Source organism: Dipodomys spectabilis, unplaced genomic scaffold (assembly GCF_019054845.1).
Source record: "Dipodomys spectabilis isolate Male_0828 unplaced genomic scaffold, ASM1905484v1 ptg000163l, whole genome shotgun sequence".
Lineage (NCBI taxonomy): Eukaryota > Metazoa > Chordata > Mammalia > Rodentia > Heteromyidae > Dipodomys > Dipodomys spectabilis.
In genome coordinates, this window is record NW_024870840.1 from 7,178,698 (window position 1) to 7,463,864 (window position 285,167).

Here is a 285,167-nt window from a genome sequence, read left to right on the forward strand (position 1 = left end):
TGTCCTACAAACCACAGTCAGATTAAAAAGAGTCAGAAAAAGCGAAGAACCCATGATAATCGTCTCATGACTATGACCAATTGCCTACTGAATAGTTCTTAATGTCTAGAGTCTCAGCAGGAAACCACTGAATCTATAAAGTCCTGTCCAGCCGAAATGAGACTGACTGCGGATGGCCTGGTTAGCCCAGATTGCCTCTCACGCCTGAGGGAATGGATATTTTCTCATGAAGAACACTTTGCTATCTAGCGAACGCCATGCATCTAAAAACTGCTTGGATCAGTTGGAACTGCCTGTTTCCGTGGTAGCAGGCCTCAGTCTGCAAGCTAGAGCTGCACCATCTTCTTTTGTTTGGGTTTCAGCCAGTTGTGTTGCAAGGAGTTCTGAAATGTGCTATAAGTGACACTGTGCAAGATGCGCTTGGCCTGTAGAAGAGGGAAGTTTTGCCACTGATGTGTACTCTAGGGCCAGGCAGCCACTTGGGGGAGGGGGTGGGGAGAGAGAGCTAGAGCTCATGCTAGCAAAGACACACAGCACCCACACGCCTAAATATTTATTTCTGTGGGTCCTATTTCCCACACTTTTAAATGTGAACTTGTGTCCTGAAGGTGGAGCTTTAGTACACAAAAAAATCCAGGAGGGGCAAAGGCATTCGTTCAAAATGGGGGGTAGAATCGGCAAAGAATGCGTTTCTAGGCTTCCCGGTCGCCTACATTTTTCATGCCAAAAAGTTAGCAGGGATTTAGATTTCTTCCACTGTAGGAGTCGGCATACAATTACACAGGAGGAAAAAAAAAAAGAAGCCTGCTCATAAGAGTGGGGCTTCTGATCTCTGTAGAAGGAGGAGGAAACTGTAGCCATCACAGCCATTTGTACTTCTTGCTGGGAGTATTTTTGAGTTGTTTCTTTGGCAAAACAAGGCAGCAAATGAATTGACCAAAATGGTTAGTCTGTTTAATCTAAACAGCTCCCAAGCTGGGTCTACCTCTGACTGTATTTACTCCATGGGACTTAGAGAAATGACTTGCTCACCAGTGAAGTCAAACCATGTCCAAATGGAGTGGAAGAGTACGTTTCCACGTGAAGCAGCACTGTGCTGCACTGCCCGTTCAGGAAGCCCTGCTAAACACCATTGTGCTCTTCACACTTCACAAGGAGAATGGTCAAAAAGATGGATGCATAAGTCCCCAATAAACACCATGTGGTGTAAGGGTCTGGGAGTCTTGGTTGAAGTTTTTGTTTTTCTGTCTTCAGCATTCTGCTGAAGACATTCCAGACAGGTGGGAAGGTGAGCAGTCAGTAAGTCTTGTTTCTTTTGGAGCAGGTACACCATGTCATTTGTCTTGCCTAAGATTATCACCAACCTGGACCTCAGTGTCCCTGCCCTCCAGGCAGAAGGATGCCCTTGTATCTAGGGGAAGAAGCATTTGCTGCTTAGTGGCAGGCAAAAATAATGTCATCCAGTTTCAAAGGAGGAGCTTATGGATGGGAAGATGACCATTCAACTCAGCATTTGACAGCTACTCTGTGTGTGTGTGTGTAAGTGTGTGTGCGTACCCGCGTGCATATGTGTGAACACATGCAGGGGATCAAACTCAGGCCTTGCTCATACTAGGCCAGCTCTGTACTGTTGAACCACACCCCCTTAGTCCCAATATGATCCTGCCCAAGCAGGATAGTTCCCCTGCTCTCTTCCCTCCCACCCCCTCTGCCTTCTTGCCTGATCCCTCAGCTCTGGGGAGAATCCTAAGCACTGCAATAGCAGTGTGAACCTTGTACCAGGTGCCACCATCCACAGGTCTGCCTTTGGGGAAGCCTGCCCCCTGCCCCCTCTCCCTCCCCCCCCCCATCACATTTCTGTACAAGCTGCGGGGAGGGGTCGGGGGCTTGGAGAAAAGCGAAAAGGAGGACTACCCAAATGCACCTCCATAGGTCTTCCCCCAAATAAAGCCTGGGCAAGAACACAGATCATTTCCCAAGGATCCACAGGGGTCTTCTGACCCCACCCTGCTACCGGGCCCGACTCAGTTAGCCTCTGGGAAATCACGAGCCTGCTCCCTCCCCAGTGCTCAATAGCTTGCTGCGTTCCCATAATTCTTGGTGGGGACCCGGCTGCTAGTTGCTCCCTGGGTGAAGTGGTGAGACCTCGGGAGTCCCAGTGAAAGAACCAGGAAATGATGAGACGGGGGAGGCTGCTAGGGACATGGGTATGGCGCCATGTGTGCCGAAGTTGGCTGGGAATTGGCTGGTTAATGCCTTTAACTTGGGGACTCTACCTCAAAGAGTGATCTCTGGGGACTGCAATGGCCACAGGTGGCACTTGACTAGCAGGACATGTGTTGAGAGGCTCCAGATCTAGGTATGGATTCAAATCTCTGCTGTTACCCGGCAGCGGGATGAGAGCAAGGTTTTTCCAGCCTCTCGACTGCTCAGTTAGAGACGGCAATGGTCACTAATTAATGCGATTGGTTATGAAAAGAATAGTAATCGACACGGGGCATTTGCACCCGCACCTGGCACGCTCGTAGTAGATGCTCAGCAAATGCTAGCAAGGATCATTTGGGTTAGATAGTGAACAGAACTTTCTAAGTGGTAGGTTGAAGAGCCTGGGACTCCGTTGCCAAGGGAGATTAAAGAGCCTTTTCAAATATTGGAGCTGGTGGAGGGGGGGTGGTGGTGGCGTGCGCCCAGCCTTAGGGATTGTCCAGAACGATAGAGTGTGGCCTTTTTCCCCCTGCCTTTTCCCCCTAGGGAGAAGGGGGGTTACCCATCCCTTGTAACAGGAGTGCCTGGGTCCCGGGTGCGGGCAACCCGGCCGGGTCTCCCGCGCGCGCGCCTCCCCGGGGCCTCCCTCCCGCCGTTCCACACCTGTCAGCCGCCCTCTCCGCTTCCTTCCCAGTGGCCCCGAGCCCTGGGCCTCCGCGGCCACCCACCCTTTGGACCCTGAAGCTCCGCTCGCCTGGCGTGGCCCCCCCTTACCTCCTGCCCCCACCCCCCAGCTGCACTCGTAAACAAAACCTGGGCGTTGGAGCGAGCCCCGCGGGCAGAGGAGCGAGCGAGCGCGGGAGCCCGCGCCGGGCACCCTGAGCGCGCCCGCCCGCCCGCTTCTCCCGCTGCGGGGGGGTGGGGGGCGCAAAGCAGGGGAACCCGGGGCCTGGCCGAGGGGCGAGGGTGGCGGCCGCGGTGGCAGCGGCGGGCGGCTCAGCTTTGTTATGAATAGATGAAAGAGGCCACCTACACAGTAACCCAAATTACCAGACCGCCCTCCTCCCCACCTCGCCGCTGCCAGAGGGGAGGGGAGAGGGGCGTGGAGGGAGGGCGGAGGGCGGAGGGGGGGGAGGGAGGAGGAAGGAGGGGGCCGAGGAAAGGGGGCCGGGGGCATCCCACTTTCACAATGGGAAAGTGAACCGCACAAGCGCACCCCACCTCTCCAGCCCTCCCCACCCGCCCGCCCGCCCGCCCGCTCCTCTCCGCCCGTCCCCTCCCTTCCCCTCCGCGCCTCCCCGCGAGCGCCCGCGCCGCACAGAGGAACTCTCCGGCGAAGGAGGGCGACGAGGAAGCGCCGCCGGCGCGCGCAGGGCCGGTCGCCACCACAGCCACCGGCCGCGGCACCGGCTGCCGGAGCTCCGAACCCGCCGCCGCCGCCGCCGCCGCCGCCACCCGTCGCCGCGGTCCTCCCTGCTCTCCTTCCCCGGTCGGGCGGGCGAGCCGCGGGGATGGGGCGGCTGCGGGAGCCCGAGCGCGCGCAGGAGCCGCCGCCACCGCCGCCGCCCGCGTCTCCGTAACCGTGCGCGGTTGCCACTGTCGCCGCCACCGCCACCGCCGCTACCGCTGCCGCCACCGCGCGCCCTTGCCCGGGGAGGGGGGGCGGCCACCCCCACCCCCTGCTTCAGCAACCCCTATGGAGGTCTCCCCGAGGAAGGCGCCGCCGCGCCCCCCGCGCCCCGCGCTGCCGCTGCCCCTCCTCGCCTATCTGTTGGCGCTGGCGGCGCCCGCCCGGGGCACGGGTGAGCCGGTGTGGCGATCGGAGCAAGCCATCGGAGCCATCGCGGCGAGCCGGGCGGACGGCGTGTTCGTGGCGAGCGGCAGCTGCCTGGACCAGCTGGACTACAGCCTGAAACACAGGCTCTCGCGCCTGTACCGGGACCGAGAGGGCAACTGCACGGAGCCCGTGTCGCTGGCGCCCCCCGCGCGGCCCCGGCCGGGGAGCAGCTTCAGCAAGCTGCTGCTGCCCTACCGCGAGGGGGCGGCCGGCCTCGAGGGGCTGCTGCTCACCGGCTGGACCTTCGATCGGGGCGCCTGCGAGGTGCGGCCCCTGGGCAATCTCAGCCGCGGGTCCCTGCGCAATGGCACCGAGGTGGTGTCGTGTCACCCGCAGGGCTCGACGGCCGGCGTGGTGTACCGGGCCGGCCACTTGAACCAGTGGTACCTGGCGGTGGCCGCCACCTACGTGCTGCCCGAGCCCGAGACGGCCCACCGCTGCAACCCCGCCGCCTCGGATCGCAGCACGGCCATCGCGCTCAAGAACACCGAGTCGCGCAGCCTGCCCACGCAGGAGCTGGGCCGCCTGAACCTGCGCGACGGGGCGGGCAGCCTGCACTTCGTGGACGCCTTTCTCTGGAACGGCAGCGTCTACTTCCCCTACTACCCCTACAACTACACGAGCGGCGCCGCCACGGGCTGGCCCAGCATGGCGCGCATCGCGCAGAGCGCCGAGGTGCTGTTCCAGGGCCAAGCGGCCCTCGACTGCGGCCACGGCCACCCCGACGGCCGCCGCCTGCTCCTCTCCTCCAGCCTGGTGGAGGCCCTGGACATCTGGGCCGGCGTTTTCAGCGCGGCCACCGGAGAGGGCCAGGAGAGGCGCTCCCCCGCCACCACGGCGCTCTGCCTCTTCCGGATGAGTGAGATCCAGGCGAGCGCCAAGAGCTGCAACTGGGACTTCGAGACCACCCAGCCCAACTGCGTGAGTCCTCCCCTCCGGGAGCCTGGCGCGTTCGGGGCCCGGGGCGGAATGGCGGGAAGGGGACGGGAGGGGGGGCGGGGGCGGGGGGAGGACCTGGGTGACATTTACCAAGTCTCAGGTTCTCAGCGCCGCTGGCTCTCTGAAACCTCAGGCTACTCAAAACACAGCCCGCCGGCCCCCAAAGGGGAGCGTGTGGAAAACGGCGTCTGGCGGGAAGGGTGGGGGCGGGGGGGCAGGGGGGAGGGGGGAGGATAGGTTCAAAACTCTAGTGGCGTCCCCCCTTTTCTGCGAAGACGAGTGCATGTTTGGGACAGAGCCTCCCCAAGCACCCCCTCCGGTCTCTCAGGGCTTCTTCTCCAGTCCCGTTCCTCTTGGGGGGGGGCGGGGTCGGGGGATTGTGGGGTTGACTGTCCTGGTGAACACAGTTCCTAAACACGGGGTTCTCAGCAGAGAAACCATTGAACCTTAAAGGGCTCGCTGCCACACCCCAGCCTTTGTGCCCCCCCCCCCATTCCCCAGTTCCCCTTCCCCGGCAACACATAGGATGGGGTCCGAAGAGTTGGGAGCCTGCTTAACCCGAGTAAATCAATGCTCGCCAGCAAAAGCCGCTCAGCAAACCCCCAGTGCGCGACCCAGAGCAAGGGGGCGGGGCTGTGGCTGGCGCTGGGTTGCTGTGGTCGGTCTCCAACTGGGAGGGGGGGGGGGGAGACTTAGCTTAGGCGGGAGGGTGGCATTGTGGGTCGAAAGCTTCACCCAGGAGGAGTGAGCTGGCGGCCGGGGGGGGGGGGGGGTGGAGGGGAGGGAAAGAAGGAAGAGAGGGAGAAGGAGGAAGTGTTGGGGTGCTCTTGGCAGTTTCTGGGTTCCAGATTGTTGTTCTAGATTGCAGGGCTCACTTGGCACCACCCTGGCTTGGATCGGGCAAAAGGTACAGGTTTTCCCGGGGCCTCCCCGGGCAGCCGCCTCTGGCATCTTGAGACTGGCAGTTCTTTGACTGGAAAATAAAGCAGCAGTTCAAGAGGGTCCAGTTGATGGGGATTAGGAAGCTATTGTGCACTTCTCCGGAGGCCGGGTCCCTTCCAAGGCTGCTGGCACATCAATGCCACATATGGCTCCCGAGAGAAGGGAGCCCGCTGAGAGCCTCCTTTATAAGTGGACCGAAATCAAAGAGCAAAAAGGACTGGCTACAGGTGTTGCCATTGTTTTGGTAGAACATGAGTCAGAGAGGAAGGGAAAATGTGTAAGGATATTTGTTGTGCACCGAGATAGGATCCTGAAAGCTTTGGCTGTAAGGTGTATTCACATGTAGGTAGAAAGGCACGTCGTTCCAAATATTAATCCTATTATCCAGGGAGAAAAAGCCTCCTTAGAACAGTTACTTGCTTTTTTCCCCTTTGCCTGTCAGCGTGTGCTGGGACAAGCATATAGCATCTTCATTTCATTGCTGGTATGATTTTAAATGTATAAATGAATATATATATACATATATACATGTGTGTATGTGTAACACATTACCCCCTAAATGGCTTAGTCTTGCTATCCACATATAATCTAATGTTTAATATGTCTTTCCACATCTTTATAATCTAATGGTTCAAGTTTGGCAAATCACTGCATTCCATTTCTCTGTTGAAGGACTTGAAAGCATGCACCCTACACCCCCCTTCCAAACATATTACTTTGCATGAAGCTGGAGGCCCACTTGGCCTCTGGGGTTAATGAGGAGACAGCTTGGAGGCCCACAGCAGGTAATAACGGTGGAAGTCCAAGCGTTACCATCTGACAGCTGCGGCGTGTATGGCCAAAACAGTTCTCTTGACTACATCTATCTATTGGGTCCTGAAGGAGTCTGCTTCCTTCTAAACCCAGCAGGCATCCTGAACGCACATTTTGCTCCATCAGGTGTCCCTACTTATGCTGGGATGGGGAGAGACAGGGGAAAGTCACAGAGAGCCGTTTCTCCATTTTTATGGGTGCTCCTGGGAGAGAGCTGCCCTTTGGAAATCAAGCAAGGGATAGATAAAAAATCTGGGATGAGGAAAAAAATTAATTAAAATGAGTCCCCACCCAACATATTCTTACCGCTTTATGGAGAACCTCCCAAGGAGCTCAGAGCTGTGTATTCTGAAAGATGGGGGTCTCTACTCCCCCCTTAAGCTTGTCATCCAAGTTAAATAATATACTCTGGTTCAAACAATAGCATGTCATGGCTGCACAGGTGGGAACTAGTAGTTTTGCATTTTAAAAAATTTAAGTAAATTCCTTGCTGCTAGTGTGCATTCAAAAAAGCCTTCGTGGAATTGAATTTTAACAAGAGTTTGAATGCGAAAAGAAAAATAGGTGGTAGTTTTGATGAAAAGCTGACAATTTCCCAACCTATTCAAAAGGCAGAGAAGATACTTAATTCAACGAATCCTGGTTGGATACTTGCTAATGTAAGCGACGCCCTGTGCTGGGTGCCACTGATTTTGCCACTGAAGGGACAATAGCAGGTTGCAACCCTGTTTAATGAGGTCACGGGATCAGAGTGCTTCGGGTTGTCACTCAGAAGAATGATGTCATTTGATTGTATTTGTTCTGCATTTCATTTTTCAGGTCCTAAATGTGTTTTTGAAAAGGCCTGTTGAATTGTAGGTCCCTAAAACAGGATTCAGCCCTGAAATATAATAGAGGGAGCCTCAATAGGTTCCTATTGCGATTCCTCCCGAGCCAACACTGTCATTTTACCATAATCCACAGGCGGCAAGGCTGCGTTTGCTTGCTTCTCCCTTTCCTCCTACTTGTGTCCTGTATTTTCCATCTTCAATCAACCCTGGGAAGTGGCAGAACTGACTGGGGTGTGTTTTCCCATTTCTTGGTCAGCCCATCAGCTGACTCTCCTCCCTTCAGCTCTTCCTGCTAAGGATTTATTTCCAAGATGCTTGATCAAAGACTGTGGATTCAGCCACTGGCATAGTGGACCTTTGCTTTTTTTACCTTGTTACTAACTTTGACAACACTAGCACCTGCCTTTAATACTCTGGCTGAATATTTGTGCTACAGTTCCTATCTATTGTCCCTTTGAGTGTCTCATCAAGGATGAAGTTGATTTTGCCAGGAGCATCCCCATTTTTAGATGAAGAAGCTGGGGATCAGTGAAGCAACTTGTTCAGTAACAAAAGGAGTACCAGAGCCCTTCAGCTTAAGCCCAGACTATCTTCTTTCTACGGGCCTGGTGCATCTCAAATTGTCCCTTGAAGAGCTCCTAATTTTAGAGGCTGAAAACAGCCTCTCCATAGGATGTGGTGTTGAGGGTAGCTGGTGGTCCGTCCCTAAGGAAACACCTGTCTTGAACCTTGGGTTGTGTTTTGAGATTTGTGATTTCACATGGTTTGCTGCCTTTTTCTCATTCTACTTCATAACATTCGGCTCCATGCTTGGATGAATATAAAAATGAATGTTTGAGCCGAGTGCTGGTGGCTCATGTTTGTAATCATAGCTACTCAGGAGTCTGAGATCTAAGGATCGAGGTTCAAAGCCAGCCAAGGCAGGAAAGTCAGTGAAACTCTCATCTCCAATTAACCACCAAAAAGCCTGAAGTGGTGCTGCGGCTCAAGTGGTAAAATGCTACCCTTGAGCAGAAAAGCCAAGTGAGAACATGAAGCCCTGAGTTCAAGGATCCCAGTCCTGACGTGTGTGTGTGTGTGTGTGTGCACACACACGCACACACATGCAAATCTTTGAAATTATATACACATTAATTTAACTTCACTTTCTGAACTTTCACTAATCCCTTATACATCAGTACAACCCAGAGAAGCACTTTGGGTTGAAATTTGTGAAGATGGATTATTCCAGGTCGATTTGGGTGCCATAGTTGAGTCTTGGGTTTGCTGATGGTTTAAGCATGACAGCTACCCTTGTATACCACCGTGGGTTGTGGGGTTCTTGCAGAGTTGGGCCCTGACTCTCCGAGGTAACTCCATGCCTTGCAAGGTGGACACACCCACTGCTTCCACACTCACATTATACAAAAGCCCAACGTATTTAACTGTCATTCAGACAACTACGAAGCGCTCACATGTCCTCCAACAGCAGCCCCAGGCACATCCAGCCCCTGTGTGTGGAAGTGATAGCCAGTTCCACTGAGCAGTGTGGCCTGCTGACCTCAAAATGCAGTCCTCCTGTGGCGTTTATCCCTCTTCTAGTTTCTCTTATGATTCTGTTGAGCCATTTTGCTGACTGTAGACTGGATGATAAATTTTATACACACACATGTGTGCACATGTGTGCACACACATACATGTCTGATATAGAAGGGTAGGCTCAGAAAGCACAAGGGTGATGACAGTGCCCACTTAGAAGGAAAAAGCAATCAGAGCTACCATCTACCAAGTAGTTATTATGGCCAGGGTGTGCGAAGCAATTTACCTGTCTTATTTTCTGTTGATTCTCAGTCACCTTATGAGACAAAGACTGTGGTTATTATGATGATTGTTGATGAGAAGAATGAATCTCAGAGAGCTTCTGCTAGCTTCCACTTGGTAAATAGCAGAGGATTGAGAACTTGGGTGGTCCAGTTCTTGCATCTGAGTTTTCAACCAGTGTTATGGACAGTCTGTCCACACAGACATTTATGATGTCAGTCTTCACCCACACGGAACAAGCTAGATCCCTGTCACTTCTGTGGAAAGGCTGACCGTTTGGGGAAATAGGACATGCCAAGAAGATCCTTGGTTGTAAACAGAGTTCTCAGGCTTTGTATTTGTGACCATGTGAGGGGAAGTTCTGATACCTTTCCATCAGTGTTGGTGTGGTGGGTTTTTTTTGTTGTTGTTGTTGTTGTTTTCATTCAGGCCAACAAATAACTTTATAGGGTATTGTCTGTGGAAACCCTAGTACCTGGTATAGTATCTGGTTTGGAGTTATGATTGAAGAAATAATCTGTTGAGTATGGATATGAAGGACTTCTGAGGTTCATGTTGGAAGTAAATGTTAATCTGTAATTATCAGCCACACTTGCCTGAGTTTGGTCACCTTAATGCTGGTGTGTTTCTTAATGTATGATGTGCCTTCTTCCACTAGTTCTAGCTTCCTCTCCTCTTCTGGTTCTGTCCAGATATCCCTGCTCATTGGAACATTGGATTTCTGTTGGGGCCAGTTGGGGGGTGCCCTTTAGACCCTAGAAGGCCAATATGATTTGATCAAAATTTGCGGGGCTCATTTAATAATGCGTACAAGCATCTCATTCAAACATGAGAGGAAAAGACATTATGCCGTGGGCAGTGCTTCTTACGGTGTGCTATTGGACCAATAGCATCAACATTTCCTAGGGACTTACTAGAAATAGAAATTCCTAAGCCTCACATCAGCCTAAACCAGAGACTCTAGAGGCTGGGAAGGGACTGGTTATCTGTGTTTTAACAAGGCATACTTTATCATATCACTTTGAGCATGATTTGAAACCATTTCTCTTGTTCAAATTGAGCCACTCAGGATGGGGATTTGCCCCTTTTTTTTCATTGCAATTTACCATAAATGCCATAAAAAGTAAACAACTCATTCCAAGAACCCTGTTCCCTACTGCTTGTACAAGAGCAACATTCAACTCCTAAAGCCTTACCATTCTTGGTTTCTTGAGCCACTGGACACCAGTGGCTCATGCTTGTAATCCTAGCTACTCAGGAGTCTGAGATCTGAGGATTGCAATTCAAAGCCAGTCCAAGCAATCAGTCCTCTGAGACTCTTATCTCCAATTAATCACTCAAAAACCGTTAGTGGAGCTATGGCTCAAAGTGGTAGAGTGCTCGTTTTGAGCAAAAGAGCTCAGGGTCAGCACTCAGCCCCTGAGTTCAAGCCCCATGACCTACAAAACCAAACACCAAAAACTGGTAGGTCACTGATTAATTACCTCTGCTTTCTCATTTTATTCTAGAATGTGGAAGAATCTCTAGAGTGTTCTACTCAGTTATCCGAGACCAATTCCACATGGCAGGCATTCTCTCTAAGAGTTTATTATTTATAATACCGATGTTGATACCAGGTCAGGTCCAACTGGCTGCAAAGTTCTGCTTGAGGAAGCTCCAATAAAGGAATGAAAGGATTTTTCTGGACAGACACATATGCATTTACCTGTACTCTAGCAATAGGAACAAAGCTATGTAATGCTTACATTCATGTTCCCTAAAGCCAGATCAACTGGAACCTTGGAAAAATTAATTTTCTATGCCTTGGTTCATCTATGAGTAGGGATCCTGTTTGCTGCCTAGGATTACCGTGTGAAATCATGTGTTAATATGGGGAGAACGAATGGAGCACTACTCCATCCAGAATAAATGCTCATCATCACCATCATGATTCCTAATAGAGGTGGGGTGGGGGAATTGGCCAATGGTCCTGAATTCAAGGCAGCTCAAAGGAGTTGTGAATCAGGCATGTCTTGGCATGACTACTTTGCTCTGACTGCTACTAAGTGGTCTCTTCTGCTTCCTTCAGCATTTGCCCTTCATGGCTTCTCATTGATTGTACCTCAGCCTACCTTCATCCCCTGTGTGCATCTTACCAGCCTGTCACCTTCTGCTTTGGCATAGCCTTCATTTGGTACAGAGATGTGCTGTCCTTGGTGCAGGTCTTAACATGATTCAGTCAGGGAGAGGGTCATATACGAGATGGCCCCCAGCAACTGCTGTTCTGGATCCCTTTAGCATAGAATGGCAAAGAGTCACAGCACTTTGACTATAAGAGCGTAGCATCTCTTTGCCTCCTTGAGAGTTTCTTGATGACCACCCCCTTCCTGGAGCATGGGTTGGCAATAGATGAAGAAGCTGGAGAAATCTGTTACCATGGAGATAGTTTGTAGGCATGTTGGATCTAGCCTGTTCATCGGAGCAGGGGCATAATAATGGTAGGTTAGTAGATTGCTTGAGTGGATAAAACTATTATTGTTATTATTATTAGAGTTTTCTTTATTTTTTTAATAATCCTTGAGTGGTTGTATAATTAAAATTGAATTGCCAGGTGCCAGGGGCTCATGTCTGTAATTCTGGCTACTAAGGAGGCTAAGATCTGAGGATCATGATTTGAAATCAGCTCAGGTAGGAAAGAGTCCGTGAGACTGTTATTGCCAAGTAAGTCTTCAAAAAAGCTAGAAATGGAGCCGTTGGTCATGTGGTAGAGTGTCAGCCTTGAGTGAAAAAGCTAAGGGACAGTGCCTAGGTTCCAAATTCAAGCCCCAGTTACCAGCGCACAAAAATTATGATTAAATATAGTTTTTTTTAGTTTGATTTTTTTGTCTTTGAGTGGAATACCAATTTTATATGGTCACAAAAATAAATAGAACTATGACCTACATTTCCTTGTTCCTGTAGTTGATTTTCATACTGGTTTGACTGTCTACTCAAGAATTGTATGTAGTGTTTTTCTTGGAGAAGCTATTAGAGGATTTTGACCCCATTCCTAGGCTAGTGCCCCGCTGTTATGCAGATCCAGAAAGCTTTTCTGTAAAGGGTAAATTCATCAATAATTTAATCTTTGCAAGCCATGTACAACCTTGGTTTCATTGTCCTAAGAACAGATATAGGCAATAAATGAACCTGTAGGGCTATGTGGACAGTTGAACCTGAATTCCTGATCATTTTCATTTGTCATAGATTCTTCTCCTTTTGGGGGGAGAGAGGAGGGTATTTTTTCAATCACTTAAAAATGTGAAAACTAAGCTGGGTCCTGATGGTTCTTGTATGTAATTCTCGTTACTCAGGAGGCTGAGATCTGAAGGATCATGTTCAAAGCCATCCCAGACAGGAAAGTCCTCAAGTCTTTATCTACAAAATAGCCAGGGCTGGAATTATAGCTCAAGTGGTAGAGCACCAGCCAAGCAATCAAATAAAAATAAAAGTAAAAACTATCCTTAACTCATGGACCATTGAAAACACAGACAGGTAAGCAGGCCAAATGTGCCCAGAGGCAGAAGCTTGCAGACTTCTCTCGTGGGTAAAGTGAGGGGAAAGCAAATGTTACCATGTTGTTAGTACATATTGGAAGAAGGACTTACCCAGACGCTGATTGGAAGCCCCATTACAGGAAGGGTGAAGGGTCTCAGTCCAGAGCAGTGACACATGAGGCATGAGCTGTGTCTTGAAGCTAAGTGGTGAAGGCTGAGCGGGGAGTTCTGGAGAGCCGCCCAGCTCATGCACAAGCTGGATGTTGAATGAGCTTGTATGCCACAGTTCACTCACCCTGGCTGGGGAACATCCAGAAATGAGTGTGTGGGTCCAGATGGCCAAGGGCTTAATGAGACCAGAAAAGGTGGTTAGATGTTATCCTGATGGTCTGACACTTTTCACACTTTCCAAGCCTCGCCTCTAAAGTAAACACTGAACCCTAACTGATGCTGTATAGAAGAACAGTAGCATCACTGGCCTGCTGCTCTGGTAAGAATATTGCCAAGTACAGGCACACAGTGACAGGTCCCCAGCCACTACCCGCTGCCCATCCATCTGCCCTTGGGTCCCTGGGTTATCTTAAAGGAACCATGGCTGTGATGCTAGGAGACAGCAGCAGGCTTCTAAGCATGCCCAATCTGACTGTTCTAGAAAGTTTTCAGAGACCATTGTCGGGAAGACAAGACTCAGAGGAAAGCAACTGATTAGAATGACTGTTAGCTCAACCCAGTGATTCCTTGACTTTCCATGGTGTACCCAAGATGTCATGAAAATATATTATCAGTAAAAGCACAGACAATAAGCTTTTAGTGGATAGTTTATTCAGTATGAAAGTAAGAGCAAAAATGTTCAAGAACACCTAGTGTTTAGCATTATTCTAAGTATGTCTCTCATGTTAACCCACTCATATTCAAACTGTAGCTTTACAAGGTGGGGAATAATGTTAGTTCCACTTTACAGATGAGGAAACTGAGGCACACCACTAAGTAGGTGGTGAAACAGCTATTGTAACTGGAGTGCGGGGGAGAGATCTGTCCATGTGGAAGATAGGAAGGATGGCTACAGGGACCCTCTGGAGAGCTGGGATCAGGTGCTTTGGGCGGACAGGAGGGCCAGGACAAGGTCTCATGGAGGCCAGGGGACTTGGTTAGTGTGGAGAGCAAAAGGTGAGTGTAGCTGGGACGAGGCAGGTAGTGAGGGAGAGTGTTAGTAGGCTGGAGTAGGAAGTGGCAGCTGGATCCCACAGCCCCCTGTAGGCTGTGGGAAGGAGATTAGATTTTGTTCTCAAAGTATAGGAGAGCTTCGGAAGGGAAGTGAAATGATTGGATTTGAATCTCTAAGTAATGGCTGCCTGTGGGGAATGGATGAGGTTGGCTACTGTAGAAACAGGAAAGCCTGCAGGAAGCTTTCACAGTAGTCCAGGCAAGAAATCATGTCATCTTGGTTGAGCATAGTGACAAAGGGGCAGACACAGATAGATTTTGGGTATTTTTTTTTGCCATAAGTCAACTGAGGAATATTGAAGACCGGAGCTGATGTCCTAGCAGTGTGTATGGAAATATGTTTGCTAATGGTTAGATGCCTTTGGGACATGTAGGAGAAAGAACTGCTAAGTAGGCAGTTGACAACAAAGTCAGGGTGTAAGAATTTCTTCATGGAGTTTGGAGCATATCAGGTTTTGTGTTGGGCCAACAAGCTATTTGTGTGTGTGTGTGTGTGTGTGTGTGTGTGTGTTTGGTGGTGGTGGTGGTGGGGGGAAGCTATATATCCAAAGGAGTATCTTAGTTTGTTTCTTTGTTACTTTGATAAAATACTTGAAACCAAGTAATTTAGAAAGAATAGAAGTTTATACCAGGTACTAGTAGCCCCCACCTCTAATCCTAGCTGAAATTTCCAGGCTGAAATATGAGAATCACAGATCAAAGCCAGCCGGGGTGGACTCTTATCTCCAATGAAACAGCAAAAAGTCAGAAGTGGTGGTGTGGAGGCATGGATCAACTGTTAGAAAGCCAGCAGCAGTAAGAGAAAAAAACGGAGTGAGAGCCTGAAGCCTGGAGTTCAAACCCCAGTACTGGCTTGTGCATGCATGTGCATGTACCCACACACCTACACACTAGAAGTTTATTTAGCTCATATTTCTGGAAAGCACTGCTGTCTGGTGAGGGCATTTCTCTATATCCTAACATGGGGGAGGGCATGACATAGAGAGACAGAACAAGACCTGCTGGTTCCCATCTCTCTTCCTCTTCTTAGAAAGCCACTAATTCCCTGATAGGGTCCCCCATCCTGTGACCTCACAAGTTGGAGGCCCAACTTTCAAATACCATTCAACACATGAATATGACAATTAAGTTTCAATTGAAGAACTTTTGGGAGACAGTCAATCCAGAGCTTGAGGAGTGGCCAGGTCACCTCATCTTTGGTTCTCAGGCATCCACGAAGACATGTAAACTCTCAGTGATGAGCCTGCAGGGAACGACTGTAGAACAGGGAGGAAGGAGAAGACAAGGCTGAGAGCCCAGCCAGGCCAGAGCAGTGCTGAGCTTCCACGAGATTTAGAACTGGAGCTGTGTTTACGGGAAGAGTTAAAAGCCAGGCAGCCCAGGGAAGGCCTGTGACACTATTCCTGCCGGGCGGGCCTTCCTTGTCTTTGCCCTCCTCCCCCACCTGGTTGAAGGAACATGTTATCTAACACAGCAGCTGTTCTGGTCATTGCTCACTGGCCTCCTCCTGAGACTTCTTTCCTCATCAGTGACCCCTTTTAAGAATTGGATTCCAAGTGCTGACCCTGGCTTTCCAGAGGCAGTAGGAGGGCCAGCCTGGAGCAGCTGGTGGCCGTGGGTGTCTTCTAGTGTACCTCATGGGCTTTGTAGTATTTCTTTTCCTAACTCTTACAGAGCTGTTGTTCTGGAGACCTTCGGGGAAGCCTGTGGGTTCCTTCTCAGCGTCTTTTTATTGCAGAAACAACAATATGGGTTGCAAAAATAACCTAATTATATTGCTATACAAATATGCCAATTTTTTTTTTCAATTTGAGATCGAGTACTATATCTTAACATATTCAACAGCAAGATCTGGCCTCAGCAACTACTCTACTTTCAAAACAGAGATGAATGTAAGTGATATTTCAAGATATCTGCAGCAACTCTACACTGAGAGGGAAAGATCTGATTTCTTTGGGTGAAAAGTCACAGGTTCCATTAATACTACTGTGGTCTGGATCCAAAATGAAAGGAAATACTTTTTCAGTTAGAGCTTGCTAAAATAAAGATGTACTTTCTTTTCTTTCTCATCTCAGTTTGTGGATGTCCTGAGTTCTTACCCTGAACTGTAGATATGGATGGCGCTACCCCTTCTCCCACCCCCCATTCATTTCAGCTACCATAAGAAATACAAAGTTTCATTTTGTTTCAAAACCCTCTTGATTTGCTTATATTGACATCAGAGAGTTTCTTATTCTCATCTGTATTTTACAGATAAGTGCTTGGCCAATAATGTTTCAGAGATAATAGAAGGTAGGGAGGAAGGGAAAAGGGGAGGAAAAGAGGGAGGGAATGAAACGAAGGGAGAGAAGGAAGAGGGGATGAACAGAAGGATGGATGGAAGGATGGGTGGATGGATTATGGATTGGTGGAAGGAAAGATGAGTAGATGGATGGATAAAGAAATGATTGTTTACAACTCATAACGAATAGAATTTCAACTTGAAACCTACAGAAGCTTTTACTCTCAATCTCTTGTTCTTTTTTTCTTTTTCCTTTCCTTTTTGTCAGTTTGTGGGGCTTGAACTCAGGGCCTGGGTGCTGTTCCTGAGCTCTTTTTGCTCAAGGCTAGTACTCTACTTCCAGTTTTCTGGTGGTTAATTGGAGATAGTCAAACAGACTTTCCTGCCCGGGTTAGCTTTGAACTGTTGTCCAAAGATCTCAGCCTCATGTGTACCTTGGATTATTAGCATGAGCCACCATGCCTTTTATTCTTCCATGCTACCATAATTTTCTTTTCTCATTTTGGTAATTCTGGAGATTAAACTCAGGACCACATGCTTGCTTGGCAGGAGCTCTACCACTTGAGCCACACATCCAACCTATTTTCTTTCAGTTTGATGTTTCAGATAGGTTCTTGTACTTTTGCTTGGGATGGCTTTGGACCATGATCCTCCAATCTCAGCTTCCTGAATAGCATGGACCATAGGTGTGTACCATCATGGCCCCTTGATAGGTTGGGTCTTGCTCATTTTGTCTGGCTGGCTTCCAACCCCAATCTTCTTATCTATGCTTCTCCAGTTTCTGGAATTACAGACTTGCACCATCACACCCACCTTACCAATAGCAATTTTTACTCTAAAGAGTTAAGGTAAGGGTTTGGCCATGTTTGTAAAATCATTTTATTCTAATCACAAAAAAGAGCAGTCTTCTTTCTCTTTGCTTTGGTCAGAGCATGTGGCAATGACTTTACTTCTCTGAGCCACATTTTCAGTCTATGAAATCTATAGACTTCTTATGGACTGAGGTGGTGCAATCCAGAAACTGAGGCTTTCAAGCTGTTCATGAGCTACAGATGTGAAGTTTAGAGGAAGCCAAGATTCATTGGAATAGGAAGTATGGTGTATTTTACTATGGCTCCCAAGACAGAACCAAGGGCCAAGGACTGTAAGGGACAAAGTGGCTCAGTTGAAGAACTCTGTAATGATTGGGAACAATGTGCCATAGTGTCTGATGAGATACTGGTTAAAATATTTAAACAGTGACCCATGTATTCATTCATTCAATAAACATTTATTGAGAACCTACCACATGGTAGATACTGAGGTAGATTTGCCTTAAAAGTAGAGAACAAGACAAACTATTGAAAAGCTTGAGAGATAGACAATATATATATATATTTTTTTAATTTTAATTTTTATTTTTTGTGAACATACTGTACAGAGGGGCCATTTTTGGGGTGGGGGGTCTGGTCGTGGGGCCTGAACTCTGGGCCTGGGCACTGTCCGTTAGCTCTTCAGCTCAAGGCTAACACTCTACCACTTGAGCCACAGCGCCACTTCCGGCTTTTTTCTTATGTGGTGCTGAGGAATCGAACCCAGGGCCTCAGGCATGCAAGGCAAGTACTCTACCACTGAGCCACCTTCCCAGCCCCTAGACAATATATTTAAAAAAAAAAAATTAAAGCAATAATTCTGCTAAGTACCCTGAAAGGAAACTAAGTAGAATGCTGTGACGGAGACTAACAACTGGGGAAAATTAACTTGAAATCTGAAAGAACAATTAAAAAGATCCAACCCAAGAGGGGGTGAAGGGGAGGAGGCATAGAAAGAGCATGTGTGAAGGCCCTGAGGCAGGAAAATGTAATAAGTTAAAGAAATGTAGTTCTGAAAGAAAGCTACCATGGGAACTAAGGCTGGGTGAGGAGTCAAAGAGTGGCAAGGAAGGAGTTTGAAGAAGTCAGAGCTGAGCTCAGGCTGGGCCTGGAGAGGCATGTGACTTTAATTCTAGTTGACTTGTTTTATATTTGAAACCATTAACCTGAGTGCTGAGTAAAGACTAGGTCATGGCTATCAGAGAGCAATCAGGCGGGGAATGACGGAGGCTTAGAGCCTGTGGACATGGAGAAGATGGATTGGAGCCTGTTGGACTGAGTGTGTGTATGTGTGTGTGTGTGTGTGTGTGTCTGGGATGGAGGCAATGAAAGGAAGAGAGGATTCCCTAGGGTGGTCAGTGGTGCTGTTGATGAAGCAGGGGAGGAGCTGGAAACTAGTCTGAGCACCACTGTGGATCTGAGGAAGGTGTGATAGGTCTTCAGAGAGGTCGGGGAGGGGATTTGACGGTGGTCTGAACAGGACAGAGGAAGTGGTGATGGCACTTCGTAGACAGAGGTCAGAGATGTTAAATGTCCTTCAGCACCAAGGACATCCCCAGAATGAAACCAGCCACCCAGAAACCAGTGGCTTCCATATGGACCAACACTGGTGAACCAAGCCTCTTTCACTTTGAAGAACCTAGACTAGTGCAGTTTCACACTGTCTGCCATTTGCAAACTGAGTCAAGTTGACTTTTCATTAGGAGCTGTCAGAAGGAGGAGTCAGAGGCAGGGAATAACCTTTCAGATGGGGATAAAGAAGGATCAACACATCAAGGAATGGCCTTTAATGGTGGGGCAGGTTGGGAGGGAGGAGGGGAAAGAGGCTGGGGGTGAAGATAAACATTTCCTTCTTCCCATGGCCTTGCTGCATGGTGAGAGGTCCAGCTCTATTCCTCACCTTTCTTTCTCACTGCATGCCTCTGTGCACCTTTGGATCATTTGAACCCCCAATATAAATTTTGGTCACAAGAGGTGTTATAAATATGGTCAGAACCCAATCAGTGCTGTCTATTCCAGGAGAACAAAGAAAAACCACAGTACCTTAATAAAGGCCCTGTCTAGCTTGAGATAGTGACCATAGTGACTTCTCATCTCAGCTTGAAGAAGGTGATGCTTCGATTATTTTCGCACTTGTGACTTTGGTTGGGTCTCACGACAATGTGGCTAGGCAGGGTACATGGCATGACTGTGTCTATTTTATAGTCATTTCAGGGACTAAACTTGCTGATGGAAATCAGGCCCCTGGGTAAGAAGAAATAGGAAAGGAAGGAGAAACTGTTGAGAAATAAGGGCAGCCCATAGGAATACAACATCAACATCAAGTTAAGTACGCAGGAAGGGTTTTGTTTTTTTTAAATCAATGTGTAAGATGTTAAAAGCATCCAGCTAGTACTTATCCTTACCTGAGAACAAAAACCAAGCACTATGTGGGTAAAAGGCTTCACTGTTGCTGGGTCTCCCCCATACTGGAGGTCTTGGGGTACACATTTCCTGGAGGTTTTGAATCCTCACCCCATGAGTCCCTGGCCTGAATCTCCTCAGGGTTAGGCCACCTTCCCAGGGTCAGGGCTCAATACCAAAGAGTGCCTTTCACACCCTAGATCTTATGACTAGTATCCTCCTGGAGTTATGCAGGGCACAATGAGTGTGTTTGTTGTCAGTGAAAAATAGTATGAAGAGGCTTCAAGGAAATCAAGACATCTCCCTCATGATCTGCCCACCACTCCCTGTGCACATGAGTATACATGTATTTACTCACACACGTATGCACATATGTGTATGCACACATGCACACACCTACTCATGCACATACTTAACCTCTGCCCACGTGCATACTCCTCTTCATAGACCCCCTTATCAGTACTTTGCATCCAGTTTGCTACACTAGACCCAAAACTCTATCCTAACATCAGTTGAAACAAGGGTACTATTTTTTTTTTTCATCTGCCAAAAGTTTCCTCTGAGAGTGGCTAAAGTGTAGGCGTGTGTTGACAGTGAGACATGGCAGGAAGGAGAAGTGGAGTGAAAAGTCTAAAGGAACCAAGAGAGCCCAAAGAGGAGACCAGATTTAGAGCTAACTCAAGATTGGATTTTGTTATGAAAGGCAGAACTGGCAAAAGCATCATTACACGACATTAACCTTGTTACACACAGACGAACAAGCAGAGGCTAGGGCTTAGAAATAAATTACACATAATAAACTAGACAGAATAAGCTGAGGGCAATATGAGTGGTTGTGCCCTAAGGGGAGAGAAGGGCAAGATAGAAATAGGCCAGAGGGGGGAAAAAGAGGAGGAATAATTTCTGGACACGGGGGGCCAACTGCACAATTTCTCCCCTTTTTTTCTGTTTGGGTCCCTAGGTATTAACTTCACTTTTCTGAGAAGGTTTCTCCACAGCCTGTTTTTCTTTTGTTTTCATTTGCTCAAATGAACATAAGAAAGCCATTCAGAGGGCTCCATTTTCCATTCACAGAGACCTGTCCATTTCTGTGTGTTTCTAGCACAAAAGAATCCATTTCCATTCAGCCAGAGCAGCCCCTAGAGTTTTCACAGGGTCCAAGCGCCTCTCTTTCCTATTTTCTTCCAGGCTCCCTTCATTGGATACAAAATCCTGACCATGGCTCGAGTCCTCTTGGCTGGGCCAGTGCCTGGACTGACCGTCATGATTCTCATTTCTAAAACAATGACTTACTTTTTGATTCCAAGTAACAGAAAACCCAATCAACAGTACCCTAAATCGTGACATCCATTGCTAATGTAATAAAAATTGTGAAGACTGGAGGCCTGTAGCTCAGTAGTATCAAGAATCTGATGTCTTAGTTTCTATGCAGTCTTAGTGAACCTGGTTTCATCCTCCATCTTGAATTTCATGGCTGCAAAATGGCTGCCCCCCAGGCTGTACATGATAACTTCCCAAGGGAGGAAGGAAAGGAGTAGGCAATGAGCTCTCCTCAAGGGCCTTGTCTTATCAGAGTGGAAACTCACTTCCAAAAAAATCTCTGCAGTGGACATATCACTAGCCTGCACTCAGACACGTGGATATCCTTACTTCTGTGGGACAGGAAAAGAGTATTTGGCAATGGGGAATGGAGTGACACATTGGCTTGGGCCAAACATGGTTTCCTCAGAGCTTGGCTATATTACTCTTGGAAGACAATTAGGGTTCTTTTTGGCAAAGAAAGTAGGGACAACTGCCACGGGGATGTGGTGCTTACCATTTGTGGGTTTGTTTGTAAAGGGGCTTGAACTCAAGGCCTTGAGCCCTCATTTAGCTTTTTTCGCTCAAGGCTGGTATTCTACCACTTGAGCCACACCTGGACTTTCAGCTTCTGTTGGTTACTTGAACTAAAATTAGAAGCTCACATACTTTCTTACTTCGGTTCTTTTTTTGGAAGCTTGATACTCAGCCTCCTGAGTAGCTAGGATTATAGGTGTGAGCTAAAAGCCACCAGTGCCCTGCTCTGTTTGTATTTTAAAATAAGGTAGCAATGGCAAAGGTGTACTGTGTGGTTCTGGATGCCAGCTACTCTTCTAAGCTTTATTAAAGTTGTGGACTAACACATCTAGTTCTCAAATGCTTGGAAGAAATGCTACTGTCACCTCTTCTATTGGATGGAGTAAGAAACTGAGCAACTAACAGGTTTACAAATAAGATTACTTAGCTAAAAAAGTGTCAGGGCTAGGATTCAAACACAGGTCTATACTCACTGCCTTACACAGCCTCTGTCAATGAAAATGATGAAAGATTCTGAGTAGCTCATGGTGAGGACTGATACTTGCTGGCTGGAATTATTACTGTAACTACTATCACCACTTATTTCTTCTTCATGACTATCTTACCAATAAGGGAGACACTTGAGCTTCATAGACAGCTAAGAAAGCTAACCCCTACAGGATTAACTAAGTGACTGAGAACCCAGCTCAAAGGCAGATCAGTTATCTGGGCCATTTGATCTGCGTGGATACTCTTATCTAGTGTGAGAATCCTGGCTGAATGACTGTCCTACTAACTTGTGTTGCTGCTGTAAGACTCAGTTTGGAAAGGTTCAGGTGCACAGTCAGAAGTCAGGGGAAGGATACTAGAACTGGGGGCTTGCTAATTTGGGACTAGTTTTCTCCTTTTCCCTTTTAGTGTTTGGGCTGCATTTTGGTGATTTGGAGCCAGTTTAACTCAAACAGGATATGTCATTCCCATCTCTGCAAGGCTCACCTGTGATTGTTCTATGGTATTGTTCTTGGCTCACTAGAATACAGTACTATTTTTAAATGCCTACTGTGTGCCAGACCTGGGAAACTTACTTGGTCCAGCTTTGTGTGGTCCTTGTGGACATTCCACAATCCACAACCCACAATCCTTTACTCTTTCTGTGTTTGTGAGATGACAGAAAGGGGAGTCCCCCAGCCAAAGAACATTCTAGGAGCCCAGAGACGATGCCCAGTTCTCTGAGTTGGCCTCTCTGTTATGTCTGAATATTTAATAAAAATAAGAGGCATGGTCAGCCAATCTTACATTTGAACAATTCTGGCTTTATTTTTAAGCAAGATGTGTGATGTGGTTTTTTTTTAGTATAAAGGTCATCCGATTTTTCTTCTGTTGTTCATAGTCACAAGGGCTCTTATCTAAACAGTAATCTGTTATTCCAATCCTTAGGCCCACAGACAATTTTTTTTCTTAACTTTCATTGTTAATGGGACATCGTCTCATCTTTTTAGACTGCTTGGGAAGTACTGTATTTTCACAGGAAAGTAGGAAATAAAACCCTCTTATGCGCTTCCCAAAAAATCTTCCTGAAATGAGTTTACTATAGAATATTTTATGCAAATGAGTCACTTTTCTCTTAGGTTATGGCATCTTTTCCTTGGAAAGCGATCTAGGCATTAGAGCAACCCTTCCTTCGCTTATCAGTTCCTTCCAGTACAACTTCAACAAAGAAATATAGATGGCATTTTTAAAGGCTTCAGAAATCAATTGTGTCCATGAATCCATTTGGTTGAGATGTTAATGAAACTTGGTGGGTTTCAAAATAATGCATATTTAATCAGACATAAATTGAAAGACATAAACAGTCAACAATAACATAGTGAAGTTAATAAGTCTCAGCCTCTTTCTTTGCCCACCTCCCCAAACAGAGCCATTTCAAGAGTAGCTATGTTGTTCACTCAAGTTTGCCAGTTCGCCACTGGAGGACACTTAAATGTGCCTTTTCAAACCTCAGTGCAGCGGGGAAGCCCGCTCTGGCAGATAAAGTCTTCTATCACACCGTGCTCATAGCTGCAGAAAGCAACGGTTCTTCCTAGCTCCCTGTCTTCCAGAAATTTGTGTAGCAAACTTGGTTTCCTGTCGTTGGAGGCAGGAAGCAGGGCACAGGGTACTTCATTCCTTTTAAACAACAAAAAAAGAGAACGTTTGGTCGACACTCTCCGCTCTGGGTTCCGAGAGGGGCTATATTTAATGATCAAGAGCAAGCACGTGATCCCATGTGCTCAAAGCCTCATACAATTTAAATGCATTTGGACTGGGAGTTAGACTTTTTCATTTCCTTCTGCAAAACATCAGCTGGGGGGGGGGTTACCCCTTCTGTTTAGTTCCTCATTAGCCCTGTCTCTGGTTCTTATCCACCATCCATGCCTGTGTCTGCCTCTTTGCCTTCTGGAGCAGTTACTCTGCCTTGGGGTTTCACCAGGATCATGTCCTGTCGATCCAGAACCCCTCCTTTTTGTCTATCCCACCCAATAGGAATATCTGAGTCACATCTTGGGAAATGTCTGTGTTTAACGTCATAAAACCCAATGCCTAGCTAAAACGAACTGCAGGAGGACCCTGCAAACAGCCAAGTGTAAGATCAGCTCTCTCCCAGTTCTGAAGTGGGCTACCTCTTGGCCATAAGCGCCTTCTACACCAGCCATGGGGAATGTTGGAAGGATGGCCAGCTCACTGCTCTATGTATTAATATACAGGAAGCACTTCAAGCTGGGTGGGCTAGGCAAGCATGGTAACCGATGGGAAAAAGGAAAGTTGTTCGTGAAGATCTGGAAGAAGAAAATTGTATTTGTTGTTCAGAAGTGTGGGACCCTTCCTAAGAGATCGTGCATTATATATTATCAGCATCAGGAGAAGTATCACTGTTAAAAATGATCTTCTTGTTTTTATTTGTACATGTGTGTGCATGTTCAGAAAGAAGGGGAGCAACCTGAAAGAGTGCAGCCAATTGCATCGTCTACCTTGATCCATTCTGACCTGACATCCGTTTATGGCACCGTGGTAATGAACAAGACTGTTTTCTTCTTGGGGACAGGAGATGGCCAGTTACTTAAGGTTGGTTTTTTCCTGTACCTTCTTCAAATGCCTTATGTTACTAGTGATTGTTTTTGTGCTTGTTTTATTTTTTCCTAATACTCCTGAGGTGTGCATCAGTTGTTTTATGAATGCTTTAGAGACCCCCCCCCCCCTTCACACACACACCCAGAAATGGACAGGAAGGAACTGTGGAGATTTGAATATAATAACTGCTGGTCCTTCTGTCTCCCCTTTCCCCAGCATGCAAGAAAGCACCAGCCAGCTTGCTCCCTAGCCAGCTTGCTCCCTAGCCAGCTTGCTCCCTAGCCAGCTTGCTCCCTGGGAATGTGCCATGATATGTCCCCCCTTCTTTAGTCTTAGCTGCTGGGTGAGGTGAATGGGGGGGTTCCCTAGCCTCTACCCCATCCCTGCCGCACCTTCTTGAGACATTTAGCCTTTCCATTCTCTCTCCTTTGCCCAGGAAATGTACAAAGCACCTGATCTCTCACAACTTCAAAGGGATGAGTGATTATAGGGCTTGAAAAGAAGAAGAAACAGGTGTTCCTTCCCTCCAGCCCACTCACTAGCCATGGGGGGGGGGTCCTTGTTTTTTGCCCTTTGTACCTGCACACCATGGAGAGGTTAGAGATCTGAAAACGTAGAGACTCCCCTTGACTTTCATCTCTTAGTGCTATTTTCCCCCACTGTATGGATATACCCCAGCCCAGTTGAGATCTGTATTCATTTCAGGAAAGGAAAATGGGGAGAAGGAAAAAAAAAGGCCAAACTGCCAAATGACTCATTGGAAATTATTTAGATCATCTTGTCAGTGTCACCAGCAGGCTTTCACTACACAGGTCCTGTGGCCTTCAGCCACAATCATGGCTGGGGACAGGATGTTTCTGTCACTTTACAGATGACAATCCTTGACTTCTCTGCAGCCAGTCAATTGACTCTCAGCTCAGAGAAATACCAACACATCTGTATTCTCAACCTGTTCTACTTATAACCAGCTGTGTGATTTCAGATGACTCACTTGCCCTCTCTGAACCTCCTTTTCATCTCCCCTATTTCTAGACAACCTAGAAAATCACTTTCCTTCCCCCACCCCCACCCCACAGACTCTAATTCTGTCCTCTGCATACATATCTCCAATCTAGCCAAACCTATTTACTTGCTGTTTTCCAAATGTATATTGAGTAGTTCCATTTCCACACTTTGGATCACACTGTCTCCTCAGCCTGGAAATGTTTTCTTTCTTTCTTTTTCCCCCCCCCTCTGCTTTCCTGCATCCTCTGTATTTATGTTTTGGCTCAGTTCAAACCCCACCTCCTCTTTCATGAGGTCTAAGCTTTGAGGCATTTTGTCCTCCCCTTTGTCCTGAAGTACTGGTCACGTGTGTGACATTTCTTTGTGCTCCGGATGTATCTTGTCTTGCCCCTTGCCTTTCCCAACTTGAGGTTCTCTGAGAAGGAGGCCATAGATTCCCCACAGCCTGGTATGGTGCCCAGTGCCTGGTAGGCATTTGATTTAATCTGTTTCTTTTGGAGGAATCCCAGTAACATATGGGAGGGAGTTTGTTTGTGTACACATTCTTTTAAAATATACATTGATTATCTTTCCTGCTGTGTTAGGTTCATTTCCTATGGCAAGGTAAATACTCATTAATCACTTCCTACTCGTCCCTCGTCTCTTAGTGACACCTGATCCACGAGACCTTGGTCAGGCTCATTGGACCCATTAGTCTGGCCCAAGAAACTCCCATTCCTCTTTTCTGGCCCACCCCTTCAATTATCCCTCCCAATTTGGGATATTTTTGACAAGTGTTTTGACAAGAACACTGTTTCCCCCAAGCTGAGACAACCAGACTGTTACATGGTGAACTGAAGGTGAAGGAACACTTGGCTATAAATAGGGTCCTATGGGAAGGCCTGGTTCCCCAGGTCCTGTGGGTTCCCCATGGCTGTTTATGTGCAGCTGGCTGAGTTTCAGCCCAGCTGGGGTGGGGGACGGGGCACCAGAGGGTTGGACCCATCTGGGCCTCACTCGGCTGTGCAGAAGTAGTGAATGGACTCTTGATGCTCTCAGGATCTGAGTGGGCTGCTCCTTCAGAAACCATGTCTATGATCTCATTTTGGGGGTTCTGGGCAGGTTAGATTTTTTCTATTTGTTTTGTGGCTGACATTTGTACAGAGATGGTCATATGACAAAGTATGCTACATCAACTCACTAGTTTAACTCTCTCCACAACGCTACGATGTAAGTCTGCTCTTCTTTTTGAGATGAGGGAATCATGCTTCCCAGGAGGCTGAGTGATTGGCCCCAAGGCCATACAGGGGCAGAACAAGGATTTGAACCTGCACTTCAGAGTCTGCACAGATGTGGTCCAGACTACATGGACTTTGTACCTTTGTCCCCAGGCCCAGCTACTTGTCCTGGGGCCTCTGGGATCAAGTGTGCTCTGGGGCTGAGTCAGCATTTCTAGAAGCTCAGTGAAGAATCTCAGCGTTCACAGACATAGACCCTTCTTGAAAATGACATTCCATCTACTCCATCCCTGCCCCCTGAGAGGACGCAGGTCCTAGGACACAGATCCTTTTCTCAGAAGGGGATGGTAAGGGTGAATTTGAGCTGCTTGGCTCTCAGGATCCCTAGGCCAGCCCAGACTCTCTCCTTATCCCTCAATCCCTGTGTGACTCCTTCGAGGCAGCCTCTGAAATTATCCAAAAACTTAAAGACAAAGATTTGCCCAGATGACTTGGGATCTACAAAGAATTTCCACCTCCCTTTACTCAAAAGCTGTACGCTTCTCCCTTGCCAGACTTGTCACTAGAACTGTTAGAAAAGACAAACATAGTTAGACACAAGCTTGGCTTCTAAGCCACAGCGTGGAGGTACTAATGAAAGGCATAAAACAAAACCCAGCCCAATGCAGACAGGGGGAGGAGGAGGAAGAGAAGAAGAAAGAGGGTTTGGATTCCCCACAGCCTGAGTCATCAGTTTCCAAGTGATCAAGAGGCGACAACATTTTGACATGCACCAGGCACAGTAGTATCTGCCTGGCTGGCTGAGAGGCAGGAGACTCGGAAGCCAGTGGCATGTGTGTGTGTGTGTGTGTGTGTGTGTGTGTGTGTGTGTGTGTGTGTGTGTGTGTGTGTTGTGTGTGTGTGTTGCCACCACTAATACAAACTTGCCTCCTTAAATCTCTACAAACCTCATGGAGTTTTAATATAATTTGATGCCGTTTTCAACCTCATGCGATTGAAATAATTTTTCCTGCTTGTGAAAGGCTTATGTAGAAATGTGGGGTAGCGGGGGCTAAGAGGAAGGCAAAGACAAAATGGTCCTTAATTGCGTCATGTCAATGCAACCGCTGTCAGCAGTTTGGGTTCTTTTTTTACATAGTTGAGGTCAGACTCTATCCAATTTTGCCTCCTTCTTTTCTTTAGTTAATGAGGAAAGAGGCTTATATTAAAACATGACTGCAAATCCTCGGTAAACAATATTTTAAAATAGCTGTATCGCGTTCTGTTGTGTGGGAACATCATTTTGAACTTGAGCTGAGCTATGGGATCACATTTGAAGGGTCTTTAAAGATGCACTTTGTCCAAGGAAGACAGCCAACGCGTCCTCCAAAGGTAAGGTCATGGTGATGACCCACGGAGATGCTCTCCTCTATTCTTAAGGCCCTTTTGGAACCTTTTAGAGATATTGAAGGAATTTGGACCTGAAAAGCTCCCGTCTTCTGTTAAGTTTATTATCAGCAGGTGGACCTCACGGGCATGAGGCAAGTTATGCCGTCACTCTTCCCACCCCCGTCCGGCCATTTCCCCATTTTACTTCCTCTGTAAACATCATTGCATGCAATTTTTTTTTTTGTCAGTGTCTGCACTGAAATCAGCTGAAAAATATGCCCAGTCTGAGCTCAGCTTTTGGGATTCAATTGCCTCTGTTGCCCAGGGCATGCAGTTCTAGGATATCCTGTCTCTTCCAGATTGCAGTCTCACCCATGGTGTGGTTTGCATGTCTTTAGCAGACTGTGTGATATATAGACAATTGTCCTCACCCCAAGGGCATAAGGAATAGTTTGAGCTTTTCCAGGTGATAAAATAAGTACTAAGGGAATATGCATGAAATTTGAAATTTGTGACTTTTTGCATGCCCATTAACCTTTCTTGTAAGCTTAAAAGATAAGAAGGCAGTGGGAGAGGGGTAATAATAGCTACCATTACTGAACTCATATTATTCACCAGGGTTAGAACCACAGTCTGAATGTGTTAACCTGTAATCCTTATGAGTCAATACTGTGTCCACCCCCACTTTATCACTGAGAAATCCCAAGGCTTGGAGAGGTTAGGCGGTTGGCTCAAGGTGATTTGAGCTGAAGCGATCTGTCCCCAGAGCCCAAGCTTTTATCCTCCAACCAAACTGCATTAATAGTTAAAATGTAGATGAGAGAGCTTGCTAGAACTCCTAAAAATGGTTTTAAAGGTTTTCCTTCTAATATTGGGGAATCTAGGTTGATCCCAAAATGTAAGTGTTTGAGGTTTCCTGAGATGGGGCCATAACTTCTGCGGTTTTGGTTTGTTCCTGTTTGGGGACAGCCTTCTGGGCAGCAGGTACTGAACCCCCTCTTCTCCGGCTGTAAGTAGCTCATGGGGATCTCTGAGTCCCATTTAGGGCCCGGATTTTCCCCACTAGGCCCATTTCAAGAAACCTCTCTTCAAGTTGATTTTTGTTTTTTGTTTGTTTATTTGTTTGTTTTGCATTCCATGTCGCTAGTGTTTTCCTGAGTCTTCGATAAACGGAGCTCAGGGATAGGAAGCTGTAGCATGCCCTACCCCCAGCACAGGAGACCTTCTTAAAGTACTTAGAGTCAGCACTATCACCTGTGTGCCCACTAAAACTCTCTAGATAACCACAAATGGTTTTTGTTTTTCCAAACCATAGAGAGAAATTAAACTAGCTTCAGAAAATTCTTGAATTCCAGCACAAAGCTAAATTATGAATACCCAAAGAATCTGCCTTGACTCTGGGTTTTGAGATTTGCAAATGAAAACAAGAGAAAATGCAAAAATGAAATATTTTATGCTACTCCTACAGAATGTAAAAAATAAAGGAAAGGAGGAACTGGCTGTGGAAGTGGGGAGTTGAGTGGCAGAAATGACTGAAGAGAAGAGACCAAAAAGTCAAACCAGCAAGGAGTGCCCACGCTTGGAAATGGCTTCTGTGATTGGTTGTTTGGCATGTCCCCTGAGGCTTACTTCAAGCTCATTGCACCTTGTTTCTTCCAGCTTGTGAGTCTGAGGACTCCCTGATTCAAATAGTTTACTCCCATGTAATCCACAAATCTAGACCTTGTGGTTCAAGCTGTATATTCCTCCTACTTTTTACATGGAAGTCAGTAGATTGGAGAGGAAAGAAAAATTTGCTTTAATCTTTATATTTTATCTTTTTTTTTTTTTTTTTGATTAAAAATTTTTTTTTTATTGTAAAGCTACTATACAGAGGGTTACAGTTACATGAGTGAGGTTATGAGTACACTTCCTCTTGAACATTGTTACCCCCTCCATTGTTTTCCCCCTACCATCCCCTCCCTCCCCTCCCTCCCTCCCTTCCCCGAGGTTCTTTTTTTTTTTTTTTTTTTTGATTGTGATTAAATGATTACATAATTTCAAAGTCACAAGTTCATTCTAACTTCCCTGGAGCAAATTGTCTACCACAGTCTGTAATATATAACAGTGTTCACATGTTATACACCATACATGTGATCAGCAGCATGAGGATATTTAGTAGTGGTTCAACCAGATGAGCGGGAGTTCTTTGTTTCTTAAGTCCTGTTAGTTTTGTCGTATCACCTAACCTTTTGGATTTAGCATCCACTTATGAGGGAGACCATGTTTTATATTTTATCTTTATTATTGCTAGTGACTAAGGCACATTAAAGGCTATTAGATAATTGCTTTCTCCCCTCTTTCTCTGTGTGTCTCTCTGTATCTCGGTAATCCCCCCCCCCCCCCCCCCCCGTCTCTCTCGTGTGTGTATGTGTGTTTTAATTCCTTCCCCAGTCTTTCTCTGTAACTTTGTATAGAAAAATAAGTAACCGTCAGCTTGTTTGACCTACAACTGGCCAGTTCCACAGAGTGAGACATAGGAAAAGAAAGTTAGCCTAAGAGGTTTTGGCTTTTAGAACACCCATGGTTTTTTTTTTTTTTTTTCCATTTTGTGGCAATCATAGAGACAGAAATTATATTTTGTTTCACTTTCTCCTCCCTCCTCTTCCTCACCATAGTTTTCTTCCCATGGATGTTGAGCTAGCTTGCAATCTTAGGCTGGGGAAGTCTCTATTAGCTTCATTTCAGCAACATGGTTGGGAAGTTTTTTGTATGCATCAAAAACCCCAAGGCTAGTTAATAGCCTACCATGAGGCTTCAGGAAGATGTCAACAGAAGCAATATGTTGACATGAACTGAAATTCTCTATCGGGGAAAAATTTTTTTTTCTGTACAAGCTTCAGCTGGAACAATGTGGAGAGCCTTATAAAATCTTGAATACTAATAGAGTAGTTCTCATTTAATAAATATGTATTGGGCACCTCTTCTGTATCAAACATTCTTCTGGGTACTGAAGGTGCAAAGGTGAACAAAACCGACAAGCACCCACTTCTTGGGTGGAGGGAGAAAAATATGGAAAACAACTCAATTAATTAGCTTAGATAACTTTAAGATAAAAAGAAGATTGAAGTTTGAAGCCAGTCCAGGCAAAAAAAAGAAAACAACAACAAGGAAAAAAAAAATCTCAGCACTGGCATGGTGGCATGTCATCCCGGCTATGTGGAAGGATAGGATAGGAGGATCATGGTCCAGACCAGCCTATAATTAAAAGTGTAAGAACCTCCCTGAAAAGTGACTAATGCAAAAAGGGCTGGGGGCATGACTCAAGTGGTGGAGCACCTGATTAGCATGACAAGGCCCTGAGTTCAAAAACCTCAAAAAACTATATACATGGAAGAGGCTCAGAGTAAATTCAGAATAGATCTATATTAAGATAGAACGCTGGTAGCAGTAAATAAAAATCCACAGTGTGCCCAAGCAGTATGTGTGTAAATTGGATGCGGTTTCTCTTATGCAAAATTCAACCCATTTTGGGTTCCTGTGACTCATGGTTCCTTCCTGCACTGGATTACAGATCTAGTTCTTTTTCTGAGGCTGCCCAGCTAAACCCAGCCTGGGAAGGGATATTTCCCTGGCTCTGGTGTTGTTGGCTTGCATCTCAGAGTACAAGTCCTTCTATGTTTGTTGCTTTGGTGCCTCCTGAGTTTGTTTCAGGGTAAGATGAGGTAGGTGGGAGGTAATAATAGAAACCTAGTAAGCTAGGGATGAGATTGAGGAACCCGAGAGGTAGAGGTCCCCATCCCTTGGAGCAGCAGTGTTTTAGGAACTCTTGAGAGAAAAACGAAAATTTCTCTTGCTTTGGTCCTCCAAAGATCATTCATTACCTAATCTATAAAATCTCAAATACAGTTTTTAATTTGAATCTTATGTCTTGTTTAAAATAATACATTGACATTATTCGAAACTCAAAAGAACCAAGGAAATCTTCTGTGAAAGTCTTTCATTCCTGACTTTTTTTTTTTTTTTTGTCGGTTGTGGGGCTTGAACTCTGGGCCTGGGCACTGTCCCTGCGCTCTTCAGATCAAGGTGAGCGCTCTACCACTTGAGCCACAACGCCACTTCCAGTTTTCTAGTGGTTTTTATTGGAGATTAGTGTCTCACAGGGCTGGGAAGGTGGCTCAGTGGTACAGTGCTTGCCTTGCATGCCTGAGGCCCTGGGTTCGATTCCTCAGCACCACATAAGCAAAAAGAAAAAAGCCAGAAGTGGCGCTGTGGCTCAAGTGGTAGAGCGCTAGCCTTGAGCTGAAGAGCTGAGAGATAGTGCCCAGGCCCAGAGTTCAGGCCCCACGACCAGACACCCCCCCCCCCCAAAAAAAAAGAGTTTCACAGACTTTCCTGCCCGGGCTGGCTTTGAACTGCGACCCTCAGATCTCAGCCTCTTGAGTAGCTAGGCTTACAGGCGTGAGCCACTGGTGCCCAGCTTCTCATTCCTGACTTTCAAGGTAACTAATGACAGTAGTTTCTCTTCCAGTGAGAATTTATGCCAACGAGCAAAAGGTGGAAAAGATATATAAATTTGTATTTACATTCATACATACTTAATATAACATGTTAAAGATAACACAAAGAGCTTTCTACTTATATTTATGGTTGAATAGTATTCCATTATGCACATTGTAGTTTTCTTAGCTAATTCCCATGAACCTACGTGATTTCACAGGTGTATGAGGGGCTACAGGGCCCACAGTCATATGCTTTTATATCTTTGATGGATAATGCCAGATTCCTTCCACACAGATTCCACACCACAGGTCACCTCGCTTCTGTAGAGAGCAGGACAAACTGTGATGTAGGCCGTGGGAAGAGGCTTGTTCAGGAAACTGGTTGGAAATCCCTGGCATGCTGTATACCTGATAATATAAACAACACAGGAAGTAAAGTCTGCCCTGCCCTCATTCAGAGTCTCAGAGAGATTACAGGAGCTTCATATCCATGCTATAAGTAAATAGACCAATATTGATTGCAACTAGACCTCTCCAACCCCCAGCCTCTGCACCAACCCTGCTGTAAAAATAAACAACCTGAACCACCAATAGAAACAGTGGCATTACTCCTAGTTCATGGGCAGTGGGAAAGGGTGGTGGCTTCCTAAATTATGTTTCTTATTTACTTTCTTATTTCTCCAGATACTACATCAGTCACCCTAGAATAACTCATTCTGCATCTCTACAAATGGTGGTCATGGTCTTAAATAACTCTGACCATAATGCCATTGTCATAGCTAACACATTTATCAGAAATCACTTAGCATCATCAACTGCCCCATCCATGTAACAAATATGTTCCCAGTTGATTAAAACATGGACTTAAAATTATTTTTGTTTAGACTGGTGCCCATTCAATATTTGTTCCATCTCTCATCTAGAACAGTCTTTCTGGCTTTTATTCCTGACCCATTTCCTACACAATGTCTCACACCATAGATGTGTGTTATTTTCTTTGTGGTATCATTTAGCTTGTTTTTTGAGTCTTTCTGCTTTGAAACAAAATTTGTGCCAGTCCTGAGACTTGAACTCAGTACTTGAACACTGCATAAAACAAGTGTTCTAGCATTTGAGCCACAGCTCCAGTTCCAGGTTTGGGTGCTTGTTTTTGTGGTTGTTGTTGTTGTTTTGGTGATTAATAGGAGGTAAGGGTCTCATGGACTTACCTGCCTGGCTGGCTTTGAACAGGGATCCTTGGATCTCCACTGCCTGAGTAGCTAGGATTCACAGGCATGAGCCGGTGGTACCTGGCTCTCTTTCTACTTTCTAATGCTAAGTGATATTAGCATCGAAGATCTGGTTGGGTTCAGGTTCCATTTTATTGGTGAGAATTCAGCATGGCTGATGCTTTAGTGATGGTATTAATGACTCCTTAAAGAAATACCAGGGTAGACTCCTCTCTTGAGTCTCTCTTGAGAATGTCTATAGAACCTTTTCTTCAAATTGACTTCTAATTTCTCTTCTTTTAAACCACCGCTTTCCATAGTCATATCAGCTGTTTGAGTCTCAGGTGAGTAAAGAACTTAGGAAGTAGAAATGACACAGTTGGACTCTCTGGTCAGTGCCTGCCTGCCCATGCCCCTCCCCTCAGTTTTCTCTAGAGCAGTGTTGTCTAATAGAGCATTTGGTACTTATAGAAATGTTTTATGTCTTTACTCTCCAATGTGGTATCCTGGAGCTATAGGTGCCAACTGAACACTTGAATTATAGTTAGTGTAACTGACATAAAGGCCTTTATGTAGTGACTGGCTACCATCTTGGATAAGGTAGTTTTAGAGTCATTTTAAAAGGAAGCATAGACCTTCTTCACCTCCCTTGGGACCTAACTGTTTCAGTTGAAAAAAGAGATAAAAAATATGTGAAAAGTCTTTGTTTGATGATATACACAGTAAAAAGAATAATTTTTATATGTGACTTCAAAAGGTGATCAAATTTCCAAAAGTATTCAAAAGGTAATTGTTTTCAAAAGTCTGGTAACATTTTAAATAATCAAATATTCAGTGTCTTTTGTTATTTAATGAGGCGTTGTGGTTATCTCTTTAGGTCACCCATTAGCCATTTAACTCGGTATCTTTAACATCAGTATAATATACTGATTAATGTTTATATCTCCATTGGTTCAACAAAAGTCATGTTTCATATATAGAATGGCTTTTGCTGAGCTGCTACTGAATTTGGTGAGTTTACCAGAGAGGTAAAATAAGTTACTAATTTGAAGTAGTAAAACTACTTAAAGATAGAACCCGGATGGAAATCCAGCCTCTGGCTGCCAATACATTCCTCTAGGATTGTGGTACTTTGCTCCTAACTGGCCTTCAGACCTATGCTCAGACCCTACCTTCTCACCAAGTTGCTCTGTTCAAGATCTTACTGTTTTCTCTCCCCAACTACAGTAACTAAAAGGGGATTTTTGCGGGCCTCCAAGAACCTAGATGATCCTCCACGTTACTTCACTGCCTTACTGCCCACTTTTTTCCAACTTGCCCTGCTCCAGCCACAGTGGCCTCCTTTCATTTTAGTCTGTAAACTGATAGGGCCTCCTTTAAAAACATGTTTCATCCAGATATCTAAATGACTCACTCCTCTACCTCCTGTAAGTTTCTAAATAAATGTTGTTTCCTTTGTGAGACCTTCCCCGAGCATGTGTTGTCCTTTTCCTTACTCACTTTATTTTTAATTTACTCTCTCATCACTGAAAGCCACTGTGCCACACACACACACATACACGCACACACACACACACACAGAGTTCTGTGAAGTGCAGGATCTTCCCCTTCCCTGTTTTGTCCATGGCCATTTTTCAAACACTTAAAACAGTGCCTGATACACGATAAGTGAAGAGTGAAGCTCAGGTGTCCAATTTCAAAGCCACTGAATACTGATGAACACCTGCTTTACATTTTATATGTGCGCACATTGCTACTTGCCTATACCTGTTAACTCCTCAGAGTTACTTTAAGATGCATGATGTCATCAGAGTAACCCATGCAAATATATGCAAATAAGCTACTGCCTGTAGCTTCAAGATCACTCCTGGCACAATACTAACCAATCTGTCACTTGTGGCTTTTAGTAGGGCTAGATGAGGTTAACAACTGTGGACAAGAAGCTTCCACATGTGAAAATTAGGCCCCAGCATTGAGGAGTAGCTTTCTTGCTTATCAGTTTTTGGTGACTTTGTCCCCTGCATAAGCAGATATGCTGAGCTTATTATTGAAGATGAAGATGGGCATATGAGAGGATGGCTAAGGACTATAGTACTTTACCCAGTCTTTGTTGCTCTGGTGGCTCATGCTTATAATCCTAGTTTCTCAAGGAGGCTGAGATTTTAGGATTAAGATTCAAAGCCAGGCTGGACAAGAAAGTCTCTGTGACACTTATTGCCAGTTAATGAGTAAAAAGCCAAGAGTGGAGTTGAAGCTCAAGTGGTAAAGCACCAGCCTTGAGTGAAAAAGCTAAAGAATAGTTCCCAGACCCTGAGTTCAAGCCCCAATGTTTGGAAAGAAAGAAAAGGAAGAAAGGAAGGAGGGAGGGAGGAAGGGAGGAAAAGAAGGAAAGGAAGAGAGAAAAAGAAAAATAGGGAGAGAGGGAAAAGAAGGGATGGGGAAAGAGAAAGAAAAAGAGAAAGAAAGGGTCTGATATTATGACTAAGTTACAAGTTTTGTCATTTTGCCATTCAAATCACCTAATATAAATCATATTTCTCTTTTTGAAAAAAATAGGTTATTCTTGGTGAGAATTTGACTTCCAATTGTCCAGAGGTGATCTATGAAATTAAAGAAGAAACACCTGTGTTCTACAAACTTGTTCCTGATCCTGTGAAGGACACATACATCTATCTAACTGCTGGGAAAGAGGTAGGTAGGAATGCTAGTTATTGCTTCTGACTTAGGAATAAAAATTATTTAATCAATGTCATTATCTCGTGGCAAAGCTTTTACTTTGAACTACTGAGTTTAAATGTTGCTTCAGGCTTTGAGAAGACCCACAGTGGGTCACAGACATGGAATTAAAAACCACCCTGGCTGTCAGTAAGTAAGTAAGAAATATTACCTATTTAGACGATTTTATTATTGGTCATATTTCCAGTGCCTAGGTTTTCAGAGGAGGGCATGCTTACAAATGGACGCATGGTCGGCAAGGTAACTGGATTTGCACATTGATTGTGTGGACACTGTAAGGGATAGATGCAGTTACGAATATACCCAATGGGACTGGCTTTGGAATATGGGGTTAATGTCAGGCCACAGTCTCATGCACATTCATGAACCAGGAAATATACAGCACTCACCCTCCTTCTCTTAATTTATCTGCTGTTTAAGGTTGTTTCCCTCCCCACTCCTGCCTACTGAAATAAAAACACTGCCTTTCAAACATTTTCTTCATCTTTACAAAGTATTCTTGCTGAGGGAAGAGGAGAGAAAGCCGATTTTTTTAGGGAGATCTCACCGACAGTGTGTTTATTATCACTATTCCCTGTGTAGTGTGATGCATACACATATAATAAAGAATACTAATGAGCTGTGTTGGTAACTTAATGAGATAGTTACTTTTGTTTTATATATGAAGAACTGAAGACTTTGAGAAGCTTCAAAATTAATTAAATAAGGATATGTATATATCATTTTATTCATGGATGATACACATACATGTGTATGTCATGTGTGTGTGTGCACACATGTGCTCATGCATGTGTATCTTTGTGAGATCCTAATCATAAAACCTATGATAGATAAGATTAGGTGCTAAGTTCTTTCTGGAGAATGTTCTGGCATGGTAGTTTTTGGCCTTGTCTATTTGAACACACCAATTGCAAAGAAGATAACAGGATGTCACAGATGCCCTCATTCCACCTCATTTTCCATTCCTTTCCTTTTGGCATAGGCAGGAAACACTGACTGGTCTGCAGGTGATTTTTGAGTCACAGAGTAAGGGTAATGGCACTTTATAGTTTCTGGTGTTGTCAAACTAGAAATGACTGCATCAAGAAGTCTACCTCTGAATCTCCTACAGCTTTGAAAGCAGGTTCTTCACCACACAGAATCTTCTGTGCTGGCTTATATCACTATTCAAACACTCTTTATCATGTTTCTTCCCTGGATCTCATATTTGAAAGATTTCTGTCCACCCAACAAATGCATATATTAAGTAACCATTTCCATGCTGATACTTTATCAAAGATGCCTGAGATCTGCTAGCCAGAGTCTAGATTGCATTCTACATAAAGCCAATAAAATTCCAATCCCCAAAGCAAAGACAGTGGGTATCTGGCTTCATCTGTGTTTTTTCCCCCATTTAGCCTTTTGAAATATTGCCAATTGCACATAAGTCTTTATTACTATCCACATAGATAGTTACAGAACCAGAATATGGAACTTTCAGCTGAAGCTTGGAGAAAACCACACACAGTTAAGAGATCCTCACATTTTAAAGGGAAAGAGTTCTAGTCTCTGGTCATTCAAAGCTTGAAGTACCAGGAAGAGTTTTCAAGTTGGTATCAAAACTGATGTCCCAAGCCAGGACCTACGAGGTCACTAGTAACCCTAGCTACTTGGTAGGTTAAGATCAGGAGGTTCATGGGTTTGAGGCCAGTCCAAGAATATAAATAAGACTTCAACCCATAATAGTGGTGGTATGTGTCTGTTATTAAACCTATGGTGAAAAGCAAAAAATAGGAGGTTCTTGGTCTAGAGATGTACTTGGGTAGGAAGCAAGACCCTATCTAAAAAATAACAGATGCAAAAGGACTGGAGATATGACTCCATAATAAAGAGCCTGCCTAGAAAGCTGGAGGTCCTGAGAACAAAGCAAGCAAGAAAATCCTGATCATTTCTGTGTTCCTCATTTGGGATGAATGCTAGAGATCCTATGAGAAGGAAGGCCCTTTCCTAGACTCTTGGGGAGATATTAACAGCTATTCTACAAAGCAATGGGAAATTCATAAAATGGCACACAATGTGATTAAACATAATCATATGTAAATATGTGTATTGATGAGGAATATTCACATAGTACGTTAGAGGCCAAAGTCCAGTGTAATATTCCCAGTGTCTCTCATAAACATAGGTTTATACTTTTGTGTTGAAATGCATGAAATAGTTGTCCTCAGTCATTCTCAAGACCAAGGCCTACCTTCCCCAGAATGCTCAGAGCAGGCTTGGTCTAGTGACCAGATATGGTCCCGTGATTGGGCATGATCCTATAATCAGGTGTGGCCCTATGATCTGGTGAGATCTTGTGATCAGATGTGATCATGCCATCAGTCATTCCTTACTTGAACTCCTGAATTTTACAGCACTTAGCGTATGCAAAGACTCTCAGAAGCCCTGTGCTAAGAAAATCCATTGAGCCTTTTCAGTCCAAGGTTTTATATTTGTTAGACCGTGGAACTCTTTTCTCACATAATAGCAATAGCTAATATTTATGACATACATTATTTAGTATGTGTCAGACAATGTTCGTAATAACCCCATGAAGTCAGTGGTCCCAGTGCTATTTTATAGATGAGGAAACAAGGTTAGAGAGATTACACGACACTTATTAAAATCCCTTAGATCCAAAGAGGTTTTTGTGAGCTTATGAGGAAATAAATATCCACATTCTGGTTAATTCTGGCTCCAACTCATGGTCTGCCAGCTGCAACTGTCAGCCGCCTAGAAGCCTGAGAAATGGAAGGGCACAGTTGTCCCCCATGCAGGACCTTCCTCAGAAAATGCCTAGCTTTTTTCTTTTAGAATACTTTATTCTTTACTTTTACTTTCTAGCATGGGTAGCCTCCCATTATAATGAATCCCACAAGTTTCTTTACTACCTGCCGGCTATGTATGCCTTCAGAAAACGGGCCAGGCAATCCTCAGGGATTTGCTGCCTTCCTTGGCCCTACCCCAGGTCCTAGTCTACCCAACATGGCTGCCCTGTACACTACTGTTTGCTAATACTTGGAGAGGCAGCCATAGAAACAGAGCTGTGACCTGAATACTCTGTCCATTTCTTTTCTCTGTCTCTCTGTCTCTGTCTCTGTCTCTCTCTGTGTGTATGCTGGTACTGGGGTTTGAACTCAGAGCCTTGTGCCCTGGTTTAGCTTTCTTGTTCAGGCTGATGCACTTGAGCCGCTCCTCCATCCCAGCATTTTGATGGTTAATTAGAGATGAAGTCTCTCAAACTTCTTCCCAGGCTTGTTTAGGGTCTTCCAAGTCTCAGCGTCCTGAGTAGCTAGTATAACAGATATGAGCCTGATCCATTTCTTTTATTTTCAGTTGCACTGGAGGGGACCTGAGCAAGCACACCAAGAACTGAGGCGATGGAGCTAATCTAGACAGGCTGAGGGGGATCTGGTCCCACCTCTTTGTTCCCATATTCAGTGCCCACCTGGGGACTGGTAACCCTCCTGGAGAAGCCATTTACTGTTCCCAAATGTCCCTTTCTCAAGTACTACTGACCATAATGAAAAACCCTTGGATGAAAACCGGGTGACTTGATCTCATGAGCCCTGTGGAAATCATTCTTCACAGGTCAGACACTGAGGCCCCACCCCAGATCGCACAAGGGTCTGCATGACAGGCAAGTCTGGGAATACAGCAGATACAGTATCTTCTGGGACTGGTTCCAGGTATCCTCAGAATACCAAAATCTATAGATGCAAGTACCTCTCATAAAGTTTACATATAACCTGTGCACATCCTCCCATATACTTAAATCATCTTTAGATTCATTATCATGCCGGATAACAGTGTCAGGGTTATATATAAACAGCTAACTCGTTGCTATACTGTATTGTTTAGTGATACTGATGTGAACAAAATATGCGTATATATAGACAATATGTTTGATCTGTGGTTGATTGTGACTGCAGAAACTGCAGGTGGGGGAAGGAGTAGGAATGACCTTACGCATTTTCCAAAGTGCCCCCCCCCAACTGATTCTTATACAACTGTACCATATCCTGGACTATAATCATATCCTAGAACTTGAGACCTGCCACCTGGTGCCATTATAGAGACATTCTGAGTTCAAGTTGACAAATATTTTCTCTGTGGCCCTTCATCAGATAAGGTGTTCTAATTTTATTTATTTATTTTCTGGTTGTTGCTTCTAATTCCATCTGAACCCCTGGCATGTTTATTTTTTAGGTGAGGAGAATTCATGTGGCAAACTGCAGTAAGCACAAATCCTGCTCCGAGTGTATAGCAGCAGCGGACCCCCACTGTGGTTGGTGCCTCTCCCTACAAAGGTATTTCCTGAACGCTTTCTCACCGACTCAGGTTTTCTAGAATGTCACGTGGCAGAACACTTGTTGCCCTACTTTGTAAGATCCATTCCGAAGACTTGGGTGGGTGGGTGGGGGGAACAGATCTCTTTCCACCACCAAAATACCATATTGTAGCTCTAATTCTCAAAGATGATGCCAACCAAGTCAAATGACCTGAACTTTACACAGGGCCACCCAATCCGGGTTGGAGGGTGGTGGGGTGGGGGGGGTGGCGGGGAGGCAGACAGAGGGACAGGTATGTGACATCCAAAGGAGAGAGACCAGATCAGGCAGATTTGCTCTTTTTCTTTTTTTACTACAGAGTTTCCCAAGATTGGAGACTGAGCGAGAGAAGGGGGGGGGGGGGTGGGGGGAAGGAGGGAGGCAGGCAAAAGGTTCTCCCTCTGAGAAGATAAAAGAATAGGAATGTTTGAAAATTTTCAAATGAATCCTGATCATGTCATGTATTCTGTTTCGCTCTGTGGAAGGCTTGTTATTGATGGCGTTGTCTCTCCCTGTACCATACAGCCGTGGGCCTGATGTACAATCTCGGTCTCCAGGCAGAACCTGCCCAGCCTGGTCTTGAATTACGATGTACATACGACCCATCTAGGCTCAGGGGCGACTTGTAGAGGCTTCCTCACCATGGCAGTTCTTAGCGTCGCTGGGACCGGCCTGGTTGGATTCGCTGTTGCCATGGCAACCCAGCACTCGGGCTCTTGCTATAGACGCAAGGAGGAGAGAGCCTTCCTGCAGCTCAGGCAGAACAGGGGAAAAAAATAAACCACATAACCGTGTCTGTCAGTTTGGTGTTTTCAGTTTTTAAAGGTGAAAAGGGATAGGAAAGAGTAGAGCAGGTGAAGAGATGCTGAAGGCCCAACAAGAGGGCAGTTGTGGAAAGAAAAGAGGGCCAGAAAGTGAATTGGGGTTCTGATAAGGCAGGAAGCCAAGAGCAATGAAGAGAGGCAGGGGGAAATATAATGTAAGCAAGAGGTTCAGGAAACAAACTAAAAATATGGGGATGGAATTAATTAAGAGTTTGTGGAGGAAGTCACAATCTGAGCTGTCGCAAGAAAAGTGATTGCCCTTGCCTCTTGCTGTACCTCCTTACCAGGCTGTTTCCGTCAGAATCTCTGGCAGACAAAAGAAGCAGGCCCAGGAAAATTCTCATGAATAATTGTAATTGGGCAGTTACCTTTTCTTCTTGTTGCTTGCCTGAGTAGAGTTTAAGAAGTGAACTGACATGGCCAGCATTCGTCAGTTGCGCATGCACTAAGGGTCTTGCTGTCATCTTTCTATTGATGATCTATGCTGTTGTCTGAGGTGCTGTTGTCTGTGTTTGGAGAGCTGGGTGATGGTGGTGAGGGTGGTGGCAATGAAAGGGCCACATGTAGGTTGTGTCTACTCATTAGAGAAGATCAGGTCCGGAGTGGATGGGAGGTATACAAGAAGAATTTGGGGATTGGGTGTGTTTAGATGACCCTTATGGGATTCTTAGGATCAGACTAGGAAGAGAGTATAGGTTAAGGAGTGAAGTTTGAGAGGTAAGTTATTGCAATGTTTAGGGATCAGAGAGGAACAGAAAAAAAATTCAGAGGGTGTGGTTTGCATCAAGCCAGGGAAAAGACCAAGGGCTGGGGAGGTATCTACTTGTAAGGACAGTTGGTCCACTAGACTTGCCTAGTGATGATTGGTGATAGTCACTGAACTTGGTGCTGGAAGATGGGGCTAAAGCAAAGAAGACAAAGGGAAGAAGAACATTATTGAGAAAAGCTGGAAGAGTAAGTAGAGTCAGTCCCAAGAATTTTAGGTGTGTATATACGTATGTGTGTGCGCACATGTGCACCAGTTTGGGGGCTTTAACTCAGAGCCTGGACTTTATCCCCGAGCTGCTTTTGCTCAAGACTACCATTTGAATCACAGCTCCGCCTCTAGCTTTTTTTTTTTTTTGTCAATTTAGTGGAGATGAGAATCTCATAGACTTCCCTGAACTTTGACCCTTGGATCTCAGCCTCCTGAGAAGCTACTATTATACATGTGAGCCACTGGTGCCCAGCAACTTTTAGTTTGTTTAGGAGGATGGAGAAGTTATGCATTTTTGTGCTGCTGGGAAAATTCCAGTAGAGAGGAAGAAACTGATGACTCAGGAAAGACAAGAGAGGATTATATTGTCTTTTCCACAGATGACAGGAAAAAACAAAAAACAAAAAACACCTTATGTCCAGCAGAGAGGCCAACCTGAAATGGGAGCCCAGGCAGCTCTTCCCCAGTTATGGGCTATGTGGAAAGAGGAAAGAGACTGGCCCTGGTGTACTCACAGGGGGAAGAAGCATGTTCAGTATATTTTCACACTGCTGCCATCATCCTCATGACTTAAGTGAGCTTTGAGGAGAGATGAGAGAGCAAGAGTGAAATAGGAGTTGGGACAGAACCCCAAGCGAAGAAAAGATAGCTTGGTTGACAGGCAGCATTAGGGCCCATTTGAGGTTGAGGGTCTTGCCTTTGGAGCAGAGGAGAAAGCAAGGTTCAGCCCTAGAGTTGTAGCTGTCAAGCAGGGAAGAGATAGTAAGGAAGCAGGAAACTGAGGGTACCTGGGAATGATGGATGGGAAGAATGGATGCTGTTGATTGGCCATAGGGATGTATGGAGGACCCTGTGGAGCAAAGGAGGGGAATAAGGATGCGCTCACTGGTGAAGGAATGAAAGAGTGAGAAGACAGTAGGAGTTGTGCCCTGAAGGTTGTGTTTCAGGAGCTAGGGGAGGAGTAGAGGAAGGACTGTGGGAGGCCCCAAGTGGAGGTCATGGAGGAGGGGACCGAGTTACTGGCAATCACTAGGTCTGGGGAATCATTGGTTCCTGAAACTGGGATGGATTAATGGAGGACAGAAGGCCAGGAGGGGTCAAGGAACTGATGGAGGTGGTCACTAGTCTATCCGATGGCTCAGCGATCTGTGTGGGAGTTGCAAGAACACGGACGTGCCCAGTGCTCAAGAAAGTGTGGAGGGAAGAAGTCAGGAAATGGAGGGAAGTTGCCCAGGGGCAGTGGTGGGGGGTGGAGAGGGAAAGCTATGCTGTGGATATCTGCTTAGAAAGAGAGACAAAGGGTCTCAAAGAGGCCTGAAGTGGACCACCTATGATAGGGAGAGGTAACAGTCTGGTAGGACATGGAGAAGCTGTGTCCCCAGGCAAGAGCCACTTTCAGTTAGATCCAGGCATAGGGGAATATCAGAGTAGAAGTCTATTTTCAATAGAAGACTATTTTCTATAACTTGCTTCTCCTATCTTTGCATCTTTGCGCTCTCTCTCTCTCTCTCTCTCTCTTTCTGGCTGGTCCTGTGGCTTGAACTCAGGGCTTGAGTGCTGTCCCTGACCTTCTTTTGCTCAAGACTAGCACTCTATCACTTGAAGCCAACTTGGGTAGGAAAGTCCATGAGACTTTTATCTCCAATCATCCCGCAAAAAGCTGGAAGTAATGCTATAGCTCAACTGGCAGAGTACCAGCCTCGAGCACAAAAGCTGAAGGATACCGCTCAGGCTCTGAGTTCAAACCCCAATACTGGCACAAGACAAAAGCACATGTTAAATGAAGTAGATGAAGTGATTGGTAAGATGAAGGAATGACAGATTGAGACTTGAGACTTAAGTATTAAGTCATGGAGTAATGGAGCAGTGGCCCATCCCTGGGCTTCCAGATGTCTTCATTTTGGCCTAAGATGAAATAAGATTAAGCCTCAGATCCATGACTCATGTTAAGCTCCCAGAACCATTCAAAATGAGGAACTCTAAAGGGGGTGTTTGCTTATAACTGTAGAACATCCCACTGTGTTTGTTTTAAATGTCACAGATTTATTTAGAAAAATAATTTCTCTGTTGAGAAGGTTGAACTTTCTTGTCTGTGTGTCTAGAAAGTTCATTTGGGGAAGAAGAGCAAGAAAATGAGTTTAATTTCCTTTTGATCTGGGAGGGTTAAGAATAGGCACCCAGTCAGTATAATAAGCAGATAAAAAGCAATCTGATAAACAATGAGCTCTAAAAAGTCTAGTATTTTATTGTGGGAACCTCAGATCCAACCTGTGCTGAATTTGTCTGTGTGGGTGGAGAGTGAATTTTTGCAGGCTGAATATCTGGGGTTTGGAAGTCGTTTCTCGGCCTCTCCCCTATTGCAGTGCTTAGCACATGTGTTCAGCTGTGGATCCCCACAAAACTATCAATCCTGAACCCATGCATGGGGTGCTGTTCCAGAAGTTCATTTGCAAGTTTCCTTGGCATGCAGAGTGCATTTCCCCCCAGAAACAATGTCATAAATTAAGGGTTGATTCCCCAGCCAGCCCACAAAATTCAACTGATTTAATTTCAACAAGTATTTGTTGAAAACCTACCATGATCCCAGTGTGGGAAGTGAGATAGCTTGGTGCTTTGAGAGAAACCAGATGCCATTCTTCACTGGAGGGAAGTCACATGCCAGCTAAGGGGGCAGTCCTGTCAATGGCTGGCATTCATTCATTCATTCACTCAATCACACGCCTAATCACCAATATTCATTAAGTAGCTACTATGTGTTAAGCCTGATACACAGTGCTGGAGATAGTTCTTTCTTGTCTGTATGGAGCTTGAAGTCTAGTGAAGGAAAGTAGGTAAGTGTAGCAGTCAGTCTCTACTTCAATAGCACTGCATGACAAACAAGCCCAAATTCTCAATGGTTTACAGGAACAAATACATATTTACATTTTTTTTTGCTCTTGGGCTATGGGGAGGCATGTGGGGGTCTGGGTCAAAACTGCAGATTGAATTCAGTTTGCTTCACATACTTTTCTTCTGTAAACACTCTTGTTAACACAAATAACAAAAGCATAAAACACCAGGCTAAGCTATGTCATGATCTCAAAATCTGCATGGTATTTACTGATATTACATTGCTAAAGCCTGCCAACATAGCCAAGCCCAACCTCCTCAATGGGGCAGAGGAATATATTAGACCTATTATAGTAGGAAACATTGTAAATGAACATGACAAAGGATGGTAGAGGTGTCTAATTGTAGTACAGGAGGGACTGGAGAATTGGGAGCGAGCCAGGAACTAATCTATCATTAATTAAAGGAGATGGATGAAATAGAGTATAATAAAGACTCACAGAGAGGAAGCATAGGCTCTCATGGAGCTATATTAAAAAAATTAACTCAAATGTAAAAGTCAAGGAAGGCTTTCTGGAGGGGATATCTCTGCTGAAGCCTAGGCAGGTATCAGCTGGGTCAAGAGGAGGCAAGAGAAGCTTATAGAGAGAACAGGATGGCAAAGGCCAAGAGGAGGCTCAGTACAGGAGAGCCTATAGTATATATAGCAGAGGAATGATGGGAAACGAGAGGTGAGGTAGACAGGAATGGATGGTGGAAAGCCTTGTAAGCCATGTTAAAGAACTTGTTGAATGAGCTTGAGAAGCCAGAGCAGAACTTGCATTTGAAGAGTGAGCTGTGATTTAGCGTCAGGACTCGGGTGCAAGACAGACATGAAGAGATACCTATCCTATGCCAGCAGATCAGTCAGCAGGCAGCTGTAGAATTGCCAGAGACTGGGGACTGGATTGGAGGAGGAATGGGAAGCTGTGGGTGGACTTGAGGGCTATTTGGAAGCTAGTATTGACAGAACTTCATGATTAATTGGATTTGTCCTTGAGTCTGACACACTAAAAAATAGGACCATAAAATGAAAAATAAAATAATCCAGGTGGCCACTGTATTGTGGGTTTTTTTCTTTTTCTGGAAGATATATTCTTTCTTTCTTGATCCAAGACCTCACAAAGAAAATAAAGAAGTGATGCCCGAACCTACTACAAACTCTTCCTGTGGTCCAGGCAGTGACCCAGCCTCTAGGTTGAAGTGCAGAGGATGGGTTCCCAGGTCAGATGGCTCTCCAAGAGCCGCCAGAGCTAAGTCTTAGCATGTACAGTGAGTGAGTCACTTCCACTCAACCAGCAACTCAAGGAATTTGCTGCTGAGATTATAGGATAGAGGGGCAGCAGGCCTCTGGCTTGGAGGACCAGATGAATGGTCTGTACTGAGTACAATGTACTGAGTACAATGTAGGAGGAAGGTCTTGTTTGGGGCACCAAAGATACAAGCCAGCCATACTGGCAGCAGGAGTGGTCCAGCCAAGGGAAAAGCCATTAATGATCCCACAGTTAGCTTTGTTGAAATGGAACCTAGACTTCTGTGTGACCTGAAAATTTCTTATTTTCTCTGTGCTAAATCTCTCCTTCTGTAGAGTTAAGGGTAGGACTTAGAGGGCTGTGGAGAGGATTAAATCAGATAGTGACCATGAAAGTTCAGGCACAGGGCTTGCTTCACAGGAAATACTGAAGTAGCTGTAGATAGCAGCCAAGGAGGGAGTCCCAGGTTGTCTCCAAGGCTGAGAAAGACTTCCAGGAGGAACTGGCCTTTGACATCGATCCTTGAAGGCTGAGTGGACTTTTCCCAAGGGCACAGTGTGAGGCAGAAGCAGCAATTCTGTCTGGAAGGATGGCTGGGGAACAGCAAGTTGGATCTTGTTCTTAACTCACAGACTGAAGGAGGAAGGAAGAGGATAAGGGTGTTAGCTAGGACCAGGATGTGAAGGGCTCTGAGCTTAGACTTAATTAGTGTGCGCTACAAACTCATTAGAGGGTTTAAAGCATAGGGCTGTGCCTTCAAAAGATTTGTGTCTCGAAAAGATTATCTTGTTGACAATGTAGAAGATGAATTGCATTAATTTAGGCATCAGCTGTATCAGCTGGACCAGACTCCCCCCCCCCTGCGCTCCCCCCCCCCCCCTTAACATCCGTGCAAGGCCACTTCCCTCACTGTGTGCTGTAAAGACTGTTTATCTCCTGTGTCTCTCTGGTTCATCTCCTTGGTGGCCAAGTCTCCAAATTCCATGTTGCTCTCTACCTCTTGTAACCTCACCATGGGGGGTCCACTTGCTTAGGTCTGTCAAGTAATGGAATCAGGGCTGGACCCTCTTCAGAAAATGGGCCACCCAGAAAAAGCCACATTTACCCTTAGTGTCCTTTCCCTTAATACTCCACCTAATACCCTAGGTGGAGACAGAGCTCCCAGGCATGCTGATTATGGGATGGCTGGATGCTCTCCTTGATTACTTAATCTTCACTCTATATTCTTCATGGCTATTCCATGTGACAGTAAAAGATCATCAGGAATCTTCTGGTCCCTGTTTGAGGCATTCAGCTGTTGTTGGGCTGTTCTACATGAGATTGTGAAAGGGGTCATTTCAACTGAACAGCAGGTTGACATCAGTACTATTACCAACCCCACTTTGTAGATGGGAAGACTGGTAGAGATTGTATTTAGTTTCCTACTGCTATTGTCACCTATCAGCAGAGGCTTCAAACAGTATGACCTTATTATATAGCTCTTGGAGTTTCACAAGTCTGGGTTTCACAGTCACAGTTTCACAAATGGGCTTTGCTGGGCTGAAATCGAGGTGTTGACAGAGTTGTATTTCTTCTGGGGGCTGTAGAGACGATCTGTTTCCTTGTCTTTTCCAGCTTCTGGAGGCAGCTTGCATTCCTTGGCTTGCTGCCCCTTCCTGCATCTTCAAAGCCATCAGTGTGGCATCTCCAGTTCCCTCTGGCTCTGAACTCTGTTTCTTGTCTTCCCATCTCTGACTCCTGTCCTGCTTGCTCTTATAAGGGCCCTTCATCTTAATGTACTCATCTTCCAGGAGAGAGTGAGGGAAGGGATGATATTGTTCAAAAAGGAATGTACTCTTTACTTGGCTTATGTAACTGTAATCTCTCTGTAAATCACTTTGATAATAACAATAAAAATAAAATAAAATTAATATACTTACCTTAATCATAGCTACCAAATACCTTGCCATGTAAGATAACAACTAAGGATTAAGGATGTGGCCCTCTTTGAGAGCCATTATTCATCTACTGCATGTTACACAAGTAGCAGAAATGGCCTTCAAATCCAGATTGAACTCTAATTCCCAAGCCATTCCCTTAGCTACCATTGTAGGAAAGAGGAAGAGAGACAGGAAAGAGACATATCTCTCATGTCATCGGAGAGATGAGAGCTTGAGCTAGACAGCTCAAATGGTTTTTTGTACTGACTGAGAACTTTAGGACCTATGAGTTGTAGAAACCCCTCTCCTTGAAGGTTTGAACATGTGTATATTCACTTAACGGGTGTTTGTTGAGCACCTAGTGCGTGTCAGACATCATCCTAAGTGCTTGGATCTCAGCACTTGCCATGAATAAGTTCCCTAATTCCATGCAGGTTCACCTGATGAGGTGGTTTTTGTTTTTTTGGGGGGTTGGGGAGAAGATCAGTTGCGGAGCTTGAACTCAGGGCCTGGTCTCGGACCCTGAGCTCTTTTCTCAAAGCTAGCATTCTTACCACTTTGAGCCACCCAGCACCACTTCTGATTTTGTGGTCGTTAATTGGAGATAAGAGAGTCTCAGGGACTTTCCTGCCTGGGCTGGCTTTGAATCATGATCCTCAGATCTCAGCTTCTTGCGTACCTAGGATTACAGGCGTGAGCTTCAGTGCCAGACTTAATAAGGTATTTTAGCTTCCTGGGCTGCTATCACAAGCGGCCACAAAGTTGGTAATTTGGATCACCACTAATGCATACTTAATTTCACACTTCTGGGGGCTAGAAGTAGAAAATCAAGGATCACCAGGGCTGGGGTCCCTCTGATCTGTCCTCAGCCTAGTCTCCAGTATCCGGCTTCTGGTATTTTCTGCCTTGTGGCAGGCTAACTCCATTTCTGCCTCAGTTGTGCAGAACTTCCTTTCCTGTGTGTGCCTAAATCTTTCTCTCCTTCCTCCTAGAGGGAGAGTCACTGTATACCTTAAGTCTGGGAGGAAATGCAGTGACATTCTGAGGTCTTGAGCAGGCCTCATTTGGGCAGAACACTTAACTCCACTGTCTGAAGGAAGTTATAGTAAAAAATAACAGGGAATAGAATGACTGATGGCAGTCAGTGTTATGAAGACAAAGAAAGTCAAGAAAAGTGACAGGGAACATTGGTTGGACTCAGAGGAGGTTATAGTTTTAGACTAGAGGTCCTGGAAGGCCTCATTGGGAAGGGAACTTTGGAACCAAGACTTTATCCAGATCCCTCTCAGCTTTGGAAATTCTCCTCTCCAAAGGTGACAACAGTATTTAGCAGAGTGGCCATGAGGACAGTTCAGGATGGAAGAGCATTCTAAGGCTGCATTTGTTCCTCTTTCTTCTCAACTCTGGATGTGTCCTTATGCAGATCCCAGGCTTGAAGTCTGTGTGGTGACAATTCTTTATGGTCCAGTGCAGCTCTAATGACAGCAATCATGGGATTTGGGGGTGGCCCCTCCTTCTTGTGTGAGGACCCCATTGTGCGGACTAATTGTGTTGAAGCAAGTAGGACAAGTGTCTGTGGGGTAGAAGCAATGGGGAGCGAAGAAGGAGATGTTATTGGGACCTTGGGGCACTGCTGAATTACCCCCACATAGGCCAAACCTGTGCATCTGGGTCACAACCAGTTCTAGAAGGCAATGGGGAGGTCTCTTAACACTGGAGAGGGGTTTTGGGGGTCAAGCTGAGTCCCCAGGATCATCTTCAGCTATTAGAAGAGCTGTGATGTAATCCTGCTCATTGCAAAGAGGAAGGTGAAGAGGAGATAGAATTGCTAGGGGCACAGCTTCACCACTGGCATCCAGACAGTGGGCACTGGCTGCCTCAGTGGGAAGGATGCTCACCTTGGTAGATTTGGCCACTGAGGTCCTCAAACCTCAGCATCCCAACAACAGTACTTACCTGTGCCATTTCTCTAATTGCTGCTCTCTGACTTCCAACAAGCCCCATTAAGAATACTCTTTTAGTAAATATATGTTTTAATGGAATGGATTTTTTTTTAAATGACCTTATCTCAGGCAGCATGCACTTTCCTAAGTATGTATTGATTGGCTTTTTAAAAATTCCTCAAATGTTTTCACTTGTCTTTGTGACCTAGTATTTGTCCTGTTCCCAGCAACTCCTCCACATTCAAACACAATATTGAGACATGCTGGAGGCTTGCCTGAAGGTCTTGGTTTCTGCTATTGACGTTTTGTAAGGGTTACATGTTTTCCTTCTGCTGTATGGAGCCTGCACATTTTCGGTAGACTGAGAGTGAGACTCATTCTTGCCCTTGGGAGGAGGGGGTTGGAATGTCATTGCCACTTGTTTGTTATTGGGGAAATGAGGCCCACAGGGGCCAGGGAATGTACCTCAGTGACACAGAGAATGTAAGACAGAGCAGAAGAACCCAGACCTTCCTGACTCAAGAGACATCATTTTCCCTTTTTTATTTCTACGTTACCTACTTTTTCTAATGCCTTCCCTAAATTCTTCAGCATATGGTCTGCATTTGGAAATAAAAAATGCCAACTTTTACTACACTCCTCTCTCACTAAAGAACCACAGGGGTGAAGGCCACAAATCCTATTTTTGTAAGTGTTTCAGTGTGCAAATGTGTTTTATGTGTGTTAAACAGCTCCAAAATCAAACAAAGGCCGATTTTCCACCATTCCAGTTAACAGACCAACCTACTGAACAAAAATCAATGAAACAAGTTATGCTGGTATCATGGAGACATGGATAAGAATTCCGTCACTTTAAAATTTAATTAATATCATTCAGCTAACCTTCATTGAGGATCAACCATGGGCCAGGTCCTATACTAGGCCCTGGGGGCAATAAAGATGAATGAGGCTGTGCCCCAGAGAACCCAGAGGTTGGTAGGGGAAGTAGACAGCCAACAAATACATGCTCTAATAACTGCTGTTTATGGCATAAGGAGTCCAAAAGGTCTCTGAGTCTTGGAGGGAAAGATATTTGTGATTAAGAATTTTCTAATAAGCTTTGAACCGTGTTGGCCTTTCTACCTAGAAAAGCACATTGATTATTGAGCTAGTGTGTGTAAACAATACAAATGCACAACTGGTCAACCTTATTACCCAGATCCCTTTCTTACTACTATATATATGCACACATAAACATATATACATGTATGTGCATGCATGCATATGCCCACATATGTATATATGTGTATTATGTGCATACATATACATATATGTGCATTGTATAATAGAAGCATATAGATGTCTTTGTGTAATGAAAGTATATGTATATACATAAATATATTATATTTAATAAGTATATATACGGGGAAATATGTCATCCAAATTCTTGCTTACATTTTATTTCACTTGCTCATATTATAATAACAATTAGTATTATTTAGTGATGCAGTAGTGTAACGACTCCATGAGGTGGAAACATAAGAGGGCACATTGCTTGCTTAGGTCATAGGTCTGCAAGTGGCAGACTCGCTTTCTCCCCCATGCCTTCAGGAAGCTCTAGACCGACTAGTCCCTTTCATTGAGGTGCCGAGATGTTGTACATGCTGATCCTTCCATGTGGACTGTTCTTCCCCTTAGTCTTGATGTGCGCAGGGTTTTCAGTCTTGAACTTTCTAAGAAGAAACCATGTATTTATCGAAAGTAAATTCCTTCTTACTATACCTTTTATTTCTGTAGAATATTTAAATTTAATTTGAAATGATTGCTAGTGGTTGTCAGCTCATGTGATTTTTGTTTGTGTAACCTCCAAGCCTTAACTGGCATGTGCATTGATGTGTCCCCTGGTATAGTCTTGGCATCAAATGGCCACTGAGTAAATATTTGCAAAATGAAGGCCAGGTGAAGCACTAGTCCTAGGCATGCTGAGATCCTTGGAGAACTTGCAGTCTAGTGGGAGGCACAGGGAATCCTCTGCTAGTACAGTGCTGTATCTACTTAGAAAAATGAGTAAAATGCTGTTAGGACTCAGAGGAGAAAGCAACCACTTTGCTTGGAGACTGGTCAGGAAGTGACATTGAACTAGCCATTGAACAAGAGTTACAATTTCACCCCAGAACTTCAGGCCCTTGGGCATTCCTGGCAGTGGGAACATCAAATGTTTTCAAGGGTCTGACATGGTTGCTACAGGTGTTTACCTAATGCCTGCTCTCTATCAGGCACTATGCCAGCTATCAGAGAGCTGTGCTTTTGGGAACTCTAGGTAAAGAACCTCTGGTAGTACACCAATGTGGTATTAGCCAGGAATGAGTTGGGAAGGAATGATAGAAGCCAGAGCACAGTGAGGTAGAAAACTGTGCATGGAAGAACATGCTATAGCCTATGAGTTGTGAAAAGCACTTGGAAGGTTAGGTGAAGGGCTGTCATTGGAGATCACTGGCATGGAGATCATGATCAGAATGTGTTTTATGATAGCCTAGATATGGAGGTTGATTAGAGATACTGGAGCCTGGAAAGAGGGAGATCTCAGCCAGAAGCATTCGCATGTACTTCTCTCACCAAGTGAGAGGCGATGAGCCAAGATAGAATGCAGAAGATGGATTCTTGGCAATGGAACCCTACTTTAACATTAACACCCCAAACAATCTGAGGAACACACATTGAGAAATGTAATAGAATCGACATTTTCCTATATGTCAGGACCTGGGAGAGCCTATTTACCATCACTTTGGCATTTATCATGTTGCTACCCTGGAAGCCTATGTAATTTTTGTATAATTTGATACAGTAGTCATTAATAGTAAGAGTATAGAGACCAGAACAGGTACCATGCTAACTGGCCTCTCTCTACCTCTGTTCTCTTCTTTCTACCATGGAGGTGCTAACATTGAGGCCCATTTCCCAAAGTAGTTGTGAAGGTTAATGAGTTCTTCCAAACAATGCTAAACCCATGGCATTAAGAAGGTGCTGCAGTTTGAATGTGTCTCCCAAGAAGCTTGTGTTGGAAACATAATCCCAACACAACAGTGTTAGGAGGTGGGACTTAATGGGAGGTGGTGAGCTCTCCACTCTCATTAATAGATTAATGCCAGTTACAGAAGGGATCCAGGCCCAAGTTCTGATTTCTGGCTGTTTTGCACACAAGTGCAAGACACACAAGTGCTTTTCTACTTTCCACCATGGGATAACACAAGAAGGCCCTCACTAGTTGTAGGCTGTTCAACCTTGGACAATAAATGGTCCAGCCTTAGAACTGTAAGAAATAAATTTATTTTCTTTATAAAATTACACAGTCTGTAGAATTCTGTCCAGTGGCACAAAGCAGATTAGGACAAAAGGGTTTAGTTGATGTTAGCTATTGTGAGAGATAATATAAATAGTAGATTAGAACATGGACTTTGAAATTACACTGCATGAATGTGTGTGTGTGTGTGTGTGTGTGTGTGTGTGTGTGTGTGTGTGTGTGTGTTTCTAGTCCTGGGGCTTGAACTCAGCCTGGGTGCTATACCTGAATCTCTACTATAGCTAGTGCTCTACTACTTGAGCCATAGTGCCACTTCCAGCTTTTTCTTAGCTTATTGAAAGAGTCTCATGGACTTTTCCTGCCCAGAATGGCTTCAAACAGTGATCTTCAAATCTCAGCCTCATGAATAACTTGGATTAAAGGCATGAACTACCAGGACCTGATTCACTGCATGGTTTTGCATGGTTTTGCATGGTTTTGTATCTCAACTTCTTCACTTACTAACTCTGTGATCTTAGGATAACCAGGTAGAGCTTCCTTCCTCCCTTCCTTCCTTCCTTCCTCCCTTCCTCCCTCTTTCTCCTTCTCCTTTCCTTCCTTCCTTCCTTCCTCTTTCTTTCTTTCTTTCTTTCTTTCTTTCTTTCTTTCTTTCTTTCTTTCTTTCTTTCTTTCTTTCTTTCTTTCTTTCTTTCTTTCTTTCTTTCTTTTCTTTCTTTCCTTCCTTCCTTCTTTCTTTCTTTTTCCTTCCTTCCTCTCTCTCTTTTTCCTTCATTCCTCTCTCTTTCTTCTTTCCTTCCTCCTTCCTTCCTTCCTTCCTTCCTTCCTTCCTTCCTTCCTTCCTTCCTTCCTTCCTTCCTTCCTTCCTTTCCTTTCTTTCTTTCTTTCTTTCTTTCTTTCTTTCTTTCTTTCTTTCTTTCTTTCTTTCTTTCTTTCTTTCTTTCTTTCTTTCTTTCTTTCTTTCTTTCTTTCTTTCTTTCTTTCTTTCTTTCTTTCTGCCAGTCCTTGGGCTTAAACTAAGGGCCTGGGTGCTGTCCCCAAGCTTTTGGATCAAAGCTAGCACTCTACCACTTGAGCCGAGCCATAACTCCACTTATGTCTTTTATTGATGCTTAATTGGAGAGTCTCATGGACTTTCCTGCCTAGATTGGCTTTGAACTGAGATCCTCAGATTTCAGTCTTCTGAGTAGGTAGGATTACAGACATGAGCCACCAGCACCTGGACTAATGTGGAGCTCCCTATGCCTTAGTTTCCCCCATGTGTATAGCAGGGGAAATTATAGTAGCTGCTTCATAGTTTTGTGGTGAAGAATAAACGAATCAAATCATGTGAAAAGATGTTGCCTGGCAAGTTAGATGTTTTTGCTTTTTTTCCCTCCTAAAGCCTTCTAAATTGTCTCTGTTATTAACATAGTTTTATCATGTAGACTGACTTGCAGCTCCAGTGATGAGGATCCAATTTTTCAGCTTTCTTAGCAAGTTATTTTGGTCTTATATTTTGGCATTCCTCTTTCCTAACTCAGGGAGCCTTTAATTCAGAGTTTAGTTTGTCACAGTAACTTCCTATTCTCTTCCATTTAGTGGAGTTGGCTTCTTCATCTCATGGGCTGGCAATTGTAATGAAAGTCCTCAGATTCTGAAGACCACCTGGTCCCTCCTTTGGGCTCTGGTGCCTTTCCTACAGATGCAGACATCTGTTTGAAATCACTTAGTAATAGACCTTGGGCTGCTCTTGGAGCAAAACCATCCCCCAGCATGATGCAGTTCCCTGTGAAAGAGAAGCGGGATTGTTTGCTTGTTAAAAGTTTTCTGATATTATATCAGTGTAGAATCTTTGGAACAGGTCACACTCACCCCACCTTCCAACCAATTACCTGATATTTAGTTATCAGATTTCTTCAGGGACTGTCTGCTTTTCGTGAACAATTAGATTAGAGGATGCTGATGAAATCCTAGTGGCAGGAAGTAGAAGTTGAATTTCTGAGTTCAGAGTTTCTATTTCAAGGTTGAGTAAGTGGTAAATTTTTACTGAGAGTCTAGCTTAATAGAGTCAGATCCTCAAGGTCTCTAAGCCCTGCTTATGTGGATTCCACCTGCCTGGAAACCCCATCTCTTTTACAGAGGTGAGTCTCCTTGTCCTTTATGTTGGCATGAAAATAATTAATAATTTAAGCCATGCCTATTAAAAAAATAGAAATGCTGTACAAATACAATACTGTAATAATAAATTTAAAAGTCGATCCAGCTGGGCACTCTTCCCAGACTACCAGCTGAGCAGAAACACAAATAAGTAAAAAAGAAGAAAAACTGCTATATAATGCAAATGGCTGCATCTTCCTTGTTTTCCATGACTCTTTCATTGCAACATACATAGTATTGAAGTTCCATTATGAGTAACTAGGTTTTGTGGCCTAATCTGGAACCCTAATATAATTTTTATGGAGAGAAATCCATTCCATATAACAAACAGATGGTTTACAAGCCTTTCTTAAAAGAGTATAATAGATTTGTAAATCTGAGGCCATCTGCAATCTTGACCTCTAACTGGATGCTTTGTATTTGCTATTGATAGAGAAAATTTGAAGCCTTTTACAATTCCTATCTCATTCTTTCCCTACCCACTTCCTCTTTGCTACCCTCTTCATCCTAAAGATCCTACCACACTTTTCTGGTCCTAGGAGCCCCATCCCTGTCTCTTTTTGGCTCAGGCCCACCCTGCAAGCACTTGAGAGGCCTAGAGAGGCAGGAATTACCCTGAGGATCTTAATTCAATGGTGGGTAGGTCTGTACAAAGCCAAGTGATTAGGTGGCCTAATCTATGGCTCTGAAGTCAGCCCTCTGTCAATTGGCAGCATGAGCTGGACATGTTTCTGTACATCTTGGGGTCTCTGTTTCATCCTTAGAAAATGAGGTTATGTCCTGACACCAATGGCTCACACTTATAATCCTAGCTACTCAGGATCTGAAGATTGAGGTCAAAGCCAATCTGGGGAGGAAAGTCAGTGAGGCTCTTATCTCCAGTTAGTCACAGAAAATGCCAGAAGTGTAGCTGTGTTTCAAAGTGGTAGAGTGCTAGCTTTGAGCAAAAAAAGATCAGGAACAGTGCCTAAGCCCTGAGTTCAAGCCCCAGGACTGTCACAAAAAAAAATAAATGAAAAAAGAAAAATGAGTTTGTGGTGAAAATTAACTGTACCTACTCAGACTAATGTCAGACTAATGCTTTCTCTATTTCATTATCATTGTCTGGTGGATGCTTACTCAAGATATTATGGGATATACAGATTTCCACCTACTCCAAAAGTAAACTCACTATACAAAAAGACTTTCTGAATTTCAAACTGAAAACTTAGAAGTGTCTAGGACCTCCCTGTGCATCAGTTGGAGACTAGACAGAGTTAGAACATACATTTTTTTCTAGGGTGGTCCTTGTCTTTATCTAGTTGAGTGACAATATCAAACTCTATTACTATCTGAATAAATTAAACTCTATAACATATTATTATATCATAAAATAATAAGAACAGTCCTTCTTAAATAGCTGTATGCACTTTATAGTTTTCACACACAGTGTTTGCACCTAAGTTCAGTGTTTTTTATAGATTAATTTTTGTTGTTACTTTTTTCTTTTCAAGGGATATTTCCTTTGCATTTGGACAGGGTTTATTTTCTAATTTGTGTGCAGGCTTGTATCTACTTATCGGCTTTATCATGTAAGCATGAGACTCTAATTAGAATTAAGGACTACAAAAATAAAATACTGAGCCTGGCGCCAGTGGCTCACACCTGTAATCCTAGCTAAGGCTGACATCTGAGGATCACGGTTCAAAGCCAGCCTGGGCAGGAAAGTCCACATGAGACTCTTACTTCCAATTAGCCACTAGAAAACTGGAAATGGCTCTGTGGCTCAAGCGGTAGGGCACTCGCCTTGAGCTGAAGAGCGCAGGGACAGAACCCAAGCCCAGAGTTCAAGCCCCATGACTGACAAAAAATAAATAAAATAAAATACTGATTGGGATCTTAGGGTTTTCTGATGTGGTTTGAATGGCTTCTCCACAAAGTGTATGTTGTAAACTTGATCTCCTATGTAACAGCATTGAGAGATGGGGTCTAATGGGAGATGTCATGTAGCTCTCAAGAATGTGTTAATGCTAGTTATAACAGGGCTTGAGACTTTGAGTTCAATCCCTCACTCTTACCCTCCTTGCCCTTATACCTTCTGCATGGGATGATGCAGGAAGAAGGCCCTTACCAAGTATAGGCCCGTCAACTTTACACTTCTAATCTCCAGAACTCTAAGAAACACCTGTTCTTTACAAATGACCCAATCTTCAACAATCTCTTATAGCATTCAATGCACTAAGAAAATTGGTGCTGAGAAGTAGAACTGTTGCTACACAAATGATGAAGTGGCCATAGGATGATAATGGATAGAGTCTGGAAGAATATGTAAGAGTAAGATAGGGGAAAATCCCCCCACAAAACCACAAGTAAGTTACTGTAAGTGGAATGTTCAGGGTGATCTTGGGGAGGACTCAGAAGACCAGAAGTGTAGGAAAAATCTAGAGCTTCCTAGAGATTACTTAACTGGACATGGTCAGAATACACGTAGATACAGATAGTAAAAGCCATTCTGTTGGAGTCTCAGATGGAAATGAGGAACAAGGCTTTGGGAGTGGGAATAAAGGCCATCTTCATTCCCTAATTGGAGGAATTGTATCCATTCCTATGACTTTGAGGAAGGTAGATGTTAAGAATAATGGTGGGAGAAATCTGGATGGTGGAAGACATTTATAAATAGGGTATTGAAGAGGTGGTATGGCTCTTCTTAACTGAGTATTATAATATGGGAGAGGAGAAAAATAATTGCAAGACAAGGTTTGTAATGAAAAGGGAAGCAGAAGGGAAAGTTTTGGAAAATGTACAGCTTGGCTGTGCAAAGAGCAAAAAGTCATTTTTAAGAGATCCAATCAGAGGTGTGAATGTGGTAAGGACCATTCACTAAAATGATTATCATGGCTAGCAGACAGCCAGGTTCTAGTCTTCAAAGTGACCTCCATGACATTTGTGAGGTCATCAAGGTAAGCTGGGACCTTGAGGGCAAAGGTTCCAAAATGTTGTTCTTAGAACCTCAATATTCACTGTTCAAGCCACCCCAGGATCCTTGCATTCTAGCTCAGTGGTCCTTAGCCCCTCAGCAATGATTCAGGCAGATTGAGGTCCAAATGGGCTGTGGTAACCTCTATCTGGTACTAATTGTGCTCATGAGCTGTGGGGCTGTGATGGACTCTACATAGATTTCCAAGGCCATTTTTCATAGGCAGCTTGGTGGTCCATACAGAAACTTGTCCTAGACACAAGGAAAAAATTCTCAGAGAGTCCATAGTAGAGCAATATCTAGGGAGACCATGGAAGAATGGTAGCTCCTGAGACCTCAGATTGTAGAACCAACTCTGTGCAACTGCAGCCTGGAAGAAAGCTCCAGACAAAAGACCAACCCATTATCATGTACCAATGAGTGGACTGAGTCCATCAAAGTCAAAGAGGCAGAACTGCCTGAGACACCACCGTAGGGTTTTAAGGATGTGGCACATGGAGTCAATAGAGATTATTCTGGGCCCAAAGACTGCATGAATTTATATGGGATCTTTTATCCTTTTCTTTCTGCTTATTTCTTTTTTGGAACAGAAAGTCTATCATAAAAAAAATGGTTATTGTAAAGGTGATATACACAGGAGTTACAGTTACATAAGTCAGATAAAGAGTACATTTCTTTTTTGACAATGTCACCCCTTCCCTAGCTCTCTCCCAGTTTTTCCCTCTTGTCTCCACCCACAAGTTATATAGTTCACTTTCAACATAGGGCTTAGTGAGTATCACTGCTGCATTGTTCACCCTTTGTCCCACTATTTCTGTGCCCCCCCCATACCTGCCTGAAGACACATAATCAAACAAGACAAAAGGAAAAGAAAACAAAAACAGTAACAAGAAAAAAGAAAACCTCTTCTTTCCATTTCCTGGAGTTCATTTGGCTAAATATTATTTTATATGATCATATGCACAGCTATTGGGCCTTTGTGATCCTCTCCTAAGAATATCCTCCTTTGTTTTCTCTCTGTGTGAATGCCTGGAGACCTGTGTAATTTACCCTGTCCCAATGCATCTTTTTTTTATACCATCCAGTGTGTTTGCTTGTAGATTTATTGACACATTCTAGTTACCACAAATGAGGGAAACCAGGCAACCTATGTTTCTTTGGGGCTTGCTTACTTTGCTTAATATAATTTTTTCCAAGTCAGGAAAGTCTATCTTACGCCTGTCCTCATCATTGTGTTTTGGAATATTTTTGAAATATATAACATGTTTAGTTTTGTGTGCTCATGGATGAAGGTGAATGGTGCCTTGGGTTTTACCCATATTTTATTCAAATAAAGTTCTGGATTCAGGACATTTGAACTGATGCTAGATCAGCTGACTTCGGAGATGGAAAGAATTTATTTTTCATGGGAGAAGTCATGAATTTTTAGGGCAAGAGGTGACATGTTAATGGTTTGAATGCAAAATAATGTTGAGAGGCAAGGCCTAATAGGAAGTGTTTAGGCTGAGAGAGCTCCCCTTCCATGAATACATTAAGGCCAATTATAAAAGGAAAGGGCTTAAGCCTGTGAATTCTGTCTTTGGCTTTCATTATATCTTATCCTTGCACTTTCTGCCATCGGATGGCACAGCCACAGGCCCTCAGCCAGATTCAGGACACTTGATATCAAATTTCCCAGCCTTCAGAACTGTAAGAAATAAATCTCCATTCTTTATACATTACACAGTCATGTGTATTCTGTTACAGTAGCACAAACTGACAGATTCTCAGAAGAGGCTAGAGCAAAAAGTAATGGCAAAAGTGGAAAAAAAAACCCAACCAACCAACACCTCAAATATGTCCCTGCTATTTCCTCCAGTCTACACTCAGGCTAATCCAGATTCCCTTCCCCTTGTATCTGTGGCCTCAGGAAATTGAAATGAAGCCAGTTAAGAAATCCATTCTCTGGAGAGTCGCTCACTGAGACTCAGACTCTCCAGGAGCTGGGTCTGAGGGACTGGAAGGTTATTTCAGCTATGGCTTATGTGCTTGTATATTTGACCATTGCTTTTGTTGATACACAAGGATAAGAGTGATAGCTTTGAAAAGGAATGATTTCAAAGAAACTGATTCTGTTTACTGAAATGTGGGCACTCTGAGATCTGAGAAATGTGAATGTGTGGGTAATGTGCTGTCATGAAGATTTTACAATCTGCAATGTTTGAGAAGTAATAAGATATTGTTGTTGGTGACCATCTGGTTATACATTCTTGATGTCACAGTTTGCTTTTTTTTTTTTTAATTTTCTTTAAACAAGTGAGAGGCAAGGAATGAAAGTCTAGAGATTTCTAAGGTAGATTTTTGGCATAAAGAATTTTTGTTTAGGTGCTTAACATGGTTAGATTTTGCATACATCTTATACAGAATAGAAAATGAAAGGGTCCTTATATGTTTGTTTTTATGTTTTCTTTCAAATCTCAACTAACCTCAATTCCTAATTTAATCCTCAGATTTAGACTTTTAGTTTAGGTTACAAAATAAACTTTTTTTCCTGTCAAGAGGAGTTACACACAAATCAAAAATCGAGAAAGAAAAAAAAAATATCCATAGAAAGAGGACCGATAGAGATTTCAAATTTTTCCATTCACTCAAAAATATATATTGAAACCCGAGTGTTTGCATCTGACACTGCCAGACACTGAGGGATTTGCTAAAGAAATATTAAAGATGTTCTCCCTTCCTCTGAGGAGCTTAATGCTTACTTGGGTGAAATGACAAAGACATATGAAACTGTTAAGTTGTAATTCAAGGCAGCATATGATTAAACACCAAAACGTGTGGTGCTGACAAGAAATGCTATAGGAGTTCAGAAAAGGGAGAGTTAGCTCAGTGGCACTACTGTTTTCTGCCTACAAATTGGCAAATCGTAGCACTATTTGTATGAAATATTTTACACTTGTTTTTTTGGCAGCCTTAGGCCTTGACTCCTAGGCAGCATTAAGAGCCTACAAAAATATTTGTACTCCAGTCTCTCTAGAATTGGCTGCATTTTTTTCCTTTCTTATAGGCAGAGGAAGTGCCTTATACAAACCAGAATGCCCAAGAGAGGTAGGGAGCTTTTGACAGTCCTGATCTCTTCCAAATATAAATAAGGAACCAGCGCCAAGCTGTTTTTCTCTGTGCTTCAGTACAGTGTCCCTCCATTGCAAACTCTCCCTGACATTGGCAAGTGGTTTAATTTGAACTTAATGTCCGTGACGGACAAGCGAACCATCAAGGGTCACATAAATTTATGACTTTGGAGAATTGTTGGTGGAAACCTCTTTGGTGGTATTTGGGGAAAGAAGTGACACAGATGTGGAGTGGGGGATGGGATTCAGGACCCAGATGTGTTCATGGGGAGTGGGAGTTCCCTAGTGGATGACATTCTAAGACTATTGTACTTGGGGATGATGTGTAATGAAACTCAATGACTTCCTGTTCTATTTTGGTCATGTTCAAATTAGCACAGAGCTCTGAGACGAAGCCATCAGGCCTAAATTCTTAAGAATCAAAAGGAAAGAAAAGAGGAAGAAGAAGAAAAAGTCTATTTTGAAGTCAAATGACACAAGATTTGGGCCCATCCAAACCTTATTCCAGAGTCCCTGGGATCCTCTCAGGGACTTCCCACAGCTGAATGTGATCACCATTTTGGTGACTTTTCAGTCTCATGATTCATGTGTTTTCAGTTTCTTTTAATTCTGGTTGCCACTGCTTCACCACCCCTTTCTTTTTATCTGTGCCCTTGAGGAGGGATAGATACCAAGAGTGTTTCATTCTTCTCTTGTTACTATTCAACGGGATATCTATGGAGTCCTAGGTCATTGGAAGATAATGTGGCACTTAATGTTCATTTTCATTACTGGGATGTGGCCTATCTAGTGAGACAAAGGCTCCCCAGTTAGTGTGACCTAGAGTGTGGCCTAGCATGACCCTGGCATCAAGGAAGCCAGTGATCTCACTTCTCAGCTTAGGAGCATCTGTTTATCAAAGTAATTGGCCTGGGACACAACTTAAAATGTACATGGGACATCCTCTGTGCTGCTTGACCTGGGAAAGTGGCCCTGGAAAATATTTCTCCCATATCTTTTGATATAATTTGGAATCTGTCTAAATAAATGTTCTGCAGCAGATGGTTCTGGAATAGCTTATCAAATTCTTGGGCAGACTCTGCCCTTGAAAAAAATATTTTTTTAAATTTAATCATTCTGCTGCAAAACACAAAATAGTAGCTTTATTATTTTTTTTTTGAAACACAAAACAATGATACGAACGATTCAATTGCAAGCCTAAAATTTATTCAACATGCATTAGGTACTCTTTATTTTAAAATCTGGAGAGGATGTGTTTTGAATGTATTTGGTGATGTCAACTTGAGAGATGGCTCAGGAGTCTAAGTTCAACATGTTGTTGACATTTGTTCTGTGCTCCCAGACATGATAGAAAAAAACCCCCAGAAAACAGAATTCTTGCTGTTTGCTTGTTGCTTTTCATGGTTTTAGCCTCTTGCTCCTATCCTCAAGCAAAATCAATAATCCACTATACAAAAGATGTTGTACTGAAGCCAAGTAGGAGAAAGTTGTAACTAATGCTGTGTGGTGTTTCCTATTTTGTTGCCTTTATTTTTTTTTTTTTAAGATGCACTTTTAGAGGAGATTGTGGACAAGCAGGGAACTTACACACCTGGCTGGATATTTCATCTGGAGCAAAGACATGTCCTCATATTCAGATAATTCGAAGCAGCAGAGATAAGGTAAGAGGGAAGATTTTTGTTTGTTTGCTTCCTTGTTTCCTTGGCATTGTCTCATCCTGCACATCTAATGATAACTTCCTTCTGGAAGTAAAGTGTCTATCATCAATGGAACAGCTTTTGTTGTAGGCGTCCATTCATGTGGTTACTGGTGTGGGAGGACAGTAGTAACCAAGTCATCTCATGTGCCTGTCCCCAGGGAGTTTGTATCATGATGAGTTAAGGATGATCCTCAAGGGCTAAGAGTGTGGCTTTGTGTTAAAGCACTTGCCTCGCATGCATGGGGCCCTGGGTTCAACTCCTCAGCACCACATAAACAGAAAAAGATGGAAGTAGGCGCTATGACTCAAGTGGTAGAGCACTAGCCTTGAGCAAAATAAACTTAGGGACAGTGCCCAGACCCTGAGTTCAAGCCTCAGGATGGGCAAAAAAAAAAAAAAAGGATGATCCTCAATAGTTGAATTAAAAGAGAAAATGGACTTTCTGTGCATTAGAAGTACATCTTGACTTGAAAAACAGAGAGAATATAAGTTTATGCTTCTGGTCAACAAGATTCTTTGCCTGGGGCTGGGTTTCATGGCACATACCTGGAATCTCATCAACTTGGGAGGTAGAGACCAGGAGGATCTTGGTTCTGCAGACAAAAACTTAGCCAGATCCCTTGTCACCCAATTAAAACAACAACAACAAAACCTAGATGTAGTAGTGAATGCCTGTAATCATTGCTACACAGAGATATGCATAAGTAAGGAGGCTCAAAATCTGAGACTGGCCTAGGCAAAAGCATGAGACTCTATCTGAAAGATATCCTAAAAGCAAAAAGATCTGGAGGCGTGGCTCAAGTGGTAGAACACTTGAAGGCCAGATCCTCCCATCCTCTTCCCCCCTTCCCCCACTCCCGCTCCCACAACAAACCCAAATAACCAATCTTTAAATGTGGCTGAGTAAAAGAATGGTGTTTTGTTCCTTATCCTAACATGTCTGGACTTTTGCTGCCGGGGAGCATGGTAGACCAGGAGCAATAACCAGTGTGGGCTTGACCACTGCCATTGAGTGTCTTGGAGAGTCAGCGGGCTCTTGTCATTGGATGAAAACTGAGCATGCATTGAGCATTTTCAAGCATTTTCTGAGGCACATAACCAACCTGCCCTGTGGGAGAATGGCATTCCTCCCTGGCAATCTCGATGGCGCTGTAAGGAGACATTTTCTCCCTAATTATGGCTCTTGTGTTATGAATAATTGTACAGAGTCCCCATCAGCAGCCAGTTGACCTGTCTGTTGCGCTGGCTGTGTTTTATTTGAATGTCACATTAACAAGGAAACAGGCCACATTCTCTTTCCCTTACACTTTGCCATTTCAGTAGCAAGAACCATACCACTTAAGGTGATTTAACATTTAATAAAGGAGAGCCAGAACATTTAATGAGTGATAAATAATAAAAGAACCAAGCTTTCAAGCCATAACTGGTCAGAACTCATGGGTTTGAAGTTACTTGACGGTTGTCATTTTCTGTTGTTCCCGGTAGTGGGGGAAGGAGGCAGGATTCCAAAGCCAAATTACAAGCCCCAGGGACAGAAGGAACAGAGATGAGGTGTAAAAGGCCCTTATAGCCATCCATGCAGAGGTATGGCTACAATTTTTATTTCTGTCATTAATCTGAATAAAAACTGGCTTTGATGTTAATGGAGAAGGTAGAAAGTAACAAGAGCTTTGAATATACTCAAGACTCTGGTAGGCGGTTAAGGTTATACAAGATTTTTTTTTTTCTCTTTGTCATTACAAAAAGCCAACAACAACTTAAGGGCAACTCCAGCTCCATGAAGTGGGAGGAAGTAGCCTGTAAATGCTGCTTTATGTAACTTGCTTACCTATCTCTGGGTTCATTAGTATACCTTAATTACCATTTGTATCTCATCTAGGACATTTTAGTGAATGCTAACCTCCTCAATACCCCCGTCCCCCAGGCCTTCTCTCCACCCCAAGTTCTACTGTGGCTCATCTGAGACCTCAAAGCCATCCCACACAGCTCTTTCCTCCCTCTTTTCTGCTTACCATCAGTCTCAAGGTGGGAGAAAAAGCAATCTAGTAATCTGACTAAAACAATTTTGGATTGATTTCTTTGTTTCTTTTTGGTGGTGCTGAGGATTGAACCCAACCAAGACTTCATGTATCCTAGGCAAGTGCTCTTCCACTGAGCTACATCTCTTAGCTCTGTGATGATCCTTTTAATAATACTGATAATAGATCTGACTCTGTCTCGTGACATTAGTTCAAAAATATGTCCTTATCCTTAAAGCCATCTACAACTTACCTGTATTATGATATATGAGCCTGACCCCACTTGTTTCCGTCCACTACCTAGAGTCAAAGAGTATCAGCTAGCTGTCCATCATGTGCCCACAGCATTCTAGTAGTTTCATGAGTGCAGGTCTGGTCTCCCATACAAGGCAGAAACAAAAGTCTATTTCTGTACATAAAACAACTAGGAAATAGCCTATCTTCATCTCACTGTGGAATCCATATTAAAATGAAGCAATTAGAGCAATTCCAGTCAGTCTAGGAGAGATTTCTCTAAGGTGGTGTTGAGTAAAAACAGCAAGATGCAGAATAGTATACAGAGCATAGTCTAATACTGATTTTTTAAAAACAATGTACCTATGATCAGATGCTGGTGGTTCATATCTAAATCTTACAACTCAGGAGGCTGAGATCTAGAAGATTATGACTCAAAGCCAATCCAGGCAGAAAAGTGTGTGAGACTCCAAATAACCAGTACTGATCAAGATACATTGTACTTATAAAGTGATATGTTGAGTTGCACAATTATTCTTTATATAACTTCTTATAGATACTTTTTTTAATGGAAAAAACACCCACAAACAAATACAAAATAACCAGAAATGAGCAAGGTTGGGGGTATTGCTCAAGTGGTAGAGCACCAACCATGGACAAACAAAGTGAACAAACTTGAGGTCCTGAGTCCAAACCCTGGTTTCAGGCCAGAAAAAAGGTTTTAATGTATGTTTATGGCTTTGTCTCTATAAGATGGAGAATTCACATGTATTTGTAAGTGTGGGCATCATCCTTGGTGGGATGGTTGATGTGATAGAGAGCAAGGGAGAGCAGAGACAGTGGAAAAGAAAACAAGAAGCCTCACTTCCATCATCATCCATACCACCAGCCCATTTTCACACTATCCAGGTTTATATAACCGTACAGAGCTTTTAACATTCTGTACCATGTTGTATGTCAATAAATGTATAAAAGATTTATGAAGAAAAGCATCTCACCAAACACCATGTTCCCTAAAGGTGAGATACTAGAAGCACTCTTACAAATCATAACTGAAACAAGAAATTCTACCATCCCTGCTATTATCAACACCACTTTTCCAGTTCTGTTCAGTGCTAGAATGTAAGAAATAAATAACAGAAATCACTATTTCTGGGATGTTGAAATACAGAAAAATGCCCTGATTTGCTAATGTTAAATTGTTACCTATCAGCCGAACATACATATATTCACTTTTGAAACAATCTAAGATCTGGAGCTGTAAACTAACTCAGTCGAAGAGCTTGTGCTTAACATACACTAGGGCCTGATCTCCAGGGCCCAAAAATTAAAAAAATAAGAATAAAAACTATTCTAATAATCCAGGTGCAGGTGGCTCACACCTATAATTCTAGCTACTTTGGAAGCTAAAATCAAAAGGATGGTGGTTCCAAGGCAGCCCAGGAATACATAAGACCAATTCTCAGCCCACGTGGTAGGGAATTCCTGTGATACCAGTTATGACGGGAAGCCTGAAACAGGTGAATCATGGTTCAGATGTATGCCTGGGCAGGAAGGCAAGACCGTATTTCAAAAAATAACCAGACCAAAAAAGGGCTGCAGGCATGGCTTAGCTGTAGAGCACCTGCTTAGCAAGCTTGAGGTCCCGAGTTCAAATCTCAGTTCTATTCCCCCCCCCCAAACCTATTCAAATTAAATTCAAATTCAAATTACATAAATTGAAGTGATGTAATGCTCAATAAATACTTTGGAATCAATAATCATGCTATGTGTTAGGTAAAGCGTTTAACTTTCATTCATAGAACAAATACCATTCATGAAAACAGCAGAAATATTCAAGCACAAACAAAAGAGTAATGTATATATACAGCACTTCTACCAGGAGACACATGTTGGAAAAAAATACTAAAATGAGTGACTTGGGCTTCATAACAGTTTACCTTAATCCATTCTTCCTGGTACTAACTAGAGAGCAAAACTGGGTCTGTTGAGGCTGTGTATGATCTTGTTATAGTTTAACCTTATCAACTAAAAATGTGAATATTGCCAGGTGCTGGTAGTGGCTCAGGCCTATAATCCTAGCTACTTAGGAAGCTGAAATCTGAGGACTGCGTTTTGAGGCCAGTGGAAGCAGGAAAATCCATGAGGTTTTTATATCCAGTTAACCCCAAAAAGTCAGAGGGTGAGCTGTGGCTCAAGTGGTAGAGTGCTAGTCTTAAGCAAAATAAAGCTTAGGGATAGTGCCCAGGCCCTGAGTTCAAGCAGTGTGCGTGTGCGTGTGCACGTGCACATGTGCACACACACACACAAAATATAAACAACAACCAATAAATAAATATATATTGCTTATTTTCTTGCAAAATATGAAATCTTGAATATATCTAGAAACATTTTACATACCGTAGTGAAAAAAATATTACTATGATATTCCTTCTTCTCTAACTAATTTTTCTAGATTTCATGTAATTCAGTGAAAATTGAATAGGCATCAAAATACTCATTCCTCCAATATAATCTAAACTGATGGAGACGATTCAAAGCATATATTGGAAAAAAATTATTTAGGCACAACCACTCCCACTGGATTACAAACATATCTAAGTGTATATTCTATGTTGAAGGTATATATTGTTGTATATATGTATGTCACAATAATTTAGTCCATGTTTTAATTTTTTTTTTTTGGGTCCAGTACTGGGGCCTGAACTCTGGGCCTGGGTGCTGTCCCTTAGCTCTTCAGCTCAAGGCTAGTGCTCTACCACTTGAGCCATAGCGCCACTTCCGGCTTTTTTCTTTTTGCTTATATGGTGCTGAGGAATCAAACCCAGGGCCTCAGGCATGCAAGGCAAGCACTCTACCACTGAGCCACCTTCCCAGCCCCCATGTTCTAATTTTAAAAATAATAATCAAGAATGATAGAATATAGCTCATAAATAAATATAAAAATTATATTACAGAACAGATATGATAAGAGGAAACAAAATAATTATTTAATAAGAAAGTATTAAATACTGGCCTATACTATAGAAACCTAATCTGATCCATATTTCACATTAAATATAAAAAAGTTTAGCGGGCACTAGTAGCAAATGGCTGTAATGCTAGCTACTCAGGAGAATTGTGGTTCAAAGACAGCCCTGGCAGGAAAGACCCTGTAAGACTGACTTATTTCTCATTAACCACTGAAAGTGGCACTGTGGCTTAACAGGTAGAGTGCTAGCCTTGAGCACGAAGAGGGTTAGGGACAGTGCCCAGGCCCTGAGTTCAAGCCCCACAACTGACAAAAAAAATTAGGCTAATTAAGGAAAGTCTATGAAGTTATATTACAGAACTAACAGAAAAATGGAATTTAACAATAGATCATTTGAAAATATGGTAATTTTCCTAGCAATAAAGTGTTTAATAACAAAAGGAAATACTCGTATAGTTGATTTCTTTTTTTTAAGTTCTAGATATTGTACCCAGGGCCTCACACATGTAAACAAAGTATATGGGCCATTCCTCCAGACTTTGACTTCCTTAAAAAAAAAAAATCTAAGCAAGAAAAAATAAGAGTTAAATAAAGCAAACAGTTCAGGAAAATATTTTTACAGACAAAATATTAATTATAATAAAGCCAGGAAGAAAGAAAAATATCACTAAGACATCCCATAATAAGTGGGCAAAGGTGTATATGTATATATATATATATATACATATATATATATATCCTCATGAGAGGAGATTCAGAAAAGTAGATATAAATATGGAAATATGTTCAACCTCACTAGTTATGAAATAAATACAAATTAAAGCAATAATATATTATGCTAACACCAGTGTTGGAGATGCCAATTAACACAATCTTTTTGGAAAGCAATTTGGCAGTATGATCCAAAAATCATAAATATATTCATTCTATTTGAAACGCTGGTTCCAGACGTAGGATCCCAGAGAGGTAACTTGAAAAAAGAACCCTAAGCATGAAGACACCATTGCAATAGCATTTATAGAAGTAGAAGTCTGGAAATAGGTAATCTGCTCATCAATCAGGAGAAAGGCTAAGTAAAAGTAAGATTATTGCATCGGGACCTGATAGAATTCTGAGCTCTTTGACCCTAGTCTATTGCCATCTAATTAACACTCCACCTATCTCTGTACCCATCTGATTTACTGTGATGTGTCTTCTCTCTCTTTGCCCAGTTGAGCCTGGGTCGGATTCCCATATTTGTTTTCTTATACCTATGCTTCAGCTTTTTAACCACTACCTGCCTGGAACCTGAAGTCACACAAAACAACCTTCAACTCCCGGACTGCTCCCTGTCCACAATACCTGAAATTCTGCGCTATCCTCTACAATTTCAATCTCACTGTTCCTCTGAACCTGTTTTTGCCAGTTTCCCTAATGAACTCCATGTAATTATTCTACAGGCCCTATAGGTCCTTTCTCTTCTAACTTGGTTTATTGGTAGCGTTCTTAAAGCTCGTTTTCCATTCTCTTCCATGACATACCCTCACCACTCTTTTCTTCCTCTCTAGTCAAGTCTCAGCCTCCCGCCTGGTTCCTCTCTACTTGACCCTTAGGAGTGGAGCTATGTAAAACCCAACTTGAGCTCTTCCTTTCCTTATTCTATACTTTACCAACAGACAGGCTTACCCACTCCCATAGCTTTATGTATTGACTATATTCATATTGCTTTTGTCTACAACCCAGGTTAGTCCTCTGAGTGCCAGGCCTACATTCAACCTGACATATCTTCTTGATGATCACATAAGTATCTACAACTAAATATATCCAGAATTGAACTCTTGATCTTCCATTCAAAGTCTGCCTCTCCCTTGGTATGTTTCCTCTCTGGCTTGGGTCCCTGTGATACCACCATCCCTCTAGCTGCTCACTGTAATCCTTGATACCTTCATCTCCACTTCCAATCCTGTTAGGCTCCCTCTAAAGAGTTTCTTGATGCAATCCAATTCTTTCTAGTCCCACTGTGCTATCTCAACTCAGGCTTTTATTACTTTTTGATCATCTCTTAGTACCTGGTAACTAGTCTCCTAGTTCATATGCTTCTACTAGTCTGCAGGCTCTCTAAGGGTGAAAACTGTAGTCTTTTGGTTCACTTATTAAGCATGCTGTATAGTATCTGGCTATGTTAAGGACTTGCTACTTACCTATGCAATAAATAAATGGAATGATTATAAACACTGTATGAGAACTAGAAGGAAAATGAGGGAAAAATTGAGAGTTGATGAGAATAGGATTTGTAAAGACTTTCTGATACTCATGTTCTAATGCTCAAGCAAGGAATGTTAGGATGTGTATTTGATACAAGATATGGTCATGGACTAGGATATGTGCTGCAGATGTAAATGTGGGTTGGAGAAGTCAGCATGAATGACAGGTCAGGAAGGACCTGTGAGGATGACCAGTGGGAGTGACTTGGATTCACTCCTACAGTTAAGTTTCCTGGAAATGATGGGTCATCAGTCCTGGTGAAGTTGAACTGAAAGAACTTGCTGTCTTCTGGCATGATTCTATGACTAAGAAAAAGTATTTTGAAAACTAGAAATACAAGTGTAAGCTCCTGGTATGGCAGGAAGGCAGCAGAGGTTAGGTGACAGAGCAGAATGTCTGGGCAGAGGTCAAATCTAACAAATGACATCTCCCAGGTTATTGGGACTATTCCTCTCCATCCTATCACAGGTGACAGAGTGAGCCTTTCCTCCATTCCTAGTTCCTTAATCTTAGTCCAGCTTCCTACCAGACTCCCCATAGGCTTCTATAACACCAGTGCATTCATGCTGGTGTGTCAATCCCTTTAATTTCCCTTCTAAACAGGAGACCTGGCTGCCTTGTCCATTGAGTTAAGTCACTGGGGAAGATTTCCCTTATGGCTTTGAAATTGCTCTGCCCCTGTATATATATACCAATATATATACAAGCACACACACACACACACACACGCCTCCCTCCAAATGGCATCATGCATCCTCTTAAATAAACCTTGGATCAAAGAGCAATAAATAAAAGCAAAATCCTCTGTTTGGATAGGAATTCATCTGTACATACATTTTTCCTAAAACAAACGTGCGTATTTAGAATTACCCAAGTAGGGTGCACGTTCCCCCTATCCTCTTTGTATAAAACGAGTTTAAAGCTCATGTGGATGAATAATGTCTAGGAAAGCTCATGATTATGAAAAAAGGAATATAGAGAGGTGTGCTTTATCAGATGTTAAATATATTTAAAGCCACAGTAGTAAAACCTTGGTGACACTAGAATAGAAGTAGATCAATAGATTTGGGAATGGAACAGCATTCAGAAATAGCTTCCAAATATGTGGTAATATAATCTATGACAAGAATGATATCTTGGTTCAGTAGGAAAAGAAAGATTTTTGTGTTTTTTTTAAGTAAATGGCCGCGATATAATTGATTAACCATCTGGACGAAAATGAAAATGGACTCTTATCTCATACTATATATAGAAATAAATTCCAGATGGATTTAAAGATAGACGTTTATAAGCTAAAACAATAAAGACAATGGAACAATCTTATACTTGTCATACACTAGGGTTTGGAAAAAGCTTCGTGATCAAGACAAGAAACTTGTATTTTATTGCATAAAAATATGTTGCGTGAGTGTAAAAGATTCCACAGATAAAAGTTACAAGACAAACGAGATGAAGAGAGAATATGAGTCAGAAATATGACATAAGGATGAATATCTATACTATCCAGAGAACTGTTAAAAACTGATTAAAAAATACACACACATCAGAAATCTGGTCAAAGAATAAGAACATGGGATTCAGAAAAGAGCAAGTCAAATAAAGAAAACATTTATATCCATCCACTCATCTGAGAAACTCCCTTTTCCCTTATAGATCAAAGGTAAGTTGATAGAGAGCGATGATACAAAACCAATTATGTTTTCTATGTCTTCACAGACCACGGTGACCATAGCAGGAAGCTTCTCTCCAAGACACTCAGAGTGTGTGGTGAGGAATGTGGATACCAGCAAGGTGCTCTGCCAGGGCAAAAGTCAGCAGAACCGGACCTGTACCTGCAGTATCCCGACCAGACCAAGCTATAGTATGTACACTCCTCCTGATTGTGTTACAAAGTCAAGGGCGATGCCCAGGCTTAGCTAATCCAAGGAAGCAAGGAAAAGCACCAGGGATCTGAATAGTATCCTCTGTATGCTCCCTCCCTCCCTACTTATTAGTTCCCACCTAGGAACTGCACCTCTGTCCTACCTCATTTGTTGACTCTAGCACCCTGCTATCAGTTATGACTGGACAGTGACTGAGACTGCCGTGTAAGCAGTAAAGCCAGACACCATTGGTTGACTCTCCCCAAACAGCTCAAATAATTCAGAGATCTGAAATCTGAAATGCTATTGGTCAGATGAATACGTATTGCAGCCAGTCTTCTGACAGCAGAAGTCTATTGCATACCTCCATCTATGCAGGAAGTACTTGTTGAGCATATGTGTTCAGGATATGGTGACTGAAAAAGACTGAGCTGACCCCTGGTCATAGTATTTATAAGCTACTAGAATGGAGACCAACAAGCAGCTCATTACAATTCAGTATAAATCCAGAGCACTAGAGCATCATGGGAAACACATGAATAAGCCACCAGTTTGGAGCTAGGATAGGGAAGGTAGCAAAGCTTCCTGAAGGAAGTGGTATCAGTCCAAGTACAACTGGAGGGTGAGCCTAGTTGAACCAGGATATGAGTACTCTAGCCAGAGGCCAGACAGGTTTTTCTTTTGTTTTTGTTTTTGTTTTTGTTTTTTTTGTCGGTCATGGGGCTTGAACTCTGGGCCTGGTACTGTCCCTCAGCTCTTCAGCTCAAGGCTAGTGCTCTACCATTTGAGCCATAGCACACTTCCAGTTTTCTGAGTGGTTTATTGGAGATAAGAGTCTCACAGACTTTCCTGCCTAGGCTGGCTTTGAACCATGATCCTCAGATCTCAGCCTCCTTCTTAGCTAGGATTACAGTGTGAGCCACCATTGCCCCGACAGATAGTTTTATAGACTGAGTAATCCAAGATCAAATTACTAATACAGTCAGTGTCTGCTGAGAGTTGCTCTCTGCTTTGTAGATGGTATCTTGTTGTTATGGGGCAGAAGAAGCAAGAAATCTCTCTGCAGCCTCCCCTATAAGTGTTCCAGTTGCATTCATGAGGTCAGAGGCTTCACCTCCTAATACTAGCAAATTGGACATCAATCCCAACACAAAAGTTTTGAAGCCACTTTAGCATTCAGACTATAGACCTCACTTGGTCCTTCATTTCTCTAAAGGGAATCTAGTGCCAGAGCCCTGAGCTCAACAATGCCCTGTAGCCAGTAGACTCATGGTAGCTGTGTAGGTGAGAACTGCTTGGAAAATTACCTCCATTTCCTACTTTTTCCACACTGTGAAGCCTTTATAATGCACTTCTGGTTAATTTAGCTAATTAAGATGCAGAACTCGCTCACCTATAAAATCTGATCTAAAGTATTTGAGATTGACTTATAAAGCTAATTGGCTGATTTTAGAACCTCCATCAAATTTCTTTCAACCTTTCACCTGCCCTTGTTCTAGAGCAATCAAATAGGTGCGTTTCTACCTCTGGTCCTTAACCAGCCAGAGGCCACTGCTAGAACTTGGTCCATGACCTTCTTTAAATGGCTTTATGCCTTCCACTCAGCCCTGTTTCCCTTATGCTTGGAAGCACGAGGGGAAAGTCATCTTTCCCAGACAGCCTTGCCAGGTTCTGTTCTGACAGTCTGGTCATTCTGTAACACCAGTGGTCCTCAGCACATACCTGTAGCTTAGATTAAGGTACTTGCTGTTGATTTGGCTATGCTATTATTGCTATATCCTTTACCTAAGGTATTCTACCTCTTCCAGAAGAACTACAAATGCTTCCAGAGCAGAGATCATGAATATTCATTGCCTTGTGATATTCCCAATGCTTTGTGCATAGTTGATTCTCAGTGAAGAATGACTTCTGCAGGCATTATCACTGGACACTGTCAATTCTGTGGCAATGTATTTTCTCTGGGAGTCTCTCAGTACTTAGCCTCCATATGTTCATTCTGCTAACATTCATCAAGTGTCTGTTCAGATGCTCCTGCCAAGAGGTCATGTCAGCCTTCTAAGCCTCCTTGTCTTCAGAACAGAGGACGATCATTTCATATAAACCTACTTTATGTGAGCAGAATGTTATATGAAATTCTGACTATACAGTCAGTTTTATTGCCACAAACAAGCACCTGATAGTCAGAGTCCTTAGACTTTGAGAACCGCGCACTAATAAAATTTTGATAAGAAAATTTAGGGGTGCCAATAAAGTAGGGCTAATTTATTATTTTGTTGAGATTTAAAAATACATCATTGAGCCAGGTATACCAGTGGCTAATAGCTATAATCCCAGCTACTCAGGAGGCTGAGATATGAGAATTGTGTTTCAAAGTCAGCCCAGATAGGAAAGTCATTGAGACTCTTATCTCCAATTTATCACCAAAAAGCCAAAAGTGGAGGCATGGCTTCAGGTGGTAGGGTGCTAGCCTTGGGGGAGGGGCGGGGGAGTTTAAAAGCTCAAAGGTGCTGGGAAGGTGGCTCAGTGGTAGAGCGCTTGCCTTGCATGCCTGAGGCCCTGGGTTCCATTCCGCAGCACCATACAAGCAAAAAGAAAAAAGCCGGAAGTGGCGCTGTGGCTCAAGTGGTAGGGTGCTAGCCTTGAGCTGAAGAGCTGAGGGACAGCACCCAGGCCCAGAGTTCAGGCCCCATGACCGGACCCAAAAAAAAAAAAAACAATTAAAAAAAAAAAAAAGCTCAAAGGTATTACCCAGGCCTTGAGTTCAAGCCCCAAAACTAGTACACTAAAAAAGGTATCAGCCAGATACTGTAATCTTAGCTATTTAGGAGGTTGAGACTGGAAAGATTACAGTTTGACGCTCACCTGTGCAGAAAAGTCCACAAGACTCCATCTCTCATTAACCACCTAGACTGGAGGCATGGCTCAATTGGTAGTGCATGGGCTGTGAGCCAATAAACTGGAAGAGAGTACAAAGCCCTAAGTTTAAGCCCTGGTTCTGGTGCATGCACGTACATACATGTATACACACACACACACACACACACACACACACACAACTATCATCTACTACCCTCATTAATCCATTTTAGTAGAAAGCTATCAAAAACACTGGCCTCTAGACTGCACAGGGTTTGAAAGGTACTACTATGGCCACAACCGCAAACCTGTGTCTATATTATTGCTATGTGGGGAGCATTGCAACCCACATATTCTTGCATCCATCCCAGGCCTACCAAACCAGGATATCCAGGAGCAGGACCCCAGAACCTATGCTTTTCTAGATTCTCCAGTGATTCTGATAGACAGATGGGGTTGGGCGTGACTGTTTTGGATCGGGTATGAATGTTGAAGGGGATATGGAAACCATTACACGTCTGTAGTGCTGACTTAGCACACACTTCATCCATATTTTGAGGGTTTTCTAATCACTGGGTAGCTTTTCAAAGCCAAACAAGACGATGTTCATCGTAGATTTGCCAACAGCTGACTTCAAGAAGATCACCAATAACTGCTTTGGGAAAGTGCACATTCGAGTTTGTTAGGTAAATATTTGCAGAGTATGGATTTTTCTGAAGGAAAAGGATTTCTTTCCCAATGCTCTGGTTTTCATATTCTAGGCGCTTCTTGCTCGATGACTTGTTTTATTCTCATGCCTTGGCCAATTACAAGCTGAGATAGTGATCCCAGGGAGAATATGAGATGTAAATGGGCTGTAAAATGGCTTTTCCTGGTGATTATCCATGGGAGCCTTGGAGCTAGCGTTAGGCTCAGTCTGTTCAGAAGCTTGTGCTGTGCACTGTGGTTGTCTGACATGAATGGCCCGTGGGGGAAGGAGCCACATACTGATCGGAATGTTAGCAAACAGCTGGCACAAGCCTGCCCTCTATGCAGAGAAGACGGAAGTATTTATTTATTTATCTATCTTTGCAGCTACAGCTATGTTTCATGATAGCAACAATCCACCATAGATGATGTTCTCTCCCCCGCTTTCCTTCCAGATGTCTTCGTTGTCCATGTGATGTTCTCTTTCCCTTCTTGGAATTTATCGGAAAGATTCAACTTTACCAATTGTGCATCATTAAGAGAGTAAGATTTGTTTTGTTTTTGTTTTTAATATTTGAAACTTAAAATGTTCTCTCATTGGTTTTAATTTATTTCTTTTACTCTTCAATTTCCTGAAGAACTCTTTGGTGGAGTAGAACTTTCCAAAGTGCCTTTTGGAGCATGGCCTAATGGGAGCTAGGAGAGCCACTGAGCTAATAAGCTCGCTCCCTCGCTCATTCAAGCCTTAACGAGTAAACTAGAACAGTGGAAGAGCGCATGCGCCAATAGATCTCTAACAACAGGGAAATGGATTTTCCCCAGGCCTAGAAAGCCTTGAAGTGAGGGGCGCTGCTGGCCTTCCCGTGATCAGAACAGCTTTGGGAGTTTGGATAGCATGGCTGAGTGGAGGACAACAGGAGTCAGACGGTGAGATGAACACCCAAAAGAACATGTTCATTCTTGCTCTCCTTTTTTAGGGGGAGAGGGAGAATTCTAGGAATGGAATCCTGGCCTTGAGTATGCTAGAGTGAACACTCTACCACTGAGCCACAACCTCCTTCCCCTCCCTCTTCATCATTGTTGATTCTACTCAGCGATGTAGTCCCTAACCTAGGGCCACATACTTCCTCTAGGTGAAAAGCAGAGAGAAGGTAGAGCAAATATGGTTCTCAGAGTCCTGACCTTCCACTTAGAAAATTGGGACAGAAGTTCCCCTGGGAACCATGGGAAGCGATCATGTCAGCTATTCTATAGTTTATTCTATAGTTTTATTTTATAGTGGTGCGATGAGCAGAAAATGGGAGCTACCTTCATATTTCGGGTACCAGCAAGCAGGAAAAAAAAAAAAAAGAGGAGAGAATTCAACTGAATTTTAGAGCTCAAGGTGCATTTACAGACCAAGTAGCTCCTCCACCAATCACAGTTTCAGAGGTCGGGTGAAAGAAAGTGACTTGGTTGCTGGCCAAACACTAGGTAACTAAAAACCAGATCCAGAGCCTCCAGAGGTAAGAGCCCTTTCTGCAGGCAGCTGCTAAAAACTCTCCTGGGCAGATTGGAACTAGTGGAAGGAGGGGGCTCACCAGTCATGAATTGCTCTTTGAAAGATGGGAGTCCTATTTTTCTTCCCACCAGGGAAATAGAGGACAGTTTCTGTGGGTCAGAATCTCAGAAATACTTCAGCGTTTCTTGGAGAGTATGTAAGCTACAGCCTGGGTGCCTTCTCCTGCCAAATGCCCTTGCTGTCCCCTGCCAAGGTCTCCTCTGGGCTCCGTTAGCCACATTTCAAGACTAAGTACTAAGTTGTTTTTTTTTTAACTGTTTCTCCTTTACCTTATTATTCGAATGTGTGCTTTTCTCAAGTCTTTCACAGTTATCCATGCGCGATAGATGATTTGATTAGTAGACACAATTCTTCCTTAATTTGATTATAAAGCAAACACTGGCACCCATTCCCTCTTCCCACCGAGTGACGCTTTGTGCCTCACATCTTCCATGAAGTTGGCATGCCACTGCTCTCCTGAGCGAGGGCTTGCAGATCTGCAGGGAGGTGGTAGCATGGGGAGAGAGAGATCTGTGTCGGGGGGGGGGGGGGGCGGGGGGAGGAATGTACCTGAGGACAGACAAATAGCAAAACTGGATTCAGAAATAGATTCAGTGGGTTCCTGTTATCTACAGACCAGCAGGTGACCCCAGCTTCAGGTTTCCATGGCAACGCCTCTGCAGGTGTGATGACAATCTATCAACTCTGAGGGTTTCTCAGAACAGGACACGAAGTCTTACTCTGTGGCCAAACTCAAAGATCTGTCTTCTCTTCCCCTTATCCATCCTATTCTGTCCACCACCACCACCATCACCACCACCACCACCTCCACCATCATCACCATCACCATCATCCTTATTACTATTTTTCAATGTTTTCTTGACATCCCAGAGAGAAGCTGTACGACAGGAACATTTTTTTTCTAAAACTGTAGGAATTAACCTGGTTTTCTTTGTTGCCAGATGCTCAGCGTGCATGAGACTTGGCTGTGCTTGGTGTAAACGCGAAAGAAAATGTATCCACCCCTTCACTGCATGTGATCCATCTGATTATGAGAGGAACCAGGTAACGAAAATGAATAGATGGTCAGTCCAATCCCACCCTGTCTTGTGTCTGTCTCACACTTTGAATCTTCCTCCCACTTGGTTGTTGATAGGATGCTGTCCATTTCAGGAACTCTGTCAAGTTGTGGAGAAATCACCCAAGACCCCAGGAGGAGGAAGGTTCAAGGACAGTAAGAGCAACAGAACCAACCAAGGTTTACAGGTCAGACTGGTGATGAGAAAGTGGGAAAGTCCCCCTTTGATGACAGCGAAAACTCCTACTACTTTGGGTTCCTTAAAAAAAAAATCCCTATTTTACTTACTACCAAAAATTCCCTTTTTTATCCCCCTCTGATTTTTAACCAAGTTTCACTTAATTGGCTCAATACATCAAAGGCGGCACACTTACTCTATAATTATGAAAAACGATACTGTTCTAGTAGGAGTAAAAATTTTAAAGGTGACTTTGTGGCTCATTTGAGGAGAGTTAGAAGGAAGCAGAGCACACAGCTGGAAGGTTTTCAGTTTGAACCACGTATTATGATTGCATTTCTGGGGTTATATGTGTGGATTTGTGTCCATGGGAAGTATACAAACTATACTTGGTAGTTGTTGTTATTTTTATTATTTTACTTTGTAGAAATGATCACACCAGTAGTGTTGCTAGAGTAGAGTTGTGTTTTTCTCTCCTCTTCTCAAATGATGATTTTTTTTTCTATGACAACTCCTTGGGAAATTCTTGTATTTTTATAGTTAATCACCTAGTTCAACATGTCTGACATGTTGAAAAGAATGGACTTGACTCTGAACATTTTCCAGTCATAACATGCATTATTTTACATTTCTGGGTTCTATGTGGCTCTGCGTAGAACACCACTAAATGCTAGCTTCACTTGGCTAACACAGTTCATTAAGCATCTATATGTGGTTAAAAACAAACAAGAGGAAGACAAGTCCTGCTCTCATTAACCTTGGAGTCTGACAGGGGCAGACAAATTAAAAACAACAGCACTGAAAAAAAAAAACGCTCAGTTTTCTATTTCATGACTGATTTGTGGCTGTGACTTATTCATTTGCAGCTATTTAAGGTCAAGTGCCAATATAAATAAGTAACACATTTTTAATCATTACTGAAAAGTTGATGGTAACTTTAGTGAATTAAGTAACAGGCAGAAGGAATGGGAATCCAAAAGGATTATGCAGTTAATTAAAGCAGTAGAAAAGCTTGGTGAGCCAATACCTCTAGACTTTGAAAGTCTTTGAGGTTTAATTAAGTGATTGGGCTACTTTTCTCTTCTCATTGGTCTGTGAAACTAAGACATAGTGACAGGAACTTAGATCAAGGAGACAGCGACTTTTTTTTTCTTTCAAGTAAACTTTACTGTTAATTTTGGTAAAATGCATATAAAGTACAGTTTAATATTCTTAGTGTACAGTTCAGCAGTGTTAAGTACCTTAACACTGGAGTGCTGGGGACTTGTCAGACTGTTGTGCTTTCTAATATCCAGAATGATTTCTATCTTGCAAAATGGAAATACTCCTTAACTAGGTACTACTCCCTCTTTCCCCTGCGAGTTGGCTCCACCATTCTGTTTCCTGTCTGTATGGATGCACCTGCTGTAGGAACTCATACAAGTGGATTAGGCTTTTTGTGACTGGCTTATTTGCTTAGCATAATGTCTTTAAGCTGCATCCATGATATAGTGTAGGTCAAAGTCCCTCCCTCTTTAAGACTGAATGATATCTATGTATATGTGTATGTACCACATTTGTTTGCTCGTTCCTACATGTTTGGGTGACAGTCACATTTTAGCTGTCATGAATAACCCTGCTAGGAATACAGGATTCAAATATCTCTTTGAGATCCTTCTTTCCACTCTTTTACTCTAAACCCCAAAGTTATAAAGTGTAGAATCATACTGTACTACTACTTTTTTTTGGTTGTTTTATGCCAATAGTGGGGCTTGAACTCCACTTCTTGAGCTCTCCCTCAACTTGGCAATCTACAATTTGAACCACACCTCCACTTCTAGCTTTTTACTGGTTAATTGGAGATAAGAGTCTTGTGGGTATGTCTTCCTGCACAAGCTACTTTCAGACCTTCATTCTCGGATATCAACTTCCTGAGTAGCTAATATTATAGCATAAGCCATCTCTACCTGGCTTGTATTAAGTTTTGAAATCAGAAACTGTGAGTTCTCCAACTTTGTTCTTGCCTTTTTACGATAATTTTAGAAAAAAATTAAACTTTTAACTTTGAGATAGTGGCAGACTCATATGTCATTGTAAGGAAGCAATACATAAAACTTGTACTCAGTTCCCTCTAAGAGGAACACCTTGAAAAATTATAGCAAAGACACTGACATTGTCAGCAGGCAAGACAGAACAAACCATTGCCACAGGGCTCCCTATGTTGCTTCTTTACATCCCCACCTACTTCCTCCTCCCAGCTCTCCCACTCTGACACCTGTCAACTGCTGATCTGTTCCCCATTTCTGTAGGTTTGTCATTTCAAGAATTTGAGGGCCAGAGGCAAGCATTAGTCTAGGAAGTGAAAGGCTCTGAGTTCAAACCCTAGTACTGCCCAGAAAATGGATTTTATGTAAATAAAATTGGCCAGATGTATCCTTGGAGGGTTTATCTTTTTAAAATTAAATTTATTTTTAGCTGGTGCATAAAGACAGAAAAATTGTACCATGTGATCTAATTCTCTGGAAGTTCTGTTTTTTTTTAATATATAATCAACATTTCCGTCTTTCCTGTTTTGCTGAGTAACAGACCAGGCGGGAGCTGTATGCATTTCTTTCATTTTCAAGAAGAAAGAACAATGTAGCATTTGCCTGGTGGCTTCCTGAATCTTTTGAACTTTGGCTGCTGCAGGGGACATAGAATCAGGGTCACCGAGACAGAAGGAAGAGGGTAAAAATAAGCCCAAATCCAACTCTGCCTTCAATTCCTCTGCGGATAAAGTTTGGTGAAAGGCATTTGTTGATACTGAAATGTTTTCTTTAAATCGTTGACTCAGAATGGAATCTCAGTTTGTGTATGGAGCGCTGCTTGTCACAGGAGGGATTTCTCACGCTACTATCTTATCATCACATGGGTGGTGGAACATTCTGGTTCCAATTGTGGGTCTTCTCACGGGCCTTGAATGGAGCACCCAACCTCCTTTGAACCCTTCTTAACACGGAAGCCTTTGTGAGTTCCCCTTTCATGCACCTGCCCACAGTGCATGTGTACCGAGTGCTTCCTGTGTGCCAGACTCCAGAAAGGGGCCAGGCACTGTGCTAGGCTCCCTGATCCTGAGCTTGTATTGATTCTTCCTGCATGCATTGATTAAGCATCTGTAGCATGCTGTTCCCCTGAGCTCTGTGGATGTTACGTGGGGGACATAAGTGATTTCAGGCACCTCTCTGCTTATCTCTTAAGCACTGGTAGCTCATACCTGTAATCCCAACAACTCAGAAGGCTGAGGATCACAGTTCAAAGCCAACCCAGACAGGAAAATCCATGAGACTCTTATCTCCAATGAACCACCAAAAAAGCCAAAAGTAGAATTGTGGCTCAAGTGGTAGAATGCTAGCTTAGAGAGACAATGCCCATGCCCTGAGTTTAAAACCCAGGACTGGTCCAAAAAAAAGAACCTTATTGATGAGGATATATGTAACAATACAAGATGATGAAAGATATTAACATAGAGATAATATCTAACAGTATTACAAACCCAGAAAACCTTGCAGTGCCTAGGGCCTTGCCATAGTGCTTCCTGTTTGTTTAAGCCTACTGCCTGGTGGTTAAACACACCTAATCAGTGTGATTGTTGGGTCTTTAATGGATGAACTGATGGAGAGAGCTGGCATTTCCACTCACCTTTGGGATGCATAAAGTCTCTAGAACCATGGAGACAAAACAGCCGGTATTTTAAGCAGATGAACCAGGACAAGCAGAATGTGGTAAGGGACCAGCAAATTCCAAGCCACTCTCGACAGGAAATCTTAAGTAACTCAATTTGGATGGAACCAAAGATGCAGGAAACAGCACTCAAGGTTGAAATGACCCAGGAGCCTGAGTGTCCAGGGCTTCAAATGTAGGTTCTCTGGGAGTTTTGATTTGATTCTTCAGGGCCATGGGATGCTGTTCCAGACCTGTATTTCATTCTGTTTTATTTTGTGGAGGAAGTACTGGGATTTGTATGCAGGGCCTTGTACTACCGCTTACACCACATCACGAAGCCTTTTTTTTTCCCTTTAGTTATTTTTTGGGATATCCTCTTAAATCTTTGTTAGGGATGGCCTTTCAATGAGATCCCCCTACTTATTCCTCCCACAAAGCTGGAATTTCAGGCACACACCACCACACCTAGCTTAGTTATTTAGAAAGGGTCTCACTGACATTTTTGCCTGAACTGGCCTCAAACTACAGTCTTCCCAATCTCTGCTTGGGGAGTAGCTGAAATTATAGCCATGAGCCACTATACCTAGGAAGGTATCTTCTTTCTTCCTCCTTCCCTCCTTGTCTCCCAACTTCTCTCCTACCTTCTTCTGTATTTCCCTGATTCCCTTTCTCTTTTCTCCTCCTCCTCCTTTTTTTTTCTCTCTCCCCCCTTTCTTATTTTGGCAGTACTGAGAACTAAACTCAGGGCCTTATACTTGCTGAGCAACCTCTCTTATGTTTGAGCCATGACCCCAACCCAAGACTTTTTTATTAAGTGTCTGAAATTACTTACACATGGATTTGGTACTTACAGGGTCCTTGGTTCAATCCAGCTGAACCAGTTGTCCTCACATGCTTAACCCTTAGATCTAGCCTTGTACCATGCCCCCAACACGGACTGTCACTTATTAGGGTAGGAGGGGCTACATTAAGGAACAACAAGACTAAAATAGGGAAGGGAGCTTGAAATCATGTCTGGTGTAGGATGAAAACTGTCCGCTGTGAAGGCCAGGCTCTCTTCCCCCCACTCCCTTTCTCGTCTCTCCTCTACCCTCCATAGGTATTAAGTGAAACCTTACCAGGGACTGTTGATTCTGGCTCCCTGCCCCAACCAACTTCCCTTCCATTTTCTAACTATCTTCTATCTGTACCTTCTCCCGTAGAGAGCAAAGGGTGCTACTCCCCCCACCCCCGGCCCCCTCCCCCCATTGTTGAGGAAAGGCTGTGATTGATGTATGATATGACATCATTCTAATTCTGCTGTTTCTCACCACATGCTTATCACTGTAGGCAGAAATGAGCCACACCATGGCTTATGTCTTTTTGCCAAGAAATTTACATTGAAAAGATTCTTTCTTTCTCTTCCTTTTACACTTTCATATGTACATTGTATCTTCTGCATACAATCTAAATGGACTCTTTCAGGAACATTCCTTCAGAAAGAAATTCAAGAATTCAGTTTAATATACACATTTAGAGTAACTTTTGTGGGCCTAGCACCATGCTGAATGCTGTAGGATACACTACTGGTTTTATACATTCAAAAATGTGTTTGCTGAGCAACTATAGTGCACTACACAGGCAGTAAAAATGCGTACACTCTTGTGGCTTACATTGCAGAACTTAGAATATTCTGGAAGAAGTGAGATTCCTTTCAAAGATTGTTTTCCCCTGTTTTATTCATAGAGAAATCTGTGGCTCAGAAAGATAAATTTGAACCCAGGCAGTCTGATTTAAAAAATTTGCAGTTTTAACCACTACTCTACATGCTATAATACAAGTTGACTTGAAATAAATGTGAGACCCTAGAATATTGGCACTAAGGATCCATCTGGAAGACAAGAAGCTTGTATTGACTTCTCAGCATTAAGCTGTCAGGAGAGACTAGAGCTCATCATAGTTTATTAAATCATTTAGAATCGTACCTCTACTTAATGAGCATTGACACAGAGGAAAGAGGGGCAGGACATAGCGTGGTCAGAGAGAAGGTGTGAGGCCCAGGCCAGGCTGAGCCTCTTCTCCAAGAATGGGAGAGCAGAGAAAGCCTGAGATGGGGCATGGAGGCTCTGAGGAGAGCCGAGCAACAGGAATCTCACATTCAAGCCGAATCCTCAGAGGAGGGCGAGATTGGGTTGCTGGGACAAGTTGGATTCAGAGCAAAAGCTGCCTACCTCGATCCTGGTGATTCAATCCCTCTGGCCAGTTCTGAGCCACACTCAGTTTCAATAGCCAAGAGTAATTTGGAAGCCAGGCACTAGTGGCTCACGCTGTGTAATCCTAGCTTGTCAGCAGGGTAAGATCTGATGATCTTGGTTTGAATCCAGGCTGGACAGAACAATCTATAAGATTCTTATCTTGGAAGTGACGCTGTGGCTCAAGTGGTAGAGTGCTAACCTTGAACAAAAGAAGCTCAGGGACAGCGCCCAGGCCTTGCGTTCAAGCCCTAGGACTGGCAAAAAAAAAAAAAAAAGCTTCTTATCTCCAATTAACCAGCAAAAAGCTAGAAAAACAAGTGTGGCTTAAGAGGTACAGCACCAACTTTGGGCAGAAGAAGCAAAGCAAGAGCATGAGGCCCTGAGTCTAAGCCTTAGTACTGGCACACACACAAAAAAAAAAAAAAAAAAAAAAGAAAGGGAGAGGAAAGAAAGAGAAAGAGAGAGCCAGTGGCTCACACCTGTAATCCTCGCTACTTAGAAGGCCGAGATCTGAGGATCACAGTTCAAAGCCAGCCCAGGTAGGAAAGTCTGTGAGACTCTTATCTCCAATAAACCACCAGAAATCCAGAAGTGGTGCTGTGGCTCAAGTGGTAGAGCACTAGCCTTGAACTGAAGAGCTCAGGAACAGCACCAAAGCCCAGCGTTCAAGCCTCACAACCAAGAGAGCAAGAGAGGCAGAGAGAGAGAGAGACAGAGACAGAGAGAGACAGAGACAGAGAGAGACAGAGAGAGACAGAGAGACAGAGAGAGGGAAGAGGGAGAAGAGAGGAGAGAGAAGAGAGAAGAGAGAGAGCAAGCACACAAAATCTGGGCATGACCTTGACCAACACGCTCCCCACCCCACCCCTGCTGCTGGGGCTGGGTAAGGCTAGGTCACTAGTTGGAGAAGTGAGTCCAGGTCCATCTGTCACCTTTTCCTTGGCGGTCTCCATGTCTCTTGAGGCACTGCTGACTACTGAAAGTTTTCAGAACCAACTGGAAGGTAATCTCAAGTTCCTTGGGGTCTGTGCCTTGGGGTCTTCCTGACCCTCAGGAAGAGCATGGCCTAGGGGGCTGCACATCTAATATATCATCACCTTTTTATGGCATGGAACACTTGCTCTGATTTTTCATTGGCAGAATTGTATCTTGCTATTTTCTTCCCATATTCACCTCTGTTTACACTTTCTTGTCTCCACTGTAGATTAACTCTCTGCTCAATTTTTACATTTCATCAATACACGTTTCTCCCATCTTCTTCTCAGTCATTAATAAAGATGTTAAATAATTCTGAACCAAATAGTCACCCCTGTAGGGCCCTACAGGACACTTTCTTTTAATTAGTTGTGCTACCTTTCATCTCTCTCCTGTCCTTTGGTTTCAGATTTCCAGCTGGTTTTGAATCCATGTGACTTTTTATCTAGTCCTGTTTGAACTAATTTCATGAGTGAAAATCTAAGAGATGTTTTACCAAGTGTTGATTCAGGTCCAGGCCTACAGAGAGCTCTGTTCGGATTCTTTTTTAGAACAGATTAATCAAGTAGAATCTGGTCTTAATAAACCAAGTGTTTCTAATGTACTTCTTTCCAATAGTCTTTTCAATCATCATGGCGTTTTTTCCCCTTCATTTATATCATGGTAATTTGAATTGTGTTGATGTCAGATTTTACAAAATTCACTCTTGCTGCCAGGAGTAATTCTCTCAAACCTTTCCAGAAATAATTCTTCTCAAAGATAATGAAGGATGTGCTATTTCTCATATCTTATAATGACTTAGTTTTTTTTTTTTGGTCCGGTCGTGGGGCCTGAACTCTGGGCCTGGGCACTGTCCCTCAGCTCTTTAGCTCAAGGCTAGCGCTCTACCACTTTAGCCACAGCGCCTCTTCCGGCTTTTTGCTTATGTAGTACTGAGGAATCGAACCCAGGGCCTCATGCATGCAAGGCAAGCACTCTACCACTGAGCCACCATCCCAGCCCCATGACTTAGTTTTTGAAACAACAAGAAGTTATCTAATTAACCAGTTTCCAAAATGCTTTCTTATACAAAATATGCAGTGAGTTAAACTCAGGAGAGACCAGAGTTCATAATAGTTTATTAAATCATTTAAAATTGTACCTCTACTTAAAAATAACAATTGCCTCTAAAATGTAACCTACAGGAAGTGAGCTACTCTGAGGTTAACTGCTGGACACCACAGGACTTTGGTGGTTACCTTCAATGGCATTGAGGGAGCTCTAATAAATCATCTTTGTATGGAGCTCACTCAGGGTTTTAAATTAGCCCTTCTATGTGTAATCTTGATTTAACCACTTCACATTAGACTTGAATTCACTTTCTGGTGAAAACATACCAGTGTAGCAAGCCTGTTATATTAGCCCTTAGGAGCCCTGAGGTCTGAAGAGTCTGAGTTTGAGGCCAGGTATAAAAAGACCCTATATCAAAAATAGATATAGGGCTGAGAATGTGGCTTAGTGGTAGAGTGCTTGCCTAGCATGCAAGAAGCCCTGCGTTCGATTCCTCAGTACCACATAAGTAGAAAAAAAAGCTCAAAGTGGAGCTGTGGCTCAAGTGGTCAGGGTGCTAGCCTTGAGCAAAAGAAGTTCAAGGTCAGTGCTCAGGCCATAAGTTCAAGCCCCAGGACTGGCCAAAAAACAAAAGCAAATGCAAAAACAAAAGCATGTGTACACACACACACACACACACACACACACACACACACACTAAAATACAAAAACAGATCCAATAAACTGAGCATTTTAAACATTTGTGGAGCAATCCTACTTTATCTTTTTGCTTTTATTGGAATTTTAAAACTCTATCAACAAATATAGAAAATAATGTATTTCTGAAAAGTGTTGGCAATCATAAAGTGCAGCCACATATAGTTGCATATTTTTCAAACATCTTGTACACCTGCACTATGTATTTGGGGGACCCTCTTGATAACTCTGAGCCTACTCATTAAGATGAGGAGGAGTTCTCCAGCAAACAAAGGACAGCTAATCTGACCCTCAGACAGCACACAGCAGCATCTGCTCTCCGTGGTATGCCAGGGCTGGATTCCATCCTAGACACCAGTGGAAACTTCTCTAAACAATAAGGTTTCAAATGAAATCCTTTTGAAGTGGCAAAGCTGTCTCTACTCAAGGGGAAATAAAAAGTTAATAAGACAATGTGGCAGGTCCTCAGATAGCGTTGGTAGAGCCATTTAAGGAGCAAAATAAAACTCCTTAAAAATCATTTTTTTCCCCATTAGTTCTAAGGCTTTCTTTCTCCTCTACAGAGAGCACGAAAGTAGCATGTACTTGATATGTTTGCAGTTTCTGCTTCAGCAGACATCCTCAATATAGATATAAGGAGGCCAGAGGATTGTCTAGAAAGGAAGCAAATCTGAGCCTCCTCATTGATTAGGAATTAAATATAATCTGCATTAAAGTTTACTCTTAAAAACATGCTGGGTGTGGTGCTGCATGCCTGTAATCCTGGCAACACTCAGAAGGCTCAGATCTGAGGATTGTAGTTAGAAAGCCAGCCCAGGCAGAAAAGTCTGTGCATCTGTTATTCCAATTAACCACCAAAAAAATCTACAAGTGGAGGCATGGCTCAAATGTAGACAATAAGCCATGAGTGAAAAAGCCAAGTGAGAGCATGAGGCTGCGTTCAAGCCCCACAACTGTCATACACACAAATAATCCTGTCTTGCCTCTCTAAGAAAACTGGTTCTTCTGGAACAGGGTTCGCTAATTATTCCTATGAAGAACCCAGAGTCCATAATTTAGACTTTGCAGGTCTGATGGTCTTTGTTGACCATCTACTCTAACACTAGAATAGGAAAGCAGCCAGAGACTATGCAAATAAGTGTTTATGAAATTTAAATTTTATGTGCTTTCATATACCATTTTTTCATAGGCCAAACAAACAAACAAAAAACCAACCAAGATAAGTAGAAGACAGAATTTGGACCAGTGGTTCCCGTTTACCAACCCCTTGCCTAGTGCATTGATAGGTCATGTGCTCCTCACCACCAGATTGCTGTCCTAAGGACCCTGTAGGTGCTCAATAAATACTCACTTAGCTGTGACCATGCAAAAGCACAGAGGGAGCTTTGGCTATACAACACACACACACACACACACACACACACACACACTTGACATTTGCAAGGGATTTATCTTGAAGTTGTTGCTAATCCCCCCATTCCAAGTACCACTCTAGCAGATAATTTCCCCCATAAAATGCAGTCAAGTATAACAGAATAATTAAAGTGACCCTTTTAGGCCCTTAGTGATTCAATAAATACAGGGCTAAAGTCTTTTACAAAGTGATTAAAATAAATTCTGCCACCAAAATCAATTCCCTGTCACGTTACATCATCAATGAGGAATTTACCACCAACTCCAAAGCCAATCCATAGTGATAATGAATGATGGTGACCCATCTCCACGTAGCACCTGTGTAAGCCAAGGAGGGAAAGGGCGGACAATGGTTCCAGTGGAATGGGTGGGCCCGGCAGCCCAGCAAGGTCATCCTGATAAGCATTAGACATGTAATGCAGCAGAGCTGGCTCAGTCACCTCAAGGAGCAGATGTTGGGCAGATGCTGGACATCACAAAATCTTTCGTAGAGACTTAATGTCTTCCTGCTGTGCTATATCTTCTCAACGGTTGCCCTCAGAATTTATGGCTTAACCAAATGCCACATGCATCTTTGGACCTCAGGGTCATTTTCTAATACCAAGAGTGTGCATACGAAGGTCATGCATGCCAAGAGCTGCAGTCTTAGAATCTTGTATCCTATTTTGGCTGCCATGCTGTGAACACAGACTCTCTTGGAATGGTCTACACAAGAACAGTCATTGTGCTTATAAATGAATTGTTGAATTGAAGCCCCTCCGTACAGCTACTTAAAAATATTTTTTTAAATAGAAAGGACAATAAATTGACAGAAATGAAAGATAGTAGCATTTATAGGAGACTAGTGAAAGGCATTCCAGATTGATTTGTCTTGAAAAGGAAGAAAACTTCTTGCTATCAAATAGACACTGTTGGTATTTGCGAATGGAGAAGTTAAGTGGCCTTTGCCTATGTGATCAGAAGCTAGATAACTGATGACTCCAATGCACTTACCGTTGACTGAGAAAGCAACTGGGTAGCAAGGAGGAAATCTGGTATCTACGCAGCGTGGAGAAGACAAAGCTGGCAACAATAATCCAGGTACCTAATTGTTTGATACTGGGAAACAGAGCTGGTAGATTTCTTGAGGGCTTTTATAAAAAAATTCTTTTTAATATATTCCTTGATTTAAGTCACTTAACTGCGCAAATCAAACATACAAACTAGTTTCCAGGGATTAAATTTCCAGGAATGACATTTATGTCAACTTAATGATGAGTCAGTTGTTGGCTTACAGTCAGAGGCCTTTTTTTCCTGTTGATTTTTATTTCATTTCTGCTTACCTGGTGAGCCTCAGGAGGCTGTAAGGCAGTGAGTGTTTCCTAAACTCAAGTAATATCTCACTCCTCAGACAGAATGTCAGATTCTTCAACTGCATTTTCAACTGTCTTGTGAGACAAAGACTAATTGGTTTGACCTCATGCTGTTGCGTGTTGAGAGACACGAATCTTCAGCCCTCTTCCTTGAATTCATTGATTTCATTAAACACTGTCTGCTTGTGTTTGCAAAGTGTTGTAATTTCCCAGTGATTTCTTCGAACCGTAGCACATCAACAGATTTTTTTTTGGAACAATGCCATTTCTAAACTTGTGATCTGGTGTTTTAATCTTCTGTTTCCAATAGGTCTTCTACATTAAGACCATTGAGCCACAGAAAATATCGACCTTAGGGAAAAGTAACGTGATAGTTACAGGAGCAAACTTTACCCGGGCATCAAACATCACCATGATCCTGAAAGGAACCAGTACTTGTGATAAGGATGTGTGAGTTGAAATGCTAAAAATTGATCCTTGGTAATATAAACTAAAGCTAAAAGTGATGCCAAAGAGTATCAGTGTGATTAGAACATTTCTATAGTCGAATGATTGTCTTGAATGACAGTGGGCAAATAAGGCTGAGTATTTGATGTGACATAATTCCAATAAGTAAAATAATTTTTACAGTGAATCTGAAGTTCATTGTTCCCAACCTGCTTCTCCCCAAATATCTCAGTATATGATCATTTCACAGTGTTAGCTATTAGAGGTCTTGAATCATTTTCAAAACATAATTAAGTATAGAGAGTAACAAATGTTATTGTTAAGATGATATACTCAGCCAAGAACCAGTAACTTGCACCTGTAATCTTAGCTACTTAGGAAGCTGAGACCTAGAAGATTGAGGTCCATGGCCAGCCTGGGCAGAAAAGTCCTTAAGACTTTCTAATTAATCAGCAAAAAGTAGAGCTAGCAATATGGCTCAAGTCATAGGGGCTAGCTGAGCAAGCAAGCAAGCCAAGGGAGTAGAAAGCGCACATTCACACACACACAGGCAGACAGATGATGCACCTAGAAAAATTGTTGCAAACATTGGAATTTGATAGAGTATTTTATGGAACAACTCTAACAATGTGCAACCCTAGCAAATATTTTGAAATTATTTTATATAGAAATTTTGTTCAAATTTTTTTGTCAGTACCAGAGTTTAAGTCAAGTTTGCTCACCTGCTTGCTTAGCTGGCACTCTACCTCTTGAGACATGCCTCTAGCCCTGCTTTTGTATGGTTATTTTGGAGATGTACTCTAGCAGACAATTCTACCCTTACTGGCTTCAGGTCTCAGCCTCTGTGTAGATAGGATTACAAGCATGAGACACTGATGCCTCGCTAAGATTTTATTCTTTTTTTTTTTTTTTTGCCAGTCCTGGGGCTTGAACTCAGGGCCTGGGCACTTTCTTTGAGCCTCTGTGTGCTCAAGGAAAGCACTCTACCACTTGAGCTACAGTGCCACTTCAAGTTTTTTCTGTTTATGGTACTGAGGTATCAAACCCAGGCTTCATGCATACTAGCATGCTAGGCAAGCATTCTACCACTAAGCCACATTCCCAGCCTCTAAAATTTTATTTTTTATATTATTTTTCTCCTTACTGATTTGAATTTCATTTCAAATAATTAAATTATTAATATAGCTTTTAAAAAGAGACCAGAACATCCCAGACATAAATACCTACCCAATTGTGCTACTCAAATTCCATGATTTCTATGATATTTTGTCCTCTAACTGATCCTAGCAGTAACATTTTTAAAAGTCCAGTGTTTTACTGATTTGTGTATGTACACAGGCACATGCTTGAGCCCATACTGGGGACTGAACTCAGGATCTTTTAGATGGTTTATTCAAGGCTGATGCTCAACCACTTGAGCCACAGCTCCACTCCTGGCTTTTGTGGTTCATTGGAGATAAAAATCTCATGGACTTTTCTGCTCAGGCTGGCTTCCAACTACCAACCACAAGATCTCAGCCTCCTGAGTGACTAGGATTACAGGAGTAAGCCACTGGAACCCAGCCATCATTGATATTCTTGAGCAAATTGTTACTCCCCTCAACACAAATGTAATAATAATAACATGACAGATCATTTGAGTTTTCTGCTTGTTAGCTTTCATAAGTTTAGACTAATTTGAGGTAAAAAGATGTTGAGGACTACATGAAATATAATACTGAGCTTATTTTCATCATGCAAATACATTTAAGACAATCTGCTGAAGCGTGATGTTTTGGTTTTTAACTACTAAAACAGATTTGTACAGCGTTCTAGTCTGCCATGCTTATTTAGTGAATTTTCTGTTTTAATTCACTTGTTTCACATCACTGCATCTCCTTCTCCTCATAGCTGTAAATGTGGAAAATATATGCTCTAATGAGAAAAGCAAGTCCTCAGTGGCTTGCCCAGGTTCTGCTCGGTACCAGAACAATCTGCTACACATTAGAGACCGTATCTATGCAGCTTAGGTATTTTTTATGCCATTTATCCTAGCTAAATACCTTATTACAAGAATCCTTCATTGTGCATAGCAAAAATCTATGAAGTTAGACACCTGTGTGTTCACTGAAAGGCAATCAGCTTCGCTGGAAAATAAGTCGTTTTCAGAGCATTGACCTGTTTCTGATTCTTTATCTTCTCATTTCTATTCTGCATGTGCCTTGAGATACCACCTTTATTAAATTAAATGACTATGAGACCTTTCTGCATATAGCATTTCAGGAACCACATCTGTTGGTGAACCCAAGTTCATGAGCAGCCCACCTAATCCCCAGTTAATCCTATACCTGAGCCCTAATCCTATGCCCTAGTTCTAAACTCTTGGACTATGCCATTTTTTTTAAAAAAAAATGAGTGATTATTTTGAAAGCAAAAAAATACAAGTGTAACAAGAGAATGTCCTACATTTCCACCTGTCTCCTTCCAAAATTTATAAACTAGTTTGGAATCAGTGCTCACCCATTTGACAATGCACTTTCTAAGAGTACTAGTAGAATCCCTAGTAGCATCTTCAAATGAGCATGCTTCAGACACGCCCGGTCTTGATGATGAGTGTGTGTCAGTAGGTCACTACAGACACAGAGAGGACAGCGCCTGCTGGGGCCCTGCCAGCTCCCATTCTAGGAGCTCCTGAGGAGGCAGCTTTCAACCTGCTGCCTGCTGATCTGTGGTCCTGGGCTCCTGGTGTGAGCTCTCTGCTCTTTAACAGAACTTGCTTATCTTCTGGTACTGGATGCCAGCCTCCCAATGCTGGGCTTGGACTTCTTCCTTTTTACAAAACAATATTTGCTATGGAAACACTCAAATGAATACAAGAGAGATGAGTGTGATGCGCCTCTTTACAAAGCTTCAGAGTTGATCAACATTTTCCCAACATTAAAAAAAATCTATTTTAGATGCTTTTTGGAAGGGGTATGGTGAAGGTATACAAGAGATGGAAGTTTTTCTTCAGCAATGCTGGAACTTGAACTCAGAGCTGCAGACTCTCTCGGCAAGCACTAACCTGCTTAAGCTGTATCCACAGTCTTTTTGCTTGCAGTGTTTTTTTGAGATAAAGTCTTTTATTTTGGGGAGGGAGGTGTGTCCAGGCGGGTCTCAAACTTCAGTCCTCCTATGTTTGTTTCCTGAGTAGCTGGAATCACAGGCTTGGCTGGGGTTTCATTCTAGGACAGGAGTTTCTTAAAAGCATATACCAGATGCCATATCCCATCACTTATAAAGTACTCTGGTAACAGATGACATAGGCTACAAATTAACTATAATTTCCTTATGCAAGCCAGTATCTATTCTCTGTTCACTTACTACCAAAGCTTCTAAAGGGCAATGGTTACTCTCGCCTCCTTCTGAGGGAAGTACAAATAAAAAAGATAAAATTGCCAAAAGAAAGAGGACCCCAGACCTACATCCAAGCCTCCACCAGGCAGGCAGCCCTTGATCAATCAGAAGTTCCCAATAACTCTTGGCCTTGTAGTCTGTGCAGTTCACATGCTGTCCCTTTGGGCAAAGCAGCTGAGCCACCTGTCTGTGTCATGTAAGAGTTCCTCTTCTCTCTCATTCTAGGATACAGGTCAGCCATGTGCTAAATGACACCCATATGAAATTCTCTCTGCCATCAAGCCGGAAAGAAATGAAGGACGTGTGCATCCAGTTTGATGATGGGGACTGCGCCTCTGCTGGAGCGTTAACCTACATTGCGTTGCCGCACTGCTCGCTCACAGTTCCTGCGACCACCTGGATCAGGTATTGTCTCCGGTCGCCTCGCTCTCCTTGTGGGGAAGGGGCGTTTGTATGACCATCATGGATTTCCTGCCAGTCCATTCAGCAATGGTAGCCCTATCAAAATTCCTCTTAGGATTTATTCCTAATGCATACCTGACAAGCTGCTTGTTCCCGTTGATCACATGAGCACTGTGAGCACATCCTGTTTTTCTCTTAGACATGGCTGCCAGGAAACTCACAGCTCAAATGTTTGTTCAACCACAATAACTATTCTTAGCCCAGATTTCTGCTACAGATCTGTGACCCTCTGCCTGACGTGTCACTCCAGCAAGTGATAAAAGGCTCCTTTCTGGTATCTTTCATTTGATAACTTTTAGAGTCAGCTGTTTTGAAGGAATGCTTTGGGGAAAATAATGGGAGCCGTCGGAAGGAAGAACGGTATCTACACTTCAAAGATAACTCTTTAAGTGAGATATGGAAATTCCAACATAAACTCTTCCAGATGAGTCTAATATATGAAGGCAAAGAAAGTCTCTCCCTAGTCAGATTTAAAATTCACATTTAGATTTGGAAATACAGCCTTAAAGAGACTGTCTTTATTTAACACAGCATGAAGCTAATTTTCAAAGTACTTTCTAGATAAAACTAGGGACAAAGCTTTGGGAGGATAAAAAAGAAAAGAAAAAAATTCGCCTCTGGTATTGAAGATTGAGAGGTGGCTGTATTAATTTGATAAAGCTGATATAACAAAATGCCACAGACTGGGTAGTTCAGACAACAGACATCTATTTCTTCCCTTGTGTGGAGCTAGAAGTCGGAAGTCAAGGTGCTGACAGTGTTTGTCTCTTCTGAGGCCCCTCTCCTTGGTTTGCACATGGGTGTCTTTTCCCTGACTCTTCCCATGATCCTCCTTCCATTTATCTTCTTCTTATAAGGATGGCAGGCACACTGGCTCACCTCAAGACTTCATTTATCATTAAATGAACTCTTGAAAGAACCTATCTCAGACTGAGAGTATGGTTTGGTGGTAGAATACTTGCCTTGGCCATGCAAGGCCTTGGGTTCGATTCCTAGCACTGCTAAAAAGATTTTAAAAAAAAGTTCTGTCTCTATATTCAGCCTCATTTTGAGAAACTGAAGATTAGGGGTCCAGCACACAAACTTAGCAGCCCATTAGAGTAGCACAAGAAAATGAAACTTTAAGAAAGGCTGTTGCATGCCACCTCCCTCCTCTGAGCCTTTTTTTCTTGTACATATAAAAGCAGACAGAAATATGGCCCTTACCATGTTCCTGGTATGTTATACTATTGACCTGGTTAATTCTTACCACAAACCTAGGAGGCCTACAAGGGGCTGAGAGCAAACTGAACCATGAAGAGGGGTCAAAGGGCATGCTCGACTGCTTAGTGGTTAGACCCAGGATGCTATCCTGTATCACCACAGGATTCTGCTCCTCTGTGATATGAGAACTCCTGAGTGTTCTGCTACCCAGGATGTACTGAGCCTCTCTGTATTCTCCCTTGCTCCAGGTCTTTGAGATTTGAGCAAGCAGCAACACTGCAATATGGCTTCAGCAGAACAAGCTTGAGTTGGTTTTCCAGTAATCACAAGGGTTGGCAGGAGCCCTGGGTCCTGGCCACCTTGTGGATTGAGGGGTCAGGCCCAGTGTCATTTTTTCTGCCCTACCCACAATCCTACCTCCTAGCCTTGTCAACAGGGGTTCAGTCTAGACCCCACATACTCAGACTCTTGTCTTCTGGAAAAAGGGTCTGGTGACCTGTGGGAACAGGGACACCAAAGCAGACAGAGTAATGCACAGCCCACTGGCCACTTTGCTGGTATTAACAATGCGTAGAGAATGTGTGCAGCCACTTGACGTGGCTTTGATGAGATAACTGTAGCCTCCTCACACACGTTGAAATGTGGTTTCCCAAACAAGAATTTATATTTCTAATGTCATTTATAATTTTACCCTGTCCAGAGTGTTCCCTGCCTCCCTAAATAGAATATAATTGGTAGGTTGAAAGTTTGATTTGGAAAATTGCTAGATGGAAGAATCTTCATCGAGATTAAACAACAATCAATATTCTGTTCAGTGAAACTTTGTCAAGGTTCAGTTGATGATCTGATTACATGTGGTAAAAGGCACAACGAAACTCACATTCTATTAAAGAATTTGGATATTTTCCTAGAGTGGAAATAGAATCGGACCTGAATTTTGATGTTTATGTGTGGTAAAACCATGGACTTGTGGCCAATATTTGAAGCTTCAAAAGGCTTTTTAAAAATTGTCTTTGGTAAAGTGTCTCTCAGGTATTACAGAGTTGAACATTAAATGTGAATTAAGTGATGTTTATAAATGCAAAATGCCTAATTACTTAACCTTCATCATTGCTTTTTTTTCCTTTGCAGTGGTGGGCAAAATATAACAATCATGGGCAGAAATTTCGATGTAATTGATAACTTAATCATTTCACACGAGTTAAAAGGAAACATAAATGTAAGTCTTGGGCTCTAGTAGCTATTTTCAGTGGTAATTTTGTTTGCCCCACACAAAATGTGTTGAGGGTATGTTTTATTCCAATGACTTGGTATGATAAACCTTTACCTATTGCACGGTATAGAACGGCTGTGCTGTAACTGGAATAATGAGACCTCATACTTGTAGTTGGGTATTTCGGGTTGCCAAACAGAGGAAGAGAAACGAACTTGCTATGACAAGACCTGCCATTGGCTCCTGGTGTGATTTGTGGCAAGTCCCGTTAATGAGACAATGCTGTGCATCTGGGTGAAAATGTTTCATGGAGGGTTGAGGTGTGATAAAGAACGTTTCTGTGAAGAGTAGGTGGTGTTTCCATTTCACACAGAGCAGGGGCGAGTGCAGGAAGGTGAGATGACTTACCACATTCCCAGAGGTCCCATCATACTTCTCCTTCTTGCCGTTGTCTCTTGGACCGGGTTTGGTGTGCCTTCCATCGATTCTTGCCTTCTTTTGCTTTCCATCTTCCCTCAGTGGAAGCTAAGGGGTCTGGTCCTCACCCATGGCTCAGTTCTCCTGAGAGAGCCTCATGATGGAAGCTTCTGATGCCAGGAGTTTTGGGGCGGGGGGTGATGATGGACAATGCAGAGCCTCTAAGTGCACTGCTAAGCACTTCCTGAATGTTCTTCCCCTTCTCTCTTCCCCTTTCTCCCTTTCTTTAATGAGAGATGTGAAGAAAGCAACCTCTCTGGGGCCTCACTTGACCACTTCCTGACAAGGCTGGCCTTAGACTTTGTTCTTCTTGGGACCAGTGTGGTTCAGGCCTAGATGTGGAAGAGCTTTCAGATCCATCACCCTTACCGTATTTTCCTACGTACATCCACTCTGATGCACTTCAGAGCCACTTCCTAGATCACCCTCTCTGATTCTGGACGAGGGCCTGGCTCTCTCTGTGTGACTCTGGGCCATGTCTCCATATGTCTCCATGATGCAAACATATTCCGTTGCATAGCTGATCCTCTGAGCAGAGGAATGGCCTGAACTTGCCTTCCCAAATACCGTTCCCGGATCAAGTATAATTTATTGATTACCTACTTTGGGCAAAAATATCTTGCTGGATGAAAGGTAAGTGAGACAAGATATCTACACAGAGATGGAAAGTTGTCAGCACAAGGTGATAGGAGATACTAGGTCCTCTGATCCTTTCCAACTCAGAAACCCTAGGAATCCACCTCGGCCTGGTACACTGGTATTTGGAGTGGAGTAGAATGGACAGGACTGGATATGGGTGGTGGGGTCTGGAGGGGGGAAGCAGCAGGAGGCCACTGCAGGTATAGAGGACAGGTTTCTCACCTGCTCACGACTAGAGTGTCACTCAGCCCTGTTCAGCTGGAGCCTTGAGAATGGGTCAGGAATGGGTGAGAGCAGTGACTGAGACTACATTGGACCGTATTAAAAACTTTGCCTTTAACCCAGTAGTAGCTCCATTGCCCTTGACTCTGTAGGCAGTGGGGAGCTATCGAAGGTCGTTGAGCAGAGAGACACATGGGTACAGATCTTGTTTTGGCAGTAGTGCGTAGGATAGTTTGGAGACATTGTGAGAGGAGGAAGGATTGGAAGCCCAATGAGGAGGCCCATGCAGATGTCCAGGCATGGCTGAGATATCAACAAAGACTCAGCCCAGCAATCCACTGGACTATCATCTCAGCAGGGTGGGTCTAGTGGACTAGCAGCGATAGTGAGGCAGAGAGGGTCAGCTTCTCTGTAACATTATCGCCTAAGGGAAGGTGGGGTGGCATCATGGGAGCCAGTGAGACACCGAAGATGGAAACGTGAGCACCTAAGGACCGAATCTGGCAGCTTCCTCCTTAGGAATGCAAGGAAATAGAATGGCCAGAGAAGGCAACTGAGAAGTTGCTGAACATTAGAGCAAACAAAAGCATTAAGGATGTGGGAGCTGGTTACTAGTATGGATTGAGGGGTCTGAGGGGTAAGAAGATGGGACCATCCTGTTGCTTGTTATCTTACTGGAGGATACAAGGCCAGCTTGGATTTGTGGCTGCTGAGGAGGTGGAGATATGGTCCAGGCTGTCATCTGAGCATGAGAAAGCAAAAGCAATAATCAGGGCTGGAATTTGGCAGGGTACACGGAGAGAAGGGAGGGTTTGTGTGTCCAAATACCAGCCATCTGTATCAGATTCTCCCACTGGGCCCTATTTTTTTTCCTCTTTCTGATACTCTGGTATTAGAGAAAACAACATCACAAAGAATAGCTCTCTTCTTACCTCACACACTAATTTCCATGAGTTTTTGTTGACCTTCTTTCTTATTGTTTTGTCCTATAGTGTTTGGGGCCTAACCCAGGGCCTCAGGCACACTAGACAAACTCTCTGCCACTAAGATACATCCATCCCCAGCCCATACTTCTTTCAGCTCTTGCCACTTATACCCCAGCTTTCTCTCCTTCTTTCTCTGTACATCTGAAAATGACAATATATTTATGTTAGGGGTCAACATTTGTGCATTACTTCCAGGTTTCACACTTTTCATTTCCTTGGAGAGTTACTATCCCTTTGACTTTTCTTTTCTCCTATGTTCTGTCATGCCTGAAAAACCTTTTCCTCCTTGTGGCTAGGGACTTCTGCTAACGCTCTGTGGAAAGTTCCCCAGCACAAAGTGACTCAGCTCAGGCAGCCGCAAACAGGTCAGGTGCTGGCCTTGCTCAGGGCTGAGCCCTTCTCTTCCCTCCCTGAAGTTGCCTGGACTCAGTCAGGCTGATATGGAAGATATCCAAGCCCAGCATCTTTCCCTTTTCCATCTTTTCAGTTTTTTGTTTTGAGACCTTTGTACCTGATGCTTTTACCCATTGGTTAGGACTCTACCAACTGAGCCCCACCTCAAGCCCATCTTCCCCTTTCTCTAGCCCGCTTCTCTCTTCATAACTTCTCTTCCATTGCCTAACTTTCTGACAGCTTTCATTCTTGTCCATATGATCAATAATGTTATGGATAATCAGCATGTATTGAATGTTACTGGGCACCAGATACTTTCTAAGAATTTGTGCACATGATCTCATTTCATGCACACTCATTGAATCAAATGAGCCTTTATCTCAATTTAATTTAGAGCTAATTTAATCCTGGCAGGTCAGTAGTGTTATACAGATGAAGAAATGATGGGCAAATAAGAAGTTTGGGCTAGGTGCTGGGTGGTTCACACATGTCATCTTAGCTACTCTGGAGGTTGAGAGTCTAAGGATTAAGGTTGAAAGCTAACCCTGGCAGAAAAGTTCATGAAATTCTTATCTCCACTTAACCAGAAAAAAAAAAGCCAGAAGTGGAGCTGTGGTTCAAGTGGTAGAGTACCAGCCTTGAGCATAAAAGCCAAGCTAGAACAAGAAGCCCTGAGTTCAAGCCCCCACTACTGGCATTAGAAAAAGAAAGAAGAAGTTTGGTTGCCTGGGTATCTTAGCAATTAGAGACCAGTTTTGAGATCTTCCAGGTCATATTTTTTTAATCTTCTCTCCCAGGTCTCTGAATACTGTATATCAACTTTCTGCGGGTTTTTAGCCCCCAATTTAAAGAGTTCCAAAGCACGCACAAATGTTGCTGTGAAGCTAAGAGTTCAAGATACCTACCTAGACTGTGGAACGCTGAAATATCTCGAGGACCCCAGGTTTACAGGGTATCGAGTAGAATCCGAGGTTGACTCAGAACTGGAAGTGAAAATCCAAGTACGTGCTGGTGGATGGGCCCCGCCCCCTGGGCTGGAAAGGTGTCTTATGCTTGTGAATTTCCACAAGTGTCCTCATGTGTTCCTCTCCTTTCCACTCTTCACAGAAAGAAAATGACAACTTCAACATTTCCAAGAAAGACATCGAAATTACTCTCTTCCATGGGGAAAATAAGCAATTAAATTGCAGTTTTGAAAATATTACTCGAAACCAAGATCTCACTACTATCCTTTGCAAAATTAAAGGCATCAGGAATGCAAACAGTATTGCTGCCTCTTCCAAGAAAGTTAGGGTAAGTCACCTGGAAGGCCCACTTGCTACCCTTACCTGAGTTTTGCTAATTCCCTGGCTGTCCAGGGAATGGAATCTTTTATGGATCTCTAGATCTTCACTTTAAATAGAAGATAAACAAAGCTGGTGCTGCCAGCCGAAGCATAATTCCTCCAAAATAGCAGGCGGAATGCATCCATGTGGTTGTTTGAATGTCAAAGCATTGAACACACCATTGTCTATAATCCTAATGAGTCTTGATAGCTTTTGTTCTAGCCATACATTTAGATTGTAGCATCTGCAAGCAGCATCCCCAGACCCTTTAACAACTGAGCTGTCACTCTTTCCCTGAATGCAGAGGTGACGTATCTTAGCAGAAACCCAAAATAGGGGTATCTTTGGCACACCCAGGGTAGCACTTCAGACACCAAATAACCTACTGGTTATGATTACTTCCTCCACCACTTAGTAAGACTTTCCTGCAATTCACCTTTTCCCTTCATCTTCGAGGTACCCAACGCTGGTCCTACCATAAAGAGCTGGGACAACTAAGAAGGAACATTCTATCTAGTGTTTGTGAAACATGGTACATGACGCTCCGCAAGATCTTTGTAAAAAATGCTTTATTGACTAGAAGCCAGTGGCTCACATATATCATCCTCACTACTCAGGAGGCTGAGATCTGAGGATCACATTTAGAAGCCAGCCTGGGCAGCAAAGTCCGTAAGAGTCCATAAGAATCCTATCTCCAGTTAACCACCACCACCACTACCAACAACAACAACAAAAACTGGAAGTAGAGGCATGACTCAAGTGATAGAGCTCCAGAGATGACTGAAAAAGCCAAGTGAGACCACAAGGCCTTGAGTTCAAGCCCCGGCACTGACACACAAAAAGTAATAAAAAAGCTTTCTAGGCCTTGGGTGTAGAGCAGTGGTAGAGCACTTATCCGGCATCCTTAAGGCCCTAGGTTTAATCTTTAGCACTGAAAAAACTGATCTATAGTCACAAATAATTGGTTCAAGGATAAAAAAAAAAAAGAATGTAACAGAGTTGAAGGCAAAAGAAGTACTCAGATATCCTGCCTAGCTGGGCCCCTCTTTTTTTTTTTTTTCCACCCTGGGAGAAACTACTTAGAAAAATTACAGCACTCAGCCTCCCTGGTTCTGATGGTGTCCTTTGTCCCATCAGGTCAAACTGGGAAACTTGGAGCTCTATGTTGAACAGGAGTCCGTTCCTTCCACGTGGTACTTTCTGATCGTGCTTCCGGTCTTGCTGGTGGTTGTCATTTTTGGTAAGTGCCCTGTGTAATTTTATCTGAGAAGTGAGTCCCTGGGGCCACTCTTCAGGCAGGCAGGCGGTCAGCGGTCAGGGCCGTTTGCTTCCATTAAGTATTAATGGGTTAAAAACGCAAGTCAAAACTTTAGGACGTACATGTTGAGGGCTTTCTGAGGAAAAACAATGTTCAGGATGAAGTTAGATGACAGATAGTATCTTGGGGTTTGGGAAATGTCATCTACTTTACCTCCTTGGTTTTTCTGAGTTGTGCTGAAAAAAAAACAAACAACATCCTCAGTATCTCCTTAGAATTCTCCTGGGATTGTGAACTTTCAGGTCTTGGCTACCTCATCCTGCCTGTTAATACCCCTCCCTAAATACAGCCTCCAGCCTTTACCTGGACCTGCTTTTTCCTGGCAGAACTAGACTTTGGAAATGTAAGCCATGTCATCCATCGTAATGCACCTTGGTTTCTTGGAGCACAGGGTCCTCTGGCCATTGTCATTGGCCAAATCTGGCCCCCCAGTGTGTTTTCTTGAGTTTTAAACTTTTGTTTTTTAACTTCAAAGATGATTATATTTTAAAAATTAAGTAACTCAAGTTTTAAAATTTGTGTGTGTGGGGGAGTTTGAATGATTTGAATGATTGGAGCCCGGTGTATGTCCATAGAGAAGACAGCCTGTGCTTTCTGCAGTTTCGCCATACTCTCCACCATTCCCTAATGTATCACCGAATTACTCAACTCTTCTATGTACCTGGTCCTTGCAGCAATTCAGTTTGTGGCCTCTGATTCGGACCTGCCTTTCATTCTATTGTCTCTTCTTCTTCTTCTTTTTTTTTTTTAAACAAATTGTAGTACTTTGTATTTGTTAATTTAAGGATTATCTTTCTAACATTTTTAGGGAAATAGAGGGCAAGAGAGGGAAATATAGGGAAATACCTGCTTGCTCCTTCCCTCATCCATCCATCCATCCATCCTTCTATACATTCATCCATCCATTCATCCATCTCTCCATACATACATCCATTTCAAAATCCCTTGTTTTTATTGTTTCTGATGATTGCGAAGAAAAGGTTTTTGTGTATGAATAATTGGCCAAAGTTTTCATGTACACTTTCCAAAGAACCTGTTTTGCCCTGTTGATTTTATCATATTTTTTTTCTTTTTGATCTCCCCAAGTTGCCCAACTTTGTCCATACATTTGGAATCTTCTGTGAGCTTTAAGTTTAATTAAATTAATTATTAGGTTGTACTGGGGATTGAACTCAGAGTCTCACCCTTGAGAGGTAGGAGTGCTATCACATGAGCCATACCTCCAGCTTCTTTTTCCATTGGTTATTTTCAAACATAGGTTTCACTTTATGCTCGGGCCAGCCTATGCTTTGCTCTTCCTACTTACACTTTCGTGAGTCACTGGAGATAACAAGTGCACCCAGTCATTGCAGTTGGAATAACAGGCATGCACCATCGCGCTCAGCCATTGAGTGGAATGGAGTTTCATAAACTTTGAGACACAGGCTAACCTCAAACCACAATCCTCCCATTTCTGCCTTCAAGTAGCTAGAATTACAGGTTTACGCCACTGTGTCTGGCTAGACTTAATATTTTAATCAAGTAGTAGCTTCATCTAAAAAAATTATTTAGAGTCCAAATGTTGGTTTGTGTTTCATGACCTCACTGATATTAATCAGCCTTGTGTACACAAGCCTCACCAGAGAGTCTTGTCTTCTAGGAGGCTTACTAGAGTCCTGTGGTCTTTTTCTGACCTGTGCATGACATTCCATTCTGCTCCCTTCAGTTGGCTTGTAGAGATTGTTTCTGTACCTTAAGGTAAAGTGTTCTAAATATGGTACATTGTTTTGCTTGTATCTGCAAAGCCCTTTACAATTCTTATTCCCTGCTCACCCCCCACCCAGCATATTCCAGCAGGCATGTGTCACCAGCAGCTTAAATATGCACTTTAGTCCATCATTAGGGAAAACACCAAACACACCTGGCCAATGCCTGCCACCTACAGAGCATCTCATTGACTTGTGCCAGGAATAGCTCCCTGCTGTGTGGAGGGGCCTGTCAGCTCCCGGTGCCTGCCCAGGCTAGTGTTGCTTATGGTGCAGCCTGAGAAACCATGTCTCAGTGACACTTCGAGAGAAGGGAAATTAACTGCCTTCTCAGCCCTTCCTGGGAGATGCACGATGCATATTGCCAGCATCTTGAAGAAGTCTTGTAAAGAACTGTACTTGATTTTTTTTTTCCTCTAGCATCATTCACTGATTCGAATGATATCTACTGATAGTGGAGTCCTTTAATCATGTAATTTCTATTAGAAGAGGAGAGACTTCCTAGCATAATAATGAGAGCTGACAACTGTTGAGTACTTACACTTTGGTGTGTGTGTGTGTGCGCGCGCGCGCGTGCATGCATGTTCATGAGTGCGTGTGCATACATGGGTACGTGTACACATGTACCAATACTGGGGCTTAAGCTCAGGGTCTGGGTACTGTATCTTAGCTTTTTCCATGAGGGCTAGCGCACAGCTCCACTTCCCTTTTTTGGTGGTTAATTGGAGATGAGAATCTCCCAGACTTTTCTTCATGGGCTGGCAGTCCTCAGATCTCAGCCTCCTGAGTAGCCAGGATTATAGGCAGTTCCTGGCTAAGTACTTATTCTTTTGAAAGACTTAAGTTTTTCATAGTTTTTGTGTGTTTGAACTACTTTCCATATGCCTCTCAACATAATGGTAAGGTAGACACTCTTACAGATAAGACACAGAGAAGATAAGCAACTTACCCAAGATAACATAAATGGTAAGTAATATGCACATAAACTCAAGCTCCTGAATCCACTCAGTTTACCTACGCAAACATAGGGTTGGAAACAAGATGAGATAGAGAAACAATGTTCAGATATTGGAGCTCTTGTGGCTCCCCCGTTGTGTCCTCCTGTTAGAATTGTGCAAGTTTGGCTTATGTATCCATCTGGTTTCCTTCAGCATTTGCCACACAACTTTATTTCTCCAGGGATGTTTAGAAACATTGAAAAAAAAACACAGAACAATATAAGTGGCCTGTGGCTGGAGGGAGAGTTGACTTACTTCATTAGTTTTTAGCCAGCTGGGATCTTTGGCTACAAGCGAAGGTTATTTGATTTAGTTTTCACTTTTAAAATGAGTGGAATTTTTTTCCCTGTTGCATTTTAGCTTCGTTCTCTTTAGAATAACAGTCACTGGGAAAATTTTCCTTTTATAAATGGTATTCTCTACTCTGATACACTCTCTCTCCCTCCCTCCCTCCTTCCCTTCTTTTTTTCTCTCATTTCGCCTTCCCTTCTTCCCTTCCTCCCTTTATTTCCTTTTCTCATCATCTTGCTTGTAACACCAAAAATTGAACCCAAGAACTCAAAGCTTGCTAAGTAGGCACTCTACCATTGAACCATTTCTCTGACTTTGGGGTTTTTTTGTCAGTCGTGGGGCTTGAACTCAAGGCCTGGGCACTGTCCTGGAGCTTTTTCACTCAAGGTTAGTTCTCTACCACTTTAAGCCACAGTTCCACTGCCAGCTTTGATTTTCTTTGCTGGTTATTTTTGAGATAGGGTGTCGCTTCTTACCCAGGCATGTGTCTGGGTGGCATCTGTCTACAGCAGGGCTGTCTTTTTAACAGGGGTGCACCACCACATCCAGCTCTCCCGTAGGGAGTCTTGTGACCTTTTTTGCCCAGGCTGGTCTCAAACCATCCTCCTCCCAATCTAGCTTCCCATATAGCAAAGACTAAAGGTATGAGCTACCACTGCCCAACCTGCTTTTGTTTTTAAGTTCACACATCCATCTGAGCCAGCATCTCTGTCTCCTCAGCTGCTGTCGGGGTGACCAGGCACAAATCAAAGGAACTAAGCCGCAAACAGAGTCAACAGCTAGAGCTCTTGGAGAGTGAACTTCGGAAGGAGATACGCGATGGTAGGCTCCAAACTCTTTATTTGTAGAAAAAAAAAAAACAAGCTCATTTTACTTTTAACTTTTACCCTTACACGGAGAGGGCCACGTAATGAGAACTGTTTGTATAATAGGAGACAACTGAACAGCAGGACCTGGGCCGGGCTTTGTGTTTTATTTCAGCTCTTCTCTGCAGCCAACCAAGTAATTATCTATTGTTTCTTCCTTAATGAAAACCAAGGTCATACTCTGTGTTAGACAAAACAGCAGAAGATCTTATCCATTGTGCGTGGAGTTAAAATATTGCTCTTGGGATTCTGTTTTGCAGGCTTTGCTGAGCTTCAGATGGATAAATTGGATGTGGTTGATAGTTTTGGAACTGTTCCTTTCCTTGACTATAAACATTTTGCTCTGAGAACTTTCTTCCCCGAGGTAAAAGAGCATTGATCATATTTCTAAGGTTGAGTCTTGAATAATAATGAAGGCGCTTAGTTCCAAGGAGATGGTAGATAATACACTTGGCGCAAAATACTGGCTTAAGTTAGAGCTAAGCAAGAAAGAAAATAATTATTAATTGCATTGATTAGAGTATAAAGCCAAGCAGTGGGTCACTGGTGATTACTCTTTGTCTGGTAACGAAAACCTAGGAGGGACAGAAGTTCAGAGTGATGATTTTTGCTTTATTTTACTACCAGTGTGGAACTGAATTTGTAGCTGGGAAGTGAGCTAATTCATTCAAAAATCAATAAATTGTGGGCTGGCTAATTTGTTGTGTTTATCTGCCTGACTTACATTGCAGCTACTAGATTATTCACTATTACTTCTCAATTGGAAATGAAAAGTCGGACCAGCCAAAAGGGAGGAAATCAGACGTGTAAAGAATCTGAGTTGCTACCAGGCATTTTTAGCAATGTAAAGTTGTAATGGCTTCTGCTGGGCAGTTTTTCTTTAACTGAACACTCGGTATTGTCCTCAGTTAGTAGAAATAGCTGCACAACATGATTGACTAATTGCTCTGGATCTGCAAGGGGTAGCCTATGGAGCCCTCGGGGTTTGGATCTCACCTCTGTTCTGACACCTCCATTTCCTCACCCACCCACCCAGCCTTCTTCATTCACCCTCCCAAAGCCTTTGGCAAGGTCCGCACTCATCCTGTCTCATTACCTCGCGTCTTGATACCAGCTCTGACATACTGCTTCTGTTCTTCTGGTCCAGAATTGGCGACCACAGAGAGACCCAGCCTCTGAACACATCAACCCTGATGACCATATCTATCTAAATCTAGACTTTTAACCAAAGCCAGAAATATCTCCAGGCCAATGGAGAGAGAGAGAGTTTATATCATCACCTTACCAGAAACTTTTCAGCTACATTTGGCCAGAAGCCTAGAGTTCAGAAACACATGTAGTAAGCAATTTTTTTCTATAATTCTAGAAGCAGACACCATGCTCTGCGATACTGGGTCTCTAGGTTGAGTTACCTTCATGAGACACTTGCTGTATATTTGGGGCCAAATACAATCCTTTGTATTGTATTCAAGAAGGCTATAAACCAAACTTCAGCTTTTTGTCCTTATATTTTTGAAAACTTACCCTCCAGCAATACCAGAGACCAAAATTGGACATTGGCTGCCATAGCCATTTCTTTTCTTTTCTTTTTTTCTTTTTTTGGTCAGTCATGTGGCCTGAACTCTGGGCCTGGGCGCTGGCTCTCAGCTCTTCAGCTCAAGGCTAGCACTCTACCACTTGAGCCACAGCACCACTTCCAACTTTTTCTGTTTATGTGGTACTGAGGAATTGAACCCAGGGCCTCATGCATGCAAGGCCAAGCACTCTACCACTAAGCCACCTTCCCAGCTGCATGCCATAGCCATTTCTATGACAGCTCTGTCTGGAGAGGGGAGGCTGAAGAGGAGAGGCCAAGTTTCTGTGTCAGGAAGACATATGGGGTCTCCACAAAGGTTACCTGAAAGAGTCCTATTTCCCAGCTCTCTGAGATCCCCATTAAGAATTTAGCAGCAATAAAATAACAAGAGATTTCAACCATCAACATGAGTACTGTGTGGGCTTTTACAGTTAATGATTGCCCTTAAGTGCTGAATAGAGTCATCGGTAGCTTAAAAAAAGAAATGTTCCTGTCTTCTAAATTCTGTAATCAAAAGCAAGACAGATTGATGAGTGTCAGAGAACTCTGTTGCAAGTTGAGTGTCTCCAAAAAAAAAGTGCTAGCAACAGTGACACATTTTAGGAAAGAGAAATAGTTGTAAGGAACCAAAATGATTTAATTCAGAATTATGTGTAATCTTAAAAGGCAACTGGAAAGCCATAAAAAGAAATCATTGAAAGAGAGGACCTAAGGAGAAACAAGTATAAATTTGTCTGCAACCTATCAAGAAAAACCTAAGCCACAATTGAATTTGTAATAATTAAAAGAAGAGAGCAGCATTATATTGGGACACTGCCATTTAAAATGCACGTCAGGCTTCAGATAAGCCCTTGTATTAATTAAACACTTTCCTGATTGATTGGGAATTAAGTCTTTGGGCCTGGAGCCTGGGTATTAGAGGAGGGCTTGATAGATCAACCTCTACCAGCCAGTAGTAGGCAAAACAGAGGAATTGTTGGCTCCCAAAAGAGGCTAAGTGATCACCAGCTCCCTGCTTCTTGGCCCTACTGCCTGGTTTTGGCTTTAAAGCTTTGCTTTTCATTAGATTGGCTCCTTTCTCTGCGTTTCTGTTTCTCTGTCTCTCTATCTCTCTGTCTCTCTATCTCTGTCTCTCTGTCTCTCTGTCTCTGACCCTCTGTCTGTCTGTATGACTCTCTTTCTCTCTCTCTCTCCCACCTGAAAGTAGGAGAAGAAATAAGGGTAAGCTGAGGATCTAATCTCCAGAAAGAGAGAAATTTGAATGAAAGGAGGAAAGAGCCTTGGAATACAGTCAGGCAAGGCAGCATTTCACTAGTTAAAGTTAAGAATCAACCCTGTTAAACTGGTCATTTAGATGAAGTTGATTCAGTAGGAAAGTATTTGGGACTAGAAAATGCAAATCCAGGCCTTGTTTTACTGCTTTTGTCTAGGGAAGAAGTCCATGGTCAAAATAGTTCAAAGTCTTCTCAAACTATTCTTCATTAAGTTTACTTTATTAATTTATAAAAATAGACCTACAGTTTCAATTATTACAAAAAGAGAAAGGAAAAAAAGACCTCAGTGTTTATGTTTTTCATTAAAAGTATTCCTCAATATGCTTTTCAAATGTAATCATTCATTCCAAGGAGATTTATGATGTAATTTTTAACTCAAACTTTTAAGTTTATGTTCGGGAGCTACATAGCATAATACATAGAAACACAGTTCCAAACCAGTGGGCTAATAGCATTGTGGTCTAGCCTGCCACAAGTTAGGAATAAGAACAGTAATAGCTGGTTTCAAGCACTTACTCTGAACACTCATTCACATCATTTTCACATTTAGCCCATGAATAGGAACATTACTGTCCCCATTTTACAAATGAAGGAAGTGAAGCACCCAGAGTTTAAATAACTGTCCAAAGTCACATGACCAATATATGGTAAAAATCAGGACTGGACCCCAAGAAGTTTGGCTCTGTATTCTATGCACTGCATTCTACCTTTTCTTAATAACGTTGCATATTGAGGTAGCAGGTGCTACTTGGCTATAAGACTGGTGTGAACTTACCAGTAAAATTCAAGATTTCTCCTAACAAGGTAAATTGCTTGAGGAGTAGTCTGCCATTCACATAAACTTCTCCAACCACCTCTTTAACTTTTGAGTCAATTCTTTTTTAAAATGTGAAGGGATGGATCCCTTCACTTACCCAACAGGAGACTGATAGGCAGTAATATTTATTCTTCTTAGAGGCTTTCTGAATTCACTGGTGTTTCTTGAGAGCTGAATAATTATTTATTATGTATTGTAGAGTATGCATTGAGCATAAGTCCAGGGTCTCTTCAGATTAGCAAATAGCGACTCTACTTTATTAAAACAGACTTGGGTATTATAACAAAAAATACATTCTTCATTTCCTTTGGATGTTATGAATAATAAAAGTGTCTCCTTCCTCTCAGTCAGGTGGCTTCACACACATCTTCACTGAAGATATGCATGTAAGTCTCTAAGTTTTCATTTTTAGCCCAGTGACTGCCTGACTCTCACAGTGCTATCATCATCATTATCATCTCCATTATGATTATTTTGAACTTTTATTGTGGGTTTTTTGGATCATGAATTCAATGTTGAATAATTCATTGTCTTGGAAAAACCCATTGTGAATCTACTTTCTAACTTTACATTTAGATTATATTATATGATATTCTTTTTTTTTTCTCTCATTCTTTTTTTCCCCCTAGAACAGAGATGCCAATGACAAGAATGAAAGCCTCACAGCTCTGGATGCCTTGATCTGCAATAAAAGTTTCCTGGTTACTGTCATCCATACTCTTGAAAAGCAGAAAAACTTCTCAGTAAAGGACAGGTAGTAAGGCAATTCTTTTATATTTTGAAAGCCCTTAAGCAGAGAAAATAAAACTGGAGCTCCTTATTTTATTTCCAATCTATTACCTGCACTTAAACATGAACTTCAGCATTAGGGGTGTGATGCAGCTAGGATATCTTGGATTTCACATCATAGTGCTCCAACACAAATTCCATCTTGGAGATACACATGTGCAAAACAACTCTCTCCAAAAACCCTGAAAACCCCCATCACTATGAAAAAACCCCACCAAATTCTTAATTAAAAAAAGCAGAAGTGTTATTTTTAATTTTAAAAATACCCTGAAAATTTAGAAGATTCACTTCTTGTTACTTCTTTAGTTTAAGTGCTGTTTAAACACTTAAATGCTTTAGTGTAAGCACAGAAAATGTCATGACGTTAACAACATTCTTGTGCAGTTTTAGGACTTGAAGATAGAGTCTAAAGCAAAGAGTAACCCATAAGATAGCATTCCTTGCCTCAGTGAACTTCCCTAGAAACCATTAGTAGTAACCCAGCCACACTCAGGGCTGATGCTTAATGGAGGCTTTATTTTTAAACAGGTGTCTGTTTGCTTCCTTCTTAACTATTGCTCTACAAACCAAGCTGGTCTACCTGACCAGCATCTTGGAGGTGCTGACCAGGGACCTGATGGAACAATCTAGCAACATGCAGCCTAAACTCATGCTAAGGCGCACAGAGTCTGTGGTGGAAAAACTACTCACAAACTGGATGTCTGTCTGCCTGTCTGGTTTTCTTCGGGTAAGTGTCACCATGTCCCTTGGCCAGGGTCAGAGGTAAGACAATAGGTAATTATTTTTAGCAGACACCAGTGTCTTTGCCAAGAAGAGTCCAGAATGCTCCATGGTGTCAGCATTTAACTGTATTTGATCCTGGTCCCTTCCTGGAAGCAGACAGAGGAAGAAAATAAAAAATAATTTTTGCTACAAATGTAGCAAAGATGGCCTGCCCACACTCATTTGAAATTTCTTCAGGTAAGACTCTTCAAGTGAGCCATTTTCTTACCCTTAACATTCGTTAACACCCAGAGCCCCAGCAGCTCATTTAAGAAAATGTAGTGAGGGCTGGGAGTGTGGCTTAGCAATAGAGTGCTTGCCTAGCATGCATGAAGCCCTGGGTTTGATTCCTCAGGACCACATAACAGAAAAAGCCGGAAGTGGTGCTGTGGCTCAAGTGGTAGAGTGCTAGCCTTGAGCAAAAGCAGCTCAGGAACAGTGTCCAGGCCCTGAGTTCAAGCCCCGGGACTGGCCACAAAAAAAAAAAAATGTAGTGAGGCAGAGTATTTCAAATACAGAAGAGAACAAACTGTTTCCAAGGCCTCTGAAACATTTACGACTCATCACCCACCCCCATTTTCTGAAAGCCGATGACAGTCATTTTTACCAGGCATTCTACATTAAAGCAAATCCCCAAGGTCTTTTGCCCTCGGAATTCTCTTTGCTGGAGTGACTGTTCCAATGTGGTTGTAATATAATTGCATCTTACGTCTGGGGGAAAGGGGAAATGCAAACTTTCCACAGATTCCTTAGTTAATAAAGTGAGCCTCAGAACCCACTAGACTTTGCCATTTTCTTGGTTGTTTGACCTGTAGACTTGGCAAAAAAATATTTGTAGGACTGTTTTTGAGGTCCAGATGAGAGCATGTTTGCAATTATCACTGAGTAAGCACTCCATAGATGCTGGCCATTATTGTTATAAAATATTAATATCAGATTTAAGGGTATTCTCTTGACTCCTTCTAAGTTCAACCCCGTGTGGCCCCTGGTATAGAAAGTTCTGATTCCTTCTTCAGTTGCATTTCACCAGCCATCCAGATTCTAGCAAAACAGCCTAACTGTGCATTTGCAGTGAGTTTCAAAATCTAATTAAACTCTGAATAAGATACACTGTATGCCACAGGTTTTAACAGCATTATTTAAGTTGAGACCCAAAGCAGCACTTTAAATAGGCTGTGCTTAATGTTTAATGCAATCTTACAAGGAGATAACATAATATTTTTTTAATTTTTTTTACCAACTCCTGCCTCTCCCAAGGCAATGCCCGTTTATTAAGATTAATGAAATCTGCCTGTTTTTCTGTTTACTTGGTATCCGTCATCATAGGCTTGGGGGAGGTGTCGCACAGTTATTTCTGGGGTGAGCATCTTTTACTTCATTTCAGTCATAACTGCTGTGGCAAGGTGCAATGATGGGGGATTCTCACCCAGGTACCAGGTCTTGGTTCTTAAAGGTCGATACCTGCCCCCACTGAGTCTCGGAATCCAATGTGCCTGCCCTCTGCGAGATGGGGGAGCAGAAAAGCAACTCTGGCCTTGGCTCCCTACCTCTGGGGATCCACTTAACGTCCACCAAAAGAAGGGTGTTGTCATTGGTTTTAAATTCCTTTCTAGCTCTTTCTACTGGGATCTTGTGATTCTGCTTCTGAGCTCTCAAGGACTGCTCTTGGGCATGAAAGGGGTGAAGTATTCTGAAAATCTGGGCTTCGAGCCCAAACAACCCCCTTGAGCAAAGCATTCTGGGTCAAGATTTCTCTGTGCTGATTCAAGAGTGTGCGGAGCACTTGGGTGGCGAGGGGGTGGCACACAGCACCGGGCGGAAGTGGCATCTAGCCAGTTGGCGATGGTTTCGCTTTCACTGGAATAATTCCCTCTGGTGCTAAGGTCCTGGCACCCGCACCCAGGTGCCCAGGGGGGCTGCGCAGAGGCTGCCCTGTCCTCCTGGCCGGCCCCATGGACAGCACTTGCTCTATGAGGTCCAGGTAATGTCCTCACCCAAACTGCAAGGCCTGCTGGGAAATTTTACAATAGTCTATTTATCATTGGTCATTTATGGACTATGCCAGACATTAGGTTAAAAGCTTTGCTTACATTACCTCATTTAATCTCCTTAATGGTCCTGAGGGGTGAGTGTCCTTATGACTATTTTACATTGGGGGGAATTGAGGCACACAGAATAGATGGACTCTCCCCAGGTCCCACAGCTGATACAAACAATGCCAGGGTCTGACAGCTCGCAGCCACCCCTCCCTGTGCTAGGACCAGAGTCATCCCTGGTCGGTTACCATGTGTTCTCAGCAGCTATGAGTTACCTAGGTCTTGTGTTCGGTGGTAACAAGAAACCTCATGGTTTCACCCTGTGGTGGTTTCAAAACTACAAAGGCCTAGGTCTCCTCTCCACACAAGTCAGTTGAGTGGGCGTACCAAAGGGGATCCCGTTGGACCCATTGAGTTTTGTTTTTTGTTTTTTGGCCAGTCTTGGGGCTTGAATTCAGGGCCTGGTCACTGTCCTTGAGCTTCTTTTGCTCAAGGTTAGCACTCTACCACTTGAGCCACAGCACCACTTCAAGCTTATTGTTTATATGGTACTGAGGAATCGAGCCCAGGGCTTCATGCATGCTAGGCAAGCACTCTACCACTAAGATACGTTCTCAGTCCAGCCATGGAGTTTCTAAGGAGAGTCCTCAGTCATCCCCAGAGATCCTGGGAATGATTAGAGCCATGGCAAAAGCCAGATGCTCTCTCTCAGTCTAGCACCTCCTGGAGAACTCTGGAGAATCCTGACTACAAGGTGTTTGAGTAACTCTCCCTCCACATAGCCTAGGAGAGCCCATCTAGTCCCCCATTCAACCTTTTGGGGCACATCCAGCCCCGGCACAAGAGCATTCAGCTGAGTCTCTGACCTGTGCTGGAGGAAGACAGTGAGTTTCTCATTTTGTGGTCAGGATGTGCCTGGGAGGGGGATGGGTGGGGGTGGGGAAAAGAGCAAAGAGTGGTGAGGCTGTGAACCAGTAAATAAAGGAAGTTTCTTATGAGAATTAGGTATCATATACTGCTCCCTTTGCCTCCTCTCCTTGGAAATTTTTGAACATTCCCCCTCCTTCTTGTGCTAAAGAAGAAACTCAAAAGTGTATCAGCAGGGGAGAGAGATGCAGTGAAGGGAATAGGAGAAGGCAGGACAGGCTAGATGGAGGGTAACAGAAGAGGCAAGAGGAAGCCCCAGGACTGAGGAGGGCAAATGTGCTTATAGTAGGATAGAGGAAGATGACAAAGTAGGGAAGGTGGAGACTAAAAACAGCTAGTAGCTAATTCATTCAAGTACCAGAGGCCTCTTCTCTCTGAAAGCTTGGTACTTTGGCCACTCAGCTTAACTATGTAGCTGGGATGCTTTCAGCCCTTTATCACCACCAAGGTACTTGGACTTCCTGGTCCTGATCACAGCTCTTTCTCCCTCACATATGGTCTTAATGGCCAGGGATCATAGGAAGCATTTATTTAGCAGATAGTTTAAAGCTGACCCAGGGCAATGTGCCTTTGGGAGGGCTCTACTTAAGCATGGATGCAAGTTTGAGGCATTTCAATAACAGAAGAAGAGACAGAACCACCACCAGGACAAAATACACAGAGCCCACGTTTGGGGATAGAAGCCATCAGGATGTTTGGGAAAAGCTTTAGAAAACATGGAACTGGCTCTGGTCTAGACTATACCATTGGGGCTGGGTACTGGTGAAGATTCCCAGGATGGACTGCCCCACATGGTCTGAGAATGGCAAGAGTCAGGCCTGGCACAGGGGGAGGAGACAGGCCTCAAAATAGTGGAAGAGACGGCCACACCCCTTAGGAAAAGCTGTTGACACCAAAACACAGCCTCCTTGGCGCAAGGAATAAAATATTCCTTTCATCCCTGTTGCCTAAGGTAATTGCAAATCATTTGTTAAAATGTCATTTCATCTTGGTTTGTTAAGAGCAATTAACTAAGCATGTAAACAAAGTTGAATCTCCACCTTGACTAGCCATTCTTAAGCATTAGCCAAGGGTGAACATCTGGCCACCATAGATGAATTCAAACACGAAATAACAGAGAACTACAGGGGAAGGCCATGAGAGGGTGCGTGCGCATACACATGCGCACTGCGAAGAAGACATAGTTTCCTGAGTTTGACTTCCAATCCCAGTTGGAGAGATACGTGTTTTCTCGGGAGTTGCATGTTGATTGTTAGAAAACACTGCCTCCTGTCTCCTGTCATACTGCCATAAATTGAAACTTTCAATTCTTTGGGAAATGCAGTGGCTTCTGCAAAAAGCTAACTTAACTGTCACTTGTGCATCTTTTCCAAGGAGACTGTTGGAGAACCATTCTACTTGTTGGTGACGACCCTGAACCAGAAAATAAACAAGGGTCCGGTGGATGTCATCACATGCAAAGCGCTGTACACCCTCAATGAAGACTGGCTGCTGTGGCAGGTTCCCGAATTCAGTACCGTGGTATGTTTGCCATTGAGGGCTGAGTTCAGACTCTATCATGAGTCTGGTTGGGGAAAAGAGGCTGAGGGAAAGGGGTGGGTCACTTAAACTGAACTGACATCTCTCCTATTGTGGGATTCCTCATACATTTAATTAAAAGCGGTAGTTGATAAAATATTAACACGTGTGCACATAATAGATTTTAATTACTTAGATTGGGGGGAGAAAGCCTTGTGATGATGCCTGGGGTACTCATCAATTTCCAAAGATTTTAATATCAGGATTGCTGATAGCTTTTCAGCAGCAGCAAAGGAAACCCAAAGTGCTCCCTATTCAGCACTTATAATTGCAATCAGAATTTCTCAAATGGCTCTGCTCTGGGAAGACAATGTGTGAAGATATATTTCAACCAAATTGAGGCCGTCTTATTTTAGAACGATAACACAAGACAAATTCCACTGCGTTTCCCCATGCAACATGACGCTCTTACTTTATTTTCATGGATTAGTTACAAATGTTTGGTGTCATGCACTTAATGTACTGTGATCTCATAGATATTTTTAGAGAAGCCCTGTAAATCACTACAGGAAGATGAGCTGGCTGCTGACGGATTTCACCCACTGGATACCTTCCTTTTAACCCCTTCCCACTCCACCTACTCATGACCCACCCTAAGTAAAGAGATCAACTTGGGGCACGTTCAGGTATTTCATAGAGGGAACCCTGCATAGAAAGTATCTCCAGAATTACTTAGGAATGTTCTAAGCTTCACTGTTAGTATGGACTTGGCGACGAGGTTGCTGTGTTTGGATTTGATCTTCAGTGTTCTGGAGACTCTGGGCTTCTTCACCATCTTGTTAGTGGAGAGGGAGGAAAAGATTCCACTGGGGTTTAGATATTGCTCACTAAGTTGCCAAGACTCTCGTGGCTTCGCTCAGGATGGCGAGTCCTGGTGGTGTCATCCTGCAAGAATTCACTCCTAATTGGAGAAGGCACCACAGAACTATGGACCATGACTGGTTATGCCCTCTGGTGGGGAAATGGTCCATAGACCAGCTGTTTCCAGTTGTCATGCCAGATCTCGCACATTCTTCCATCAGACAAGGCCCTGTGCTCAGGAGACATCTGAGAGGCCAGAAGTTGAACTTTTCTCAGAGTTCTGATCCTGCACCTGAGAGGTAATACAGTAATTCTCAAAGTTGAGTATCATGCACCCCAGTCTCCTGGAGAGCTTGTTAGACACCAACTGCCAGGTAGCACCTGAGTGTCTGCTTTGGGGAATCTGGAGTGTGGTGTGGGAATTTGCATTTCCAGCCAGCTCTTTGGGCCACTGCTCATGAAGTATTGGTTAAGAGCTCCAGTTCTGGAGCTGGGCAGGTTCATATAATACCTCTGCTTCTAGCTGGCTGTGTGACACCGAACAAAGTCTCTAGGCTTCTCTAGGCCTCAGTTTCCCTGGGGGTAAATGGAGATGATCTGGTACTTGCCCATGTTATGGGGTATGTTAAAGATTAAGAAAACCTGTGTTGTATGAAGCATAAGAAACATTACCTGGCCCGTAAGTGCTATGAAAAGCTTTACTCAGCCTGATGGAACAGCGTTGTGGGCAGATGCAGATCTAGATGGACCTGTGTAGGCCCCTCCCTAATTAACTGAGCCTGTCAGGGACAGAGCCCAATCTTGGAGACATGCTTTCATCTCTCCAGGTAATTCTAGTGTGCATCCAACATGCATCACTGGCCACCTTGAAGAACAAAAGCTCAGATGTGGACTCCTCTTTCTCAGGACTCTCTTGGGTTGTCTGCAGACAGAGGCTTTTGGTCCAAACCTAGAACATGTTCATGCTTTTACTTTAGAGTACCTTAGCAGCTCCAAAGGTTCTTGGTATCATTTGGATATGGTTTGTTTTCACCAAATTTGTGGGGAAGTTTAATTACCAATAAAATGCTATTTGAAGCTGGTGGGGATTCTGGGCACCAGTGGCTCATGCCTGTAATCCTAGCTACTCAGGAGGCTGAGATCTGAGGGTCATGGTTCAAAGCCAGCCAGGGTAGAAGAGTCCCCGTGAAACCCTTTATCTTGGGGCTGGGAAGGTGGCTCAGTGATAGAGCGCTTGCCTTGAGTGCATGAGGCCCTGGGTTTGATTCCTCAGCACCCCATAAGCAAAAAGAAAAAAAAGCTAGAAGTGGTGCTGTGGTTCAAGTGGTAGAGTGCTAGCCTTGAGCTGAAGAGCTGAGGGACAGCACCCAGGCTCACGACTGGACCCCCTCCCCTTCAAAAAAAGAAACTCTTTATCTTCAATTAACCACTCAAAAACTGGAAGTGGAACTGTGGCTCAAAGTGGTAGAGCTCTAGCCTTGAAAGCTTAGGGGGGTGCCTTCAAGACTTAGCTATAGGGATAGGGGAAATAGGTAGGGTGACACATGCCTGCAATCTCAGTAAGCTAGGATTGTGGTGTAAGCACAAAAAGCTGGGGGTATGATTCAAGGGGCAGAACCCCTGCCTACCAAATGTGAGGTCCTGAGTTCAAACTTCAGAGACAAAAAGAACGAGGTCATAGGAGCTGTGAGCCTCTGCCGCTGCCATCTGCCGGCTTCTCGCCTGTTCCTGTGCCCTTCTCCCCTTGTGCCCTCTCTCACTGCTGTGCACCCTGCACGGCACGGCTTGTGGCCCTTGCCCAAGGGCCAACGATGCCAGCTAGCATCATTCTCTTAGATTCCCAGAAGTCTGAACTCAATCAACCTCCTCAGCCCCAGGTGAAGCTGGTATCTTGTTATAACAACGTAAAATGGGTTCAGCCCGTTGCCAAAGGGAAATGCTTGCAATGAATGTAGGTTGGGGCCCAGGAAGGGTTGAGGGGGGTGGGGGGGGGTGGGAAACAGGGATCCAGTGCTGTAGCATTTTCACAGAAACATTGCACCTAGACAGAAGAGAGAGAAAAGGAGGGGTGGGGGAAGAAGTCAGCTGCCTGAAGCAAATTTGTGGTGGTGGGGGGGGGGAATTGAGTCCTTTAAATGCTTCACTTCTGAACGCTTTCTCTCCCTTTCATTTCAAAACATTATTTCTTTCACAGTCAATTAAGACCATGTGTTTCTGATTTGTCAGTACTCTACTCATCATCAAAATGTTACTTGATCTCAGAGAAATTCATGTTGACTCTTGAAAAAAAAATTACCCCCTTTATAACCCCAAGGGAGAAAAGCAAATGGAAAATTAAATCTATGTGTTTCTTTGCAAATTTGGATTTGCCAGTGGATAGAGCTGAGGCTGGAAAGGGGTGGGCCTCTTGTTTCTGAGGGCCTAGCCTTGAAGAATGATTTTTAATGCCTTTTATTGGCCCTTGTCCCAACGTCGCTTTCATGGTGTCTGATTATACTAGAAGCTCAAGAGGAGGCACATGATCCTATCTAAGCTTGTGTGACAAAACGTTAGCAGAAGGTCAATATAAAAAATTTAAGGTTTTTCATTTCCTTTCAGGCTAGTTCTCCCAGCCTGAACCATCATATTTCTAATTATCTACCTTTCTCCTCCCCCTCCCTCTTCCTACCTCCCTTTCCTCAACCTCCCAGGATATACACCCTGTGGGTTTTTAAGTCTTGCTTTGCTAAATTTGCCTGAGGTGGTTTATGTAATTGGAAACCAAGGTGTGGTGAGCAAACATGATTGTGTGTGAGTGTGTGTGTGTGTGTGTGTTCTTTCAAGGAAAGTTCAAATGTACAACAGCAGCTTGAGCAACTTGAAATGACAGCCTAGGGCCATAGCCAGGACACGTTTGAGAAAAGACCTCCACGCATGGCACCCCTCCAAACCCGGCACCTTCTTTAACAACCTTAAAAGTTAGGTTTCACACCTCTAAGATTAGGATGCCATCTCCCTGAGGTGTGAGGTATTTTCTAGAACATAAGGACATCCTGCCAATTTCTGATGCACAAATCATTGTACTAACAAATGGACTCTGTGCAGGCATGCTTTCATTTTTCCTTGTACTTTGGGAGGAAAACACCTGACTTCCCTCCATCTAAGGGAAGCGCCACAAAGCCACTCTCCTAAGCAACCAACCAGACACCTCAGACTGGCATTCAGCAAGGCAGACCCCTCTAATAAATACCAGGAAAGGCTATGTCCACATAGCACCCTAGTTTCCCTTCAATTTTCAGGAATTCCCATTTGGCAGAAGAGGAAAGAGACCCAGCACTGTGCTGTGTTCCCCCCCTGCAAAACCATAGGCATGCTAACATCTGTTTGACAAGGCATCTCAGGCCCTCCCTGGCTTTGCCTCCTGTTAAAGGCTTGATTTTTGAGCAGAGTGCCTCAAGGCTTAAGGACTTCAGTTCCAGGAATATGGACCACATGGGAGAAGGGACATTTGCTGCCTCACTTTCCAGAGGAGATGAGAAAAGCCAATAACTCGTAGCAGGCGTGCTGAATTAGCAAGAGAAGGTTGACTTGTAATCAAAGTTAAGCGAGAAATGGTTTTTTGAACTCTTAAACCCAGGAAATGAGCTTGCCAATCTGCTGTATCTGAGAGATAGCATCTCGGCACCCTGGGAAACAGTGTTCCGACAACCAGAATATTGCACTCATTCTCATATCTATAAGCAAGTCTTCAAGATTATTAGAAATTCTTGAAAATGCACACGTCCACGCCTGCAGAAATTGTAATGCCTCCATGATGATTTATTACAGGTTTATGTCAGCTTACACTAGTGTCTTTTCCTCCCCAGAGGTTTTTATTTGGGGACAATCATGTTTAATAAAGTATTTCATATACAACAGAACACTGGCTAACCCTAACACAAGTTTCTCATCTACGTGTTTCCGACCATACCTCTCTCCAGCTCCTCTGATTCCATTTAGTTTGTCCTTGTGGAAGATCCATTATCCTCATAATTAAACAACCCACTGTCCTGATTAAGGCATTCTCTTTTACTTCAATTACATCCCATTGTTCATTAAATCCTGATGTTTGCACTTCAACAATCTTGTTTTTAATACTCGTAGCATTTGTGGAGAAACAGGGAAGTTAATTAACAATTCTTGAGCTCTTTTTTTTTTCTTTCTACCATAGTACAAATCATTTCCAGTATGACTTAACAAAAATCCTGAAAGCATTACTAACTTCATAGTTAGTGTTCTTAGCTTCCTGATCAAAGAGTGAAACCATTTTTTATAATCATGTTAGGTAAGTCATTCCCCAGTTGATGGCAAGCTGTAGAAAATGAAAAATTAACTTTGAGTGCTTTAAAATGGTTTTCCTCTTCACGGTCTTTCTTCTCACACCTATAATCTTGGAATTAGAAATGTAATTTAGTTATCGAAGTACAAAAGTATTTAATTCTCTTTTCTTTGGCTCAGATGTGACTTTTATTATCTCATTGTTAGAGTCCTTATTTATATGTGTGCTTTTCAGAGAATGGTAACTTCAAATGGTGATAAAAATATATCCTAGCTTTGACTTTTAGCATTGCCAGTTAGTAGCCTTCCACTAGAGCAAGGATCAGCAACCTGTAACAGCCTGTGGACCAAATGTGGCCCCCAGACTATTTTTATAAATAAAGTTTTATTAGAAAGCAGTCATGATGATTCATTTCCTGCTTCTATGCTACAATGGCAGAGTTGAGAAGCTGCAACAGAGAGTCTATGAGCCCTGAAAGCTTTAAATGTCTACTACCCAGCCCTTCACAAAAAGGTTTGACTCTTGGTCTGTACTTGACATAATAGAGGGGGAAAAAAAATCAAATTCTCTCTCTTACTTAAAAAAGATGTGGTCTCTTTCTGCTTCTGGGAACATAGCAATGGCAGAGCCTGTCACTGCCCACAAATCTGAAACTCAAGGTTATTGAAATTCTTGAAAAAACTGCACGCGGACATGCCTGCAGAAATCGTAATGCCTCCATGATGATTTATTAAAGGTTTATGTCAGCCTACACTAGTGCCTTTTCCTGAAACTCATGGGATTCTTTGCAACAATGACAATCAGTGAAAATATTGAGAGAAATTGGGTGGAGCTAAATTAGATAGCTTTGCTCACTTTATTTTAGGGAAAAATGTTGGAAATGCTACTAAATTTAGAAACATTGGTGAGGGTGACCTACGTTTGGGGAAAATCTCTCCAATCCTCTTGTTCTTTTTTTTTTTTTTCAATTTATTACCTTGAAACAGTTGCACAGAGGGGTTCCAATTCCATGCGAATATATGAAGATGATGCATCTTGATCAATATCACCCTTCCGTCAGCCTCCCCATCTCTCCCAACACCCCCCATCCCCTCAAATTACCTGGTTCTAGGTTCATGTATGTATATTGAAGATTATGACTGTCTTCATCCATCCACCCTTCCTCTCTCCATTTGTCTGCTCCCCACCTTTTAGCTGCTCCACGCTTGGCAGCACACCTTTGTACATCTTCTGCCCCTCCCTGCCATTGTAGAGTAGAGGTAAGGGAGCCCTAGATCCAGGAAGCTTGAGGAAAGACCGTTTGGGGTGTGGAGAAAGGCCTGTTGGCCCAGAGCCCAGGTGAAAACCGCTAGGATAAGCAGGGCTTCTGACTCCAGACTGGAAAACTTGGATGCTTTTCTGAGCTTGCTCTAAGAAGCAGAATTTGCTCTTGCCTTTCATTTGGCCCTGAAATGGAATTAGAAGTATATTTTATAGGTTTTACTTAATGAAAGCAATGATTACTCTAAGACTGTTTACAGTGAAGTTGCTGGTTCATAATAAATTCTTTGACAATTACTTCCTAGGTATTATAATGCATCCCAGCCAGGATGCAGCAGCCTCTCTGCCCTCATTAGCCAGCAAGAAGGTAAAGCAACTAATGAGGCAGACCATCTTCCTCCCAAGGGAAACCGCCTCTTCTCCGCCTTTGATTCACACACACACACACACACACACACACACACACACACACACACACACACACACAGCCTCATTTCCTTGCCTCAATACCAGAAGCTGCCAAATTGTTTTCAGGGATGCTGAGAACAACACTAATGGAGCAGGAATATGGTTCCATGTGCAGGTGTGTGGCACCTGGGGTCTGACAGTTCTGGGTTTGAATCTGGGTTGAGCCACTTTATGGAGTGGCTGTGTGACTTCGGGCAAGTCACTTACCTCTTTCCTCGTCCATAAATAGTCATAAATTGTTAGGAGGATATGCACGCCTATCTTGCTGTACTCCAGAGGAAGTTCTCATTTAGGTCCGTGAAGTGGTAGGTTTGATTGAAATCATTTATCTCCCTCCCTCCCTTCCTTTCCCTTCCTCCTTCCTTTTCTCTCCCTCCTCCCTCCCTCCCTTCTTTCCCTCCTTCCTTTCTTCCCTCCCTCCTTCCTTCCTTCATTTTTGTGCCAGTACTAGGGATTGAACTGAAGACCTGGGTTGGGTCTACCACTTGAGTTACACCTCCACTTCCTGTTTTAGGGTGGTTAATTGGAGGTTAGAATCTCAAGACTTTCCTGCCAGGACTGACTTTGAACTTCAATCTTCAGATCTCAGCTTCCTGAGTAGCTAGGATTGCAGGTGTGAACCACCAGCACCCAGCTCAAAATGCATTTCTTAAACTCCTATGTATTTGTGTTATTAGTAAAAATGTTAAGAATAATTCATGTATCTGGGCATATACAACCAATGGCAGATAATACCCTTTTGGGCAGGTACAGACAGGAGAATGATAAACCTGAACAATTACCTCTGAGAGGCTGGTTTTAGATATGTGACCAAAGGACCTGGTCTTTCAGTTCTGGGCCTTTCCCTGTCTGCTTTGGGTCTGTCGTCTCCAGCTGGCTTTGTCTTCCTGGTCGTACTGGGCAGTACCGGCTTTCGTCCCATCCCGGCTGTGCAGCGTACAAGTTGTGCTTAAGCAGCAAGTGACCGATTCTGTCCTTGAGATTGTGGGGTAAAGAGCCCAGGCTGGCAGGCACCTCTGCTCCGGGATGTCTTCAATCCCAGGCTCCTCCTCCTCTCTGGTCCTCAAGTCCCCTCTTGGTCGAAGGTGCCAGCTTTCTTCCTTATTCCTATAGCAGGGCCTCGGAGGGATGTAAGGAAGGGGACAGAGGTCACCAGCTCTCTTTGAAGGAAGAGCAGCCACAGAACACACACACCAAATGTCATTGGCCAAAAATCGACCACGTGACCACAGCTAGCAGCCAAGGATGGGAAGTGAGCGTGTGCTCTGCAAACATGCCTGTGCTGGTACCTGAGTTCCTGGTTTGGGGGACCAGTGGTTTCTGTGAGGTTCAAAACCGACCAGTGTCAGGAGGTTGAATTTCTTGCATCAATTCTCTGTCCAATCCTCTCCTCATCTCTCTAAGAACCTCAGCGGAGCTCACTGCCTTTCTGGCTTCTCAGTTAAAAAAGAGTCTAGAAAGATTCTTGTTGTGACCCCAGTGTCAGTATGTTCAATAAGTACCAGCTATTATTATTGGGGACCTAGAACTGCTTCCTTTTCTTCTTTGACATTTTTTCCCTTTAAAAATAGTAGCAGGCTTCTCCCTTGGAGGGCAGGTGGTTGTTTAGGGACACCAAGTGTCTCTAAACCATACTGCCTTCCACAGTAAGGAAGTAGAGTTCTTTCACTAGACTTCCTGACCTGACCGTGCAAAATAAAGATTAAAACCTGACATTCATCGATCTAAATAAGACTAGTATCCAAACATCTCCATATCCAGAGTCCTCCTTCTTATCCTAGAGCTCTTTTCAAGTCCCAATCCAAATGTATGCACCTTCAAATAGTCTTCCTTTCTCTCCCTTCAAGTATTCTATTCCAAGGCAGAGGCAGTATCTCTCAGAACCCGTAAAGCTCCCCCTACACCCTTACCCTACTCAGCCTGGCCTTGCAATTTATGTTCATGCCACTGTCCTGCCAGTCAGCCAGTCCATCCAGCAGAACTAGTGCCAGGAACTACTTGGTTGCACCTGTAATGCCCTGCACACCATAGGCGAATTTAGCTACCTTGGCCTTAATGAAGTGAATTCGGTCAGTTTGGGTACATTCAGCTATAAGAAAGGAAAAAAAGCTAATGGTGTTTGGAATGGTAAGAACACAGGATTCTTAGAGTAGCCCCAAGGCTGAGCTTTGGGTCACTACCTCTGTGTTCCTCATACTGTAGCCCTCCTGTTCACAGGCTAATTGCCACAGCTCCAAGCACCATTCTCCCCTTTGTTGGGGAGAATGCTAGAGCTTGGTCACATGACCAGTCCCTGGTGGAATAGAAGGAGACCCAGGGAAGTGCCACCAATTGTGTGTGCTTCCTGACCTTGGTGGGCCCACTGCTCTTTGTTAACAAAGAGGGGCCCTGGCTGTTGGATGTCACCTCAGCTTTGCTGACAGCCAGGGGAGCTTCTCCTAAAAGAGGGACACCGTTCTGAAGGGGGGGGGGGGAGTGTGTGGTTTCAAGCACTTACCCTCCTGTGGATATCAAGAATGAACTCCTATACTGTAGAGCTAGCATGTCTTATTGGCTTGCTGGGCAACCTTGGGCATCTGATTTAACCTCTGTGCACCAGTCTGTCCTCTGTAACAACACTGGACTCTACTTCCCGGGGCTGTTTCTGAGATTATGCATACTAATACACACCATGAAAACTGAGGATGGCTCGTAGCATTTGGCAATCTTGTTGCTCCTTTGGGATGGGAACGATAACTTTAAAACTTTAGAGAAGTTGGATGTCCTGCCACATGCCTGCAGCTGCTAACGAGTAAAGAACACTGCCGCATGAAGAGTGTTGTTCTCAGTCCTCCTGTCCTGTCTACCCAAGAGTCTTTTGAGTACTAAGGTGACAGGTGTGCCTGCAGGCTGAAGATTTCCCATAGGTGTCTCCTAACTGTATTGTGGATGATCTGAAAAGAGGACTGGTGTCTTTCCTTGTCACCTCTGCCACCAAAGAGGCCACTAAACCTGGGTCAGAGGGCCAGGAGGGGGTACTTCCAAGGGGGAGGGGGAGGTCTTCTATCTGGGCAGTGGTTGAAGGCAGATCCCGTGATGTCCAGCACCAAAGAGAGGCCCAGGGTGGACTTCCCAGCCTTGGGGGTGAGGGGTGCTTTGAATGACAGGGCAAACCTCTACACACACACTATGCTCATGCTTCAGGAAACTGCTGTTAAAGCAGTAAGTCTTAGCAGCATAAAAAATGAACACAAATCAATTTGTGCCTGAATTTCCCCTCAGAATTCCCCATGGACACTGTAGAATACTTCATTTCTACCCATCTAGCTGTGGAGGTAGTCACAGATTTACATTATTTTACATGCAGTTACGGCTCTTTCCCCCCCCACCTCTCCTTTTGGGTATGGTTTTTAAGAACATTTATTGCCAATAAAGAGGTGTTTTTGTTAAAGACAAGAGTGCCCTTTAGCTGGTAATAGAATGTTATTTCCTAAACACCTATAAAACTATTACTCAAGCTGGGATGGCTGGGTCCCTGATTCAAAGGGAATCTCCATGCATTGTTACCTCAGGTGCCCTGTGAAACGGCTTTGCTTTATTCATGGCCCCCATGAGGAGGCCACAATAGAAATGGGGGGACCCAGCCCCCCAGGTCTCTGCACAGTCGCAGATGCACTGGAACACAAGCTCAGGACTCTGCCAACAACTGGCCTAAGTAAGACAGTGGCTCACAAAGAACTCCCGGGCTGCAGCTGGGCCTGGGAGGATCCACAAGGACCCGGGTGATGGAGGAGGGCCACCAGCCCCAGTGGGCATGGGGCCAACACCACAGGCAAACCAGGTCTTGACTCCTGACTCTGCTGTTTGTCTGTATCTCTGAAGCAAGTTGTGTGGTCTCTCTGTGCCTCAGTTCTCGCTCTTGAGAACAGAACCAGTAATAACAATAGAGCCCTCCTTTGCCAGGATGCTAGGATTCAAAGAGGTGTGCTTTGGGGCTGAAGGTATAGCTCCCAGCCTGCACTTAGCATGTGCAAGGTGCATACACACACACACCCCTGAAATGTATGTGACAATTTCTGCCTTTAGAGGCCCCAGTTAATGTCACTAAAAAAGGAGGGGGGCCAGAGAGTAGCATCTCTAGCTCCTCACTTTGTGGTAGTTGGTTGTTTTGTCGGTGATCAAGGAAGCCTCCCAACCCCTTGCTGGGCGAGATCACTGGTCAGCCCTGAGTTCACATGCCACTGACCTGGAATCTTAATTGTTTTATTGGGGCTGAACCAGAGTTTGTTCTTACTAATGATGAACGGGATTGACTGGACAAGATCTGTTTAGTCCTTTGGGGCCATTCTAGCAGAATATCATAAATTGGGTGGATTTTTAGCAACAGATATTGGATTGAGATGTCCAAGATCAGGGTGCTGCTGTCAGATTTAGGGTCAAATGGGACCCACTCTCTCCGCCTTTGGAGGCTTCTGGGAAGTAGCTTCTCCACCGTTTTGGACTCCTGAGGCATCTGTGTTCCTAAACAGAACCGAGCACATAGCACCTTATTCTGACAGACGCTGAAGCATGCAGTCTGTGTTGGCCGGTCAGTGTGGGCTGAAGCTCTGCTTCCGAATGAAGCTCAGAGGTGAATATAGTACAACAGTAATGACCTTAAATCACGATGACAGTTACCGTCATGGACCCTTCCTGGCACCTCTGCAGTATATTCGCCCTCTTCATCTCTATGACAGTGTTAGAAGGCATGTGCTACTCTATGCATCTTATTTGATATTTTCAGTTTGTGTAGTGCTGGGGGTGGAATCCAGGGCTTATACTGACAAACATCCCACCACTGAGCTCCATCTCTAGTCCTTTATGCATTTTAAAGTTTGGGTGATCATAAATATCCCCAATCTCTCTTATTATTTGTGTTTTTATTTCTTAATATTAAGCAAATATTGTTTATTCCCTCATTGAGCCAGGCTCAAAAACTTGAAATGCCTGGTGCTTCACAAGAGGCTCAGATCTGAGGGCTGAAGTTCAAATCCCAGCCCAGGTAGACAAATTCAAAAGACTCTTATCTCCAATTAACCAGCAAAAAGCTAGAAGTAGAGGTGTGGCTCAAGTGGTAGAGCTCTAGCCTTGAGCAAAAGAGCCAAACAAGAAGGAGCACAAGACTTGGAGTTTAAGCTCCAGTACCAGAAAAAAGAAAGAAAGAAAGAAAGAAAGAAAGAAAGAAAGAAAGAAAGAAAGAAAGAAAGAAAGAAAGAAAGAAAGAAAGAAAGAAAGAAAGAAAGAAAGAAAGAACAAAACCTTGAAGTAACTCTGTATTTTACACCATACCCACATCACTCGGACCCTGTGGCAACCAAGGTGTCTAAGACTTGCTATTTTACAAAATACGTTGGGTTCTTCCCTGCATCTGTTTCCTGGAGGAGTTGTGGTAGGTTAAAAACTCAGTTCTTTTAAATCTGTGTATTTGTACTTGAGGGAAATGCAGAGACTTTGGGATTCCTGTGGTGATGGTCCAGACCTGTGTTTTCCTATGTATATAGCACACAGGCCTGTCTTCTCCCAGCCCTGGATCCTGAGCTTTTGCTGCCTGGAGAGAATGTTTACTGAGGAAACTTCAGGCAGTCAAGCGAAACTCATGCAGGAATCATAGTACAGTGTGAGGAGCTCAGTATTTTAATGAAGGCTCAGGAATATCAGACTGAAGCTGTTGTCAGTGAAGGAGGAGATGACTGTTACCATGATTAATGACCCACTGGTCACTTTTTACAGGGACCCTGTAACCTTTCTTGTCCTCTGGAACTTCACTTCTCAGACTCTGTGGTTCTGTTAATAAAAAGAAAGATAATCACTACTTTGCCCTCATTTACTGTGAACCTTTCCAAATCTTTTTTGTTGTTGTTGAGGATGAAACTAGAAATCACCCCCCTTTTTATTTTTTTACAATATTTATGTGTATATGGATTTTCCTCTCAGATTTAGTCAATGCTTGCTCTGTAATGCGAGTTTTAACTTTGTGTTTTCCTTCCCATTATCTCTGAAAGGGATGGATTATGGAGAAAAGATTAAAGCAGTATAATGTGATACGGTATTTGCTAATATGCTGTCAGTGGTATTAGTAGGACTCAGCGAGGTTTGGGTCTTTTCATGAATGCCTTTCAGAGCGCAATTATCTAATAGACTTGGAAACCTGTTTGTATTCTTGCAGGCATTAAATGTCGTCTTTGAAAAAATCCCAGAAAACGAGAGTGCAGATGTCTGCCGGAATATTTCAGTCAACGTTCTTGACTGTGACACCATAGGCCAAGCCAAAGAAAAGATTTTCCAAGCATTCTTAAGCAAAAACGGCTCTCCTTACGGACTGCAGCTGAGTGAAATTGGTCTTGGTAAGGTGACAAGTTAGCCACTTTGTCCTGGCCCACCGTCCTCCATTCCTTCCTGCTTGCTCCCAGATCCTGCTTGGTGACACTTAGGTGGCCCACATTGTTTCCTGAGGGCACGTTTTGGGGCTGAGGGACTGTTTTGCTCTCGTGCAAGCATCTTGCTTCTTCCTGTCCTTCAAAGATGCCATTTTTTAAAAAATATAATATTTGTACATTGGATTCACGAGATTGCTAACCCTGACATCACATGGAATCACCTTGCATAGAGAAGTACAATAAGGTGGAAACCCCTTGCCCTGTGTGTGTGTGTGTGTGTGTGTGTGTGTGTGTGTGTGTGTGTGTGTGTGTGTGTGTTGCATTTCACACTGGCATTTGGTTTGTTTGTTGTGATACGGAGCGTGTCATTAGTGGGTGGCTCAGCCGCCGTGTGTTAACTCCAGCAGGCTGGAAAGGTCATCTTCCTCTTTGCTAATCGCACCCTGCACTAAGCCGTATCCTCCGTCCTCCCCAGCACCACGCAGCATCTGCTATGAATTCATTTGCGGGTTCTATTGGTATACTGCAAAGGAGAGCATATGCGTGAGCCAGCTAGCAGGGCTCCTTCACTCAAATGTTCATCAACATTTTAAAGTTGAGCTCCACGCAAGCCTCCCAGGAGACTGCGGGAGGATTTTATCGCAGATAATGGGACAGGAAAGAAGAGTAAAATCTCGGTAGTGACAGACAGTGTAACAAGGTTCATCTTCCTTCCAAGTGCAGTGGTAGGCCTCGACTAAGCAGGCAATTAAAATCCTCCCCCTCCAATCAAACCTCCTACTAAAGCCATTGAGAAAAGCCTTCAGGCAGAGCCTGGGAAATTTCAGGGAGGCCCACAAGTTGGGGGGGAGGCTGGAGCTTAGGTGCCTTTGTTCATCGCTTCTCTGGTCCCTTCCGTTGGCGGCGTACTGGGGGGAGCAGCCCCAGGAGGGTTCAGCTCATTTAGTTCCATGCATGGTCAGGGGGACAGCACCAGCCAGGAAACCAGGACCGATCTAGACCAACTTCCATTAGCTTGCAAATGTGTGGCTCTGATCACAAAGGACACAGGTACACCAGCCCAGCAGCCCCAGCCCCGCCACTGAGGGCGACCTTCCCCTGAAGGTGTGCCAATCAAGCGTCCCTGAAGTTGGAAGGCAGGGGTAGAATAAGCCGGTGACATTGTGCTGTCTGCTTGCAAATGGGGAGCATGTAAATAGGAGCCGTGTGACACTTCTGTGTGGCTGCTGTCTTTCTAGTCACCTCAGTGGCTGCTCTCAAAAAAAATGGACGCAAAGCTTTGGAAGCTAGCCATAATGTGAATTAAACTCCAGCCCCAGAAGCAGACTTCTTTTAGCCGAGCACACCAATCAGATGCCCAAAGGGACAGTAAGTGTCTAAGTACAGAGGGTGGCGGCCTGACAAAATAGGAATTGTTGAAGTCTGACTTTACTGAGAAAAGACTCACCAACGAAGGAGGTAGCCCAGGGTTCCATCACCGCTGCAGGGTTGGAATTACTTCTGTGTGTGTGTGTGTACCAGTACTAGGGTTTGAATTCAGAGAGTGCTGCCCTTGCTTGGATGGCACTATTTGAACCATTCCCATAGCCTAGCTTTTTGCTGGGTATTTTGGAGATGGAGTCTTGTAGACGTTTCTGCCTGGGCAGAGTAGCTTGAGTAGCTAGGACAACAGGCATGAGCCACTGGCACGCAACCATTGCCATATTTATTTCCTAAAAAAAAAAAAGAGAGAGAGAAGCCAGGAGTCCAAATTTGTGTGCAATCTCTCCTATTGAGTATGGAGTTGATATTAACACAGTAATTCATAAAGCACGGTGCAGATTCGGGAAATGAAAGCATCCGTGGACCACATTCTGACTGGAGGGCACAGGTGGTCAGCCTGTGGGGCGTTTGCACCCTGTGCTGCTGGTACATTAGCACTGGGACCCGCTCATGCACATCCTGTGAAGAGCATTTATATCCAACCTCTGTTGGTGAACACACACACACACACACACACACACACACACACACACACACACATACACCAGTAGTGGGGATCAGTCTGAGGCATGCAGCCCCACAGAAGACACATGTGTTGATCTTTGGTGTCATCACCCCTGGGCTTAGCCTCAGCCTGTGACTCTGGAGAAAGCCGTCCGCTCTGTCAGCGCCCCAGACCCAATCCAGAACGTGACTCAAATGCTCAGTCAGTCTGGCTTATGTCAACTCACCTTCAGCGCTTTACCACTTTCTTCACTTTTTATGTATTTATTAGTAACACTTTTAGAAGTAGCACCATAGACACAGTTCAGGTTTTTCATGATGAGGTTCAAAGTAAACAAAATGCTTCTCTCCCCTTCCTCCCCCCCCCCCCCCCCCCGCACCCTGGTTTCCAGAACTACAAGTGGGGACACGACAGAAAGAACTTCTCGATATCGACAGCTCCTCCGTGATTCTGGAAGATGGAATAACCAAGCTCAATACCATTGGCCACTACGAGGTAAAGCCACGCCTTCCCCAGCCCGTCCTCCTCTCCTAGCCCAGTTGCAGCACACAGTCCTAGCCTCTCCCCAACTTGCTTTTTTGTTGTTCATTTTTTTCGTGCTAGCCCTGGGACTTGAACTCAGCACCTGGGTACTGTCTCTGAGCTTTTGTGCTCAAGGTTAATACTCTACTACTTGAGCCACAGCTCTACTTCCAGCTTTTCGGTGGTTAATTGGAGATGAAGCATCTCACAGACTTTCCTGCCCTGGCTGGTTTCAAACCCTGATTCTCAGATCTCTGCCTCCTGAGTAGCTAGCATTACAGGTGTGAGTTCTCAGTGCTTAGTCTCTTTCCTACTTTCTGGAATGGTCTGCAGACCGGTCATTGCTGGGTAGAAGTTTGTACAGTTGCTTTGTCAGAAGAATATACTTGTCATGTATCCTGTTCTTGGAAGGCTTCAGTTTCCAGTTGAGAGTGGAAGCTTCACCTTGACTGTGTTGTCTGTTTTTGTTTTTTGTCAGTTGTGGGGCTTGAACTCTGGGCCTGGGTGCTTCCCTGTGCTCTTCAGCTCAAGGCTAGCGCTCTACCACTTGAGCCACAGTGCCACTTCCTGTTTTCTAGTGGTTTATTGGAGATAAGAGTTTCACAGACTTTCCTGCCCTGGCTTTGAACCATGATCCTCAGATCTCAGCCTTCTGAGTAGCTAGCATTACAGGCGTGAGCCACCGTGCCCGGCTGTGTTGTCTGGTTTTGCACGTGTGTGCTGGGAGAGCCGAGGGCGCTGTGTACCAAGTGAATCATGCTGGTGACCTCTGCAAGTGTCCTAAGTCTCATCTCATCCCTCACAGCCCACAATGGATTCTGCAACCTTTTGTGCAAGGACCTCATTCCAATGAAGTCTACATTTCCTGTTTGCAGTGGTCTGTGGTACTTCCTTTAGTAAGGCCCCCTGGATTGCCACGGTGGGACATGGTGCCAACACATCTGGCAGAGAAGGGAGAGCACACATGTGTGACAGATGACTTTTAGACTGGCCACAACTGGAGGACGCAGAGAGCGAGCAAGGAATAGCTAAAGCCCAGGGCCTGGTGCTGATATCAGTCACAATTTCCCCTTATTTTGGCTCATTCCATCCCACAGCAGTCCCATGAGGTAGGAACCACTGCTAACCCCATTTTATAGATGTGTATGTATTATGGCTCAACCAGTATGGGCTTCCTGCAAAGGCCAGAATGAGTGGTGGGGCAAAATGGAAAACATAGATCCTTCAGGCTTGTCCAGCTTCTCAGGGTTTGCATTTTATCTCTAAGACAGTAGAAAGACATCTGAAGCACTGAGAAAAATTTGTGTTTCAAGAGATGGTCGTGAGGCTGGGTGTGGTGATGCTCACCTTAATCTGAACTAGTCGGAGGATTGTGGTCTCAGGCTGGCCTGGGCAAAAGCACAAGACCTTACCTGAAAAGCTGCAGCAGAAAAGGGCTAGGATGTGGTTTAAGTGGTAGAAAGTAGAGCTTCTGCATAGTAAGCTCAAGGCCTTGAGTTCAAACTTCAGTACTTCAAAATAAAGGACGGATAGACGATAGACAGACGACAGACAGATAGTAGGTGACAGATTATAAACAATTGTGGAGAACACAGGCATGTATAGATGAGATGCAGCCCGGGAAGTGGGGAGACCATGGAAGCTGGTGGGAGAGGCTGGGGGAGGGGTGGTAGCATCTCTGAGGTGGAGACTCATAATGAGCTTCCGGTGGGCTTGGGAAGCTGATGCTGCAGGCCACTTGTGTGACACACGGGGTGGGAGGAGGGTCTCCATTGACACTCAGGAGCAGTGGGGACTTTTCCAGAGCTGGGGAAGATGAGAGATGGAGCAGTTGTCTTTCATGTCTCAAAAGCCCAAGAGAAGGACCTTGGGCTTTTCTAGGCCCTGTCTTCATCCTGCACAAAGCTGGGCACTGGTGGCTCATGCCTGTAATTTTAGTGACGCAGGAGGCTGAGATCTGATGATCCCAGTTCAAAGCTTGCCCAGGTAGGAAAGTCTATGAGATTCTTACCTCCAATTAACTACCAAAAGTGCTAGAAGCAGAGCTGTGGCTCAAGTGTTAGGGTGCTGTCTGTGAGCAAAAAAAAAAAAAAAAGCAAAACAAGCTTGGGGACAGTGCCCAGAGCTTGAGTTCAAGCCTCAGGACAAGCACACACCACACACACACACACACACACACACACACACACACACACACACACACACACACACACACACACACACACACACACACACACACACACACACACACACACACACACACACAAGCAGCTGAGACTTTGAGCCAAGCTTTCTGGACAACAGTGAGGCCCAGAAAGCAGCTCATTCATGTGCCACTTGGCTGAGTGTGTCTCAGACTCAGTTTGGTGACACCTGACTGGGTCCCATCCCTAGGCTTTTGCTGGCAAAGACCTCACAAATCCAGATTGTGTGCTGCCCTGCGTGGCTCACACTGCCCACTGTGTGGGATCACAGGCATGGTCCTTAACTCACACAGTTGATGGCAGGGCAGCAAGCTCCTAGGAGCCTGAAGGGGTGGATGCAACCAAATGAGAGGTGCTACCCTCTGGGCAGCAGTGCTCAGAGGGGAGCTAATTGAGGGCTTCACCTTGAGATTCAGGGGTTCAGACCTGCAGGCCCTCTCCTTCTCTCCTTGCATCTAATAGCAAGCTCATCTGATCTTCCCAAGGGGCTTCGCTACTAACCTCCCCATCTCTGCACACCTCCCCATTGTACTGCACCCTTAGCCACCATGCAGCCTGGAGTGAGCCCTAAGGAAGGGGGCAGCCACTCACCACCATGAATAAGGACAGTCAGGACAGGAAAACAGAAGCACCACAGCTGTCTGCCAGACACAGGAGGCCTGTCAAGAGAGATAACACATCACTCTTCATGGTCACATCGCTGAGCTCGACACCTATCTGCTCAGGGATGATAATGAAATTAATCCGGCCTGTAGTCTCTTTCCGTACCCAATGATTTATCGGCCTCATACCCCAGTGTAGCTGCCTGGTGGTAATAAATGACAAGACGAGGACATGAAGGCTTAAAGGATTCTCCTTATGTTTAAAAAGCTAAGCCATGAGGCAAATAAACGCAGAGAGCTTGAAGAGAACTGAGCTGAGCTCTCCAAGCCTGGACCCTCCCCAAAGCCCGTTTCCTGAAGAGGGATGGAAACAAAGCCTCCATTGCCACCCTCAGACGCCCGGCCAACCCTTGATTTAATAACACCTCTGCGGAGTCAAACATTGGGAATAATTTGAGAGGGCTGGGATGAAGCCTGCGTTTGCCCTTTCGTTAAAGAAATGTTCTCCTCAAGCATTTGCTTGAGGCTTCCAAAGAGACAAGATGCTAATTATCACTCTTATTCATTTACTAATGCACCCTAGTTTGAGTCACTGTATGTGCTTGAAAGCAAAAACAATATATATATATATTATTTAAAAATAGGGTCTAATTCAGAGTTTTAAGTGATTCAGACTTACCTCCCTCCAATTAGGCCAAATTAGTCCTGTTTTAAAGTTAATCTTTAGTGACGGCCAGTTCCTCCTCCTGTCTAAACAAAGTCCCTGCTGCTGGAGTATCAGCCTGAGTCTTCTCGTCTTCTGGCCTGAGGGTGAATAGAACGGAATGGGTCTCAGCTGGCCGATTTGTTGGATTTGGCTTATTGGATATTTGAAGAACTGATTTCTAGAGGGATCTGAGGATAGATGCAGCCCCCAGATCGCCCACACTGCTGTCAGCGGCCTGCCATCTACTGGATGGCATCTTCATCAACCTCTAGCACTATGACCGAGGCATTGTGGGACAGTAACAGAGGCAGCCAGTGCCCGCCATTATTCACAAGCCCTCCTGGCTCAACGCATTATCACTCACAACAACCAGGGCTCCAGGCCAGGGCTGTTATCCCGCCCCTTCTGATCAGATGAACACAGAGGAGCGGGAATTAGTCTAGTGCAGGCAAGCCGAGACGTCTTTACCCGCACACAGCCCTCCCCAGTGCCTCCTGCAGCAGTCACGGCCTTTGCCATGGATGAGACCACACTTGTGTTAATGTGTGTCAGGGTGTGAGGGCTGCTCACCCCAGGATCTGTGGCTGGTTGCCCTATAACCCACACCTCCTTCCTCTCCTCTACACCTCTTGTGACCTCTCACTGGAAAACGTTATCACACCACACTTTGCTGTGGAGTAGCACTGAGGGTGCGGGACAGGTATTGGTGGGGAGGGACAGGAAATTTGACCTTAATAGATAGTACCTCTTATTCTGAGCTGCAAGATTTGGAGAGATAGGAAGCCGATGAATGCTCTGTGGCTAAAGAACTCTCCTGGTCACAGAGGCATGTTCTCATAGACGTGCTCACTGCCAGCACCATTTACCATTGAAAGAATATGTAAAGCTAGAAAATGGGTTGGTTGGGTAAGGTGAAGAGTCCTTCTGGTCAAATATCACCTCCGATCCTAGAATATAAGGATTGGATCACTTCTAAAGGACCCCTGCAGCATGAACATCTAGCTTCTAGAAACTTCTAGCTTCTAGAAACTTCTAGCTTCTAGATGCTCATGTATTTAACACACAGATAATGTGTCTGCTGTTTCAGGCGCTGTTCTAAGTAGCAATTCCTCTGGCCCTTTTTACCACCCCACAAAGAAAATACCATCATTATGCTCATTCCAAGGCCCAGAGAGGCTATGAGAGTTAGCCAAGGCCACTCAGCTTCCACACATGAAAGCACATGAAAAAGAACTCACTTTACAAATGGAGCCCTTCTCAAACTGGCTAGAGGGATCATTTTGCCTAATCTCCAAAAGCAGGGCTCCATTTAGGAAAGAAATATCTGGGTAGTTATTGTTCTCTAATAAAAATTCAAAAGGGTAAGTTTTCTAGAAATCCTGTGATGAATCTTGCAGCTGTAAGTTCCCCACATGAATTCATGCTTCTACTTCTATTTGTGGACACCTGTCTTTGAAGATGGTAAATACCTTCATCAGAGGTGGTGGCTTCTTTCAGACATCCCAGAGCCAACCATGCCAACCCACCAGGGCATCCCGAGAGCTGGAGTTCCCCATTCCCAAAGGAAGGAAAGCAGACAACCTGAGGCTTAGCTCTAATGGTCTGCACAGGGACTTGGTTTCTGCCTTGGGGTTGGTTTTAATAGTGGAGAAGCGGGAGCTCACGGGCGGGGTGAGGTGGGGCTTTCCTCTAGTTCCAAGAGTCTATTGGACCTCTGATCCTAGGAGGAAGTCTACCTGCAGCCTCATGTCATCATGTGAGAGGGAAGAAAGGGAGAAGACTGTAATGCTGGAGGGACTACAGCCCAGGCTGATCGGGGGAGAAATCTGTTTTCATGTACTATATTGTGTTAACCAAAACACACTTTCAGGAATTCAAGATGCCAGAGAGGGTTTCCCCTTGATAACCTGCTATCGATTGTTGTGTTTCCAGATTGTTTTCCCCTTAACTAACAAAAAAAAGGTATTATGATATTCAGTCCATCTGCACCACTTTCCACAAGACCTGTAACTAAACTTCTAGTTGTTTTCTTAGGATGAACCATATCCAATTGCCCAACAGCTAACAAAGGTTTCTAGATAAAACTATTTTTTATAGATCAATCTCCAATTTTGGCCAGGAAGATAGTGTTGTCTGACATCATGATATTCCAACCTTAAGATCCCTGCATCTTAAGAAATTGTTACCCTGGGTCCACTGTAGCCAGTGAAGAACTTTAGTTTGGTCATGGGCAGCTCTATGGACGTCTCTGGCACATTCCAGCTTCTGCTGGCATCAATGGCATCTTGGCTGGGTACCACCTAGTCACAGTGAATCCCAACACACTGTGTAACTGGAAAAGATTGTATTTGCAATGGCTGTGTGCATATACTCGTTCTCTGGACCAGAGACACAGCCCTATAGCAGATCCTTCTCGTGACATTAATCTTGCCTTGATTTAATTTGGTTTCCATCCCTAAAGTAGAGGCCCAGAGGATGTTCCTTCCATCAGGAGGATGGAACGATTAATGAGTCCCTCTTGCAGGAGCATTTGGAGTGCCTCAGATGGAACCAACAGCATCCTGTGTTTAACCCTTCGAATTGCATGGCACTTTGCAAACAAACAAAAAAAATGCCATTTCTGCCCTGATCTCAACAGCAGCTGACTTGTGTAAAATAGAAAACAGAAGCCATTTCCCCACCCCAAACATCTGTAAATTATTTTTCTGTCCTTTTCACAGTGTTAAAGTGACACAGGGGGTAGATATGTTCCAGCCCTGGAGCACAGCTGTGCAAGTTAGAAATGCACGCGTGCGCACGCTCACACGCCACACACACACAGCACTCATCCACTAATAAAACGCTTTTACACTGGCTCTTGGAAGATAATTTCAGAGTAAAATTTCTTTGGGATGAGCTGCATCTATGCTATCTTAATGCCTGAGCATGGTGCCAGCAGCGAGTTGTTGCCAGCTCTTGAGGAGACATTTGAACTTTTGGCAAGCGCTCCTTATCGGAAGGCCCATCCGTGGCGTTTGTGATTATAGAGGAAGGGTACTTGCTTTTGGCAAAACAAAGTGTCTGACAGTAGAGGAATATTGGCGCAACACTCAACAGGATCCATTTGGGATTCATTCTTTGACAATTACCCAGAATGAATCACCAGCTTCCTTTTATAAAAAGATATTTATTGGCTTAGAAACAGCACATCCAGCTCTTGGTGGGGAAGAATTTTGTAACTATGTTCAAACATTCTCATAAGCCCGGTGTCTGAGTATTGCTAAGGGGGTGTCTGCACAGAGCAGTTACTTTAATTGCATCAAATACAGAGGAGAGTTGAAAAAAATCAGCCAGAAAACAATGAATGGCTCAAGGGAAAGAATGGGATGTCTGGTAATAATAGCAGAGTCAAGATGCTCAATAAGAGTTAAGAATCCTCATTGGAGACACTTGGCCCAGCCTGATGGCCCAGCCAGCCCCCTGCCCAGCCCCTTCCGCCCACAAGATGTCCTGAAGACCCACAGTCAGAGGCCTCTGGCCTTAACTTCCAGCTGGCTGGCCACAGCTGGCTGGCCAGCTGTGTTTGAGACCCCTTGGAGGGCTGGCCCTTGCTCTGAGTAATTCCCTGTGCGGGTGTGACCTGGTTTAGACAGTGAGTTTGAATCCTGTGAACTTGCCAGGCAGCCCTGTATATTTCAGTAACTTAGTGCAGCAGGCCAGAAGAGAAATTCTATTTCTCCTTTTCTTCCAAGCTGGAGAACACCAAGTCCAAATGAAAGTTAGGACAGCTTGAAGCTGTAGAGTGGAGAGGAAAACTACTTTGCTGAGAAGATTCAGAAATGACAGGAGTTGAGTGACCACAATCCCCAAAGGGAGGTGGGGCTCTGTGTAGCCATGGCCTGTGTCCTCATCGCTGCCCACTTTGCCTTGTATTGTGACCCAGCCTGCCCTTAGAACCTTCTGCTTCTCCCCAGGATCCTGGCCTGCTCTTTACATCTCCACATCCATGACTCCCTCTGCCTGAAGCTCCCTAGGTCCTGCTCCTGTTAATTTTCCAGCACCCGTCAGGGATAGGGTGAGAGGAATGGAGGGGTCATTTGGCCCTGAGATCCAAGATCTCCAACAGCCTCCGATAAAAACACTTGACTTTATCTTTGGGAGAGGTGATACATAGAAATGGCAGTAGTGTGTCCCTCCAGGGAAAGCATTAGTTTGTCAACATACACATTTTAAAATTGGTAGCAACATTTCAAAGCTCTACTGAGATATACTTTCTATACTTTAAGGCTTGGCTGTTTTGGTTTGTTTTGTGTCAGTACAGGGGCCTGAATTATGACCTTACACTGTCGCTTGGCTTTTTTTGCTCCAGGCTGGTGCTCTGTTTGAGCCACAGCTTCACTTCAGGCTTTCTGCTGGTTAATTGGAGAAAAGATTTGTCTGCCTGGGCTGGCTCCGAACCTTGATCCTCAGATTTCAACCTCTAGAATAACTAGGATTACAGGCCCATGTCACTGGCATCTCGTTAAAGCTCTTAAAGTGTAGAATTCGGTGGTCTGGGTGTAGAGTTTTATGATTGTCACATTAGTTTAACTTTATATCAATAAGCATAAAAGAAACTTTGGCTCCTTTTCTTTCTGACCCCATCTTTAGTCAACTAGCAATCTACTTCTTGTCTGTATTCTCCCTATCTTAGGCATTTCATGTAAATGAGATAATACAACTTGTGGTCTTAGGCAACAGTTTTCTTCCACCTTTTAGAAGTTCATCCACATCGTAATATGTAGTAATATTTCCTTTATTATATGGTAATTTTTTGTAATATATTGATACAATGGACTAATACAAAGTAATATAAAAAAGGATAGACTACTTGTAAGAGGCAAACATAACACATCCTTTGTATTGGCCTTTAAAAGCCATTGGCTCATGCATGTAATGCTAGTTATTCAAGAGGCTAAGGTCATAGTTCAAAGCCAGCCTGGGCAACAAAATCCATGAAACTATTTCCAATTAACCAGCAATAAATCTGTAATTGGAGCTGTGGCTCATGTGGTAGAGTGCTAGCCTTGAGCAAAAAGCTCAAGGATGGATAGTGCCAAAGCCTTGAGTTCAAGCCCCAGAACTGAAAGAAAAAAAGAATCCAAATACAATAATAATTCATCCTGTGTACTTCCATTTGTATAAAGTTTTGGAATAGGCAGGAGAAGTTGGTGTGAAGAAGTTAAGAAAGTGTGAGGATCTTGGTAGTGTAGTAAGCAGTTACATAGCTATGTAGATTAACAGGGAACATGGGAGCTGTACTTACTACTAGCGCATAGTAAACATTCACCCACAGGTTATACCTACATTTAGAAGGTTTAAAAAAAAAAAAAAACAAAAGCAAAAACAAAAACAAAAAAACAGGTGCCACAAGGTGCTGGTGTCTTATGCCTGTAATCCTAGCTACTCAGGAGGCTGAGATCTGAGGACTGCAGTTCAAAGCCAGCCCAAGCAGGAAAGTCCATGAGACTCTTATCTCCAATAAACCACCAGAAAAAAACTGGAAATGGCACTGTGGCTCAGGTGGTAGAGCTCTCACCTTGAGCTGAAGAGCTGAGGGACAGCGTCAGGCACAGAGTTGAAGCCCCACGACCGACAAAAAAACAAAAACAAACCAGGTGCCAGTGGTGTAATCCTAGCTACTCAGGAGACAGATCTGAAGATCTTGGTTTGAAGTCAGGCAGGAAAGTCCATGAGATGCTTCTCTCGAATAAATTATTCAGAAAAAGCAGGAAATATCACTGTGGCTCATGTGGCCCAAGTGGTAGGGCACTAGCTTTGAGCAAAAGAAGCTCAGAGACAGAGCCCAACCCTATCAGGACTAGCAAAATAATAATAATAATAATAATTTTAAATCTTTTAAAAAATGCTCTTTACCTACAGCATTTATCACCATGTGAACATATCCTGTAGCTACACCTTTTTGGACCTTCTAATCACAAATCCTACTTTCTTCTCTGAATAACTTATGCCATTATTGGACTGTGGGGAGTTTCTTTTTTTTTTTTTTGTCTTTTTTTTTGCTACTGGGATTGAACCCAGGATGTTGTACTTGCTAGGCAAGTGCTTTGTCACTGAGCTACATCCCAGCCCAACAGTGGGGAGTTTCTTTTAGCTTTATAAACAAAATCACACAGAACACTTTTATGTTGGACTTCTTTTGCTTAACACTTATTTTTGTTGTTTCAAGATTTGCTGTATGAATAGATCCATATTATTTACTTTCTATTGTTGATGAATATGAATTGCTGTTAATATGGGGAAATTACAAATAGTCTACCATGAAGATATGTACTTAGGTCACTTGGGTATAGACCTAGATATAAAATTAATCTGCCACAGGGTAGATACAAACTTTTTGTAGCAGTTGTTGAAAACCATTTCTTGGTTCGGACTACTCTACCTGAATGCCATAGTTTGAGTGACTTAAAGAACAAGTGTTTATTCTTACAACCTGATGCCCAGAATACAAGGTCTTGGGACCTATAGATTTGGAGTCTGGAGAAGGCCTTCCTTCTGTTCTACCAAGAACCATCTTCTCACATGGTAGACAGCAAAGAAGAGGGGAGATGGGAGAGACAGAGAGAAGGGGAGAGACAGAGAGTGAGAGAGGAAGAGAGATAAAAGGAGAGGGAGGAGGAAAGGGGAAGGGACAGAGAGAAGAGAGAAAGTATGCCATCTCTCTGGTGTCTCTTTTTAGAGTACACTAATCCCGTTCATGAAGGCACCATTCACACATGATTCAATTACCTCCTAAAAGCCCCACCTCCAATACCGTCATATTGGGGATTAGGATTTTGGTACACAGACTTGAAGAGAAACCAACCATTTAACCCATGACAAGCACCTCAGAAAATGAAATTGGCCCAGGCCTCTCATGACTTAATGCTCCCCCTCCCATTGCTGGCCCCCATCGTCTGTGCCACAGGGGCCTGGTCTCCTGTTCTCAGCACTATCTCCCCATCCCATTGCCTATCTGTCTCCTCCTGTACAGGGCCAGAAGCCCCTTGAGGGCAGAGACAATGTCCAGCTTGTTATCTAGCTAGCCCCAGATTACAGCACAATAGCCAGAACATAACAGTTCTTGATAAATATTTAACCCAATGAGAGAATGTAAGATCCATCCAGCCATCTAATTCCTGAGTGAAGTTGAGAAATACATTAAATTTTGAAAACTCATATATTTTTTATCTTTGCTTTTAGATATCAAATGGCTCCACTATAAAAGTCTTTAAGAAGATAGCAAATTTTACTTCAGGTAACCAATATAATATTGTTAACCTTTTGTCCTCACCCAGCTTTATAAAGTATTGCACTTTTTTTTTTTTTTTTTTTTTTGCCTCTCTCAGATGCATTGTCATAAGGTGAGATTGAACTGTTGCTATGCCATTCTCTGAAAGCTGAGAAAGTCATTTCCGTTTCTGGTCCTAAGAATGGGGACCCTGCCAGAGGAATGGAAACTAAACTGTCACTGGGTAGGATGGTCAAGCATAAAGCAAGTTGTGCCTCATCACAGTTCTAGACTCAGGGAAGACTCAGCCCTCGGCTCCTTCTCCAACTCCTCCATTAGGATGGTGGCCAGCCAAGGGGATCTCCCTGGCAAGCGGAGAGAGAAACTTGCAGATGACCACACGGCCCACCACCAGCTGAACAAACAAGATAGTCCATTCAGCAAGTCAGATATCAGTGTGATTTGGGAACTTTCTGGATGGTACAGAGCAAACTCAGAGTGGCTCTTGTGGGATGTCCGTGGGGTCTTCCACTCCTGACAGCTTCAGAGCAGTGACCTGGGGAAAATTCTTAGGTCGTGTGTCTCCTAAGAAATTATACACCAAGCCAAGATGTTCACCTCACACCCGCACTGCTCCAGGTTTCCTTCCTGATTCCTAGAATCAGAAGTTGAAGTTTAGTAGTTTCCAGCATGAGATCATTGTAAGCAGGGCAACTTCAGGGTTCCTGATGAATAAAGTGAACTGTGTTTTTAAGACATTTCCTTGGGGACCCCTATCTTCTATACTGTATCTGGCTATCAGGCTATACTGTAACTGTTTTGCAGTTACTGTCCTGTGTCCTTGTGTTGTGGACAACTGTGGGTTTTAGGTCTCAAATGAGACTTTGGGAAGAGCCAGCTGTTTAAGGACTGAAGAGTAGAACCTAGGTTTGGAGCCTCCACGGGATTCAGTTAGTCTACCAGTCAGTCCATACCTTTTCTTCCCCCCTGCCCAATGAGGCTGAGAACCAGAATTTATTAGGTTTATCATCAGGATTACTCTTGTGGCAGTACTACAAATGACGTTTTGCCCTATCACAAGCCCTTTTGACAAAATCCCCATCCCTGTATGAAACTGGCTATTAGCCTTTTCTGAACCTATAGTCAGGAAGCCAAAGCATGGCTACCCTCAATAGCAAGTGAGGTCACTATAAATTCATGGTGACTGATCCAGATCCTCACCCAGAAGCTCCACCTTCTTCTCCAAGCTCTGACCATAACTCTTGTGCTTCACTGGATCCAACTCCCACAACATCCAGCACCTACCAGCCTACTGCTTCTGCCTATGTCCCTGCTCTTCCTTCCCGGTCCCCATCACAGCATCGCAGCACAGCATCGCAGGCTGCCTTCCTGCCTCCAAGGCCAGTCTCATTCAGGCTTCAGGCCCTCCCACCGTTTCCAGCCTTCTGAGCATCCATGGACACCAATTAGCCCATGGCAGTTGTTTTTGTTTTGTTTAATGGACTGTCCTCCACCTCCCCCCATTGCATTTCCCCCATCAGTGTTTCTAGATGGTAATAGTCTTCATCATCTAAAAAAAATCCCAGTGCCTTAGTCTCTTCCATTTTCTACTTTCTTTGCCCTTCACAGCAGGTTCTCCTCAACATTCCCCCTGTCCCTGACACTCTTTGCTTGCTTTGTGAAATCCACCTCATTCTCCTTCTTTTAGATTCTAGAAGGGATAGCTCTCTTTCCCACTTTGGTCCTTGCTCCATGTGCCTGGTTGACTCTTCACCTCCAACATTCCTCCCAGACTTGGACTAGTGGCTTGTTAGCTATAATTCTCCATCATGATCATTATAATTATAATCAATTGTGCAGTTAGTAGCCCGAGGTCTCTCCGTGACTAGCATTACATACCCTTAGGTATGGGGGACCATGGTCGGAGTCGTTCCTTGGTGCACACCTGGCAACCTCCGGCACATCAGAGGTGACCCAGGTTTGTTAAATGACAGACTTGAGTCCCTCCTACCTTGTTCCTAGCAAGCGGTCACTCAGATTTTTTTATTTTTTTTAACACTTCCAGTCCCCAGCCCTTCTAGCCTTCACTCTGTTCATAAGGCATACCAAGGAAAAATGCACAAGAGCTCTTAGATTTTCACCACATTATTTTAGAAGGCTGTTGTTTGGTTGTTGTTTGTAATACATGTCTTCTCTCCTTCTGTCCCTGGTGTTCAGATGTGGAATATTCGGATGACCACTGCCATTTGGTGAGTTCAGGCTTTCTTGTGCTCTCCACTGGGTTGCACCCATGGTCTCCTGGGGTAACACTTCTCCTCTGTCTTCTTTTTAGATTTTACCAGATTCAGAAGCATTCCAAGATGTGCAAGGAAAGAGACATCGGGGGAAGCACAAGTTTAAAGTAAAAGAAATGTATCTGACAAAGCTGCTGTCGACCAAGGTACACTTGCTCACTGTTCTGGGAGTGCTTTTATGGCTACCTTGGGGGTAGATGGTGTGTTTGACTTAATTTCCAATGAAGTGTGAAAATGTTACAAATCCCCTATGCCTTCTAGCAAAGCAAAATGAAAGTTTAAATCGTAAACATTTTTTATCCTTCCCCTCCTCTTTTTAATACATATAGAAAGTGGAAAGATAACAGCATTTTACAAATTTCTACTGTGTATCTTCAATCAGGAATTTTAATATCATTCCCTGTTCCTTTACCCACCATTTCACTATTGTTATTTTTTATGGCTGACAGCATAATTATTCCTTTTTGTTTACTTGTTATTATAGATAAGCAATACAATTCCTTCTTTGAATTGCAAATAAAATGAAGAGGGGAGGTGACGATAGACCTAGTAAATCTTACTGATTTTTACTTTTTTCATTTTGAAATTAGGCATTCTGGTCACATATGAAAGTGTCAGATGTGAAAGCCAGTGGAATACCAAATTAGGAGGAAATTTTTCTTGATCTGGCTTTCAGTGGGATTAAGAGAAGCCTGTGATGATTTCCCCTGAAATGACTAGAAATGTGAATGCTACTGTCTGTGCCTGACCCAGTAGCTTCATGATGTCTGAATCTTCTCAGAGCTTAGGAGATGTTTGGTGGACAGAGAACAGCCTGAACCTTTTGATTTTCTCAGCTATCCCAGATGGTTGTTTATTTTGTAAAATGCTCAACTGCATTGGAAAGTATACAGTTAAACCCCAGGACAGAAGTACAGGCAACAGGAAAAATTCTGGGAGTAAAGCAGCATTGCTTGAGTTTTTCCAAACCTAACACAACCAAAAGGCAAACATCCAGCATCTAAGGTTTATACACAGCCCTACAACTGACATTTCCACTGCTAGATCGGCAAGGTGCCTCCCTGTTGACTAAACAATGTTGTGATCAGTAAGAAGCTTACGAGCCAAATTTATATAACAAAATTTTCAGGACCATTGTCCCATACTGTGAATCTTATCCCTATCTGATGATTTGTCCATTTTTCTTTTTCAGCTAGTGTTTTCACTGGTTAGCATATCACATTCTGTGAACTTAGATTTGATTTTCTATTATGGTTTCCAAACCAACACCATGAGTGTCTTTTGTTTTTGTTTTTAATCTCTTTAAAATCTCTCGCTTTCTGTCTTTTAGGTGGCAATTCACTCTGTGCTTGAAAAACTTTTCAGAAGCATTTGGAGTTTACCCAACAGCAGAGCTCCATTTGCAATAAAATATTTTTTTGACTTTTTGGATGCCCAAGCTGAAAATAAAAAAATCACAGATCCTGATGTGGTACATATTTGGAAAACAAACAGGTGGGAATATAGGTGATTACTGTTTTCAAGAATCTAGGACAGAATATTAACTATAAAGAGGATATAGGGAGTCACAACAAGAAGTTTCATTTATCTCTGGATCAGAATCTTTGGGCTTGGTAAACTATCACACCAAAACCATGCCTATATTGAGGATCCTGTTCTTTAAGATAAACATCTTTAATGCAAGAAAAAGACTTTGTCTAAATTTTGCTAAACCACAAAAGTGAGAAATTAATTAGTAGTGATATTTTTTAATACTAGTACTAGGGTTTGAACTCAAGACCTGGGCACTGTCCCTTAGCTTAATGGCTCAAGGCTGGTGCTCTACCATTTGAGTCATAGCTGCACTTCTGCTGTCCAATTGGAGATGAGTCTCACAGACTTTCTTGCCTGGGTTAGCCTAGAATCACTCAGGTCTCAGCCCCACTGAGTAGTTAGGAGTATAGACAGGCACCATCAGCATCTTGCTAATTTGTGAGCTTTATCATAACCATTTTCAGTAAGCTTCTATTTGCTCCCCAAATAATCAGTTACTTTGCAGTTTTCAAGCTAGGTCATATTTTTTTTTTTTTTAAATGTGGTACTTACAAAGGTTAGTATTGTTTTCCTGCATTTTAACATTTTACTTTAAAGAAAAGCAGGGCATCCAGATTTATTCTAAATGTCTCCTCGGAAGAAAAGCACAACTCATTATCTCTATTTCAAATATTTTGAGTAGAATGGAATTAGATTCAGTTATGATAAAAGGGAACTTCTCATGCAAATTCAAGTCCTAGCTTAGCCAAGCCTAGCTGAAGTTTATCAAGGCTAAAGTTTCAGATCTATAAGATCTTACCCATTAATCTGAGTCTATCTTGACTCTCCGTCTTGGCTCACTCCTGTCCTGTGTCCTAGCTTCATGTCTCTAGCCCCTACACACACAGCACAGCACTACAGCCCGTACAGAAGAGCCACTGAGAGCCCAGAAGCCATGTAGTGGAGGTAGTAAGCTAAGCCAGAGTTGAAAATGAAGTCATGAAAGGACTTGGAACAGTCTCTAAGACCATACCTAAGTATGTGAGTGCTGGAATAGAGTAATGAACAACACAGATAAACTTAAGAGTTTGAATTCTACTCAGTGCACATCGACAGGAATGTGGCCATTGAAGTGCAATAGAAGGTACTGGGTGCAGTGGGGAAGTGGAAGGCCAGGATAGAGCAGACAGGGAAGAACAGAAAGAAGTCCAGGAGAGTGGCAGTGAGCAAGGTGAGGCAGGCTGGGAGAGGAGGCACAAACTGACTGAAGGTCAGCAGAGGATGAGAACAGAGGAGTAACCAGATTGGATTCTGTGTTAAGATCAAGTGTTATAAGAGAACAGTCAGGAGCTGGGTGAGGCTTAGACCAGGGGGCCATACTTAGGTATGGTACTTAGATAGAGATGGGGCTAGATCTAGTTCTAGTTCTCACTGGTGACCATCATCTCTTACAACCTAGCACTATCTGGGATTCTTTTCTTGTTCTCCTCTAGCCTGCCTTTCAGTAGCTGTTGGTACTTGTGCCAATTGGTGCTGGGTGACCTGTGTTTGGCTAGGCAGGCTACTTCCATAACAAAGGTATCAATACTCATCTATAAACGATGCTAGAACAGGTCCTCCTCCTACGAATGGCCCTATTTGAAGAGATCGTTCTTTTTGAACAGCCTTCCTCTTCGCTTCTGGGTAAACATCCTAAAGAACCCTCAGTTCGTCTTTGACATCAAGAAGACACCACATATAGATGGCTGTTTGTCGGTGATTGCCCAGGCCTTCATGGATGCCTTTTCTCTCACAGAGCAGCAACTAGGGAAGGTGAGGCCCAACTTTGCACCTTCTCTACACACTTGTGAACTTGAAACCCCATTTTGTACATAGGCAAATAATAAACAGGTAGTTCAAACCATACCAGATGAAAAGAAATAATTATGCCACTGCCAATTGGCTTTTCCATAAAATGTCTCAGCTACTTTTAGCTTTAATTCAGTTGTTCTCAAAAGTGCTAACCAAAAGAATGAGTCCCACTCCAGTACAGAAATACTATAGAATAACTTAGAAATAGAAAAGCTTTAAAATGAAGTATGCTTTATCACCTAGAAAAGTAAGTCCATATGTGCATAATGCCCACGCGGTGGACATCAGTAACTATTATGAAACTATTACTATTTGTCCAAGTTAATTTTATCTGTATATCTGTATGTACATATATATTTGAATTTAAATATAAAAATGGCTTATAGAGAAGAAAATCTTATGAGACTTACAATTATACCCATTTGCCCCAGTTTATAATCAAAGCCCATAATATTTCTTGCCCCCGGTTTTTTCCACTGCTCAAAAACCCCAAAAAAGCCTGAATAACTTGGAAAGAGGTGTTCTGATCTTTCCTGAGCATTCATATTAAACAAAGTGCTTTCTATATGCACTGGACTTCAGAAAAATCTATGGAAGGGGCTGGGAAGGTGGCTCAGTGGTAGAGCGCTTGCCTTGCATGCCTGAGGCCCTGGGTTCGATTCCTCAGCATCACATAAGCAAAAAGCAAAAAGCCGGAAGTGGCACTGTGTCTCAAGTGGTAGAGCGCTAGCCTTGAGCTGAAGAGCTGAGGGACAGCACCTAGGCCCAGAGTTCAGGCCCCATGACCGGACCCCCTCCCCCCCAACAAAAAGAAAAAAAAGAAGAAGAAAATCTATGGAGGACTAACGGCTCTTCAGTAGGGAAATTCTCAGAGAAGCTGAAATAAGTGGTGACTGAGGCTTCTTTCTAGCCCCGTTATTTTAGGGGGCAAATTCATGAGGTCCCTTCTCCTAAAAACCCAGTAGGAACTAATTTCCACATTTCTTTGCTCACATATGCATTTCACAACTCCCCTATCTAGTAAAATCCTATTCACCAACATTTTATCCATTCCACAATAATGATTTTTGATGTCTTTTACTCTGCTACTAATGACATCATAGTTAAGCACTGTAGATATCTGCCTAGATTGTAAGCTTCTCAAAGGAAGATACCAGTCAACTTCATCTTTTGTTCATTCAGAACCTGCTAGCTATGCTTGGCTAAGTAAAAGCTTATTGAATGGATGAAATATTATGTGATTTATGGGCTCCATCTAAACTTGACAAGCAAACTTCAGTCTTCTCTCAGTTAAGGCAGCCTTCAGATGATTAATCAAACCATTGATTCAGACACTGGACTCTGTAAAAGATACTGGGACATTAGCCCTATCATTAACTCATCTTTCCTGAATAGATCTTGTTTAAATTTTGGAAAAATAACCTTTCCACCTACTTAATTTTTACACATGATCACTGTTATAATTACACACAACCATTTAAACTGTCAGAGAACCTTTGCAAGGTAAGACCTGCGAGCCACTAGGAGTAAGGACACCGTGCTTCCTTGAAGAAACTGCAAGATCTTTACCATGCAATGAAATATGGGGACATGCTGGAAAATTTGCCACTGCCAATTACATACCACTTTCATAGTTATATAAAGGGCTCAATCAGATCTACAATCAAGTCTTTTATAAATGCCAAAATTCACTGGTGGGTGAGGATGAGAGCAAATGCTTTAATTCAGGCTTTTTACGACCATTAGTAATGAACGATGATTGAAATAAGTTCCATTGTTACATTAACTCAAAATCATGCAAAAATAATAATTTCAGTTCTTTTATGAGGAAGGCTGAATATATTAGCATTTATTCTGCCTGAAAATAACAGTGACTCACTAGAACTATCTAGATGGCAGTCACTCAGTCAACGTTACTGAGGCCTAAGTTGCAGGAAGCCTTGTCAGAGAAGGAAACATTGGTGGCAGAGGTTCAGCTATACTGTTCTATCCTAAATTTCTTGACGTTTCCTTTTTTTTTTTTTTTTTCCAGGAAGCACCAACAAATAAACTTCTCTATGCCAAGGATATACCAACCTACAAAGAGGAAGTAAAATCTTATTACAAAGCAATCAGGGACCTGCCTCCATTGTCATCTTTAGAAATGGAAGAATTCTTAACTCAGGAATCTAAGGTATCTTTAGAAAGTAGAAATAAGCTTACATTGGTTGTTTCTTCTTCTTCTTCTTCTCTAAAGTCATTTCAGAGCCTGTGAACAAATCTGTTTTTTAGAAACACGAAAATGAATTTAATGAAGAAGTGGCCTTGACAGAAATCTACAAATACATCGTAAAATATTTTGATGAGGTAAGACTTTACTTCAGATCTTTTTAATCTATGAAAGCATCAGTCACAAGGATCTGCTTGTAGCATTCTGTAGGTTTCAGGACAGCTCTGGCATCCCAAATAAGCAGAAAGGAAGGCCCAGGACGCCTGTCTGAGATGGGGGTTCCTGGCACCATGCCAGACCCTGCACATGGTGCCCCTGAATTTACATTTGAGTTCAAGGGGCCTCCATTTGATGAGTATCTTGCCCCCCTTTTAAATGGGGCCAGCATATGCTTGACTACCACCTGCTAAAAATTAAAACTAGCCTGTTAATAAGTCCACATAGTTTCTATATTCAATAGTTATGAAATTATGACATTTCTAATTTAAGTATTTCAATAACAAATGTTTAAGTTCAGGCATTTTAAGGACCATTATTAATGAATTACCATTCTCCTTGATGATTAATTCTCCTTAATCTGGATGCGTTGTTTCCAAATATGTGTTAATTCCCCCTTCCCTGATTCCCCCCCACTCAGTCATGCTGGGACAGGCTATCCATGTCTATGGTGAGAATAGCTCACCAATTCCATTTGCTACTTGAAGATCAATGAAGCGCTAAGGTAGGGTAGAGGAAATGAGTTCCTTCAACATGATAAGCATCCCTCTGTCCAGGGGCCAGAGAAGGGAAGCATTGGGGAGGGTAGAGGAGGGGCTAGACTGGGGTGTGGGGAGGAAGGAGGGAAGGGAAGGACTCATCTGGACCAGGATGCCCTTGCCTGCTGCATTAAGGACAATACTTGCCTGCATGTTGGCTGCCCAGGAATGCTTGCTGTGCTTGGAATGGCTGTGACATAATGCATAACTTAGGGCCTTGGAAGTCTGGCCTCATATTTGTAAGCAGATAGTTGGTATTTCTTGTGGGCTTCTATTTTAAGTCAACGTGTTGTTGATTCTGTGATAATGACTTGGCAAAACAACTTGCAAAATGAGTAAATGATCGAAGAAAATGTTGGCATCTGTTTCATACAGATTTTTTTTTTTTTTTTTTTACCAATCATAACATCAGGAATGCAAGAAAGGAAAAAAGATTTAAAAAAAACAAAACAAAAAACCAAACCCATCAGAATTGTAATGCTAAAACCACAATATCTAAAATAACTGTTCTAATTGTCAACAGATTCTAAATAAACTAGAAAGAGAACGAGGGCTGGAAGAAGCTCAGAAACAACTCTTGCATGTAAAAGTCTTATTTGATGAAAAGAAGAAATGCAAGTGGATGTAAGCACTCTGGGGCCTGGTTTAATCTGGCAAAAGTTCTTCAGACAACTTGGGAGCAAAATGGCTGCTAGAGCTACTCTGTGTCGTTAATTTTTAAGTTTGCACATAGGTTCCACTTTGAGCACTGTCTTTTAGGAGACTGAGGCCCATGCACAGCTTTTAGAAAGCTCTGGACCATTGTGCCTGTGAGTATGCCTTGGAACCCTTCTGTAAATAGAGCTGAAGTGCTTGTTGGAAGCAGCCTCCTTGTTTACAGAGAACACAGGGCCAGTAAGCAAGTGTCAGTATTGTTAACTACAGTCTCCACTTAAGCACAATGATATCTAAGTGGTTTTGTTGGAAAACTACAGCTATGTAGCACTTGTGACTACACTGCACCTCTGCAGAAAAGGGATATTGCCAATACTCAAAACAAAAATGTGAAATGAGTCATTTGGAAACAAGGTGGGGTGTTAGGGCAACCTCCAGGATCTGCAGCATCGAAACTTTCCCCAGTAGTTCTTGGAAAAAGGTGACCGCAAAATTTGGTAGTGTGTACACTTAGCATTCGTGAGTGTGTGTGTGTGTTTAAACCAAAAACTAACAGTGTTGCAACATTGTTGAAAGGGCTCGTGTTTTATCGGTGGTCGCCAAATGCACTCATGGAACTCACCTCCACATATTCCATCAAGGAGCTCTAAAGCAAGGAGAGTGAGTGGACTTTGTGGAAATGCAACAGCGTTTTACCCAGATACTTTGTCCTGATGTGTGTTCCTTGATTTTTCATTCAAAATGTGTTTGATAGTGGACACGTTGGGTATTGTAAAGAGAAAAAAAAATCATTTTCTGTTCAAAAGTTGATCAGAACTCTGTGGAAGTGTAATTCTACATTTCTATACTAGTGTCTCCTTGCTTTAGATTTCTGGTGAACCCTGTGGTATAAATAATTGTGTGTGATTTTAAAAAAAAGATACATTTTACATTTCATCAGATTGTTGTTCACACTGGAGTATTATATATAAATATATATATTTGAGGCCCAAGGCCTGAAAAATATTAGTATACAACTTGGTATCTTAGTCTTACTATGTACTTTTTGAAAGTATTCCTTACAGGAGAAAGAATTTAAAATGCTCATTTTATTCATGCCTTTCTTTCTAAAGAAGTCCCTATCGTTATACTGTAGGTCTTTTTATTGCTGATTTTTTATTCCTGAATTTTTGCTGCTCACGACCAATTTTAATACCACTGTGTTTTCCTTCTATTAAACCAGAAGACATAAAAAGTGTAATTGGCAACTCTCCAGCTTTCCTTGTGTCAGGCACCTTTTACCCTTGGTGCTGTAAATCCCCTACATTTTTCAAGAAAGAAAACATTATTCACGTATTCCTTGAAACCATTTACCAACACTGTATGGAACATCAGGATTGAAATGTGAACTTGTCTTAGGCAAATGCAATTCTTTTTTGCTCCTTAATATCTGTTCAGGTGTGAGAGGCACCTTCCCAACCCTATCGCCTTTGTCTGTGCAATGGACACATCTCAAAAATACTACCAAATAGGTTACTTTGAAGTTTAAAGGTTAGAGGTCTGGTCCCCTTCTAAAGCTGCTACAGTTTTCAAAAGGGTGAAGGCGTTCATGAGAGAACAATTGTAGGAGAGTTGAGAGCCAAGGGTAGGAGAGTTGCCCAAAAGACTTCCCCTTCCCCAGGGTACAGAAAAATTCAAAGGGTCAGCTACAGCTTTATCTAAGCATTTGCTAAATGAGACATGAGGGTGTCCCTGTCCGGCTCTCTGCCACATGAGTGCTGTGTGGAGAGTTACCTCCTCTTTGGGGACTGTACTGTTAGGAACTTTGGGCAAGTCACTTACCTCTTTGTGCCTCAATTTCTGTATATTTCTAACCTACCTCACTGAGGGGGTATGAAGATTCACTAATGTATGTAGCGTGTTTGTCAATCCTCCAGTGAAAAGCACTATCTAGATCACATTTTGGATCACATTAGCCAAAAGCAGTAAATGGCCAAATTAGATGTGTGCTGAAGACAATCAGTCACTGGGTCTATACTAAACAACAAGTAGAGAAACAAATGGCAAACAATATCTATTTTCAAGTTTCTTTGCATATTTTTTGGTGCAAAACAATTCATTTATAAACTTTTTTTCTAACACTAGTGTCTACAGCAGCATTTTAAAATTAGTTCTGTTACCTTTTCTGTATTAGGATTGAAAGTCTATTTCTTATTGTATACCTGATTGAAGCTGTTCTTGGAGATGAATGTTTTAAATGTCTATAATCCAAAAATAAACATTTTGATGTACTTGTGGACTGGCGTGACTTTTTTCCGCCCCAGTTTTGCAGTTCTAATTGGTGTTTTACTCTAAATGGCTCTATGGAAGTATTCTGTAGGGCGGGGCATCACTGCCCACTGCTTGGAGTAAGCAGCTCCACACAGTGTGGCCAAGAGTACTTGGTCCCAACTCCTGCCCTCACTGCCAGTACATGGAGTCTCACTGTGAGGACTTCTGGATAAGCAACAATCCACTTAGTTTGGTGGACTTGAGCTTTCCTTTGTTGACATCTAAAAGATGTTACATAAAGAAGCTTCCAAAGAGTGCACAGTGAAAAAGTGACTACATACTAAGGGACACAGAAATGGAACACAATTGTTTGTTTAGATCCAAAACAGTGGGAAACAAAGTGAAACATCACCGATACTCTAGAGGGGCCCCACTGGGCTCACTTTACAAATCCATAACCCTTCAATTTTCTACAAACTGTGATATAATAAAGTCCAAATTAGGGAAATTGTTTCAATTGTAAAATACATGTTGTATAGTAGAAAGGAAAGCAAACACAAACAACAGCAGTAGGTAGAAAAATATTTATTAAGCTCTTCAATAAATTATGTGCACACAGCTTTTTAAAAATGGTAACCTTCTGTAATGAATATGAGACAGACACGTAGATCATCTTTAAGTTTTTAGGCTGTCTTTTAAAGTGCCATCTTTTTTCTAAAACCTAGTAGAGGTTTAGAACTCTTGTATATAGTAAACCAGACAATAATTGACCTTGTTATGGTAAAGTATCTTAAGGAAGAGGGAAAAGATGGGCATATTTTAGACAAAGATGCCAAAAATATTCAACAATGTAAAATTAATTTAAAACTTGATTTCTTAATTAATTCCTTGTACTCATTTTTATATTTGCAAAGGGTTGCCAATACAGTTTCTAAATAGCTCTGAAATGGATTCTTTGAATGTTTCACTTTTCATAGTAAAACCTAAAGTCCTGATACTTGTGTACTGAAGCATGTAGCTGGCACTTTTTCTTACAGCAAGCTCCAGTACTTTGGCAAATAGTAATAAAGTATCTCAGTGCCACACATGTCAAACTCTACACTTTATTGAGTCCCTGATTTCACCCCTTTTGATCTATCTGCCTTTTCTCCAAGAACATCACTCCCCAGAAGATCCAAGTTCCTCTAGCTGTTTTCTTTGGGTTGTTTCTAGTTCTTCTAGTCTTTTTCGAAGAAGAGAGAGTTCCCTTTGATGCTGTTCTTCCTTAAAAAGGATTTAGCAAAGCACAACAAAAGAAACTGTTAGATAAACTGGAAGAGTGTTGCCAGGTGGCAGCCTCTGTCTTGCTCTTACAAGCTTGCAGGAAAAGATGTCCATTTTAACAGTCTAAATACAGAGATGCGTGGGTTAAGCTACTAACTAGTCCAGCTTCTCTCCTGCCTCAGGCTTTAGCCTTAAGCAAAAACCAGTCTGTTCTTCCCTAGGTGTAAAATTCACTAGGGAGTAAATTAGAAAATGTGAAGGGCAGGGCATGCACAGGTGTACTTGCATGGCAACTTTCAAACAAGACTGGAGTTTTAACAGTTTATTATAAACAAAGTCACTGAGGTTCGGTGACTACCATCTTCTGTGCTTACAGTATAAAACTGATCAACACTCCATCTTCACAAAAAAACATCCAATTTGATATCAAGGGCCCTGATATAGAAGGGCTCAAGTTTTGGAATCATTTAGGTACAAAATTTAACTCCATCATTTTTACGTCACTTCATTACTTGACTCAATTTCCTCATCTATAAATTAGCAATAGTAATACTTGCCCTCAGTTTAATACTTTTTGTCTAAACTTAAAAAGTGCCTAAACAAACTGTTGCTTAAACTGTGGTTAAGTATTTTAAGAATTTCGTTTAACATGTTTTCATTAGTGTTAAAATATTGTATGGAAAATGCAAAGTTAATTGTAATAATACTTCACAGCAGTGTGCCAATAAGCTATAAACTCTAGGTTATTCAAGACTCATTTACCAAGATTTTTTCTATTACCTAATAGGAGATTTGATTCTCAGCATCATCACTAGAAGGAAATACAATTCTACTTCTGGGGGAAATTCAAATCTACTTCTCAGTAAATTTCTATGATAAATGAAAGGGAAGAAGTTAAACTTAGTCTTTGGGTATGCCTTTTGAGGCTAAGACCACATTTAGAATTTGAATTTTAATTCTGTATTTAAATGGGCAGAAACCTACAGAAACATTGAACAGTTTTCCTAAAATAAATGCTCAAACCTGCACGTGAGGAGGAAAGGCTAGGTCCATGCCAGGAACCATGGCTGATGACTGAAGGCTAACAGGATTTGTAGGTGCTGTGGGAGGCATGTGAGGAACCAGGATTAGACTTCGAAACTCATTATGTCTTCTCTGTATATCCTTTAGTCTTTTCTGAAGCCTTGTATACTCTTCAAATGGAACATTTTGTCTTGAAAAGAAAAAAGTACTCCTGTTTATAAATAGTTATACCCCAATCAAGAAGTATTATAATTCACAGAACTAGTAATATTTCAATATTAATATCTACAGATATTACTAAGGTACCTTAGTAAGGTACTAAGTTAAATTTGGCTTAGTTGAAGTTGGTGGCCTTCTACTTTGAGATACACTATACTAAAGTTGGCATGAATCCCACAATCCAGAAACCTCTTGAATGTTCTATAAGAAAACCCATGGTTTACACTATAGTAAGAATTATAACCAATACCAGTGCACATCATAAAACATCACTGCATAATTCTGAAAGCAATTTCCATTATAAAAAGTCTAATACTTGATTAAAAGGTATGGTGACTACTAATTAGTAAATTCAAGACTTTTTATTAACCTGAATCATACAGTGCCACTATTTCCAACTACATATGGTGAATCTTCTTTGCTCAAAAAATGCTGATGATAATGATTATCACCTGGGTTCAGATGTGCAAAACTGAACAAAAGCTAAAGCCCAATAATATTTTTTCTTCCCAGGAAAGCAAAAATTGACCATTGACTCAGTTGTAGCCACAATTTTCAGAACTATGCAACAGACACAACTTCGTTACTTTAGCACCTCCATAGGTACCAACACCACCACCATCGATGCCAACGCTAGTTACATGCCAAAGCCAGTGTCTGAACTTTGTTCTCAATCTCAACTATAACATCCATACCTGACATGTCATAGAAATCTTGTAGTTTAAAGGACCATTAAGAAAGAAAAAGATAGTACAGTTTGAGAAAGTTTTCAAATGTGCATTATAAGCCAAAACACAAAGTACAGTATTCTAAGAAACAAAGCCTTACAATATCAAAATAACCATGAGTATATAAACATACAAACACATTACCTGTTTAGCACCTGGTTTTCTGTTTCCAATTCTTCTTTCTTTGCCTCTAAAACTTCTACTTTCTCCTGCAGTCTCTTCAACTTGTTTTCATGAAGAGATTTTCTCTAGAAAAATAAAGACTAATATAAACAATTGTGTGAACATTTTAACTTCTTATTTGAACAAAACTATATAGTGAATATTTTACATACTAAATTTTTTAAAGTATAGAGATGCAATTTTTCAGGGACGGCATGGAGCCATGTAGTCATAGCTCTTCCTGAAAATTGCAAAGACAATGAATCACAAATCTCCATCTCATCAATGTACAAATAGAATTGTTCTGGATGCCAAATCAGAAAAATTGGTATCTGTAACTAAACTACAAATAAAAAATCTAAAAAGGGAAGAAGTCAAATTACACAAATGAGTCTGTCATCTACAAAGACATCATAAGCATCATTGTCTCAGAAGTTACGTGTTTAAAAGAACGGACGCAAAACTCAAAATGAAGAGCCTGTCTTGAAATGGTAAGTTACTCCAAAGTAAAACATTAAGGGAGAAGAAAGCTGATATAGAGCACAAATGCTTTTCAGTTTTAAAATATGCCTTTCTAGTTAAAAGAGGAAGAATTAACTTTACAATACACAAAGGGAAAGTTTCTACAAGTAAATGTAGGATTGCCTGAGATCAAATGGAATAGTGTAATAAAAGGAGTATATGAACAAAAGTATGTATTTTCACCTTTATAAACAGGTTTTAAAAATAGAATGACACCTCGAATGTTGGAACTCTAGTAGTTGCAGACCTTTTCAATATTTGCTTTCGAACTCCTTTCACTGAAATATAACAAGTTCATAGAAAAATATATAGAATGTAAATGCAAAAAAAGCAAAACTCAGGAGAAAAAAATGCCAGCACAACCACTTCATAGGTCAAAAGCATTTGCATGACAAGTGCCCTTACCTCTTTCCAGTTATGTGCCCAACTAATTTATTTCCAGAAATACAGTTCAGCCTACTTTTAAATTTCAGTTGAAAGGAGTAAGAAGACTCCTCTTTTGTTTGTGAGAGTTACTCATGCTATTACTCACTGGTAATAGGTTAGTCACTGTCAGTCCCTTGGGCTATTACACAATTGATTGTATTCACCCAGTCCACTACTAAGGGCAAAGGATTACTCCCAGTTGGAACCACTAGAGTTTTCACTTCATCCTTCTCCTTGCTTAGTTTCATCCAGGCTCTCTGAATTCCCCCTCATGCTCATGTCTACTCTGGGAAAGGAACCTCTCTTCTGACCTTTATCACCACAAATAGTTATTTATGTAGTCTTGGTAATTAAGGCAGAGAAATCTTGCACAGCTATCATCAAATTTATTTAGATACTATGACATACTATTGCAAATGGTACTTAAATATTTTATATTCTAATTGTGCATAAAGATGTTTATTACTTAGACTTAATATCCAACTTTTAAAATCTAATATCTTAATACCTTATTAATAGATTATATTTAATGCATATATAACAATGCCATCTTTAGATGACAATTTTACTTCCTCTTCTCCAATTGTTATATTAATTTCTTTCACTTGCTAAAAATTTCTAATTCTATTAACTGTAACCTCCAACAATAGAGAACAAAATGGTGATAGTGGACTTTTGCCTTGTTCTTGAATTTGGGTGAATGGAGAAAGCATTCAGTATTTCATCAGCAAGTCAGTGAGTTGGGAGAATTTTTTTTTCTTTTCTTCTTCTTTTTTTTTTTTTAATGCAGGTCCTGAGGATTAATCTCAAAGGGTGAGGGAACTATCTCTGAGCTTTTGTGCTCAAGGCTAGAGCTCTAACACTTGAGTCACAGCTCCACATCTGGCTTTTTGGAGGTTAACTGGAGATAAGACTCTAGTTGCATGACTTCCAACCTCAATCCTCAGATCTATCTCCTGAATGTCAAGGATGGATTACAAGCAGGTGCCTCCAGCACCCAGAAAGCTGGACGTATTTTGTAGACATCTCTTATCAGATTAAAAATTCTATTCCTAATTTAATAACTATGTTGATAAAGTTCAATACATTTTATGTTTAAAACCTCATCAAAATAGTTTTCAGCATTCACTGAAAAATCACAATACCCTTCCTTCTTTGCTCTGAGAGGGTGAGGGACACTGGTCAGTTTTACATGCTGAGCTACCTTTATTCCTACAATAAACTCTTCATTTCATAACATCATTTTAGTGTATACTGAATTCAGTATACACTAATGATTAGGGATGTTTTTTTCCTACTTTCCTATCTGGAAGAGTTTCTGTTAAGACTGGTGTTCTTTCTTCCTTAAGTATTTGGAAGAATTTACCAATGAAGCCAAATGAGGCATTTTCTTTGTGGAAGGTTTTTAATTAAAGACTCCATTTCCTTAATAGATATGACTGATCAAATTTCCTAATTATTCCAGTATTCATTTTGTTAAGATGGTCTTCAAGGAATATATTTATTTCATCTACATTGTACTAACACAATTATTTTTTACAATATTCTTTTAAAATTTTACTATCTATACAATATGCAGTGGTATCTCCTTTTCCAATAAAGGCAACATTCATTGTGTTTATCTAATGCAACTTTGGGTTGTTTGAGGAGAATCAGCCTCACAGTGTCTTATCAGTTTTATCAATGTTTCAAAATCCAGCCCTTGGCATTTTCAATTTTCCATATTTTCTGTTTGACTGATTTCTGCTCATATCTTGAAGGTGTTGATAATGTCTTTTGTTAAATCTATTGAGTTAAAAGTTATTTTGTTTTTAGATTTAAATTTGCTTTAAAAACAAACAAAAAGCTTTCCAGCTAGTTGCTGGTGGCTTAAGCTACTTTCAAAAGATTGAAATCTAAGGACTGAGGTTCAGAGTCAGCTCATGCAGACAAATCCAAATCTCCAAATAACCAGCAAAATGTCAGAAGTGGAGGCTTGGTTCAAATGGTAGAACACCAGTTGTGAAGCTGAGTTTAAGTCCCAGGACCAGCAAAAAAAACAATTTTCCAAGCAGGGGCTGTTGGCTAACCTGTATTCCTAGCTACCTGGGAGGCAGAGATGGAAACAATCACAGGTCCAAGCTAGCCTGAGGAAAAGGTTTATGAAACTCCTATTTCAACCACCAGCTCAATGTGGTGGCACATGCTTGTCATTCCAGCTATTGTGGAAAAAGACAACAGAAGGATCAAGGTCTAGGCCAGTTTAGGGGAAAAATGAGACCCTCTCTAATAAATTAGCGAGGTAAAGAGAATGAGGGGTAGGACTCAAGTGGTAAAGCATGTGCCTAGTCAGTGTGAAGCCCTAAGTTCAAATCCCAGTAGAAAAACAAACAAATGTTTTCCAGTTGTCTGGTATAATTTCAAGCTTTTATTTCTAAGTATAGGCAACACAGTTATTTTTAAAGCCAGTATCTCATTAGTTCATTACCTGGATCTGCTACTTTAGTCTGTTTATACTGGTTATTTCTCATGTTTTTGTTCTTTTGTTTTGCTTTTTGACAGTAGTACGGGAAGCTGAACTTTAACAAGCTAAGCAGGTACTCTACCTCTTAAGCTATACCTCTAGCACTTGTTGCACTGGTTATCTTTGAGATAGGCTCTGTGCCCGAGTTGACCTGAACAGTAATCCTATTTGCTCTTAACTCTGTAGATGGGATGACAGGTCCAAACCAATACATCCATTATTTTTGTTGTTGTTGTTGAAATGGAGCCTTGCAAACTTTTTTGCCCAGGCTGGCTTCAAAATGAAATCCTTCCACTCTCTACCTCTTGAGTAGCTAAGAAAACATACTTGAGCCACCTGTGCTAAGTAAGATGTTTGTTTTTACAATCAATAGATTTTTTTTGGGGGGGGGTGGGGGAGGAGGGCGGTCGTGGGGCCTGAACTCTGGGCCTGGGCACTGTCCCTCAGCTCTTCAGCTCAAGGCTAGTGCTCTACCACTTGAGCCACAGCTCTATTTCTGGCTTTTTCTGCTTATGTGGTGCTGAGGAATTGAACCCAGGGCCTCATGCATGCAAGGCACGCACTCTACCACTGAGCCACCTTCCCAGCCCCAATAACTTTTCTTAGAGCAGTTTTAGACATAGACAGTAGAGAGTTAGCATATACTGCCTTACCCACTCTGTTTACAGAGTGGATTAGATAATAATACTTGTACTGTGGTACATTTGTTAAAATTGAGATATTATTATTAATTATGGTCTGTAGCTTACATGAGAACTCATTCTTTGTGTTCTATGTTCTATGGATTCTGCTTAATATGTCAATGTCCACATGTCTACCATTAAAGTATACAGAATACTTTCATTGGCCATTAACAATTCCCTGTGAAGGAAACCTCCTTATACTACTGATGTCAATTAAAAACAACAAAAAAATCCCTGTGTTCTGCCTATTCTTTGTTCTCTTCACTCCTAAAATCTATACCTAGTAGTGATGTCTTTACTGTCTTCACAGTTTGCTTTATCTAGAAATGTCATATACTGGAGTCTTTTTAGAAGGACCATGCTTTAATATTGGCAAGGGCTAGGCCTTTCACTTCACCTTAGTCCATGGATGAATCCCTTCTGGATCTGAATCCAAAGCCATCAGTGAATGAAATCCTGCTTTGTGGCAGATGCTGACCTCCAACTCTGTTTCCTAAGCCTTTGGAGGTTGTCAAAGCTTTGCTCAACTTTTTAGCCTGCCAGCTTTTCTTCTAAAATCAGTAATTTTCCTAAGAATCTAAGTGCTAAGCTCACCCCTGTAGGATTCTTATCTCTCAGGATTTTTACTTCTTAATGGTTTGTTGAATAACTCTTTAAGGACTTGACAGGGATATTTTTTGTGTATGCGCCAGTACTGGGACTTGAATGCAGGGCCTGGGTGCTGTCCCTTAGCCTTTTTGTTCAAGACAAGGGCTCTACCTCTTGAGCCACAGCTCCACTTCCAGCTTTTTTGTGATTAATTGGAGTTAACAGTCTCAGGACTTTCCTGCCTGGGCTGGCTTCAAACCACAATTCTTAGATAACAGTTTCCTGAGTAGCTAGGATTGAACCACAGGCACCTTGTTTATAGATTTTTTTTTTTTTTTTTTTTACTGTTTTTGTCCAATTTTCCCAGCTGTTGTCATGGTGTCTTAGGCCATTCTAGCTGCTATAGCAAAATACCTCAGACAATAAACAGAAGAAAATTAGCTCTCTTGGCTCTGGAAATTGGTAAATCTAACATTAAGGGTGCTGGTGTATTTGAAGAGAACCTACTTGTTCAGATGGTGCCTTCTGTGAGCAAAAAGAGTTAGTGAGACCCTATCTCAAAGAATAAGCTGAGCATGGTAGAGATAATTATAAACCTAACTATGAATGACTCATAGTAAAAGGATCAAAGTCCAAGGCCAAGGCCAAGGTAAAAAGTGCAAGACCCTACAAAAATAACAAAAGCTAAAAGGACTTCAGATGTGTCTCAAGGGGTAGAACATTTACCTAGCAAGCATAAGGCCCTGAATTCAATTACTGGTATTGCCTTTTCCTCCAAAAAAAGTACAGTCCACAAACCAGAAAGTTAGCCCTTATCACCTCTGCAGACACAAGGTGAGAAACAGGGACTTAATTTCAGTTTTGTACATGTGGATATTTAATTTTCCCTCCATCAGTGTGATATACATTTTAGTCACCTGTGTGAAGAATTAGATGGGTGCAGCTCCATGACTTGCTTCTGAATCTTCTGTTATATTTTATTGGCCTACATGTCAGTTTTACTGTCCATACCATGCCATTTTGTTATTATGGCTCTGTCATACAATTTGAAGTTACCTCTACACCTTGAGCATTGATGTTTATGCCCAGGATGGCTATGTCTATTCAGGGGCTTTTGTGCTTCTATATAAACTTCAGTGCTCTTTTTTTCTATTTCTGTAAAAAGTCCTTGGAATTTTGATAGAGAGTACACTGAATCTGTGTCATTTTCAGTAACATAGCCATTTCACAATATAAATGCTGCCAATCCATGAATATAGATTTTACCATCTTTTAGAGTCTTACTCAATTTCTTTTGAAGTTCGTTTTTGAATATATATATTTTTTTGGGTCCAGTCGTGGGGCCTGAACTCTAGGCCTAGGCGCTGTCCCTCAGCTCTTCAGCTCAAGGCTAGCTAGCACTCTACCACTTGAACCACAGCACCACTTCCGAAGGCTTTTTTCTTTTTGCTTATGTGGTGCTGGGGAATCAAACCCAGGGCCTCATGCATGCAAGGCAAGCACTCGACCACTGAGCCACCTTCCCAGCCCCTCAATTTCTTTACTACTGTATAGTTTTCAATAAGGAAGTCTTTCACCTTCTTGGTTAGGCTTAAGTTTATTTTTGTTTGTTTCTTTTTGAGACTATTGTGAATGGGACTGTCCTCTAGTTTGACCTACTCATCTTCACATCTTTTATTCCATCATCACCTTTAGTCAGTATCTTCATTTAAGAGTCTAAGTCCTAGATATCCTGCTACTACTTTATATTTGACATGTGTCTGATCCTATTACGTTCTTTCTACTCAGCTGACAGTCTTCATTCCATTGCAATAATTCTGTCTATATCCTTTTAAGCTAAAATACTTTGCATTTTGTTCTTATGTACTACATTCTTGTGTTTGTTTTGAGACAAGATCTTATGAAGTTGGTGGATCAGTCCCTAACTTCTGAGCTCAAGTGATCTTCCCTCTTCCGCTTCCTGAATAGTAGAAATACATACCATTTCCTGTGCTATATTCTGTATTGTGTTCCTTCAGAATACCTTTCCTTCATAATACCTCTGAGAGTTACCTTTCATCTTTATTACTACATTCCAATCTATGCTTATATCACTTTAAGCTTATTGTAAACAGTTTCCTATTTGGTATCCCTGTCTTCAGGGTCTTTTTTTTTCTCTCTTGTTTTTTGTTGTGGCATAGTCGTTCTCAAACTTCAGTGTCAAGATCAATCACCTAGGGTATATTCAGATATTTCCTTCATAATATCTTTTTATTTTCATTTTATGTTCATCAAGGACAGACAGCAATGATGGCTTCAATTCTCTCCCTTCTAGTCCCATTCTATATACATAGCATAATGCTAGGCTATATGGAATATTAATTAAGGTGTTTTGAAATTTCAAAATTATGCTTCATCTCCTTTTACAAAACACTCACACCAGAATTATTTCAGAGAAGTAAAACTTAGAAGAAAAATAACAAAGTTGTCATTTCAAGTGTCTCAAAAGGATAAACAACCCATGAGCTCACTCTAAAAGGTCTCTCTTTATACTCACACTTCAAGAATGAGGATGTAGAGAAGTCATCAATAACAGAAGGGCATCTCAACCTGACATCCCTAGTCAAACTTTTCAAAATATCAAAATATCATTCTTTACTAAAGATTCTACCTAAAAACACTTACCAGAAATTATATAAGCCATGCACTTAGTAGTTTTATAACACATCCTGAGATGGCAAAGTATCATTTTTATCTAGCTTGTGGGGAAGAAGAGGGTAAAGTTGCTACTTGTGATTTATAAGAACTAATCACAAGAAAGAAATTCTACAGAATTATGATCTCTATTCTTAGGCTACTATTTTGTTATTTAAGTTTTATTGTGTAGGAAAGTAATGGTATTTGTCACTTAGAAAGTCTGATGCATTCTTCTAAACAATATTTATGTGATTTTCCAGCCAAAATTGTGATACATAGCAATAATTTAAACTCAAGTAGGGAAAATGTATGAGTTAAACTAATTTATAGAGATTATTCTGATACAAGAAATAACACTCACATGGACCATGGCTCTAAGAGAAAAGCAACAAAACATCTGGAATTAAAGTGGAAAGAGCAATGAAGGGAGAGCAAGATTTTAGTCACAGTTTTGATTATCATGAGTCAAGTGATCTTGGGTACTTACAATTGCTAAGGTCCCTTCTAGTCCTAAAACTACACATATTATATATTTTCATAATTATTTTTATGTCACATATAATGTTTGTCCATGTTAACTGATGTAAAACTGTAAGCTATATGAGGGCAGTGTCTCACATGGGGTAATTCTAGAATACTGTCACTGATTTGAACTTAGCAATTTCCTATGACTTAAATATAATACATATTAAAAAGTGAAATGCATACTATGTTATCACCCATTATTTGGTAGGAATTTTAGTAGAAAATATAATGAAATGTTTCTTTTAGGTTTTTAAAACATTACTTCTTCCTCTTTCTGATAAACCTATGATTAGATGATAATCTCTTTCACCACTGGATGTCACCTTTGCTCTAAAAGAAGTCAACACATACTAACCTCAAAAATTAGGACCTAACTTCTAAGACATTTAACCCTAAACCTTAAAATCAGCTTTTATACTTCCTTGTGATTTCTAGCTGCAATCTGGCTTCAGATGTTTCTTGGCTTCAGTGAAAGGAAGCATAAGTAGGCCTTCTAGGTCATCACAAGTCACTAAAACATCCAGTGAAATCCCACCAACATTCATATAATTCTCGGTACATATGTGGAATGAAAGGAAAACAAAAAACAAGTATAAAACACTGGTAATCTTACATAATGTTTTTTTGTTTGCTTTTTGGGTTGGTTGTGGGGCCTGAACTCTGGGCCTGGGCACTGACCCTGAGCTCTTCAGCTCAAGGCAAGTGTTCTACAACTTAAGCCACAGCACCATTTCCGGTTTTCTGGTGGTTAACTGGAGATAAGAGTCATATGGACTTTCTTGCTAGGGGTGGCTTTGAACCATGATCCTCAGATCTCAGCCTCCTAAGTAGCTAGCATTGTAGGTATGAGCCATCAGTGCCAGCTTACATAATGTTTTTTTAAAAAAAAAATTGTGAAAATACCGTACAGAGGGGTTACAATTACATGAGCAAGGTAATGAGTACATTTCTTATCAAGCATTGTTGCCTCCTCCTTTGTTTCTCCTTCCCATCCCTTCCCATCCCCCCCCCCATAATGTTTTATAATCCAAATAATTATACTACTTTTAGGATATGAAAAGAGAAAATATTCAGAAGCCAGGAGAGTGGGGAAGTGATGACCTTTAGACAGCTAACATCATTCCAACTGACAGTCATGTCCAGTACTTAAACCCACTAACATAAAATGATGGCTAGGACCAGCATCTTTAGCTTCCAAATTTAGGATCTATGAATGATTTGGTTATCTTCTCTTATGCAAATGTAAACAATTTTCCTTTCCAATAAACATACAGATAGTAAGATATTAGCACCTCAACCCAAGAGTATGTTTCTCTCACCTCATATCGCCTCTGCTCTAGTGAGCCAGTTACTGGTGACAATCACTGCCACAGGGAGATACTGTCATAGACGACTCCTACAACATGCCTTAGGTTTGCTGAAGTAGAATAAAAGTTGTACACTACTAACCCAGTAACTGAGTCCCAGGTCCTGCTGCTGGGCCAAAGATATATTTGTCCTATAATTCTGAGTTGAAAACAAAGCCTTTTGATCACAATCTCAGAGATGCTATGAATAGCTGAAAAAGTGCCTAACCACATTAATCAAGCCAGGCCAGGCACCAGGCTAACCTTCTAATCCTTGCTACTCAGGAGGTTGAGATCTGAGGATTGTGGTTTAAAGCCAGCTTGGCCAAGAAAATTTGTGAGACACTTATCTCCAATTAACCACTTAAAAACCAGAAGTGGAGATGTGACAAGTGGTAGAGTACTTTGAGCAAAAGTGCAAGCCCTGAGTCCAAGGCCCAGGACTGGCAAAAACAAAAAAAGAATTAAGCCAGAAGCCAAGTGCTGATGGCTCATGCCATCAGTACTAGCCTTGAAAAGCTGAGCTTGAACTCATGGTTAGATGCTAGCCTGGGCTATAAAGTTCATGAGACTCCCTTCTGAACCAATAAGTGTCATCCTAGCCATATGGGTAAAGTACAAATCAACTTTAAACAAAATCAAGCCCTACCCTTAGTTTAAACGTGCCCTGTTTATCATTACTACTTGCCTTTTTCTGAGCAGTTGCAGCTCGTTGTAGTTTCTCTTTAGCTTGATTATACTTTTCTTCTCTGTCTTTGATACGCTCGTGAAGCTTATGCTTTTCTTCCAACCACTGTATTTGTTTTTCTTCTAATGTTCTGCCAGAAGAATATATGCAAAGTATGGAAGTTAACATAAATTCTTATAATAAATATCATCCCGAGTATATACAAATTCACTGTTGCTGACCAAACACTTTTCCAATTGCAGGTTTGTATGTATATGTGTATGGACACAGATTTACTAATATAACCATTACAGAGAATTTCTTATGAATCAGGCTCTGGATTAGAACAGTGAGTATATTGTTTTCAAAAATGTCCTTCAAGTTAGGTTCTTCTGCCAGGTCTTTTATTGTGTGTGGGAGGTCAAGATCAGAAGACTTGTGATTCCAGGCCAGCCTGGGCAGAAAAATCCATAAGACTCAATCTAAATAGAAGGAGCCAGGCTTAGGGGCTGGGAAGGTGGCTCAGTGGTAGAGCGCTTGCCTTGCATGCATGAGGCCCTGGGGTCGATTCCTCAGCACCACATAAGCAAAAAAAAAAGAAAGAAAAAAAAAAGAAAAAAAGAAGGAGCCAGGCTTATCATCGCAGCTTCAAAGGGGAACCTAAGATAGGTGGGGCTCAGTCCAGGTGTGTGCCAAAGGAGGAAGCAAGATGCTATCTAAAAAATAACTAGCATAGTCAGGCATCAGTGGCTCACACATGTAATCCTAGCTATTCTAGAAGCTGTGATTCAGAGGATGGTGGATCAAGACCTGTCCAGGCAGAAAAGTCCACTAAACTCAAATCTCAAAAACTAAACCTCAAAAAGAACTAACAAAAAGCTGGGTTGAAGGTGTGTCTAAAGTGGTAGAATGACAGCCCACAAGCCAGAAGAGTAAGCCCAAAGCCTTGAGCTCAAACTCCAGAATTGCCCACCCCCCCCCCCCCTCAAGAAAAAGCAACAACAACAAAAAACAAAGTACAGTGCAGGCCAAGACTGTGATCCCAGCTGTTTTGGAAGAAGGGGTCAATGATCAGGGGTTCAAAGTTCAAAGCCAGCTCAGGCAAAAAGATGTGATCAAAATGCCAAACAATGGGGCTGGGAAGGTGGCTCAGTGGTAGAGTGCTTGCCTTGCATGCATGAGGCCCTGGGTTTGATTCCTCAGTACCACATAAGCCAAAAAAGCCAGAAGTGGTGCTGTGGCTCATGTGGTACAGTGCTATCCTTGAGCTGAAGTGCTGAGGGACAGCGCCCAGGCCCAGAGTTCAGGCTCCATGACCCCCCCCCCCCCCCCAAAAAAAAACCAAAAAACCCAACTCCAAACAATGGACAGGACTGGTCCACAGGTGGTACACACTTATTATTATAGCTACTAGGAAAGCATAATGGTTGGGGGTAGTGGTGTGCTCTTGTCATCCTCATCAAAATGGGAAAGCACAAGTAGGAGGACTGCAGCCCAGGCTAGCCTGGGCATAGTAAATAAGGAACCTAACTCAAAATTAAGTAATAGAAGAAAAGGTTGGGACATAGATCAAATGGTAGAACAACTAACTGTTTAACAAGCCCAAGGCCTTGAATTCAACTCCTAAGACCACTGAAAAGAAGAGAAATAAAGAAACAAACAAAAACAACTGCAACAACAGCGATGGAAGCATAGCTTAGTAGAATGTTTGTCTAGCAAGAACAAGGCTGGGTGTTCTAGTGCATACCTGTCATCACAGCTACAGCAGAAAGAGTAGCTAAAAGGATCACAGAGAAAGTATAAATAAGATCAAAGTACAGGCCAGCTTGTGAGAAAGGCAAGACCTTATCTTAAAATAATAAGAGCAAAAATGTCCTGCAGGCATGCATTTAAATCCCAGTAAAGGAGGGGAGGATGATAAAAGAAAATCAAGCTGGGTATCAAGTCAATGAAGTATGTTTTCTGATTAGAGTAAAATTCATATAAATGATAAAGATAACATCACAATTTAACTTTAAAGATAGTATGCCCATTTTATATTACTTTTAAATGTCCTTACTGTGGACATTACAAATGAGAACAAACAATAAGAATTACTACCCTAAGGTGATACAGAATTTAAGTAGGTTAACTTAAACTAAAATTATACTCAGACCTCCAGTTCTGTTGTTTTCTTCTATACAATCCTATAAATAACATTCTAAACTAAGAACTACTTAAACTTGCTAGCTATATTGCCATTTCAAATACTTTGATTTATAGAATATGAATTTCTATTCCTGAGGTTTAAAAAATATCTTTTGCTTATAAAAAACAGAAAGTAGCTGGGCGCCAGTGGCTCATGTCAAAAATCCTAGCTACTCAGGAGGCTGAGAACAGAGGATCACAGGTCAAAGCCAGCCTGGGCAGGAAAGTCCAATAAACCACTAGAAAACTGAAGTGGTGGTGTGGCTCAAGCAGTAGAGTACTCGCCTTGAGCTGAAGAGCTGAGGGACAGCACCCAGGCCCAGAGTTCAAGCCCCATGACCACCAACAACAACAACAACAAAAAGTAAACTCCCTGGAATGACATCTTTCTTACTCCTTTTCCTGAAATCCAATTCTACGTATAAAACTATGGACAAGTCTTAAGAACAAATTTGAGAAGACAGTATTTTACAGATAGAAACATTTTATAAACAAAAAAACCACAAAATAGTTCATCTATGTATTTCTCTATCCTTATGATGCTGGGATTGAATGCAGGGCTTTATGCATGTTAGCAGACACAACCATTGAGCTGAATCCCTATCCCCTCTGCCACATCTAAATAAAATGTCCAGAGAATATAAGACTATGAAAATAACCAAAGTAATTTTTCTGCCAGGAGTCAGTGGTTAATGCCTATAATCCTAGCAACTCAGAAGATAAAGACCTGACAATAGAAGTTTGAAGTCAGCCAAGAAAGTCCATGAAACTCTTATCTCCAATTAAGCACACACACAAAAAATACATATAAAATAAAAATGCTAAGCTGGAGCTACGGCCCAAGTCCTAGAGCACTATAGCCTTGAGCAAAAAAGCTCAGGACAATGCCTAGGCTCAAGACCCAGGACCAGTAAAATAAATGAATAAATCTTTTCCTACTAGTTTATTCTGTTGTCTTTTACTAACAAAATGCAAGGCCCAAATTATCTTTTCAAAAGGAAAATCCAAAGGTCTGGTAGTAATTCCAAGAAGGAAGTTTTTATGTGCACAAGAATAAACATGTGCATGCACATATACAACCATAATCACATCACTCTGTTCTCTGGTATTCTGAAGGAATGTTTAAGTTTGCTAATTGAGTAGTTTTTCTTTGAAAGTTTGCAAAATACTGTGCTGAGGCAGAATTTTAAAAGGCTATTTGCCTTCTTAATTTTTTAAAAATCAACTGAGGCTATCCCAAAAGTTTATTTTATAGAAATATTACATAATGCATACTATCCAAGGGTATTTGTAACTAAACATAAACATATCAGTAAAATACATGTTATGCAGCAAAAAGAGAAAACAGTTTACATTAACAAAAAAAAGGAACAACCTACTTTTCAGCCTCTAGTTGCACTTTTTCAGCTTGGCTTCTTAAACTTCGGCATTCCTGCTTTAATCTCTCCACTGTTTCCTTGAGCATTTCATTTGAATTCAGCAGGTCATTCTCTGACTGTGTCAGTGAGGTCACCTGGATCTGCAAATGACTGACTTGCTTAAAAGAGAAGAAAAAAGAGAAACATAAAACCACTACACACACATAGCAAGGTATGTGAGAAGTAGGGGATACTGACTATCTCCCCTCACAAGTACTGGGGTGCTCTCAAGGATGCCCCAACATTAAGAACTAGCAGCAGCTAGCAACATTTCTTTCTATAACCAGAGACGGTTGATAACTAAATGTTCCTTGGTCTGATTCCCTTCTTTTCTTCCCCAAATACACATGGTACAAGAGGTATTGGGAGTGGGAGAAAGGAGGAGTTCAGAGTAGACAAACTAGGCTGAGAATGTAAGTCAGATGGGGAAACAGCTTAAGAAACCTGCCACATACCTGACAATCAGCCTCCCTTCTGCGTAGTTTGCTCTCAGCACAGTCAGAATAGTTGGGGATAATAAAAGCAGGACCACTCTTGCCTTGTTTTTCTTAACTTCTAAGCATCTTGCATGTCCAGTGTTTGTCAGAAAGTATTCTGAGAAATCTAAGGAAACCTAGGGATTCCTTGGCCTCTAGAGGTATTTATCAAGCTGCATGACACTTGGGGCTTGTACTCCATCCTAATTTACCTTCATCTGGGAGTACTTTTTCCTCATAAAAAGTAATTATGTCATTATAGACGGACAAGCTAGAAAGAGTCACACTGCCCCTAAGTTATATCTAAATATTATACGCTATGCTCAGTTTTATCTACATCTCCCACAAGCTATTTTATCAACTAAAAAACAATAAAAGCCTTCATTTTCCTTTCATGTCCTTTTACCTTTTTAGCTATTCGCTGAGACAGTTAGGAGCAAACAGAATCAAGAAAGAAAGGGACCTAAAGAAGGACATTCAAGGGCCAAAAGAAAACTTTTGTTTTTGGAGACAGGATCTCATGATGTAGCCCAGGCTGCCCTCAAATTCACAATCCTTTGCCTCAGCTTTTGTGTTAGAAATATAGGTATAGGGGCTGGGAAGGTGGCTCAGTGATAGAGCACTTGCCTTGCATGCCTGAGGCCCTGGGTTCGATTCCTCAGCACCACATAAGCAAAAAGAAAAAGGCCGGAAGTGGTGCTGTGGCTCAAGTGGTAGAGCGCTAGCCTTGAGCTGAAGAGCTGAGGGACAGTGCCCAGGCCCAGAGTTCAGGCTCCACGACCAGACCCAAAAAATAAAAATAAATAAATAAATATAGGTATATGCCACTACACCCAACAAGAACCAAGATTCTTGGTGTAACATATTAAATGTAAGGACCTTCGAGGGCAGCGCCTACGCAGTGAGGCACCTCCCACTTCCAGCCCCCGACGATATAAAAAGGGGCCTCCAAGGAGCCAGACGGCACCATTTTCTCCCTTTTCTCATGAGAACTTGGCCTTGTCAGCTCTGCTGGCAATAAATCTTTTCCTCTACTTGAGGAAAAGTGGTCTGTCCACTGGTCTTTTGGGTTACTTTCTGCCTGGGTTACATTTTCCTTTCATTTTGGTGGCCTGTACAGGGCTCCCCAGAACTAACCCACAGTCCTAGGCAGACCTCCAAAGACCTCCGAGCTGGTTTCCTACTGATCAAATGCCTCCTACACATCTGCCAGCAGCTGATCAAGTCCTACTCCCAGGTAAGTGAAGAGTCTAGAGGCTTAGATTTCATAGTACAGGCTCCATACCTCATACCTCTGGCGGGGTCTTCAGCCATCACCCCCCCCCCCCAAAAAAAATTGGCCAAGTATCTAAGCCACATTTCCAAGGCCTCTGTGGCCAAGGGATGCTTGGAGAAACGTGAGGACATTTCCCATTGGTTGTTTACCTCTTTTTTGAGCCAAATTGCACTGCCAAGGACGCTTTGCAGGAAGCTTTTGGTTCCAGACTACTTACCATGGGAGGGACACAATCTCTAATACTCCTAACATTCCTCAGGACATCCCCTTGGGTTATCTCTTAAAATAATCTAAAAGTGCTCCAACTTGAATCTGACATTGATTCACAGGAGCTCAGATACTTCTGTACTGAGCTCTGAATATTCACTGGACGATAAGTCCACATGGCCCATTCATGGGACACTGGATCCCAATTATTATATGGGATCTATCCAATTTCTGCAGGCAGTCAGGCAGGTTAAAGGAGGCCAGCTACGTAGATGCTTTCTTTCTTTCTCTCCTTCTTCCAAACTAAACTTCTCCCTGAGTCCATGTTCTCCTTCTCAACTACTCCTGGCCACAAGGCCTCGGCTCATAACCCAGACTCTATTCCAGATGAGTTGCCATTTCTAACAGGTGGGGCAACAGACCCTTAGGCTGCACCGGAGGAGATTGGACTTCCACTAAAGGAGGTGGGACTTCCACCGGAGGTGGCAGCCCCTCCCCCCCCCAATTGATCCCACAGCCCTCAATCGGCTGGTCACCCATTCCCACACCCTCTGCTCCTGCACCATCCAAGGCCAAGGCCCCCTTCTCTCGGTAACCCCCTCCCCCCCCACACAGGACAAAAGCACACCTGGCTTGGCCACTGCAAACCAGCTGTCTCAGCTGAAAGATGCCCTGGAAGTTGTTACATGCCTTACAGAAACATTGAGCACCATCCTTACTCAGGGCCTGCTACAGATCAGAATTCTACTTTAGCCCGCATTCTCCCATTACAGGAGGTGGCAGGGGCCAATGGCATAGTCACAGTGCATATGCTGTTCTCATTAAATGACCTAGCACAGATTCAGACACGTGTGGGGTCTTTCTCTGCCAATCCTACTGCCTACATCAAGGAGCTTCAGCATGTATTTCTATCCTATGAGGTAACCTGGCGTGATGCGTATTCAAGATATAATCTTGAATAGTACCCTTCTACCAGGGCAACAGCAGGATGTTTGGGAAAAGGCCCATGCAGATGAAAACCACCAGACCACCCCCTATCATCCAATTGGGACTGAGGCAGTGCCTGACCAGGAGCCTCACTGGGATTACAATTCCCAAGGTGGTCGCCAAAGGTGAAACTAATTTATTGACTGTAAAATGGAGGGTCTCAACCAGGCGGGCTGCAAAGCCCTCAACTATGACACAATGGCCACAGTCATACAAGACAAAAATGAAAACCCTTCTGCCTTTTGGGCCAGACTGAGTCAGACCCTCCTTCAATACACTAACCTAGACCCCGAGTCTGTGGACGGACAACTCTGTTTAATGACTCATTTTATTAATCAATCTGCTCCAGACATCTAGGATAAATTTAAAAAACTAGACAGGGGGCCCCTAATCCCCACTGGTAAGGCTATGGAGGCAGCCTTTAAGGTGTATCACAGCAGGGAGGAAAAGGCCAAACAGCTCAAATACCAGATGCTAGCCAAAAATCTACCAGCCTCCAGCCTTGCAACCCTTTTCTGAGGGGGTTCACCTGAGCCCTGCTATGACTGTGGTTGAAAGGGGCACTGGAGGGAAACCTGCGTCCTGAAGAAGCCGTGCTACCAATGTGGCCAGTTAGGCCATAGGGACCCAGCCTGCCCACAGCCATGTGAGCCAACCCAACCATGCCCCAAGTGCAAGGTTTCGGGGCATTGGACCATGGACTATCCATCATCTTCTCAGAGGCTGTGGCCATCCACCAAGGCCACATCATCCCCTCCTGGCACTCTGGGACTGGCAGCCAAAGAAGACTGAGGAGGTCTTGGACTCCTGGCCCCGACCACTCCTATCACCACGCAGGAGCCCAGGATGACAATCATGGTTGCAAGTAAGATGACCTAGCTTTTGGTGGACACAGGTGCTATGCATTCATTGCTCACTGAGTTCCATGGCCAGACCTACCTAGCCAATACCTCCATAGTTGGGGTGGAGGGAAAACCTTACAAACCCCAACCGCCCCTCTCCCCATCATTTGTCTTTTTTCAGGAGTGGCCTTCTGTCACTCCTTTCTTGTTATCCCCCACTGTCCAGTTCCACTGCTGGGTAGAAATCTCTTGACCAGATTTGGAGCCTCCATTACCTTACGCCCTTCCCCATTGGCACAACACGATATTGACTCGACCTCCCCCTCCCCTGCAATCTCATTGTTGATGGCTTCAGTTGGCTCACCTAGCGACCCCTCAGATTTCCCTTACCCACCCTCTGAGGTGGACCTCACCTGGCTCCACCAAGCTCTCGGCTAAGTGGGAGGGATCCTACTCTGTAACTCTACTCCCACAGCCATACAGATTCAGGGATGTCCACACTGGATTCCCATCTGCCTCTGAGCCAACTGGACCCCTATCTCTACAGATAAAAAAGATCAGACCCAGTCTTCCTTCAGTCATTGAGGAACCAGAGGACCCTGCTCTGGACAAGTAAAATCTTCATAACCACCACGACCTTGGTCAACTTTGTGTATAGTACCTGGCACTCCTCTCCCCCTCATTGACTACAGTGCCCCCTTCTCAGCAGGAAGGAGCTCCAGAAGACAAGACCTTCGCCCATATTCCCTGCCCAGTAATGCACATATTAAAGCAAAAAGGGGGAAAATGTGAGGAAATGCCCACCTCACAGACCTAGTCTCTGCCTTTGATGGCAGCACTTGTGCAGTAGGTAAGGCATCTCCCACTTCTGGCCCCCCATGATATAAGGGGCCTCCCAAGGAGCCATGGTGCCATTTTCTCCCTTTCCTCATGAGAACTTGGCCTTGTCAGCTCTGCTGGCAATAAATCTTTTCCTCTACTTGACTTCTGTCCACGTGGTCTTTTGGGTTACTTTCTGCCTGGGTTACATTTTCCTTTTATTAAATAAATGGGAAATAATGTCATTACTTCCTGAAGGTATTAAAGCCAAATAAAATAGGACTATGCATATCCACAGAACAAAGTAAAATGGGGATCTTCAGGATTCTGAGAATGAATGTCTTTGTGTAGACTAATAGTAGAATGGCAAACTTTAAATGTACATTATAGTTTCCAAATAAGCAGCCTTCAATGAGATTAATGCTTCTACATTCATGGGATGACAGAAACCACAATGCCAACGACACCAGGTAATTTCTCCCAGAGACTCAAATGTTATGTCCTCCTAGTTGATATTTAAGAACCAGGTCTGTACATGTAAAGCAGTCTCAGGTAACATAAAAGCATAAATCCTAAAAATGGAATTTTCACTACTTCATAGTATATAGACAAAAACCTCATTTTAAATAATAAGTAAAAGAGAATTCAGAAAGAATACTCTTCTGTATTTTGGCCTAACATTATATAAATTTTTCTTTTACTTTTTTCCATAAATATAATTCTTAGATTTCACAGAGATATGGCCAATAATAGATAAAGGTTAGTTACAAGCCAATTAATTGACTTAAAATATAGGCAATATTTCTAACCAACTTTTAAGCTAATTAAAATTAAAATTTTATACAATGCCAATGGCTGACACGTATAATCCTAGCTACTCACAAGACTGTGATCTGAGGATTGCGGCTCAAGGCCAGATCAGGCAGGAATGTTCTTGAGACTCTTATCTTCAATTAACCACCAAAATAGTAATAATAATCATGCCAATAATAATAAATTTAAAGTTCTGATTATTAAAATACTGCCCTTTATATACATTTCTTAAATTTGTCATGGGCCACAGCATATAAATACATTAATACAAATGTCAGCAAAACTAGTCTACTAAATTAAAACAGAAGTTGAAGTATTTTCTTTTACATATCACTCATCACTTTATCAGTTGTTGTGATCAGATCATTAGAGTTATATAAGAAATTCCAGTAACTACAAAATATCATTTTTTTGGTGTATGTGTCAGTACCAGGGCCTTGAGCTCATCTTTTCTGCTCATGGCTGCCACTCTACCACTTGAGCTACCTCTCTAGCCCAGCTTTTTTACTGGTTAACTGGAGAGTCTCTTGAATTATTCTGCCTTTGAACTTTGATCCTCAGATCTTGGGTCTTTTGAGAGCTGGAATTACAGGTATGAGCCACCAGTGCCTGGCACAAAACACAATTTTAAAGTGCTTTAAAAATAAAAGCATCATACCTGCTTCAGATCAGAATTCTCATTCTTTTGTTTCTCTGCATTTTCAACATTCACAATTTGTTGTTGAAGTTTTAACCTAAAAACCACAAGTCAACAGAAGACACAACAAATCCATAATTCATTTTACCAAATAAGATAATCATTTCATTGAATATCTATTGTCTACCAGGCACTGTACTAGGCAAAGTGGTTGGTGCAATCACAAAGGTGTAGACTTCTAGAAGCTAATCCATCTTCATATATAACTAAAACAACACACTTTGCTGAAAAAGTACTGTGCTAGAATCTAAAACTAATGTTAAGATATTCTTAGGATGGACTGGGAAGGTGGCTCAGTGGTAGAGCGCTTGCCTTGCATGCCTGAGGCCCTAGGTTCAATTCCTCAGCACCACATAAGCAAAAAGAAAAAAGTCAGAAGTGGTGCTGTGGCTCAAGTGGTAGAGAGCTAGCCTTGAGCTGAAGAGCTGAGGGACAGCGCCCAGGCCCAGAATTCAGGCCCCACGACCAGACCCCTCCCCCAAAAAAATATATATATATATTCTTAGGAGAAAATTCATGATTTAAGATCGTTACATTTAATATTTTAAGGAATAATGGATCCTAAACAAAATGAACCTTAATAAGTATCTAATGGTTTAGATATATTAAGTTTCAAATCTCCATATACAATAGTTAAAAATATTCTTTCAAAACACAATGTAGTAGATTTAGGAATAAACTGTAGTTTCTCTTCTGCTTAGGCTTTGAATATTTAAGTTGTCTCATATTTCAAAAGATAGTAAGTCATATTGGAAGACTAATGTATGGGAAAGTACAATTAAGTTCAGTAGGGGATCAGTAAAAACTATGGAAAAGACATGAAATCTGAACTAGACCTTGAAGGCAAAACAAGAGTCTGACACAGAAAAGCAAAGATTTTATATAATATACGTGGAAAAAAGTGTGAATGATGAAGCAAGATGTTACAGTATTAATAAAATTACTGTTTGTTTTAGGAGTAAAGAAAAAATATTTTCACTATCATAGGAAGGTAAGAATAAAACCAGATGGGAGATAATAAATTTTAAGATATCAAGAAAGTGGAAGAATTCATTCCCCAGTCTATGCTTATTACTAGTAAGCTAAGCTGAAAAGGTAGCAAAGTCAGGTTAACAGACTTAATTAAAGAAAAGAGAAACAAAGAACTACCAGTTTCAATGGAGTAGCTAAAGAGAAAGAAAAGGCACTTATGTCTTTGAAGGGAGTTATTTAGAAGATGACAAGGCCAGGATGCAGCTATGTCTATGGAAAGTGGAAGCAGAATGCAGATAAGAATGCCATAGTGAAGACATAAGTATTATAAGGTTAAAGGTATAGTTCAAGCATATGGATAGGCAGTTTCTAAGAATGGTGGCATGGGATTAAGAAACAGAGAAATGGTTGAGACAGACATCAAAGACTTCAATAAATGCTAAGGAATAACTTGTAAATCAGTAACTGAAAAAGAAAACAGATAAACTGAATGCAAAAATACTGAAGGAAAAATCACTTTTAATGAAAGTTAGTCAAACAATATAGTCTGAGTTTACAAATGTTCATTTCCCTTGTTGATCTTTTCTTGCAGGGCAAGGGTATAATAATTTTCACTTAAAAGAGTTTCCAGATTATATATGTCATTAGTAGAAAGTCAAGTTTTACTTAAGATTTTTATTTTTTACTTGGTATGGAAGTGCAAAACATTGATTTATAATAAACAGGGATTTGAAGGCTACAGTAGAGAAAGTTGGTGAAGGACAGATGGAGGGTATAAAGTACTAACCTAGTATGTGTAAGGCCTTGGATCACACACACACACACACGCATTTTAATGAATAGTTGGCTAAGTAGAAATCAAAATGAAGGATAAATAAGTTAGGTAATAATAGACTATAATTACTTTAGACTTTAGAAGTAATTATGGAAGTAGAAATAGGAGACAGAATAGAGGACCAAGGTACAATGGAGAATTCAGCTGTGGGAACATTTAAATAGAAATTTTAAAATAATATTAAGGTGAAGTTCCAAGTTCCTTTCAAAGTACAAGGTAGCCAGCCAACAGTTGCTTGCGGTATAGATTTTCTATGGCACACAGCTCATACGTGCTTTTTCAACTTTGAATGAATATTTATTGAGTGCCTATGCATGCTGAATGTAGTTCCATAGGTTCTGAATATCCTGGAAAATACCAAAGTCAGAATCTTGGCCCTTAACAGACCAATAGTGCTATTTGGCAAAGTACTTTGATGATGAAATTACCTACAATCCTTACCTATCTTCAAGTTGCTATAGAGCATCAGACATGTGGCTGGGCTGGTATGATTAATTTCTTAGAATTGTAATTAACCTAACTTTAGGTATTAATAAATAGTTAAACATCACTAGCTATACCATAATGGATGGTAAAGGTTCTACTGTAACTCCTTGCCTTTATTTTCTGTTAGTCTCAAAATAATATGACAAGAAAGGTTGTACATGTGATTTCTCTATTGTCAAAAGTCAATACCCAGATGCCCCTCAGTAGATGAATGGATCAAGAAAATGTGGTATATATACACAATGGAATTCTATGCCTCCATCAGAAAGAATGACATTGCCCCATTTGTTAGGAAATGGAAAGACTTGGAAAAAATTATATGAAGTGAAGTAAGCCAGGCTCAAAGAAATAGGTCCCATGGTTTCCCTTATTTTCAATAACTAGTATATGTCTGAGTCAAGCAGAAAAGATCAGATAAGTTGATGTTAGGGAAATGAACCCTAAGATATGTATTCAAATGTTTTTTTCTTTCATGTGATTGTTTCTAACACATTTATAAGATGATTTCTTTGTTGCTTTGTATGTCCCTCTCCCATGTTATAACTCCTACTTTCACTGTATTTGATGTTATAATTTGTGGAGGGGAAGGGAAAAAATAAATCGTTTAAATAGGGATACAAGTGGACCCATTGCAACAATGAGACGTACAAGTCGTATGTCGAAAACGAACTTTACAACTTTGGTGGGGGGGGGGGGGTTGGGTAGGTGGAGGCGGGGGGAGGATGGGATGGGAAGGAGAAACAAAGGAGGAGGCTACAATGCTTGATAAGAAATGTACTCATTATCTTGCCCATGTAATTGTAACTCCTCTGTACAGTATTTTCACAATTAAAAAAAAAAAGTTACTAGAACAAGTCTCTTGCAAATAGCCAATGGCCTTCTAATACCAACCTTTGAAAGCAAGTTTCCCCACCTGCAGGCACTGGAAATTGATTCTGGCAATTATTAACAGAAAAGGACTTTCCTGGAGAGATATAAGAGCCACTGAATCCAAAAAGGATTACAGAACCACACAGCAACTGACAGAAATCACAGGCAAAGTCATGTAACAGGAACCACCTGGTCCTTCACCGCTATCACCTCCATTATTTACTCAGCTTCTTATTACTAGTACAACAGATTATTCTTCTCAAGATGGGGCATAAATAGAAATGATGACATACTAAATGTTTAGAAGCAAATACCCAAAATAAGCAACATCAATTCTAACCTGATGAAACAAAATGTCAAATGTTTATAAAACTCTTAAGAAAAAATAGCCCCAAATGGAAAGAAAATAGAACTCTAGCTTTAAGCCATGCAAAAGATAAATTAACTTACATTATTGCTACAGGATATCTTTTTTTTTTTTGGTCGGTCATGGGGCTTGAACTCTGGGCTTGGGCGCTGTCCTTCAGCTCAAGGCAAGCGCTCTACCACTTGAGCTACAGCACCACTTCTGGTTTTCTAGTGGTTTATTGGAGATAGGAGTCTCACGGATTTTCTTGCCCGGGCTGGCTTTGAACCGCGATCCTCAGATCTCAGCCTCCTGAGTAGCTAGGATTACAGGCGTGAGCCACCAGTGCCCGGCCTAAAAGTGACTAGTAAGGTATTGTTTTTTGTGGGGGTTTTTTTGTTTGTTTTTTGGGGTCAGTCATGGGGCTTGAACTCTGGGCCTGGGCACTGTCCCTCAGCTATTCAGCTCAAGGTGAGCGCTCTACCACTTGAGCCACAGCGCCACTTCCACTACAGGATATCTTAAATGATTGATTGTCCCTTCCCTTGGTTAGTTACTGCTACTTCTTCCCCAAATACCTCCTCCCCACTTCTGACATTAAACTGCACATCAATCACTACACAGAAAGACAGGTACAGTCTGGCTAAGCTAGTGTGTCCAATCCTCCTTTCACAGTGACAGGCCCTGGGACAGATAGGTGAAATAGAACCAAACCTTTCTCTATGAGACTTTTTCTGACCTGAACTGGCAAATAAGAACTATCTTCTTAGGTCTGAGCCTTAACAGAGAGCTGTAGGAAAGAAGCAGGCAATGGAGACAGAAAAGGAGAAAAAAGGAGGAAAGCCACTTTTATCTGTTCAGTTGAGTCCCAGATCCAAGAGAAGGGTAGAACCCCTGTCCTTTCTACAACTTGTCAGCCAATTAAGCCTTTTATTTGATTCCTACTTGAAGTTGGATTTCTGCCATAAACAAAAGTGAACTAAATACTATTATAATTTTATAGTACAGGTAATTTATAAACATTACATATAAAATAAATGTAGTGTGGAAGCCTTTTTGAAATATACTTTTATTTAAAAAAAACTTGCTTTTGGCAATATGACTGGTTAATGATAAAGGAAGCCATTTTAATGGTTTGAAATTTTCATCATACCAAGACCTTCTCTCTCTCTCTCTCTCTCTTTTTTTTTGTCAGTAGTGGGGCTTGAACTCTGGGCCTGAGCACTGTCCCTCAGCTCTTCAGCTCAAGGCGAGCATTCTACCACTTGAGCCACAGTGGCACTTGTGGTTTTCTGGTGGTTAACTAGAGATAAGAGTCTCACGGACTTTCCTGCCAGGGGTGGCTCTGAACCATGATCCTCACATCTCACCCTCCTGAGTAGCTAGGATTACAGGCATGAGCCACCAACGCCTGGCCCAAGACCTCTTTTCTAAAGATAGTATCTGCCTGATCTATCACAGACCCAAAATAAGAGAAGTTACAATCTGTTTTAATGAATGATAAAAATAGATCAAGATATAGCTGAATTAATAAATCAGAAATGCTATAGGAAAAAAATCACAACTGCAGAATGTTCAAAAAACTTAACACACATCTAGTGACATACTCCTGTTAGAGATTTCACAGTGGTTACTATGTCCTTTTAAAATAAGTTGGGTCAATTATACATTGTAAATGATCTGGAGAAGCTGAAGAGGCATCAAAGCTAAACATCAAAGTGACTAATGGCATAGAAAATTATTTACAATAAAAAAGAGTCAAGGGATGAAAGCTGTTTTAAACATTTTCAAAAAAATCCAAAAAACAAAAAAACCTAAAGGTCATGCTCATTATTGTCTTTAAGTAAAACAGAATACGGAACATTTTATCACTATGGCAACAGAAGCCCAAAGCAGGAGAAATAGGCTTAGCTTCTAAGAGAAAAGATTCTAACTGGCTATATTGTGGGGTCATGATAGACACAATAATAGAATGGGGTTCCTGGGGAAGAGAGAGATTTTAAACTTTGGTCTTAAATGGTTAAATACTATAAACAACTGAAAGTTGAAGAGATGGAACAATGGTTCTCAAAATCTGTTACAGATTTGTGGTTTCCAAATCATAGTCACTAACAACTGAACAGTCCATAAAATCTAACACAATAAGTAATACAAACCTTGTCTTAAATGTAAGACACAACTTAATGTGACTTTTAAAAGTCACTAAACTGTAATTAGTATAATGAGCAAAGTCACTAAGATTTTACAACGTAAAAAGCAGATACAAGAAACTCAGAGGTGCCAACAGTAAAGGCAAGCACTCTGATATCGTCTTAATTTACAATTAAATTTACAATTTATTTAACAATTTAAGCAAAAAGAATATAAAAGAAGCTGTACAAAATGACACCCTCAGTATAAATGGAAGGCAGAAAATGCTCAATCTCAAAACAACTGTAAAAAAAAAAGGGAAAGAAACAAAATCCAACAACTAATTTTTAATTCTGCTTACAAATCTTTAGTGAATAGTTCATCATAGGTGAATGGACTTCACTTACTCATTAAAAACAACCTCTTCCAAATGGCTCTATATCTTTCTGAGGCTAATATGACTATATTCTATGTACAAAATACATACTTTAAAAAAAAAAAAGAATGATGCAGAAAATTTAGAAATAAGAGGACAAAGGCACATCAAACAAATGGAAACAGCACATCAGTAATAGCAGTAATATTAGATATTATAGAGTGTAAGGAAAAAAGAACTAAATGAGGAAAAGAAAAGCACCTTGTAACACTAAAAACTATATATCACAATCAAGATGTAATTTACAGTTATCTACATTCCAAACAGTACGTAAATCACCTTTATGGCACAAAAACTACAAGAAAAATGAACAGTAATAGCAGGAGATGTTAATATCAATCAGTCTTTGTACAGACAGATCAAACAGTAAAAAAGAGTACATAATTGTTAATAAGGTAGATCTTATGTATTTATGTCTGTATGTAATCTATATAAACATATACACCTACACACATCTATATGTCAAACTTTACACAGATGCTACCTGACTTAGAATGGCTAGATTTATCATTTTTTAGCTTTATAATAGTGTGAAAATAAATGCATGCAGGATAAAGTGTACAACCAATTTTGAATTCAGTAGATAAAGGCTGTATCTCAGTGCTATTCAGTGGCAGAAGGTCCTAGGTAAGCCAAGTGACCACTAGGGCAAATAACTGAACCATTACAGTGTACTGTGTCACTAAACTAAGAGGACAAGTAGATTAGGTATACTAAGCACATTTTCAACTTATTGGGAGGTTATCAGGATGTAACATAATTAAGTGGAAAAGCAACTGTACTAATCAAATTTAGTACTTTCCATATACTCATATGACAACAACTGATCAAATACAACAGGACTGAGCCTGGCGTAAAGAAATTGAGGTGGCCAAGTGCAAATTTTGCAATACTCACTTTGACCTTCTGCAAGCAAGTACAGTCTGCTCACGGAAGTGAGTGCCTCCTTAAATTTCACACCTTGGGGGCTTCACCTAGTCCTGACCTGATATAGTGACAAAAACCCAGTGTGCTCCAGAAAGCAGTGGAAATATAAACCATACCATCTGATCACAGAGCAATAAAACTAGATTTCACAACAAAATAAAAGGGGCGGGGGAATTCTCTCCCACCTTAAACTAAAAATTTTACAAGAATCCCCCCCCTCCCAAGGCATTGGAGTAAGGCTATGTTTGGAGGTAAGGCCCTTTTAAAGAAGAAATTAAGAATTGAGAATTGGTGACTCACACCTGTAATCCTATCTACTTTGGGGGCTGAGATCTGAGGATCACCTTCAAAACCAGCCAGGGCAGGAAAGTCAGTGAGACTCTAACTACTCAGAAAAAGCCAGAAGTGGTGCTGTGTCTCAAGTGGTAGAGTATTAGCCTTGAGAAAAAAAACCTTAGGGACAGCACCCAGAACATGAGTTCAAGTCCAAGGACTGGTACAAAAAATAAAAATAAAATAAAAAGTAATTAAGGTTAACTGAAGTCACTAGTATGACACCAGAACATGGATATACAGAGAAAAGTCCATCAGAGGATAAGGAAAGAGTGATCAGCCAGCCAAGGGAACTGGCCTCAAAGAACCAAGTCAGCTGACACTTTCATTTTACACTTTTAGACTCCAGAAATATGAGAAAATAAATTTCTGTTGTTTAAGTGACAAGTCTATGGTAATTTATTACAGGAGACTTAGAAAATGAATATATCTCCTGTTCAACAATTCTAGAGACAAAAGGAAAATATAAATTGAAGTTAGAAACTGTCAAAAACCATTAAAATCTAAGGAAACATTTCTTTGTACTGGCTACTCTTACCAATAAAAATGAAAGAAAATTAGTAGAATTAAATTCCAAACAATAACAGTGAACAAAGTAAACTTAAAAGACAGCACTATATGTGTGTATGTTATTTAAATGTTCATGTTTGTGTATATATACATATATACACACATATATAATATTGTCTTAGAAACATCTAAGAAATGAGGTTTCAATGCAATCCCATCAAAATCTTAAGAAGCTTTCTGAAAAAAAAAAGTGATTTTGAAATTTATATTGACAGCAAAACCTAAAATATCCAAAAGAATCTTGACAAAAAAGATCAGAAAAGAAGACTTGAACCTAAGTCAAATTTCCTATGACACTATGATAACCACAACTGTGTGATGTTAGTGTAAGACAGGACAGAATTATGGATGAACAGAATACAGTCTACAGTCAGATACATAGTTTTACAGTCTCTTAATTTTCAACAAAAGTAATAAAAAAAAAAAGGAGGTCAAGAATGGTGATGGAATAGTTGTACACTTACATAAAAATTTTAAAAATAGTTATTAACCAGGTACCGGTGGCTCATGCCTGTAATCCTAGCTACTCAGGAGACTGAAATCTGAGGAACACAGTTCAAAGCCAGCCTGGGCAGGAAAGTCCATGAGACTCTTATCTCCAATTAACCACCAGAAAACCGGAAGTGGTGCTGCGGCTCAAGTGGTAGAGCACTAGCCTTGAGCTGAAGAGCTGAGGGGCAATGCTCAGGCCCAGAGTTCAAGCCCCACACTGACAAAAATATAAATAAATAAAAATAAATATTTTTAAAAATTTATTTTGATTTTTTTTGGTCGGTCATGGGGCTTGAACTTCTGGGCTTGGGTGCTATCCCTATTCTTCGCTCAAGACAAACGCTCTACCGCTTGAGCCACAGCATCACTTCGGGTTTTCTGGTGGTTAATTGGAGATAAGAGTCTCGAGGACTTTTCTGGGCTGGCTTTGAACTGTGATCCTCAGATCTCAGCCTCCTTAGTAGCTAGGATTACAGGCGTGAGCCATCAGTACCCAGCTAAAATAATTTTTTAAAAAAAGATATAAATTGAATCTAAAACCTAAATGCAAAAAAACCAAACCGTTGTTAATTATTTTTATAATTATTACTGGTCATCTAAAACTTGGGGCCTAACACTGACTAGACAGGTGTTCTTATCACTTGAGCCATACATACTCTCAGACCTTTGATAGGGATTTTATTTTTTGCCCAGAGTAGGCCTCTGCATAAGTGATCCTCTTATCTATGTCTTCTATGTACCTTGATACACCATCATGTCAGGCTTGTAGATTAAGATGAGATCTTGCTAACTTTTCACTTATGCTGGTCTCAAACCTTGATCTTCCTAATTATTTACTGAGTAGCTGAGATTACAAGCCTGTACTATTACCCTTAGACCCTTAGAGTTGAGAGGAAAGTACTGGGATTTTGAACTCAGGCTTTGGGCTACCTAGGCAAGCACTAGGCCATTAAATCACACCTCCACCTACCAAAATTCCTAATCAAACAAAATTTTGTTAGTAATCAAAGGAAATTCTAAAACACATTATAAAATCGATAAACATTGAGGTTACTATGCTAAGTGAAACAAGCCAGTAATAAAGCTAACATGATCTCGCTTTTACAAGGTACTTGGAGTACTGAAAGTCATTAAAGGCAGAAAGTGAAGAGTGACTGCCAAGGCTGAGAGGAGAGACGAGGTGTTATGGAACAGATACAGAATTTCAGTTTTACAAAATGCAAAGAGCTCTGAAGAGAGACAGAGGTGAGGTTAAACATTATAAATGCAATCCCTACCATTAAATTGTTCACTTAAAATGGTTAAGATGATCAAATTTTGCTATGTTTATTTGGCACAAAAATTTGAAAAAAAAAGGAAATGCAATCCCAATGAAATTACCAACAAACTAATTTAGGAAGCTAGATGATAGTGCCACTCTTTTTACAGTCTCTTTTATAAATGTTTTTTGTATCATTCTGTCTTTTAGAACCATGTCAACCTTCACAAAGCAAAATACACTAATATATATTTATTAGTATATATTTATATATACAGAATAAAAGAGAGTGAACTTAGGACTTCATGCTTGTTAGGCAAGTGTCATGACACTAGTCCTTTTGCTTTAGTTATTTTGCCCGATCATAATTATCACACCTTTCTACTTGTACCTTCCCCATAGCTAAGATCACGACTCTCATCACTACACCCAGCATATTGGTTAAGATGAGGTGGGCTGGGGTCTGGCTAACTTTTTGACCAGGCAAGCTTTGAACTCTGCACTCCTACTTGGCCAACTATCCAGTACTTGGATTATGTATTACTAAGTTCTTTTTTTTTTTTTTTTTTTTTGTCAGTCGTGAGGCCTGAACTCTGAGCCTGGGGGCTGTGCCTCAGCTCTTCAGCTCAAGGACAGCGCTCTATCACTTGAGCCACAGTGCCACTTCCAGCTTTTTTCTTTTTGCTTATGTGGTGCTGAGGAATCGAACCCAGGGCCTCATGCATGCAAGGCAAACACTCTACCATTGAGCCACCTTCCCAGCCCCTATATTACTAATTTCTTATTCTCAATTGTTGTAATATTATGTAAGTTGTTAATACTTAGTAAATTAGGGAGATACAATCTGTGATGATTTTATATCATTTTTGTTAATTGAAAATATTTCAAAATTTAAAAATATATATTCAAATATAACCTAATGCTCTGAAGTTCCCTTCTGGCGGATTCTTCAGACATCTGTGCAGCCCGCAATTTCTCTTCACACTGATCCTTTTCAGATTGTCTCCAGACATCATGTTCCACTTTCATTTTCTCTAAGTCTGCTAATTTGTTCTCAAGTTCTAGCCTAAAACAACAGATGATAATTATAAGAACTATGATAAAGATGATACAACAATAAAATGTTTTCATACACAAGGAGATTTAATGCAAGCTAAGGTACTTACTTTTCATCTTGTAATAACACAAGTTTTTGATAACCTTCTTCCTTGGCAGCCTGTACTTTCCGTATTAATTCACGATCCTTTTCTACTAAGAGCATTTTATGGTGTTCAATAGCTGATTTGAGAATTTCATTGTCTGACTGTAATCCTAATATATTTCAAGGAGAAAAATGTAGTATAGTCAATATTATTAAGAAGAAAATTCACAATTAACAGCAAGCATATATATAAGACAGTAAGATAATTAAAAATGTAGAAAGTCCCTTTGGATAGGTCTTCACAAAGACCCATACTGATCAACTTCTTAAAGTAAGAATGAAACAGATGAAAACCTAAGAGTTAATTTTTCACACACACAAAAACTTTTCCAAAAAGTTATATTCATTTACTTATTTGAATCCTGATAGCTGATAATGAAAGAAGCTTACTTTCTTTATCTCTGAAGGGATGCTGCAGCCCTTCAAGTTAACATTTTAACAAAATCATTGACCCTTCAAAACTGCTAGGTTTCTAGCACATACACACATATGTATATATAATACACATAAGGAAAATTCACATTTGTCCAGTGAATTCCAAAATCCTCCATGTAATAAGATTACTTTTCTTTTTGGCAGTACTAGGACTCAGGGCCTGGGGCTTTCTTTCTCGGCATGTTTGCTCTATTGGTACACTACTGCTTGAGCCATTAGTGAACTTTCCTTCCTATGTTGGCCTTGAACCTCTTATCTTCAATACCTAGGAATAGAAGCATGAGCTACCAGTGCAGAGGAGAGATGACAGTATTTTACAGATGAATTACTAACTAAAACAAATCTGTATTTAATTCAAAATAGAAACACAATGCAATCAATTACAGATATCCAAAGAATATTTATTCCCTATGTCTGTGGAAATCCACATTCAACATAAGCTCTATTTGAAACTACAGAGGCCAGATCAACTATAGACCTACTCAGATACAATACTGCTCAAAAGCAACTTATTAAGTACTTTAAAAAGTACTTAAAAGTACTTTAAAAGGATTACAGGTGGCTCACACCTCTAATCCTAGCCACTCAGGAGGCTGAGATCTGAGGACCACAGTCAAAGTTAGCCTGGGCAGAAAAATCTGACTCTTATCTCCAGTTAACCACCAGAAAACCAGAAGTGGTGCTGTGGCTCAAAGTGGCAGAGTGCTAGCCTTGTGTAAAAAGAGGTCAGGGACAGTGCCCAGGCCCTGAATTCAAGCCCCACAACCAGAAGGAAAAAAAAAGTTAGAAAGAAAATAAATTCTAAGACATTGTGATCAGATATTCTAATTCTAAAACAGAACTTTATAAAGTCTACCCTGATCTAGGCTCCCATAATTGTAGGGTTGACACTTTTTTTTAAGTTGAGGCTTGGAATCTACCTATATTCTTTACAAGTCTTAGACTTAAAAATGTCCTAGGGCTAAAAACCACATCATCTAAATAAATTTAAAATTATAAATACAAAAAGGATGGAATCCATCTTCCAAGTTTCATTTAATTTATACATTATTACATAAGCTTAAGTTTTTTTCTAAAGGGTAGTTCATACAAAACTTTCAACTTATAAACAAAACATTCTACATGTATTCCAAGATTAATTGATAATGGTCAGGTTTTATAATTTGAGTTTATGGCTGAAAATAACAACAAAGCATGGATAATTATATATTACCATCCAGTTCACTTTGAATCTTATTCCTTTCTCTTTCTAGATCACTCTTAGCTCTTGCAGCCTCCAGTTTGATATCTGTTATTTCTAGTTTGTTTGAATGTTTAAGCTCTTTTACCTGTTGAATAATAAATTGAAATTATTATTGGTCATTTTCTTAATTTGTGCGTTCTAAAGGAAAGTATCCCAGTACCTGGAATATAATTTGTCACAAGGAAACACCAAGCAAACCTTGTCTTCTAACAGAACTGGGACACTTCTTTACAAATATCTGGGTAAGTCACTGGATTTAATCATGCCTTAGAAGTCTTAGCTGCCATTTCTAAAGTCAATACACATACCAGCCAGGCACTGGTGGCTCACACCTGTAATCCTCAGAAGGCTGAGATCTGAAGATCACAGTTCAATGCCAGCTTGGGCATGAAAGGCCATGAGACTCTTATTTCTAATTGATTATCAAAAAAGCCAGAAACAGAGTTGTGGCAAGTGGTAGAGCACTGAGCAAAAGAAACTCAAGGACAGCACCCAACCCTGAGTTCAAGACCAGCATCAAAAAAAAAAAAAAAAAAAAGAAAGAAAGAAAAAAGTACACATGCCTAAAAAACCACACCAATATACAATACGTGTCAATTTTACAATATTTATGGTACTGTCTGGGTTTGCTGAGAATATCAAAAAGTTGTTTTTCTTCCTTCACACTTTAAAGCAATACTTGTGTGTTATCACAATACTGTTAGCTTCAGGAATTCAAGATTGTTAAAGTCAAGTCTATAATCTGTAATGTACTTTCTTTTGCTCTGAAGTAGAAATATTTCTGAAGACTTTAGTTTCTACAAACTCTTAAATCGGCATGTACTCTGGCTGACTTTGAAAAAAGAAGTAAGAAAAACATGATGTGTGTATCTTATCAGAGTTCTAAAGATCAAACACTTCATGGGGTAACTAGAAGAATGTAGCTAACAGAATGTGAAATGTCCTTAAGATCATCATTTTCAAGCCATCTAAGCCACAGATACCAACATAATTTTGTTCTAGAATGTAATAACCATGTATAATTTTAAATAACTTGCAAAAACACCCAGGTGTTTTTTTTGCATTGCAAACCATTTGCTAGAAATGCAAAATGTTGATGAAAGTTTCAAGTTGCCAAGCAAACTGTGACAGTCCTGTTTGAAATATTGTATTAGAATTAATCCTTCCATGGAATCTTTTTACATATAAAATTTCAAGTGAAATTTGCTTTGTTTAAAGTTGAAGGATGTTCTTAATACCCCATTTAAATGCAAAATAATGCAAGTGTGCTTTAAAAAAGACAATTCTTTGCAATTCATGTTAATCAACAAGCACAGAGTAATAAATAACACTAAACTGCTTTTTTTTTCAGCAGAGTAGGAAAACACAACTCTGCTCTAACTCAATGTATACAGCACTATAAGAACAGAAAAAGAGGAGAGAAACCAGGGTCAGCTCAGAAGTGAGCCAGAAATTTCAGGTAAATTGTCCTACAGGAAAAGTGGCTAGAAGGAAAAGTGGGAAGCCACCACAGAAGCCCAGTACATCCAGTGTACCATTGCTGCATTTATGATTCCAGTTCCTCCAGCAGTTTAGTGTGGCTATTTCAGGGATAAAACAATGTGTTGGAAATATTGAGTCCTCAATGTTCTTTTTCAGAATCAAAAATAATTCGTAAAGGAATTAGAAGAAAAACATGAGAACTCTCAATATCATGAATTTACTTTTGTGTTTTAAATTCCAGGGGCGATATCCAATACATCTAAATTTATGGTTTTAGCTTTTCAAGAATGGAAATCCAATTTTGTTACTGCACTTAAAAAGACTGTTACGGTTAAACTTATATTAATAAAGTATATAAAGAGTAATCTGGGGGGGAGGTGGGATGAACTGGGAAGGCAGGGAGGGAAGTGATGGTAAATAAAGGAGGAGGTAACAATGCTCACTATAAAATGTGCTCACTACCCTACTCATGTAACTGTAACCCCTCTGTACAACATTTTTACAATTAAAAAAATAAAAAATAATAAAAAAGAGAATAAAAGAGTAATCTCCAAAATCAGAATGACAATTTAATTACAAGAAAAGACTATAATGGTTACTAGCTACTAGTACATTCTTTCTGTTAGATAAAATTACATGGACAGTCAAATAACAGAAGATTAGTTGCTTGGTGGTAAGAACAAACAGACTAAGGTAAATGAACTGCTTTATGAACACAGGTTAAAACACACTGGTTTATTATCTCCTAGTAAGAATTATCTCCCCAATGAGACCAACATACTCAAATCCTGCTGACTTTCCTCTTGGTCCCAGCAGTCATGCACACTGCCCCTAAGAATTAGGTTCTACGTTTGTTTAGATATGTTAAAAAAAATTTCAATATAGAGAACTAATTAAACAACAAATTTGATTCTCATTTTACAGTATTAAGTTTTCTAAAAAATGAAACAAAAGTAAAAGACAACTTACTTTACTGGTCAGTGTATTTATTTCCCGATCAGCTTTATGTAACTTACTGATTAAGCAAGTATTTTGTTCATTGCTTGATTGTAGCTCTTTTTCTAAGTGTTCAGCCTGTAGTTTAGCTGACTGTTTTTCAGCCTTTCAATAACACAAAATACCTTAAAATTTGTTCATTACTTTTCACATTATATCAAAATAAACTAGGCATTATTTATAATTCATTTGCTATGATACAAAAAATTGTTAAAACCCTCAACAACTTCAACATGTACCAAAGAAAGAAGACTTTTCTTAAACCAATACAAGTGAAAGATATTTGTTCCATGAAAGATACAACATAGTTATGTGAACCAGTAACTTATCAACAGCCACCAAGAAAATATAGCTCACACACACTTTTCATGAGAAAAAGTATCATGCCACTCATTTCACATCTAATTACCTGAATTCCTATTTGAATGCTGATACCATTCAACTAACATTTTGGAGTTCCAGCTAACTCCCAAGCTACTTAGTAGTTTGCTAAATAACAAAAATGTATATTAAAAGCAAGGGAAGACTCCCTAACAGAAGAAAGAAGAAAAAATCTGAAAATACAAAATCAATGGTTTTTTTTAAGGGAGAGATAAAGACAATATTCAGTTATTAACTAATCAAAAGCCCTTTGAAGTATCTGCAAAGAAGCTCTTGGTTTCATCACATAAATCAAGATTTTTTAATGAAGTCTGTATGTAAGTTGTCAAAAATGTTCTCCATAGTATTACACAAAGTAGTCTTTCTCTGGGGAGGGAAAACTGAAAGCTTTATGAAGGATACTTTTGTTCAAGATAATTAAAATGAAATCATTTTGGCATTTAAAGGATAAATTTTAGTTTTACAGCATTTAATTTTATTTACATTAACTATGTTAAGGATTATGGTCAACAAATAATTCAGCAAACAAAAGCTAGTTTCTTCAAATGAAATTTTCTGGCCATAATGATAACCAAAAAAGTTGAAGAATGAAATATTGGCTGTCATGTGCTTATTTTCATTTCATCTGATAAATAATAAAAATTAAATATAGGCTGTTCTGAAAAATGTCACAAATGAACCATCCATCTGTTGTCCTCATCCAACTTGCTCTGAAAATAATCACTCCAGGTGACCTTTGTGAAAAGTTTCACATTGGTATTACATACTATATTCAACTGCAATCACCCCATTTACTTTGCCATGGCACAAATACATGATAGGCAGAAGAACAGCATAGATAATCTCACTTTGAACATTGAAGAGTCAATGATACTGGCAAGTTTAATTCAAGAAATCAGCAAAAGCTGACATAGTTTTCATCCGAAACAAAATAAAAATGGCTTCTGTTCTTTAAAACCTATCAGTGTACTCGTACGAAAACAAAAATCACCTTGGATTTGGATATTTGATTTAACTACAGACTAGGTGCCTGATTATTTCCCTCCAACCCACACAACTCTTCTAAAAGCAGGGAGGAGGGGAAAACACCTTGAATTTCACAGAATAAATGAAAAATTGAAAGTGGCCTATCTTTTCTATATGTTAGGCAGCTCAAACGAGAGGTATGTCTGAATGAAATGGAAACCACGAATTTTCATAAGGTAATACTTCCGGAAGTCCTAGCATGGCTCTGCAACACTTCCCTTTCTCTAATGAAGTCAGCGAAACAATCCAGTAAAGGTCTGAATGCAATAGGAGCCATGCTGAATTTTATTACTCTGGCAAGAAGTTGTCCTACAATTAATTGTTAAGCATGTTATTTCTGTTCAAATAGGACTTACAATTTTAGAGTTTTTTTTAATCCTATTGTAAGGAATTTACAATCTCAAAAGAAATTATTCTTTCTGGTTTGGGATGACTTTAGTCCGGACAAAGACAAATTGACTTGGGAGGTTTTTTTTAAATATTGTATTGTGGCTTTGTAATAGTTAACTCACTTGAGGTAAGTGACTTAACTCCTAAGAATAAACATCCCTTATAAATGAGGTAGCATGGCTATTATGAATCAATAGCCTTCTTTGCAGAAGAATATGTACTACTGGGATTCCACAAATGCGTCAGCATCAGATTGGTAAGCATACATTTCTGCTCTAAAATCAAACACTTGTCAATTGTACTTTTAAAAACTGTGCTATATTCTACAGGGAAGCAATTAAAATCTTACCTCTAGGGATCTGACTGTAGCCTGCATTTCAGCCAACTGCCGCACCTGTATTCTTTGGACATTTTCTACCTGAGCACCAGAATTCTCTTTTTCCGCCCTTAATTCTGCTATTTCAGCTTCCAAACTTTTTAATTTTTGACACAAATGAGTTTTTTCTCGCACAAGTTGCTCCATGCGTTTGCTGTCTTTTGTGAGATCAACTTTGAGCAGCTGGTTATGCAGTTCTTCTTTATCTCTCTCCAGTCTTGCAACCTAATAACCGTGTGAAAGAAAACATAAAAGCTTAAATGATTACATTTTTAGTCATGAACATGCTTTACAAGTCAGTAAATTAAAATTAAAAATTACACAACATGAAAGCTCAGATGGGGAAATGAAGTAAAAGGGAAAAAATTCTCCACTGTCACGTCCCTTCATTGTGTACTCAGTGTGACTCACAGTTGAGGGCAAGGACTGTCCTATTTTCCCTCTCTCCCCACATGGTGTTGAAAATAGGACTTAATCAGTTTCTGACTAAAATTCAAAATTAGAAATAATAGTATAAAAGTGATGATTAAAAGTACATCAAATGTTTTAAAATTCACTCATGCAAATCCAATACATTAACTACGCCTAAGTTTCTTCTCACATAACACTAATTCTTAGGGTGGATCTAAAACAATAAATTATCTATTTCAAGGCAACTAATTCACACAAAGGCAGCTTTATAACACAATACTAATATAGTCAATGAAAGCTTTTAAATGATAGCTGACAGTTTTATTAAAGTCCTAGCTGAAATGATGGTCTAGTTTTACTTTTTACATCTATTTACTCCAGGGTGTATGTTAACATCACTGGGAAACTTGCAGACAATAGTGGTCTTATCCTTCAAGACAGCAATCACTATCAAAGGCCCAAGAGGCCTCCAAATCAGTGGGCTTCAAATGGATTAATGTCTAAGGCACTCAAGAGAAACCCTGTCTCTAGAGATTAAAGGGCCAAACAACCAGATTAAAACTCATTTTTATTTACTTTGTGATCTCCCAAGCCCCAGCTCACTATACCCTTCTTTCCACCACCACTGTTACCACCAGAACCACATCTCTCTTAACTACACTTAACCATTCATCTCCCCAGCCCTTTGTGCTAGGGAAAGAAACCAGAACCTCACACATGCTTGGCAAGCACATTATCTACCACTGAGTCAGAACCCAGCTCAATCAATTCTTTCTATACCATTAGGTCATATTTGATGATTCAATCCTCAAGCAGAGGATCCAACTATTAGGAAAAAAAAAAAAAAGGAACTACTACCGTTTTAAGCAAGATCAATGGTTATGGTTATTTGTAGCTGGAATTAACTCTGATGATTCTAAGGCAAAAGGACCCTAAAGCATTGTTTTGGGACCTAAAAAAATGTGGCCCAAAAGACAAGTAATTGCTCACAAAGCTATCAATAAGTATAAGAGGTTGAAACCTCCACTCCAGGGCAGGATGTGTTTCTTCATCTGCAAAATAGAGGATCGAACTTAGCAGCACTCTAAGATCTTTGTCAATCTTACAATGTGGTAAAAGCAGTTTAGGTTTGAACATGCTCAGTTAAAGTATAAATGAGAAATATAAGTAGAGTATCAAGAAGTCAAATGTAGTTTTACAGAAACAAAATTTATCCTTGCTGGCACCTGTAGCATTTTGAGGTAAGCCTTCAAATGCCCTACTGAGGCTGGGGATGTAAGCTAGTGGCAGAATAGTTGCTTAGCATAAATATAGTCTTAAATTCAATCCCCAGAACCCTATGTGGACTGGGGAGGGGAGAATTCAACTAATTAGTATCTGTTTCCTATTCTTCTTTCCATAGTGTACGTGGAACCCTTACCCTGACTTTCGATCTGGGACTAACCTTTTTCCAATTTTTCTTTCAGCTCACTGTGTGACTTTAAGTCACATGTTCATTCAGGCCTCAGTTTAATTGAAGGGCTTGGGTTGGATGATCTTTAAGACATTGTTCAGTTTTTACATGAGGTAATTCAGTTTTTGTTTTGTTTTGTTGGCAGTGGTGAGGACTGAATCCACGGTCTTTACATCTAGGCTATGACTCTATTATTGAGCTAAAAGCACAGCCCCCACATACAGTTTTAATGTGTTAGAAGTATGACAGCTCATCACAGGATTCAATGAATAACAGATCCAGTAAATGGTGTTTATTATGGATCAAAGTCTGAAATAAGTACCCTACATACCAAATCAATAGTAACACTGCTTCTGCAATGTCCACTTACATAGTTCATGATCTCTACCAGCATGCTTCCTATATTACTGCCTCTCCATAAGTTTTAAGGGGCACCTGTGTGACAGCTGTAATGATAGGTGAAGCAATAGCAGCTACTAGATTGTAAAGTCTTGATTATATCCTACATGTACAATTCCTAGACCAGAACTCACTATCACATCATCCTTGCACAAGCAGGTGATGACCACCTTCTAATTCCTGTATTCATTTACTAATAGTAAATATTTATTGAGTACATACTGTGTACTAGTGCTATTTTACGTAGTGAGGGTACATGCAATATAGCAGATAAAACAAACACAAAAGCTTTGCAGTGAAGGTCTTTCATACTCAATCATTGCCATAATACTACTCCAGTCTCATTCATCTGGGTACAATCGTGGACACATTCTCTGCTCTTTCCTTTCCTCCACCCTTAATCAGATTCATCTGTCATTTTCTCTGATGTCCATCATTTGTTTTGCTCTTAACTTTCCCTCTAAATTTCCAAAGGTCTTTCTCTGAATTTCTCTTTTTATGACATTTATCCAAATCTGCCAGTATCACAGTTACCTCTATATTTACTTTATTCATGTCTAAAATATAAACTTGTTCGACAGGTAAAACAATGTATTAACCAATTTTCCAACAATTGTTGAAGTAGAGGAAATGGACAAAAACAGATCACTGAATAGAAAGAGTGGTTGCTATTCTTTTCAAAGAATGAAAGTGCCATTCCAGCGCTCCCAAAGCATAAAGAAAGAAAGGTAGTCTATATAATTGTTTCATTCATCTTTGGTTTTATTTCTTTATGATACAACAAAAGGAAATGGGTAAATGAGTAGGCTCTCGAGTCAAACCACCTAGCATCTTTTATTTTCAGTATTTTAAGATACTGCTATTTTCTTCAGGCTTGTATTATTTCTAAAAAGAAGTATACTATTATTCCTATCCTTGTTCTTCTGTACAAATTATCTACCTCCACTCTTTTTTTTTTTAAACCAGGGGTGAGGAGTGATTGAGATAGGGTCTAATATGTAGCCCAGGCTGGCTTCAAACTCTATTACCCTCCTCAGCCTCCTGAGTACTGGGATGGTAAGTATTTATCACAATTTCTGGCTTGGTTGCTTATTTTCAAAAAAATCTGTATCTACCTCCTCAGCCTTCTGAGTACTGGAATGATAAGTATTTATCACAATTTCTGGCTTGGTTACTTATTTTCAAAAAAATCTGTATCTACAGATGACAGGTTCACATCCAAGAAATTATTGTAAGGAATAACCAGATGATCTTGTGTACACTAGTCCCAGTCTCTTACAATTCTAATACCCATCTTCAACCATCTAGAAGACATTGGGTTAAATCTTAATTTTTCTTTAGATACTTTCTTTAAATCACTTAAATTAAGCACATTAACTTTTACCTTGCTTTTAGGGTAGCATTTTTTTTGGGGGGGAGGCATATTTTCACAAAATTAAAAGCAGTGAACCACTCAGCAGATCACACAATGACAAAATTGATAATTCAGGACTGAAAGCTTTTTATACCAACAGAACTAGGTAGTACACATGCAAGAATTTAAATTTTATTTTGAAATTCTTTTGTTGTGATTAGCCAAAACTACATGCACTAAGTCCATGAATAAGGCAGTATAACATTTAAGAAAAATGTACAATTGAATAATAATACTAAAAAACTTGGGCTGGGAAGGTGGCTCAGTGGTAGAGTGCTTGCCTTGCATGCATGAGGCCCTGGGTTTGATTCCTCAGCACCACATAAGCAGAAAAAGCCAGAAATGGTGTTGTGGCTCAAATGGTAGAACGCTAGCTTTAAGCTGAAGAGCTGAGGGACAGCGCCCAGGCCCAGAGTTCAGGCCCCATGACCGGCAAAAAAAAAAAACTCTTCATTGTTGAAAAATGCTAATAAACAGCAGAGCCTTCAGTGACTTTCTGCTGGTGAAGGGTCTTGCCTTGGTGTTAATGACTACTGACTCAACAGGATGGTAACTGCTGTGGGCTGGAGGCTGGGGCAATTTATTACAATAAGACCATAATGAGTTTTCCTCATCAATCAGCTATTCCTTTCACCATCAGCTTCTGTGTATCATGTTGGTTCTCTTGGATGCCATTTTACCTACCGTAGAAGTTCTTTCAAAGTTGGAATCCTCTTAAATTCTGCTACTGCTGTATTAATTAAGTTGATGTAATATTGTAAATTCTTTGTTGTCATTTCAGTAATATTCAGATGGTCTTACCCAAGAAAAACTCTATCTAAAGAGATTGCATTCTAAACAGGTGCTGGTAATTCCTGTAATCCTAGCTAGTAAGGAGGCTGAGACCTAAGGATCAAGGTTTGAAGCCAGCCCCAGCAGGAAAAACCATTGATACTCTTATCTCTACCCACCCAGAAGTCAAAGGTAGAGCTTGGCTCAAGTGGTAAAAGACTAATCTTGAGCAAAAAAGCTAAGTCCTGAGTTCAAGCCCTACTACCCTAGTGTCAGCACCAAAGAAAAGAAGAAAAGGAAAGGAAAGGAAAAGAAAGGGGGGAGGGAGTGAGGGCAGGTAGGTAGGCAAAATTAAACTACTTTCTTTGCTTATCCGTAAGAGGCAATTTCTCATCCACTGAAGTTTCATCATGAGAATGCAAACACTAAGTCACATTTTCAGGCTTCATTCTAATACTCTTGGCTAGAGCCACTAGATCTACAGTTACCTACAGAACCTTCACTGAAGTCATGAACAGCTCAAAGTCATCTAAGAGAATTGAAATCAGCTTCTCCCAGCCTCTTTCTAATGTTGGTATTTTGACAACTTTTCATGAATTACAAATGTTCTCAGTGGCATTTAAGTGAATCAATCCCAGAGGGTTCCCAATTTAATCTGCCTATATCCATGAGAAGACTTACCACTTATGGTATCTATAAGCCTTATGAAATATATTTCCTAAACAGTAAGACTTGAAACCTTGATCTATTGCCTACAGAATGGTTTATTAGCAAGATTAATTTCATTATGTATCTCCATCACAGTTCTTTAGGTGACCAGGTAAATGCATTGCCAATGAGCAGTAATATTTAATCTTTAAATCTGAGAAGTAGCTTTCAACAATGGGCTTAAAATATTCAGAGACTATGTTGTAAACAGGCATGTTATCTAGGCTTCAGTGCTGCATTTGTACAGCATAAGCAGAGTAAATTTTAGTATGATTCTTAAGTGCCTAGAATTTTTCATAATGCTAAGTAAGCACTGGCTTCAACTTAAATACAACAGTTGCATTAGCCCCAATCTAGAGAGTAAGTCTGTCCTTTGAAGTACTGACTTCTTCTCTCAAGCTATGAAGTCCCAAATGTCACCTTACAATACAGAACTTTATCATCTAAATCTGTTTTGTAGTTTAGTCACCTTCAACATATCTTAATTAACTACACAGCATCTACCCCAATGTTTGTACTTACGCGTTATAGACAGCTTCTTTCCTTAAACCTCATAAACCCACTTCCAGTAGGCTCAAACTCTTCTGCAACCTCCTCACTACTGTCACTGGAAAATGGAATTCCCCCAAAGCCCAATGTGTTAAAGGCTTATTCTCTATCTTGATGCTACTGGGAGAAACTGGAAATCTTAAGGGACTGGGGTTGTATCCTCAAAAAGAAAAGCAGGATCATAACCCTTCTTCTTTTTCTCTTTTTCATTCTAAGTCATGAGAGGAAGAAGCTGCTCTGCCAATCACTCATACAATGATGTACTTGATGTCACCAATCCAAACCAACTGGGGCCAAAACTATAAGCCAACATAACCTTTTTCTCTTTTAAGTTGATTTTGTTACAGTAATGGAAAGCTGACTAATATACATACCCTTTTCAGCATTTATAGAATAGAAAAAAGTTAGGATACTGGATTAGGCTTTAGGCTTAAGAGGAGGTTATGGTTATTTTAGTCTTCTATGCACTCCATTAAAACTTTCTCACATCAGCAATTTTCCTTTAATCATTTCTGTGATCACTGAAGGAGCATTTCCCATTTCTTTTTTTTTTTTTTTTTTAATTTCTTGCTGGTCCTGAGGCTTAAACTCAGGGCACTCAGAGTCTGGGCACCGTCCCTGAACTTTTTTACTCAAGGCTAGCATTCTACCACTTGAACTACAACTCTACTTCAGATTTTGTTGGTGGTTAACTGGAGAGAGAAGTTTCACAGACTTGGGGGTGTGGGGGGGGGAGGCTGGGAAGGGATGGGAAGGGTAAACAAAGGAGGAGGTTACAATGCTTGATAAGAAATGTACTCACTATCTTGCCCATGTAATTGTAACCCCTCTGTACAGTATTTTCACAATTAAAAAAATAAATAAATAAAAAAGAAATTTCACAGACTTTCTTGCTCAAGGTAGCTTCCAACCAGGATCCTCAGAACTCAGCCTCCTATGTAGCTAGGATTACAAGTGTGAGCCACCAGTACCTCATGTTTCCATTTAAGAACCTTTCCTATGTATTCACAATCTGGTTAACCATTTGGCATAAAAATCCTTACTTTTAGCCTGTCTTATCAAACAGACAAAAAAAAAAAAACAACAAGAAAAATGTTGACAAAGAGAACAGAATCATCATAGCAAATATTTCACCATTAATAAAACATAATTAATAAATACATAATGTATTTAAATCAAAATTAGAATTTATAAAAATATATACAATCTTAAAATTCCAAACATAAAACTTTGCTGACTGGAACAATTTCAATGCAGTAAAATTAAACATTTACCTCTGATTCATATTTCATTTTTTCTTCTTGTGAAATACGTACAAACTCTTCTTTCTGGTGTTCAAATTCTGACTTGAGAAATGTATGCTCATAGCGAAGCTTATTGTATTCAGCTCGATACTTTTCCACTTCCTAAATTTAAAAAAAGATTGCAGTATGTGACAAATTCATAATCAAAATTTACTTACTCAAAAAATCATATTTACAAATGTAATTTTAGTTACATTATATAGAAGGCCATTCTAAAAAAATAAATTGCAACAGATTTTAAATGAAACTTGGAAAAGTCCTCCTAAGTATTCCATATACAGAACAGCTACACTTGTGAGAAGGTACCCACAGTCATTTACCATCCAATTAATATGATTTCTTCATTGTAATAAAAATATATAGCAGTATAAAAGTATATATCCTTAGCCTTAATTAATAATATGTAAGAATACATCCTACATTTCAAAATCTAACTAGATTTTTAAAGTATGTATTTAAAAAGGTATCTCTTCTAAAAAAAAAAAAAAAATCACAAGATAAATTCAAAGTAGATAAAAGATGGCTGTGTTTAGCCAGAGCCAGTGGCACTTGCCTGTAGTCCTAGCTACTTAGAAGACAAAGACTTGAAGCTAACTAGGCAGAAAAGTCTGCAAGATTCTATCTCCAATTAAGCAGCAAAAATGCCAGACTGGAGTTGTGGCTCAAGTGGTAAAGCTTGTAGCAAAGCTAAGTGAGAACATGAGGCACTGAGTTCAAGCCCCAGGACCAGCACAAAAACAAACAAAAACTACAACAAAAACCAACCAAAAAACATGTGCTTACTACAGTAACTTAGTTCTGAATTAATGATAGTTCAACTCTACACGAGCCTGATGTATTTCATTTCTCCTGACTCATCAAAAATATATGTAAGTCTCTAGAAAACATTGTTCTAAAAAAGTCTACAAAAATTGATAGCATTCTAAATCATCAAAAAGAAACAGGCAATATAGCAGAAAGATGCAAGAGACTGTTTCAACAAGTACTAGAAATCTAGGTAATAAGGAAAAGTATGGTTCATATTCAATTTAGTCATCTTTAGTTGAAAGATTTCTGAGCCAGTTTATAAACCAAGAAAATATGTTTGATATTGTTACTAATATATTTTTTTTTATTTTTTTTGTCAGCCGTGGGGCTTGAACTCTGGGCCTGGGAACTGTCCCTGTGCTCTTCAGCTCAAGGCGAGCATTCTACCGCTTGAGCCACAGGACCACTTCGGTTTTCTAGTGGTTTATTGGAGATAAGAGTCTCACGGAGTTTCCTGCAAGGGCTGGCTTTGAACCATGATCCTCAGATCTCAGCCTCCTGAGTAGCTAGATTACAGGCATGAGCCACAGGCACCCAGCTATACTTAGTATTTAAAAAAAAAAAAAGGCCAGGGGCTCACATCTGTATTTCTCACTTCTCAGAAATCTCAGATCTCAAGAAACATGATTTGAAGCCAGACTGGACAGAAAAGTTCACTAGACTCCATGTCCAAAATAACCAGCAAAAAGCAGTATTAAAAATGTGATTCAGTTTGACAGAGTTCAAGCCTCAGTACTGCCACATAAAAACCTGCTTTTACTTAATTTGATCACCTTCCTTGGGTCTGGGTGACTTCATTATCAAAAATTAAATCTTCTCCTAACCCACAAAACTTTGCTACTACACATATGTTTGAAACACTATTGTGAATTCAATAAAACATTAAAAGATTTCACATTCATCTTGTTCAATAAAAGTAACAAAGACGACAACATTCTAAAGGAGTCCATTCTGCAGAGAATAATAATCATTGGTATGTGAAAGGTCTAAGTGTTTAAAAAATTGAATATATATGTAATCTAAGTGCTGGTAGCTCATGCCTATATCCTAGAACTCAGGAGGCTTAGATCTGAGGGTTGCAGTTCAAAGCCAGTCTGGACAAGAAAGTCTATGAGACTCTTATCTCTAATTAACCAACAGAAAACTGGAAGTGGAGATATGGCTCAGAGTATTTGCCTTAAGCAAAATTGCTCAAGGATAGCACCCAGACCCTGAGTTTAAGCCCCAAGACTGACAAAAAAAAGGAATATATAAAATTGTCCAGCACAGTACCTAATTGACTTCTCTGTAGTCTTCTCCAATTCCCTTTATTAAACATGTAGTTAAATCATACCAATATTTCTTAAAAGAAGACTAGTCTCCACTTAAAGTAAAGCTAACAAATAATTTCCTCTTTGAGACAGTATGAAAGTCATCCTTTTATTCAACAACTTTTTAAATGAGCATCTCTTGTATGTCAAGAACTGTCCTGGGAATTTGGAATGCAATAATGAACAAAATTGATATAGTTCTCCTCTCATGTAACTTCCATTCTAGAGGTGATTAAACACAGAAAATAAGCACAATAAATAAGTAAATTAGGTACCAATTTAATGATGATATACATTAGAAGAAAAAAAAAACACAAAGAAAGGTAAGTGGTATCCAAAGGTTTGAGCAGTGATAGGAAAAGTAACTACAATATAAATGGAGAAAAGAGGAATGAGGTGGCAGTCAAAGTAGGTCTTAATCAGAAAGTGACATTTTAACCTTAAACTTGTTCAGGATTGAGAAGTTAGACTAGAGCTATCAGGAAGATATTCAAGGTAGAAATAACATGAAAGCAAAGGATCTTTAACTATGTTTCTTGAGTGCAAAAGAAATATCAGAAGACAAATGTATGGAGGAAAGGAGCTCAGAGCAGCAATGGAGTTCAATCTTGTGAAGACTTGGGAGGCCACCATAAGGACTCTGAGTAGAAAGGAAAGCCAATGCAGAGCTTTTCAATAAAGGAAGAATGCTTTTCATCAAGACTTTAAAAGTCAAATAAGGATAAATGGTTTTACATAATTACTTACTTGGTCCAAATTCTGAAAATGTTCTCGCATTGGAGCTTCCAATTCTTGTTGTATTTGGGCTTTTAACAATTCTAGATGTTGTGGATTTAATACCTAATATGTTAAAAAAAAAAAAAAAAAAAAAGTGAAACCACAATTACTAAAATCATGTATTTTCCAAATCTAGTGGGCCTGGAGGTACACATCGACAATCCTACCACTCTAGAGACTGAGGCAGCAGGATCAAAAGAGTCTGGGATACATAGAGTGATCATTCTCATGAAATGGTGAGACCAAGGGTAAATCAATTCACCAGTGAAACCCACTAGACACTATGTTGGAAATGAACTATACAGCTTGGTGGAAAGAAAGTTGAGAGGGGGAAAAACTAGGAGAGAATGAGGGAGGCAGTGACACTGTTCAAAAGGAAATGTACTCATTACTTGACTTATATAACTGCAACCTATCTGTCATCTTTAAAATAAAATTTTAAATTTTTTAAAAAACATTTAAAAACTAAAAACCTCCAAATTTCTAGCGTAATTTTACTAAAATCACTGTCACCTGTCACACATTAAGAATCTCAATTTCATGTTCTCAGAGATGTCAAAAAAAATCTGCCAATGCAAGTAATGATAATCACTAATTATTACCACTATTTTTAAGAATAACTAAACTAAGATAATCATGCTGAATATAATACCTGATAATCTATTTTCTAAAATAAATAAAATGGAGGTACAAAAAACTGTTATCCAAAGTAAATTCTTCACACCTGCTTTCAATCAGAAAAGCTAATTTTTACTTTGGCCTCCAAAACTAAATTTGGCTCCTCCCTGACCATACATTAATAATGATGGAAATCTTTAGACTCTATGGCAACTGACACCATGCTGACGTATTCCCACATGACAAATGAAAAGGCTGCATGCAACCTTGCTGGGAAAGAGAAAGACAACAAGGTTAAACCCAGAGTTGAAAACTCCTAAATACTAGGTTTAGATTTTCCTAATTTAGTCAGTGTTCAACAGTATTTACTTTAACATTACTTTATTTGAAATGTCTTTATAGTTCAGTTAAATGGTCCACCTCAACAGAAACAATTTTATTATTAATATTTTCTCGAGAATCCTCCCTCAGACAACAATATTCTATATACAATGTGTAGGCAGGTATGTTTTATTCCAGGCTCTAATTTTTAAGTAAAAAATAAAAAAAAAGTATATAAGGCTAAATGTGGTTAGTGGACATCTATATAATCTCAGCACTAGGAATGCCAGGTAGGCAAGAAGATATAGGCTAGCCTGGCCTACCCAGTAAGACCCTATGTGAAAAAAAAAAAAAAAAAAAAATTTAAAAAGCACTTTATACACATTTTTCTGTGCCTTGTTATTGTATTCTTTGAAAGTGTTTAAAGTTAAAATATAACAATACTAGTATATGTAAGGATGAAACAGAAGCTTTGGAAGGAGAAAGTGGTTCCTGTGAGAAATATAACAGGCTAGAGAAAACCAATAGTAAAAGCTCATGTCATAATCTGGTTTATAGTATCAGGTCTGGGGGATAGTATCAAGAGTTTAACTAATTAAAGGAAAAAATGCATAGGATATTGTTTCAAACAAATCAACTTAAGAATTAAGCAAAACTGGAAAAACTATGGAAATGGAAACTATTCATAGGTATTATGGAATAAGTATTTTAATTTGGTAAAGGTAATAGAGTTATACTTTTTTAAAAATTGGTGATACAAGCTGAGCACTGGTGGCTCATGACTGTAATCTTAGCTACTCAGGAGGCTGAGATCTGAGGATCAGGGTTTAAAGCCAGCTCGGGCAGAAAAGTCCATGAGACTCTTATCTCCAATTAACCACCAGAAAACCAGAAGTGGCGCTGTGGCTCAAGTGGCAGAGCACTCACCTTGAGCTGAAGAGCTAGGGACAGTTCAGATTTCACGACCCATAACCAATAACAACAACAAAAATATATATGGAGATACACAGACTTTTCTGTCTGGGATGGCTTCGAACCCAATTATCAGGCATACATCTATGTGCCACCAGCACCTGGCTAACATGATAATACTTTCAAAGGATGGGTTGGTGCCAGGTGCCAGTGGTTTAGGCTTACCTCACTACTCAGGAGGCTGAGAACCAGAGGATCTGCCAGCCTGGGCAGAAAAGTTTTTGAAAATTCCTCTACCAAAAAAAAAAAATAATAATAATAATAACCAGCAAAAAAGTTGGGCTGGAAGCATGGTTCAAGTGATGAAGCTCTAATTAGCAAGCACAGCTGAACAAAACAAGGCCCAAAGTTCAAATACTAGTACCAGCGAGAGAGTGAGTGAAAAGAGCGAGCGAGAAAGAGGTGGGGGGGAATGGGATGGGAGGGAGGGATGGGATGGGAGAGGGGTGCCTTGTCATGTAATAGTGATCTATACTAAATTTATTAGGGTTGAATTATTATTAATTCATTGTCATTGAAAGACTGAAAGCTGAGGTAGTAGATTAGTAGATAAGACAGGCTCAATGACAATAATGGCTAATGGGGGTGGATAAGTACACAATGATTTATTACACAATTCTCTATACTTCAGTACATGTCTGAGATTTCCATAATTAAGTTAATTAAAAATAACAGGGCTTCCACTCTACCCAAGACAGAATAATGTTCTCTAGAGATAGAGAGAGATAGAGAGATAGAGAGATGCTACATAGATATGGTTATATAGAGAGATGTATAAATATGTTATCCCACATGAGAAAAAAACTAACAAATATTAAACAATGGTTTTCAACACATCAAACACAAGGAAGCAAAAGAGTTTCCTAAGAGATAGAAAACAAAGGTGGTTTTGCCAGGGTCATTGGCAAGGTATATCCAAGCCAGTTCTGATGAACTCCTGGCCTTGTGACAGAACTCAGAATTCAAGAGACCATAGTGGTTAGTCACAAAACAGAAGAAGAATGTACAAGCCAGGCGCTGGTGGCTCACACCTGTAATCCTAGCTACTCAGAAGGCTGAGATCTGAGGATTGCGATTCAAAGCCCCACGACAACCAAAAAAAAGAAGAAGAAGAAGATTGCACAGTAAGAAAACTATAAAGATCTGCAGAAGTACTTGGCTCATTCAGTAGAGTACTGATGAGCATATCTGTATAAGGAAACTACTAAAAGGAAAAGAACCATCTGAAAGGATTAGAGGGATGAGTACTCAGAACTCAAACAAATCTATGAATAATTGCTGTTCCAAAAAGCCAGAATGAAAAATTTCATTTCATACAGAAATGGGTAAGCCGTTGGATCTTGCCTCAGCAGTGGGAAATAATTAGCACCACACTAAATGTGACTCTGCTTTCATTTAACAAATCTTAAAATAAGAACAGTTAGAGGAACATAAATATATCAAGCACTCAACAAAGTAAAAGTTGTGATGTCTAAAATCCAAATAAAAATTTAACAGGCATGCAAAGGAGCAGGAAAATGTTGAATTTTTTTTAAAAAATCAATATGAAATATACCAAAGAGAAACATAAATGTTAAAAGCAGCAGAGAAAGATACTCAGTTATTATAAAACTGCCATAACTGAATCCCATATGTTCAAAAAGCTAGAGAAAAGATGGAACATGTTAGTAGACAAAAAACACCCAAATCAATCAAGCATTGGTGGCTCATGCCTATAATCATAGCTAAGATCTTAGATCTGAGGATCACAGTTCAAAGCCAGTCCCAGCAGGTAAGTCCATGAAACTCTTAGTGGAGCTTTGGCTCAAAATGGTACAGCCCTAAGCAAAAAAGCTCAAGGATAGCACCCAGACCCCAAGTTCAAGCCCCATGACTAACAAAAAACAAAACAAAACAAAAAACCAAAAAGGCCAAAATCAAACTTCTAGAGATGAAAATTACAGTTTCTAAGATAAATATACTACAAGGGCCTATTATGGATTAGACATTGCAGAAAAAAAAAAAGATCGGTGAGCTTGAAAATTGGAAACAGGAGCTAGCCACAGGGAAGAATAGAAACAAACACAATTATTGAAGTAAGTTAATAAACAGACCTTCAGTATGATACTGCAGAAATTAATCTGGCTTACTATTACAGTGTAATCAGAATCTTCAAAAATTTCTCTTAGGGCTGGGAAGGTGGCTCAGTGGTAGAGTGCTTGCCTTGTATGCTCGAGGCCCTGGGTTCGATTCCTCAGCACCACATAAGCAAAAAGAAAAAAGCCAGAAGTGGCGCTGTGGCTCAAGTGGTAGAGCGCTAGCCTTGAGCTGAAGAGCTGAAGGACAGCGCCCAGGCCCAGAGTTCAGGCCCCACAACCGGACCCAAAAAAAAAAAAAAAAAAAATTTCTCTTAAAGTTTCTCTTCCTTTCTTAACAGTTCAGGGTTCTTTTGCAAGTCCTTTCCCCTTTCCTGCTTTTTTACTTTCTTACTTCCTTATTTTGGGAAATATATCTCACAAAATATTGGAAGGGAACAGTATATAGTTCTCTGCTGAAAATTAACTCTCCATGTTCCTATCCTGATTTTACAAAAGGTTTACATTTAAAACTAAAAAGATTCAGATGAAATTTTCAACTATTCTGAAACCAGCAGAACACCCCTGATTTTAAGTTTTCTTAGATGAAATTGTAGCTGTTTTCCTTCAGTTTAACTTATGAAAAAGATTTTGGATTGTGTGTTGACTTCCCATTTTAGAGGTATATTTCATCTTTTTTTTGCCCATCTTTCTACTAAGAAAATGTGAAATAAAATATATCTGTATTGCTACTTTCCCCCAATCAAAAGGAGAATAAAGACTTAGAAAATATTTTACTAGTAACATCTTAAAATTTTCCAAATTTGGCAAAAAAAAAAAAAAAAAAAAAGGAAAGGAAAGAAATCTACAGGCCTAGGAAATTCTATCACCTTCAGCACCAGTAACAAAAAGAAAACTATAAAAACATACCAATTAAATTGCTCAAAACCAACAAGAGAGAAAATACTAGAAGCAACCAAGAGGGGAAAAAAAGACAAACTGCATACTAAGTATAAGGATGATGTCACTTTTTTTTTTTTTATAGGAAACAACGTATATGAGAAAATATAGAGCCTAAAATTCAACATTCAGTAAAAACATCTTTATAAAATGAAAATTTTACAAACATACAAGAGCAGATTAAAAATTCTCACTTTAAGCCCACCCCATAAGAAGTGTCAGATTAAATCCTGAGGCAGAGACTTTAAGTTCTAGATGGAAATAGAAATATGTATTAGACAAAAAGGAATGAACAATGAAACAGATAACATGGATGTACATACAAGATTTTTTTCTTATTTAAATCTATTTAAAAGATGACATGTCACAACATGCTACTCAGAAAGCTGAATCGTAGAGTACCATACTTGAGCACAAATCTAAAGGATGGTGCCCAAGTTCATGCTCCAACACCAACACACACACACACACACACACACACACACACACACACACACACACTCACGCACGCGCGCACACACACACACAGACACGCATGCATGAATATTTACACAAATAATTTTTTAAATCTAAAATCAGCTGGGCACCAGTAACTCACGCCTGTAATCCTATCTACTCAGGAGGCTGAAATCTGAGGATCATGGTTCAAAGCCAGACCTCACATAAGTCTATGAAACTCTTATCTTCAATTAACTGCTGCAGGGGGAGGGGGGGGCCGCCCCCACACACACCAAGACAGAAGAACTGTGGCTCAAGTAGAAGAGCACTAGCCTTAAACACAAAGGCTCATTGACACTTCCTAGGCACTAAGCTCAAGCACTAGAAACTGCACAGAAAGGAAGGGAGGGAGGGAGGGAGGGAGGGAGGGAGGGAGGAAAGGAATCTGAAATACTCAAATATTAACACCGTTTTGAATGTTATGTCAAGGCTCAAAAAGTAGCAGAGTGCCAGTGACAACAACAAAAGTCTCAGATTTCAGATTTTTCAAGGTATACTCAATCAATGAAGACTACAGAGCTATTTCAAAATCTCAAAACTCCACAATCTGTACACTTCTAGTTCCAAGTATTTCAGGTAAGGCATATTCAATCTGTAACAATGATAGCTTCTACTACTTATTGATCACTAAATAAGTTAAAGTGCTGAATACCTCATTTCATCTTTACAATTATCTTATGAGCTAGGGACAATTATTTACATTCACTATGGATGGAGGAATGTTCTCTAAATAAATACCTTTTGCATCTTTTTCTATAAAAGCCAAAGGGATATGAAATCTTAGAAAAGGGATATGTTTTGCAGTTAGGGAATGTGTTTTAGTAGATCATCTTTAATAAACCTCCATTTCTTGGTGATCTATCTTACTGCCAAACTTACTAAAGTTTTCTTGCAATTTGGAAAAATTGCAAACATCCATTAAAACAAAATTGCCTTATATGTGTATATATGACTTTTATTTTTTGCCAGATAAAATTATATAAAAAACATTATGTTTATCTTGAAAACAGAAACTTTACCAGATAAAATATATTTACTAGCAAGCATTTGGGAAGTTATAACATGGAAAAACATATAAGGTTCTTTTGTATAGATCCTAGAAACAGTGTAAGAACTAGCAAGGAGGCCACAGGGTGATGATTCATCTCAATATGAGAGAAAAAAATCTTTAACATATTCCAATCCATAAATGGAAATGTATTACTTTTAAAAGCTCACTAGGTAGCCACGCATGGTGATGCATGTTTAAAATTCCAATTACTTTGGAACCGGAGACAAAGGCAGGATGAAATCTAGTTAGTGGCCAGCCTGGACAACATGGCTGTCCCCACCTCTCCCACCCTAGTCTCCAAACCAAAAAAAAAAATTCATTAGGTTCTCTAGCACTAAAAGCACTGAAGGAAAGAATAAAGAAATTGATGTTAAAAAATGCTCTGGAAAGAATTCCACTTTTGATAATATATATGTATTATATAACGTATATGTGTATTATATAGAATAACAAAAACTGGGTTGCTAAAAAACAAGAGAAAAATCTATTGTCTAACAAAGTTCTGGAGACTTCAATTCTGGAATCTAGGTACTAGAGCAAGGCCATCTTCCCTTTGAAACCTGTAGAAAAGATGCTTCAGTGCTTCTTCCTAGGTGCTGGTGGTATACTGGCATACATCTGTCTTCATCATCACATAGCATTCCCTGGACCCTGAGGTTGTCTCTCTGTGTGTTTCACGTCTTCTTTTTTTATATAAGAATACCAGTCATAATGAGATAAACACTTGCCATACTTTAGTATGACCTTATCAGCCACTTAAATTTCCTTCTTCAAGTCACGTTTCTTAGGTTCTTTTTTGTTTGTTTGTTTGTTTTGTCAGATGTGTGCTTGAACTCTGGGCCTGGGTGATGTCCCGAGCTCTTCAGCTCAAGGCGAGAGTTCTACCACTTGAGCCACAGTGCCACTTCCGGTTTTCTGGTGATTAATTGGAGGTAAGAGTCTCATGGACTTTCCTGCCCAGGATGGCTTTGAACTACTGGCTCTGAACCTCAGATCTCAGCCTCCTGAGTAGCTAGGATTACAGGTGTGAGCCATGGGCACCCAGCACATTTCTGAGGTTTGTTTACGTAAATGTCTCAAATACAGCTAGGAATGAAACAGTGAGTATAGGAGCCTAGCAGAGGGTCCCACTCAGGTTTAATAACGTTCTCAACAATGGAAAGCTTCTAGAAGTCTCAGTAACATGTGTGTGCTGTGCATGCGCATACATGGTACTCTCCCACTTGAGCCATACCTGCAGCCAAACATTTTTTTACAGTAAATTAGAGATGGAATCTTGCAGATTTTTCTGCCCAGGCTGGCTTGGAACCACAATCCTCCAGGTCTCAGCCTCCTGAGTAGCCAGGACTACAGGTGTGAGCCACTAGAACCCTAGCTTAAAACATCTTTCTTTAAAAAAAAAAAAAAAAAAACAACTTTAATTCTGAATTTTAACCAATTCAAAATGAACTTTCTCAACTATTCTGAAGCATAAAAAATAAATTTAATCAGAGTAAAAGATACAATACTAATTTGTAAAAAACTATTAGTTTCATGGTCTACCTTAGATGATATATGAAAGAAGATTCAATTATATCAACTGGAGATATAAAACTTAATAATTAAACAGAGATTTGACACATTTTCCAAAATTACATATTTCCATTAATCATTTGACTACTTTCATATGAACTCAAATATATTTTCTCACCTGCAACTTTGCTTTTTCCAACTCTTTACTCTTCTCTACTAATTGCTCTTTTAGTTCTTCACACAGCTGACGGAAATGTTCCTGGCTAGTTTGCTTTTCGTTTAATAGCCTCTTTAGTTCATTTTGTGAGTTTATGTACTCATTCTGCAACCTAATTTAAAAGAAAAAAGAATTCAATTTAAGTGAATTCTTTGCTTCTAGTTACTTTGTATAAAACCAACCAATAGTACAGAAAGGCAAGACTAATACCATACATTTCATTAAATTTGCAAATCTTTTATTTATGAATTTCCACTTAACTATAAAGACTTTACTTTGAAGGAAAAAATAAGTTTAGCAATCTAAATAAGACTTTACAAATTCATAAACCACTTGCTATCATAGATCTGAAAAAAAATTTACTGTTAAAAGTGTTTCATAAATACACTACAAAATTCTACTGTTAGCTGAGTGCTGATGGCTCACTCCTATATTCCCTGCTACTTAGAAGGCTGAGATCTGAAGATTGTGGTTTGAAGCTAGCCTAGGCAGGAAAGTCCATGAATCTCCTATCTCTAATTAACCACAAAAAGGAAGAAGTGGATTTCTGGCTCAGGTGGTAGAGTGCCAGCCTTGACAAAAAGCTAAGGGACATCTACCACGGTATAGACGTTATGTCGAAAAACAAACTTTACAACTTTGGGGTGGGAGGGCAGGGGATGGGGAATGGGAAGGGGAAACATAGGAGGAGGCAACAATGCTTGATAAGAAATGTACTTATTTCCTTGCCCATGTAATTGTAACCCCTATGTACGGTATTTTCACAATTTAAAAAAAAAAAAGCTAAGGGACAGTACCCAGGTTCTGAGTAAAAGCCCCAGTACCAAAACAACAAAAGAATAAAATAATAATAATACACACACACAACTTTTTGTTCCAGAACACTCAGCCAGGACAGCCCAAAACAACTTTTTAACTACCCACACACAGCACCTTACCTCTTAAATTTGAGTAATTTACCTTGTGTGTTCACCTTTCAGGGTCTGATAATTCGTTTTATGATTTTCACATCGTACTCTTTCATCAATTAACACTTTCTGCAACTCTTCTTCATTTTGCCTACTGTCTCCCCCAGATGGGAAAATGTTGGAAAAAGTGTCCATATTTGTAAAGGAGCTGACAACCATGTAAAAATAAGTTGGGGCTTTCTTCTTCTTTTAGTTTTCTTTCAGGAGCACTTCCCAGTTCTTTCTTGTTAAGGCAGAAACTCGAGGCCAAATTATACCTGTACGAAAAATGCACATAATTAATGAACAGTAAGCTTCCTCTGGTGCTATATAGTTGTGTTTTTGTTTTATCATTTCTTATTCTCATTAGCACATTGAGGGTGTAGAACAGAGGAATTAACTCAAACTTGCAAGAGAGGCGCTCTACCACTTGAGCCACATCTCCAGTCCTCATACCCTACTTTTTAAATAGGGCCTTGCATTATGTACAGACTGGGCTGGGATGTGATCATTCTGTTTGTGCATCTTCATATCATGGGTGCTAACAGGCATGCTTTACTAAACGCAGCCAATGTACTTTCCCTATAGCTAGGATAACAGCCATGCACTGTACCTTATCTGAACATGGAAAACTTCTATGTCTTAGCAGGCTTCCAGTTGAGATCCCTTGATCTCTGCCTTCTAAGTAGCTTAGAATTATAGACTTGGGCCAACTAGCCTGTGGTATTTATATTAAAGCAGTATTTTTAGGTTTCCAATTGTTCAATAAAACAAAATGTAATAATGATGTTAAATTGAAGCTTCATTTTTTTTCTTTACTTCTATGCAACGACTTTGTGACTATTAAGTTCACATCTTTAAGTATTGGCCTTATTACATGAGAAGTCTGGACTTTTCCAGTTTGGGTATTCTTGGATTCACAAAGGAAAGTTACGTTTTCTGAAGCTATTGTGGGAAACTTCAAGGGTGGATCCTGGTACAAAAAGCATACACCAAGTGGCTGGGGAGAAATGCAGTCTTCACAAAGATGACCTTCAGCAAAGAACTATGTTAACTCAATGAAAGAATTTTTATTTGGCACTGGGCAAACTGCACTGAGACAGCAGATTTAAATGGGAAATCAATTAATATGTTAATATTGATCACCTCTATGTGTTATGCTCTGTGCTGAGAACAGGAAACTAAATCACCTCACTTGTTCCCCCCCCCCACTCCCCCCCAAAGTATCAGCCCCTTATTAAAGTTTAGCTAAGAATTTACTGCTTCTAAAGTAAAACACAATAAAAAGGTCTTTATTATAGAAAAGAACAAAAACTTTAATAAAATAAGCCCTATCCTTTTTAACATTCAATCTTTCCACAGATAGATAAAAGTCAGGACAGATTAAATTAGATGAGATAGATAAGGTATAAGATAGATAGATACATACATACATACATACATACGTGTGTGTATGTATGTATAGACAAATGATAATTAGAGAAGAGATTTTCCCCCAGATAACATTCCTTTAGTTGTGGGATAGCAAATTTTATTTTCTCTTATAACAAGAATAGATTTTTGGCTTATGTAAACCACTCATTAAATTATTCAGTCTTGCTTGAAATACATCATCTCTGATAAATTAGCAATGAGTACATATTACATAAGAAGCTCTTTAAGCTAAAATTGGGATTGCTTTGGTTTCCAGTAAAATTATACTTCAACAGAAGAGGAAAGTCCTTCAAGGATACTTTACTCCTTATTCTGATTTTAAATATACACTAGAATTCAGCAATTGTAAATACAGAATGAAAATCTATACTATCAAGAAAACACATTCACAACAGAATTAAAAACTGGATCATAAAACTGCCATGTACTTTTTATTCTGTTCCTTAAGTCAATTAACTTCTAAGAAATAGAAACAAGTAATAAGTCAACCTCATACTCTTCTAACAGGATATATTATGGAGTTTTTATTTTAATTAGCTAGAAACCTAAAGTACATTGGAAAAATTTTTAATTTTAATTCTACTACTAGTAAAAAATTTCAGAACTGAGTTATTTTTTCTTTGTTATTCTAGTTAAGCATATAAAAGGAAAATTTCCCATTGACTCCCTCTTTAAAATAGGAATTAAGTCACTTTGAAAATAAAATTTACCAAGATTTGAATTATTTATCTCCTTCCTTTTTGGCACTGAAATCTACTAGAAGTACTTTCCAGTACTTTAGCCAATTTCAAGTATCTCTTTCTCAAACAACAATCTCATCTTCAATTATAGTTCTAATAAAACATATGAACATAGTCCTTGCTTTGAACTGAATGTTTAGTTTTCCTAAAATTCAAATGTTAAAGCCCTAATCCCCAACTTGATGGAATAAATAGCTCTGTGGCCTTGGGAAGTAATTAGAGTTTTGGCTATCATAGGGTAAAGCCCTCATGATGAGACTAGTATCCCTAAGAGAAAGAAACCAGACTTGCCCACCACCATCACTATGTAAGAATACAAGACAAGTGTCTGTAACATAGGAAGTGAATCTCACCAAATACCAAATCTGATGGGTGGCATTAGTCATCCTAGAAATAGTGAACAGTTAGTAAATACAGGTCATAGTATGATCTTTTGTTACAGTGGAGGATTCACAAACACAGTGACATGAATAGAGGTGTGATAAGTATTTGTTCAGGGGTAGTGAGAAAGCCCATTCTTGGCTGATGGCAAAACAGGGAAGACTGGAGCTGTGTAAAATCTTAAAAGATTGTGGAATGTTTTATCTTCGTCTCATGTAGGTGCTTTTGAGTGAGAATAAGATCCCAAATATTTTTAAATATCCATCTGGCAGTACTTTCCTCGAGAGGAAAAAATATCAGAAGCACAGATAATGAAAAGCTCTAATAATTATCTTCTCCATATGGTTGTAGGAGCCTGACCTTTTGTGGTAAGGTGGAATGAAGAGAATGGGTGCATTTTAAAGGAAGAGAACTGGAGTTTAAGAACTTGAGAAAGAAGAGGCAAACTGTGAGTGTTTAAGGGTGGACAAATGGTATTGCAACACTGCTAAAAATACCAGAAGCTGCAAAGTCAGAGGCTGAAAGGAGATTGAAAACCAGGATGAAGAATTTGCTTTAAAGTAATGTTCATTCATAACAGAATTATTTATTGGATTGTTTATTATACAACTGCAGAAAAGAGGCTAACAAATGAGATTCTTCTAGAAATGTGATTTGACTATCTAAATAAATATTTGTCATTATTAAAATGAAAATCTAATAATAAGGTACATATTGTCTTGTGGATGGGGACTAATCCATTATTGCTTTTCTAGAACTCATAATATTTATTAGCTTGGTGTGCATTATTTGACTTCTTTATGCCTATGAGGAGAAAAACTGTCTTTTCTATTAAAGTGTGTTACTTAAAAGTTCCTACTCTGGCCAGGTAGCTTGGCTCCAGTTAAGCAAAAGAAGAACTGCTTTGGGATAAGGAAAAAATGTTGAAAAGTAAAGTTTTGTCTTAAGTTGGTTTTTTTCAAGATGGAATTAAGATACACCACAGTTTGTTCAAGAAATGACAGACTATGGGTATGTTTTGAGATTATTTATGTACTGTTAATCTTATTTCAAAGTCTGTTAATGGTCACCTTATGTAAATATATATTTTACCTTATTCAGATTAACCTATCGTGAGCAGATTGTGATTCTGAGCTCAACCAATCTGAGCAGAGGCAGCAGGGCCTGCTGTGTTAGGGATAAATAGAGGAGCCTGCTCTATGTGCTTGCTTGCCAGATTTTTAGCTGTTGGCCCACCCTTCTATAGAGTAAATTTTGCTTGCTGAGGCAATTCTTTATTTTCGTGTCTATTGTTGTGACTCCAGTGGTTCTTGGAGAACATACTTTTAACACTATTTGAACATGTCTGTGTACATACTGTTCATTTTACAGAGGGGGAAGATATTATTCATTCTTTTTAGTTCACATTACAGATGTACTTTCTTCATGGACATTTAGATTCATGCCCAGCCACTTCAGCCAAGAATTCAAGAGTAGAGCCTGCTAGTTCTCTAAGCCTGGGAGGAGCTGAAAATGGTGAAAAAGACCAAGATGTGATCATAAACTAACACCTTAAGGACAGAGAGGTCTGAACAGAATGACATTCGATGGCAGCTGCCAGCAAGCAGCCTTACAATGATGCAAGATTAATAATTTGTCTTGTTTGTTGTTGTTTTTTTTTTTGGGTCTGGTCCTGGGCCTGAACTCTGGGCCTGGGCGCTGTCCCTCAGCTCTTCAGCTCAAGGCTAGCGCTCTACCACTTGAGCCACAGCACCACTTCTGGCTTTTTTCTTTTTATTTATGTGGTGCTGAGGAATCAAACCTCAGGCATGCAAGGCAAGCGCTCTACCACTGAGCCACCTTCCCAGCCCTTAAGGCAGCTTTTTATGACAGGAATAAATCTCACTTGTTCTTTGTGGATAATTCTTCCTATTCATTGTTGAATTTTGCCTTGATAATATGATTTATAATGAATTTTACCCAAACTCAACATTTTTAATATAATTCTAAATACTACAATCAAACCTCTCAATTTTCAAATATTCAATATGTGGCTATCAAATACTTAAACATGTATTAGACACTTGAAATACACAATACAAAAATCCCTACTGCTAAATAAATACATTCACAACACAGATAGTTAATTATAACATTTAATTTTTATTATCTTTAAATGGTTGTACAAAGGGGTTTCAAATTCAACACATCAACTTATAAGTACCACATATCCTGATCATTGTTACCTTCCTATCATTCTTCCTGATTTCTCCAAACTCCACCAATCCCTTCAAGTTACCTAGTTCTACTTTCATGTATGTACATTGATATTGGCTATATTCACCCACTATTCCTCCCTCCATTTAAGGTAAGCTTATAATTCAAATCATAAGAAGAAAAGAATTGTGAAACATTATCTTGGTCAGCTATAATGTGTGAATGTATTGAAAGGCAGCTTTAACATTACTAGCAACAACTTTAATCCAAATTCTTTCCCTTCATTTATAGCTATTAGAATCACATAATCTGTCTAATACAAACACATTTACACACACACACACACACACACACACACACACACACACATATACACACACACACTTCCTACCACCTTTGACCAGACCTAGCTCTACAAACAGGCCTGTAACTCTACTCTGCATGAGAAGTGAATTTCTTAAAACAGTGAGTGGTAGAGTGTCTGATAATTCAAAATATTCAAAAAGCACAGCTGCTGATGTACATGGAAAGCTTCCAAAATACATTTCATTAAAAAGCACATGCTATGCCTTTGAAAATTTCAAACAATGCTTTTAAATACTATATGGCCTCTAACATGAATGTGTTTCCTAAAACCTTTAAAAAGTCTAGGAATAACCTACACATCAGACATTTACTTCACTTATAAACAAACATTAGAAATGAATTTTTCCAAATCCAGAAGCACCCTATCCTAGCCATCCCACAGGCTTTTGCATGGCCATCCAGGATGTTGTGTGTACAAAAAGAAAGTCCCATCTTGACACCCTGCCAGAACCTGAAGTGCAGCTGAGAGCAGACCCTTCAAAGCCCTGGCAACATACCAGGCCCCATCACTATAATTTAAGGGGAGAGGGGGATTGTCAGGAAGTGGCAAATGATGAAGGAAGAAAGAAGATAGTTGCATTAAAGTGGTTAGCATTAACCACCAACCATTTTCAATTAAAATGTTATTCTGTCCTGGGACCCCTTTTTTTTTGGGGGGGGGGCGAGGGTCCGGTCGTGGGGCCTGGACTCTGGGCCTGGGCGCTGTCCCTCAGCTCTTCAGCTCAAGTCTAGCGCTCTACCACTTAAGCCACAGCACCACTTCCGCCTTTTTTTCTTTTTGCTTATGTGGTGCTGAGGAATCGAACCCAGGGCCTCAGGCATGCAAGGCAAGCGCTCTACCACTGAGCCACTTTCCGAGCCCTAAAATGTTATTTTACCTTCATAACCATAGTGTCTGCATCTGTACATCTTAATTCTCATTTAAAAAAAAGTTCTGGAAAGTAGGACATAGTAACCAGTCAACCTTGAATGCTTAGATGTGATAAATTACGGAAGTCTGAAAAGTTGTGATCTGAAAGGCAAAGATGACTTTTGTTCAAACCATTTTCATGTTTTTTAGTGCACTTTGGGACTTGATGAGTACTTTAACTTGAGTCCCAGTCTATTTGCTCACAGCTGCATACCACATGTCTAATAAACAAAAAATTGTCTTTTCTTACAAAAATGTAGCCTGAAAGTTATTTTTAAGTAAATCCTGATTTAACTCTATTTCCATAAGCTATACTTGTTTTCCTTATAAAAACTTCATGAAGAAAATTAATATTTTCATTCATTGCAGTTGACACATTGTTTCCTCTTTTAACATCTGTTAGAAAGGAGCTAGAGGTATGGCTCAAGTGGCAAGTGCCTTCCTGCCTAACAAGTGCAAGGCCCTGATTGCAAACCCTAGTACTGACAAAAAATTAAAAACAAAAATTTTTACAGCCAGAAATGAGACATTTAAAAAAAAGGTATCCTCAAGACATACAGGTTAATAATAATTGTCTTAAGCAGGGCGCTGCTGTCTCACACCTATAATACTAGCTACTAAGAAGGCTGAGATCTGAGGATCACCAGCTTGAAACCAACCCTAGAAGGAAAGTCCTCGAGTCTCTTACCTCCAATTAATCACAGAAAAGGCTGAAGTGGAGAGCTGTGGCTCAAGTGGTAGAATGCTAGCCTTGAGCAAAAGGAGCGCAAGAACAGCATCCAGGACCAGAGATGAAGTCCCAGGACAGCAAAAATATATACACATATATACTTATATATTTATCTTAAAAAACTGATTAAACAACTAGTACTTAATAAGTGACTGCTACACTTATAAATAGACTACTAAGTAGTATAAAGATTATAAAGAAATATGCAAACTTTCAAGTTAAGCAAATTTCTAAGAATCTGGACATGTTTGCAGTACTACGGATATTTTCTAAGTGCCTAATATATGTAAAACACTTTGTGGGGTGGAGATACATACAAAAATAAGAGAACTTTTGTCCTCAAAAAATTAGTAGTGATCAGTGAAACATTTATGTTGCTATGGTTTGGATGTTCCACATCCTACAAACATCTGTAAGTTAAATAAAGGATTGGTTCCAAGGTAGCACTACTGGGAAATACTCTGTACCTTTGGTTTGAAGGGCCTGTGGAAGTACTTGAATCATTAGCGGCATGCTCCTAATTGTGGAACTCAGTCCCTCTCTTTTCTTCCCTTTGCTTACTGGTCTTGAAGTAATCAGTTTGCTACACCACATACTCCCTACTATTGCCATCTGGCATGCTCAATAAAGGCCCAAATAGGTCTAACCCAATTATGGCCTAGTTTTAGAAGTGAACCTCTAAAACTAATATAACTTCTAAACCTGTAAACCAAACTAAATCTTTTCTCTCTCCATCTCTCTACCCTCTCCCTCACATCCTACTCCTTCTCTCCTAGTATTGAAGCTTAAACTTAGGGCCTCCCATTTTTGTTTGGCTTTTATACACACCTAGCTCTTTACTACTTGAGACAAACTCCCAATTCCAATCGTCAAAAAAAAGGCAAAATCTCAAAAAAAGGCAAAATCACCTTATGACCTAGTTTTAAGGCCAATCAGGAAGCCAGGAGAGTTAAAATGTAGCCTAGTTAAAAGGAGAAAGTTCTTTCAAAGTTTACAATTACTCCAAGAACTAATCTTCCATAAGAATCAAAAATAATGCCAGGTACCAGTGGCTCAAGCCTGTACTCCTAGCTATTCAGGAAGCTGAGACTTGAAGGACTGAGGTTCAAAGCAAGCCTCTGTAGAAATGTCTTCGAGACCCCACTTCCAATTAACCAGAAAAATGCTAGACTAAAGGCATGGCTCAAGTGGTAGGACACCAGCCATAAGCAAAAAAAGTTGATCAAAAGCACAACACTCAGAGTTCAAGCCCCATACCAGGACAAAAACAAAAAAAGAATGAAAAACACCCGGGCGCTCGTCGTGGAATCCTAGTACTCTGAGAATCGCGGTTCAAAGCCAGCCTATCTCCAATACAACACTCACATACCGGAAAAAAAAAAAAAAGAAAAACAAAGCATAATCTTTTTTAAAAGCATCTTAGCAAACTATAAAAACCATCACAAAGTAAAATATTCAGAAAAATCTATTTTTCTTTCATAGGGATTTTATAAGCAGACAATAAAGTCTGAAGCTGGCTGTCAGAAACAAAGATAAAAGATTTTATTCCTTCTGTGTCCACCTGCTGCTACTCCTCTCATTCTTTCCTTCAAACAAATTGGCTCTATAGCAACACATTCATAACAAAATTGTGGGTGGAAAACGTGTTGTGCAAAAATATGAGAACTCAAGAACATGAGCTCTTTTTCACTTTAATGCAAATGACAAATGATATACCTTAAGATACAAATAAGATACATATGAAACAAAAATATTTTTAAAAATAAAACAGTACAACTGAGGCTGCCCATGTTTACATGCTAATTCTTTATATAGGTTACAATGACACCTTGTGGCAAGACTTTTCAAATTATATATAACTACCCTAGAACATTCTTTTTACAGCTGAGATACAAGAAAACTAGTTTAGTAAATAGGAAAATCCAAGACCAGAGCAACAACAGTGTATATAATAAGAACATGTACAATAATACATTTGGAAACTTAAGGACAAAAAAAAAACCCTCAAACTTTTAAAAAAGTTATAATATTGTGTAAGCTAAATAAATAAGCTGTAAATATAAGGCATTATATACTAATCACTCCACTTGATAAAAACTGTATTTTATATTCTATGTCAAAATACCTAATATCAGTAATTTCTTTACATGAAAATACTCACACATGATTTATATATTATGAAAATAAAATGGCTCTGTCATTACTCCTTTCTAGCCAATTAAAAACTATCAGTTTTGAGCCAGTGGCTCATGCCTGTAATCCTAGCTACTTAGAAGGCTAAGATCTAAGAATCCCTGTTTGAAGACAGCCTGGGCAAGAAAAGTCCATGAGACTCTTATCTCCAATTAACTAACAAAAAGCTGAAGGTAGAGCTATGGCTCAAGTAGGAGAATGATTGCTATTGAGCAAAAGAACTTAGGGAAGCAGGTGCCAGCTATTCAGGAAGCTGAGATCTGAGGATCACAGTCTGAAGCCAACCTGGGCAGGAAACTTATCTCCAATTAAGCACCCAAAAAAAAAAAGGTGTGTGTTTTTTTTTGTTTTTTTGTTTTTTTAAATCTGAAAGTAGAGCTCAAGTAGTACAGGGCTACCACTGAGCACAAAAGCCCAAAGACAGCACCTAAGCCCTGAGTCCAAGCCCCAGGACCTGCACAAAAACAAAACAAATGAAACAAAAATAATCAGTAATATGACACTAATCATTTCATTAAACTAATAGTTAAGGAAGTAATTTATAATTGTTAATCTAAAGCTTATTATGTTTCCTAAACTATACTAAATGCTAGAAAATACAGTTAGTCATTTTTTTGGGGGGGGGGGGAGGCCGGTAGTGGGACTTGAACACTTGAGCCTGAGCACTGTCCCTCAGCTCCTCAGCTCAAGGTGAGCACTCTACCACTCGAACTACAGCGCCACTCCCGGTTTTTCTGGTGGTTTATTGGAGATAAGAGTTTCACAGACTTTCCTGCTCGGGCTGGCTTTGAACCGCGATCCTCAGATCTCAGCCTCCTGAGTAGCTAGGATTACAGGCATAAGCCACTGGCGCCCAGCACAAAGTAATTTTTATACACAATCACCTTTTATGAACCTCTTTTTGAAAACCATATTAGCCACTATGTTATCACAATATTACCTCCCATCTCTCAAACCCTTCTTACTTTCCCTTACCTGTTCCCTTTACTCCACTCACCAGAAGTCTTTAGACTATCGTTCCTTTTCTATAACAGATATCAAACTATCTGTCTCAACTCTATTTACATAATGTTTCTCTCTCAAAGACACACAAATTTCACATGTCTAACTCTACTCCAACTCTACTCACATATTCTCTCTACAAATATTAAGAAGCCCAAGGAGGGGGCTGAAGGATACACAACCTCAAAATGTGGGGACTTGGCTTCCATAGAAACAAGATCTTATCTCCTGATAAAAGCATTTTCTGAGCTTCCTCTAAAGAGGGTCATAAGACCTTCATCCCACAGAGAACCTCCCACACAGGAATGGGGATAGAGTCAAGCCAAAAAGAATCTGACTGAACAGGTCTTGATAAGCACCTCTTCCCTAGTGTACTGCCATTAGATCAAGTCCTTTTGTCCTGCCCTCATACTTCTGCATAGCCATATTAAAAACTACATGGATTTCTCTGTTCCTTTGGGTCTTCATTTCCTAAGGGCCATGGAAAATTTGCATTAAATTTTCATGCTTTTCTTTTGATGATGTCTATTGTCAAAGGGGATCTCAGTCAGAAACCAAGGATGGATGAAGAAGAGATAATACTTTTTCTCTCCTATAGCAATCTAATAAAAATGCTTACCTACTTTCTTAAAAAAAAAAAAAAAATCGCTGGGCGCCAGTGGCTCACACCTGTAATCCTATCTACTTAGGAGGCTGAGATCTGAGGATCACGGTTCAAAGCCAGCCCAAGCAGGAAAGTCCGTGAGACTCTTATCTCCAATAAAAAAACTACTAGAAAACTGGAAGTGGCGCAGTGGCTCAAGCAGTAGAGCACTCGCCTTGAGCTGAAGAATACAGGGACAGCACCCAAGCCCAAAGTTCAAGCCCCAGGACTGACCAAAAAAAAAAAAAAAATCAATTATCACTATCTTTTCCTTATTTATTAGTGCACAACCAATCTCAACTCCTATTTGTAACATATTATTAACCTGCTAATTTGTCTGTCTCTGTTGATTTCAACCTTTCTTTTCCATTCTAGAGGCCACATGCCAAACCTCAAGTATTTCACACTTAGCTAATTTTAACAGAAGTCTCTAAACAGTGTCCCAGATTTTGGTCTTCACTCATTTCTACATGGCCTACAAATAACTGTCAGAATTATCATTCTCATACAGTATTTTCATCATTATCCTTCCTAATACAGTCATTCCTATTCTAAATGTCTAGGACAAATTCACATCCAGCACTGAACAACTCCTTTACAAATACAAACATTTCATTTTGTTGCCAATAGCCCCTTTGCTGTAGAGTCAAATGAGTTTACTTTACTGTTCCTCCATACTGTCTTTATTTTGTTCATACAGTTAGGCCAAATGATCTTAATCTTTTTAATTAACCCTCAGATCAAGATCAAATGTAATCTCCAAACCCTACTACAGTCTGAAAAAATCATGAAATGCAGGCTGAGAAGGTGGCTCAGTGGTAGAGTGCTTGCTTTGTATGCATGAGGCCCTGGGTTCAATTCATCAGCATCACATAAGCAGAAAAAACAGGAAGTGGTGCTATGGCTCAAGTGGTAGAGTGCTAGCTTTGAGCTGAAGGGCTGAGAGACAGCGCCCAGGCCCAGAGTTCAGGCCCCACAACCAACAACAACAACAAAAAATCATGAAATAATATTGATCTCTAAAAGTAAAATAGCTTTTGCCCTTAGTTTGCCTCTATGAAGGCAGAATCAGGAGAGCATGAGTTAAGTTGAAGGCCATTCTGGGCTTTAGTATAAGATGTCTCAAAAAGTCAAATAAAAAACAAAATATATTGATTCTATATTCTATCATGTTTTCATTTTCCTCTTCTAGCTTCTGTATAACTATATAAACTATATTTCCAAAGAAACTGTTAGCTTCTCAAAGGAAAACCTACAATCTTCTACTTTTCTGCTCATCTCCCAAATTCCTGTAGATCTTTTATTCCTAGGGATAAAGTTATCCACAAAACTTCTGTGACCTAAATCCTATTTTCCCATACATTTATAATGTAATTTTGCAGAGTTCTGAGAAGGACATCATCAAAAATAGTTTTTCCACCACTTATACCTGCTTTATGACATCCATCAAGAAATTTCACTGAGCACCAGTTGGCTAAAATCCATAATCCTAGCTAATTCAGAGCCAGAGATCTAGAAGATCATAGTTAAAAGCTAACCAAGGCAGAAAAGTCCACAAGACTCCATCTCCAATTAACCAGCAGAAAGCTAGGCTGGAAGTGTGTCTTAGTGGTAGAGCCAGCTATGAACAAACAAGCTGATCATGCTTAAGGCCTTGCATTCAGGCATTAGGACTGGCAAAAAAAAAAAAAAAGAAGGAAAGAAGGGAAGGGAAGGGAAGGGAAGGGAAGGGAAGGGAAGGGAAGGGAAGGGAAGGGAAGGGAAGGGAAGGGAAGGGAAGGGAAGGGAAAGGGAAGGGAAAGGGAAGGGAAAGGGAAGGGAAGGGAAAGGGAAAGGGAAAGGGAAAGGGAAAGGGAAGGGAAGGGAAGGGAAGGGAAAGGGAAAGGGAAAGGGAAAGGGAAAGGGAAAGGGAAAGGAAAGGAAGGAAAGGAAAGGGAGGGGGGGAGGGAGGGAGGGAGGAAGGGACAAGGGAGAGGGACAAGGGAAGAAATTTAGAAATTTTTATCTAAGAAATACTAATTGAAGATTTAATTATGTTCAGAGATTTTTACTACTCAATGAATACTTATTAAGTAGATCCTATGTGGGAAAGGAGAGGAAGTCCAGCTAACTGGACTTCTTCAAAAGAAACTATGAAGCAAATGAAAAGAAACAGGGCTTTGCAACTCAGTACACTTTACTAGCATACACAGGCAATGGGCTTGATCACCAAAACTACGCCTCAAAAAAGGTAAAAAAAAAAAAATGTAAATGAAACTAAAAATAGTAAAGACACCAACAACTATACAACACAGGAAAAAGGTACTACTAAATATGCTACTAAATAAACTAAAAAAAATCTACTTCAAATTCTTAGGGGTAAATTCAAAATATGAAATTTCAAAATATCTAGAAGGTTCAGCATTCAACAAAAATTCACACGAGATACAAGGAAAAAAAACAAACAATGTAATTTATTCTTAGGGAAAAAATAAGAAAAACAGCTGACCGAAACTGTCTTGATTTACATTAGGTTCAGCAAACACTTCAAAGCAGATGTAATAAATATGTTCAAAGAACTAAAAGAAATCGTAAAGAGTTACATGAATGTTATAATGACAATGAATCAGTTAGCTGAAAGTTTCAATAAGCAGGTATAAATTTATTTTTAAAACAGATTTTGAAATTGAAAAACGTAACTGTCAAAATAAAAAGCTGACTTGAGAGCATGAACAGTATAGACTAAAGATGGCAGAAGACAAATGCAATGAACTTGAAGAAAAACACAAAGTTTCCAATTAGAAGAACATAGAGAAAAAAATATTTAACAGAAATAATAATCAGATCTTTAGGAATCTTAGAACATTATCAAGTATACTGGCATTTGTGTGTGTGTGTGTGTGTGTGTGTGTGTGTGTGTGTGTGTGTGTGTGTGTAATAGGAGTTACAAAACAAAAAGTGAGAAAGGGGCAGAATTTTTTTTTAATAATGACCAAAAAAACTTGCCAATTTGATGAAAATATTCATTTACAATACAAAGAACACTATACCAAAACACCTCCAAAGTCAGATTACTAAAAAGCCAAGAGAAAAGAAAATTTTAGTAGGAACAAGAAATGACTCATACAAGAGAAGGACAGTAATTGAAAACTGACTATAGCCAGGCGCCAGTGGCTCACACCTATAATCTAGCTATTCAGGAGGCTGAGATCTGAGGATCATGGTTCAAAGCCAGCCCCGGAAGGAAAGTCCATGAGACTCTTATCTCCAATTAACCACCAGAAAACCAGAAGTGGCACTGTGGCTCAAGTGGTAGAGCATTTGCCTTGAGCTGAAGAGCTAAGGGATGGCACCTAGGCCCAGAGTTCAAGCACCACAACCAACCAAAAAAGCAAAACAACAGCAACAAAAACTGACTATGCATCATAAACAACTAGGAACAAAAAATAATCAAATTCTTAAAAATTTTAAAGCTGAATCAAAATTTCTGTAATCAGTAAAACTGTCCACATGAAGGTGAAGTACAGACAAAAAGGATGAGAACCTGCTGTCAGACATGCCTTGAGAAATACCTAAGGAAGTCCTTCAAGCTGCAGAATAGTTACGCCATAGAATATAAATTTACACAGGAGGAAAACTCTCCAGAAATTCTAATTGAATACATAATAGAATACAAAAAGTTCTAAAATATAATTCTGATTTATTTTAATGGATAAAACTGTAACATAATCAATATAAAACAATAAGTACTGTATCATTGGGTTTCATACGCATAGGTGTAATATATATTATATATGCATATATGTTGAGAGAGAGAGCACCAAAAAAGAAGAGTAAAGATACATTGGAGAAAAATGCTATAACTTACCAAATTAACTGAAGGAGACAGCAACAATTTAAAATGGGTAATGTAATCAATAAAGCAACCAATACAAATGTAGTATTTATTATGTGACACAGCAAAAAAAAAAAATCAATACAATTTGAAAGATAAACTAAAATTATTTAACAGAAAATTATGAAGAGAAAATGACAAAAATGAAAAGTGAGGCAAACAGAAAATTAACCTAGAAAATGGAAAATGTAAATCCATAATATCATTTACTGTATTAAATGTGAAACAAACTATTCAAAAGATAATGTTATACTGGATTAGAAAAACAAAATTCAACTATTTGCTATTTACAAGCTACATCTTCAGTTTAAAGACATAAGTAGGTTAAGAAACAGAATGGAAAAAATTCACCATAAAAATAAGAGTAACCATGGTACCAAGAAGAAAAAATAGAGTATAAGAAGACAAACATTATTAAAGACAAAGGACATGTAATGATTAAAAGTCTAGTGCATCAGAAAGAAATAACAATTCAGTGCCTATGCATTTAATAAGACCCCAAAACACAAAGCAAAAAGACAACTGAAGGAGACAATCAAACAACATTAACAAAAAAAAAATAGTTGAAGACAAATGACAGAACAAGACAGAAAACTAGTGCTTTATTATTATAATACTACTCAGGAGGCTGAGACCCAGAGGACCAAGGTTCAAAGAAAGCCAGCCCATGCAGAAAAGTCTGTGAAACTTCAGCTCTTAACTAATCAGCAAAATGCCAGATTGGAGGAATGACTCAAGTAGTAGAGTACCAGGTGTAAGCTGGTGTCAAGTGAGCTCCCTAGGAACTTAGTACAAGTCCTTACAACTGTTGAAAAAAAAATAAAAAATAAAAAACATTCTATTAGAGACTAAGGTATAACTCTTCTATCTTCCTCCCTTCCTTTTTGTTTTTTCCTTTTGCAATAAGGGACTCACTATACAGCCCAGGCTTCAATACATATCCTTTTTTTAAAAAATACATATCCTTTTTAAACACACAAGGAACATTCTCCAATGTCCACAAAATAAGCCTTAACAGAAGACATTAAGCCATAAAAAGCAAGGTATCTCATCAGGATGTGATAAAGAAAAGCCAGGATATGATAAAGACACCTGCACATCATTGTTCATTGTTGCACTACTCAGAACAGCCAAGATATGGTAACAGCTCAAATGCCCCACCATAGATGAGTGGACCAAAATATGTGATACCTATACACAATGGGATATTTGACAACTATTAGAAAGAATAAACTAATGTCATTTGCAGGGAAATGGATGGAACTAGAACAAATCATATTTAAGTGAAGCCATGCTCACATGCTCAAATGGTAAATGTTCTCGCTGGTAGGCGGAAATCAGATCAAAAATACCCTAGGATATGATAAATTACACAGAATTCTACTCACACACAGTGAGACCAAAGGAGGATACTCTCAGAAGAGAAACACAAAGGTGTAATGCCTAAATGCCTTTCATAGTTATATAAAATAATATACATCAAAGCGAACTCCAAGATATGGAAACGAGAAACCTCTTTTTCTTCTTTTTTTTTTTTAGTAAAGGAAGTTTTCTTTAAATATTATGTTTTATTTTCTTTATGTATCTTACATTAATTTTAAAGATTTTTTGAAGTATTAGTTTTTAAGTACTAGAGCCTTGTGTAGAAAACATCTTTCTAGAAGTGGATTCACAGTGCTAGTGCTGATCTTTCCTAAGCAACAATTTTCAATCAGAACTTATCCTACTCTAGTTTCCTCTCTTCTGTCTTTCTGCATGATGTTCACCATTAAGGATATCTACCTCAATATCACTATTGCTTATGACTTGATTCTATGTCTTCAACAAGAAACTTTTCCCTAGTTCTCCTTGACTCACCCCTCAAGGCCAAGCAGAACAACTCTTTGCTCACCTTGCAACTATACTTACTAATTTTAATGAGCATTCCTCGATCAAAGTGTATTCTACTTGCAGGCCGTGGTCAGATGTCCTTACTGCCTGCACTAGAACACATTCTTATTTATCCTTACTGCATTTACTACATACTTTATGCAACTCTCCCACCAGACAATAAGGTACATGAAACTACACAAAGTCTTACACTCAAATTTCCCAGTATCTATTGCAAGACACATAATAGGCACTCATATTGTTTAAAAAGGAAAAATATTGAACTGGGATATACAATTTCTGAAAGAAATCTTCAGATATTTATTTTTTCAAATAGAAAAATAGGCCAAGAAGTGGTGCTGTAGCTCAAGTGGTAGAGTGCTCGCCTTGAGCTGAAGAGCTGAAGGACAGTGCCCAGGCCCAGAGTTCAAGCCCCACGACCGACAAAAAAAAAAATCTTGCACAAAGAAAAATAGGCCAAAAAAGTTAAGTGATAAGTCTCTTAAATCATGACTTGCTTCCTACAAAATCCTAGTACCTTCTAAATTATGTTATTGATCTAAGCTTTCCAAGAAGCTCCAGAAGTATTACAAAAAGTACACTTCGACTTCACCCCAGCTCTGGCTGGCTATTTCAGCTGTAGAGAACTCTGATGCTATTACTTAAAAGCTTTTCTGCAAGGGGTAATTTTTTAGGTGAATTCGTATTTTCACATGCCCTTCACAGATAGCACAAGTCAATACATATTTATCATGCATGCACTTTCTGTCTGAAATATATGAGAAGTTACAATTTGTTGACACTCCCAAAAACATACATATGTATAGTACTCTACTTAATATTATCTGATGTCTTGCCATAAATCAAAATGTGATTCTAGTGAGAAAGAGCAAATATAAACACTAGATAGGCACTACACTTCTGCAGGAAAATCCCTGTAGTCCCAATGCTACTGTTTTCAAGGGTTGCTATGTTATACTTCAACTGTGTTACTGGGCAACTCAGAAGCTATGCTAGCAAGCTCACTCAAGAAACAACAGAATGAACTATTATAAACATCAGATAAGAATTTATGGCAGGATTATAATAATTATTTAGAGATTTAAAAGACATACTATGAAAATGAAAAGTGCTTTCCAGTATCTCTATGAGCAGATATAGATGCTTCTTAATTCTAAATTTTAACCCAAAAGTACTCTGAAATAATATACAAAAAGCAAGTGACTGGACATTTCCTGATTTTAATCTTTCTCCTGGATTACAGTTTAAACTCAAAAGAAATAGTACTAGGATTGAAGTCAGTGATGTCTCCACTATTGAGAGGGCAGTAATAATACCAAACATATATATACTTCCTAGTTGCTAAGTTATGGGGGCCAAGTTAAAGTATAACATAATTTATGAATTTTGGTCATAACCAGGCCAAAAAGCAAGACAGAAAGGATTAAAAGGAGATGGAAAGAAGTGGAAAGGAGGAGGGTGCAAGATGGGAGAGACAGAGATAGGGAACCAATTTTCTGCCAAGGACCATATGGATATTTATAACATTATTTGAGGGTTATACAAAATTGTCAGTACAGATAGACCTCAAGTAGCCAATAAAAAGAACATGAAAAACTTATATGTCTATCTTGTATACCAATTTATTTTGCTGATCTTATACAGCCAATAGCCAGACTTTCCCTATCCTGAGCTAGAGGGACTTATTTTAAAAACTAAGCTTCTTCTAAGGAATAGCCAGGAAATTGACCAAATTCTCCAAGCCCACATGGGAACAGTACTAGCATTCCTGAGGGAGTCCTTACCACTGGTATTGTCATGGGAAATTCTTAAGTATTCACACTTTCTAGGAATGAGCATCTCCTTCTCATCTCAAGGACCACCACACTAACCCGTTAATCCCATTCTGTATGATTTATTGTTGCCTTTCCTAAGTCAGTCACCCCTCTCTCCTCACTGTCCTTACTTCTATAATATTACAGAAGCTAGAGAAGCAATAAGTAGAAATGCGGATTTGTCATCTTTAAACAACTCTTATTCAGCAACAAGTGTAGCCTTTCTTTCTTTGTGACCTGATAAGACCTGTGTCCAGCCTTTGAAAAACTCACAAACTAGTTAAGACAAACAAAACTAAATAAATAAAAAAATGTAACAAAGTCTAAGTATTAGATATGATTTGCAAATATATAGTGTAGGATTTTATAACTCATAGTGGTTCAATCTTACAGGAAAAAGTACAATTTGTATTTTAAGGAAGAAGTGTCAAGAAATTAGATCAGGTAAGCAGGAAGATTTTTTTTTAAAAAAAAAACAAACATGACAGGTTTTGAACATAGTAGAGAAACCCATCATTTCTTTCAAGAACTCGAGTCTAAAAAGGCAAAGAAAGAAGATCTTGAAGAGTTGTTTAAGTGAAGAACTTAGAATATCTTTTACACAACTAGATAGATAGATAGATAGACAGATAGATAGATAGATAGATAGATAGATAGATAGATAGATAGATAGATAGATAGATAGATAGATAGATAGATAGATAGACATTCTCTACAAGTATATACAAGTTAAACAATTTAAGAAAATCACAAAAGCTTATGCCTGTAATTCCAGCTACTTGGGAGGCAGAGTAAGTCTATTCCCTGAAGACACCAAGATCCCCACCTAAACCAATTGGGTGTGGTGGTACACATCTGTGGCTCCAGATTCGTAAGAGAAAGACTGTGACAACATGCTGTCTCCAAGAGGAAAAAAAAACAAAAGCCTATCCGAAAAACAAAGCAAGAAAGAGCTGAGTCGGTGTGCTCAAGTAGTAGAGAACCTTCCTAGCAAGTGGGAGTCCTGTGTTCAAACCTCAATTATAACCCCTCCAAAAATAAAAATAAAACAAAATATAACAAAAATAACTTACTGAGCTTAACACATTATGTATGGCAAAATTAAAATTTATTTAAGCAAGGAAATAGTATCATTCCTCTAAGCTTCTTGAATTAGAACTTTCCATGGCATAAGTCTAAGTTCAAATTACTTAGGACTTTACAACATAATATGAGCCATTCTTGATTTTTTTTTCTTCCTATCTTACCAAGTTTCTGAGCATTACTTCAACATCAGTAACATGAGTGTAGGGCTAAAATAAAATTTATAGATTTTAGCAATACGGTAAGAATATGATATAAACTAGAATTTGCAATTCCTATTACTAGTAGTTTGATCTCAAAGAAGTCCTTTATTTCACTGTCTCAAATCTTCTGAAATACTCAAAAATCATTTTAAAAAGTGTTCTGAAACGCCAGATGGCAGTGCCTCACATATGCAATCCTAGCTACTCAGAAGGCTGATACTAGAAATTTTTGGTTCAAAGCTATCCCAGGCAGGAAAATCGCAGAGACTCTTATCTCCAATTAAACACCAAAACTCTGGAAGTGGAGCTAAGACTCAAATGGTAGAGCACCAGCCTTAAGCAAAAAAGCTCAGAGAGGGCCTGGGAAGGTGGCTCAGTGGTAGAGTGCTTGCCTTGCATGCATGAGGCCCTGGGATCGATTCCTCAGCACCACATAAGCAAAAAGAAAAAAGCCGGAAGTGGCGCTGTGGCTCAAGTGGTAGAGTGCTAGCCTTGAGCTGAAGAGCTGAGGAACATCGCCCAGGCCCAGAGTTCAGGCCCCATGACCGGACTCCCCCCCCCAAAAAAAAAAGCTCAGCGATAGCACCCAGGCACTGCTTTCAAGCCCAGAATCAACACACACACACACACACACACACACACACACACACACTATCCGAAAACTTGCCTTCAAAATTTCATCATTAAGTGTTCAGTGAGGTGAAAGGTGACTCCTAGACAAAGACTTAATAACTTGAAAATAATCGGTGCTTCCAAACTTCAAACGGTGTAACTCTAAGTTGCTATAACCCTGTTATTTGAAAATATTCCTACATTAGTGTGTGCACTTCATCTGGTTAGAAAATACTTAAGGAGGAATAACCAGCATACAGTAATTACTAAGAGTAACTCAAATCCATTTGTAACTCTCAGGAGAATCCTGGGTGACAGGGAAACTTAAAGCATCCTAATAATTCTTAAGCAAAAGGTGATAAAAATAAAAATGTGAGCGAACTGTAAGCATGTACAGGCTAAACTTAATTTAGAGCATTCTGAACTCAGATAACTGTAAAATAGCTCCCTTTAAGTATGCTCTAGTTGAATATCATGCTTGTTTACAGTGGTGTTGCTTGGTAACAGAAGCACTTCTTTAACAACCTACTCAATTCTGGACCTATTCAAGTATTCTGAACATATAATGAAGACATGATTAATTTTAAAATTCAGAACAAATTTCTCCTTATCCTACAAAGCTTGGAGATTTAAAGTGTCTTCATTCTGACCCAGAGATATAAAATACTGGGTATTCTTCTATGTACAGTGCCCATTTATCATGGTCCAAGGTTGGACACTGAGGATTTACCAAATTATCCAATCAGCCCAAAATATCTCCTCATAGTTGAGATGTGACTTCGGTTAAAAAGCCATAAACATCCATCACTGGCTAAGCATGGCTCCAACGCCAAAGAAATACCAAGAGGAGCACGACTTTTTCAATCACGAGTTAAAACTCGGGGTGCCACACTTAAGCCAATCACGCACGCAAGTACCGCGCCGCGGCTATCCCGGGCAGGGGCAGAGGGAGCCCGGCGTGCCCCGCCTTGGCTGCCAAACGTGGCTTCTAGCGTGACCTGGACTTTTCTAACACGCGCGCCCCCATCCGCGGACAAGGATTCCAGAGCAGTCGGGGGTTGAGGGGAACCCGAGGGGACGGGGATCGAGTCTTGCACAAATTGAAAGCCAAATGCCTTACCCAACTCATGCACGGTCCCGGCGACGTGCGCCCCGAAAACTTCACAGTGACCGGTGTTCTGGCCTCCCCCGCCACCCGGGGACACATCCACAGCTCCAGCCACCGGCACCCACTCCACCCGGGCCGCCGAGGCATCGGGGCTGAGGGAGTCGGTCCCGCCCGCCGGGGTGACGGCCCGCCCGGCCTCGCCTGCTCCCCGCGGCCGCTCGCGCGCCTCCGGCCGGCCGCCGGGACACAGCAGCAACCGTCGGGCTCCGGAGCCTGGGTGGAGGAGGACCCTTAGGAAGCTCCGACGGTGGACCGGGCGGCCACGGCAGCTTCTCCTCGGAGGGCCAGCCTCCCCAGAGATGCAGGTCAGCCCTGGTGCCCGCGGGCCGACGACTCGCCCGCCGCCCGCCACCTCAGAGAGCCGCACAGCTGGACACGGCAAGGAGAAGCAGAGGCGCGGGAAGCCCGACTGGGCCGGAAGTCCCGCCCCGCACTGACGTCACCACCACGCGCGCCCGGCCGTTGGAGGGAGGCGGCGCGAAAACTGCCGCTGCCACTGCGGGAACCAGGAGGCCGTCGTTATTCCCGAACCCAACGGAATGGAAAGTGGGTCTCTAGACTCCGACTCCGGACCTTGATGGTCCGTACGGCAGTGGAGCCAGAAACCTGGTTCCCTCTCCTTCAACTGCCTTTCCTGCTCTCTGCTTAGGGCTAGGATGGCTGACCTGTCATCGCTCTGTCAGCACGGCCCGCCTGCCTGCCTTCGGTTCTGTGAGATTAGGTTCCCGAGGTCGCCATCCTGACAGCTTAACCTGGGGGCACTGGTCCACGAATAGGGGAGTCACCTAGCTTGTCCTCCGTGAGGGACCCTGGAAGAAAGGCCCTGGAGGATCTCTCCTCTGCATCTCCTGTGGTGGGCCTATTGCAAGGAGCAGACTTGGAAGAAAAAAGTACTTGCCTTTGACAGTATTATTTGTAACTTAAGGTAGACTTCAACTTTACAACATAGGGGCTGCCCTGGTTCCCACCTTTAATCCTAGTTACTTGAGAGGCAGAGGTAGGAGAATCTTGGTCTGTGGCCTACAAAAAGTGCATACCCTCTCCGAAGGTTGTTAGGTTGGCTCACTAGTAGACTACCTGCCAAACAAGTGCAAGATCCTGAGTAGAACCAAAAGGGAAAAACACACGTAGTGGAAGACACAAAATCTTCCCCACCCACTTGCAGTCATGCAAGGCAATCAAACAGCAAGGAAAAGAGTCAAATTTGGAAAAACAGGCTTGGTTTCAGAATTTGTCACAAAGCTACAGTAATTAAGATAGTCATGTACTATCCTAGGGAGTATGAATCAGTGTTTAAGGATCCAGAAATGGAGACTTAATTTATGACCAATTGATTTTCAACAAAAATAGAGCATTCAACAAAGGAAAAAATAATAATGCTGTGGAAAAAGGATATCCAGTTTAAGATGAACTAGTTAGGAGCATAGCTCAAGTGGTAGAATGCTCGCAACAAGCATGAACCCCCCCTTGGTTCCATCACCAGTAAACATGCATGTGCACACAAAACTAAAGAGGGAGATGTACAAGGTAAAGGTAAACCTTAGAAAATGTAGAAAAAAAAACATAACTTGGATCAGACATTCTCTTAAGATCTAGCAGCAAAAGCAAAAAGAAGAAAGCCAAAGATAACAGCTTTGAATGGTAAAAAGGGTTTTGGGAAAAAAAAAAAACTTTGAAAATAGTCTAGTATCAGACTTCTTACAATTAGATAGGCTCAATTGTATGACTTTGTGTGTGCATGCACTAGTACTAAGGCTTAAACTCAGGGCCTAGAGATCACTACCTTGGCTTATTTGCTCACAACTGCTGTTCTATCACTTGAGCCATGCCTCCATCAAAAAAAAAAAAGACCCAATTTCCAAATAGAAGAGTGAATACAAACTTCTCCAAAGAAGATATAAAAATGATCATAAGCACATACTTAGAGAAAGTCCTTTTGATGTGCTAAAAGAACATGCAGAGAGCTAAGAATTGCAGCATACATGAAGCTCTGGATTAATTGCTCAGCACCAAAAATATTGTGTCAATGTTTCTACATACATGAAAATGTTAGTAGCAAGTTAACAATGAATTCCATCTCTTCAGAAGTTATGATTTTCATAATGGTAAGGTCAATAATGACCTTAAATGTCAAAGTCAGCAACTGCCAATGCTAAAGGTGCTAAAGCTTTCACAGAAGAGTTGTCCTTTGCACAGGACAACTCTAGATATGCACTGGCCAGAATATTTAATATTACAAAACTGAGCCTATACTAGAATGTACGTAAAAATAAGCATTCATTCACCAAGAATCCCAGAAAATGTCAGGCTTCAAGGCATTCAGAATCCTAATGGGGTAGAAATGTTGCAGGGTTCAAAGTCTTTCCAACCTACCACTTGGAGGAACTAGAGGATTCAAGAATATACCTAAGTCTTGTTTACTCTTAACATTATAAGGAAGTCTAGATGACACCAGCATTGTTTTAAGACCAGATATTGAACTGTTAAATTCACAGGCAAAAGAATATTATAGGCAAAACAACATCCTATATTCAGGGTTGTCTTGATTTTACACATTGCTCCAGAACACTCAAAGCTTATTGACTCTCAAAGCTTATTATATGAGCCCTGGTGTAGAGGTTGTGTATTTGCCACAAAACAACTCATTGAATTAATGGAACAAGGCAAAATGACTCTGTTCAAAGGATACTATTTTCACCAAACATTTTTACAGGCTGCTGCAGCAGCTGAATCTGGCTGAATACTCCCAGGAGTTTTGGAATGGCTTTTGACATTCTCAATACTATCTGGAACATTGCTGCACAGCAATGGTGCATGAATGGTATATGGAAGGAACTTGTAAAGGCATATGAACATGCAAAGGGCTTAACAAAGACACTGCTGTTGATGAAATAGTTACTAGATATTAGTGCTTGGGAACCAGCTCAAATTCAACATGAAATAATGAAAAGGATATTCATGAGATGACACTGAGGCTAAAGAAATGTCAAATAAGGAACTGGTTGAACTGGAGAAAAGTAAAATGCCAAGGCAGAGGAAAATGTTATACCTGAGGTAACATGAACGTTATAGCAAAGAAACTGGTAAGGCAGCATTGGAGCATTTTACTACTATCCTTAGTAGTGTATCCTCGGGTGTTAAAAGAAATGAGTATCCATTAGGCACCAGAGGCTCATGCCTGTAATCCTAGCTACTCAGCAGGCTAAGAACTGAATGTGCTGGCTTAAAGCCAGCCCAGGCATTACAAATCCAAAAGACTCTTCAATTAACCAGCAAAAAGCTATAAGTGGAGGTATGACAGCAAAGTGCTAGCTTTGAATAGGAAAAGGCTAAGCAAGAGCAAGCCCCATTAACTGGAACAAGGAGGAAAAAAGGAGGAAGAGGAAGTGGAGGAGGGGGGGGGGGGAGAAACAGGAGGAGGAGGAGAGAAGGACGTGGGAAGGAGAGAGGAGAAGAATGCCCAGAGGGGGTATCAGCTGTGTATGTTAATAGTGACTACACATATAAACCTTTATGTGTTTTGTTTTGGTATTCAATAAATTCTATGAGATATTCAATACATTCAGCATTACCCAATTGTAGGGTAACTCAAGGGTTCTGAGCACATTGGAGGTTATATGATTTTGACAATGGGGTATATTAAAGGCACTTTCAACTAAAAATAGTCTGAACTTATCGTAGATTTATTAAGATAAAACCTCATCGTAAGTTGAGGAACATCTGAAAATAAAGACATACACTATGTTCGTGGGTTCCGAAATTTAAGACTTTTTTCTCTCTTTGGTGGTAGTGGACCTTCTACTTGCTACACAAGTGCTCTCCCACGTGAGCCATGCCTCCAGCCCTAGGATATATTAGATATTAATATTGCCCAAAGAAAGCTATAGACAGTGCAATTTCTATTAACATCCTAATATTTTTTACAGAAATAAAGTTCATTGTGTAAAATTCATGTGACCTCTCAAAAAAGACAATCTTGAAAAAAAGAAAAACAAAAATGAAAGACATGTCCTGATAGAACTTATGAAAAATCTACAGTAAATTAAAAGAGTGGCACTGGCAAAAGACAAATAGACATGGGGATCAATAGAATAGTCATCCAAGAAATGAATCATCTTGTAAGTAGGTGATTGAGTAATTTTAAACAGAGGTGTTAAGACCATTCAATAGAGAATGGGCTTTTTTCCCAAAACTACTGAGAAAATAAATTTCTTTATATAAAAAATTTGAGCCATTACCTAAAATCATGTACAAAATTAACTCTGGATGAAAAAGAAAAATGTGACAAAACTATTCTACTATTAGTACTCTTAGAAGCAAACATGGGTAAAAGCTTCACATGATTAGATTTATCAATTTCTTGGATATAGCAATAAAGTAAAAGGAAATAGGCACATGGGTTTTTTGTTTTGTGGGGTTTTTTGTTTTTGGTTTTTTGGGGGGGTCATGATACTGGGGTTTGAACTCAGGCCTTAAGCTTTCTAGGTAGATACTCTTGAGCAATGCCCCCAGCTCTCTTTTGCTTTTATTTAATTGTTGGTTATAGGGCTTGAACTGGGCGGGAGGGGGGGAGGGGGCAGGGGGCTGCGCGCTATCCCTGAGCCTTTATGCTCAAGCCTAGCTCTCTACCACTTGAGCCACAGTGCCACTTCTGGCTTTTCAGTGGTTAATTGTAGATAAGAGTTACATGGGGACTTTTTTGACCTGGCTGGCTTTGAACTGCTATCCTCAGATCTCAGCCTCCTGAATAGCTAGGACTACAGGCCTGAACAATTGGCACCCAGCTGCTTATTTGTAAGGTAGGGTCTCATGTTTGCTTTTTACAGGGCTGAACTTGGACCATGATCCTACTACCTATGGCCTTGTGAGTAGCTGAGATCTCATGACCACTACCTGGGTCATTGATTGAGATGATGTCCTACTAACTTTTGGTCCAGCCTTGACTTGAACCTCAATCCTCCTGATCTTCTGAGTAGGTGGATTAAAGGCATGAGACACCTACTCCCAAAGACAAATTGAACTCAGTGAAATATTTTTATTTTTGTGCGTTATCAACAGAGTAAAAAAGTAGCCTATAGAATGGGAAAAAAAGTCTAAATTGTATACATGATAAGTTAATATACAAAATACATAGAACTTAAATTCAATGAGAATACAAGATCAAAAATTTTGAATATGTATTTTTCCAAAAGCTGGCCCAATGATCATCTTCAGAAGATGGTTGTAGGGTTTGAACTCAAGGCTCTGGTACTGTCCCTGAACCACTTTGTGTTCAAGGCCAGTGCTCTGCCACTTAAGCCTCAGTGCCACTTCTGGCTTGTTCTGTTTATGTGGTACTGAGGAATTGAATCCAGAGCTCCATGCATGCTAGGCAAGCACTCTACCACTAAGCCACATTCCCAGCCCTGGCAATTTCTTTCTTTTTTTTTGGGGGGGGGTCCGGTCATGGGGCCTGAACTCTGAGCTTGGGCACTGTCCCTCAGCTCAGCTCTTCAGCTCAAGGCTAGCACTCTACCACTTGAGCCACAGCACCACTTCAGCTTCTTTCTTTTTGCTTATGTGGTGCTGAAGAATCGAACCCAGGGCCTCAGGCATGCAAGGCAAGCGCTCTACCACTGAGCCACCTTCCCAGCCCCCTGGCAATTTCTTAATAAACATCCATGCACCCTTCTCATTACCCATCATTCTCACTTAATTTCCAGAGAAATAAAAACATAAATTCAAGAAAACTCAAAACTATGTAGAGCAACCTTATTCATAAAACTGAAAACTGTACCAACCTCAAATGTATATGAACAAGAACCATGATAAATAATTATATATTCTCATCAGTGGTATTCAACTGGGCAATAAAAAAAGCAAACTGCCAGAACACCTGACAACATAAGTAAATCTCACATATATGGATATACAGAAGAAGCTGGACATAACAGAAAATATAGGTATGGTTCTATTCCTCTGAAATTCAAGAAAATATCAAGATTTTAGAAGTCTCAGACTGGTTTTAAGAGATAGCCATAGACAGAAGCAAATTCCAAAAGCTCTCAGTGATGGAAAATTCCTATGAGTTGTTTTAAATGGTTACAAAAGTGAAATCGTTGCCAGACACCTTGTATTCATATACTGTTTTGTAGAATAGGAACTTCTTTGTATAACTACTTGAAGATTAAAAAAAGTTTTAAAAAAGTGAAATTGTCAAAACTCATCAAATTGAATATCTAAATATATGCATTTTATTCTCTTATGACACAATAAAATACATAAAGTGCTATACATTTTCATTCACTGAAGTACTAATACTGCTAGCAAGGTCAATGCCAATCTAAAGATACCCAAGAAATCTAACTAGCAATCTGAAATTTGCTGGGTGCATCCAAATCCATTTCTGGCTGAAACACAGCTCAGTAGGTTCTCCTTACATGAGTTACATATCCATGGATTTAACCAACTGTAACTTGGAACATAGTCATTTTAAAATTGGTGTCGGGCCTGATGCTGATTGCTTACATCTGTAATCCTAGGGCACTGCTAGATTGGGAAGATTGCAGTTTAAGGCCAGAAAAAAAAAAAAAGGTTCTTGAGGTCCCTTCTCAGCAGAAGAAGATGAGCATGTTGGCATGCACTTGTCATCCCAACTACATGAGGAAGCAAAAAGTAGGACTGTAGTACAAGCACATGCCTGGGCTTGGAAATGTGATTCAAAATGCCAAATGCAAGGCACTGAGGTCAAACTCCAGGTCAAACCCCAAAATACAATGTACTGACCATGTACAGACTATTATTTTTCTTGTCACTTCCTAAACTGTATTGTATAACCATGATTTACAATGCATTAGGTATTTTAAGTATGTTAGCCTTCTGTCATCACAGCGAATATATCTGAAATGATGGACTTAGAGAAAATACTTGTTTGGGCTTTCAGATTTCCATTTATGACCAGTTAGCCTGCTGCTTTCGGTAACAAGGTGGTAAGTAATGGTGAGAAATGTGTGCTGGAAAATTGTTCACCTCATGGCTGGGAAGTAAAGAAAAAAGATGAGACAGGATTCAATATTTCTTTCAAAAGCATGCTCTTAAAGACCATCACCCTCTCAAAAATTCCACCACTTCCCAATAGCACTGTGCTGGGTAACATGCCTTTACCATTCAGACCTTGGAGAGGGGAGCATTTAAGATCCGCGTTATTGTAATAACCTAGGTGTGATTTTAAAGTGTCCAGAAGAATAGGCATCGCTTTTATGCAACTACTGTACTATTATAAAGAGCTTTGAGCATCCACATTTAGGTACCCACAAGATGTCTTCGAACCAATCCCCTTCAGATAGCAAGGAACCAGGGAATAAATTTAAACTGCAGAAAAGTTTAATGAGTTCTCAAATAATAAATGACTTAGTCTGCTATGGCAATCCATGAAATAATTGTTTTAAAATTAAAAGTCTTCGATATTATCAAGCTTAACAAAATTCACATTATAGGTACATGGAATAATGGAGTCTTGGGAAAGAAACCCTATAAGGGAATATTTTCTGTATGTTTACATTTTAAATGAGAAAAATATGGACCATTGGAGTATTTAAGCCAGAAATAGAATGTCTTAAAAACAAGAACTCTTTTAATAAAGGGAAAGTATTCCAATATTGCTTTCACATTTAATACTTTGTTGCTAGAGCCAGAAATAATGTAGGAAAAATAAGGTTATGTTTCAGAATGTCAAGGAAAGAAAGTTATATGTCATATTGCTCAGTGGTAAACAAACTATTTTTGCCTTAAAATTTAACATACATTTGCACATTGCTTTGCTCCTCTTTTCCTAATTCTCATCATGTACATTTCCCTCATCTTGACTTTCTTTTTTTCTTTTGATTTTTTAAAATTGTATTTAAGTAGTTGTGCAAAGGAGTTTCAATTCATCATGTCAGTTTATATGTACAATGCATTTTGATCCACTTTCATTCTTCTCTTTCTTTTTCCTCCTCTAGACTACACTTTCAACCTTATTTCCATAATTGACCCACTCAGAAGTCTTTTTTGATACTTTCCCCCCCAATTGTCACCCTCCTACCCACAAAGTGTCAAGCCACAGACTTACTGTATACCTATTTGTATTCTGTGGCTCTTTGAAAGGTCACAACTTACTGAAATAGCTAAGAAGTTTTGTCCTCCCAATGCTCCAGTTTTTGTCCCCTTGTGGTAATATATATTGCTTGAAAATGCATGTTCGAGGTAATGAGTTCTTTTTGTTTATTAAATTAGCTTACATTAGTTATAAGGGAAGGAGGATTTCATTGTTGAATTTCTATGCGTGTTTATAATATATTCCAGACAATCTGACCCTCTGACTCTCCCTTCCACCTCTTCCCCGTCCTGAAAGATAATGAGCTCTTTGATGGGAAGGATCAGATCCCATTTACCATAGTATGCTCTATGCTGCTTATAATGTTTGGAAATAGTATTAGGTAAATATTCCTTCCTTCCTTCCTTCCTTCCTTCCTTCCTTTATCCCTTCCTTCCTTCATCCCTTCCCTCCTTCCTTCATCCCTTCCCTCTTTCCCTCTCTCCTTCCTCCTTCCCTCCCTCCTTCTCTCTCTCCCTCTTTCCCTCCTTCCCTTCTTCCTCCAGTTAAAACTGAATATACACTAAGAAATTGTAGAAGATTAAACTTGTGAGCTGAGTTCCACCACAGAAAACAAGATGAGTGAATTTCACATGCTGTATTATTATTGACCTTTCTGACTGAGGGGCAAGTTCTTCATCACCTTCTCCTTCTCCTTCTCCTTGCCCTCCTCCTTTCCCTCCCCTTTTCCTTCTTCCTCCACCACTCCTCCTCTTCCTCCCCACCTCTCTTCCCCTTCCCCCTCCTCCTGACCTCAGAAGCCATTTGGAAATTTCATGGAGTCTTTTAAGTTTTGTTTATGGTTGTCAGAAGGAGCACATTAAAATTTACACAAGTGTCTCAACCTGACTTATAATATCAATAATCTTGCCATAAATCCACTATTGTGGTTTCTCACCTACTTTATTGTCAACTTAATTCATGTTCTCAGTTTTTATCACCACTAGTTATATTTTTCATGGAATGATCTGGAACTCTGCCTGAATTATAGACAATAGTATTTCATATTTTTGTTAGAAAATCTTCACATCACCGTTTAAAAATGCTTTATCAATCGCCTTATTTGCTTGGCTGCTTCTTCACAAACCAACTTGGGAGGCATTTTCTAGGCCTCAAACATGCTTGTCATTATTTTTATTTTGTGTCTTGATTTTTGACTGTAAACCAGATAGACCATTACTGCAGGAGATATTTTGTTCAGGAGATTCCTTTTTGGTTCTGTCCTTTTTGTTATCTGCTTCATTTTCATAAGCGTCATTTCCTGATATTTATTTCTTTAGAAGAATTTGAATCTGTATTTCTTTTCTTCAAGCTTTCTCCAATCCTGTTTTTCTGTCTTTCTACTAGGTCCTCTCTTGAACTGCCCATATTCCAGGAGCCAATTCTCTATGATTCCTCTGAAACATGAATTAAGTAGACCATGAGAACATTTTGTTCCCCAGATATCAAAGTAAATTCCAACCCAATGTCTAAATCTCCTTGACCTGGCGGGGTATTCCCTTTCCCTCAGTATAAGTGCCCAGCCAAGTGTTCAATATCCTTTTGGGAAATAACTGTAGGAACCATTACAACATTCACTGGTGCCACAAAGGGTTGACATGATAGTTCTGACAGAATAACCATGCAACACCTGACCCACCAATCAACCTCAGCAGCAGAAGTAAAACCAGCCAGACACTGAAGCATTTGCTGCTGGAAAGGAAAGGTTGTAGCTCTACCAATGAAATATTCTGCTACCCTTCAAGAAAATCAAATCTGGAGGGGGTAACAATGCTCTATAGGAAGTGTACTCATTACTTTGCTCATGTAACTGTAACCCTCTGTATAGTACCTTTACAATAAAAAATTAAAATTAAAAAAAAAGAAAAGAAAATCAAATCTGAGGGATCAAGACTCTAGATCTGCTAGCCAAATTATGATAAACCCAGAAAAAAGAGCATGGCAATGGGACACACAAGATCACAGTTAACAAAATCTTCAATATGAGAGATGATGTGACAACCTAGTTCCTCTAGAATACAATAATAAAATGGAAGATAGATAATAATAAAAATAAAAATATAGATAACAATAAAAATCACTGTAGATTACAAGAGACTTAAGCGGTACATCAACGGAATGCAATGTATAGATCTTATTTAAACTGATACAAACTATTTAATTTGAAACAAGATTATTTATTAGCACTTACCTGCCACAGTGAGGCCCTGGTTGGAGCCTCAAAAAAGAAAAATCTCACAAATTAATTTAAAATTGGACATGTGGTGGTATTAAGTAATTGTAGTGAATTTTTTCTTAGGTGACAGTGATATGTGATTGTGGTTTTTGAATAATTATAGGTAATATATCTGGGTGCTATTTAGGATTTTCTAATCTGAGAAGACAAGAAATATTTTTTATATGCATCAGTGGTTCCCAGGCCCTAGCAGACTAATAAATCAGCTGGAGAGATCATTAAAACACAGATCCTGGGCCCTACTACAGAGATGCTGATTCAGTGTTTATCATAAGGATAATGATTTTTGCATTTCTAATAGTCTTCCAAAGTGACTGATGCTCTGGTCCAGCAACCACATTTTATGCAACATTGGTAAGAGTTAAAATGATTGGCTATTCAAAATTATAATTATTAAAACTGAGTACTGAGGGAGCATTAGTTCTTTATACTATCATCTCTAATATATATTTGAAATTGTTCATATTAATTTTTTTCCAATATCAGAGTCTGAACTCAGGCCTCACACTTGCTCAGCTTCCTTGCTCAACAAGCACTCAACCACTTGAGCCATGCTTCCAGTTCAGCTTTTTTGCTGCTATTTTAGAAATAGAGTTTCATGGACTTTCTGTCTGGACTGACTTACAAATGCAATCCTCTGGGTCTCAGCCTCCCAAGTAGATAGAATTACAAACATAAGCTACCACTGCCCAATAAAAGTCATGCCAATATCTGATAACTTCATTAAGTTTGCCAGTGGTGTTCTGAAGTATTTACATATTACCATATGTATTTTTATTATATATTAAGCTCAATTTATTCTTTTTTTTTTTTTTTTTTTTGCTGGTCCTGGAGTTTGAACTCAGGGCCTAGGTGCTGTTCTGAGCTTCTTTTGCTCAAGGCTAGTGCTCTACCACTTGAGCCACATTGCCACTTTGGCTTTTTCTAAGTAGCTGGCTTCAAATCTAAATCTTCACATCTCAGCCTCCTGAGTAGCTAGGATTACAGCTGTGAGCCACCAGTGCACAGCTAATTTATTCTTTCTTAATAATATAATTAGAGTACCATATTGATTTTTTTGAACAAAGAGAACTACCCCCCCACCCAGTCCTCCCCACCCCCCATATTGATATTTTTTATCAATGCATGTACATAAGTCATGTTGTATGAGGATGGTAAAATAGTGATAAATATCCATAACAGGGCTGAAGGAATGGCTCAGAGGTTTTGTGCCAGCCTATAGAATGTTGAGTCTGTAAGGGTGAAAACTGCTAATTGAAGATGGTCTGTGGAGAAATAAAGACCATGGGGGAAAAAAAGCAAGCCTTGAACAGGCTTCAGTGGTATATCAAGGATCTTATCAGACCCTTCAGGATTCCTACTTTTCTTTTAAAACAAAAAAAGAGGCTGAACTAATCAGAAGTATTTTTGCAGTCTCCTAGGAAATTTTCTTGTTCACCATTTGGGCTTTCCTGACTATTCAAGATGGGGAAATGATGTTGAAAACACATTGATTTTCTCTACCTCACAGCAGGTTGGTTATTAGCACTGCAGGAACTTGTCAGGTAGCTCCATTTTCAAAAGACAGCTGTCCAGTATCCAACAAGGACCGAATTGAGAAGTATTTAAGAAAAATAGCCTAAGGCAAGGGCTGCAGTTTGGAATCATCAGAAAAACTTTTAAAAATACTGATGTCTGGCTCCCACCCTCTGAGATTCTGGCTTGTAGGGAGTCAGTAGGTATTGGATAGTTGAAGATTCCTTAGAGATTCCACAACCAAGACTTAGAACCACCGCTTTCAGCAGAGAGCAGTGGTTCTCAGACATAATGGTAAGACCTTGGCCACCTACCTCATCTCCAGTTTCTGATGCAATAGGTCTGGAATAGGACTCTGTAGTTTACATTGTTAACAGGGACAGAGACAGTACCATTGTGGTTGGTATGCACACACTGTGATGTCTGCATGACAAAAAAAATGCTCAGGGATGTGTTTTTCAGAGTGAATTCCCATCATTGAAAGGTTCATGGTTGTGTATCTACTTAAATGTTTCTATTCTCATGAACTTGCCTGTGATCTAAGTAATTTTTTTTTTAATTTTTAGTTTTTGGTCTTGGGGCTTGAACTCTGGGCACTGTCCCTGAGCTCTTCAGCTTAAGGCAAGCACTCTACCATGTGAGCCACAGTGCCACTTCTGGTTTTCTGATGGTTAATTAGAGATAAGAGTCTCATGGACTTTCCTACCTAGGCTGGCTTTGAACCATGATCCTCAGATCTCAGCCTCCTGAGTAGCTAAGATTTCAGGCATGAGCCACCAACATCTGGCTCAACTTTTTTTTTTTAATTAAACAGACTTTTGAGAATTCTTTACACAAGTAGGTTCTCCCATTCTTTTCTAGTTACAAGATACTTGAGTTACATTTGTTTCACATTATTAATAACTATTTTGTTATACTTTTATGTTAGACAATACATCTCTTCCAAACAGTATTTAATCATATGACTTATTTTCTTTTAGCTGCCTCAACTTGTATATGTCTTAATATATTTACATCTTCCCGTGCTTAGTGGGAAGAAAGGTAAATAATATAGAAATAATAAAGGTGTCTACCAAGATGGGAGAGAAGATGGCCCCTGCATGTCTTTTAGAAAAAAGGGCTATGAGGGAACATTTGTGGCAATTGCATTTCCCTCTTTTCTGTAGCATATCACCCTCAAATAAATAAATAAAGCAGAAGACTTTCACTTCCAGACAGTTGTCATAGCAACTTTTGATGACTCAGAGAGGAAGAAAGTCTCATATCTTAAGCCCTGACTCCAGAAAAACTAAAAAGACACAAAGACTAAAAGGAACATTAAAGAATGATTTGCCAGATGTGATCAAATTGGATATCTGTTATTCAGAACTTCAGCTGGAAATGTATATACTTTTCCTCCTGACATGTTTGCGTCCTCTCATAGATTTCTGAGTTCAACAGCAATAGACTAATAACAGTTACCATGTATCACTTATTACATGCCAGGCACAAAGAAACAGCACATGTATTACATTTTCTTCTTTCTTAATACCCTCAACAACACTATATAATTGTGGGACTATTTTTGTCCTGTTTTACAGATGAGGAAATTGAGTGTGGGTAGATGAAGCTATATAATTGACTACTTTTCGAAACATTTACCATTTCTGTACATTTCCTCCTACATGGCTGGCTGTACTGTTTTTGACTGATCTGTAAACACCTATGACTCCCACTCTTCTATAGACAGATGATGTTTTTGTTTCCTGTGGCTAAATGCTTTAAAAGTCTGCTAATTCCCAAATACGTCTCTCCTGCCTAGATTCCTCACATGTATTTCACATTCACATACACGATTGTTTTTGTGTACCACACTTAGATATCTAATAGGTATTTCAAAGGTAATACATCTAAAACAGTTCTAGCCTTATATCTTTTCTGTTTCCATATGTTAGTAGTGTCTAACCCAGATGCTTTAAACCCAAATCCCCTAAAAATCATCCTGATTTCTCTCTTTGCCTCTCAACTCATGCCAGATTTTTATGGGCAGTACTGAGGTTTTAACTCAAGGCTTCTTGCTTTCTAGGCTGGTTTTCTATCACTTAAACACAGTTCCACCTGGGTTTTTTTTTTTTAACATGTTATTTTGGAATTAGTGTCTGCTTTGGAACTTAGTCCTTTAGATCATAGCCTCCTGAGTAACTAGGATTACAGGCATGAGCATGAAGCCCACCTAGATCCTGTCAAATTTATTCACAAAAATCTAGTTTCCATCTACTGCTTTTCACTCCATTGTCACTACTTTGATGAAGGCAGCCATTTTTCTCTGAAATCCTAACCACCAACTTTCTAACCAACCCCTTTGTTTGCATTTTCCAAACAATAGAATGAACTATGGAAATTATAAAATAGATCACATTACCTTAGTGATATGTGTGTGTGTGTGTGTGTGTGTGTACATGTGATGGACTGAGGCTTGAACTTAGGCTTGAACTCTCACTTAACTTTTTCTGCTGGTACTCTACCGCTTGACCTATACCTGCACTTCCCCACTTTCAGCTTTTTGGTGGTTTATTGGAGAAAAGAGTCTCATGGACTTTCTTGCCTGGGCTGGCTTCGAAACACAATCCTCAGATCTCAGCCTCCTGTGTAGTGAGGATTACAACTATGAGCCACCAGCATTTGGCAAATCACAGTAGCTCAAGACTCCAGTGGCTTCCCATTACTCTGAGACTATGGTATGAACTTCTAACTATAGTGTATAAGGCCTTGACATCATTGCCTGCTTCCTACGTCCTGCTTCAGGTTCCTGCATTTTCCCCCTCCATCATTCTGCTTTGCCCACTGTGCTCTTTCTTTCCTTCAAACATATAGAGCCTTTTGGTGTTTACCTGGCTTTTTTTTTTTTTTTTGGGTCCGGTTGTGGGGCCTGAACTCTGGGCCTGAGCACTGTCCCTCAGCTCTTCAGCTCAAGGCTAGCGCTCTACCACTTGAGCCACAGCGCCACTTCCGGCTTTTTTTCTTTTTGCTTATGTGGTGCTGAGGAATCGAACCCAGGGCCTCAGGCATGCAAGGCAAGCGCTCTACCACTGAGCCAACTTCCCAGCCCTTACCTGGCTTTTTTCAATAAAGTGTGAACTAAAATTCCCTTCACCTAATCTTCCTAGCTGGTTCTTTTTCATTCTTCAAGTTTCACCTCAAATAAAATCTGCTTGGATATTATTATCCACAATGGACCTTTGCTCTCAATCTTATTTTTATTTTCTTAAGAGTACTTACTGCTGGGTACCAGTGGTGCATGCCTGTAATCCTAGCTACTCAGGAGGCTGAGATCTGAGGATCGCGTTTCAAAGCCAGACCAGGCAGCAAAATCCATGAGACTCTTATCTCCTATTAATAAACCACCAGAAAACCACGAGTGGTGCTGTGGCTCAAGGGGTAGAGAGCTATCCTTGAGCTGAAGAGCTGAGGGACAGCACTCAGGCCCCAGAGTTCAAGTCCCACAACTGACAAGAAAGAAAAGAAAGAAAGAAAGAAGAAAGAAAGAAAGAAAAGAAAGAAGGAAGGAAGAAAAAAAGAGTACTTACTTATTAGAATTATACATATTAACCACCTCCTTCCTACTAATACAAACTCCATAGAGTCAGGGAAACTATACATTGTAAAAAGACATTCTCCAAGCTTTGGAGCATGTAAGAGGTACTTAATAAAAACTCATTGAAGAAGAGAAGGAAGGAAGAAAATGTGACCCATTCAGGGCCTGGATCACATTCCAGAATTGCTTTCCTTTAAAACCTCTCTTAATTACTTCCCTATTTGATGGAGTTCAGGACATGATATTCCAAAATATGGCACCTTGGCTTTTGAGAAAGAAACAGGATGGTCACTGTCACCCCCCCCCCCAATCTTTTCCCAGGAAGCAAGTCATAAAGCTATCCCATCTCTCATCCGAAAGGAATGTCCTTATACCTGAAGACACAGGGACAGAGGGAAGAAATTTAAACAGACCTTGATTTCCCTCATGTTAATTATATTAGATCTTATACATTTGGTTATACTTCTGTACATTGATCTATGCTACATCAAAGCTAAGTACAAAAATATACAGGTTTTCCTGTTTCTCTGGGTCTTCATTTCTGAAGACTCCTGGGTCATACACAATATATTGCATGAGTTTTGTATGATTTTCTCTTGTTAATCTGTGGTTATAGGGGCCTCAGTCATGAACCCTACATGAATTTCAAGATGACTTCCAGGTTTATCTTGTTCAGACTTCCTCCATGAATACCTATGTCCCTTCCAAAACTGAGTGCTAAAAGGGGTAGAAGGAGACACACACTGTGAAGCACCAGAACTGGAAAGGCTGTCCATCAAACATGTGCTCTCCTCCTGTAAGCCCTTTTAGCTTTGGGTTGAGATGATAAAAAGAACTCTATAGCTCAACTTTTAGTCCCTCAACAATTACAGATGAGTTACACCTGTAATCCTAGCTTCTCAGAAGGTCGAGATCTGAGGATCACTGTTTGAAGCCAGTCCCTTGCAGAAAACTCCATGAAATACCTCCAATTAAACAAAAAGCTGGAAGTGAAGGTATGATTCAGTAGTTAGAGAGCCAGCCTCAAGGGGAAATGCCAGAAAAGAGCTTGAAGCCTCAGTTCAAGACTCACTACTGGCATACAAAAAATAAAGAGGGAAGAGAAAGGAAGGGGGGAGGGGGGAAGAAGAAAGAAGGGAAGAAGGGAAAAAGGGGAAGGAAAGAAGATGGAAGGGAAGGGAGAAGGAGGAAGGGAAGGAAAAAAGGGGGAGGAAAGGGAAAATGGGGGGAAGGGGAAAGGGGAGGGGGAAGGGAGAAAAGAGAGGGGAAGGGGAAGGGAAAAGGGAAAGGGGAAGAGGGAAGGGAAAAGGGAAAGGGGAAGGGGAGGAAAGGGGAAGGGGAAAGGGGAAGAGGGAAGGGGAAGAAAGGGGAAGGGGGACAGGCAAGGGAAGAGGGGAAGGGAAAGAGGAAGGGGAAGGGGAGAGGGGAAGGGGAGAGGGGAAAGGGAGGAAAGGGGAAGGGGAAAGGGGAAAGGGAGGAAAGGGGAAGGGGAAAGGGGAAGTGGGAAGGGGAAGAAAGGGGAAGGGGAAGGGGGATGGAGAGGGGGGAAAGGGGAAGGGGGATGGAGAGGGGGGAAAGGGGAGAGGGGATGGGGGAAGGGGAAGGGAAGGGGGAAGGGGAAGGGAAGGGGGAAGGGGAGAGGGGAAAGGAGAAGAGGAGAGGGGAAGGGGAAGGGGAAAGGGGAAGAGGAGAGGAGGAGAGGAAAGGGGAAGAAAGGGGTAGGGGGATGGGGAAGGGGAGAGAGGAAGGGAAAGGGGAAGGGGAAAGGGAGAGGGGAAGGGGAGGAGAGGGGAAGGGCAAAGGGGAAGAGGGAAGGGGAAAGGGGAAGAGGGAAGGGGAAGAAAGGGGAAGGGGGACAGGGAGGGGGAAAGGCGAAAGGGGATGGGGGAAGGGGAAGGGGAATGAGGGAAAGGGGAAGGGGGGAAGGAGAAGGGGAAGAAAGGGGAAGGGGGAGGGGAAGAGGAGAGGGGAGGGGGAGAGGGGGAGAGGGGGAAGGGGAAGATAGGGGAAGGGGGATGGGAAAGGGGAACGGGATGGGGGATGGGGGAAAGGGGAAAGGGGAAGGGAAAGGGGAAGGGGATGGGGGATGGGGGAAAGGGGAAAGGGGATGGGAAAGGGGAACGGGATGGGGGATGGGGGAAAGGGGAAAGGGGAAGGGGAAGGGGAAGGGGATGGGGGATGGGGAAAGGGGAAGGGGAAGAGGAAAGAGGGCAGAACAAGGAAGGGGAAAAGGGAAGAGGGAGGAAAGGGGAAGGGAAGAAAGGGAAAGGGGAAGGGGATGGGAAAAGGGGAAGGGGAAGAGGGAAGAGGGCAGAACAAGGAAGGGGGAAGAGGAAAGGGGAAGCGGGAAGAAAGGGGAAGGGGAAAGGGAAAAGGGGAAAGGGGAAGAGGGAAGGGGCAGAAAGAGGAAGGGGAAAGGGGAAGAGGGAAGAAAGGGGAAGGGGAAAGGGAAAGGGGAAGAGGGAAGGGAAGAAAGGGAAAGGGGAAGGGGAAGAGGGAAGAGGGCAGAACAAGGAAGGGAAAAGGGGAAGAGGGAGGAAAGGGGAAGGGAAGAAAGGGAAAGGGGAAGGGGATGGGAAAAGGGGAAGGAGAAGAGGGAAGAGGGCAGAACAAGGAAGGGGGAAGGGGAAAGGGGAAGCGGGAAGAAAGGGGAAGAGGGAAGAGGGAAGGGGAAAGGGGAAAAGGGAATAGGGAAGGGAAAGAAAGGGAAAGGGGAAGGGGAAAGGGGAAGAGGGAAGGGAAGAAAGGGGAAAAGGGAATAGGGAAGGGGAAGAAAGGGAAAAGGGAAGGGGAAAGGGGAAAGGGGAAAGGGGAAGAGGGAAGGGAAGAAAGAGGAAGGGGAAGGGGAAGAGGGAAGGGGCAGAAAGAGGAAGGGAGAAGGGGGAGGGGAAAGAGAAGGGGGAAGGGGAAGGAGGAAAGGGAAAAGGGAAGGGGAAAGGGGCAGGGAAGGAGAAAGGGGAAGGGCAGAGGGGAAGGGCAGAAGGGAAAGGCAAAGGGGAAGAAGGAAGGGGAAGGGGAAAGAGGACGAAAAAGGAAATAAAGGAAAGGAGGAGGAAGAGGAGGAGAAGGAGGAGGAGGAGGAGGAGGATCTCAAGCTATTCTCTATTATATTAGAATTAAGTCATCTTCGAGCAAAGAAAATTATTTAAACCATTAGCTTTGCGGGTTACATTTAAGAACCAGCCTCATTCTTGCACAATAAAAGTGCCTAAGCAACTTATGCAGAAGGAAGACAGAAGACTGACAACACAAGATGGCAGGAAACCGGAAGATGAGAACACAACAGACAATACAAACCCAGCAATGGATGTTTTCACACATGATCCTTCTATACTGATCCTTCCATACAGAAGAGTTCAGCCAGTTGTGAGAGAAAGAAATATAAGGATATTTGTCTCTGGGGAATGTAGTGTTCTATATTCTACAAGTTTCCAAAGAGTTTGAATCTCAAATTTCTCACTCTACTTCTAGCACCCCAAAGAAGCATGCCAAGGTCTGAGAGAAATAAATTGTTATAATTTGCATGTTCGTTGGCTTTCAGTAGGCTTGGCTCCTGAGCCTTTTAAATGTCAAGGATTTTAGCATTAAAACACTTAGCTTTCAACACCTTAGAAACTCGCAATGCTAATGTTTTTGTTTTGTATTTTAACTAACAATTCTCTGGCTGCAGGCTTTCATCTTTGAACCACTTAAATTTCTAATAAGTAAAAACTTGCAGGGGAGTCTGCAGAGTTTGGCCATAATGATAGGCTAGAAATTCATTTTACTCTTGACCTTCATATTGACTTGCTGTAACCTTTCAAGGATGATTTATCGTCATGCAATTTCCATGTTTTTTTAACTATAAAACATAAAAAATATATGTATTATTGTGAGATCTGGACACTGGAGAAAATGTACAAGCCCAGTGGTTATTTGTAGATGCCCTCTTTATCACATCCAATTAGGTAAATTGTATTTTCAAACATCTTTCTAATTCTGTACTGTATGATTTCTAAGCTTTATACCAAGAAAACAAAATTAAATTTGATATTCTGTCAAAATCTAATATTATGTCTGCAGTTTCTTTTCAATTATTAGAGTGAAAGAGCTTTAGTAAATGAAAGTAATAAAATCTCGAGCTAAATTTGTTTCTTCTTCTCTATAGACCCATCTGCTTTACTCTGAAAACTTTTTATTATTTGATGCTTTGCTCTCATGTCTCTGCCCTTGGATCCACAATACCACCATTTTATTTCAAAAGATATTTTATATAAGGAACACAGACACCAAAAAAATTAAAATGAGATAATATCTCAAGTAAACAAAAACTGCACACTAAAATTACACAGCTTTCCCCCCCTCATCATTTGGTAAATATTATAATTAAAACTATAAATATTTCAAAACTGAAGTTTTCAGTATTAATGTCTGAGGCATAAAGACCCAGTTCTTTATATTTGTTAGTGGGAGCATAATTTGTAAGATCTTTGTGAGGAACAATTCAGCAAGAGTTTTCATAAGTTTAAAGTTTTACTTGAGCAGCAAAATAGTGCAAAAAGATATAGGCAGACATGAAAAATCAAATGCCAATTGGAATGCAAAGTCATTGAAGCATTTACAAACTCATAATGGGGATGTGACCTTGTACAAGCACTTTGGAAATAGAAATTGGCATTATCTGCTCAGGCTGATGATAGGCACATCTTCTGACCCAGTGTTTCTACTCCTGGGTGTGCATTCAATACAAACTCTTTCACATGTAAGACCAAGAAAGCAGAAACAATTCTAACTGTCCATCAACAATGAAGTAAAGAAAAACAAACACAGCAATGACAATAAATGAATTCTAGCGATACACAGTGACATGGAATAATGTGTTCTTGCAAATTTGGAATGATATGTACAATATGATTCTCAAGGACCCCAAAGTATGCTAGCCTAAAACAGCCCAGGGATGCACTCGAGACCCCTTCTCAACCAACAATACCTGGGTGCAGTGGTACATGCCTGTCATCACAACTGCACTGAAGATTGAGAGAAGACTGGTCACAAGCCCCCTTGGGCAGAAAAGTTCTCAAGACTCCATTTCAATGGAAGAAGCTGAGTGTGGTAGCTCCTCAGTCATCTCAACAACAACAGGAAATGTAAAACAGATAGATCTGCCGGGTGCTGGTGACTCATGCCTGTGATCTTAGCTACTCAGGAGGCTGAGATCTGAGGATTGCAGTTCAAAGCCAGCCCAGCAGGAAAAGTCTGTGAAACTCTTATCTCCAATAAACCACCAGAAACTGGAAGTGGCGCTGTGGTTCAAGTGGTAGAGCACTCACCTTGAGCTGAAGAACTGAGGGACAGCGCCTAGGCCCAGAGTTCAAGCCCCACGACTGACAAAAAAACAAACAAACAAAAAACCAGGTAGATCTCAGTCTGGGTGCTGGTTCAGGCAAAAATTAAGAACCTAGCCAAGTGCTGGTGACACACACCTGTAATCCTAGCTATTCAGGGGGCTGAGATCTGAAGATTGTGGTTCAAAGCCAGTCTGGGCAGGAAAGCCTTTGAGACTCTCATCTCCAATAAACTACTCAGAAAAAAGCCTGAAGCAGAGCTGTGACTCAACCTTAGCCTGGAGCCTGAGAAGCTCAGGGACAGTGCCCAGGCCCTAAGTTCAAGCCCAAAAACTGGCAAAAAAAAAAAAAAAAAGAGACCTTATCTCCAAATAACCAGTCCAAAAAGAGCTGGAGGCATGGCTCAGTGGTAAAGCACCTTCTTAGCAGGCATGAGGCCACGAATTCAAACAACAATACTGCCAATCCCCTTCCCCCCCCAACAAACAAAAAACAATAAAACACCCCAGTAATGAGTACTCCAGTGTTCAATCCCTTGCCCTTAATGACTGACATGCCAGCATCTGAAGCAAGTTTGCCTTTCCTCTCACTCTCCTGTGAGCCAGGCTTCACTTCCTCTTCCTTCTAGATTGTCCAACCCTCCCTCCCCCTCTCTCTCCCTCCTCTCTCTCTCTCTCTCTTTCTCTCGCTCTCTCCCTTTCTCTCTCCCTGTCTCGCTCTCATTTGCTATTAATATAACTAGGTGACAAGTTTGGGAAATATGATTTATTGTCTAGTTTTATGATCTCTTACTTTACACATTTAGGTTTTTTTTCTTCTCTCTTGAATTACCTTGGATGGAATTAGAAGACAAAGCCCATGTCATAATTATTTGTATATTCTGTAGCACTGTTGACAGTGCTCTGTGGAGCTGACGGTCAACGTTTTTACAGAATGACTAATAGATATTTCCCAGCTCGGCAGTGAGGGGAAGGAAATGGCGATGAATAAAAAGCTACAGCTTAAATGATAAGAAAAGATGTTGACCATTTGATGGATGCAAATAGTTTGGTCAAGAACACATAGTTGAAGCATAATAAATGGAAAGTTTTTCCACAAAGTCAAAGTTGGCAAAGTAAGGAGATAAACCCTAAACAGAAGAATGGGACTGCAGAAACATGTACTGAATACACTAGAACCACTATGGTAGAAAGGTAAGGAGAAGCTTAGGGACACAACCAGTCCATATACCCAGGGACTTTAGCAGCAAGGTCTTGAGCCACTCATAGTGGGAAGGGATTAGGATAACTCTTGGAAACTATCTCTTCTTGACCCACACGTGCCTGTGGGTCCTGGGAGAATATTCTCCAGGAAATGCCTTTTCTGGGCTTGAGACATCCAATTGTGTATCTCCAGTTGTAAGTTCTCTCTTCTCCCTTGAACTCTAGATTTATACTAACAGTCAGTTCTACCTTGACAGTTAAGAATTGAGCTTTATCCCTATCCCACGCCATCACTCTATCCTACCTTACTTGCTTTGCTGTTGTTGTTAGTCTGGGGGCTTAGACTCAGGGTGGGCCTAGGCGCTGTCCCTGAGCTTCTTTCACTCAAGGCTACCTCTTGAGTCATAGCTCTACTTCTGCCTTTTGGGGAGGTATTTTATTGTACATAAGAGTCTCACAGACTTTCCTGCCTAGGCTGGTTTCAAACCATAATCCTTAGATCTAAATCTCCAGTAGCTAGGATTACAGACATGAGTAATTGGCACCTTATTTTATTACTATTTTATTCATTGTCAGGCCAAAGTCCTTAGATTAGCATTGCCTACACTATTTTCTGTATCTGGCTTCCAGTCCATCATCTCTGCTATAGAAATATGTCTTGATTCTGAACAGTCAAATCATTCCAAGGCTTTTTATTTTTATTTTTGTTGGTCGTGGGTCTTGAACTCTGGGCCTGGGCGCTGTCCCTCAGCTCTTCAGCTCAAGGCGAGCACTCTACCACTTGAGCCACAGCACCACTTCCAGTTTTCTAGTGGTTTATTGAAGGTAAGAGTCTCACGGACTTTCCTGCCCACGCTGGGTTTGAGCCATGATCCTCAGATCTCAGCCTTCTGAGTAGCTAGGATAACAGGCGTGAGCCACGGGCACCCAGCTATTCCAAGGCTTCTTACATCCTAAACAAGTGTTCAACCACTGAACTATAATCCTCCCTCACTGGGCCTCCTCTCTACCCTATTACTGCATTGTCTCTAGACAAATGTCACTGTCAGTATTGGTCCTTACATAAAATAGCATCCCAGAAGCTTGTCCCAGTGTTCTGAAGCCCTTTGTCCAACTTAATCTTCTAAGCCCTTATCAAGCTGATATATGCCTTTCATTTGATCACTGATTACCTTGTTCTTTCCATAAGAATGGAAGCTGTTCAACTTGGGGGAGAGGGGTTGGGGGAGTTGGGGGGGAGGTGGTAAGGGGAAACAAAGGAGGAGGCAACAATGCTTGATAAGAAATGTACTCATGTACTCATTACCTTGCCCATGTAATTGTAACCCCTGTACAGTATTTTCACAATTAAAAAAAAAAAAAAGAACGGAAGCTGAAAAGTGAGAAAAAGAGTGTCTTTCTCAATGAAAGATCCCAGGTTCCTAGAACAGTACCTGATATATACTAGGCATTTGTCTTAGTTGAACTTTTTTTCATGTGACAATAAACAATTTAAAGGAGGAATGATTTCTTTTGCTCAGGCTTTCAGAGGTTTTCAGGCCCTAGTTCTTGGCTCTGTTAATTGTGGACTCATGATGATACAGACATCTGAAGGCCAAAAGAGGTCACAAAGGCTGCTCTTCTTACATGGGCAGGAAGCAGACAGAGGGAAAGGAGCCAGGATTAGGTGTAACCTTCAAAGGCCTGGCATCATTGACCCACGAACTCCAGCTAGACTCAACTCCTGAAGTTTCCAGGGCCTTCCCAAATAGTGCCTCCAGCTGAGGACCAATTTTCCACACATGCGCCTGTGGGGAACATTTTCATATTTTAGCCATAACAGCACTCAATAAGTATGAATGAACAGATGAGAGGCTTTTACCTATTCTCAGCAAGTAACAAAGATAGTAAAAGAGACTATGGAGGTGGCTGAGTATTTTCTGGGTAAGTAAAAGTGGTGAAGTGAACCCAGTTGCATGGGGTCTTCTGTTCATCATCAAAAATTTGTGTAATACCAAAAAAAAAAAAAAAAAGTGGAGAGAAGAGATAAAGGCCACTCAATCCCATAATGATCATTCTTGATATTAGGAAGTTTCATTCACATGGTTAAATAGGTATTCATTCTTCACTTTGGTCCTCTAAAAAGCAAAACAGAAACCAAGATACATGAAAACACAGGCTGAAGGACAATTCTGAGGGTCTAGAATGAAGGTATTTGTATGTGTAATTTTACTAGTAATAAAAAGACTAGGACCAAATCCATAATATTTACAGAGTTAGTCAACCCATGTAGGCATTTGTATTGATATGATTTTATGGGGGCTGGGAAGGTGGCTCAGTGGTAGAGCGCTTGCCTTGCATGCTCGAGGCCCTGGGTTCGATTCCTCAGCACCACATAAGAAAAAAGCCAGAAGTGGCGCTGTGGCTCAAGTGGTAGAGTGCTAGCCTTGGGCTGAAGAGCTGAGGGACAGCGCCCAGGCCCAGAGTTCAGGCCCCATGACCGGACCCAAAAAAAAAAAAATATGACTTTATGATAAGCTACATTAACCAAGGACTGGGCTAGAATTCTGCTTCTGTTTGACTGTATAGGTAGTGTGGATATTAGATCTATAGATATTCCAATAAAAGGGCTAGCTTTAACTTTCTTTTTTGTTACTGCTGAAGCTAGACCTTTAAATGATCTAAAAGGTATAGAAATCATATTTTTCTCTTTCTTCAGAATTTGTTGTTGCTTGTGATTGCTGTTTGTTAATCTGGATAGAGATTTTTCTGAACTAATTCTGTAAGGTCTGTGTTCTTGGTTGTTTGTAGCCATATTTCAAATAATTTAGCTTCAAAGTTGGCTAACAGAGATTTCTTGGACTTCCTGGAACCAGTGACTCTCCTGGTCTTTCTGGAGGGGCTCTGTATACAGGCGAGGGCATGCTTTCAACACAAACAGGCAGATTATAGGTCTGCCTTAGCCTTCACTTTGTCTACAATCTCAATATAGAAAGCCAGGTGCTGGTGGCTCATGCCTGTAATCCTAGCTATACAGAAGGCTGAGATCTGAAGGCTGAGATCTGAGGATCACAGTTTGAAACCAGCCTGGGCAAAAAAATCTGTAAAACTCTTGTCTCCAATTAACAAAAAGCTGGGAGTGGAACTGTGACTTAAGTGGCAGAGTGCTGGTCTTAAGCGAAAAAGCAGAAGGACAGCTCTCAATCCCTGAGTTCAAGCCCAGTACTGGCAAGGGCACACACACACACATACACACACACACACACACACACACACACACACACACACACATGTTTAATGATAATTTTTTTTTCTCATATAAGCCACATGCTGTTTTATCTTAATGCATTAATTTACTCTTTGTCTTTAAAATTTGGCAGAATATGTCCTAGTGTTGGTCACTCAAGTTCAATAGTCTTTAGTAGTCTCTCATGAATCATGTTCTCAATTTGCACTTTCAAATCTGTTTTATATCAGAAAAAAAGATCATAGCATTTGTATGTGTTCACTTTTCTTGCTCTGATTTCCTTACTCAGAAATTTCTGTTAGTCATACGTTGGATCTTTGCCTATAGTCATTCAATAGTTGAAATCTTTATCTCTGTCTTAATTCCTTTTCGATGTAAAAATGTTTCCTATTTTTACTTTCTATTTTCTCTTAAGGCATTATCTGTTGGTTCATTATAATTCATTATCCTTTGGTTCATTATAATTCAATTATTTTTTAATTGTGAAAATACTGTACAGAGGGGTTACAATTACATGGGCAAGATAATTCAATTATTTTATTTGTATATTTTTCTCAAATACTGTTACTTCACTTCTGAGCCTTCCTAATTCTCATTTATGTTCTCATTTTTTTCTTAAAGTCTTTTCATTTTTTCCCCTTTATTGCTACAGGTCAAACCCAGAGCATTGTACATGCTAGATCAGTGCTGTTTGTAGAACTGAGCAACACCCTAGTCCTCATTTTTAAGGACTATGTTGTAATTTTCTTTTTCTTTTTTTGGGGGGAGGGGGATCCGGTCATGGGGCCTGAACTCTGGGCCTGGGTGCTGTCCCTCAACTCTTCAGCTCAAGGCTAGCACTCTATCACTTGAGCCACAGCGCCACTTCCGGCTTTTTTCATTTTGCTTATGTGGTGCTGAGGAATCGAACCCAGGGCCTCATGCATGCAAGGCAAGCGCTCTACCACTGAGCCACCTTCCCAGCCCTTCTTTTTCTTTTATTCAAAGAATATTTTCTGCTTTGTTTTCATGATCTTCTTTGGCACTATTATTCTGCTTCTTTTTTTATTCAATAACTTGGTGTGATATTTGATTCAAACCCCTGACACACATACTCATGCACGTGCATGCACACACATGCACAAACACACACATGCATACACATATACATACACTGCCATGCTGAGGACCAAGCCTCGTGCGTTGTAGTAGTGTCTTGTTGTAGTGCTTGTTAAGCAAGCCAACCTCAATGTTATTTTCATTTTTGTGTGTGAGGACCTGTCCTGGGGCTTGAACTCAGGGCCTAAGCACTATTCCTGTGCTTTTCTGCTCAAAGCTATGACTCGTGCCACAGCTCCACTTCTGACTATTTGGTGGTTAATTGGAGGTAAAAGTCTCCTGGACTTTCCTGCCTGGGCTGGCTTTGAATCTTAAGTCTCAGATCTCAGTTTTGTAAGTAGCTAGGATTATAGGGATGAGCAACGTGTGTCAAACTCAATATTACTTTTTTAAATGATTGGGGTTTTTTTAGATGAACTTTTTTTTAATTTCTAGAAGGATATATTCAAGACAGCTTTTTCAATTGCACAGTCATCTATCTGGTTGTATTTCATGTAGTGCAGAAGGTACAGCAGCTTGTAAGGTTTCCTGGAATCTTTTTTTTTATCCACATTAACCTGAACCTTCCTTTTATGTCTGTTGTAGATATTCTGTTCAGTTTCAATCTACCTTCCAATGATTCCTCAGGAAAAGCCCTGTATTGAAAGGAAGCCCATGAGGCTAAGCTGTTTTAGACTTTTCGGCCTTTAGAGCTTACTGCAGTACTCCTCGCCCCCATGTCCTCCACCTCTTGTATTTACCTGCTAATTGGAACGGGCAAAACAGCTTCAGCTATTGTTCTGATATTACCGGTGCTACCTGTTGGACATATGAGAATTCCTGTTCTTAGGCTGTTAAAAGCCAGTGGCTTTCTTCTGTCTCTGCCCTGACACGGTTAGCATGAAGGTTTTGTGACTCTCAAGATCTTGTCTTCAGTTGCTTGTATTCCAGGGCTCACAGGGACACCTGCTCACCTGTTTTTGCTGTAATGTCCATGGATTTTGTTTTGTTTTGTTTTGCTTTGTACTTATTCTGGTTGTGCGTGTGTGGCAGGGGTGTGGGGGGTGGGGAATCATGCATGTTCTAAGCACTATTCTGTCAATATTATTTCTGTCTTCCCAAATCCATGTGTTTACTCTGAGCCTGGGCGGAAGGGGCAGGGCATGGGGGAGTCATGCAACAGAATAATCATGACACCAGAGTATATTCAAATCTCTGTTTGCGTCACACATCTGTTAGCATTGCCTTGGCCAAAATTAGTCACAAAGCCAAGCACCACATCAATATCAGTACAGAAGACAACAATTCTTCTGAGGGGAAGAAGCCTAAAATCATGCGAAGAACACAAATACAAGGAACTATGAAGAACTGAAAACATTGGAGTAATATTCCGCAGCAACCATGTCTGACCCAGACACATTTTGTAAATCATGCTTACTTTCCAGAAGTGGCTAGTCATTACCTTCACAGATAGCACAGTGTCCATCCTACAACCACTTGGTGCTCAATAAGCTTAAGTTACTGCTTCATTTAATAAGTTTAAAAAATACTTAATGGCAGTTTAATGTTTAGATCACACTTCTATTTCTGTATATCACACTTGTACTTTCATGAGGCTTAATGCTCCTCTTTTATTTTCTTCTTTCTTTCTTTCTTTTAAATTTAGGGGGTCTCCTCGCATAGTCCAGGCTGACTTTAAATGTGCATTCCTCTTGCCTCAGCCTTCAAATGCTAAACTTACAGGTGTGTGCCACCACAACTATGCTTAATACCTGTCCATTTTTTTAATTAGTCATTTGTCACTCTTTAATGTATCTGCTCATGTTTTCCATCCATTTCTCTTGTGGCAGATGGTGTTTTTCTTATTTATTTATAAGACCTCATTCCATATTGAGGATTTTAATATATGTGTTCTAATTTGTCATTTCTCTTTTGCACAGGTGTGAGTGAGCTTTCCACTACTGCAATAAATATCTGAGAAAAAATCAACTTAGGAAGAGAAAAATGTTTGTCTGGCTCAGCTTCAGAGGTTTCATCCAATGATTTGACCCTGTTATTCTGAGGCTTGTGGGGAAGCAGTACCTCAAGGTGGAAGCATATGGCATGGGAAGTCTGTGTACCTTACATCTGGGTATAAAAAAGAAGAGGAAGGGGCAAGGTCCCAATATCTCCTTCAAGGGCACATTTCCAATGGCCCGAAGACCCACTACTAGCTCCTGTCCTTAAGAGCTTCTACCACCACCCAGTAGTCTCAAGCTAGTGACCTAGCCTTTATGAGAGGACTCTGGGACATTCTGAATCCAAACTATAACATTGTATCTAATTATTCATAGGAAATCATTTTAAAACTCAGTGTCCTAAGCCAAAGACCAGCTACTATTGCTAATGTGTCTGCAGGTCAGCAGGTGTATCTGATAACCATAACAAGCTTGGCTGATCTTGCCTGTGTTCCTGTATGCATCAGCGTCAGCTGGTAACATGGCCTGGTAATGATTGGCCCAGGATGGTGTCAACTTACATGTTGGCCATTAGCTTGCTATCCATTGGTTTAATGGGGGATTAATGAGCCATATTTTAATTGTATTTGTATTTTTTGTATGCATTTAAAATGTGCATACATTCAAGTTTTTTATGTGATTACTTTATGATGCTTATACTTAAAAAGTTAATCCCCAGTTCCAAGATCCAATAAATATTCCCCTAACTTTCCTTCTATATTTTCTTATTGTTCAAGTTCAAGAGGGAGACACAGTGGGCAGTGTGTCTCCAGACTTCTCAGAGGGCAGAAGGCTCTGAGCAGAGGGAAACTACTTAAGAAGATGAGTATCTAACCTAATACTTGTTCCAAGAGCACAGAAGGACCCATGGTTACAAATTTCATAAGAGGAGACTTGGCTTTCCCCACCACTAGCTGAGGTTCTCAAAACACACTAGCAAGACTGAAGCCCAGAGGGCCTCATGGTCATTCATCCTGTGGAGGAGCTAATTTCAGTGTGAGAGGGCAAGCTGCATCTTCCACCTGCAGCCTAATATTTAATATTTATTGATTTTCCTTTGAGTAACAGATTTAGTGAAGATTATCTGTTCTCTGGGGGAATAAACATAAAATGTGTAGGGTTTTTTTCCCCTCCAATAAAAATCTATCAATTACGTTGGATGGAATTTTTCTTTCCCATGAGGGAGTGGGCTCCATTAGATACAAATATCCCAATCAGATTATGTATATATATATATATATATATATATATATATATATATATATATATCTTTTCACGATTATGCTTATCAAAATGATTTCTCTCCACTTACTAAGATTCAGCTTCCTTCGATTTAAATTTTCAGTCTTCTATTGGATTCAAAGCTTTCCTCCTTTCCTTGCTAGATTAGACCAGAGGCTAAGATATGGGGTGGGGAAGAGATACCCCTTCCTTTTCTATGTCAACTCCACTGGCTTTGGAGAAACAGAAAAGAGAGCAAAAGCTGAGCATGTCTTTTTATGGTTGCCTGTGGATGGATTGTAGGTCTGGGGATAACCAAGTGGCCCCAGAACCTGCACCAGCCTTGGTGCCTAGCAGCTCCCATGGCTCCTTGGGAAACATGGCTTCCTATTTCAGTTACTCCCACCCCCAGCAGAAGGCATCCTAAAGCATCTCGCCAATGCACAGCTCTCTGTGCACACATATATTTGTTCTCTGAGAAGTCTTCAGCCCCTAAACTCAGGCTAATGAGTAGAAATATACATCCTGTGCCTTTCAGCAACCAGGCTCTAGAGAGAATAATTCCATCTAATCCCTCCCATCAACCATTACACATCCATTTTATAAAAAACTTCCTTCTGGTGGGCGGGGGGGGGGGGGGGGGGGGGAGGGGAGGCTGGGAAGGAATGTGAAGGGTAAACAAAGGAGGAGGCTGCAATGCTTGATAAGAAATGTACTCATTATCTTGCCCATGTAATTGTAACCCCTCTGTACAGTATGTTCACAAAAAATTAAAATTAAAATAAAAAACAAAACAAAAAAAACTTCCTTCTGATTGCAGGGTGAGCTCCCTGCAGATCTCAGAGCTGGTGACAGCTCCAGATTCCTCATACTACTACCTATACTCCTGATGCTCCAAATGTCTCCAATACAGAGGTTGAATGATATTTACTTTGGCCATTTGAGTTATGGAATATTTGCATCATCATTAGATTGTTTTTAATGCCAGTAGTAGGGCTTGAACTTTTGTCTTCCAATTCTCTAGAGTTTTTTTCCCCCCCAAGATTTAAGCTCTACTACTTGAGCCATGTCTCTGGTTTTGATACTTTTCTGGTTAACTGAAGATTTGCTGACCAGGTTGGTTTGGAACCTTGATCCTCATATCTCAGACTTCTGAGTAACTAGGATTATAGATGTGAGCCATTGATACCTGGGCTTTTAAGATAAGATCTTAAGATGTCACAGATACAAGCCACGTTCCCAAGACTACCCATCAAGCCAGCACTGTGTTTGGAGTACAGGATAAAGAGTCCAAATCCAGGTTGTAGGTTTTTCCCATGGGGACAGGAATGTTCAAATTTCCAGGGAGAAAGATGCTAAGTACCCGGGCTTTGGTGTCCAGCAGCTTGGTCTGAGACCTCCTTGAGCCACTTCCTCACTGGGTAATCCTAGAAAATTGTCTTGGCCTCTCAAAGTTTCCTGAACTGCACAAGATGGATAACAATATCTATCATATAGGTTTTATATTGCTTAAGTGAGATTGTACAGTCTTAAGGAGTTCTCATTAATGACACTCTAAGCAAGACAGAATTCACAGAGCAGATGGCCGAGTGGTACATTTCTGGGACTGGGGTTGATTCCCAAGCAAAGGATCTGTGCACCAATTATTGCACTCAGGCCTTGCACACCAGCAGATATAAGAGGTATCTACTGGTTCAGGTGTGGGCATGATCATATTAATTTGCAAAAAATTAAAAAATGAAACCTATTCTTCTTTCTTATGTATATGCTTTCAGCTGTAGAGTCTATATAGAAGAAAACTCTTCAAATATTATGTGATGTTTTCATTTCTTTAATATACTGCCTTGTGACAAACAGCCTAGCATGTATGTGCGTGCATGCATGCGTGTGTGTGTGCATGTTTATGTGTGTGTATATGTGTGTATGTGTTTGCCAATTCACAGTGAAGGAAAATAGATTGCGAGAGAGCCAGCATGTACAGAATGCAAACTAGCCACGTTGTAACCCCTCTCAATCCACCCTCTGGGGTTCCTATGTCACACTTATTTTCAGATTAATAGTCCAATTGGAAATCTATTGACTAAACCTGTACTAAAGGCAATGACTCTTCATGCTATAACCTGATCTCTTTAAAAAAAAAAAAATCACCCTCAAAACCTGAGGCAAGGAGTGTTTGTGATCCCATTCCTGGGCCCACTCTGCCCTCTAGTGCTTGATACTTATTCACACATCTGTACCAGCAATGGAGGTGTCCTTTGTTTTTACATTTTTTCCTCATGGGACAGGAACAGAAAAGGCTGGCTACTTTCACACTCCTTGATTTCCAGCCCCCAGCTCCCATCGTCCTGTTCCGTGAAGATAATTCACCCAAAGGTTTTGCTGTTGTTTCTGTCCCTTGATTTGAAATTCATCCAGCATATCAATCTCATTCTGTGTCACAAGGTGTTTGTCAGCAGCTTGATAGGGATAAAATTCCCACATAGGGGAGAGAGGGAGATGCATGATCTCCATGAGTCTCCTGAGTGAGCTCAGAAGCGGAGCTGGGAGAGGGTCAATGGACTCATTCTCAGCCTAGGTTTCCTATCTGCAAGACCCCAGTGGTCACCATAGTGCTGTGCTGATTGCATTGAGGGAAAAGCTAGTGGAAAACACACTGGAGTAAAAGGAGCATGCCGAGACAGGGGACTTAGTTTTTATATTCCAGCTCTGATGCAGGGATCTGGGATTAGAAATCTACTTCTTTTAGCCTCAAGCTTAACAATTTACAAAACAGAAACAATGACCTTCCTTGCCAACCACTTCATTGTCCTGTAGAGAAGACAGTGCCCCAGAGGACGCTGTCCAGGATATCCTGGTTCACAGATGAAATCGGAAATGCAGATTCTGGGGTCAGATGTCTGGAGCAAGTTCTTGCTTAAGGAGCAGGGAAAGGGAACAGAATGATGGGAAAGGACAACGCTATCTTGTCTGAAATTCCTAGACTTGTGAATATGTGATATTGTATGGTGAAAGGGTCGGTGCAGGTATGATTAAAGGATCTTGGAATGGGGAGATTATTCTAGACGATCTGAGAGGGCCCCATGGATCATAAGACCCTAAAAAGGTAGGCAGGAGGGACAGAAGACATAGGGTTACAGAAGCAGAGATCAGAGGGATGTGCCATGAGCCAAGGAATGCAGGCAGCCTCAAGTTGCTGGAAAGGACCAGGAAAATATTCCCCCTTTGAGTCTTCAAAGGATCTCACACTTCTAGTTCCTTATTTGTAGTCCTTAAGGATAACTATAGGCTTTTTCAATTCTAAACACATGCTGCTTTAAACTACTAAATGTGTGGTAGTTTGGTACAACACCTCTAGGAAATTAATATATGTTATGGGAAGATCATAAATCTATGTATCTGTGTTTTTGAAGAATTCTTCATAAGAGTCCTTTTTTTCCCTTGAGACAGGGTCTCACTTCATAGTCCAGATTAGCCTTGAACTTGCAATCTTCTTGCCTCAGCTTCTCAAAAGGTAGAACTATTTACATATACCACCACACCTGGCTGTACACATTGAAATTTGAAGGCTAGAAATATAGTGGAAAGGGACTGAGAACCAGGAGTCTGGATTTTGTCTAGCTCTCGGGTCATGGATTGTGTGACTTTGCCAAAGTCACTTTCCCTCATTGGGCATTGGTTTCCCTATCACTTAACAAAAGCAATTGGGTAGGCATAGAGATTACCTTTCAGCATTCTCAGAGTCCAGGAGAAATGGTGAAGCTCTCTGAAAAGAGTAAAATCTCCCCAGTGTAGGTCTTACCATGAGAATCTTCCACAGGAAACAATATTGTTAATTATCTTCACAGCTAATTTCTATACGGCAGTCCCTAAGTGCCAGGTTTTCCTCTATGCACTTCCCTTATCTGAGTTCCTATCCATGAGGTTATCTTGAAACAGCAGCCAGTCCAATGTGCAATTAATAATTAAATGCTTGGGAGAGATTTCTAACCAGGAGTCTGATCAATAAGCCAGGAAGGGGGGGGGGGCCTGGGGTGGCACCATTTTCAGCTAATGAAGGGGGCGACTCCCTGTCTCTGCTATGAAAAGAAAAATGTCACAAACATTAGATGCAGCCTGAGGGGTATGGATAGAAGGGGGAAGGGGCTGCTGTTGCCAGGCAACCGACTCATCACTAATCATGTGCATAAAAGCCATGGGTCTCCCTTTTCAGCACAGCTAGTGGGCCTCCCTCCTTCTCCCCACCCCTGCTGCGCCCTCCAGCTGGCCTTTGGGCTCCAGTTCCAGACATTCGCTGAAACAAGCCCAGGACCTCCGTAGTTTCCCAGGGTAGGTTCTGTTGGTGGAAAGGAAATTGGGAGGGAAAGCTTCTTAGTGTGCATCCCGGGTGAGGGAGGCCTGGCACCCATAATCCAGCAGACCCTGTCCCCCTGCCACAGCTTTCGAATAAGCCATCACCCCAGAGGCTCACTTAGAGTTGAAGAAAATCCTTCCTGACCCTTCCATTCAAGGGAGGCTCTTGTTGTTTGCTGTGTAGATACTGAGTAAACATGTGGGTCCCCGGGCTGGCTTTTGATGTGTTCAGTAAATACTTCTCTCTAGATGCAGCCAACTGTCCAATTATGCAAGACTCAGCCATCATCCCCTGGGGATTTGTTGTCTTAAAGAGCCAAGACCTAGTGTGACCAGGGAGAGTTTACATAGCACACGGTATCCAGACACAACACGCCCTGGTGGCAGCTCTGGCTTCATGAGCACCCTGCATCTTTCAGAAGAGAATCTCAGGAGACTGCTTCATCCGTAACCTACATCTGGCACACACAGGTTCAGGAATAGCCAATATTAGGACAGGTGTTTACGTCTGTTCTCTCCCCCAAGATATTAAGGATCTTTAGGTGAATAGAGAAGTGCTTCTGGGCTGTAGGGACAATGCGTAGGTTCGAGGTGTGATCCTGGCATTGTCTTGGAAAGTTGTTTCAGGGAAAAGGTGGAACAAGCATCGGCTAAAAAGATAGTTATCCCCCCAGAATGGTGAGCGTGTCACCTTCTCTCTCCATAGGCCTGAAGCTGGAGCTGCCCTGTGCTGCATAAACCCCTCAAGCTGGGAGGGGATGGATCTTCCATAGGAAGTCCTCAAGGGTTGGTGCCAGCCTCGCAGGTCCCGGCAGGCTGTGCTGCTCCTGGAGGCTGGTAGATAGAAGGACAGAGTTCAGCACCTGTCCAAGTCCCTTTCCGTCTCTGTGTGAGCCTCACTTGCCTCTCACTGTTCCTCAAAATTACCCACATCAGGCCTTTAAACCTGTCCCATAGATGTTCCTTTTCAATATACCTGGAGTATTCAAGGCTACTTTGACTCCTGCTTGGTCTACCATATCTGCTCCCCAATACACACACACACACACACTCTCTGTCTCTCTCTCCTTTCTGTTCTTCACTCTTTAAAATTTTCATCCTTCTTTACTCTCATCCTTCATTCTCCTTCCTTCTCTCTCTGCTTCCCTCCTTCCTTCCCTCTCTCCCTCCTTTCCGTCTCCTGTCCATGCATTTTTGCGTATTTATTGCCTATTTTGTTGAGTAGGGTTCAAGCTCCCTACAGGCAGGCACCTATGTGTTTTATAACTGCTGCATCCCCCAACACCCATTGTCTGCAGTAGGCCAGCTCCCCGTGAGCACCTGCTGAGTTGATGGGGATTCTTGCCATCCCATTGGGTACTAGTAAGACTCTAGGTTGTTTCTGTGCAGCCTCATCCCCCAGACTCCCAGAGCTCTGGAAGCAACATCATTAAGTTTATTCAACACCAGTGCACACACAGCTCCTTCTACCCATACTTTGTTTGTTTGTTTCTGGCTGTGTTTTTAGAGATAGAGCTCCAGCTGGCCACATACTTCCATCTTTCCTGGCATTACAGGCATGTGCTACCACACCCACCTCTGCCGATCTTTTAAAAACAGTAGAGTATATTTCTTTCATGCCTTCCTTCTCCCACTTTTCTATCTTGAAGATCATGTTATATCTGTTCAAATAGAGCTTCTTGAGTCTTTTCAACAATAGAGCGCTTTTCCAACATATAAATGTAATGTATATATTTATTCTCTTTAGGTAGCCTGTCTTTCATTATTATTATTACTATGAAAAGTGGTATAAATATTTTTTATCTTTTCTTTATTTTTTTCTTTCTTTCATTTTTTTCAGTGCTAGGAATCAAGGGCTCCCCACTGAGCTATATTCTCAGCATTCAAATTATATATATAAATATATATACATATATTTCTATATATGTATAACATACATACATACATATAGCATACATATGTGACCACATAATAAATTCTTAGAAGTCAAGTTTCTGAGTCAAAGTGTATACAGGTACAGTGTGGGTAGATGTTGCTAAGCAGACCTCCATAGAAATTGCATCTACCCTCCCATAAAGACTGAAAGAGCTTGTTTCCTCCTCTTTGCCAAATTTTCTTTTATCTTTGACAATCTGATCATTGGAAGTGAAATTGCAGTGTAATTTTATTTTTCATTTTCTTATTGTGCATAAGCTTTCATATCTTTCCATCCAAGAGGCATTTGTATTTCCTTTCTTATGAACTGCCTATTTTTATATTAGATTGTTAGTCTTAAAAAATCAATTTGTAGGAGCTCTGATATATTAGGAAAATTACTTTGGGGCTGTGATATGAGTTACAAGTACTTCTCTCTATGTGTCATTTGTCTTTAGATAAAAACCATTATATGTTTTCTGCTTTGAAGCCTTTTTAAGTCTAATTTATTCATCTGTGTATGTGCGTGAGAGACTATCACTTTTTAATTTGCTTTTTTGAACACTTTTTATCATATGCCATTATTCATTTAACCGGATTCTTAGAAAGCTATCTGCTATTAGTTACATTTAAGCTAGTGCTTTCCAGATGGGATCCTAGGGTATATAATCTCAACTTTTGATGAATTGCAAGGCCACCTCGTTTCCTGAGGACCCTCGTGAGATTTGGGAACCACCCAAGCTCTGATCACCCTCATTCATTTATGTTGGCTCTTATAAATCTCAGCTTCACAAAGTGACATATTTTTGACTCCTTTTCAGGATTCTGGAATGTACCACCTGTTTTAGTCTTTAATCATCTCTCCCCTCGTCACAGGGGCAGAAGGATGGAGCTACTGGAAAACATCTGTTCACATGGAAAAGGAACCTCTCTCTCTCATAGTGCCTGGCATTGTTAGGAGCCATCTCATATCAACTGTTAATCTCTGTTGAACCTTCCTACCCCACCTACACCTGGCTTTCCATGTCTTTTATCATTAGTGTCCCTCACCTGTGTTCTCCATCGATCTATCTACCATGATTCTCAATTCTCAAGCAGGTTGTTCTGGGCAGGCTGGAAATGAAAATATTATTAACTGGAAATGAAAACATCCAACCACCCATTTTGCAATTGTACATGTCTGATGGTTGGAAGAATTTTTTTTTTGTGCAGATCAACTTTGGGTTTTGCATATAACTTGTTTCTCTGTTCCTCCATTTTCCTAATGGTGATTCCTGTGGGATACATTCATGTTCTGCCACAATACTACCACTGAAGGAATATTCCTAAAAATCCAGCAAACTTACTGAGACAACTGGAAATCCTACATCTGTGGCTCAGTGAACACAAATCAAATGTGTCATCTACTTCATTTCCCTCTAGCTGGTTTTCAAAAATATCGTTGGTTACTTCAGTGCTGGGGCAGGAAAGGTTAATAGAAAGAGAGTGATGTAGTCTTAATTAAGTTAATAAAACTTCTAGAAATGTTGTCAAACTCCGTGAGCACAGCAAACACCCGGGGCCTTGGAGACCCACAGAAGTGAGTGGCCTTGAAACTTCAGTTTCTCCAGCTTGGAGATAACTTGCCTCTGCCAAGCTGTCTCCTGTTCCCATGAGCCTTTACTCCACGTAGTTTATGTCTATGTCAAGATGATTTTCATTCCCAGGGACAGAAACAAATGGAGGATGTCCCAAACTGGCCGGAGGAGCAACTGACAGACGCATGATGGAAACCCCAGAACTCTTCCTCTCCTTCTCTCTTCTCCTCAGTTTCCATCTCTGTAAGAGGAGAGCCAAGCTTCCACTGCACAGATCCTTCTCCCAGCCAGCTTTAGACTCACACCTCACTGCTCTGCCAAGGAGGAGGAAACCCATCAAAGGATTCCTGGTGGTCCTGTGTGGGTCATGTGACCACTCTAGTGACATGGTGGATCCATGGCTCCTACTACATGTTCAAGTTGCCATAGGGCTGGGGAAGGGATGTGAGGGTAGACCACAGTGCCCCTTTGCCACATGTTCATGTTCCCCATGCCTATGACCAAGTTATTTTCAATGCCAAGGGAACTTTGTAAACATGATTAGATTATGGGTAGATTATAAATGGGCAGATTATATTATTTTAGGATGAGGGGGTGCAATCACAAGATGCTTGTAGGGAGAGGCAGGAGAGTCAGAGACAGGAAAGCAGATACAATGATAGTAGCAGAAGTCAGAGACCTACAGGGCCACAAGCCAAGGAAGCATGGCAGCCTCTAAAGCTGGAAGAGGGGAACAGACAGACTCTTCCTTCTCACCCCCATGGCAACACATGAGCTTTATGTGGTTTATACATTCATGGTTGATTTATCATGACAGCAAGAAGAAACTACAGTAACTTCATCTTATTCACAGATTTTTTACATGGGGTTTTGACCAAGCACTGTCAAAACAAAACTATCTTTAAAAGTCAGGTGCAATTTCACAAACAAAAATGCTTAATTCTCCCATTACATAGCTCTGGTGTCATGAGAAGCTCAGTCAGTCCAGTGTTATCAGTTTTATCAGTTGTTTGTAAGTTGCTGGGTGGTCTGCTGTTTCTCTGCCCTTAATTTTAAGAAAAATCTGCCTCCTCCAAAGCAAAAAGTACCCCAAAAGTAAGCTACAAACCTATGTACTTAATTGAAGAGATAAAATAAACAGCTGAGATTATTAAAAGATGGCATGTTTTCTGTGGAAATTGGGTGGTGTTATAGGAAAAATGAGTGAACAGTATAATACACAACTCTGCATCCTAAGCATGAGCAGTTTTTCCTCAATGGTTGTCTACTTGGAATCAATCAAACACAGATATCAAGGGTTTGCTTTAATGAAGACACCGAGAAGATGGCAAATACATGCCTACACTACCTCTCTCTCCTTCCTTGTCCTTATCCATCTCTTATGAGCAGAATTGTGTTTTCCAAAAATTCCTATGTTGAAGTCCTAAACTCATCACCTTTGAATAGGATTGTATTGGAGACAGGATCTTCAAAAGGAAATTAGGGTAAAATAAGGTCCTTTGGGTGGCTCCCAGTTCAGTATGACTGGTGTCTATGTACAAAAAGGCGGTCAGGATATAGAGTCACATGTGCGGACACAGACAGAAGATAGCCTTCCACAAGCCAAGGAGAGGACTTAGAAGAAAGCAAACTTGCTACCCCTTAATCCCAGCCTTCAGCTTCCAGACTGTGAGGTGACAAACTTGGGTGGTTTAAGCTCCTGGGCTGTCAGCCATGGCAGATGGAACCAGCTCCTTTTCAGGCAGTGGTGATATTCTCCCCCTTTCTCAAACTGCTGGGCTGTGTGCAAATTAAACATGTGAGGTGGGCATTCTCACGCGAGAGGCACTCACTCCGTCTTCCTGTCCACCTGCAGCTTTCCTGTCCTTCACGGAGGATGGACACAAGAAATGCTCTGCCTTCTCTTATTGTACAGCAGGAAGAAAAACGATGTGCTAGGCCAGTCGCCTGGCCTGCTCTGGGAAGAGAGGTGGCAGTGGAAGCTGGGTGCATGCCAGCTGTCATGTCGGCCTTACCTTCATCAGGGGTGAGTGCCGGCCTCAGCCTGCCAGTTTTCCAGTTTTTCAAATGAACTGGAAATATGGATTTAAAAAAAGAAGAAGACATGAAGTCTGATCTATAAACATCAACATTTTTTTTTTTGTCGGTAGTGGGGCTTGAACTCTGGGCTTGGCGCTGTCCCTCAGCTCTTCAGCTCAAGGCGAGCACTCTACCACTTGAGCCACAGCACCACTTCTGGTTTTCTGGTGGTTAATTGGAGATAAGACTTTCCTGCCCAGGCTGGCTTTAAACTGTGATCCTCAGATCTCAGCTACTCAAGAGTGAGCCACCAGTGCCTTGCAGCAACAAATTAAAAAAAAAAGAACCTAAAACTAAAACCTGGACTGGGCCCTTGGCTCAAGTGGGTGAGCACTTGTCTAGCAATCAAGAGGCCTTGAGTTTAAACCCCAGAACTACCAAACCACACTAAGTAAAACAAAACAAAATGAAACAAAAGCCCACAGAAAATAAGGAGTGTCAGGGGGAAGATGTGGAGAAATAAGAACCCTGTGTACTGCTGGTGAGAATAGAAAAGGACATGTACTACAGGATTCCTTATCTGTGAGGTCCTCAGAATGGCAGAAACATCAGAAGGCAGCTGTGAGGGGTTGGGGGAGGGAAAGGAGGAGAGGAGCTTCACTTCTGTAGAGGTGAAAGTATTCTGAAGATAAATGGGAAGATGCACACCTCTGGGGATGTATACTCAATGGCTTAACAGCAAATTTCATGTTATATGTATTGCACCACAGGTTTCCAAATTAGAAAACAGCTACAACCTTAACAACTGTGTGGGCTAAAATTGGTGTTGCACACAAGACACATTTAAGGACTGGGTTCAGCTCTCAGATACCAGTTTAGTCTCTGCATGAACATTTAATTGTCTTCTAGTTGTTTTGTGCGTTCTTGTCTTATTCAGCCAGCCAGAAGTAAGACTCCATGAAAATAGAAACTGTGTCTTGAACTTTGCTGTCCTTCAGAGTGGGTGCTCAGAGCTCAGTAGAGGGCAAACCATAGGGGGCTGCCTGGATGACACACACTCTCTGACTTGCACACACACTCATATCTACACACTGACACACACAGACGTACACTGACATGCACTGACACACTCTCACACCTGCTCTTGCACAGGCTCTGACACATACTCATTTAAACACTCACAACTATGGGATCTGCTATATATGTGGCCACAGAACATGGAAGTTTTAACCTCAGGAGTGAGTGAGCCCAGCTTTGGAAGCACTGACAGAAATCCACCTGATTGGAACAAGGAGGCCTATGAAGAAAGAGGAGGCAGGGGAGAACAGGGCCAGTGTGAAAGCTAGGGTATTTCATCTTCATGTGTATGTGTGGGGAGGGGGAGATGAGAAGTTTGGGAGACTCTTAAGCAGAAGGACTGGACTGGATTGGATCTTGAATCAGTCATAAAACCTAGAACCTGGAAGGTCTAGCTGACAGGAGCAGGCTGCAGGGCCTCTCAACAATGGCCTTCCAGCTTCCATTTACCCTCCCCCCACCACCTGCCCAATCTGCCCCTGTCTGTGCTGGAGATGAGGAGATTAGGACTGGGAGAAACTAGGGGGAGTTCGGGGGACCTTTGGTGAGGGGGTGATGACTGGAATGTAGGCCCTATTTAGAGCAGGTGGCTGTGTGTGCGTGCACTTTGAATGGGGATAATTCCTAGATGGGTCTGGGCAAGTTGACGGCACACATGTTTCTTTCCTTCCCTTTTCCCTAGACAATTCCTCCATGGACAGCCAATGGACGCAGTGCTACAAGACCCTCTATGCTCTCTGGCGACACCTGGAGGAAGCAGCCAGAACTGCCAACTTTAAAGATCCCGGACATGGTACCAAGCCCTCAGTAACCCATGGCAACCCCTAGAGGCTGCTATAACCTCAGCAATGAGGAGACTCATCCCAAGGAGATTGCCAATTCCCCAGATGGCAGAAGCTTGGAGATCCCAGGACATGGCCAGAAAGAGTCTACACATTCATGTGGAGCTTATGTCTAATGAGGTAATGTCATTCTCTGAAGTAAAGGTGGGAGCCATATTGCAGGTAATGATATTAATGAAGATGCCATTTGTCCCCAGTGGCCAACAGCCATGGATCACTTATCCACTTATTGTGGGTCTCTCAGTCTGCTCAAGGACAGCCCTTCAACACTGAGACTGAACCACTTGTCCAGAAATAACATCCACAGTGAGCTTTGAGCTTGGACAACTCTGGCAGCAGAGTCACCTTGGTACAATTTATAGAAGGATGGAGAGTAATGGTGAGGACATTATCTTTGGAGGTCAGTAATTATGAACTGGAAGATTCTAGGCTGCTGGACTTAGGGATTTGTAGTTGGTGATGGAGGATCAATTCTTCATTCCCAACCTTGTCATTGGGAAAGGAGCCAGAAAGGCTACCAACATGTCCTTGAGTTGTCTTACTCTTCTCACTATGGATAGGGTGCTTCCAAAGGGGCCCAGGTCTCTGCATTGTCCCCTGTTGGGTCTCATCTCATCTCATTGTCCTCTGGGTCTCATCTCTCTAGTGGCTCCCTAGGGATTCTGCAAGGTGTTTCTCTAAGCAGCCAAAAACAGTCACTAGAAACACATAACTTCCTGCCAGGCACCTTGACCCTGCCATCCAACTGGATTGCCATTCCTACACTCAAGATGAACATGGGAGCTCAATGGCAGGGGACAAACCAGCATCTTGTACAACACTGGGCAGCCACTTTGTGTGTCTTACAGGCCCCACGTGGAGCTGTGAGAAGGCCTGTTAGCAGCTGGATGAGGAGGCCAAGAAGGCTCCAGCAAAATAGCACCTCCATGGAGGAGGTTTCTCCTTCCTCAGGCCTCTGGTCTACAGATTTGGCGCCCAGCTCCTCTGTTGCCCACTCTCAGTCTCAAGGCACGTCCTGCATACATGTCCAACCGGGACCATTACTGCTCTCATCCATGCCACAGTCCTGCCTCTTTGTGTTCATGCAAGATGGCACTGTACATTTGCCTCAGGCCTACTAGATATGTAACCATGTTAAATTGCTCTCCACAAAATGATTCAAAATGCTGCTATATGAACAATTAAACACAGCTAGAGCTACAGCTCCGGGGTAAAGTGCTTGCCTTGTATTGTTAAGGCACTTAATTCAGTCCCTAGGACCAGAGAATAAATAAAAGAATATAATAAAGACAGTCCTAAGTCAAGAGACAAGCAAGGGCTAGTTGAGTGTTTATATAGAGAGGTAGGTATGGTTTCTACTTAACATGTTACCCAGTAACTATTTTTTTTAAAAACCCAAATATTTAATAACTTTTGACTTACCCTCCAATCATGTAAAAATGTCCCACATACTAATATAGGTGACAACTATCAAAGACTGTCATGTCAACACGTCATAAGTTTGTTCACCCTGTTTTCTCCACCTTCCCATTTCTTGCCTCTGTAAGAAATGCTTCATAATACAATTCACAGCTGCTAACAGAAGCTTCAACATTGAAGACCTCACATAAGAAGTCTGCAGTAAGATGATTCCTGCCATCACATCAACTCTCTAAACAGGGCTAACAGGCTCATAGCTGTGTCCATCTTCCTACCTTATCTTGAGCACCTTGGCATTTAGCTCTCTTTCTTGTTACCTCATGGTTGCAGAGTAGCTGCCCTACAGTTATAGGCACTGCCTCTTCATACAGAGCAGGAATAAAGACACAACAACAGAAGTGACAAGGCAGATACAACTGTCCTGGGAAGAAACCTTGAAACAGGACCACTGTAACTGCAGTTGAGATGACAATTCCTAGGTAGAATGGGTATGACTTGACAGTGGTGATATTAAGGAAAATGGCGCTGAGGTTGCTAGCTGGGGTAGTTGGGCAGGTAGTGAGGCTGCTTTTAATAGAAGAAGAGCCCAGCAAGGCCAGGTTTGAGGTGAGGGAACAACAAAGGCCTTTACTTTTTCACATAGAAAAACCCATCCACAGTTGGGTGTGGGTGGCTCATGCCTGTAATCCCAGTTACTTGGGAGGCTGAGATCTGAGGATCATGATTTGAAGGCAGCCAAGGCAGTAAAGTCCATGAGACTCTTATCTCAATTAGCCACCAGAAAACCAGAAGTGGAGCTGGGGCTCCAAGTGGTAGAGTGCTAGACTTGAGTGAAAGAGCATAGGGACAGAGCCTAGGCCTTGAGTTCAAGCCCCAAGCCCAACAAAAAGAAAAAAAGAAAAGAAAAGAAAAGCTCATGCACAGATGGCTGGGAAAGAGGGTAGCACTCACTAGGCAGCTGTGGTAGTATCTGCCACCCAGCTGGCAGCCAAATTCATGGTAGAAAGGAGGTAAAATGGAGTTAAGAGTGGCAGCTAGGGCCGGAGAAGGGAAGATACAGCCTCAAGGAATATGAAGATGTTTGTATTGTCCAATGGAACACGAGGGCTGTGACATGTGCTCTGTTTTGAGTGAAGAGGCAACTGATGACCTCGTTGGAAGCCAGTCTTGGACAGGAAAGAGGCACTGTTCTGGTTTAATGCTTTGAGAAGTCTTAGGAAATCAGGAAGTAGAGGCCTTCAGGAAGTGTGTTGGGAAGGGTGGTGATGTGATCATTCTGGCCTAAGGTCATGGCTCATTTTCGTTAGGGTTGTGCTCTCTGTAAGACATGAGGAGAGCCTGTAACCCTCTGTTGATTGGAGTGAAGAGGTAGATGTGGGGCCACCATGGAAGAAAAACATGGATGCACCAAGGCCTGCAGAGCCAAAAGACTGACATAGAGAAGCTTGGTTCTCCACCTTCATTAAGCTAATGAACCGTTCTGCAACCACCTACTTCTGAAAAGTAGAACAGAAAACAAAACTCCTGTTGCGTAAACCATGTCTACTCTATGCTGAGTTGGCAAGTCTGTCTAGTGGGTGAGAAATGCTAACCAGTGAACTCTATGGTGATCTCCACCATCCCTGAAAATTCCCCAGGAAATAACACCCACCACATCTGGATAAAAACTCAGCCAGCCCCTCATTTTGTCGAAGTCACTCTCCAGTGACAATGCAATTAAAATGGTCAGATAAAGTGAGGCTGGATCCCAATAGGCTTGAAACCTTCCATCTGCCCACCAGGCCTTACCAGACCCAAAGCCTGAGGTGGAAAGGGACCCATGGTTGGCTCCTTTTCTATGCTCCAGCCCTTTGCCCTCCTAGCTCTCTCAGCTGTGCCTGCCCCTTTAGGGTTAGGGTGTGGGGATGGGAGATGGGTATTGCTATCCCCTGGCCTGGGTTCTCTGGCTTCAGTAAAAGGAGAAAGCAGACTTTGTTAGGCTATTAAGAGATGGCCATCTCTGGAGAGTCTTCCCTGTGGTTCCACAGAGCTGGGGGATATGCCTGTTCTAAAACCCTCCCTTAGCCACACAGGAGTGCTGTGTTCACCTTTATTTAGCTTTATGCTCCTGGGATTTCCAATCCCTCTATTGCCCACTATCTCCACCATTAGGAAGCTTCTAGTTCATCCCTCCTGCATGGCCCATGTCAGCCCAATGGGAAGACTCAGAATCCTTCAAGTGGTCCCCACCACAACTTCTATCATTCTGTCTGGTAGCCATAGGTCCACAGGTCCCTTTGGTTTTTCTCAAGGGATACTATTGGGTACTGCTATTGATATCCTAGCTACTCAGGAGGCAGAGGTCTAGGGATCAAGGTTCAAAGTCACCCTAAGCAGAAATGTCTGAGAGACTTCATCTTCAAAATAACCAGCAAAACCCTGGACTAGAGTTAGGGCTTAAGTGGTAAAGCACCAGCCAAGCATGCAAGTTGAGCAAGAGGAAAGCCTTGAGTCCATACCCCAGACCCCTATTTCTGCAAAAAAAAAAAAGGGAGGGGAGGGGCCACTTAGGGGAGGAGGTGAAAGGAGAGGTGTCGGAGGGATCTGTGTAAAGATGATGGGGGTGGAGCTGAGGAGGTAGGAGGGAAGGGATGGTAGGGGAAAATCAAAGGAGGAGGCAACAATGCTGGACAAGAAATGTACTCATTTGGTGCGGGGGGTGGGGGTGGGGGAGGAGCGGGAGGATCGGGTGGGGGTCGGAGGAGGATGGGAAGGGATGGGAAGGGGAAACAAAGGAGGAGGCTACAATGCTTGATAAGAAATGTACTCATTATCTTGCCCATGTAATTGTAACCCCTCTACAGTATTTTCACAATAAAAAAAAGTACTCATTACCTTGCTCATGTAACTGTAACCCCTTTGTACAGTATTTTCACAATAAAAGCTTAATTAAAAGAGATGATCAAAGTATATCATATATATTTATATAAGTATATTACATATGTAAAATGAAAACCACTAAAATCGTTCAAAAGAGAGCATGGAGTGATATTAAAGAGTCATGGGGAGTGAATGTGATCAAAGTAAGTATGACGATATTACAATAAATTCCTTTTTAGTAAATACACACTAATAAAAAAAGTGGGAGAAAAAAAACGTGGTGGTAGACAGTCCTAGAGAGGAAAGGAACCTCCTGAGTGTCCAATTCCTCCTGTGTTCAAAACCTCTTTAGTGTCTGGTTCAATTCCACGTTCTGTGCAAGAGGCCCTGAGTTCCATCCCCTGCCCTGGAAAAAAAACCCCAACAACTCAGCAGCCAGCCACAAGGGCAGGGCTGAATGGTGGTGGCAATCTCTCTAGGTCAGATAGGGGGCGCTCTGGAAGATGGAAGGTGGGGTGGTTCTGTTTGGAAGGGAAAGCTAGGCTCCTGCAGTTCTGCTCCTTTGGGCTTGACATGAACAACATGCAAATGAGCACCTGGCTCTGAGTCAGCAGTGAGTAACCCTCTGTGGGGTGCGGGTGCAGGCGTCTGTGGCTCCCTGGGCTGCACACACATTGGCCTCCCTCTCAACTTCCTGAGCCCAGAGACAGCCTCTGCACCCTGACCCCTGACCCTAGCCTTTGTTCTGCACAACCCTGGGTCAGGGCAGCTGTCTGGCCTACCCCCTCCCCACACCAGTCATACTGTATTCATAGATCTGATTACTAGTTGATCATGCTTGTGAAATGGATTGATGTCAACTCTAACAAGGACAGTCCTAAACCAAGAAAGGAAATGTGGTGGTATACATTTAAATGTATAGCCCAAAGAGCAGCAAGGGTCTGACTGTCTGAGTAGCTCTGTCTGTCTTCAGGAGGAAGGGACCCCAGAGGGAGCCAAATAGCCTCCAGCTTGGCCTGGAGCCTCAGCAGAGAGGAATCAGCCAGCCTTGGACACCAGGAAGAACCTTTGTGGTTGGCCAGGCAGGGTCTCCTCATCTGACAGGACCAATGACATACCATTGGCCACTCTCCAGCAACCCTGTGAGCCAGACACAGTCTCTGTGGGTCCAGCCAGACTTCTTTTAGATAATGGCTAAAGATAGCTAGCTGAATGGCTGACTGGTCCTCCTCCATTCCCTCTCCAGACATGCTTTCCATTGACTTTCTTGGGTGATTGTTTCTTGCTAACAAGGGGAAACATTGTGCATGGCAGGAAAAAACCTGTAAGGATTCTAACCACGATGTCTACAGCAGGCCCTTCTGTCAATCCAGGCCTATGTTTGGGTCTCTGCTGGCTTGACCTACTACTCTATTTGTGGGAGAGTTGTCTATGTTTTATATGCAGACTCTTGAGGTCTGTCTTAGTTTCCTGTTCTGTGGAGCTGCAGGGTCTGGAGTTCAAGGCCAGGGGCAGTGTGATGAGGAAAAGAGGCAGTAGTAGTAGGGACGCTGGCTTAGCATCTCTGCTGTGATGTGGACCCAACAATTAGAGGTAGAACAGGTCTGGGACAGTTTCTTTAGCTAAAGGAGTCCTTCAGTGAGCACCACTTCACTGTTTTTCTAACCTTCTGATGATTGTTTTTAGATAGAAAAAAAAAAGGAAGTCCAATTCCCAATATGGAGGGTAGAATAGAGTACCCACCACCCAAACAGCTACTAACACAGCTGCTGCTGGTTCCTGTTATATGTTTGAGTCAAGATCAAAGCTTAGCTGGGGACATGTTCTGGCTGGCTTAGCACAGAGAGAGATTTCACAGATGGTGGCAGATGTCATGGAAGCCAAAGGTGAAGCCACCAGGGACTCTACCATCTCAGCACTCAGAAGAAAAGTCAAGAAATATTCTGCTAAACTCACTACAATTAAGATACCAGAGTGTGGGGGGGTGGGGATAAAAGTCTTGTTATCTAATAGCTTTCTGTTGTCTTTATCCACAAACCTGTCAGCCTATGGCTTTTCAAAGGTCTAGCATGTCAGTTCAGCCAGTGCAGCCAGCAGGGTGAGTGCTTAAATGTAGTTTTGTAACCACAGGATTGTCCCATCCAGGCCTACAATCCTTTCTGTGGTTCCAGAAAGCTGTCCCTCATGCAAGTTGCTATGAGCGACTCCAGTAGCCAAGTACTTCCAGTTCTTCCCATTACACTGCAAGGCAGTGGGCACCAGGGCCAGCTCTAGACATACAAGCCTGGGGCTGAATCAATAGCTCTGCCATACCCACTGCATAGTGCAATCAGTACTCCAGCCACCCCGAACTGCAGGATTAGTCAGGGATTATAGTGCCTGTCTTACTGAGTACTAGCAGTGTGTAGAGAGTATTTGCATAATAATTTGCATAATAACCCACAGCACTTGCTCAAAGTGTTAGGTAGCATCTCACATCTATGAATGCCCAGATGGGTGCTACTTGGCACTGCCATGGTCCTATGAATCCCACAATTTTCTACATCTCATAGACATACCTATTAGGCAGTGGCTTACAGATAATCTGCAGTCTTACAGTCATAAAATCAGAAAAACTATTATGAAATGGGCTGTTAGAATTTATTTTCATCAGGCTGTGACTATGGATATCCTGATTTCCAAGATAATTCTTCTTTGATCTTAGGAGTCCATTTGCTACTCTCAAAATCTGAAAATAGCTAGGTGCAGTGGCTCATGTTTCCAATCCCAGCTACTTAGGAAGTGGAGATTGGAGGACTGTGACTTGAGGTCAGTCCAGTCAAAGTTGGTGAGACTCCATCTCAGCCAATAAGTATGATAGTATCCATTTGTGGTCCTAACTACTTTAGAAGCCAGAAGGAGGATCAAGGTCAAAGACCAGCTCTGGAGAAAAAACATGAGATCCTTCTTGAAAAATAATAAAGCAAAAAACGGCTGGAGGCATGACTGAAGCATCACCCATACCATTCTTATCCTCCATCATTCCAGGCCATGAAGGCTCTGGCTCCTCCTCACCATCCCTCCCGCTCTGCACAACACAAGGATGTATTTCCTAGCATTCAAAGCATTGTTTGTGGATGAACCACCATCTCCTCTGATCCTGGGTTCAAGGAATGAGCTGTACACAACTTTCTATGGAATTGGAAACTTGAAATTGGATACAAAGCTGACTATGGGAGAGTGGCGTGTGTGTGTGTGTGTGTGTGTGTGTGTGAGAGAGAGAGAGAGAGAGAGAGAGAGAGAGACAGACAGACAGACAGACAGACCGACAAAGATTGGAATACATTATAAATGTAAGGAAAGGTAACAATGAAATTCCTCCCTGTGTAACTAATGTAAACAAATAAAATATGAAAGTTAAAAAACAAAAAAGGCTGACAATGTGGAGAAGGAAGGATAAACAGAGTCAAGGAGTTTTAGGGCAGTGGAAATGTTCTGTATTGTGGCACATAGACATTTTGTATCACAAGTGATGACACTAATACATTTGTCCAAGGATACAGGATACACAGTACCCAGGGTGAATCTCTATGTAAGTGATGGACTTTGGGTGACAGTGATGTGCTGATGTCAGCTCATCAATGGCCACAAAGGTATCACTTTAGTGGGTTGTTGACATTGTGGGAGGCTGTGCATATGGTATGTGGGACAGCAGACCTAAGAAAAATCTCCATATATTTTTTTTTGCCACAGACTTAAAAAAATGAAGTCATCAAAACTGATTTTATAGAATCATATGTATATGTGTGTGCACTTGCGTGCACGCGCGCGCGCACACACACACACACACACACACTACTGAAATGGTCTCCGACAAATATGAAAATTTAAGAAATCTAACTCCTTTATTTAACACCAAAGCTTGCAACATTGTTTATTAAAAAAATAATGGCACCTGCTTTGAAATCATGAATGATACCACCATGGAGTGAAGAGCTACAGGGAAATTACAAGTATAGGCTGATCTGAATCCACAAAGCAGTGCACAAAATGGAAATTCCGCAACAGACATCACAATCAACATTTCCAGCATCTACTTCAGAGCTGAAGCTCACCTTAAAGACAACATGTTTAGTGGAAACATTTCTCTTTTTAGGATAAACAGCAGACATGCTTTAAATAAATTAAAATGGTAACACCTAAATCATTCCCTGAACCAATCACAGTACATTACTTTCCAGCTCCTTATAAACAAAGAATTGTATTGACTTCAAAAAGTTATGTTAGTTGTTGTCTTATAGGTTATCACACTTCCGTTAGTAATTTTTTTAAAGTCGATCTACTTTTGCTATAAATAGACCAGTCCTATTCTTTCCTTGTCTTTTTAGACCCAAGCTCTCCTTAGTCATGCAATAACCTTCTAA

At 41.4% G+C, this 285,167-nt stretch overlaps 2 protein-coding genes across 3 annotated transcripts; one reads left to right on the plus strand and one right to left on the minus strand.

Moving 5' to 3' along the window:
• The first annotated feature begins 3,812 nt into the window (after positions 1-3,812).
• On the plus strand, positions 3,813-154,712 carry Plxnc1 (plexin C1). Its single transcript, XM_042693085.1, has 31 exons — positions 3,813-4,963; positions 24,414-24,554; positions 36,396-36,530; positions 40,803-40,903; positions 63,736-63,850; positions 73,072-73,216; positions 77,216-77,303; positions 79,263-79,365; positions 79,474-79,566; positions 91,268-91,407; positions 95,005-95,184; positions 97,576-97,663; positions 101,172-101,375; positions 101,482-101,667; positions 102,837-102,939; positions 106,772-106,873; positions 107,178-107,281; positions 110,932-110,970; positions 111,214-111,338; positions 111,902-112,100; positions 116,473-116,619; positions 129,687-129,864; positions 132,276-132,379; positions 143,140-143,194; positions 145,385-145,416; positions 145,500-145,607; positions 146,792-146,955; positions 148,638-148,785; positions 150,857-150,997; positions 151,096-151,170; positions 152,312-154,712. Exons 1-31 carry the CDS (start codon positions 3,902-3,904, stop codon positions 152,414-152,416), a joined length of 4,710 nt encoding a protein of 1,569 aa, XP_042549019.1. The 5' UTR covers positions 3,813-3,901; the 3' UTR covers positions 152,417-154,712.
• A 550-nt stretch (positions 154,713-155,262) lies between these two features.
• On the minus strand, positions 155,263-235,588 carry Cep83 (centrosomal protein 83). Of its 2 annotated transcripts, XM_042693252.1 has the most exons (16): positions 235,175-235,588; positions 213,997-214,261; positions 212,998-213,148; positions 204,804-204,896; positions 201,910-202,041; positions 194,904-195,155; positions 192,731-192,862; positions 190,250-190,364; positions 188,567-188,711; positions 188,317-188,466; positions 177,707-177,782; positions 171,590-171,747; positions 168,045-168,174; positions 158,070-158,173; positions 156,979-157,168; positions 155,263-155,955 (listed from the first exon to the last, which is right to left on the minus strand). In XM_042693252.1, the coding sequence occupies exons 2-16, from the start codon at positions 214,161-214,163 to the stop codon at positions 155,851-155,853; spliced, it is 2,100 nt and encodes a 699-aa protein (XP_042549186.1). In that variant the 5' UTR covers positions 214,164-214,261; positions 235,175-235,588; the 3' UTR covers positions 155,263-155,850. The 2 variants fall into 2 exon arrangements, with proteins under 2 accessions (XP_042549186.1, XP_042549187.1); XM_042693253.1 differs by lacking the exon at positions 235,175-235,588 and having other exon boundaries at positions 213,975-214,044.
• Positions 235,589-285,167: the final 49,579 nt, after the last annotated feature.

Coding starts and splice junctions, on each gene's coding strand:
- Cep83 (XM_042693252.1), bottom strand. CDS start 214,163: ATGGTTGTCAGCTCCTTTACAAATATGGACACTTTTTCCAACATTTTC. Junction 204,897..212,997: donor TGGAAAAAGCAAAGTTGCAG/GTGAGAAAATAT, acceptor TTAACATATTAG/GTATTAAATCCACAACATCT. Junction 195,156..201,909: donor AAATGAAATATGAATCAGAG/GTAAATGTTTAA, acceptor CACGGTTATTAG/GTTGCAAGACTGGAGAGAGA.
- Plxnc1 (XM_042693085.1), top strand. CDS start 3,902: ATGGAGGTCTCCCCGAGGAAGGCGCCGCCGCGCCCCCCGCGCCCCGCG. Junction 4,964..24,413: donor AGACCACCCAGCCCAACTGC/GTGAGTCCTCCC, acceptor GTGCATGTTCAG/AAAGAAGGGGAGCAACCTGA. Junction 95,185..97,575: donor CCTGCGACCACCTGGATCAG/GTATTGTCTCCG, acceptor TTTCCTTTGCAG/TGGTGGGCAAAATATAACAA.